This window comes from Haemorhous mexicanus, chromosome 11, assembly GCF_027477595.1.
Source record: "Haemorhous mexicanus isolate bHaeMex1 chromosome 11, bHaeMex1.pri, whole genome shotgun sequence".
Taxonomy (NCBI): domain Eukaryota; kingdom Metazoa; phylum Chordata; class Aves; order Passeriformes; family Fringillidae; genus Haemorhous; species Haemorhous mexicanus.
Genome location: NC_082351.1, coordinates 6,920,651 through 7,142,861, shown reverse-complemented (window position 1 = coordinate 7,142,861; position 222,211 = coordinate 6,920,651). Strand labels below are relative to the sequence as shown.

Below are 222,211 nucleotides of genomic sequence, written 5' to 3'. Positions count from 1 at the left end.
GTCTTAAACCTGCAACTCCCTGAGGAGAACACAAGAAACCAAAGTGTGACTTTAGCCCTACCTGACAACTGTGGCATCTTTTGACTTTTTATAGCCAGAACTTCTTGTTTCATTTGAATATTCCACTTAGGACTAATGGATCCAGGTGTCAGCCCTCAATCCATGTGGGCAGTTTTAGCATTACCATTTGACTCTTGCAGTACTTTTAGCTCCCATTCATTTGCTTTCTACTCTTACCATTACTTTTGTTTCTAGCTTTAGTTTTCACTAGCAAGTTAAAACCAGGGCACTTACTGTCTGTTCTGGCTTTAGCAGTATCTTGTTTTACTGACTTAGGAGTAAAATCCCTGGGATAACAGGAATTTGTGCATTTATTCATTTGGGTGCACACATTGTGGAAGGGGGGAGCTCTTTAGCATCATTTAGCATTAAGGTTCATAACTTATGTGTGGATTTGGACAGTTCTTAGTGCTGCTAATGGTAATTTATTCTAAATGCTAGCAAGAGTTCTGTAACTCCAATGCAAGTGTTGTTTCTTTGTCCTCCTGTTTCAATGAAGGTGGATGTGAATGTATTTCGTGTTCTGATTCTCAAAGCACTGAGTAAATCAAAACTGAAGTGGATGACTGAATCAGTCCAGGTACCAGCAGAGATTAATTTTTTAAATTTAATTCCTAAAGTATGAGGTACTGAAATGCAAATGGGACTTCGGTGGAAACTTGTTCTAATAAAATAGCATCTTGATCCAGACCCGAGAGTTGGTTAGGAGAGGAGTGGTCTGGGGTTTGGGTCATTTGCTGGTAGAGGGAAAGGAAATGCCGCACGTCAAGGCTGACCTCGGAGCTGTATGTCTGAGATGGAGAGGGATTTAGGCTGTGCTTGTATTGCGTCCTGGGAAAAGGGAACGAGGCGGGGGAACGGCGCTGCCTGCCCGGAATACCGCTGGCGATGGAGCTGAGGGAGGGATGAGCGGAGCCGCCGCTGGCCTGGGCCGGCGGTGAGGGCAGCGCCGCGCCGAGCCGTGAGCGCCGAGCCGTGAGCGCGGCCGCGCGTTGCACCCGTTAATTCCGTTGGGCTGAATGAGCGCCGGGCCGGGCGGAGCGCCGGGGCCGCGTCCTGCCGGTGCCCCCGAGCGCTGCCCGGCGGGGCGGGCTGTCCGTGTGTCGGGCTGTCCCTGCGTCCGCGCCGGTCCCGCCCCACGGTCGGCACAACAAACCCGCCCCGTCCCGCCCGCGCCGTGCGGCTGTTGCGCGGGGCCGCCCCCGGCCGCGGGGGCCGGGCCGGGCGGCGCTGGCAGCGGGACCGGGGCGGACATGAGGACCGAGATCTCCACGGCGGCCGCGTTCGTGACCCGCCTCCTGCGGGCCGCCGGCGGGGTCGGCGAGGAGCAGCTGCGGTGCTTCCGCGAGTGCCTGCAGGAGGCGATGCGCGGTGAGTGCCGGGGGGGCATCCCCTCTTTCCATCCCCTCTTTCCATCCCTTCTTTCCATCCCTCCCCTGCATCCCTCCCGCATCCCGCGGGGTCCGGCGGAGCGCAGCCCCACGCAGAAGCTCCTCTTTGTTCCCTCCCGCAGAGCACTACAAGCACCACTGGTTCCCCCTGGTGCCCTCCAAGGGCTCCGGCTACCGCTGCATCAGGATCAACCATAAGATGGACCCCTTGATAGGAAAGGCGGCGGGGATGATCGGACTGAGCCACGAGAGGCTCTTCCAGCTCTTACCCAGCGAATTAACGCTGTGGGTCGACCCCTTCGAAGTGTCCTATCGCATAGGTGAGGATGGGTCTATCTGTGTGCTGTACGAAAGCCCCCAGCCTGGGGGGAAGGCGGCCAAACAGCGGGAGAGCAGGACCAGCTGCAAGGAGGAGTGGAGGATTGGCAGATCCAGCCCTTCCAAGAGTTACAACATGATGACGGTTTCTAGTTAAAAACAACTCTTCCCTGTACGATGTTGTATGTATCCCAACCTCGTGGTAAAGTTAGATGTAACTGAGCTTTTTTTTGTTTTTAATTTTTTTTTCACCCTATAGTCATTAAAGTCGTGGTAGTACTGCCAAGTTCTTTGTGGCCAAGGGCTAAATGTATAAAGCAGTTCTTTACACTGCATGTTCCTTTCTGGGCTGTGTCCTGTAAATGCACTGTACAGTTGGTGGATTGTTTTACACATTTATATTTTCGAACAAGTTCTGCGTATTTGTAATAAAAAGCAATATTGTAGCACTCTTTATGATGGGTTTTAGTCAAAATTAGTACTTGCTAAAAAACAATCTGCAATTTGCAGAGCAATAACACAAAGAGGGGTGGGAAACAGATCTAACAAACTGCACATAAATCTTTCCAGTGATTTGTCTGCACAGACTTCTCTCAGGGTCATTCAAGTTTGACTGTGAGGCACAAATCACAGAAATAACTCTTTATTTTTCCCTTTTCAAAGCATGCATTTATTTGAGGGCTGGGTTCCATCACACCCCAGTATTTTAGCAAAAAGAAGTGGGGAATTAGTTGTCTTGTTATTTCTACTTATGGGAGTAGAAAAATAAAGACTTGCTTAAAGTGCTTCTGTCTTGTTTTGGTGGTGTGCTTTTTTTTGTTGTTGTTGTTAGTTTGTTTGGGGTTTTGTTTGTTTTGGTTTTTTTTTCCCAGGCTTTTAACATTGCCCTTGAAGCTTATTCTATTTCTAATAATTGCAGAAAGCTTTGTAGTTAAAGGGGTGTAGCAGTGAACATCCATCTTTCTTGCAGATCACAACAAAATGCTCAGTTTTGGGAAAGCTTGCTGGCTGCCTGTCTTCAGCTGAATAATCTGGGTAGAGCTGGGTGGGTTTTCTGGTACTGAATGGAAGCAAAAGTACTCTTCTATGATCTATTGCAGAAAAAAAAAAAAAAAGCTTGAGTTTATAAGGAAATGGAGTTTGGGTTTAAAACTGCAACTTGCATCATGTAGGAAGCAGGAGTGAAAATTATCATCAGTGCTGTAACTACCTTGGCTTTTCTGGAAGGTAAATCCTGCTGTTTCTGGCTTTGAGTTCCTTATTTTTGTCAGGGTCTCTAATACCAGTTGGGTACAAGTTTTAGTGAAGGTATCAAGTACAGAAGGTTTGATGTAATAACAAAACTTTGTGTTGCTGGTTTACGTGGATATTCTTAGTGTTGATAACCCAGTAAAGGATCTAATTTACAGATATTGTGATTCCTATTCTCAGAAGCTGTGGTTTCTAATTCAGCCATAGAAAGCTGCCTGGCATTGCTGATTTCTGTAGCCTGGTGTTGGAGCGCAGTGGAACACTTGATGAAAGGGAGCTTTGTCTGGTGTGAGTATGTCAGCAAAAAAACCCTCCCTGGGCTATGTCAATACCCTGGTAGAACACAGAGGGAGGGAAGGGGCAAGTCTGGGCAAACTGGAAAGGGCAGAACTTCAGCTCACAAAGAGGTTTTTTCTTTGTTTGCCTTGGAAAAAGCTGTGGCTTGCTTCTTGCTGTTTGCTTATTATCTTGGAGGCTGGCTTGTCTAGTGGTATTTGTTTAATCTGGGGGAAATGTAGAGTGCCATTTTCTTAGTAATTAAAACTCTGTAAAAATTGATTGTGTGTTTCTAGTCTATCACTCCAATAAATAAGTTTCTGGGTTACTTTAACAAATGGGTGTTAAAGGTCTGGTGGCAAATTGTCTTTTTATTAGATACGATTGGAAATCGGTTTTCATGACCTTTTTTTAGTCTCTTGAGGCAGTAACACTTTCCTTTTCCTTTCTGATGAATATTCAGTGTGGATAATCCTATTTCCTTGGGACCTCTAAGGGATGTATTTGACACATTTGTCAGTAATTGAATAGAATAACTTTAAATCTGCTAAGGGTGAGGTGCCTTCTTTGATTAAATTTCCTTTGAAAGGTAATTGACCTTGCTGCACACTATGTTAACAGCCCACTGGCAAAGATAGGTATGAAGTCTTTAGTTTAACAGGAGGTTTTCCATAGCAGGAAACACTTGAAGTGGAATTGAAGATGACTTGGAAGTCAGGATATGATTTCCAGCTGCTGGGTGTGGTTTGAGGTGAAGGAGGGTACAGCAGGTTCTTCAGTGTTCTGCCCTTGCCTGGTGTCTGTCCATGTATGAGCAGAGAAGAGCCTGGATTAATCCAGCCATGATGGATTCTGCTGCTTTTATTAATCCTTCCCTAAGCAATGGGATGTTTCAGATGTTATATAATTCCACATCTCCAGTATCCCATGCTCTCTTTAGGTTTGATGTCTATCATTGAATGGGCACTTTATTGCAAGTTAAGTTTCTTGTATTTAAGCTAGTGGCATAGGGTTGAAGTCACTCTGCAGACAAACAGGTGGGGGACACAGGAGGAGTTGAACAAAACCCACTGAAGCAAAGAAAACACTTCAGCTGCAAGTAAACACCCAGTGATATCTGTGCTATCTAGAACTGCATTCCATTGCTTTCAAAAACGTCAGAGATGTACTGACAGCACAAAAGCTGCTCTGAGGGAATAGGCTGCTTGGTAGGAAGCCAGGGAGGCAGTTATTTGGAGGAGGGAAAGAAAATCAACTTTGTGTTTTCCCTGAAAGGGGATAAGTTTTGTGTTCTGCTGTTGCAACAAACAAGGCAAAATCTTAGCATCTTTAAAATGACATACTTGTCACACAAGGCTGGCCACATCTCATTGGTCATGGCTTGGAACAGACTGGTTTGGATTCTGCAGGAGGGATTGGTGCATGCTGGCCTCCTTGAAGCAGTAAAAATACATGGAGAAGAATCAGTACATATCTTTGGATGAGGAGGGGTTAACTGTTGGATAACTAAAGCTGAAATGGGGGGGAAATCGTGCATTTGTCTGTTTCTCCAAAATATTGCCTTGCTGCTAAATTAATTACATAACATTAGTCTGGGTGGTAAAATCCACTGAGACAGAAGGTCCTGCTAGTTTATACAGCCTGACCACTTCTGTGCTGCAGTTATGGTACATCACCCCCTGATTAGATAGTTGGACCTGAGAGCACAGGGATGAATGATTTTGCTGTGAGAACTTCAGGAGATAAGGGGATTGTCTGTACTTGCTTCAGGTTCTATTACCTTTAGAGCTAGGTAAATTAAAATATGAAATTTTGGATGTTTAGGTTTAGTTTCTAACCACTGGTTCTTATTTCCTTATTCTCACAATGAAAGGCTTTTTCAGTGTGTAGCACTTTATATTGCCATCAAATGAAGCCTGGTTTTCATATTTAAAGGATTTAAAAGATCATGCTTTTAAAGTTTGAGCAGAAATGATTTTCTTTTAACTGAGATTTACATACATGCTTTTTGCCAACACTTGTTCCATTTTTAATGTGTGCCTGAGAATGTGTTCCCAGGGAATGAGTGCAATGAACCAACTGATCCAGATCGCTCCATTCCCACCACAATTTGCTGCTCACCAGCACTGACAGTGCTGTGAGCTTCACTTCACTGAGAACAATGCACAAGTCCTGACAGAATTGCCAAAATCATGCTAAAATTAACTCATTTTTAATTCCTGTAATGTGTTCTTCACTGTTATTTTGTCTAGAATGCCACATGTTTTAGGTGAAGTGCCTGGTAAAAAGCCTAAGTAATGAATTTGTGATTTCTCACACAAAGAACAAATCCCAGGTTTGTTTAGTAGCTTTCTGTACAGCTGGGTTGATTTGCATTAATGAAATTGTTCTCCTTTGAATTATACACTTATGATGAAGTGAATTAATACCTGATAAATTAACCTCCTTTTTACATTTAATCCATGGTTAAAAGTCTTGTAAGTCTCCTGCAATTATTGGTTGTTAATTTTTTTACATAGTTTCTCTAGAGTAAGTGTCCCTTTCTATCTGTTCCCACATACACTGGAAACAGGCACTGGGGTCCCACTGATATCCTAAGGCAGTTCTCTTGGGCATTTTCTAGACTTTGTGGTTATGTTTTTCCTTATGAAACCCTAGCATTTATTATTTTTATATTATCTGGTCTAGTCCTAAGTATATTTCCATTATTTCATTGTCCTCGTGCAGTACAAAGTTATCCACATTACCACATACAGGTAGGCAATGTTTACTGATCACTCCCAGCTCTTTGCTGATCACTTGAGTAATTTTAGCATCTTCCTCTTTTCAGAACTAGAATTTATTGAAGTGCTGATGTAGCTATCATAAAAGATCTTTACCTCTGTGTAACTGGTTTTCTTCGATATTTGAACCACGGATTTTCCTCTTGTGTTTTTAGCTTCCTTCAGATTTTCTTTCAACTTCACATACACAAACTTGTGTGTGTTGGCTTTTTTCCTGCTTCACCTTAGTTTTCTTTAATTATGACTCAGAATTGAGATTTAATTTTAACTTCTGCCTCACATTGTCTCAGTGCAGCAGCACTCAGCCATCACTTTGGCTGTGTGTGATTGTCCAGGCTGATCCACATTGCCATGGCAGAGTGGGAAGTTTTGTATTCTTGTTTAATAGAGGTGTGCTGATTTCTGAATAATAAAGTCAATACTTCTTATAAGTGATTTTTTTCATGGTTCCAGAGTCACTCTTAGTAATATATAAGCTATAGGAGTAATAGACTTATTTATTTTCATGGTTTTCTTGCTGGGGAGTGAATTTATTCCAGTAATATCAAGTGGTTCTTCTTTCTGTTAGAAGGCTATGTAAAATTTTCATTGAGAAGTAAGCTGCTGATTTTAGCTTGTAATTTGGGTAACTTTGGTGGGCAATGAATTTTGAGATAGAATTCCATGAAAGGATCTTCCCTCTGTTTGGGAGATTCAGTTGCCCCTTGTTTCCAATCAGCAGGACTATCAATGTGTAGAAAGCCTCAGGAGGCAATGAGAGGGCAAATTAAATTGTGATTTGTGGCCACCTTGGTATTATTGCCTTAAACTACTGGGCTCTGGATTATTGATGGTAATATTTGCATGGCCTCATTAGCTGTTATGTAGGATGAGTTATTTTTCACAGTGGTTCTTAAAAATCCAAAGAAATAAAAGCTGGAAAAGACAATAAATGTCTGTTCAGCTAAACTAAACAGCAAGTCAGTCTTAAGTCACTGAAAGACAAAGCTGCAAATATCTCTCTTGATAAAATAACTTCAAAACAGTAGGAAGAAGAAATATTAAATCATCAAAATGTTTGATAATGTTTCACTCAAACCTCTAGTGCTAAATAAATACCCATCTTAGAGAAATGAGTTTGTAATCCTGGAGGTATGCCAAGTATGAAAGTTCATCTCTGAAACAAAACACATTTTTAAAAGAAAAATGCATGTATAAAAGTAAATTCAGTCTTTGTAGATGCTATGATGCAGCACATTTCAATATGAATTTTTAGAGGGTAAAATCTTATCAACTTTATTTGTAGTTGAGTAGTAGTGAGTACAGTGAACTTGATAAAGCAGTTTTTACTGTAGAGCTGTTGTGCCTGCAGGATGATGTTTAGGGTGAGGCAAGAGCCCAGTCATGCAAACTGGGCTTCAATTGATCATTTCAATGGCTTTTAGTGACTTTGGCCTCAGATGGCTGATATTACATGTGTAACTCCCAGGATTTTCTGCTACATGAATGGAAAAATGAACAAACACACCAGAAACTGAGGAAAAAGAAAATACTTTGTGGTCTCTCTGGGCTCTGGTTACTGCAGCACTTGTGGGCAGTCAGAAGAGAATGCTGCATAGAAGCAAGATTGTTGTATCCTCAAACTACTAAACTTCATTTTGCACTCAGTGCCACCAGGGAACTTGCTTTCCTCCACTGGGACTCTGAGGAGGGAAAGGAACTTGCCTGTTATTTATAAATATTTAGAATATTCACAAATATTTACAATTTTATTTAGAATATGACAAATATTTACAAATACTAAGAAATTACGTTACCTACAAGACCTAAACTTTATTTTGCATGCTGCATATGGGTGACTAAAACACTAATGAGAATGCCTAGTGTTCTGCATTTTTAGATGCAATTTTACTTTAATAACTGTACCTATCTATGTTACAAATACACAGTCAATACTTTGCATTAGTCCCTTACATATCATTTATACAGCATCATTAGCACCAAAACAACCTTCTGTGAATGTTTCTGTTGCAAATGTGCAGCCTGAGGGTTAAATTTGCAAGACACATATAGGAGTGATGGAAAAGAACATAAACTACTACAGTGCTTTGGCTTTTATATATTCTTGGAATGGATTACTACAAAAGCTGACCCATTAAACTTGTCTTATCTCACTCTGAATTTGGATTATCAAGAATAAATGGGAACAGAATTCTCATAATGAGTATGATGAGATAATGCTTTATTTAGGGCTCAAAATAATGTATTACTCATACAAATCCTCTCTTCTGGGAAGTGTGCTGGGCTTTTTTCTGTATATACCAGAGGTCACATCTCTCCTGACTCCATGTTAAGGGATGATGCCAGAGTTTTGGAAATGATTTTTTTCTGTGGATAAGAAAAAGATGCACAAATATACTGAGAGAGGGTGGTTTTGTTCTTTTTGCCTCACAGTGTGATAGGCTGACACTAAAACCACTGGATATTTTGATGTGGCTTGTGAGCTAATTTTTGAATTGATGTGTGCATGCTAAGTCATCAGTTAAGAGTAATTAAATATGTACTTGAATTTAGTAGAAGTGCTGAACATATAATGTGGAATTAGGTATTTTGATGGATGGAGGTTTTGCTGAACAAAATTAATTCAGAGTCATGAACTATGATATTTATGCAACACTTGATTTTGTCATTAGTCTTTTCACTGATGTTTAGCTAGGCCTCTGACAGGCCTTTTTCAATGACTCAGTGCTATGCTTTTTAAGTTGTTGCTTCTGTAGGAGTCAGTGGAATTCCTCCTGTGTTTACCATTAAAAGCCTTTTGGCTGGGGGCTGGATGAACACTTGAGGCACTTGCACTGTTTAATTGAGCCCTGTGTTAGATTCATGGAGCTGCTTCCAATTGCTGAAGGATCAAATGAAGACTTAATTGTAGCTGAAACCTGAGCTGTTCTATGAGTCACCTCAGCAGAAAGGAGAATAATTTATCTGTGTTGTGTCACAACTGTGCATGTGCACCATGTGGCTTGATGGTGTATTCAGGGAAGCTGTGTGTGTGACTTCTAAAATATTTCTTTTCCTTTCCACAAACCGTTAATATTGTTTCTTTTTCTAAATTATTATTTTTCTAAATTTTTAATTTCTAAAACACTAGACATTGAACATCCCCAAAGGCCTTCATTTTAGCTGTGATCCAGAGGGGGCTGTCTCAGTTTGTGACTAGAAATCAGCAGAAAAGCACATACCAGGGCTTGTCCTTTCCCCTGCCCTGCTTCCCTTTCAAAATCTGTCTTTCACATAATCTTTTCTCATTAAATTGTTAAACATTTGCATCAGTGTGAAATGAAGAGAAATTAATGTTTGCTTATTGGCACAGCACACCTTGTCAATGAATTGGGCCAGTAACCTGCACTGGATAAAAAGGGAAGGTGAATGCAGTGCTTCCATGAGGCATTTCTTTCCAGCTCATTACAGCTCCTGGTTTTGTACCAGCCTGGCCAATGTAACACTATATTGCAGTGAGCCTTTTGTGCTCTGTTCTAACTGGCACCAGTATTTTAAATGGCCTGGGAGCTCCTTTTGCAAAGAGAATTATCTGTCCCACTATCACTTCACAGGGAGCTGTGGTTGGGCACACTGAAATCTGGTATCAGCTGTGTTAACTATGTGAGAGCAAACAATTATGCTTTTGGAAAAGCTTACCTGTAACATATTCAGACAGGATCTTAAATACTACTTACATTTTTTTTTCTTCATATGCCTTCTTCTAATCAGTTTTAGAACACTTGCAATTTTACAGCAGTTTTTTCCTTTGGTGGTTACTTAAATATTTTTAAAGATTGGATTTTTTGGGGGGTGACAGTGCTGGCTTATTGTTCTTTTTGTAACCTATCTCCCAGTGTGGGTAACTGCTTATAAACTAAATATTTCATGTGTGGTTGTGGTGAATTATTTCCACTGCTTCAGGCACATAAGAAGACAAATTAAAGCTGGAGTTCCATTTTCAGCATCTCAGCTTTATGCCTATTCACAGCTAGTTTTATTCTTGTTTAAAACTGGCAATGAAATAGTAGCCCTAAAATATATTGTTAAACTGTGACACCAGTAAGCATTCTTCATTTATACTGTTGGCTCCTGTTTCATGCCTAATTTGCAATTGCTAGCCCTTTTCCCCCTGAGTGCATGCTGATGTCTTTATTTGGCATTTGTTTATTTTTTTTGAAAGTCACTGAATGTTTTTCCTTCCCTCTGTTCCCCCTAAATTTGTAAGCACTGTTTTCACAACGGGATTCATGTGGATCCAGCCAAACGATTCTGTTTTTTTCCAGTATTCTTCTTTGCTGTGTGTGCCACATCAGTGATGGCTCTCATCTCATTCCAACATTTCCCAGTAGCTGTTGAGTGTTTTCCCAGTTTCAGAGGAATGGGACACCTGTCACCCATGAGACACTCTGAAAGGCAGGTTACCATTTACAGGCTGTGCTCCTGTGTTCTGACAAACCTTTCACTGTGCTGCAGAAAAACAGACAAGCTTGTAAGCCAAATCTAAAGGTAGTTGCCCCCTTTATAAAAGGACAAGGCTGACCTTTTTAATTTTTAAGAGTCTTAGAATTTTTTTCCTACCCTTGTGGTTTATTTATTAACCTGCTCTTTGCATCTTTGCTAATACTTTTTGGAAAAGAGACTAGTTTTTATATTTTTATGTCTACTTGGTGCCTTTGTGGCCATCTCTATATAAAACCAAAGAAAGCAGTAGGTCAGTGTTCTTTCTCTCATGTATTATATAAACTTCCCATTCATATAAAAGGGTTCCTGTGCATTTGTTTTAATTGAAATAACTAATCAGAAACACTTCCTTTACTTTAGACATCTTATTTGGAATGATTGATTTAGGAAATCAGTGGCAGAGGAGTGTTACTTTTGCTAAAGGTAACTATTTGTTAGAACCAAATATTCTAGTTTGTTTCTGCAAGAGTTAAAAACTAAAATCAATGTGAAACCAAATGGGTATTTCAAGTTAGCAGTAACGTGAAGGAGTGGGCCTGAAACTTTAATAGCAAGAAATAATTCCCTTCATATCATGCACCATGGTTCAAAAGGACAGTATGATGTTTGTGAAAGTTTGCTGCCATTTCACTTTATTCCTAACATGTACATGGATGTGCCTCTTTTGAAGATCTCGTGAATATGATTAAGATCTTGTAAAGCTTGTCTATGTACAGGGATAACCAAAAACCTCTAAGCTACAACTGTCCTGGTAGAACATAGTGCAGCAAGAATGCTCCAGCAGGAGGGAGATTATAGCTCTTATTTATAGAAATAAAGTGCAGCATCTCTGGTTATGAAATAAAGTCTCACTTCCCATATCTACTGTTAGTAAAGGGAAATTACTGATAGATCAAGCTCTTTATGTGTAAGGGTTTTTTTTTTTTTCCAGTGAGATCTTTGCTCTGTCCCAGTGTTCCAATGATCTCTTGTCTCAGTAAAGAGATAATGCATGAGCAGGATTATTTGGCATTCCACCAAAACATCCTGCAAAATACTCCCCTGTGGGAAGAGCACAGAGTGGTAAAATGGTGCCTGTAGGCACATGAGGGGAGGGAGGGCATGAGATGGATGTGATGGGAAATAAAAGGGAAATTCAGGCTTTTCTCAAAATTCAGGAGGACTCTTGGGAAATGTTCACAGAGTGGAAGAAAATGCATTTGGGGAAAGGCTAAAAGCTTTAGAGGATAAAATCTGTATGTTTGTCCCTTACTCTGAATGATCATAGAGTGATCCTTGTACAAGGATCTTCTATAAATATTTTTTCCACCTCTCAGGGAGGCTGAGTTGTCCAGGAAGGTTAATATATGTATAACTGTACAGAGAACAGTTCTGGTTAGGCTCCTTTTTTGAGTAATTGCCATGAGCATTTTCTGTTGAGCCAGGTTTTGGCAGATAACATGGGTTATTCTGAAATGGCATTTTGTCCCTTTGAGTCTATGAATCTAATCTCCTCTAAAGCCTCTTTATGCAATTTTGGTTTAGTGATGTGTGTCCTTGATAAAGAATAGTTATGGTATGATTTTCATGTAGTGATAAGTTATGTTCTAGGACTAAACTCTGAAATGCAATTTGCTTAAAAAAAATAACAGTTCAGGCTTAGGACTTCTGATATTCTGCACCTTTCTTGTATTATTTGCTTTTGTCTTACTTTCTTCTACTTTTTGACTGCAGCTTTACATCTGTAATCCTCACCTCCTATTTTAAGTTTTTCCTTTTATTATTTTCCATTGACTTTGAACCTCTTCTGGTGCATTGAGACTAAAAAGACAGCCAAAAAAATACATCCATCCTTTAGCTCAGGGTGACCTGCTATTCCATACTGTTTCCCACTAATTTCCTCATTATTGTTTCAATGCTAAAATTTTTTAATAAAAAGTTCAATAAGATAAGTCAGCAAATTTTTCAGTAATTTCATTTGAGAAGTTTTTTTTAAATTAACTTTTTAAACAAACAAGGAAAAAACTCAACAGCAAAAATGTCCATCAAACCCTTCTGTTTGAAAAAATAGTGCCATGGAATAGCTGATTTTTGAACACTGTGGAGCTTCAGTAAAACTACAAGAAACTTAAATAATGGGAAGCTTTTGAGCAATCTCTTTAGACTTGTCTGTCTGTATTAACAACCAGGAGCCAGAAAGGAGATTCAGAGCTGCTCCTTTCACTGAATTACCTGGGATTTCCAATCATATGAGGAGTGTGTGCAAGTGGCTTTGCTACTGAAAACCAAACAAACAACCCCAAATTTCAATCCTATAAATTTCATTCTATGAGATTTGGGAGATGTTCATGGAGAGGAAAAATAAAGTAATGTACCTGATAGTGTCTCCTTAAACCAGCAGATGAGGCTGTTTCCTATTTTATCTATTTTGCAACACTGTAAACCCCTAGAAACCTGTAACTGCAATTAAATGCCTGTCTCCAGGGTTGATTTGGTAAATGGAAATGCCTCCCCCTGCTTTTTTTTTTTTTTTTTTTCTTCATTGTAACACGGTGTCACAGATTTTTAGGCAGGTTCAGAACCAGCTATCAAGTGGATCATCAAGGTATATTTTTTAATCTATAAATTCATGCCAGATGGATTTGTACCTTCCAAGGTTCCAAGCTTTGGGTGAGATGTAGAATTTGATCCAGAATTTATGCCCATTCAATCATCTTAAATTTAACTCCTTGCTTAAAAGCTTAACCTGAGAGATCTCTGTGTGTGCATATATAAATATTCCCACTGACATGAAACAAAAGCATAAATATGAGTAATGAGTACTCAAGCGAGATGCCATCATAAAGTTTTTAATTGCAAAGGATATTGCACTTGTTATTGGCAGACATCAGTCAGAGAGATCTCATAATCATCTGTTAAGTATCCATTTCATTCCACCTTAATCAAAGAGTTGCAGATTGTCACCTTTGAAATAGCTGTTTTAAATCAATAAAGTTTAGTGGAATGTGTTATCCCTGATCCTCTGATAGTGCAGTTCCTTTCAATTCTCTTTTATAACCTGGGTAGATGGAGCAGTGAGGCCATGGGAGAAATCAAATTCACGTGTTTTTCTGGGGGAGAAAGGAAAAAACAATGCAACCCCTCTGTCAGTAACAGCTCCTGCGCTGCTGAATGAGCCATAATTCTGTCTCCCAAAACATTTCCTCATTGTTGTGCTCTCTGCTGCTTTTTCAGAGCACACCCAGAGCTATCTGCTCTTTCTGTGTTTCCTCCTTTCCTTGGAAGGGCCCCGCGTGTTTGCCCTGCCAGGAGGTTCTGCAGTCGCTCAAAGTGCAGTTTCACAATCAGCCTCTGTGGTCTGAGAGGGAGCTGGCAGCAGAACGGCAAATCCTGCGCTCCCGTTCCTCCTCCAGAGATGGCTGGAGCACTTGTGTGGCTGAGCCGTGTCACGCTGCTTTGCTGAGTCAATTAAACAAGTTTTTTGGGAAAAATCCCACCAGAGAAAACTCAGCCATTCATTTGATGAATAATGAAATGAGGTGACTCATGGATGTGACTCTGAGGTGACTCATGGGTGTCCATGTGTCAAGGGTGATGTGAGAGAGGCATGGGATTACAGGGCCAGGTTTGGAATGGAGAACAAGATCACCCTTTTGAGATTCCACAACGTTTCTATTGGTGTCTCTGCTTGGGAACTGCATTACAACATCTGTGTTCATGTATGGGAGATGAGAGGCTTAGAATCTGAGAAGGTGTCTCTTGGCTGTTTATCAGTTCTGCTTATTGGGATCAATTATGCCAATTCCAGTAAATTGGATTCTTCAAGGGAGCTGGTCGGGGGCAACATTGAATTTTATGATGCCATTTGCATAATGAGATCACTCCAAAATCATTAACACTACAGTGCTGATAAAAATAACAATAATAAAAAAAGAATAAAATATAGTACATATGGATTGCAGGATCTCTATCTTTGAAAGTATTTGATTGCTGTGCCTAGGAACATAAATCTGAATTTCTCAGTATGTACAAAAGAAACTGATGTGTGTCTGTACTTTTCTATATATTGCTGTTTGGTGTTTTCCATCTATTATAGATTGGCATTTCTGGGTATAAACTGAAATGTTAACGTGTGACCAGTTTAGACATAAATTAGTAATTTATCTTCAGGAGACCTTGTACTCAGAGAACTGAAAGTTCTGATGGGGAAGGTTTCAAGGTTTCCTACAGAAGTGTTGCCAAATGATGGTGATTTAGCTGAAAACCAGATTAATCTACACATTCTCTTCCCTGTTTAAAGAGGTTCACACAGGTCAAAAAGAAGTTGAATGCTGTCCTTTAACCATTAACAGGTCCAAGGGCTGGGCACAAGGCTGGGGAATATTTGTGATAGGACACAATAAATGTTTTCACAGGAGCAGTTGGAGAGGTGTGCGATGGTGAGCAAACAGTGCAACATTAACAGAAGCACCTGCACTGAGGAGTGTTGGCCTGGCCTGAAAGCACCACAAGTCCTGTGGCTACCTGAGTTCTGCCCAGGCTTACAGAACTGCTCTGCATTCACCGCTTTATGGAAAGAATATTTTGATTTTTAGTTGCTGATATGTTCTTTAATACGTCCTTAGATGTCCTTAAATATGTTCTTTTAGGCAAGACCTAAAAGCTCTTTATCCCTTCATCTTTCCTTCCCTGCCTGCAGATTAGAGGCTGTAAAAACAGACTTTAAGGAGGTGCTTAGATGGGGTTGGTCTTGTTCCTTTCTCCCTTAATACCCTGTAAATCTACTAGGATTTCACCATAGTTTTTTGCTTTAATGACCTCCTACAGTTTATCATGTTTTCTCTCACCAATCAAAAAAATCACAACACCAGTTTTCATTTGTTTGTGTTTTGGGTCATGTCCCACTGGAAAATAGTTGTTTTTCTTTTCAATAGATGTACAGGCCTCCTGCGTACAGGAAATGTTTTTTAATTTTCTTGTCTACATGTAAAAAATATTGTCTGTCCTGCAAATTCTTTGAAGTTAGACATACAGTACAGAGTTCTTCTTTATGCTGTGTCTATAACTTTATAACTCTCTCAGACTATATGCAGCAATTAAAGTTCTTGGTAGTTATAATGTCTGTTTATCCATATCTGTGGTAAGTTTGTGCAAGCTCTTATCTGTTAACAACATAGATGTGGCTTTATCTTTATTCACATAAAGTCACCTTTCCTGTTACTTACAGCCTTATTCCTGAATCCATGACTTCCTTTATTTCTGCAATATTTTACTGTGGTTCAAAGCACCACATAGGCTTTCTAAAAAAGCCACTGAATGACACACTCCAGTCCTATTGTAATGTTTTTTTTTCTTTGTAGGGTCAGTGATTCTTAGTCACTGTGAGATGGTGAAATGACAGTTGGAGCATGAAATTTCCTGCCCTTCTAGTATGTGTGTGAAATTATGTAGAAAAACCAGGGATTCGAGAAATAACAGTGGCATGGTGCAGCCTGATATGAGAAAAAAGACATAGCTTGAGCATTTGAATGATGAGTTACTTAAGTATATTCCATTTCTGCTGGTCTGAGTGTAATAAAAGTATGAAACTCAATCCTATTCAAACAGAATTTTATCTTTTGAAACTGAAAATGGTAGTTTGAAACAAATAGTAATAGTATTTTGTAGTGCAATTTCACTGTTGTATTATCAAGTCCATTTAATATTTTTGGACTCATTGCCTTCAATTTGTGATTTTTAAACCTGATTTCTCCAGGCAGCTGTTTCTAGGTCACGGGATAGGATCTTTTGTGTCGTGATTACTCTTTTCATAAAGAACAAAATATCCTTTCTTTTATACAGAAGCCTCTTTCGTTTTAGGAACCAAGAGAACTAAGATGTACCTATTATAGCAAAAATCTTTCTCATGAGCTTACAAGACCTTTGTATTATTGGCACCCAATTTTATTATGAGTCTCAGGTAAAGCTATTTTTTTCCTCTCAGATGTGGATTTAATGAACTTTTTATAGCAAAGAATGTTAACATTAAATACTTGCCTGGTACTTTTTTTTCCTCCTCAAATTGAATATGTGAACTGTTCTTACAGTTCCCTGGTGAACTTACAAATTGCAGAAGATGGCAAATGAGAGAGTCCAGTGTTGATGGCTTCCCAATACCAAAGTATGCCAAGAAACAGGGATTGTTCCATAAAACACAATGCAGTTACAGCACTCTGAGGAAAAGAGATATCAGGCCTATGGTGGCTCTTCTGACTCCTTCAAAAAAGAACTGCTGAGGGGATGAAGTGGGGGCTGGAGAACGGAAGGTACTATTACATTATGCACTCCTGCTGCAGTTTTCAACTCATTTGTTTACATTCTGAAATAGCCCAGGATAGCTGGCCATCTGCTGAGATCTCTGGGTGGGTTTTGCAGGTCACTGAGCTCTGTGCTCGCAGACCTCGAGGCACCTAATTAAAACCCATCCAGGTATGTCCACAGCAGCTGCAGTTGCACCACCTGACAGGGGAATTCCAGTTAAGCAATACCTGAATGGCATTAATGGCACCAAAGCTTCTGATAGTTCAGTCCAAGCACGTTGTAGATAATACCTGGAATGAGTAATAAGACCTGATAATGCAGGGAGAAATAACATGTGTTAAATAGGCTTTTGTCCTTCCAGGTTTAAGTTTCACCTGTGTATTTTTAGAGCACTGCCTCAAGTTGCCCAGGTGGTAGTTCTGCATCTTGGAATGCTGGAGGAAAAGGAGGAGAGGGAAGTGTCTTGCTGGAGAGAAGAATTATGTTAAAACTTGGTGTCCTCAGTGTTGTTGGTTTACCCGTGCACTCAAACCTCCACTTTATTTTTAACTCTGTAGGTGTGCATTTTTCAGAACTATGAAAGAATGTGCTGTGCTAGAGTTCCTTTTAAAATTGAGGCATGTTAGTTTTGCCATTACAAGACAATACATTGGTATTATTTCCCTACATATTTCTCAGTGTAAGCCTAGTAAGTGTTCAAATATTATTTCCCTAAAATAAAGTTATTTTTTAATGATAGTATCATAAATACCACAGTCTTACAGTCCTGACTGAAACTTCTTTATAACACTCTTAGAAGTCAGAATAGTATGCTTAATTCTTGCATTTTAGATATGCATTTCTAGTAACACAGCATAGAGAAACTTTGCAAACACAGATGACACAGATGACACAGAAGCCTGCTTTAAAGAAATCACTGTCATTATTTTCATCTTTATCAAATGGTCAAAGGAGCAAGAATTCATTTTTCATGTATACTAAAAAAGGAAAAAATATTATCAGTATTTTAGCACATATTTTGTTTAACCCCGTTTTTTTAAGTTTAGTGAAATTGGATGATGTGTTTAATTACACCACACACATTTAAAAAAAAAGATCAGTGACTCATTGCAGATTTATGCAAGTTTTATTTTCAGCCTTCTAGGTGCATCTTCTCTCTCCATAAAAAAGGCACTGTTTACTTCACTTTGACTTTCTTTTGAAAAGCCACATTAAAGTCAAGTTTGGGTACTATCCAAATTATACAAATGTTCGTTATACAGAGGAAAGCTTCTGAGTCTTAATGACCTCTTTTTGTGCCAGCCTGGTCCCTGTCATGAAGAGCCTTGTGAGGACACAGGAAAGAAAAAGGGGGAATTTCAGAGCCCTTAGGGATTGTTTTAAAATGGTCATTGAAGGGTAAATTTCACTGCTTGTGGTCAAATCTCATAGTCATAAAAATTACTGGATTAAGGGTTTTAGAATTTAAACCTGTGTTTGTGATAGGGAGTTTGGATCTTTAGATTGTTTTCTATTTATCATAAATCATGTATGTGTATATTCATACTTGGGAAAACAGCTTAGTGTTTAATTTTTAAAGAATGTTACACAGATGTTCATCTTTCTGCTTCTAACATTGGGTATTTGAATGACTTGGTATATTGGAGCACAAGGCTAATTAAACAGACACTTGATTGCAAGAGAAAACATCTGTAAAACACAAACCAGCATAACTGGAAACTGTAGCTGAACAGACATTGAAAGGGACTGCCCAGGGGGATGGTGGAATCACTGGAGGTGTTTAACTGGATGTAGCGCTTAGTGCCAGGTTTAAAGGTGGTGACTGGTTGTAAGCTGGACTTGATGGTCTTGGAGGTCTTTTCCAGCCTAACTGATTCTGTGAAACGCAATCCCAAAGGGGTTAAAGCCTGCCCTATGCTGGGCGCTGGCCCGTGCGCAGAGCCTCTGCCCGAGCTCATCCAGCGCACAGTGAGCGCGTTCTACGAGCACCCCACACCGAGAACACACGGGGCTGGAGGGACCCAGCGGGATCCGAGCCCAGCTCCTGGGCAGCCCAGAATCCCACCCTGTCCCTGAGAGCATTGTCCAAACTCTGCTGGAGCTCTGTCAGCTCGGGGCTGTGGCCGAGGGATGCTGCTCAGTGCCCGACCCCATTCTGGCTGGGTTTCTGACAAAGATGAGGTCTCCTCCTCGTCTCCTTCTCTCCGGGCTGAACAAACCAAGTGCCCTCAGCTCTTCCTCATAAGCCTTTCCCTCCCGGTCTTTCTGCATTCCTATGGCCTCCTCTGGACGCTCTCTAACAGCTTAGTCCCTTTTTTTTACAGTGTAGCGCCCAAAACTACACACAGGACTGAAGGGGAGCGCAGTGCAGAGCAGTACGGGACCATCCCCTCCTTTGACCGGCCGTTCCCGGAGGTAGAAGATGCTTTTCCGCCGCCGGCTCTGCCCGGGCGGCGCTTGAGGGCTCCCGCTGCTCCGCGGCGCTGCCCGGCCCTACCATGGCGGCGGCGGCGGCGCTGCCCGGCTCCAAGATGGCGCCGGCCGCGGGCGGGACTTCCCGCGGCTGAGGGCGGGCGGCGCAGCCGCGATGGTGGCGGCGTGAGGCGGCGGGGCCGGCGGCTGCTCCTGCCCTCCGCGCGGCCCGGGCCGGGCATGGAAGTGGAGAAGATGGATGAGAATGAATGGAAGTACCACGGGGAAGGCAACCAGAGCCTCGTCGTCTCACACTGCCAGGTACGGGGGAGCCCCAAGCCGGGCCCGCGTGAGGGGGGCGGCCCGGCGGGAGCGGCCGCTCGGCCCCGGCACCCGCCCTCGCTTCTTTCTTTCCCGGAGGAGTTTTCTGTCCCGGGGAGATCGGGCCCGTCCCGTGGGGAAGATGAGCGGGCGTTTCCCCGGCTCCTCCGTCACGGCCGGCAAGGATGGGAGGGAGAGCAGCCGATGGTCGGGCAGCTGCCGCCTGGAGATGGGAGCTGTGGGGAAAAGTGCTAAAAATTCGCCTTTTCCATCATCATTCCTGGGTGTGGGTGATGTGACAGGAGAAAGCGAGCTGGTGAAGGCGTGTTTTTCCCTTTGTCACCGACTCTGGCTCGGTGAGGAGTTTGAGCCCTCGCTGCAGTGCTGGGCCGGGCTCCCGACTCTAATTTAGGTTTTTGGCTTTGCCACGGAGCTGCTGTGGTGTGACCCCGCCGGTCACTTCATCCCCATTCTCCCGTGTACCTGTTGGGCTGGTTTTTTGTTTTGTTGGGTTTTCCCCCTTTTTTTGTTTAGGGTTTTTTGGGTGGGAGGGGAGCACGGGGGATGGAGGTTCGTTTTATTAAAAAATACCAGTAAAAAAGATTCAGCGCTTGAAGCTGTAATGATTAAAGAAGCTGAATCCAATCAAGCAGACTCTGTGTCAGTTTATGCTGACAGTTTATTCGTGTCTCTCTTACACGTGCATTATTTACTTAATATATTGGGATACATGCCCCTTGAAGGAGTTTATTCCTTTTCTAAAAAGTGCCTGTGGCAATGTTTGTGCTTTAAAGATGTATTTATATTTTAGTTTAAAAGCTGGTGTGGATTTGCCACAGAATGTTCTTGATGATTCATAGATCAAAACTCAGCAAAGCCAGAATGTTGAAATGTAGGATTTTTGTAGAAAAGTATCTATAATAAGAATTGAAACTTGAGAATAATTTAAAAAAAATATGTCTAAATGAACTACTGAAAATACTGGATTATTTTAATGTCTGTTTTTCTGTGTTATAAGTATGAATTAGATGTAAAATATTAACAAATACCAAGCCTGAGAAAATGCTAGAAATCTTGTGGTGCTCTCCAAACTTTAGGAGGGGCACTTCTGTTTCTCTGGCTTTTTTTCCCTTTTTTTCTTTATATCAAATACCATTTAGAAGCAATTTCTGGTGGAAGAAGAACATGAATGATTTTGTTTCCTGTCACATTTAACTTTGAAAAAGGCAGTGTAGAAACTTCTCAGTCACTGGATGACGGGAATCAGATAAATAATGGATTATTAGTGATGTAATTGTGATTATCTTTAAAGATGTGGAAAGTGAGGAAGTCAGCCAGTGATTCAGAATAGCTGTTGAGCGTGCCAGTTCTCTTTTTAACAAGATGCTAAAACTTTTTAAAGTTAGAGTGAAAGTGAAATAGATACAATTTTTCCTTTATAGACAACTTTGAAACAGTAAAGCTTACATTTTGGATCTTTGTGTCTACTGATGACAAAGTCTGGTGAACTTGAAGCCTATAAATACTATTTAGATGTTAATTGTAACTTTGTGTCTCTTAGGAACAGGATATGCTTGCACCATTAATCATCGTTCTTGTGATCTGGTGTTAAGTTATTCTCAGGTTTGTGTGGATGGATCAGCAGCACAGCTAAGACATTTTGACTGTTTTCACTTCATTCTGTAGCTTCCCAGTTCATGTTTTTTGTGTATCAGTGCCGGAGGAAGGGATAGGGATTTGGTGGTGGTGGGAGAGACATGAATGGGGGCTCAGATACAAGTGAGAGCCCAGATTGGAACAGTGCATGTGCTTGTGGTTTCCATGTTCTGATGTGGAGTGGTGTTTTGAAATGTGGAGAGAAGGCTGCTCCCTACCTCTCTGTGTCTAAGCCTCTCTTCCTTGCTTTTGGAAAACTTTAGAAGTTTTGTTTTTTAAACTTCAACAAAAAAGTGAATCCCTGACCTTTTGGAGAAGAGGGCATGAGCTGCTTTGCCTGTCACGAAACGAGGTCTGGGGTGTTGTGTTTGAACTCCTGCTCTCTGCCCCGCGCCTTGGAGCGCTGATAACAGCCCTGTGCAAGGTCATGTCTGCAGTGCAGGGTGTGTGGGCTGGGGTGGGCAGCCTGGCTGGACACTCCTGTTCCAGCCTCTGAGGCTGTGGTGGCTTGGGGATGGGCAGAAAGGGCTGTGAGGCCCGTGTCTTCATGGGGTGCTCTCCTGTGTTTTAGGCTCTGCTTAATTCCTGGGGTTGCTCCATTCCCTGTAGGTTGCCCTTTAAGACATGAATGTAACGCATTGTTAATCCAGTACAGTGCCAAATTAAAAAGTTGGTCATGGAAAAGTCACATGCCCAGCAAACAGCTCTGCTGGCAGTGAGCTGATAAGCCCTGGACACAGGCGACACGCAGCCGCTTTTCCAGTGCGTCCACACAAAGCTTTGTCTGGCACTGGGATGCTGGCACCCTATGGAATGTGCTCTTCTGTTTCCATGAAAGTGCTGTCAGTGCTTGCTGCGCTTTTTCCTCTTGCTGGTTATTAATCCTGTGGGATATAGCAGTGACAGGAGTCTCACTGTGTGCTGAAATCACTGCAAGTGCATCTCAGTTCCTTATCCCTCCAGTGCAGGATAAGGATCCTGAGGCATGGCATGGGCTACTCAACACATCTCTTCTTACAGTGGTAGCTTTATAGAGTTACTTGGATTAGTTTGGCAGCATTTAGACAGTGATCTGGTGAATAAAGATGGAATGCCTGCCGAGCATTTCCAGTTTCTATTGTTATCACTGGAGCTCTGTGCTTGCTTGCTTCTTGATGAGCACTCAAACTTCTGCTTTCATGAGTTTTTGAAGTTTCAGTTCTGAAGATCTGAAGTTCCAGAAGGTGTACAGAACTATGTTACAAATTTCTCTGGTAGTCAAGCTTTTCCTTTTGGTTTTTATTGAAGCTGTGAATGAATGAATTCAAATTGAAACTGAATTGTGGTCGAAAGGCCTTTGTGTAGTCTTGCAGTCTGCTGAAGTGCTAGAATGATCAGACAACTTTCCTACCTCATGATTCTAGTGAGAAATACAGGTGGTAGCTCTGAGGTGTTGGTGAGACATCTGTGCTGCAGGACAGATACGGCTCCACAAACCCTCAACCAAGCACCATCACAGCCATCCAGGTGGTTTAGAAAGGAAGTTTCTTTTTCACAGAGTTTTTTAGTGGAGAGTCGCTCCTTTTGCTTCAAATTTGGCTTCAGATTTTATTTAAAAGAGAGCTAAGCAGTGCTTTCCCTCCTCCCCCTCTACTCATGAGCAGTAGAGAGGAGCTGCTGCAGAGCAGTTATCTCCTGGCTAGCTGTTGTGTCTTTCTGCAGCGCAGATCAGAGCTGGAAATCCTCCTTTGGAGTTCTGCACTTCATTCAGTTGTTTGCTCTTATGGGGCGCTTAACACTTCATTTCAAAAGGCTTCAGTAGATGTTTGTAGAAAGTAGTGTAGGCAGCTCTAGGAATAATAACTTGGATTTCCTTCTGCTGTTGAAACATGTGCTGCTAGTCTGCAGTAGCTGCTTTATGACATGAAGTATGTACATCCCTCCTGGCCTCCGTTTTACTTCATGTCTGTAGGAATATTGTGGTAACCAAAAGCCTAATTTTGAAATACATTTGAACATTAAACTTGTATTTCAGGGTGAGTATGGGGAAGTGGAAAATAGGAGGCTTTTCCTCCCAGCTTGGTTTTTATTCAGTGAGATGGTCTAGAACAACCTTGTCATGTTGTTGCAAAAGATTGTGGTTTTCGGCTTCAGATGCCTGGATTGTTAGTGTTCATCTACTTTGTGTCTTGGAATGTTTGCAGCTCCAGCAGATATCTTTGGGTTTTGGTACAGGACTTAATGCATGAACCATTTCTAGAGCATCTGTGAGTTTACAAGTAGGAAAAGGGAAAGGAGGGGAGATGGAGAGAAGGTAAGGGAAGCAGCTAAGGAGCGTGGATGAGGGAGTCAAGCCAGCTAATGAAGCTCACAGAAGATTCTCAAAATTGGTGCCTATAGTAAACAAATAATATGTCTCTTCTCTGTGATTTTTATTTCCCCTTCAAGACCTGTGGTAAAGATGGAGGATGTCCAGTGCTGCTTTAGAAACATCCTTCCAAATCCTTGTGCTGGCTGCACAGGGGCCTGTGGTGAGCAGAGGTGCAGGGAGAGAAGGGGATCTGGTGTTTTAGCAGCAGTCTCTGCTTTCACTGCCTCTGCTGGCACCTGCATTATGATGGCTGCAAAGCATGTGCACAAAGTCACTTTCCGCAGAGAGGGAAGAGGGATTTGGTTTGGGACTTTGCAATAACTCTAAGAAGGGGATTGTTGTCAAATCAGGATAGATAATTGTTCCTCATAGTGCCTTTGCATTATGAAGGAGTTTTCCTGTGGCTGTTGGTTGTTTTGTTTATAAGAATAATGACAAGTTCAGTTCTGTTGCAATAATTGAAGAGAGGACAGGATTATATGTTTAGAAAAAAGGGTGTTGCTGAAAGAGTTGAAAGCTTCTGGTTGGAATGACTTAATTATCTGCAGCTTTCCTCTGGTCTTGTTTGGCAGAAAGGGATGATGCTGATTGTTACTTGCTGTCTCGTTGAGAGAATCTTCTTAAGGTGCTTTTTCTGATGATGTCATTTTGTACAAGTCCCAAAACTTGTGTGGCCTGTTTCTTCTGTTGTTTTTCTGTGTGGAGTTACCTGAATCTATTTTGTGCTATTGAAGTTTGTGTAAGTACTGATGCCCCCCCAAACTTCCAAGTTGTTCCTGAAAAATTCCAGATCTCTGACTATAAAGCAATTTTCTTTTCCAGCTGTGTTCTGTTTTCTGTTCAGTTGTGTTCTGATTGTTTTTTCTTTTCATTAAAATCTATAAATGTCTTGATTTCTTGAAAATGTAGAACAGGCTGATTATTTCTGTATTAAAGAATCTTCAGTTAGGGAAATTTTGCTGTTCCTGTGGTTATAAATACAATAGTTTATTAATAATGGCCTTCTCTGAATATTGCTCTGATTAAATATGGCCACATTCTGATCTCTTGGTTCTTTTACAGAAAGATATTACCAGAAAAATCAAAATGCAACTTGTATTTATTGAATTTTAATTTGACTAATTGGGAAAGGCACAGTTATGGTAAGACTTGAACTTAAACATTTTTGTCTCCTCAATGAGATTCTGGTATTTACATTCCAAACCTGAGCTGATTCCTGCTTCTGATGGATTCGGCAATCATGTCATGTAGGAAGGAGTTCTGCATCGGATTCTCTAGAATTTGGGTGGGTTTTTTTTTTATTTTTTTAAATTTTTTTTTCTTACTTTGTAGGGCATTTCTTTGACCTGGACTCTCCAACATTGGTGGTTTTTTTTTTTTTTTTGGGTGTGTGTATATCTCAGCAGTGTCTAACAAAGCAGTGTTTACCAAAACCCCCACACCTGTACACCTTTTGCCCACTTAGACAAAAGGACAGGAAGACAGCTTGATGACTAAAGGTAATAGTCCTTCTTTCTTAGTTGTCATTGCTTTTGATTTTTTAGCGTTTCATTTACTTATTTCAAACAAGTAGAGAGCTTCTGCCCAAATTGACTGAAGCAGCTATGAAAACCAGTTGACGAGGCCAAGTATGTAATCAGGGTGTGTCTTCAGTGAAAAGAAAGGAAGAGATGCATGTCTTGCTGGGAACAACAATGAAGTTTTTATGAACAGAGAGCCATCACCAGTTTGAGTTGGAATTTGGGAACCTTTGTGACACCTGTATTAAACTGTAGGATTCCTTGCATTGACCTTGGCTAATTGATATTCAGACACACATCTATGGTCAGTGGATAAAAAAAAGACAGTTTTGTATTTGTTTGTGTTTAGTTCTTGGGCTAAACAGGTACAATGTGACTGTTGACGCCTTAACTAATTGACCTAACTCTACTTGAGTACAATCTACAAAGGTTTTACTATAAACAAAGAATTAAAAGTTGAAAGTACTTCCAGTTCTGTGAATTAGCTGTGGAGCTTTTTACTGACACACACTTCCCCCAAGTTATTAGATTGAGTCAACATCAAGGAATTTAAATTCTGTATCAGGATTTCAATTCAATATTGTACTAGTGGTTCAATGTAAGGTTTTCTTGTATTTCCCTGAAAGGATGCTCTGCATGCAGAGTGGTTTAGTGTCTTCCATGAAGTGACAGGGAAGGTGGCACTGGGTAGCAGGGCTGAATGCAGAGAGGAGAGAGAGCAGAAAGGCAGCAAAACCTTTTCTTATATGAGTGCCTTAAGTTTTGTAGGTGCAGATGGGGAAACACAGCATGAGTGTGGATGGAGATGGGAGACAGAAGCTCTGTGCTCTGACACTCATCCCCTGTGACAGCGATCATTTAACTGCAGCAGCAGCAACACCTCTCTCCTCCCTGCAGAATACTTGTTTCAGAGGTGCTGTCTTTTGCTAATAATGAGTGTTGGAGCAGACTTGTCTTTTGGTGACCTTCTTTGGAAATTCAAACTCTACTTTGGGTCTGGTTTTTTTTTCTTTTTTTGTGTGACTTTTGGGAATGCTGAAGGCTATATGCAGTGAAAATGTAAAACAAATCCCAGTTTTGTGGTCAAGCTCAGGATGTCATTAGCCTTGATTAAAAATGATCCTGTGTTTTTTTCTGGCTGGGTTCAGTGCTGGCTCAAACTTGAATGAGTTCCTTTTGCAGTTGAGATCAAGTTGTTATCTCAAAAACATTTCTTTTGTGTCTGTAACAAGTACTTGCAATGCAGTGCTGGAGTTTCTGTGCCTTTTCTGTATCTGCCCTCAGCTGACAGTGGCCATGGGTTGGTTGTTTTGGATAAAGCAGCCTGGCTGACCCAAAGCCATGTAGGAATGCTCAGTCTTTATTCACTCTTTTGGTTCTTCCTTCCTCCCAGTTTTTCAGTGGCTCTTCCTTTTGCCTCAGTGGATTTGTCTGTGACATGGAATGAAGTGTCAAGGAGCTGTTGTGACCTTGAAGCGTCCTCCCTGACCTGCTTTTGCTCGGGAGGGAGCAGTCACTGCATTCTACATGAGCACAAGGCTTGCTTAGGTGCCTTCTGGTTGACTTGTTTTGGATGCTGAGGATTATTCACTTGTTCTAACTGTCCATTTAATTATTTGACTTCATTCTAATCCCTCTTACTGTTTTGACTCTTTATTTCCTCCCCCCATTAATAATTTCCTGGAATGCCTGGTTTCCCCTGCATACCATCAGATGACTTGGCAGCTTAATGCTGGGAAGTGTGTGTTGCTGATAGAGGGGGCTTTAGAACAGCTTAGAGGGAGGAAGCTTAGGATGTGTTTTTATGTTTGATTGGTACAACTTACCTGTCTGACAGATGGATGAGGTATTTGAGATGCTTTTAAATATTAAGGAGCATTTTTCCTTGTTTCACAGCAAGAATGTCAGGGCCATGTGCTGTGCTACCCAGGCAGTGCCAATGCACACTGAGGGCCAGGCATCAATGGGTTTATTCATCCTGTTCTCTCTCTGGTATGTATTTCCACCTCATACCAGTGGGTGTATCACTTGATATCATTTCAGGTGCTCTGATTAGCTGCTTTGGCTGAAGGGCAGACATTTCCTTCTCACTCTTGCAGAGTGCAGTCATTAAATTCTCTCGGAATTGGTACCATCTGTGCATTGCAAGGTTATGGAAGCTTAGCTATAAAGTGAAACCTGAGGTAGTGCTTGACTCTCATGGGAATCAAGATCATAACCAAGCAGAAAAAAAATTGTAATGAGCACCTGAAGTCTGATGCAAGCTGTGAGCTTTGTGCTAAAGAAAACAAGTGTCATGGGGGTTTGCTTTCAAATAAGGGTTTGCCATATTGAATGGTGTAAAGCCAGATGCCATGTCAGAAATCCTTTATTCATGTTAAGAAATAAAACCATTGTTCTTCAAGGACTCCTGTGCTAAATAAAAGAGTATTGTTCCTATTTCTGAATGCTTCTTTGCACTATGTGTGAGCAATTGCTAAACTTCCTCCATACTGGCAGGAAATGAAGCTTTCCTCACTTTGTTTTGTGTGTTCTTATCCACCTTATGTAGAACAAAACTGAGTTGGAAAACAATTGTGTATGATACTACCAGTGTAGATCATTCAAAAGCTGCGAAATTTTCTAGTACTTAGTTTGTTTCCATCTCTCATAACCCTTCACATAGCACAGCACACTGACCCTGGATGAGGAGACCTTTAAAAATGTCTTGTGTTGAGTACCATGAAGGTAAGCTTTGTCTGAAGCATCTGGGCAGTATGGTGGGCATGTTTTCACTGAGTTCCACCATTTCTCAGAAGGACAAACTCTCCCTCTCACTGTCTTTTCTGAGATGTGAAGATAACACATCTTTGTCCATTTTTTTCCTACCCAGAAATTGTATTTTCTGAATGGAAACCTGTTGTTTCCTGTTCAAACCCCTAAAACTAGAATTGGAGTTGAAGGGATTGTGAGATGTAGATTTGGAATAAAAAAAAAGAATAATTTTTTAGTTGGGAAATATTGCATGCAGCTACTGTATGCTACTGCAGGAATAGCTTCATATCAGCTAAACAATTCCATAGTTCATGTTGAGTACCCTTGGAACTGTCAATAATCAATGTTTGCATATCACTGTGTTCAGTTTGTCTCCCTCCCTTGGACTGAAAATTAGAATGTACTTTTTGTAGGTGCCATTGCTGTAGGTTGTTGTGAACCCACAATGATTAGGTAGCACTGAATAACCACAGTGGTAGGTCTGGCATCCTTAGAGCTGTGTTAGGTAAGTTCTTGGTAGCTCTTCAGGGTCAGCCAAACAGTGAATTAAGTAAACAAGTATAAAGAAATTCAGAGCCTTTACAGACACTATTTTCTCCAAAAGTATTTGACTTTGTATCTTTGTCTCCTTTGGCAGTGGCTGGTGGTGGTGTGTGAAATTATTTGCAAAAAACAGCAGAGTAAGAATTGTAGAGAAGATTTGTTACCAGTCTTTGAGAGTGTTTCACCTCATGTTTATAATTGGAAACTCGTGAATTTAATACACACAACTTCTTTTTTAAAAGAAAGATGGTTTAGTTACTCTGTTTCTGTATTGTGTGCCTTTTTAAGCAGCAGGTATTGCTGTAAAATTGCAAATAGTGCCTGCAAAAATACTGGTGAGTTTTTAGATGCCAGAATTTATGAGGTGTTGTGGAGTGAGGGAGATTATGGGTGTGGAAAGGGGGGTGGAGTTCCTTTTGGGTCTTAAAAAGTTGATTCTCAGAGTCTTGTTCTCAACAGTGGATCTTGCATATGTGAGCCCAAGTTGGGAATCAAGGAGATGAGAATCTTTTCCAGTTTGGAAGGAGATGTCAGAGTAATGCTTTGCCTCCAGACAAAAGCAGTTAATGTGTGCTGCTTAGAATAATAATAGAGTAATAACAAATGACGTGAACCTGCTTATTTGGAGAAGGAGAGGCTGATGTTTCCCAGGCTTTGTGTTTGGACAGGCCAATTCTTTGTGGTTTTGTACAGCAACTTATTTTAAACCTGTGTGAGCAGAGGGAAAATACACATCTTTCTGTATATCTAAGCAATTTTACCAGCAGTTGAGCTAATTTTATTTTTTCCTATTTCTTTCACTGCCACCAGCTCTTATCTAGATTTTTGTTACTAATGTAGCAAGAGACCTGAAAAAAATTTCCATGATGCAAACGAGGTTGTTCCCTGGAGGGGAATATCAAGATTATAGATTTGCCCCAGTTGTGTTTAACTTTTAAAAACTTCCAGTTCAGGAGGCCTGCATTTTATGACAGTGAGGTCATAGAATAAGGTCATTATCAAACACCAATCTGTAAAGAAACAAATGTAAGCTTTTATCCTGGTTTCATAATTCTACTGCCTAATCCAAAGTACCTGGATTGATTCCAGTCATATTTTGGTCGAGCTACCAAGGATTACTTTATTTTTTGGATTTTATCGAGTAAGATTAATATAATAGCTGTAGTGACTGCTCTGGAGAATAAAAGTTCTTACAGGTAAGCTTTTGGGGAGCAAGCCCAGGACACACGAGGACGAGAGCTGTATGTGTACAATCCCGCTGGTCTGTGGTGCCGCCGATTTCGAATATTTTCGCAGCTCCTCCCACATCTCCTTCACTCCTTATAGACAGTCCTTAACTTTGTTCTGCTCTAACCCAAACAATTGTTTGCTGATGGGGTGCTAAAGAAGTGTTTGCCTTTCTTGGTGGGGCTGTAAACTGCGGGCTGCAGACTCCAACCAACCCTGTGGCTTGGGATGGAGCTGCCCGGGAACACCTCTGGTTACATCATCTGCGGCCCAGCGCTTGTGGATGTGTTTTCAGAGACACAAGTTTCGGTATCCTTGTTGCTAGTGTTTGTTTTCAGTTTTCCATAACAATTGGAAAGGGTTGTTGTTGTAGGCCTAGTATGGGCCTGGAGCCACTAAGAACATTGTTATCTGCCATAACGCTGTGCTCTGCTCTCATGGGAGAGTTGTCCTTAAATTCCTTATTTGAGAGTAATAGCAGTAGTGTGTGATGTTCTGATGGGTGGGTTATTTTTAGTCTTTTGTCGCTGAATGGAGACTGAACATATGCAAGGATTAAAAAAAATTGTAGAGAATTCTTCCTTTGAATTCATTATTTTTCTAACTTATCTTACATCAAAACATATGAAGCCTTTTAATGTTTTACATGTTACATTTGCCTACATCCATGCACTGTTTCTTTTTTCCCCTTCTGCTTGCAGCCTGCTTTTTTCATCTTTTTATCTCTCTGGGACTGTTATCCAGCTAACTAAATACTCTGATGGTGCCAGTGCCTTGATGGAAGTGGTGCTAGTGCCTCTGTGAGCCCTTCCACTGGTCGTGGAGAGGGAAATGTAGGGAGCATTAGGATCTAGTTGAGCTGATTCTCAAAGTGCTAAGGAGTAGTGACAGCCTCTTCAGAGATCCATTCCCTTAGGAATTTGGGTCATTCTTGTGCATGCAGATAAGTATGGCACATATTTGATGTTCAATCTGTAAATAAAATTGAAGGCATTTTAAGATAACTGACAAAAACCCTCATGCCAACAACCACCCACAATATTTCCAAGTAAAGAATCAGCCAAGTGAATCAGAAATGCAATAGCATGAAAAATGTGGGCCAATATTTTTGGTGATGATACTTCTGAAGCAGTTGGCACCTGTGACATCTGATGGATTAACCTTGGTGCTGTGGAACTGGTATTGAAATGCACAAAGGGATGTATCTAGCTGGAAACTTGCCTCAAAATGGGAAAGAAGTGTTTTGAGGGTTTTTTTGAGGTTTGGTTATGGGGTAGGTTTTTGTTTCTTTGGTGATTTTTTTTTTTTTTTTTTAATTTCCTCTAATCATCTAATAGTCTTACTGAAATGTAATTTGTGCTGGTTGGTTTAAGTGCATCTGTGAAGTTTGTTTGAACAGTGCTGTGTTTCCTTTTGACATCTTTAGGCCAACAACATGTTCTTCTTTTGCCATATGTAATTTTGGTCATTTTGCCAAATCAGAAATTACTTGCTGATGAACAAATACTCTCCTGAGTCCTGTGAGAGTAAATCAAATTTTCTAGAGCAGTGGTTGGAATCTTGGCTGGGAAAAGATTAAAAGATAAATATCTACACTAGCCTTGAAAGATTACAGAATCATGTTTCTCAGTGGATTAGAAGTGATAATCAGATCGCTCCATCGCTGATCCACTTACTAATGAATAATTAAAGCAGGAGACCCAAATGGTTGAAACACTGTAAGAATAACACACTGCACACAGAGTAACCCTGTTACCCTTGTGTAGGGCATAATGACAGAGAGAGAGGAAGTGTCACCAGGCATCTTGTCAAATCCAGGTGACTGTCATTACCACCCTGGTGGGATCTTGTTTGGATCTTGCAGGACAAATCAAATGAACAGCAAAGTGTCCTTTTATGTGAGAGTGTTTTCCAGATGTGGGTGAAGGTTGAGATTTATGGTGGCATGAGGCTTTATAGGTCTGGAAGGGGCCTTGTCTGGTTTTCAGTGGCAGTGTCTGAACCTGGACCCAGTTTTGCCATTGTTTTTGATGGCACATTGTCATTAGTTTTGCTTGTTTCCTCTTTCTCTCCATGTTAGTAATTAAAGATATCTGCAGCTCTCCCCCTCAGCCTCTGCAGAAACAGCTTTCAGCTCTGAAACATGGAATAGATCTGGTGCTGTCATGCTGTGGGGAGTTTTTTAATGGCAAATAATTTGGAAGGGAAAAAACTTGGATTCCATAAACCTGAAGAGCAACTGGGATATTTTATCTGCATTGTCTTTGTCAGCAAATCTGAATGTACTTCCGTGGTAGTGCTTTAAATGGATGTAATCCTTTTTGGTGTGTCTTGGGAAGGCCCAAATGGTGACAGACTGGCTAAGAGGTAACTCTGGAAAACAGCTGTTTGTCTCCACCTTCTGTGGTGCCCAGCTGTTGGTATTGTACCCATTGTACCTGAATAGGCTGAACTACATCAGTGGAAGTAAATATCTCTTCTATTAGATATTTAGGCAGACCAGAGGCAGGGCTGTGTGTTGCCTTTTAAGGCTGCAGATGCCTTAACACTGTCAGACATTGATTTTAATTTGTAAAGTGTCAAGCTTTTTGAATTGTTACAAAACTGATAACAATTGTAAAAATTACAAAAATTAGTGAGTTTTTCTATGGTTTTAAGGTAAAATATTTGAAAACCTGCTATATTTGTTCCTGTGTTATGTATTTACTCCACAGAAGTTTATAAGCAGCAGGGTTTAATTTAGTGTTAAGTTCAGCTGTGTAGCTGCTGCTGGTAACTGATAAGTGTCTCCTTAATAATTTGTAATGCTCTGCTGATACTGTAAGGGAAATGGGCCTTGTGTCCCTTTTGGGGAGCTGTGGTGCACAGATACCAGGGTGGGGGTGTTTGTGGTTCCATGTGAGCTTTCCCAGATTTTCAGAGCAGTGCTGTAAGCTAAGGGAGCATTTCCCTGGTGTACTGGTGACTGGAAATGCAGAGTGGCTGCCTCGTTCAGCTGATGGCAGAGCTGGCAGCAGACATTGCTCTGTTTGATTTCAGCTGATGTATTTGATTACAAGTTGAGTGAAATAACCATCTAAAATGTGCTTTTCTGTTTGTTTTTTTTTTCCCTTAATTTCTCAGAGAGGTGCACTGGGGAGTCAGACCATTGTGGTGTTTATAAATGCTAACAAATCCCTGTTCTTTCCTATTTTCCTCCAGCGCTGTGTGGTGCTACGGTTTCTGAAGTCCCCCCCCAACCAGAATAAGGTAAGATTTAAACCTGTCCTGTTGCTGAATGCCCCTGGGAAAACTAATAGCCAGTGTGAGGAGAAACAAGAAACCTGTAAAAGAGCTGTGGCTGGCAGGAGTAAGAACAAATGGATGTTTTGAAACGTGCCTGTGTTTCAGGGGGTTTGGCAACAGGAGGAAATCTGAGGTTGTCTTATGTAACTGGGATGATGTGAGTGCTGATACCACGAGCTCTGTGTGGGGCAGGGTGTGAGCTGCTGTGTGTCAGAGGGCAGAGCTTTCAGCTGTGGCACAGTGTAAATAAATGTTCCATATCCACCTGTGGGAGCACAGGGATGCTGAGCAAGAAAGGAGTTTTACTGGCTGTAGCCAGGTGGGACAGAACAGGAGCTGCACAGAGCTGGTGTTCTGGTCAAGGTCTGCTGTTGACCACCTGTTCAGTAGCTAAAAAGCCATGGAGTCTGAACAAACACATGAAATGTTCACAGAATACCCTTTGCCAATCAGTGACTGAGTGTCCTAGCTGTAACAAAAAGAATGTGGCAGGACACAATCTCCCAGTTTCTTCCATGGAACAGTAAGGTTTTCCTGCTCGAGAAGGAGCTGAAGTGAGTTACTTTAGATTTCTTTGAACAGGGATAAAAAAATGATCAAAAACCAAAGGTGGAGCAAAAACACAGTGTTCCAAGGAAGAAAAATGAGTAAAGACAGCACAAGGTTCAAATTCTTTCATTTCCTCAACCTTGAGAGGAGTCTTTAGGGTGTGTTACCTGAGAGATACAGGGCATGGCTTGAGTTACAGCAGCCCCTGAGCCATGGCTTTGTGAGGCACAGTGACACATTGTTCTGATGAGGGGAACACAAAAGCATTGGGGCTCTACTGAGAACTGGTGTGTGTGCCTAATTTTAGGAAAAAAGAAACAAGGATGAATGTAAAGTAAAAATCTACAAGGGGGATTTTATTGCTTTAAATCAGGAAGATTAATGTGAAAAGCATCCAGTTTTACAAGGGACAGTTTGCTGAAGTAGAGGAAGGCAAAATTAGTGAACACAGCATATGTGTGAGTTATTTGATGGTCTTTCTGCTACTACTTAACTTGAAAAAAGGTCTGGTAAAACCAAAGTACGATTCAAGTAGATTTTTGAGCTGCTTATACTGGCAGGATTTCAAAAATGTATCTTGTGCTTTGGTAGTAGCTCAAGATAATAATGTTTAGTGCTAACAAGAGCAATGAGTCCAGTGCACCACAAGAAAGGAAACAGTGCTTATCTCAATTTTTAGTATAGCAGGAGAGGACTAGACCACAACTTTATGTAAGAAGTCAGTCTGTTGCAGTTTATTTAAGAAAACAGAACACCGAATGCCTGCCCCTTTTTCTTTTTAGTTTTTCAGTTTTTTAATTTTAACTTCCAAGAGATTGTTGCATAGTAATAGTTTTTAGCAAATTGACAAAGTATGAGAGAGTCACAAAGGAAGGCAGGAAGTGACTTTTCAGTTAGCACAGCACTGAGGCTGGGCATACACATTCCAGTGTTGTATTTTGAGGAGAGCTGGCTCCAGTTCTGCATTTGCCTTGCATTGGGAGTGTGTGGACTTGGTGATTCCCAATTCTCTCTAAAGAGAAGGTTTTGTAATTTGAATATATTTACTTATTCTGGTGATTGATTTTGAAAAAAATTTTTCTTGGAGCAGAACAGAATAAATATTTTATCATCAGATCAGTAAACAAAGCCTGGAGAAATCAGTTTTGGGATAAACTTGCACATAGCAAGAATGACAGGGAAAATGTTTCATTTTATTTTTTTAGGTATAATCTGTATTCTTGACTAAAGCAAAATGAGTTAGGTTCTGAAGTGTTCTGTGTCTGTGCATGACATCACAGGTCATCCAAGGTAAACAATGCTGAAGGAAGCAGTTCAAGCAAAATATTTTCTAGTAATACACACACTGAAATTCAGATGTGAACAAATAGGTCTGTCTCTTCTGCTTAACTCCTTTGGGAAAGGTAAAGAAGTCTGGATGCTGCTTGGTACATTTAATTATCTGTTTAATTATGAATTTGGGATTAGATAATCCAGTAGTTGAACAAATTGGTAATGTTGTGCATTGGAACCTTATGGTTATGATTGAAAAACAATAATGTAACTGTAGAGCTTGCATTGCTTGAATAGAAAGTCAAGTTCAGCCTCATGGAGTGCTTTTAATTGCATATTGCTGTTTTAGCATATGATCTTCTTCATGAAAATAAAAAAAAATTATTGTATAAAGCCTATTTGAGTTTTGGTGAGTAAGCTGGCAGTAATAATAGGTCCTTCAAAACCTTTTTATCTTAGTGGGTTTTGATATTAAAAGGTGATAGCCTGTTAGTTGTTTTTTGTTTCATTTAGATATATCAAAAAGACATTTTCAGCTTGATTTATAATTTTATGGTTGTATTGATCTTTTTAACTGATGACTCTTTCCATGTAGTAAAAGTGAGAACAGTAAATTGTAAAGAAGTGCTTATTTCTGAGTCCGAGAGGCTGTGTGTGTTAACCCCAACCAAACACAAACCTGTGGGTGCTGAGTACATCAGCAAACCAGGTCAGAACCATCTGTAAATGGGAATTAGCTGAGATTTCTGTTCCTGATAAGATGATGAAATGTTCCTTCTCACCATTCAGGATTTGTCTAAGTTAAGGAAGGGCCTGTGTTGTCATTTGTGATTAGTGCTGGATGTGGTCTTTCCTCCTTTCTCTAGGCTAGGTCAGTGTCTGGGTGTTGTCCTCTAGTATTTTATTTCCTCTTACTCTGCTCTCTTTATTTATTTTTTCTCCTGCTCGTGTTTTTCCTCTTTGGTTTGCTGACATGTACCCAAGTGTTGCACTTTCTTTTCCTCCACTGAATCTTACTGTGAGGTTTTAAGAGAGTTTGCTTTGAGGTTCTCTATTGTAACAATAAAACACCTTGCAGAGAAGCAGAGTGTGCTGGAGTGCTGGGAATGGGGTAATGTTGTGTAAAGCTCCTTTGCTGGGAGTCTGTCCAGGTCTGACTGTGCAGTTGTCCCTGTCCTGATTCCAGTACTCCTGGAGCTTCCTTTCTAACTTTTGGCTTCTTGTTTCATAGAAAACGTTTCCTAATGAAATTACAGACTATCACATTAGAATAAGATTTTTCACTGTCTGGGGCAGGATTTGGGACAGGTGGCAAGTTCTGTACCTGTTCATGCCAAGGTTTGGAATATGGCTCAGTCTTTGCAGCCATTCTGTTCCCAATGTCCCTGATGTATTTTGTGACACTCCAAGCCTCCTCTGCTCTGCAGCTGTTGGGCACCTCTTTGCACTGCTGGAGTTCTGTGAGCTCTTTTAAGAAAAATGGTCAGAGTTGGTCTTGAGCAGTCTCCCCTTGTTCCACCTTTGTCACTTTTTCTCTCCTTTGTCTCCTGAAACTGAAGAAGAATCATTTTTGTGACCATTTTTCTGTTTGTCCCAGCCCTGAGGCGGCAGTAGGAAAACAAATGTAGCAGGTTTGATGTGTCTGTTAGATTTCAGTGTGCACTGACCTGCCAAGCTCAGCAATGAAGTTATTTGTTAAATCACTGACCAGGATGTGTGTGTGTGTTCTGGAGTGTTGTTATCGTTATTTTGGAGTTCAGTTACTACATTTCTGTCTTCCAGACTCCAGAGGAAATACTACACCACCTGCAAAACATCGTAGACTTTGGAAAACATGTGATGAAGCAGTTCTTTGGGGAGAACTATGTTCACCATGGGGTAAATGATTTGTTTTTAAAATAAATGGCTTAGGCATTGTAAACACTGAAGTGTTTGGGGGAACACTGAGTGCCAGGGAAAGGAACTAACAGGGTTTGCACACAGGAAGCATTTGGATGCAGACAGGGAGCCTGCTCTGTGCTGATGAGGTGATTGGATTGTACTCAGGGCTTTGGCTGATTCAGCTACTGATGAAAAGTGTGGTCATTTCTTTGCTCTGCCTAAGGCAAGAGGGGCATGTGTGTGAGAGAGATTTTTAGACTAACTGCAAAACAAGGAGAGAAACCTGGTTCATATAAATTGTTGAGGTTTCTGTGCAGTCAGAGGTCACATTTTTCTTGCTCTGCTCTTCAGGGCAGCCAGATCTTGTTCACTGCACATCAGATAAGTGAAAAAGTTACAGCTTCACCTGGAACTTGAGTTACACAGTTCTGCCTTGGAAGGGCTGGGATGTGAGACATGGGACTTTTTCATTTGTGGAAAGGACAAAGTGATGCAGGTTCCTTCACACACATTAAACTTGCACTGAAAATGCTCTTTGTCATGCATTTATTTAAATTAGTCCTTGGCTTTTGTAGAGGAGCAGGTGTTGCATGTGATTGCAGGTACAGGTGTTCACAGACAGTGAATCAGAAGGAGAAGCTGCTGACTACATGCTTCAGTGTGCTTTGCTGCTCCATTTCAAGACTCACAAACTGGGTATTAATTTTTGCATTAAAATATTTTCTTTTTTGTTCCCCAATAGGAAATTATTCAACTGCCTTTAGACTTTGTAAGACAGCTCTGTTTGAAAATCCAGCCAGAGAGGCCAGGTAAGTGCCAGGGGTGGGATTAGAAAGGGGCTTCCTCAAGCTGTAAAGCATTTTCCTTTGTTCTAAAGTGAAAAAAGCATCACACTACAGAATATAAGGAAACCTTTATTAATATTTAGACAATGATAAGTTTAACATTTGTTGTGGAAAAACTGGATTCTGTTCTGGAAATAAAAGTGGTATGTGATAGCTCTAAAATAGGCAAAGAGGTTGGCCCTCGTGGTGTCTTATGTTCCCAAAAGTTACTGAGAATGGCCAGAAACTCCTGCTTTAGCAAAATTCCTTGAAGATAAATACAGTGTTAAATCAAAGTACTGTAGTCAAGTGCTTTGATGCCTTTCATCCAGGAAAAAAAAAAGGAATTAATTTACATTTAGTGAGCACAGGTCCGCAGTGCCGGGAAGAAGTGAGGAAAGTTAATAGTGTCTAATAAAAGTTAAAAAACCAATGATACTCTGGTGGAAGTGAATGATAGAATTTAGTTTTATTTTTCCAAGTTAAACTTTGTGTGTCCACAGCTGCTGGGGCTTGCAGTGTGGTTGTGGGGAAGTGTCCAGGTGCTTCACAACAGTGAATATCACTGTCCATTTTTAGCAGGAATTGTTTACAAACGTCAAGGATTTTTTTTTTTTAATGTTTCTCTTCACATAAGCCTGTGTAACATACGAAAGAGCTTCTCTAATACTTCAGATTTCTGTGCCTTTCTGTTTTGGCAAATGGCTTTCAGCTGTGAAGGTGTGAAGGATGTACTTTTGCTTAAATTTAGAAAAAGAAAACAAACCTCAACATTTTGTTGGAGACAGAAGGCTTCTTGCTCATCCTGGTGAAGCAGTATGGCATGACAGGCTGGTGCCTGAGGCTTTGGTTTCTCAGATTTATTTTTTCTGTTGCAGTATATTTTTCAGAGGGGGCATTTTTCTTAGCAGTGGAAGCTGTAACAGGAACGTGTGTTCTGCCTGTCTATTTAGTAACAGGTACTCGAAAATCTGGGGCTGTGTGCCCTTGTTAACTTTGAACTACAGTCTCACAGACCTTTCTTTGTCCCAAAGGATGCACGTGGAGAGAGGTTATTCAAAGGATTTTTATGCAGAATGCCTCTTGAGTTTATGATATTCCTGCCAGTTCTCAGATCCTTTTGAGTCAGCTGAGGGATTGTAGGTCATGCATAGTAAGCAAAGGGCAGATCACATCTTTGAACAAATACACGAATGAGTCACGTTATCTGTTGTTGGCTAATCCATTTCCTTGCTGTTTCAGGCCTCACCTTTCTTGGGATGAGCTGGGAGCTGGCCATTAACAGCAGCTCTTGGGACAGTTTTGAGGAAACTGAAACCAGGCGTTGATAATGGGGAGGGCAGCTTTGTGCAAATGCACAATTGGCTGAAGCTGATAAACCTGTGTCCTGTCCTTCCCCGCTTGTTCCCACGCCCCACCTGGTGACCCAGACTGCTCCAGAGTGAGCAGACGCCCCAGAGCTAATCTCCCTGTTGGTGTTGTTTGTCCCCTGCTGTCGCAGAGTGTCGCTGTGACAAGGACATGGACACGCTGAGCGGTTACGCCATGTGCCTTCCCAACCTGACGCGGCTGCAGCCCTTCCGCTTCGCCGAGCACCGGCCCATCCTCTGCATCGAGATCAAGGTGTGCAGGGACACAGCCCCGGGGCACAGGGGCTGCTTTGTGCTCCTGCACTACACTCTGCCGTTTCCAAGGAGTGCAGCAGTGGGGGAAGGCAGAGCTCACTGTTTCTCTGTGACCCATAGGAGGAAGCAGCCTCCTCTCTCTTCCAATTCCCCATCTTTTGAAACTTGGGAAATTCCCAGGTGTTATAGGCTTTTCTGTAGGTCACAGCAGTTTGGCATGTCGTTATTTTTTAAAATAATAGGGAGTAATTCAGCTTTTAAGTGCTGGAATTTTTTCTAATTTTAAAAGATTTTCCTTTAACTGGAAAGATTTGCATATTGTATGCCTTTATATTTCTATAGAGAGAGACATTTGTATTTACGATCTTATTTTGTTTGTTTGTTTTAGCCAAAGTGTGGCTTCATTCCCTTTTCCAGCCATGTTTCACAGGAGATAAAGCACAAGGTGTGTCGTTACTGTATGCATCAGCATCTAAAGGTAATTATTAAGTCACCCTGCTTTCCTTTGGCTGTGCTCTACTGTGCTCTGTTTGCTGTTCCAGGCTTGCTTTCCTGTTGAAACTTGCTCAAATCTCTGATATGACTAAAGCTGGTAGGAGGATACACAGCTGAGTTGCTGGGTGTGAATTTATTTAGTGAGAGATGGAACAAGTTCTGTGGGAAGCTGGAAGCAAACAAATACAATATCAGCCTTTGGGGACTATGAACGCTGTGATTGGGTCAACTCTGATGTGGAACTTCCTTCCCAGATCAGCTCACCAAGTGCATTCTGTGACTTAGAACAAACAGCACGTAACAGGCACGGAGTTCATGGACTTGTGCCTGCTGAGACTCTGGAATGGAGTGACTGTGACTCCCTGGGATTTAACCTTTCTCCATTGTGAATGCAGTTTGAGTGACTTGAGTTAAAGCCACCCACAGTGGTCATGAATTTTGTGTTCAAAGTGGTTTAAATATCCTGACCTCTGAAGGCAGGATGTCAGTGCCACAGACCTGGCTGTTAAATGGGGGAGCAGCTGTTCCAGGTAGAGAGGGTAACAGCAGTGCTCTGGGTTTTCCACAGGTAGCCAATGGAAAATGGAAGCGACCAAGTAAATATTGCCCATTGGATCTCTTCTCAGGGTAAGGATTCTGTGGTTTTGCCACCCACCCCCCAAAAAAAAAAAAAAAAAAAAAAGCCTGCATTACAGATTTCTTGCTTGGATTACTTTGCCTTTCACTGAGGTATTGTGGATGATCCATGCTGGCTTGTCTGGACCTTCACAGTGATTATATAATCTGCTATTTTGCCCTTTACACCTATCTCAGCAATCAGAGCTGCCTTTTGCAGCATAACATTTCACCCAAGAGCTGTTTAATGTACTCAGATCTGAAGTTCACTTTGCCTTTGCCATGACCTCAGTGTGAGTAATGTGCTCAGTGCATGCACTCATGTCAGGTGTGAACATCCAAAGGCTGTGATGAAACATTCTTGGCTTTGTTTTCCCTAGAAATAAGCAAAGAATGCACTTTGCTTTGAAGAGCTTATTACAGGAGGCACAGAACAACTTGAAAATATTTAAGGTAAAGTTAAATCTTTGCTTGCTTTTTTTACCTTGGATTTTAAACAATTTGACTTGAGCATCTAAACAGTCAAGATCTTCTTTCAAGCCTACCTAATCAGACCATCACTGTCAGACCCCATCAAGAGAAGGAAACAGGGAAGTTCTTAGTTAGATTTCAGATGAGGACAGAGAAATAATAATTTGCCAGAATTCTCAGACTCAGAATATCCTGAGTTAGAAGCACCCATGGGGATTGTCCAAGTCCAACTCCTGGCCCTGCACAGGCACCCCAACAATCCCACTCTGTGGCTGAGAGCATTTTCCAAATGCTCCTGAAACTCTGGCAGCCTTGGGGCTGTGACCATTCCCTGGGGAATGAATTAGTGGGAAGGAATCACTGAGGAGCAATTAACAGAAAAGGACTCTTAAGTTGACCAAAGTTTTAAAACTTTATGTACTGCTTCAGGAAGAAGAAAATGGAGAACGTGGCATGTTGCTGCAAATACTTTGTTTTAGATTCCTGTTAGATCACTGATGCAGACCTCACTGAGGAAGGGGAAAGTGGCATTCCATGACACTCATGTAGGAAAAATATGAAGCAGTAACTGATGATTTGTGGAGATTTTCAGATTAATTCTAAGAAATGAGATTCTTTCAATTTATTTCCAATATTAAATCAGCTATTTGAATGACTTAAACTTCTATGAGCTGCCCTCTTTTTGTACTAGTAAGTAGCTATCACGCCTTTTCTGTCCCCTTTCACAGCCTTCCCTTTGCTGGTCTGGGCTGGTAAAAAAGGGTTTTCACACGCTGCTCTTTCACTGCTGACATTATTCAGAAAGAAGTGATAGGAAAATGTGCCAAGTATCATTCACCTGTATTGTTCTGATTCCTTACAGGCCATTAAGTTGGGAAAGTACCACTTGATTTAAACAGTGGTTTTGGTTTTCATTCTGAGGTTGTTACTTCAGGTTCTGATTAGACTTAAGAGGACAAATCTTTAGTAGATTGGGAATGTTGGGTGTCTGTATGCAGAATGTTAAGGTAATGACACTTTCCTATGCCTAAAATAGTAGACCTGATGCTCTGAATAGCTCAGTATGAATAACTTGACTTCCTGATGTGCCTAAAGACTTCTTTTTCTCCTTGTTGCAGAATGGGGAACTAATTTATGGCTGTAAGGATGACCAGGACTGTGTCTCTGACTGGAATGAACTTGCTCGTCACTTAAAACCTTTCTTTTTCCCTTCCAACGGGCTGGTCAGCCCCCACTGCACAAGGACAGTTGTCAAGGAGCTGATCCACGTGATCACCATGGCGCTGCTGAGCAGCACCGACACCTGCAGGGCAGGAGACATGAAGACAGTTCCCATTTCACAAGGGAGAAGCTACTGTGAAGCAAGTGCTTTTAATAAGGAGCTAGTAAGAAATGGTAAGGGATAATATTGTAAAACCTGTCCATAATTTCCTGTTTGTGGAATCCCAGAGTGGTGTGGGTTGGAAGGGAACTTCACAGGCCACCCAGTCCAGCCCCCTGCCACGGACAGGAACACTTCCCACCAGAGCAGGTTCCTCAGAGCCTTGCCTGATGTAACAATTCAGATCTTTGTCTCTTGGTTATAAATACTGATATGAGAATGGAAACGGGAATTCTGGTGGCATTTAAAAAAAGAGTTCTGAGCCGCCTAGCTGCCAGATAATTGTTCTTAATACAATGTGACACTGTAGTGAGCACTTACAGCACTGTATCTAATAAATAAATAAAAAAAATTCAGGAGGTGGTACAGGAAAAAGGGAAGAAAACAGCAGTTTGAGCTGATAACAATCACAGGTATTCCAAATGAGTGGGGAATTTTCATGTTGTATGTGATGAAGTTGGGCTGCTTTGGCTTGTTTATTACAACTCCTGTGCTTTGCCTTTCTCTGCTTCTCCTGTCAACCCTTACCAGGGCACAGCTCATGTTCTTTTCTTCAGCTGCTCTTCTCCTGGTGAAGAGAGGTCTGAATACCAGAGGGAAGAGGAATGGGAAGTGAGAGTAGGAAAATTGTAAATTATGTTAATTCCTCAGTGCATAAATTCTGTAAAGCTCTAATTATTCAAGATGCTACCAGTTATCCTAATTATACAAACAGCACATTTCTTTCTCTGCTTTTGAGGAAGATCTTTTTCACTGCCCATGGTTTGCTGTAGTGCTGGAGAGGGAGCTGTCCTAGAGAAATTAGAGCAAATACAATTCATTACACTGTATAAAAAAGACCCCAGAGCTGAAGTGCTAAATTACTGTCAGCAGTTGATACTGTTCCAAGTGCATTTGTGGTGGCTTCAAACTCAGATGAAAAATTTCTCTTGTGGACTCAAAATGAGGAGATTGCAGTGGATGTGGGTGTGTTTTGGTGTTTGTTTTTTCAGGTAGTTTGTAGAGTTGAATACCAGGTGTTTTCAGTCCAAGATGAGCTGTTTAAATGTGCAGGCCAGTACCTGTACCTTGCACTTTTGTTTGGAAACTGAAGTGTTTTGAGGTTTCCCCCTACCCATGACTGGACAAAAAAGTATTTGGACTTTTAAACAAGCACATGTAATGGCAAATTAAAGTTAAGACTTGTGTCTGCCTTATTTTAAAATGCATTTTCTTCTAGGTAAACATAAGTTGGAAAGCTCTGGTTTACCGAGGGGTTGTCTCCTTTATAAAACCCTTCAGGCTCAGATGCTTGACATGCTGGATATTGAAGGACTCTATCCTTTGTACAGTAGAGTTGAACAGTACTTGGAGGAATTTCCTGAAGAGAGGTAAGACTTGATGGCTTTTCTTTCCAGTCCTGAGTAACCAGGACTGCAGCAGGATTGGCTCTGTGCACACACTCTGTTCTGTTGTACAACCTTTCTTCATGGCACGTTCTGAACTTCTGACTAAACTTCCAGCTGATGTTGGTCACTTTGGCCTGAATTCTAAAGTAATGATTATGGGCTAAGAGAGGAGAACACTCTCTTAGTACTGGGGGTGGTGTATTTGCAGAGAGGTCCAGTGAAAGGGGTGGTTTCTTTCTCCTGTCCCCAGTACCTGCAGAGCTGGGAATGTCTGCAGGAATAATGATGTTCTGCAATGATGAATGCAAGCTGCTGTGGTTTTTCCCCTCAAATAAGGCTTATTTGTGTGATTATAATTGCTCCAAGCAGCCTGCACTGGGGTGCTGTTCCTCTCCTGTGCTCACACGAGGGCACTCTGGCTTCACTCAGGAGCTGCTACTGCTGCTAGTGCAGAGCACTGGAAGATGTGTTCTTTGATCTGCGTGGGGTTTGTGTGGGACAGACTCCCCTGGCAGGGTTCAGCTTCTCAGTGGGTCTCAGCTGTTCAAAGGGGAGCCCAGGACACCCCCCATTAGTACATGGTGCTGGAGCAGGGCCTGTCAGATATGCCTTTGCCCCCAGTTTATACTTCTTATGTACAAAGTAATATAATATACATATAAAAATAGATATCAAGATATTATTATATATTTCTTTTATATGTATTTTCAGCAAGGCTTCTGGAGCTCCTGCAGACAGCTACAAATTTTGAAACTTACCCTTTTTTTTGCAAAAACCTCATAATTTTGCAGTGATACAGAGCTGGCAGTGGATTAAGAATGATTCATGTTTATAAAACCCCACACAACCCAGATCCTAAGCAGCAGCAAATCTTGAGTGATTTGAGAATAGCAGGGACTGCTGTGATGTTGGCTGGCCGTGGGTTAATACTTGGATATGTTTGTCAGTGTTATTGTTGGGTTGTTCCAATCTGAGTGTCTGGGCTGCTGAGGAAAGATCACACTGAAAACCAGCACATGGTTTTGGCTGTCTGTAAATCTTCTTTTAACATTTATTTAGAAGTACATTACAGATAGATGGACCTTACAACGAAGCGTTTTATGAGAAGCTGCTGGACCTTTCCCTGGAAGATGATGGGACAGTGGCATTTGCATTAACAAAGGTACTTCTCAGCTTCCTGAGGTTATTTGGTCTGTCAGTGTTAACCTCATTGAAAGGGCTGGATAATGGATGGAGCCAGCACTGCTGGTTTCTTGGGTCTGTGCAGTTAAAGTGCTTCCCTGTGTCAGGGTTCACCTTTATAGCAGAAGCAGTTAAAAACAAGCTTGTAGCACCAGTTCCTGAGAGAAAAAGAAAACTATTTACTTTTTAAACTGAGGAAGCATTTGCAGGAACTGGTGCTGTTTGGCCTTTAGCAGCATGATCTGTAGGAAATAAGCCTGACTCTTATACAGGATGTTGCAAAAGCACCTGCTCCAGCCAACCTTCTGTTCCAGAGAGAATTTCCAGCTCTTAAAGTGCCAACATACCGAGGCAGGGAGAGCAGTGCTGCTTTTTGTAAGGAACAGGATGCTTTACTCAGGAAAACACCAATCTTAAGAGAAAATGTGTGCTGTTTTCTGTTGTACAGGTGCAGCAGTACAGAATAGCAATGACTGCTAAAGACTGCTCCATCATGATTGCCCTTTCCCCCTGCCTGCAAGATGAATGGTAAGAGCTGCCTGTATCTGCTTTGGAATGGCTCCAGTTGTTTAGAACTTGGGATGTTTGTACTGTTCAGGCAATTCAATCACTTTAAAAAAGTGTGGGATGTGTGTGTGGGGGGGTGGTGTGTCCAAATATTTGGCTGTGAGCATTTTAGTATAGTTCTAAGACATTTATGATCAATGTCTCTTTCTAAAGAGTTTTAAGTTGATCAAAAAGATCAAAGTTTTATATTTATTCCCTTCTTAAACTTTGAATTGACTGTTCAGAGTAGCTCTGGATGGACTAGGTACAGTTTCTGCCTTGGTGTTCTCATAGGAGAGATTTTTCAAGCTGAGTTGCCTTTAATGGCCCAGTTAGAATAAATCCAAGGCAGTAATCAAGAGGTGACAGCTTTGGCTGTCAGGCAGGAGGCTTTGCTTCACCAGAGCCCTTTTATTTTTGGAGAATACTGTTTTCTGCATTTGTCCTGCAGTTCTCCAGTGAAGTGTTAGTGATGGACATGACTTGTGCAATGGCTGACTTCAGAACTCCTCCATCCCTTAGCATGCTTGGACAGCATACTAAATGTTTTATTACCTTGAGCCTAAGTAGGAGTTGCAGTCCCTTTTCTGCTTTTGCTGTTAATAAGGCTGTTGCTTTGTATGCACCAACTAGAAATAACTTAGATTTACTAAATACAGTAGGTGAGAGTCATGTTTGCCTTCAGCTGTGTGGAAGCTGAAAGGAAAATGAAAAGAAGAGGTGCCAGCAAGGTCCCATCAGGACGGGTAAAGTTCGAGCTGTAGTTTCCTAAGTGCTACATTAGCTGCAGTTTATTTTCTTGGGCTCTCACAAAAGTCTAAGATAAATATTAGAGTCACTCCTGTAAAAGGACACATAAATTACAAAGTCACTGAACCAGTTTCAGTGACTCACATGTGCAGTGTGGTTTTATTTTCCAGCTCTGAGCAAAGACCTGTGGTACTGACATCTAAATCCAGATTCACCTTCTCTGTTTCTGTGCTGGACCTGGACCTGAAGCCCTATGAAAGCATCCCCCACCAGTACAAACTCGATGGTGAAATAGTCAACTATTACCTGAAAAATGTACAGGCCAAAGAGGACCCAATTATGTCCAACCTCTTCAAGGAGAATGAAGACTGCACATTAGTTCTCCATAAAGTGTAACCGTTCCCTCAAGGTTATTTTTATTCAAACACATGAGAAAGTGAAAGATTATTGGAATACAGTTATGGTGATTTTTTTTTTCTTTTCTGTTGTGTTCAGTGCATTTTTCAGCTGTGAATGTTTTTGCTTTATGAAATGATTTCTAATGGGTAATGCCTTCTCAGAGACCTGGGATAGCACTAAGCCACATGTTTGCTAGATAACCTTAATGAATGTATTTAATGTGACAGAACAGGTAACGTGCCATACCTTGGAACTAGAGGACAGATCAAATTAATTTGAAAAGTCTACTTCCTTAGAATTGAAAGAGCACAGAATTAAAGGTTTCTTGAAGTATTGCACTAACATAGAAAGCCTAATTACTAACAAGAGAATTACCTTGGAGCCTGTGCTCTGAGTCTCCGTCATCCCTTCTAAAGGAGGGAATGCTCTGGCACAACCTATACAACACTTTAGCATTAATCCACTGGAAATGCAACCATGCACTGGCTGCTCTGTGGAACTGCCCTGGCACTGCAGAACATTCAAGTACTAATGCATGGCCTAGGAACACCAGGCTGCCTCCAGAAGTTGTGTGATCACCTTGTATCTACCTAAAGCTTCTGAAAATGTTCAAAGTGCAAAGGGTTAAGGTAAGCAACCTTGAGTTTTACATGATAGTTGGGCTTACCTCACCTGCCATGCTGGTTTTTATTGTCTCTATACATTATATGCTGCTATTGGAGGTGAAACCACAGCTTGCTCTTGCCTAATTTAATTGAGCTATAAGAAGAATATGTTCTGAGTTTTACAGGTCATTTCAGGTCTTTCAGATTGTGTCAAACATTGGCACTGTTACACTGATGCCCCCCACACTGCATAGCATGAGCAGCTGCTTTCAGGCTCTTTTGCTGTCATAACACAGGAGAAAGGTGGCAGAACCCCATTTTCTTCCCTGCAGCTGCAGTGGGTCAGTCTTGTGCCAGGGTGAGCTTGTGTCAGTGCTGCAGCTGGGCAGTGCTTTGTGCAGCTGGAGGCTGGGGAGGTGCTGCAGCAAAGCCATCCCTGGGGAAGATGCTGAGCTGGAACTGAAGGGTATGTCCAAACCTGAGGGTACAATGAGAAAGAGCTGCAGCTCTGTTTCCCACAAGGATTACAGCCCCTGAAAGGTGCAGAGATACTCCTCCAGCCCCAGTGAACAGCTCTTACCTGGATACAGCCTGTGCTTACCAGTACTGGTGTTCAGGGTCCTAAAAACAGATTTATATTGGGACCTCAGTGTAACCTTTGAATTGTTCCACTTTGCCTGAAATTCAAAAATAGGAGCCCCTGGACCTTGGCACAACTCAAGGAAGAAATATGAAACACAGAGCCACCACTGTCCCTGTGCCAGAGACCTAAGCTGGCAGTGCTGGCAGCCAGTGCCAGGAGCCCTTCTGGGGCAGGGCCTGAGATGTGAGACTACAACAGTACAGTGAGCTGGCAGCAGGAATAACCCCTTCTTCCCAAAGAAAACCTGGAGGAGGAGAGCTCCTTATAAATCCAGAAACCCTCCAGCTATTAGAAAGAGGAGGAAGGAAGGACCCTGCACAGCTGGGAAGTTTCCAGGTTTTTATGCTGTAACTTTACACACATTTCATATGCAAACAGCAGTGTCTGTGCTGATCAAATAGTTTCATTTTCAGGCAAGAAGGAGGGAGCTAAAGATGACCTGAAGGTTACACAAAACTGGCTCAACCAGTTCCATGTCAGTGGAGAAGCAGGAAGGAATTGTGCCTGAGTACTGGATTCCAAACTTGAAATGAGCCTGCCTTATCTGACAAGATAGAGCTGCCATTCATCAAAACCCCATCTCTGGTGTTGCTCAGTCGGGCAGAAACCAGGCTCTGGTCTGTCAGTTTCTCCTAACCCACCAGAGCAGTGGGACACCATTGCAGTGATCAAATAGTGGATTATTACACTTATGGAATTAGGAACACACTGTTGCTTTAGTTCAGACTTCACCTCTTTCCCCATTGCTGCATGGAGTGGGTGGTTGTGCTCCAGCAGCTCTGGCCTTGGAAAGGAGGGCCCAGAGCTGCTGGGTTTGGGCTCTTGGTTCCAGGAACTGTTATTCCCCACCTGAGAAGCACCTGACTCCCAGTCACATCAGTCTGGTTGGGGTGCAGTGCTAGTGCAGAACAGGAACTCCTGGAAACACTGAGAGCTCCCAGCTGGGCTCATGGCACATCTGGTGGAAGTGAAAAGAGAGGCAAGACATTTGTCTGATCTGTTTTATTTCTTCAGGGCTGAATGTGTGAAAGGTGATGCTTTGGTAATGTGTTGTCAGGATTTCCTCCTGGAAGTCAGAAATGCAAAGGAAGGGCTGCAGTGGGCAGGAGGTGACTGGCTCACCTGTTCCCAGGGGTGTCGTGGGCCTCTCTGGGTTAGACTCGCGCTGTCTCAGCACACATTGTGGAACAAAGTTACTTCATACAGTTACCTTCGGGTTTTTTAGCATTGTATGTCTTTGAAATCTTCAAATTGTCTTCTTCCACCCTAATTTAATGAGAAAGCTATTTAACTCTCTGTTCTAGGAGTCTCTTACTGTTCTTTTGTCATTTTAAAATCACTGTACCTTTACAGAGCTGTGAAATGAATTGGATTTTTATGGACTTGATTTTGACAGTGCATGATCTTTTAACAATTTCCAGGTATCTAGAAAATGTTGAGAAGATAAACCACTCTGGTACATTAATGATTCAGAAAGATAAATTTATAATGAAATCACTCTGTACATGTAACTATTTTATTTGGCATTTTTGTATTTAAATGGCTGTATTTATTTTCATGTCATGACAATTTATATATAACGTGCCATAATTGTACAGATAGCATGTTTTATGAGTATGGTTTCTAAATGGAAAATAACTTAATGTTTATATTCAATAAAATTACAGACTGTGTAACACAATATCTTAATTAAAACTACTTTTGAAATTGCTACCTGGAGTAAGTAATGCTGGCATTCATTTTGCTGAGCCCAGCACTTTGATCAGGTTCTCGATGGCTGCCTCGATGCCGAAGAGCCGGAGCGCGCTGCGGAAGCTGCCAGGGATGCTCTCCACACTCCTCATCCTCTGCTCCAGGACTGCAGGAGAAACACAGCGGTGCAGGTTATTAGCCCAGAGTGGAGCAGGGCTGGCAGCAGGTGGGTAAAGCAGGGTGCCTGCAGGCAGACAGGGCCTCTGAGCCCCTGGAGACTGCACAGGAGGTGAAGTGTCAGCTGCTGCTGACTTGGGGTGGGTTTGTGTGGCAGGACTCTGGGAGCTGGAGTTCCATGGCCAAAACCAGGGCCTGGCAGTTCAGGAACAGTCCCTGAAGTGATTGGGATTACCTTGCTCTGGTACTTTGGGCAGCAGGTCCAGGACAGGTGTAGTGGTCCCTTCTTCATCAAGATGGATCTTCCAGACAATCACCAATTCAAACCTGTACCAGGTGCACAGCAAAGGCCGTTCAGGTTAACCAGCTGCTGGCTCTGAGGTTCCTTCAGAGCCAAAAGTGCAGCAGTCACAAAGTTCAACCTCGTGCTCTGCAACAAAATTCACCTCACATATTGCAATGAACCATCTCTGGATTCAGGAAGCAGGAGCACATCAATCCAATGCCAAGGAAAGGCTCTGCCTCCATCCAGATTTGCACAGTGCGGTAAAAGTGAGAGGAAAGCAAAGGGGAGAGAGCACGGAGTGTCCCCTGACTCTATCCCTCATCTAATATCTACACTCAGGATCAGGTGCTGAGAACAGGAAACTTGTTTCAGAAGTCTTGGCATAAATGGGGATGTGCTGGGTTTGGAATAAGGGCTGCCCAGCTATTCATGGCCTTTTCAGACTAATGGCAGGTAGACATCTGTCCAAGGCCTACACTGCCTTCCTGCAGTTCTTTTAATTTAAAAAAAATAAAGCTGAACAACATTGTTACTTCTTCTGGAATAGTGTTGGTGGTTGTGCAAGGCCAGTCATGATTCCCAGCTTTCCCAGGGGGATGGGATCACTGCACCATCCCAAGGGAACAGTGAGGCAGGAGCTGAGTCCAGAACACCATCCACAGCAGAGCTGCTGCTTTACAGCTCCCTTTGTTCCCTCCAACTCTCACCTCCCTTATGGAGGAAAGGCTTTCCTAATCCAAGGCTGCTCTGCACACTGAGTCACTGAGAGGAGCAATGTCCCTTTCTCAGTGGTGTTCAACCCATCATGACTCTAAGAGTTTCCTTCCAATGTGATTTGTCAGCCTTTTGCCACTTCATTTTTACAAATCCTTTGGGAATTTGTGCACAGCTTGTTCTGGGATTTTGCAAACAAATTTCTATGCCATTCTGTTTTCTACCAAGCCACTGAAATGACTTTTCTATTCCTGTGTTTCATGACTGTGGGTGAGAGGGAATGAGGGTAATGGGATTGGCACCTGGCACCAGAGGAGAATCTGTAAAATAAAGCAAGTTCTACCCTGTGGGGGATAGTTTAGGAACAATTCATTCCTGCATCCCCAAATTAAAGCATTTAGTTTTAAAGGGCAAGTTTGGCTGAATGAAGCAGCATCATTTATTAGGGTTTGTTTGCTAGTTCTACACACAAACCATAATAAAGGGAGCTGTGCCTTATTTCCATGTCAATAAAAACATGTTAAAGCAAGGTATAACAGGAGAAGGGAATGGTCTGATCCTGTCACAAAATAGTTGCTTTTCATGGCCCCTACAGAATTCCTGACACTGATAGTTACACCATTTAACTGTAAGGATTTTTTTTTCCCCTGCTGAAAATCCCAACTGTACTGGAACATCTCTCATGGGGAGGACAAACAAATCCCATGTGCCTGGTAGGTAATAATTCCCTCATCTAACTGATTTCCTTCTAAAACAATGGAAAAGTAGAGCCACAGCTGCTTTGCTTCCATTGCACAGTAAATGCCCTTTTCTTTCTGTTCTTTAATGGCAAGGAACTGGGCTTTGCTGGGTGGGACTGGGATCCCTGCACCTCCTGCCACAGAAGGAGCCCAGAGCTACAGCACAAGGCTGCTGCCCAGCCTGTACAATCCCTCACTTGTGTAAATACAGAAATGCATTTATTGCCTTACCCAGAAACTTTGGGGTTCCTTAGAATTATGAAATCTCCCAGCAGTCCTTCTGGAAGGGACACAATGTCAGGATACTTGGCCTGTGAACAAGAAGGTTCAATTGGTTCACAAAAATCACAGCAGATACAGTGGTTCCTACCCAGCCACAGTGGATTGCACTAAGCTAAGAGAAGCAATATTCATTCTCTGAAATTCTGACCTGTTGGCTTCTTTTTTTAAAGATCCTTACATAAAACCCAGGAAATCTTGAAAGAAAAGTTTTATTTTGACTAAGTTTGTTAATTGGATTTAATAACACCTTATTAAATACATCACCATGTCACCCCCCTGCTCTGTGAGTGATGAAAGGTCACTGGTACTCTCTGGTTTGAGATGGGCACCAAGCTCCACACAAGGCTTTGAAAGAGTAATTAAGCCAATGAAATACCAAAATAACCAATGTTAGCAACAAATGGGACAACAGCAACATGATCGACCATGAAAATACTGGCTCCTATAAAAATTCCATGTTTCTGAGATTTCTTTTCAGTTACTACAATGTGCAGAGGTTGATGGTTGCTCCATGACTTTGTTAGTCCATCTGATGTGCTGCCTGTGTCTCGTGAGCGCCTCAGAAGTTTAGAGCTCTTTTAAAAGCACTCCCAGCTCTGTATGGGTGCTGCAGGTGCCAGGCTGAATGAGGTACCCAGAGAATGAGGGCAGGCACAGGCACCCAGCACCAAGGAACAGCATCCTGCAGGGACTGCTGCTGGAAAAGGAAACAGAATGGAGCCACAGACTCCAGGGCTGTGCTGCTTGTCCTGCCTCGTGTGCTGGACACAAAGTTGTGTTCCAAACCTTGCAGTTTATAAAGTGTGAAAAGTCTCCCAGCCTGAATCATTCCACAGAGCTCCCAGTACAAGCAGCAGGTCTTATGGAAAAGGAGCAGGAGAGCTCAGCTTTGAGCAGCACTGGAGAAAATGAGTTGGGTTTTATGGGATTACGCCTCATCTGGCAGAGCAAAATTGCTACCAGATGTGACCTTGCTCTGGTTTAGGAATTTCTGACAAACTGAAGGGGGACTGTGCAGGATGCCAAATGACATAGAGCACATGGAATTTGCTCATTTTAATTTCTACCCAGTATCCAGTATTTACTGTGAGGATAACAACCACGATCTGTCCTGGGAACACAGACACCGAAGGGAGGACACTGAGCAGGGCAGTTCCAGTGTTAGGAGTGTGGCTGATCAAAGGTCACTCATCCAGCAGAGCAGGGATCCTATTCCAGCTTTACTCCCTGTGGAATTATGGCCCTTTGATAACAAACCAAGTTCTCCTCAATAACCCATGCCTGATTTCCATCATGAGCCTCTCCTTGCCTGGTGTCAGGGGCCTGGGAGGATCCAGGGATCCTTTAGCTCCAAGCTGTAGATACTGGAAATGCAGGAGTAGCTTCTACCTGGAACTTAGCTCATGCATCCCTCATTTACAAGGGATCCTGAGTATCATGTAGCTAAACACCGAGTCACACTTCATCCACCCACACCCAGACATTGGCAATCACCAGACAAAACAGATCAGAGGAACCAGATAAGAGTTACAATGGCCAAAACAAAATGAAATGCTCCCAGCGCTGTCTCAGGAGCTCCTGTGCAGCTGACACAAAGCTTGGGGGGAAATATTTATGTTCTATGGAAGCCAGAGGCAACTCAAGGAAAGCCCAGTGAATGATTTTCTGTGGCAGAGCTTCCCTGTTCCTGGGAGAGGGAGCTCCAGTGAGTTCTGCACACAGCAAGGGCCCTGCTGTACCTTCCCTCAGTGCCGGGGTTCTGGCAACCAACCTGAATCCTGTGTGAAATTCACAGGATTTGGGATAAAATCCAGCTTTCAGTGGAAAAGGTAATATTTTAGCTATCTACAAAACACACAAAAAGCCAAACCACAAATACCTACATCCCTGTTTGCTATAACCCAAGCCCTGGCAGTGGCTGAGGCAGCCCTGGCCCAGATCTGTGCGAGGATCCCAGCTGCCATTCCCACCTTCCACCAACACCCATGGGGGCAGGAAGCAAAGCTACCACACCCAGCATCCAGCAGCAACCTTCAACACTGACAGTTCCAGGAATGAACTCTGGGAAATGCAGTCACGCACTCTGCCTCCAATTCCACACAGCAAATACTGAACACAGGCTCTGAGTCCCACAGTTAAACATGTGGGGATCTGGCAGGTGACCGAACAGCCAGGCACAGGGTGAGCACGGGCAGATCCCCAATTCCAAACACTCTGTGGGTACCACATTACCACCTCATCTTCTCTGCTGAGCAACTTTCCAAGTTTTCCTTGAGGAAAAGAAAAGCTGAGCAATAAAACCAGAGTAACAGAAAGAGCTGAGCCACTGAAAGGTCTCTGGGGGAAGTCAGGAACTCCTGAGGGATCTCGTAAACCAGGCCCGAGGCCAGGGAAAGAGATCCATCAAGGACGTGACAGCAGATGGGAAGGATCAGCCTCAACTGCATCAAGCAAAACCTGACTTTCATCAAGAAATATCTTTCCTCAGATGACTTTTAAATGTCAGCTTATGATCAAAACCAAAAGTCCAAGCTATTATTACTCCTAGACGGAAATTGCTTTTCCAGCTCCTTCAGGAGTCCAAGCAGGGAATCTTATGGGAACTTTTGTCTCAAACAGGAACAGTCTCAAACCACAAAGGGACCGTGGTGATGGAATGCACAGCTTTGCCCTGCTCCCATGACAGATTTTACACACACACGGAGCCATCCCGGGGAATACACTTGTAGCAGCTATTGCTCAACAAAATACATTATTCTGCAGCTGCACTGCAATTTTTTGCACACAAAATCTCTGCTAAGGAAAATGTTATAAATGAGTTCAGCTTAAAAGCTGTAGCTACAAATACAAAGCAAAATTGGCAAGAGAGATGCCAGATAAAAGCAGATAAATTTGCTTCTGTCCCGCTTAGGAAGAAAACACACGACTGCTCCCAGCTGGAACAACAACTCCCTTGTACTGCTAATTCTGAACTTGCTGTTCTGGAAGAAGGATGTATATAAAGGGTTATGGTACCACGAGCTCCTCTACAGAGAGAAGCAATTTCTAAACCTGCCCAGGAGGCTCTGTCTGGGCTGTCATTTGGGTGATTTCTCTGTATGGTTTGCTCAGCTAAGGCCACAATATCACCCACTGAAATCACACACGGCTGGGAGCACCAAGACCTCAAATCCCAACCCAGCCATAACACCAGGAATTTTTAAAATGGATTTCACTAAAGCAATAAAGGCACATTTAAAACATGGAAGTTTCTCACTTTGTGCAACTAAAGGAACTGTAACCAAGAACCCTTCAACTAAATTACACCCCACAGAAACACTGTATTTTCAGAATGGATTTATGAAGACTCACCACTCGTAATTAAGTCTCAGAATAAATACAGCTCCCATCTTCCCATCTTGAGGGAAAGTTCCTCAAGCAAACCAGTCCTGCTGGTGATCCCTGTGATGCCAATCACCCAAACCTCCGGCGCCAGCGGAACCAAGGATGAGAAGAGCACAAGGTCAGAGTGGTTTTGTCCAAAATGATGAAGTGGTTTTGTCCCCGTGGCAGTCCCAGCCCACCCCCCATGCTCAGCCAGGCTCAGTCCTCTGCTTTTAAAACTAAAATCACAAGCGACACAACCAGTATGCAAGTCTCACTTTTTAGAAGAGGAAAGGAGAATTTTGGGAGGAGATTTGAGGGTCTATAAGAAGGTCTGACAATGGCAGGTAGTGACAGGAGAGCAGGGAACTCCTTCCCACTGCCAGAGGGCAGGGATAGATGGGGCATTGGGAAGGAATCGTTCCCTGTGAGGGTGGGGAGCCCCTGGCACAGGGTGCCCAGAGCAGCTGTGGCCCCTGGATCCCTGGAAGTGTCCAAGGCCAGGCTGGATGGGGCTTGGAGCAACCTGGGACAGTGGGATGAGAGGGTCTTTAAAGGTCCCTTCCACCCCAGCCATCCTGGGATTCTATAAATAACAGTCTGAATGTCACCCTGGACAGGGCAAATCTTTGCAAACATTGACCAGAATCTCTCCCAAGCTCAGGATCCAAGTTGGTCACTTGGATAAAAAGTGCTCAGCACCCCCCTGGTTTCAGACCTGCCCAGATCTGTGACTTGAGTCCTTGATCCCTTTGCCAAGATCCAATCTTGCAGGTGCCTCCTGTAGATCAGCCCTGCACACGTACCTGAAACCACTGACCACCCCAAATCCAGGGCCTGTGCTCACTGCCAGTGAAATCCCTCTGCTTTGTTCTTTCCTTTTCTCTTCCCTTGATTACAGCTTCTCTTTTTTGGCCCCTGCTCTATTTCCATTGCCACTTATTTTCCTCCTTCCATATTTCCATAACATTATTATTTTTCGTGCTAGACTCCCCATGAGTTTACGTGATTCAGTTTGTCACTATGCTCACAATATGACCAATAATTTTCCATAATTTTGTATTTTTCCTAATTGGATCTAGGCTGTAGGTCTACAGAAGAGCCAACCCAGCATAACCAAGGCCTGAGTACACAAAATTCTGTGTCTCATTTCCTTTCAATATCACTTTGTCATATGGCAACCATGTGTTTATCTGCAACTTAATTACAGCAGACTGGGAATAAATTAAAACACATACTAGAAGTTTATTTTTGTGAGGAAAAATAGAATTAAATGAACATGAAACCTCAGGAAGAACAGGAAGGGGTAGATAATAAACAGGGAACACAGAGGCTGCAGATGCTTTTTTTTTCAATTTTTTTCTTGCTGGGCAAGAGACAAATCTTCTCTCCAGTATTTCTCTTTAAAATTGTCAAGGTAAAAGATCTCCACTAGTTTATGAACGTTTTAAGCCCTACATTTTTCCAGCTTAAAATTCTTGGGTTTTTCTGGCATTTTATTTAAATTTTAAAAGACACTGTCTTAACACTGAGCTGGCAGTGGAGGCAGGCCCTGGCCCAGCTCCAAGCCCAGGGCACAGGAACTCGCTGGGATGTTGAGGGAGAGACTGACACTGCCCCGTGCCATTTATTTTGGGAGAAATACCCAGAAAACCCAGAAAGCAGAGCTCAGCAGTTCTGTTCTTCCTCCACAATTTTATTAGTTTTCATTCTGTTGTGTTTTGAGTCCCCTGCCCTCCCTCTGCAGCTAGGTGTAATTAAATATTTCTTGATGATAAACTGCATGAACGGCACCGTGTGGAAGTAGCAGAGATGTCCAATTTAGCAAGAGACGATGAGCAGCCAGGGACAATACAGAGATGAAAAATTATGGAAGGAAAAAAGATGTCATATTGCAGAGCAGCATGAAGCACCAACAATTCATGAAGAAAGAATTGTGAGCCAAATTTTCAATAATCTGAAGGAAGTAGACTGCAGGAAAGGCATTTGTAGGAGAGAAATTAAGCCAAGTTTGTGTTTTCTTCCATTACAACAGAAGCAAGATACCTCATAGATCTTTATTTTTTTTCTGTAAAAAAGTTGCTGCAAGATTCTCTCCAAGTCTTTTTGAAGTTTCAATAAATGATCCAGAATTGGACAAAGCAACTTGGATTCAAAATACCACACAAAAGTTGATTATTAAATGTGGCCCAACTTGCTTTTGTAGTTTACATTATCAAGCTCACCCAAACAGCACAATTTAAACATCATCTAAATAAAAACATCTGAATTTAGTTAATGACTTGGCTCTAACACTGTGTTTTTTCCCAAGTAGGCAGATTAATTTAAAAAATAAACCATAGGACACAATGAAGAACATCTAGTTCATCTAAATTAGCTCAAGGTTAGACATTTACCTTTTCAAAAGTGTGATTAAAGAAAGTTTTTAGACAAGGTACTCAGTTTATGTTCATCATTTACTGCTGTGGTTTTTTAATCTTTCTTGAAGGTCTGAAGAGTTATTTGCTTCTATGTGGGCAAATTTATCTTACCTGGTAAGGAGAGATACGTCCACAGACCCACCTGGAAGGTCCAAAATGCCATTTTCATTTCTCACCAGGAGCTCTAAATTGATGGAGAGGTCAGTCTATCACTTAGAGCAAACTGTCCCACAGCAGAGGGGTTTGGCCAAAATCTGCCTGTGCTATCCTGCTGGTGTCTAAGGAGCAGCTCTGCCCTGCCCTTCACTGCACACAGGAGGAACCTGGGCTGCCACAAAACAGCCCCAACACCTCCTGTGGGACTGGCACTCCAAGAAAGCTGTGCTCCAGTTTTAGCTCCACCTGGATTTGCTATCAGTGAGGAATAGCAGAGATCCTCCTGAACAACAATCACCCACCAGCCTCCAGAAAATCAGATTTTTCCTTTAACACACACACACCTATGTCCACGGGCATCCTCCTTTCACAAATACCTCTGCAGTATTTCTGTTATTCCTCCTGAGCTTTAAAAAGGTTTAACATCTGCATTAGGTAAAAAGTGAAGCTTTACCTATAGGCCTTTATTTCCTATAAAGCATATACTGCAGACACACTGAAATAATCCCACGAGACATCCATCCTCTTTTAATGGCTCTACGAAGCATTATATTTTGGACAGACTCCACAGAAATTTGCCACCCAGTAGCTTTCATTTGTCTGGTTATTTACAATTCTCAGCTGCTTATGTGAAAATAAATATTAACAGGCAGTGCTGAAGTGCCTGTTGCTATCAACAAGAGCAGGAACGGGTCCAGCTGAAATCCCCTGGAAGCTTTGAACCCAGTGAATTCCTTTCCCATCATACCCAAACACAGTCCTTCAGATCTGGCTGTCAACAACAGGACATTTCAGATTTCCAAACACATCCTTAGCACAAACAAGAGGGACACAGGAAATATTCTCGAGAAGACACAAATATCTGCAAGAAGAGATTCACCAATTTATAATTATTGCATGTGTGAGAGTGTAAAGTTGTCAATCCACTGCTAAATAACAGGCTTGCAAAATTGGTCAACTATCCTCAAACTTTGATCTACTGAATGACTTCCACAAGAAAGCTGCAAAACCTCCCCAAAAATACAAAACAGAAGCAAAAATAAGGAACACTGAAAACCTATAGCACTGTATGTGTGCAAACTTTGTTATAGTTTTGACCAAATCTCTCACAACAAATTAGATTTTGACTCAAATAGCTGTGTACTGGTGAGTAGAAAAGAATTTAGGGCAGCAAGGAGAATTCTTTAGTGTATCCAGGAGGAGAAATCACAGGCAGCTGCCAGGCAAAAACATCTCCTTGTGCTCCACCTTATTTGGTTTATAAAGGCCAAAGCTGCACTGCCCAGGAATGCTGTGTGATGCATGTGGATAAATATTTGTTTCATTGCTTAGGTACTGCAAGAACACAAAGAGCACTCACTGACAATGCCAGTGCAGCTGCCAGTGCATTTCATTCACTCTCAATGCAAACTTCAGGCATTTCATAATTTGAATTTCAATTGCTGGCCTTGCAGAATCATTTCAAAACTGTTGGTGACAATATGTTTTGTTCTGGTAGAAGCCCAGTTGAAAGGCAAGTTTTTTAATATTAGAACTTTCTCCTTTTCCTTCTTCAGTTTCCCAAGCAATCAGTTCAGTTCTCCTGTGTTTTTAAGCTCAAAGGAAGTAAAGTGATTCAAGCATTCCTGCGTGCAAACGTGGTGAATGTTTAAAGTTTTCCTTGTGTACAAAGCAGGAGATTGGTCTTAAAAGCTGTGGAATAATGCCTGCTGCAGCCTGGATCCTGGAGCACCAACCTTTCCCAGCCTAGCCACAGAAAGATCCCAGTCTAGCCTTCCCAGCCTAGACACAGAAAGATCTGAGGAAGGAGCCCTCAACCCTCTTGAGTAAAAATTGCTCAAGAAAAAGGAAATTAAAGCAACAGACAGAAGGAAGATTTGCATTCCCAGAATTTAAACATGGAGTTACCCCCAGCTCATGTAAAAAACAAGGCTGTAACACTCAGTCTCCATTCCCAAAGCCAGGCTGAGTCCCACAGCAGGAACTATAAGGGATTTCCAGACAATCCCATGGAAAACTCCAGGAGAAAGGCAAGCACCATAACGTTTAAAATGGAGTTCTGGATTACTTCAATATCCCTTTTTTCCACTGCAGAAAGACCTCTGGATGACTCTTCCCAAACACACTGAGCTCTAACATCTGAGGCCTCCAGCATATTCTTCACCTTTGGCTTTTCCTACTTTCCCCCCTCCCTGTTTTGGACTCTGCTCCTGCATTAGCATTTCTTGCACTGCCCCTGCCAGTGCAGAAGAAGCACTGTCTAGACTATGCACATATTTGTGCCTCCTAAAACCTCTTAAAATAATTCCAATTGTAGCTGTACAGCTCTTAGACCTCCAAAATCACATTTCTGATCTCTAGCATATCCCTATGAATTCAGAATTATTGTCTAACTGTTCAATCCTTATTAACTCCCAGGATCTTTCCTGCTAATTCCCATGAGACAAAAACACCATAACATTCAGTTCCCCAAGTACTCACTGGGAATGGACCTTATAAAACAAAATCAGTTTATTCCACCTTGGACAATTCACGTTGTGTAATAGGAGCAAAGGCCATGAAATACAGAAAAAATAGCAAATAAATCATAGAAAAGTACAATATCCTGGGCTGGGACTCACAAGGATCATTGACATCAAAGCCTGTGCAAGCATTTCCACAGGGCCAGTCCAAGAGGGAAGCTGGGATTGTCTAGCACATGGGATGTGTTGGTACAACAGGAATTACAAGGGAACCCATCTCTGTCCCCAACCCCAAACTTCTCCTCATCCTGTATCATGAAACAGAACCCAGTGCTTCAGAAATAACTCTATTTGTTCTCCAGCCATTTGATGATTCCTCCAGCTCCCAAAGGAAAGGGAACACACAGCATTTAATGTGAAGAACAGAGAGAAATCATAATAAAATGATTGGCAAAGTCTGTCTGACCCTGGGAAAAAAACCAAACCACACCAATGTTCTCCTTCAACAAGGCATGTTTATAAACCCTACACAGACATCCAGAAAAACATAACCTGCTCAGAGGTCTTTTTTGTTTGTTTTTAACATTTCCCTCCTGGAAGATGACACAGGGGGAACTGTGCTGGAGTGTCAGGAGATACACAACTCCTGTTTGTTTGGAGTGGCCAAAGCTTGGCCACAAACACCCATTAGACCATAAAGCAAACATAATTAATCACTTAATGGGTGCTTTTCACTTGCAGTCAATTCTGAATTTTGTGCACTCTGGAATGATATATCTCCAGAAAGGTGATAATCAAAAATACTGATATGGTATTAAGAGTTAAATTAAAAAATCAGATATCTGTACACACACACATTTATCCTGCCATTCTGCCCCTTCAGACTCTCACTGCAGAACTGCTGTACAAATCATTTTTGTCATTGTCCACTAATTCACCCAAACAAACCATTTGATGCTACTGTTTGTAATGGGAAAAACATGAATCAACAGGCAAAGACAACTAATTTTTACATCTAAGAGGAAACCACAAGCAAACTTTGTTGTTGTCCTCAAAGTGTCTTCTTGTCCCAGCTGCCAACAAATCCTGAATTTTGACTAAAATGCTTCAAAATATTTGTGTCCTCAGCTTACATCTCCTTCCTGAGACAGTGTCTCAGTGGACAGGCATCCTGTTACTAATTCCTGCTTAAATTTAAAACCAAGGGGAAAACATCTGAGGCCCCAAACAACAGGGATATCAGCAGCCAGTCACAGGAACCCAACCCTGTCTCCCTGTTGACATTTCAAACCACCAGCTTTATCTGTAAGATCAAGCTCAATTTTCACATGTCAGTTCTGACACAGTCTGAGATGGAAACAGTGCACAAGAGAAGCTTAAGAAAAGATATATTCACTTTTTAGAGAAGTACATAGTGTTTTATATGGAAATGGAAAGTGCAACCAAGCACGAGGAAGAAAATGGAAACCAGATGAGAAGGGCAAACAAGTAGAGAAAGACCACTAGAATAATTACATACTCTTATTTTCTATAATTAATACATTTTAAATGCAGACTTATCTCCATTTAATTTTTTCAGTGTTTCCTATATATATAAATGACATATTTCTAGATATAGTTATTTAAACCAGAATTTTCTATCTGTTCACTATGGCCCAATTTTTATTTAAGAGAAACACTGTCCCTTTGTTCTGGTGGGATGTAGTTGCCTTTTGAAGAATTGGAACTGGGTATGAGAAGCAAGGACATCAATGAAAACCTACAGGAGGCTTATGGCTCATGCTGGAAACTGAACAACTGCTGCAAAAACAATTATTTCAGAAAAAAGTTGGAAACCTCCAAGTTCTATTGATGAGTAACAATGCTCATTACTGGCACAGGAGGGAACCAAGCCCCAGGCTGAGCTCTTTGTGCTGCTTCAGACACACAGAGGATGTGCTGAGTTGAGTATTTTGGAAAACCATGAGTCAGCACATGGCTGAAATAGAACTACCCAACACACAGGGAAGTGTCACCATTTGAACCCCAAAAAAGAAGTGATGTTATTTGACAGAAAGGCAGAAGGACAGGGGAAATCTTCCCTGTTTCCTTACAATGGCCAGGGGGTGAAAGCTGTATTTATTCAAGGTAGGTGGGCACCTTGCTTTGGACCACCACAGGAACAGCTGCAGGTAATGACATAACAGAGATTCCACTACATTTCTTCACTAATGCACAGAGAGGCAATATGCAAAAGCTTAAAGTTCAGGTAGCTCTGAAGAAAGGCTTTACAAATTACTTCATCTGTCTGGTCACTGGCATTTCAGATACAATGTGAAAAAACATACCACAAATTAAAACTGGTGCTGTGGGATTGAACAGAAACCTATCCAAGAGGCAACGAGTTGTGGCAATAATGAGTGTCCTCAGAAAGTTGTACTAATGAATATTAATATTCTGTTCACTGCAGTAAAGAACTGGAATTAGGATGCAGTTACAGTTGAAAATTAAGCTTTTTAAAACATAAATACCTCCCAGCCACACACATTTCCCATTGCAATTTTAGGTTTATTCCCACCTAACGATGTACCCCATGCTTTTTGCAATGTATTGTTAATATTTGTAAATATGTGAAGGAAATCTGTGTTTAATATCTCAAGGTTTACCAGCAGTATTTCATCTTTTCCTGTATTTTTTTCCATAAGGATATTCGTGACCACTGACTGCAGAAGGAATGCAGCAACTGGTACAGGTTTCAGAAATGCACTCTACTGCCAATCCCAAATTCCCCATCTCATGTTTTGTGCTGACTTTAACAGTCAGAAAATTTTTTCCCCATTGCTACTTTTTTCCAACTATAAACTTGTGTGTTTGATGTTAAAAAGAATAAACCACATAAGTAATTGCAAAGTTTAGGATTCTGTCTTTGTCTCTGATCAAAACCAGTCAGCAACTGCATGGATTCATCACGACAACAAAGAGTAAAGCAATTTAAAATTGTCATTCCTTTCTTATATTTCATTGGAAGGTTAAAAAACTGCTGCTGTAATTTTCAGTTGTCTCTTTTTATTCCAATTCTTGAACAAAGCAGAAACAACCTCACATTCCTGAATGTGGATGTGTTTTTTTGACTCACAGAAATGATATTTTGATCAATGTTGTAATTAAATAACAGATCCAACTTCAACACAGCCCTTCTGTAAATAACCCACCAAGCCAGGAGGCATAATTAAAATATCTTTTTATGATATAATGTGAGAGAAAGCTGTTAAAAATAAGGATGACTGTGGAACATTTAAATCTATAGAATGCACTCTTGGTGCCAGGTGAGAGATGGTACTGGGTACCAATGTCTGGGGTTCCTCCCAAGGAAATGGATATTTTGCAAGCACATAAAATATCAGTCTGCATATGGGTACTGCTCACCTATGGCACCACAAGGGAGATACCACAAAGGGTTTCAGGACAGAGACAAGAAAAGGAATATGCAGGTGGCCACTGCCCTGTAGTGCCCCATAGCAGGCTGTAACATGCAAAGGCAGAATATTGCAGAGGTAAAAAGGAAGGATGGGGACTATCAGTTTTCCTTTGATGCTCATGGAAAAAAGGGTAGGACAACCAGATTGTAATTATTAAATAAAGGTATAAGTCTGCAAAATGGAGTCAGTAGGGAAGCTGTAAACCTCAGCTGAGTATTTTGAAATGGCTGAGAAAAGAACTTGTGAGGTTGAAAGGGAATAAAGGAATAGGAGGTAAAGCAAATAATAAGATCTGGGCAGCCAAGAGGAGCTGCCTCTCTCCTTGCTGCCTTTCCAACCAGCAGGACAAAGCCCTGCTCTGGCCCCTTGCCCTGCTCCCAGCAGCAGGCTGGACTCGCTGGCCTGCCTGAGCTCCTGAGTGCAGCCAGGTGAAAGGTGGGGAGGAGATTCCTGCAACACAGAAATGGTCAGGGCTGGCTGAAGTGAACTCTTGATTTCCTCTGCTCTGCTCAGCCAGGCTGCTCCTGTCATCCACTGCCTCAGTGAAGGCAGTTCCTGCTCCCATCCCTCTTGGTCTGGCCACTCTGCACATAAAAGATTCCATTTCTGAAGGGGATGATACAGAACTGAGTTCCATGGTCTCTGTATGCTGGGACCATAAACAGACATTTCAACTCTTCTTTCTCTGTACTCTTCATACTTACAGAGCACTCTGGACTCTTCATACTTTCTCTACTTAAGTTGGCCTAATGAGTTTTATTTTCAAGATCACCTCCTTCTATTCCTTCAGCCTGCTGGCTTTCTCTGATGACAAAGATATTACAGTGCAGGCACCTTGAAGGCTTTTGAGAAACAGAAGTTATTCCTCCCGTTTCACCATTCTCCATGTGTTCAAGTGGCCTTTCAAACAGAAGATAAAAATCTATAAGCTCCACTCAGCATCACAATGCTGTTAACTTAGACATTAATTTGACCTCCTCTGAGTTTAGAACAGGGGCACAGTAGTGAATGTTTTTCCTCCCTCCATTGCCCCCTACAGAAAGAAGCAAAATTGATAAAAAAGGAAAACAACAACAGTATTATTGTACACTAATAGTTCTTGTTGTGAGAGGAAAAGAGAAGAATCCATGCCAGAGGCTCCAGCCTTGCACAGCCATTTCTCACATCCCATGGCTCTTGCTCAAGACACAAACCAACAGTGGCAGTTTGCCCTAAGATATAAATAATAAAAAGTTATTCTAATTATTTTTCACTGCTGTTTAGTCTGCCTCTTCTCTCCTCAAAGGACACAATTCTACATTGAGGCATCTTAACAGACCAAAGCACTCCCATGGCACAGCTCATTCCAACAACTGGCCATGGGATGGACAGGCATAACACAAACTGCAGATGAAGCAGAGATGGTCAGCTTGCTCTGCACTTTTGGATGAACCATTCCCATAAAACCAGTCAATATCAGGTCCCTGAGGACACAGCAGTGTTTGCACTCACACAGAAACTACCTGAACTCTGCATGTCTGAAAAAATCTGCCATCCTAGTCTGAACTTTTAGCAGAATATACAGCATTTTTTCTTTAGTTATTATGACAGGCAAGTTTATGTGGAAATTTCTGCTGTAAATAACAATATTAAAGCCAATCTAATTAGTAATCTTACACAGATTTAAATCTTACTGAAAGGCAGCAGATGATGTCCATTTTCATACACCTTTTTTTTTTCAAATTAAAAATCCTAAACCTTCTTGATACCAGGCAGCCACAGGCCACTCTTTAACAGCTCCTACAATTTTCAAGTGTTCCTGCTCATTGCAGGAAGGTGCAATGCCCTTTTCATGAAGAGGGACCAGTGTCTTTGCAGACACCTCAGACTGTCTTTACTTCCTGAACAGAAGTTGAGAAGATAAGCAAGGGCCTCACAGACATACAGTGAAAATCCTAAATCCCTATAGCTGACTGAAGGATCTCTCAGGGTGTGTCTACACCTCACTAATGAAGATTTGGGGCCATTTAGCCTGGAGAAGAGAAGGCTTTGGGGACACCTCAGAGCCCTCTCCAGAGCCTAAAGGGTCTCCCAGAGAGCTGGAGAGGGGCTTGGGACAAGGACCTGGAGTGACAGGACACGGGGGAAAGGCCTTAAGCTGAAGGAGGGCAGGGTTAGATGAGATTGGGAAGGAATTCTTCCATGTGAGGGACTTGGGCAGGCCCTGGCACAGGTTCCCAGAGCAGCTGTGGCTGCCCCTGGACCCCTGAAGTGTCCAAGGCCAGGCTGGACACTGGGGCTTGGAGCAGCCTGGGACAGTGCAAGGTGTCCCTGCCCATGGGATAAACTTTAAGGTTCCTTCCATTCAGATTTTCACTCCATTTTTTATGTGGCTGTCTCCTTTCCTTTCAAACAGTTGGAGCTATTTGAAAATAAATTACCAAATATTTCTTCTTTTGCCTTTGCAAAGCAGAGCACAGTAGGAACTGGATGCCTATTTTAAGAGACAATGTGTTCTCCCAGTATCTTTCCACCACACACCAGTCAACAATTATGGCTAACTCAATGGTTACACCATTCCATGACTATCTGTCTAAATATTCCTCAGACAGTGAGTTCAAGGAAACTACAGATTTGTAATGTCAGCAGAACTCAGAGAACTCGGTGTCCCAGGTGAATTTGTCATTTTGAAGCTCAGCAGACCCATCCCACACCCCCCGGACACTCGGAGCGACCTGGGGATGCAGGAAAAGGCTCTGCTGGCACACACAGGACTTGTGGTAATGTACCCTTAACTCCCTTCTCCTCTCTGGATCACCAGCTTCCCTGCAGCTTCTGCAGAACTGAGCCTCAGGATCATGTTTCAGGATGTAATTAGCCTTACAAAGAGAAAAAATGAAGGGAAAGTGCTTCAGTCGTTTTACTTTCCATGCATAAGCTACAACTTGCAATAAAATCATTGCTGTAAATGGACAAAAGAAACTTTCCATGCTAAAACTTCAACAAAAAGGCTTGCTGCTTAGAGATGACAGGCTTTAAGTGCAGGAGGGGATTAGGAAAACATGAATTGAAAAAAAAAGTTCTAATTTTAATAAATGCTTTTATGTTAAGGCTACATCTGCCAAAGTGGATTAGATCTTATTATTTTATATAAATCTACATTAAAGTCATGCCACCTGGAAACTAAACTTCTAAATACATAAACCAGCACCGAATAAAACACACATTTTTTGTTTCTTTTGCAAACACTCCATTTCCTTGTTCCTTATGTGACTGTAAGCCCTGGAAAAGGATTTCCAGCTGTGCCTTGTCAGCCTCGGGACCAGAGGCATTGTGCTGCTCCTCATTTGCCCGAGCGAGGTTCCAGCGCTCCCAGCACCAGCACGAGCTGAGGCTCTGCACACAGAACTCAGCCCTGGCTCCCCAGGGGAAGAAGCTATTCCAGACTTAACTAAGGAATCAGCTCACATGTTTCAACAATCCCTACAGTTTCTCTCTTTGTTTTAAAGATATCACTGAGATTTTGTTTCATTTGCAACGGGAGACTAAATGACAGCAAGCAGAATCTGCTGTTAGGTTAGATTACAAGGTAAAATGTTTTACATTTTAAATTACTGCTTAAAGCATGGTGTTGAATGGCTTAAACTTCATGTTAACTTTGCAAATATGTAATATTTGAAATGAAATAATGTGGGCTGTATTTAGCAATACTGAACAGAAATGCCTTTCTAGATAAAGTGTGCAATACCCGTTGTGCTGCTTTTTGTTCTGTCTGAATGTTTGCCACGCACATCCAACTGAAACTAACAGAAAGTGCAACTGGTCTGGCTGCTGGGGATAAATGTAACTCATTTCTGTGCAATGCATTTAAAAAAGAGTGAGTGAAAAATCTTGGTAAAGCACTTTAACCCCTGTGTGTCAGGAGAAATCACACTGACATCTTAGAAATGTGTTTGAATTTTGACAGAAAGGATGAAGATAGATTATTGAATAAATTTTGATACTCTGGCATTTCTAAAGGGTCTCTCCTTTAAAAATTAACTATTTCTGTTAACATAATAAGAAACTGAGAGGTACTGAAGGTAAAGGTACAAATTACTGAAGACATTACAAAGTAAAAGTAAATGCTTGCACGTACTGTTCCTGATCTAAATATTTATGGGTGAAATGAAAAAAGGTACATCAATGCAGCCATGTTGACTCTATCTGGCAACACAAACAGTTAATAATTTCATTACACTGGCTAGCTATAATTTTATTTTACTATGCAATGATTTATAATAAAATTCATCAATTGAATAGGCTGAATTTTCCCCAAATTAAAAGCTGGCTGGCCCTACACAAAATACAGAGATAATCTGAGGATCCCAGACATGGGCAGGAAAGGCCCAAAGCACCCAAGACCTTTCACAATTTGGGCCTTAAAATGTGAGGCAGCACCTATTAACTAAGCCAAGGAAAGGAACTCAGTAGCCCAGTGTTTTGCATGCAAAGAACATCATTTGGTTGAAAATAGCAATATTAAGCTTTCAGTGCTGAAGAGTTAAATTGGTGTAAAAAATTAGCACATAAACTCACATAGATGAACAGGATTAGTTTATAAAGACATTTTTTGGGGGGGGTGGGGGGTGTGTGGTGTGTTTTCTGTTGTTTTGTTTCTGATTTTTAAAAAATTGTATTTATAAAGTACTTTATGAAACCAAGTTTCACTTTATAATAATTTTCTTTACTATAGAATTTTATTCTAAGTTCCTAGCAAAGTATCTTTTACTATACATCAATATCTGTACAGTTAATGTAATATAATTCACTCTATATTGTTCCTGACTTTTAAAAAGAAATGGAGAATGGAAAAGTATTTCAGTCATGCCATTGTGTGCCTCTGGTCACAGGAAGAAATGGTTAAATGCTAAAGAAGCCCAAGTGCAATGTAGCAGCATTGTAGCTGCACAGCTCTGGTGTTATTATGGAGTATCCCAGAAAAATGGAACCATAATTAAGATGTCAGAAACTTGAGAGAATGAACACACATGGCCAGGCCTTTCCTTTGTACATCCAGTTTTCCCTGAAGGCTCTCAGTGTGTTTCAGCCCAGCCTGTGGAACAGAAGTTTCCTGGGTAATTTTACAGCCACTCATTACCACGCAAGGCAGACACCAAAGGCTTTGGCTCATTCCTCCTGAGGCACTCAGAAATGAGCACCTTCTCAACAAGATCAGGCATTTTCAGTGCATAGGGCAAGCTTCTGCATCTATCTGAGATGTTAACTAACAGTAATTGCTGTAAATAAAAAGCCATAGAGTTCATACAACATTTTGGAATAAGTGATTTCTGAGGGGCAGAAAGCAACAAACTAAAGTTTGGATTCATTTCAAAACCTGCCATTCCAGGAGATGCTGTGAGGATTTGTGTGAGACACTTGCATCTCAAATTCCCTTCATATAGAAATAAAAATATTATCTTCAAGTCCTGCAAATTAATATCTAAATTTGCAATAGCATTTAAGTTTAAAATAGTTGAGCACGGAAACGACAATATTAAAAAGAAGTAAAATGCATACTCTTAAGCTGATTTATGGGCAACTTTCCATTTTAAAACATGAGAATAAAAAAATAGATGGGAATTATGATGTGGAAAGCATGGAAAACATGCAATCAATCACATGCCTTATATTAAAGAACAGTTAGACAACTTGTACCAAAAATGTGACCTGTTCTATAAATCAGAAAATACCAAGATGAACAAGCTTTTGAACAAAATCTAATTCAGGCAAAACCACAGTTCAAGTTCCTGAAATAATACTGTCCAATATTTATACAATATAATTATAATAAGATTAACTCCAAAGTGAAAGATGACATGCAAAGACAGACTGATGAACATTAGAAAAAGCATTTTTTAATCCCCTCAGAACGTCCTCAGAGAAAAACCATGGCCATGCTCTAAGCCTTGTCTTGGTCACAAAGCCCAAGAGCTCCAAGTCCTTCACTAATTCTCACTCTCCCAAGAACACAAATGTCTCCTGTCTCTGCTGCCTCAGTTAAAACAGGCCACAGGACAGCAGCATCTCCTTTTTGAAGGAATTATGCAACACAGCTCTGACAGATCATTAATGACCCTGGATGTACGGGCTCTTATTTCCACACTGGTACAGCAATCCACTGCTGGATTTCCTTCCTTGTGTGTGCTCCTGAATCCTGACTGCTCTGTTTTGGAATGCCACCTATTGGTGACAGTAAATGTAATTTTTCTGTCACAAGCATAAGAAGGCTCAATGATTTTGAACTTTTTAATAAGTAAATGCAGGTCGACCATTCTAGAGCCTACAGTTCAAAAAAACTTCCACTGGAAAAGCAGTTGTGGGATGTCACAAATAGCACAAACTTCCTGAAGGTGTCCTCTGCAGAACCAAGCAGATCCTGTTAGAGAAGAGGATGGCCAGAGATGGATGGAAAAGCAACATCTCTTCATTTACAGTGAAAAAAACCCTTGCACAGAAATGCCAACCCAAAAGCATTTGGGGCAGCACATCACGAATGAATTGGGCATATTTCTGTTACTATTCCATTCCCGCACTCAGAAATTACAACACTCTGGAAGAAATAATAAAAAGGAAGACACACTTAACAGAACTCTCAGGAAGTCCCTTGCTGGGAGCAGCAACAATTACTGAACAGCCAATGCCACTGGCACTGCAAATGTGAACACCTCTTCGAGTGTGACCCCAACACAAACCAGCACCTGTTTGATGGTGACTGCTGAGAATCACTACAGTCAGCCTGGTCACTGGAGCTCTCAGAGGGCAATTTCTTTCCAAGGGGAACCTTGGTTATACTGACCTGCCATTTCTTAGTTCACCTGCCTTGAAAAGTGCTGTGTGTGACTGACATGGTCCTAAAAGCTCTGCAGGTCCTTGATTTCCCTCTTTTTTCCCATTCCAGGGCACTCTGTGGGACCCATAGACGATGCAGGCACCATCCCTGCTCTGTTATTTCCTGCTCCTCTGGCTGTGCAGGGATCTGTGCCCAGCTGAAGGCGGCACTGGCAGGAGGCAGAGGAGGAGGATGCCCCCCTGGGCAGGGCACAGGAGGACCAGGGCAGCTGGGCTGGAGCCCCCGGGGCCCAGGATCCCGCTCATCACCATCGATGACAGCGTCATGGGCGTCTTTGACTCCCTGGTGGGGCTGGGGCAACACGAGAGCACCTACAGCGTCCTACCAGGTGAGAACACAGCCCCTCTGCTCCTTGGGGGCTGACTTCTCATTTCAGACAGATCAACTCATTGAAGCTTTATTTTAGCTCTACTTCCACACATTCCTGCTGCCTTCTGCAGTGATTTTGTGGTTGGTGTTTATGAGGCTTTTTATCAAACCCTGCTTTGCCAGGTAACAGCAATATTTCCTTCAAGTTTTCTGTGTTATTTTTTTGATCTTAACGAACAAGAAATTTGTTGGGGTATTTTCATAACTTCCAATGTGTTTCAAACTTGTGTTCCAAGTTTGAAGGCCATTTTGAAGAATTTATTGCTCAATATATCACCTAAGTCAATTAGCATTTCACTGAGGCCTCAATAGCAGTAACAATAGTGTTAATTAAAATAGATTCAAGCTTTTATTTTTACTTTATGAGTTGCATTTTTGAAAAGCAAATTGCACATGCAAACCTTCAGGAATATTTCTTGATTTTATAAATAACTTAATAACACTTGGTAGTGGCTGCAATATGGAAGTTACACTATAAATGAGAACCTTATGATAGAAAAGTGAGTTAAAAGAGAAAAAAATCCTACTCATTCAAAACAAGACCACTCTTATGCTCCATCTCTATTGACAACCCACATTTATTTAATAGAAGTTCAGTAGCATGATTTATATAAAACACTTGCCTTTTTGGTGATCCAGAGGTTTTCACCCCTGTAGTAATATGTATTTTATGGATACAGATATTTCCATTCCTCCATCAGGAGATCACACACTAAGTAAAATCTTCATATGCAGTTTAATGAATTTTATGGGGAAAAAAATCAAACCAGAATGCCCTGATTCCCATATTCTATATATAAAAATAATAATAATCTATTTTTATAAGCAAAAACTTAAGCCTTTCAGTGAGTCACACAACAGACATGACCACTGGGTTAAGAGGTCTCAAATGGCCAAACAAATCAGCCACATTTTCTCCACAATTACTGTTTGTTGTGAGTCCTTACTTCAGAAAGGCTGAACCATTTAAATCAAGTATTTGAAAGTAAGGGGTTTGAATAGGAAAACGAGCAAAACTCTAGACTTTGGCATTTTCAGTGTGTATTACAACATTATACATATTACTAATGTCAAACATCTAATTTAAAAATATTTTTAAAATTAAACAGAGGAAAATACCATGTAAGTAGCATACACTTCATGTAAGATATTCCAGGGTTTCTGTCAGGACCATCAGTCATGCTGAAATAATGCACAGCTCTTCCCCCTCCCTGCCCCACTTGTTTCTTTCTATCTGGACTTGCATCCAAAAGCTGAGCTAAAACCACTGAACTCATTTTATTTGGAACTCCATGCTGAATTTACACCATATTTCCAAAGGTTAAAAGTCCTATGCTCATCTGCCAAATACTGGAACCACAAGCTATTTTTTAGTTTAGCTTTTAAAGTTCAAAATTTTTTCAAGTTAATGTCAGATTTGGAAAAAACAGAGCCTATTAAATAATAGACCACTATTATTAATCATGCTTCAGAATAGAAGAAAATGCAATCCAAACATTAATTTCCATTCTCTTAGCTACTTGTTTTGCTCTTAGTAGACTAAAAAAAAAACCAAACCCACCCAAATATACATATATATGCAGGATGAAAATTAGCAGCTAAATGGAGGTTTAACAGTAACCAGACATATCTAATTCCTCCAGATCAGAGCCATGTGAACATTTAAATTAAATCAAGCAGTTGGCCACAACAGGAGGCAATTTGCAGTTGTCCATTAGGTAGAGCAGAGTAGGATGTTCACTGCTCTGATCCCTCTCACCCCCCACTTCTCCCTGCTCACACCACCAAGCTGAAGTGACTCAGTGGTCAGGAAATGTGAGGAGCATCTCAGCACAGCCTGTGTCTCACAGGGGTTCTGGGAATCCCAGCAGTGCCAGACAGCAGCTCTGCAATGCACCCAAAGGGTAAAACCTTTGTCTGAGCACACCCTGCTCCTGCCTTTTATGCAACTCTAATGCACACAGGAAAAGAGAGGATCATTTGTTAAAGAAGCCTGCAGAGGCCAAGCCTGATAACTCAGATCTTTATGCTTATTCAGACAAGATTTGCTCTGACTTCTGATACACTCTGGTAGCTAAAACAAAAGAAAGAATTTTAGGAAGCACGGAAGAATTTCCTTCTCAGGCCAGATTATGCTCTTCTGGAACAGTTATTGTTTTATTGTTTAACATGAGAAAGTGCAGGATTCTTTTTGTGTTTCTTTTGGAGGTTATTTAAAAGAAGTATTATGGTGTACTGGCAAGCACATAAACCCCAAAGTCAGGATAGAGCAAACAGCTGGATTGCAGATACCTGGGTGGAATGACAAGGGACTTAGAGCCAACTAACACTTGGCCTGGGCTAATTCCTCTCCTCCTCCAGTTGACATGGCTGGAGTTGCTTAGAGCACAACTTTATGCAGCTGAAATGAGGCAGAGATATCCCAGACCTTTGAAAAAACAAGATGTGACTACTCAAAACTTTAATTTCTTGCTTTTTCCATAGTAAGAGAAATTTAAATCAAAGCATTTTTTACAATATATGGAATATAGAGGATCAACCAAACTGGAAGATTCTGATAATTAATTGTTATCGTAGAAAACAGGTTGATATCCACTGGTCTTTGAGTAGAAGGAAAAAGGAAGAACCTTTGTTATGAAGTAGGACTACCTTGAAAAACTTTGCAAAATGCCACATTTTGAGACAAATATTAATCCCAGAGACATTTCAAACCAAATATTTACAATAGTCTTACAAGGTTATTTAGAGGCGATCCCAGACACCCTTATTAAAACTAAAAACCTAGACATAGAGCAGGGCAGAGTGTGGGAAAACAAACCCTGCAAAGAACCCCTCCAAAGACAATCTGTGCACCACAAGTGAAAGTCTCCTGGCATGCAGATTCAGGTGAGAGAAGATTTTTCCACTGTATTAACTTTCATCTGAAGGAGGAAGTCAAACTGAATAGGAAAAGAGAAAATTTCTTCTTCTTTATATGCAGGGAAGTACAAAGTTAACTTGGAAATGGGTTTTCATCTCAAAACAGCACTTCAGCAATGCATTCTTAGGTTGGTTAGAAAGAGGAAAAGGAAAGTGTGAGGGAGTTCAGTTTCTCAACAAGATTTAGAGGTACACACAAAACCAGGAATATTTGCATGGGATGAAGAATCTCAACCTTGGTTTTCCTTCTCTCAAAAGATCAAAAATAAAAAAGCAATGTTCTAAAGGGCAATGTTTATCCTGGGGGCTGGGTGAGAACTGCCCAGGGAAGATTCTGCTGAGGTGAACTCCACCACTGGAAGGAAAGGAAGACTGGGATTAGTTTTCTTCCAAGTCTCTGTGCTCTCCAGATCACTTGCCTACTGAATATCTCACTAGAGCTTACAAAATTACATTTCTTTTTGAAAATTTCAACTGGTACCCTGGGAAGATCTCAATCTTTTGTAGATATATGTCCAGAAATTTGGGATACAGAGTATTTCATAGCACAAATTGTTCTAGATTACTGCTTTTGTAGCAAAGAGGGTTTTTTTTTTTTTTTTTTTTTCCAGATAAAGCAAGTTATAGGGAAGTGGAGATTTTTGCCATCTCATCAGTCATCCTAGAATGGGCTTTACTTTCACCAAGCCTATGAACTGTCACTATAAACTGAATATTGTTACCCTCTCAGTGCTGCAAAGCCTTAATAAAATTTTCTCATTCAATGTGCAAGATATTAGAAAAGATCTGTAGTGCACAAGACGGGAATAGAAGGAGGTCTGGAAAAAATATTCAAGCTTTCCATAACTGGAGATTACTAATAAGCTGACGAAAATATAGTTATGAAAAGTAAGGAATAATGATAAGATCCTTTGAATAGGGTGTATTTTACATATTTTCAGAATGAGAACAAAATAGTAGTGCTTCCTTCCAAAGTTTTAAATGAGCACTGTTGGTTGACTTGAAGCTGTTTGACTCCCATGTCCCATTTTGTGTTCCCAGGGAAGAAGGGGCAGTGCACAGCTAACGGGATGATCATGTTCGACAAAGCCGTGTGGTCTCCCCAGCCCTGCGTCACCTGCCTGTGCTCCCAGGGACAGGTGATCTGTGACACAGCCATGTGCCACCCTCTGACATGTCCCCAGACCGTCATTCCCGCAGGAGAGTGCTGCCCAGTGTGTTCTGAGACTGGTATGGGACACCACAGATTTTTAAAACCTTACATAAACACTGCATTTAATGATCCCAAGAGTTAGAAGGCACACATTATCCTGAGTTCCATGGTAAAAGCAGCTCTTCAGAGCTTCTACTCAAGCTGACCTTGGTTTCTCTGACACTCTGTTAGATGATTTTGATGCAGCATTTAAAGAAAAGATGATGCTAAGTATGCAGTAGTAAAGATAATTGTATTTCTTTTTTTACTTCCCCCCAACCTTTACAGAACTTTGTAAATGCATGAAGAAATAACATCTATTTATATTTTCTATCCCACTTCCATTTACAAAGGATCAATCAATAACTACTAGTCATTATTAGACATACAGAGTGGTAAATCTTTGTTAGGAGTGCAAAACCATGCAGCAATTTGATGTAAATCAAGAGAAGACAGTCAATTCACAAGAGAAACCCCAGAACTACAGTCTTGGTATTCCACAATAACTTAAATAAAACTGGCACCTTTAAAAAGAAAAGGAATGGAGGAGATAAACATGAGATGTGATCTCCTTCCTTTCCTTCCCACACTCCCATTATTTTTATATCTTCAAAGTACTGAACTCCATCTTCTCCTACTGTAAGAAATATTTGTCCTTGTGTGTATATGCATGTGACACTCTGAGATGAGACATCATAGGAATTCATTGTAGAACTGTAAAAGTCATGTTGACTGAGACATTTGAACTCCTTTTATTAGAATTGTCCTATTATGGAAGTAAAAACTGCATTTTGGTAATGGAGTTAATGCATTTCCCTGGTGAGATCCCCACCTGCAGCCAGCTCCTCCCCTGACAATCCCTTTTGGAGGAGAACAAGCCTTGACCTTTGTGAATTTTTTCCAAACTAGCTCCCACTTCCAGACACATTATTTTTCCTCTTTAGACACCTACATCAACACAAACCCCATAATTAATAGTAAGTCAAAAGGGAAGATAATGAAAGCTATATTAATTTTTCCACCTTTTTGTCTGGCATTCTCCAGAACTGTGGCTGTGTACAAACTCTTCTGTATGACTGCCTCCATAATTTCTCAGTCAAGTGTCTCTTTTCTCAAGCAGTAATTTAAGACCACATTTTTATTCTTTGAATCGTATTCTAAGAGGAATAATCTATAGTCATAATTTTTTACAGTATGTGGGAAACAGTGCTCACTAATATTTTAGTTTCATCACCTCTTTTGAGTTGTTTTGTTGTTTTTTCCCCTCATCAGCCTCCTCACTGGACTCCAGTATAATTTCACTGGATGACATCAGTGAGTTGTCCGGTGACTCCCCAGAGCCCAAGGACCTTGACACCACCAGTGTTCTGCCATCAGCACAAACTCACATGGAGAAGGATGAGCTCCTTCCAACACAAGTGATAGAGGTCAGAGATAAGGAGGGTCACAAGAAAGGGGAGAAGAAAAGAAAAAGGAAAGGCAAAAAGAATCGCCGGAGGCACAAAGGGCGGCACAGAGGGAAGCTGCCTGTCCCCAGAACAGGAGCTGCAGGAGATGGGCACTATGACAGTGATGAAGATGATGGTGCCTTCACAATTCCATCTCATTTCCCAATTCCTGTTCCACCCAGAGAAGCTCCTCCTTTGCCATCTGGATGTTCCACCTCGGACACCACAGTAAGCTGCATTAATGCCAAACTTACACAAATACCTCCCATCTCAGATCCAGACCTAACGAGTTTAGACCTTACAGGTAATTAATGGATCTAATTTGCATGACTTTTCTAACATCATCCACCCTCAAATGCAGTCAACAGCACTGTTAATGCTTTGTCATTCCTTAATATAGAAAAGTTTTAGAACTAATTTTACAGCTATGCCTTTAAAACAAGAAATGAAAAACATTAGATTGGCATGCCAGTGTTTAAATACTAAGATGAATACATCTACACAAAATTACTGTCCATAATGCTATTTTTGTGATATATTTTCTAGATGCAATATTACACATCTCAGGTGCAGACTGTATTTCATTACTGAAACTTTTTTCTTGCCTTCTGTCCCAGGAAATAGCATCACTACTATCTCAGATGAAGCATTCAATGGGATACCTAATTTGGAATGGATTGATTTGAGTAAAAATAACATTACCTCTCCTGGCATAGGTCCCAAAGCATTCAAAGTAAGAAAGCCTAACTCCTCTGCTACCCTCTCAGTAACTGCTGCTTAAAATAATGTCTTTTGCTTTTCAGTTTATGGATCTAAACCACTTTGTACCTTGCATAAGTAAGCATTGTATAATTCAATAGCTACTTTGAGAAATCTCTCACCATAATCAAGAATGAAGATATGATAATTTTTCATCCCAATCTTTTAAGCTGGCTTAAGCATAATAACCCTGAGTTACTGAAAGCTGCTGTCCTTCTGCCTGAGGAAATTTGCTGACCTACAGAAAAGGATCAGTTTGCTCACAGATCAAGAGGATAAGCACGTTATTTCTAAATGCATGTACTTTGAAGTCCTAAATACTGCCCAGTGTAGTGAGGCAGTTCTTCCACAATTCACAGAGAGCAGCAGGAATGCAAACAATGATCCTGGGGAACGGCAGCAGGGCTGTGGGGAAGCTCTTACACATGACATTGACTGGCACTTTTGTTAATATTTAGCAGAAAGTAGCCTATTAATTAGACTGACAGAAAAAAAAGGGTAGTTTTTAATTCAAAACACTGGATACTACTGCACTGCTGCTGAAAAACCTCACAGAGTGTGTGTTTAAGAAAATCTTAACTCAATATTTATCTGCATATATTGCACCTTGATAATAGAAATGCTCTTCCTCCCTGTGATAAGATCTTGAAAAAGCTGAAACGTTTGTATTTGGATGGAAATATGCTGGTACTTATTCCCTCTGAATTGCCATCAACTTTGGAAGAAATAAAAATAAATGACAACCAACTTCATGCCATTGATGAAGACGGCTTAAAAGGTATTTTAAAATAAGTGAATATCAATCCTATGAAAAGTCAAAAATAAAATTGAAAAGTTGAATGTTGAACCTGGTTTGACATAGAAAAATAATTGCTAGCTCTAAAGTGCCATGTCTTTAAAAGGCAGCAGAATCTGAAAGACTTGCATGACAGAGTATTTTAAAATTACATTTCCCTTATGCAACCGCTCCTCTCCCTAAGCAGTTTATATTTCAGGTCACTGAGTGGAGGTGAATTTGAAGCATATTGAAGACACCAACTATCCCCACCTTTAACCTGATGGCCTTATGTGTGGTGGAACCATTTTAGTTATTTTTAAATTGCATGGAAGTGAACAGAATTTGATGTCCATGAAAAATAAAGGAGAATATAACTGGAGTCAACCATGATCATTTGAAGCCAGTTTAAACACAGGCTGATAGAAAAAAGAGAAAGAAAAAGGAAAGGGTACCAGCCATGTCAGAATTTGATGGACTTTTTTGCTTCCTTTCCTCTCCTGCCAAAAGGGTCCCATCTAAACTGGATCAGTTGCTGCCCTTTCCATTTGGACTGGGAGAGGAAAATGTAAATAAAGCTGTGGTCAATCTCTAAAGCTCTACAAACCTATGAACAAGTCCAAGATTATGAGATAATAAAAACAGTCAATTTTTATTCTTCATTGCTGTGAACTGGTCTGGGTACAGTTTAAGACTGTTAAGTTATCAATGTGTATTTTAACAAGATATAAGATGGCATTAATTAACTGAAATGAAACTTTTTCTCCTTAGATTTAAAGAATTTGGTCACTCTGGAATTAGAAGGAAATAAACTTAGTGAAGCAAATGTCAGTCCTTTGGCCTTTTATCCTTTGAAAAGTCTCTCTTACTTGCGACTGGGAAGAAATAAATTTAGAATTATACCACAAGGTCTTCCTGCAACTCTTGAGGTAAAAAAAAAAAAAAACCCAAAACAACAAAAATAAATACTAACAACAGCACCCCCCCAAATAAACACCCAGAGAGATGCAATTCCTTCTGTTTGCCCTTTCAAAGCAATATGTATTCTCACAAATGAGAAAACAAAACACTTGCTTTGAAAAATTGTGTTTCTGAAGGTCCCACTCCAGCTACAAACTGACTCTGGTTCAGATGCAGAATTAACATAGACCAGGGAGTACAGGGGCCAGGTAATTGCTTCACTTGGAATTTGCAATGGGAAAACTCAGCCTGTTCTATCTCACAAATTTTCTTCCCAAATGCACTTACAGGAGTTATATCTTGAACATAATCAAATTGAAGAAGTGTCAGAAATTTGCTTTAACCATACCAGAAACATCAACATCATTGGGCTAAAGCATAACAAATTAGAAGAGCACAGGATAGCACCTTTGGCTTGGATAAACCAAGAGTAAGTACCAGACATTTAAAATACATTTATTTCATTTTTCTCTGTTTTTAGTGAGTCAAATAATCAAATAAACATCTGCACTTCCTTGCTTTTAACTTAGAGTTGTAATTATGCTTTGATTTGTTTTCCTTTGCTAATTTTTCTAAATTTCCTTTGCCTAATTGTATAATCTTGAAGATACTCAGTCAGCTGTCAAATAAAAATATCTTCTACCTCAAATCTGTACCATATTAATATGAAAGTCAATATTTTTTCTGACCACTCAAAGATGAACACTAATTATAAATAATACTATATACAATTATATGGTAATTTAGTATTGATACATAATTATCTCACAGGTAATTTTTAAATAATTGAATACTATCCTAGCCTTATTTCCCATTGGATTAAAAATTATAAAAGACAGTAAGATGAAGGGAAGATCGTGCAGCTGCATTGTCTAAGAGCAGAATATAAGGCAGAGTGAGCAATGAGAATGTAAGTAGTAGAAGATGACAGTGCCTTTGATTTTCCTGCTAAATAATTTGCCAAGCTGAGCAGGGTAGCTGGCCATCACTGGCAGCTGCAGCCCTATCCCCTGATTCCTGAACTTGTGAATTCCTTAAGCTGAAAACAACCACGCTGTTACTACTGACAGCATCTCTCATGCTTGGAAGTGAAGCACAGGAGACTGATTCATTCCTACAACTCCATTTCAAATGGGCTTCAGAACAAAGCTTAAAGCTCCCTGTTAATGGGATAATGGCTGAAATCCCAAGGTTATTCCAGTTCTTCAGTGTAACTCATTACTGCAGCAATCCCAAATTAGTCCCTTGGGATTCCCCTGTTCCCCCCCAGGTGTCCCATCCTCATTACTGGAGATCAACAAAATCCTTGTGCTTGATTGGTAATTCTCGACTTAATTATTTCTATTCCCAGAGTAATTATGCATGACCATGTTCCATAAAACACATTCTGCTCCACTATCAGGAATTTCCCTTGGAAATTCCATTCCCTGGTAATGCCATGAAGCAGAGCCTTGCACAGAGCACAGCACTGCCAGGCCAGGAGCTCAGAGGGGTTTCAGCCTTTTTTTCTTTTCTCCTTTCATGCAGGAACTTGGAGTCAATCGATCTCTCTTATAACAAGTTGTATCATGTTCCCTCCTACCTGCCAAAATCTTTACTCCATCTGGTACTTGTAGGAAATCAGATTGAAAGAATTCCAGGCTATGTGTTTGGCCACATGAGACCTGGGCTGGAGTATCTCTACCTGTCCTTTAACAAACTCACTGATGATGGCATTGACCCAGTGTCATTTTTTGGAGCTTACCACTCCCTGAGGGAGCTCTTTTTGGATCACAACGAATTGAAGGCTGTACCCTTTGGGATTGATGAAATGAGAAAACTACGTTTTCTAAGACTGAACAATAATAAAATAAGGTAATTTCCAAGCTCTTTTTTACATTAATGACATTAAAATAAATAAGAAATGCTTTGCTTTAGGAATTTGTTATTTTTAAGTAGGTATTTGTTAAAAAAATCTGAAGGAGGAGCTGAATGCTGAGTTTTCTTCTGTAATATTTCTTAATATGATAGAAGTGAGATTTCCCCCTTCTTCACAGTTACTGAAAATGCTGATCACCAGCAATCACCTGATTTTCTGCCTCTGGAGCAGAGCTCAAAGTGATAACAAAATAATGGGAGGAGTCAGCAGCTGGAGTCACCTGGTGAGCAGGTTCCACCAGCCCCAGCTGTGGAGCCACATGTTCAATCCAGGCTCTCTGTGCTGTTTTGTAAAGCAAAGGAATGATAAAGAGAGAATTCCCACGTGTCAGACAAAGTTTTCATTCAGCAACACGTGGCAATACTTTCCTCAGGAAAACTCAGTATTTGATATAAATGAGAGAACAATGCAGAGAGAATGTTCAAAAGAATGGCTTTTGAAAGGCCTTGGTAAATGAGTAATTGAGAAAATTTAATGTACTGATAAGTTAACATTTTCAAATCCCTAAATAGACAGCAACTCTAAAATAAATGATGAAGTTAAGAGTTGCCTGCAATGATTAGAACATGAACAGAACATGATTAGAACATGAACAGAACATGATTAGAACATGAACAGAACATGATTAGAACATGAACAGAACATGATTCCTGCCCTGTGTCACAGGACAGTGCCCCCAGAACGCATCTGCAGGACTCAGAGCCACCACGAGGACGAGCATGACCACAGTGAGGAGGAGCATGAAGATTCCCACCTGGAACACGTTCACCTTGAAAACAACTACATCAACACAAGGCAGCTCTCCCCACATTCATTTTCATGCATAAGATCCTATTGCAGTGTTGTTCTTAAACCACAGAAGACCAAATAAACCCCCAATTCTGCATTGCAACCCCCATCTCTAGAAATGCAGTTTTATTTATTCTCTCTACTCACTGGTTTGTTTATTTCTGATTTAAACCCTTCCAACCATAAATATGATGCTGTATATTATCTACTGAAGTAAGGTACCAGTGTATTTCTTCATATTGTTTCATTATAAAACCACCAAATGTAAAAATTGAAGCTTAAGATTATGACATCTATTTTTATTTCTATTAACACTATTCTGCTTAAACACAACAGATCAAACTGTGCCCCCAGGCACACCCTCTATAAGATCAGATTTTAGGATTTAAGAATATAACTAAACCCTCAGCTTGATCCTATCTTATTTGATAAACTGCATTTAAAACATTTTGAGTGGCAGCATCAACTGTAAAAATTGTACATACAAGATAAAAATCCTTGAGCTATGAACATTCTAGCAATGCAGGAATCAAATTTCTTAAAACACACACAGAGGACTGGATTTTCTACCAAACATTTTGCAGTGTTAAGCTCTCTTCCAAGTGAAATTTTAAGAAAAAAAGTTAAATTATTTGTTTTAGATGACCCTAAAAACTTCCTGTATTCAAACACAGATTCTGATGACCTAGAGGAATGAACAATTCATTTATATCTGGATGCTTTTTTTTAATCAAACAAAGAATATTTTAATTTTTTAAAATTATTTTTAAAGTCACAGTAATAGGTTCCATTCATTTGTACCATTGTTAGTTTATTAGATTTTTATACTCTACAGGATATGTAGTCTTATAATAAATTTAAGCAAAACACCACATATTGCTGCAAGTATTTTCATTCAAGTAGAGTTCTTCCCTTATCAAACATTGACTCCTAAGACCCAAAAGAAATTCTCCCCTGGATTTGCATGGGATAACACCATTAAAATAGAGATTAATCATGATTTATTGAGACCATTAACATATTTTTATCTCCAAGGTGTGCTTTTTCACTATTAAGATACCATAAAAGCGAATTTTATGCAAGTGATGTGACTAAGATTACTCCTGTGGGGGTTTAGTACAATGAGTATCAAGCTTGCCTGACATCTCTCTGTGGAAGTTGTTCCTATGAGAAGCCCTCAGCAGTGGAACGTGACCTAAAGTGAAGTTACAACACCACAGTAAAGCCCCAGTAGTGAGGCAGAGAATGAAGGAAAAATGTTCTCAAAATGGAGCACAACAGTAGCAGAGGCAGGAGACCAAGCAGGAGAAAGAAGCCAAGGGATGAAGGACACAACAAAGGGGTGGGTGCTCACTTCAGAAACACACAGCAATTCAACTTGCACAACATATCCCTATGTCAGATGGAAGCTGCTCAAATCCACTCTTCAAAATTACCAATTATATTGGAAGTGGAATGGGCTTTACTACAAAACTCATCACTTCTAAACAGTGATGAGTGTGAAAGAATTTTATAAACCAAGTAAATGGAATTGTCACCATTTCACAGCTTGTGACTCTAGGACACAGTGACCTGAGAATTCTTGCTCAAGAAAAACATGGGAACAAGTTTGAAATCTTTGGCCACCAGTATGATAAAAATATGCAAGGACAGCTCAATATAAAATCACTGTTGTTAGTTTATTATCTAAAATATATTTGAGCAAATAATTAATTTTTGTAGGCTTACATTGGAAATTAATATACTTTGAGAAGGCCATTGGATTTGAGAGTGGAATAATAGTTTTGCTAAGTGTTGTCAGACTCAGAAGTCTTATGAAATAGTATATATAAATAAAAATAAATATAAATATAAACACTGGGAGAGGTTTCATGGCGAGTCCCTGATGAGAATGGCTTTGAGGGAGATCCTGCTAAGCCAATCCAGTAACATTTCTGCTAGGCAATGGGATCTGGGAGATGCTCAGCAGCATTCTCATTTCTCCTGTTCTCCACACACAGATGCAGCTGACTTCTATTCACAGATAAATTCAAGAGTGAACCAGCTGCAACTTTCTAAGACTGCAGAGATGTCCCACCAGAATTTTAAAAACATTTCAGAGAGGAAACTGCTTATAGTACAGCAAAACCCTGAATATGACATTTTCAGTAATCCAGCCAAAGACAAATGCAAGGTAAACAGATCTGAATACAAGGTGTGAATGTTCAAACTACAAGAGGGAAAGATATTTTACAGTCAGTAAGAGACCAGAATAGGAGGGGTTAGGATTCAATAGCCATAGCAATTCCAGAACCACAGTGCTTTGTGGCAAAGGAGGATTTTTGGGGAGTTAGAATCTCTGTTAGATTTCTAAGTTCTGACTTGCATTCTCAGCTCAAGTATCCCACATCAGAATTTTGACAAGACTTGCTAAATCTCATTATAAATTGAAATGGATTAGAAGACATCCTGTGGTTGCTACCAAATTAATACAAAAGGTATAGAAGACATTGTTTTTACTGAGTAAATGATGATGGAACTTTGAGGATGTGCCTGAGGCAGGGACATGCACTTCTGCTATGATAAAAACTGTGGAGTCTTCAAAAAAAATAATGTTGTTTCCATGGAAGCTTTCTGAATTTGAAGAAACAATTAGAGGCAATGTTTTCTCTAAGCAAGGTAAAAGAGCTTTCTTAGGGAAAAAACTCAATGAAAACCACACGAAAGCCTCAGAAAAATAAAGGCATCAAATACCTCCCAGAATGAGATTTTCATTATTAATGCCCATGTGTTGAGGCTATTAGAATATCTGAGACCCCAAAAATGTTGAGTTCACACTATCTACCCTTCTCCACTTTCCATTTCAATTTAATAGAGATCCCTCCACAACAAAGCTACAAATCACTCAGCTTTGCCCTGAAAAGGAGTTGCTGTGTGACCACTTGCTTTCTATTTGCCCATGACAAAGTGAATTCCACTCAGTTAATTCACTCTTAGAGTAACACTACAGAGAGTGGTTGATGTAATTTCTGAATTTTGATTCTGAAATATCCCTCGTGCTTCCACTGACTGCAAAACCCCTTAGAATGCTAAAAGAAAATGTCTATCAGAACTAGGAAACAGAATATTAACATTTTTCTACTAAAAATTTGTGCTTTTACTGAAAGAAATCAATGAGGTTTAAAGCTCTTTCAAGTCACAGCTTTATAAACAGCTACATCACAGCAAGAAAAAAACCAGTTTATCATCTGTGTCATGTGGTAATACCAGCCTTAACTGGTGAAAACTCTCCTGAGAAAACATTTTCTCATTTAAGCACTATGTTTATATTCCAATGTATACAATTTTCAGACAAGTCTACAGACAGAAAAAAGTAAAATTACGAGTAAATACTACTAAAATAATTTTACACAATATCCCTGGTAACTTTCTGCATGAAGCAGTTTGCAGAGAATCTGCTGACTGTGGGATTGCAGACCAATGCAATTTCTGGTGTTCTGGAAGGTTCCTCAGGAAGCTTCAAAATCTCTCCTCAGTTGGAAGTGTGGCCCCAGGAACCTAAACCAACCAACCAACATCAAAACAACAAAGAACTTAAGGTACCAACATCTGATACAACTTCTACACCACCTCTCCTCGCTGAAGTCATGGATCAGGTTTTGGAAGACCAAACTTCAGGTCAAATCTGTCCTCTAAGGGATCAGAACCACACCATGGCCACCTTGTAGAACATCCCAACCACAGAGGTAAAGCCAACCCTTTGGAAATAGTGAATGTTTTTAAAGAAATTGCCTTTAAAGCTGGTTTTGGCTGCAGGAAGCATTTAAAGGCTTAGTGAACTGTGTAACCAACCCACATCTGGAAGAAGTCCTGCATAACAGTCTCACTGTCTTCTTGTAAAGAGAAAAAGGTACAAACATCCATGCAAAAAGATTTATAACAATATGTTGGACTTGCTCAGCAGACACACATTTCTGTTTCCCAATGAACAAAAGAGATCCCTGCTTTTATTGCATCTTTAGTAACATGACCCCTCTCTTACAGTTAGTTACCATTGAATCCCAAACTCTATTTCAAGGCTTTAATTTTACTTCTCTTGGCACACTGAAGATCATTTTAAATGGGGAAAAAACAGCAGACATGTGAAATAAGAGCTCTGATTTAAAGATGTCAACAACTGCTGTTCAGTCTCAAGGCCCCAAAGTATTGTGGAAAAATGTTGGAACACTTTTTCCATCTAAAAGTAGCGAAGACGTCACTTAAAAACCTCTCAAATGTATTAAACAGATCTCCTTTTCCACATTAAGAAACAATCATATGATCAAAATGAATCTAGCTTTTTATTTTCCCAATAAATTAACATCCTACTCCTTAGTTTTATACCAATTCAGGTACCAAGAAGCTATGTTCAAATGCCTGCAAGTATAATTTGAACAATTTTGTTACAACTGCTATAATGAAATTCGATGGAAATAGAGTGTTTAATGTTCCCAATAACCAGGTTACAAAGTCTCATTACAGATGCAATGTTCCTAGCTAACAGACACCCTGTTCTACGCTAAAATTCCATCAGGAGACACCCATAAAGACACAGCACTGTTCTTTTATTTTCAATTTAAGAAGTGAAGAGAGAACATCAAGCAGAACTCTTCATAAAAATCTTCCATTCTACACGATGCAAGAGTTACTGGGTCACTAAATTACCTTTAAGAACACATTCTGCACCATTGTGTGTCTCAAAGAACTTACAGGCTTGAGTGCTGCATAGGACATTTTGACCACACCAGAAACCAATTAACAATAAATTATCAGCCCTTTTATGATACTGAAATAGTCCAGTTAGTAAAGCAAAAGTAAACCAACAGATTCATTACCTCTATGGCGTCAACTTTTTCACACAGTAAGTGTGCTTCTCTCCACTGGATAATGTTTGATCAGTTTTAAAAGGATCCCAAATATTCTGAGTTGGAAGGGATCCATGGGGATCCTTGATCCAACCCCTGCACAGACACCCCAACAATCCCACCCTGTGCCTGGGAGTGTTGTCCAAACATTGCCCCAAGGCTGCCAGAGCTCCAGGAGTGACCTTTCCCTGGGGAACCTGGGCAGCACCCACCTTCCTGATACCAACCTAAAGCTCCCCAGACACAGCTCCAGCCACTCCCTTGGGAATGGCAGAAAAAAGCCAAACTGCCTCAGGATGAATCTCAAAACTGAATGAAACATCTGTCCCAAAACCACAGCTTTACTTTGCCTCAAGGAAAATGGAAGCAAAGGGAGCCCAGAAACAGCCATGCCTTTCTCAGTAGAAATGCCACTGTTAAAGCTGGAACTGGCCTAGCTGGGCTCTGACCTGGGCCAGGACAGTTCTGCTTATGCATTTCCCATAGAGCCCGGCCTCATCCTTCCTCTGCTGGAAGAATCTGCTGCTGGACAGAATCCTTCACGTTTCCATAAGTATTCCCTCACTTTATCAGCCTGTGAAGAGTTCATAAAGTTTCCCAACACTCAATTTGGTCATTGCTCTGGAGTTCCTTGGAGCAGCACATGACTGCCTCTGCTCTGCAGTCACGTCTGGTAAAAATTCCCACAGTGGGGTGTCCCAAGCTAATACAGGATAATAAGGGCAATAATAATAATAATACAGGATACAAAGGGGAATCTCATTTGAGCAGAGAGACAGATGGGCTGAAGGCTGAAGGCAACTGCACCTCTTGCCAGGGCCCGTTAGCTGAACATTGTTGAATGAGCCCACACAGCTCACATGAACCATCCCATTTCAGCCCCTCACTAAAACCAGCAGCAGAGTTTGAGCTGTATTTCCTATAGGTCTGTCCTTCATTGATGCCTCTCTGTGGGAATCCAGAGGGCTACCCCAAATCAACTGTCCTGGGGACTAAAACCAGCAATTGTTACCTATTTTTATTTGGGAGTTCTATGGGTAATAAGGTTTATTTGGGACATTGACTTCAAAGCTCTGTATTCAGGAACTGCAATTTTTTCAGCTTGGGAAATGCTGTGCATTACAATTAGTTTGAAGACCATATTAATGTCAAGAAAAAGGAACCATGTCTCTTCCCCAGACTTCAGCTCTCTTCATAAACATTTTTTTTTCTGTACAAGAGCATAAATTATGCAGAGCTATTCTAGCTATTAGGAGCAAGGCAGCTGGGGGAAATGCCTGATTATTTATGGTAAGGTCCAAACAACCTTAGGCTGGACTCAAACAATCACCTGGTGTTTGGGAGGTGCAGAGGCTGTGCTATTCACTCTCCCCATCAAGGCAGTGATGTTCCTGCCCAGGGCTCCATGTCCATTCCTGTGGCTTTGCAGCCACACTGGACACAAACATTCCCTGTAGTCTCTACAAGTGAACAAATACTCAAGAGTTGAGAGAATCCCCCCAACAATATCCTTCCAGTCTGCTTGAGCCATCCTGGCTCCATTCAATAAATAGTCTTTTTTTCCCAAGGATTTAAGGATTAAAGTAAATTAAAGCATTCAGAGTTGGATTATTTAAAAGGTTAATCTTAAAAACCATTTACCTTGTAATTTCTTCTCTAATAGTCTGTTATGTAAGGAACTTCCTACAGCCACTGAGTAAACAATTACTGTAGTTTGGTAGAATTTCCATTTCTTTGGTGTTTAATTCTTTGTGCAGGATGTAGATTTCCACACAGTTATTGAATGCAAACTTCTGATTAATTACTTCTGGTTTAGGCTGTTATTTATATTAGTATAACTTTGATAAAGTGAGTTATTCAGACCAGCACATAGCACAGTTTCCTACAATGTACTTTGAAGCATTTCTGATAATTCAGTGAAAAGAACTTTCATTCCAAGTGTGCAGTATTATGAATGTAGACACAGAAATCTGTAGGTTTTCCATGCAATATTACTGAAACAAATCTATGTTTCTCTGTGAGAATTTTCCACATGATAGTAATGCATAAAAGCTGACTTATTTTTTCCACAAGATAGATATTTTTCTCAAAGGAGTAATACTGAACACAGCTGTGGAAATATTAGATCTTCAACAACACTATCAACAACAAAGACAAGAATCTTCTAAGTGAGTTATGTAATGGTATTTTTAAAGGATTAAAAATGAGGAAAAAGGATTAAAACATACTTATTTTTTTCACAGCAATGTCTCCAAACCCCTGGAAGTTGGCTATGCATACCTCTCATCCTCCGGCCTCACAAATTCTGTTCCTAAAAACTGACAGGGAACAGCCCTTGGGAACATTTTGTGGTTCTCAACCCCTTTTCACTGACAGTTCTATATAAACATCTATGGCTTCCCTCTAATGCAGGATGGCTCTGGACTTACTCAGGTTATTCACTTCAAGTCTTCCAGGGAAAACTCCCCTTTCCAGCTCACTTTGGCTCTCATTACAAAGAACTCAGGAAGCAAGACTTTTCCTCTTTCAATTAGACCAATTATTTTTTGGGTCTATATGAAACATTAAAATCCACTTCACTTTCTTGCACATTTCAGCTGAACTATAAACGTTTCATGAAGTATTTCCTTCTGTTTTGGACCTGCCACCCACGGATTTTTTTAGCATTGGCCTAGTTTTAGCATTGGAAACATCAAATAATTACTCTTTCTTGACAACATATGGGTTCAAATTAATCTGCAATGCCTGCATTCCGTATTTATTTTGAAGGCGATTTTGAGAGCCTCTGGTAAAATCTTAAATGACAGAAACAGTGATTAATTCCCATTTTAGCTGAATTTAATTCTTTCTAACCTGAGCAAAGAACATCCTCTGATTTTATGTGAGATATACACCTTATGCATTAATTGGAAAAAACAGAAATTCTAACAACCATGAAGCAAAAGTATAGTCACAGTATGAATTAAATGCTGAGAAATGCCCATGGGAGGGGGTTGGAACTAGATGAGCTTCAAGATGCTTGCAAGCCCAACCATTCTATGATTCTATGAAATTGCCTGTTAAACAAAATATAAGTTATTCATTGGTAAGTTACTTTCTAAAGTCAAGGGTCCTTTGTTCTCCTGTGGAAAACCAAATGGAAATCTTCCTTTGTAGAACACAAGTGTTCAAGAAGAAAATAATACCTTCTATGTTACAAATTGCCCTACAAAAAAGATCTCTTTTTCCATACCACAAGGTAATATGCAATTATGACATATGTTTTCCTTCAATTTACATAAATATTTCCACTGAGTGGTAAAAGAAGCTTCTGTCATCCAGTGGATTTTGGTCTCTGACAAAAAGCAGTGCAAACCCACCCAGGGAACCAAGCTTCTTAACTAACACACTCCTGTATTTGCAAACAAATACCTTTGGAAATAGTGTATAAGGACATCTGACAATCCTTCTCTACTAGTTTCTACATGGTCTTTTGGCTTAATTTACGAGTCTTTATCTTCCTTTTTGTTTTTTTCATTTTTCATTAAAAAAAAAAAATACAGTCATTGGACTTATTTGTGATTTTCCCCTACAGCTGGAAGAGGAAAAAATGAATGCTAAAAATCAACAAAACACTCAGTGGTATAGAAATGATTAAACCAAGTTTAATTGCCTTTTAAAAAATCCCCACTGGAACACAATATAGATTACATATTGCCTACAATTTAAAAGTAGCATAATTATGAGAAAGTAATACTAAAACTGTAGCACCAGCAGCAGTCGTTAGCTAAAAGTAAATCAGACTTTTTCAGAAGGCTCCCGATTTCTTGGGAGTATTTAGAACTAGACCCAACCTTTCAAGACAGATTTACTGCTTTTGTGTTGATGAGAAACAAATGAAGCCCTCCCAGAAAATTCCCACGGATGAAAACACACATCTGAGCACAGGCTGAGTTAATGAATGTGACAGGGAAATCACTTCTTGAATCAGAGTATACCTTCCTTATTATTAGTAATGATACTAATGATCAGTAATGAAAGAAATGATTTCATTTCTACTATTCCAAAGTGAAAAATTGTGTGCTTCAAAACTTGCAAACAAATTGAGTTTGGAGACCTTCCTAGAGACCTTGTTACTCTTTCCATCTACAAAACAGATGTGCTCAAAGTACATGCAAACATTTACAGACCCGGGTTCTTCATTAGACAAAGAAGTGCAAATTGTAGTTAATTACTTACTGTCTCAGGAATGTGATATTCACTGCTTCCACTTCTAGCAGTCAATCACAAACTGAGCCAAAGTCATCTTCTTTTGGGCCTTTGGATTTTTAATTAATATAAATTACTTTTGTTGAGAAGTAAAGTTTGGAAAAACTAATTCCAAATTAAACTATATGCTCTTTTCACTCTAACATGCTTTAAATATTTTTTTTTTCTGGACTAGATGGCCACATTTCTTTTTTTGTAAAACTAACAACTCACAGTCCCCTTGTTAAGCATTGCTTTTATGTTCTAACAATAGGAATCTACCCAAAGGCTGTCTAAGAACATGAAATTATTTACACTCAATGTTGTCCAACCTCTTTGGTAAAACCTAAGGGAAAGTGGGGGATATTCAGCATTTGCAGGTGATCGAGATCTGGGTTTTTTTAAAGGAATGGTTGAACTTTGGCAGAGTAAGTGCTTGATACCCTGTGAGGAAATGCTGTTCTCAGTCCAGCTTGTATTCTGGAACAGAAAATTTTCCTTTAGAACTTATTGTTGGAGTGATTCAGTAGTTTGGCACTGGACACAGACTTTTTGATTTTAACTACTGTTTGATTTTCTGTGAAAGAATGTCTGCTGTTTTCAATGTCTCTAAGGCAGATAAATACCCATATTGCATAAAAATGCCATGTCACGTTATCCACACCTGTGAGCAGCCTCACAAGCACGACTGACAATTGACATATATTGACACCCAAACTAATTTCAAGACCTTCAGTGATCAGACAAAGCAGTTCCTGACCAGTTTGGTACACAAACTTTTCCACAGGACCAAGAAGAAGAGCATCAAGGTGGGAATTAGCCAGGTGGGAGCTTCTGAAATTGGCATTCCCACACTGAGGAATTTGTATTAATCTGTAGCCTGAGACAGAACAAACTTAAGTCATGCTCCAGAGGCAACAGAAACTGTCTGCAAGGGTGAAAAACCCTTCAGGTGATGTTTTGCCTCTCCAGTCACTCCAGGTCAGCACATCCTTACATCCATAAAAGCCATGATGAGCCTGACAACCCCATGGAGGTACAGACATGTACACGTGACTTTCTGGCTCTTTTTGAACACAAGCTCTCAATATTGCAAGTTATGACCCGCCCTGCAATATTGCTGTGTTGCTAACAAACATCAGGGACTGAGGAATTTTACTGCAAAGGAAACTGTACTTTGATGTAGTTTTTAAGTCAGCTGCCAAAAACAAGCTAGAAACTATTAACAAGCAAAAGTTGATCCATGCATGATGATAAAGATTTTAATATGTTTATATATAGATACTGAAGAATCAAACTGAACTACAAGAAGCTGAAGGGCAGATTTTGTATACTCAGCTGGTAAATGGTGTAGTCCAGCCTGAGAGGAGCCAGAATTTAGCTAAAACCAAAATATGTGACCACACCGCACATGGGCCGGTTGTGAGCACGAAATGAATATGTCATGTTATTGAAATGTGATGGGCAGGCTCCAAGGCAGCTTTGTGCAGTTGATGTTAGATTCATCACATTATGTAAACCACATTTATAAACAGTGCTAGAAAATGAAAAAGTACTTGATTTGCTTTAGAATAACAAATGTATACAAGACTGGCTTAAAACAGAGATTGCAATGGAAGCATTAACCACATATGGCAGCATATGTTTGCTCTCTCAGACATATCAAGTAACACAAAACACAGTCATTTTCAAAAAGAAATGAAAGGTAGCAGTTTGTATCACTGGTGAGATAATTTCAAATAGAAAACACCATCCAAATCCTTTTTCATCTGCATATTTCACCATAGTGAGACAGTATTCTGAACCACATATGTGTTGGACATACTTCTATTATTTGCTCAAAAATCAATCCCCATTACTCATAAATGTTACATAAGTATTTTAAGGCAAGACAGAATTCTAATTTTCAACCAATTGTCTGATTGGTGGAAAAGAAATCGCTGAAAAGTTCTGAGCAAACAGTCTGACCTTACATAATCTATTAGTTATTTAAACACAATCTTTCTTTGGAAAACATACCAACATTTCCTTGCAAAGAAAATACCCTCAGACTACTATTTTAAGTATCTCTCTTCACTAAGCCCCCAACAACACGCATTAAAAACCCAGGACATTGAAAATGTGCTGCAAATGTTTAAATGAACAGATTCATAAAGTGGCTTCAGAACCACTGGTTAAGTTTTAAGTACTGCTGTCAAGAGAAACATCTAAAGTTGAGAACTGAGTAGTCAAGAGACCTGAGAAGGTGACTTCTGGGCATTTTATCCTAGACTGCAATTATATTCACACCAAAACACTGCATGCATGTCTTGAGATATTAAACAGTTGCATTACAAGAACAGCATGTGAGCTATATTTATTTCTGCCCTACTAATACTATATCCTGGACAAAACTGATGGATAATCCACTTTAAGGTAAGATTGTTATATTTTTTCCAGACACTACCACTTTGTGTGTCACCTTCATTATGTAATTGGCTATAACAAACTTTATACACAGAGGAATGTGTTCCTACCACCAGAAGCAACTAAGAAGAGAAAATAATAATAAAACCCCTGAGTATTCATCCAAAATTGAGATGTTACTAAACCTCAAAAATACTTTGCTGCAAAACCAGGGTGAGCTGAAATTGCTGATCAGCTGAAATTGCTGATCCAACACTTTGCTACTGAATGAAGTGAAAAAAGAAACCAGTACATTTATATCACAACCCTCAGGCCCTGCTCTCTTCTATTGAACAGCCAAGAAAATGTTGGAGGGTTTTTTAAAACAGCAATTTAATACTAATTTCCTCAAGTAAACCCATCCAAACCAAGCTATTGAAAACACTGGGGAGTGTTTGCTTAGGAAGCTTTGGTTTCTACAAGCAGGCAAGAGAAGGCAGATATATGCAATTTGAGATTTCAAAAAAGCTTAAGATCATGCTTCAGATTTTTCTGTGGGAATGTGATTGCTTTTGAAATTGTAATTTTATTCCTTGGGAAAAGTGATAGGGAGACATTTTATCATGATCCATCTGTGCTACTGGAACACATCAAAAGCAGTGCTGCAGGTAACACAACTCTTGTCTTGGTTGATATCACAGCACTAAATTTTTAACTTTTGGCACAGAATCTTTTTTTTCCTTAAGAAAGTAACAGTAGACAAAATAGCTATTATGCAACATACAGGCATTTTGCAAACAGCACATTACATGTATAACAAAAAAAATATCCCAAGTAAAATTTCCAGGCTTTTTTTTTTTTTTTTCCAAAGCTAGACTAGACTTTTAGCATAGAAAGCAGCTAATTAAAGAAACAGATGAAATCAGATGTGCACAGAAGTGGGTATAATGTACTGGAAATTTAAAGACACAAAGTGCTTCCCTGACTATGAAATTTGCTTTAGGTAAACTCCAGTAATTAAACATTTTTGAAGTTTACATAAACAGAGGCCTACAAAAGGTAAACAAAGAATAACCCAGTTTCTAAACATTGTGATGTGCTTGTCAGTACAAACTTTGTAACAGGGCACATTCTCAAAGACTTGATTTTAAACCCTCAACTTCAATCACAGAATACTGCAAATATTGTCTCTATTTTCATTTCTAGATATGCTTTATTTCCCACACACAGGAGATGGAAATTAGCTATATTGATAAAAATCTGATCTACAGTTTACATTCTTGAACCATTGTCCCCAGCCAGATTGCTGCCTCCTGAAAGCAGAGCTAAAATTTATACATAGCTACACAATAAAATCCTAATTTTCTAACTTTAGAAAGGTTTGGCAGCCTGCAGGTCACTGCAGGCTACTGGTTTACACTGCCACTGGCTGAAGTTTTATAGCTTTATTCAAGTCCCACTTTTAAAAGAATAATGGCTAGTGAAATCATAAATAAGTGGGATTCCACAGCAGGAGTGACCTGAAATGGACCTCACTGTACTTCCAATGGCCTGATGTCAACTATTATTAAACTACAGGTTTTATAAAGTCTTCCACTAGACGTCTAGAGTTAAGCCAGAAGTTTTGGCTCTAATACAGGCAGTGATGAAAAACATATGAGTGGTAACAAGTCGCCTCAATATCATTCTTCAGTACTAAGATGGGCTAATCTGAAGCAGCACTTTACTCTGGTATCACCCACGGTGCCAGAAGGATCAAGGAGCTTGGAAGTGGACTTTTTCTTTATATATGCTTTTCATTTCACAGAACTCACTCCAGCTTCCTTTTTCCCTGTTTTTTGGTAATATGAAATAACTGGACATAAGGACCTTAGGTGGATTATCCCAGTGCTTCTGGAAGAACTTCCAAACCTGCAAGGTATGTCCAGTTTGAATACCTATTCTATATAAACAACAGCAAAGAGTTAAGCTTGTCAGTCACTATGTGCAGATTAGTAATAACAGATAATTTAGAATTAGAAATACCACTTTTTAAATGGAACATTTGAAAATTAATTTGCAACTGAAATATTTCTGTATTTACTACATGTCAGCTGAAAAACAAATAGAGCTATAGCAAATTATTTAACTATCAAAGACTTGTCAGAAAAATGTTACAGTTGACCATAACACTTTTTCTCAGTTATAACCATCTATGAAAATCTACTCTACAATAACAGCAGCTCTCACAGTAACAACTCAGTGTTAACTCTCTGTAATTAGGTATTCAGGTTGGTGGGGGTTCTTAAGTACATATCAGCAAAGTAATTAAAAACAACCCAGGAAAGAATGAACTGTAGATGAACTACAACCTAAAAATCCTCAGAGATCATTCAGTAACAAGAGTCAAGCAGCTCTCCATAAAAAGTAAATACTCTGTAAAGACAAATTACTTTGTAAACATCCTCTTAATTATTACTGCTCAACTACAATATTGGACTATTTCTGTCAACAGTAACAATTTCTACAGTAATCTTACTAACAAAAAACTTTCCTCCTGGTTTTTCTTCAGTAAATCAATTTCTTCAAGTAAATCAATGGAGTAGATAAAGAGTTAAACATAAACTCCTTTTATTTCTGGATTGGGACAATGACTAATAGAATCAGAACTATTTTTAAATATAGATTTCAAAACAGTTATGGTCTTGCCTTTCTTTGGACAAAATCTGTGCACAGAGCAATGATCTGTGTTATTAATGAACACAGGGACTTTTCTCTGCCTCTGCAAAGACCACCACTGGGTCATTTAAACATTTCCTTTTCAGAAATAATGCCATGGGAAATTTGTCTCTGTACCTCAGTAACAGGAGTGATCTCTAAATATAATTTAGAGTCTTTTTAAGATTAAAAACTTCATGTATTAACTCCTTCAGTATCATAACTGATAAGACAGCAAAGTCCACATTGCTGGACTGGTTTCCAGCTGCCAAGCAATTCAGAGTTATTTGTTGTTGGGTCTCTTTATGCACTCTTCCCACGCTAACAACACAACTTCTGTTCTCACTGAAAGGGATTTTCTTCCCATAACTCATGTTTAGAATCACATCCCAGAAATATGGGAATTTTCCACATAAAATCTTAAGGCTTTTAATCATCTTAAATTACACTGTGACATCACCTGTATTTAATGATTTATAATTTATAACTAACAGCATAAAAGTGCCTGTGTTCCATGTGTAGTTTGGCAACATAAGTTTGGGTATGGATGACCACAGCCATCTATAGTGAGGATAAGTGTGTCCCAAACAACCAGTGCAGTGATTTTTGGACAGTTCCACACCTCAGGAAAGTACCTTAGAGCATCTCTCAATGTGGAGTGCACTCTCCACATTCAGTCACCTCACCTTGGGGTGGCTCATGTTCCAGGGAGAAAGTGCTCAAAAGCTTTTTGTGCTCAAGGATAAGAATTGACATAAAAAAGGTACAATGGAGCTTGAATATTCACCACAGTCTTTGTCAAACTCATTCTCAATGTTCTGGTTGTTAAACAAGAATGGACAAAGCCAGGCTTTGTCCAAGTGACAACCAGCTGCTCAGGGGATTATTTAACAGAGTCTGCCTAACAGCTTGAATATGTCAGGAATGGCTCCTCCATTGCTCCTCCTTCCTTCTCTTTCCATTTAATGTTCCAGCCCTGTCAACCAGGCTGTTCCACCCATTCTTTTGTGCTGGTTCTGGTACTCCAAACTGACTTGGTTTCTTCATTTGAAAAGAATATTGATAGAGTTTTTTGCTGTTCTTATTAGTTTTGTGCTAGTGTAGTGAGTTCTACCAGCTCAGTGAACAGCCTGAGAGGAAGAGCTGGTACCTGAGAGCTGGCAGGGAGCACAGTCAGGCTCAAGTGGCAGCAGAGGACCATTAGCACAGCTGCACCTATACCTTCTGAAACTGTGTTTCATAAAATCTTCATGACAGCATTTCCAGAAAGATCGCTAGGATCTCGGATTTTAGGCTTTCTTTTAATTCTCTTATTCTTGAAGTTTAAGCACGCAAGAAGTTTCTGTAAGTTCTCTGAGAAACACTGCAGAATCAGCATTTTTACAGTCATATCAGCATCTAATTACTGTGAAACCTCAGGCAGGAAAGAACCATTCCCACACCTTCAGAAAACTCAGTTCTTTAGGATCCATTCCCTGGCATTTCTTTGGCCTATGCAAACCTGGAGTCAAGCCTGATGATCATTCCTAACTACAAAGCCAATAACGATTTCTTAAGGGCAAGATGAGAAGATGAAGCAAGGACTTTTTTCTTGAAAATGAAAAAAAATCTCAACTCAGGTTTCCTTACATAAAGGGATTTGTTTTCAAGAGATTTAACTCACAGAACCAATATATGTCACCAGTGACACATTTCAACACTACTTTTCTAGAGCTTTGCGAGCAACACATGTTTTTCAAGAGTTCAAATTGGCCACTATTCCAATTGCAGCCTCAATCTTTTAATACTTTGAAAGCCTAATTTTTGGCTATGTGGAAGAAAATATGCAATCCATTTGCTACAGATGCAAGTGTGGGAGCAGATTTTGAGGTTGTTTCATAAGAGAACTTCCTAGCACCAGATCCAAAAGAACATTTTAGGAACATACATGCAAGTTTATCTTTTAGATCCAGAAAAACTACACAGCCAGTGCCTCTCACGAATTCAAGTCAGCAGGGACTTGGAAAGTCCATGTCCCAAGACATCATCACACTTGATATCCTGCATATGGAAATGGTGTCTCCTCACTGATAGACCACAGGGCATTTTGGCACGTGGGACCTAAACTGCCAGGGAAGAACAGAGAGCCTCAGAGCTCACGTGTGGCAGCCCAGCCATTAAGGCACTTGTCCAAGAACAAGGAGAGCTTGGAAGTCTGAAAGGCTTCCAACTCCTCATCTCCTAACTGATGGTATGACTAAAGCAGTGAAGATTTTGGCCTTTTTCTGAAGCTGAAATAGAAGACTGAAAAGACCAAATATTCCAAAGGTGCAGAGCCAGAGATGACAACAATTCTCTCCAAAAATACAAACAGAGGTTCCACACCTTCTTCCCAGCACTGTTTATCTTCAAAGAGTCTTTCAAGGACAGACATTGTAAGGGATTGCAAGAGCAACCACAAAATTATTTCTAGGAGCATTGCAAGAGAACATTATTTTGAATACATAGGAAAATATATGGGGAAAAATACATGTGAAGGTAATCTTGTTACATCAGTAAAAGTACATGCCCTACCCAAATGGGCATGCAACTGAAATATTATGGAAAATATTAAATTTAGCTAGATGTTGCTTACCTACAAGATACAAAGTACTTTCTGATTCTGATTTCAGGCATCTATTTGGGGGAAAGAAGTCACTGAATTCTTTTTATGTTATCTGAACACTGTTAGCTTTCTTCTTTTTAAACTCCCTGGAACAGACACAGACAGAGGAGCAGCAAGGTATGCAGGATATTTGCATTTAATGCTGTTATGAACCCCCTCCAATAAACATCAAAATGACTCTGCACAGACAAAAGTGGTATAAACAAAACCTCATTTTGAATAAGCCAAGTCAAACCCTTTTCCTGCAGTGAGGACCAATGACAAACTGCCTACATAAAGGCATTTTACATCTCCAAACAGATCAGCAAGCATTTCATTGGGTCATCAAACAAGAACTAATACCCTTTTAGTATTTCCTTAAAGAGGCCTATAATAGTCTAAATAGAAACATGTTTATAAACAGAACATGCACAATAAAATTTCCTGCAGCCCTTCTTGGTTTGTGGAGTACATTTTTCACTTCCAAATGACTTCTGGAATTGGGATTTGAAGGGAAACAACCTCAAGCTGAGGGCTGAATCCACATTTTCTCAGAGCATCTGAGGCAATTCTTACTATCTCCATTCTCCTCTCCTCCTAGTTCTGTAGGAGCAAGGGAAAAAAAACCTGAACAGAAAAGCCCCAACCTATGTTGAAAAATGCACACACAAAACTACCATACAGCTTTTCTTCTGGATGTAAATTAAGTCACTGATTTCTACTGACATGGATTTCTAATAGGCAAGTCCTTCTCAGAGAAAAGAGCCCTCCTCAAACAGAAGTCAAGATAGAATTGGGTTTGTTCAGCCTAGAAAAGAGAAGTTTTGGGGTGACTGAATTGTGGCCTTCCAGCTCCTGAAGAAGCCAAGAAGAAAGACAGAGAGGGACTTTTTACAAGAGCCTGGAGTGACAGGACAGGGGGAATGGCTTCACACTGCCAGGGAATAGGTTTAGACTGGATATTGGCAAGAAATCCTCTCCAGTGAGGGTGGGCAGGCCCTGGCACAAGGTGCCCAGAGCATCTGTGGCTGCCCCTGGATTCCTGGCAGTGTCCAAGGCCAGGCTGGACAGGGCCTGGAGTAGCCTGGGACAGTGGAAGGGGTCCCTGCCCATGGCAGAGGTGGAATGAGATGATCTTTAAGGTCCCTTCCAAACCAAAACCTTCTGGGATTCTACAAATCTGTGAGATGTGTTTGCATGCAGAGGTGAACTTCTATCAGTGGCAGTAACAAACAAATGACTGGAACACGGGAAAAGCTCAGGACTGAAAACTTCAGATTAGACTAGGCAGAGTTTAATTAAAGAGTTTAGGAGTGGAATACTGAGTATTTAGGAAGTATCCCGCTGAGTGCATTTTATGCACTGCTGATCAAGTACTTCCCCATTTTATAAGCAATGCACATATGCCAATGTATCCCACTAAAAATAGTTTTACATTGAGAATGAATAAAAAAAAAAAATCATAGTCCAAGTTCTGGTAAAGTTTACTACAAAAATTCTACTTCAAAGCTTGAAGCAAATAATGATATTATTTGTAAACTAAGCTAAAATGCTTTGATATTACATTAATGCCTAATTAAGTTAATATTATGTGTAATTTTATAGTATTAATTTATATTTAAAAGATTATTTTTATATCCTTCATATACTAATTAAACCTCAATATTCACAACAGGCTCTTTTTCAGGACTAGATGGTGTGGCAGTGAGTGAAGTAAACAAGCAACAGCTTCATTTGCTGCTCCCTATTCACTGATTCTGGTGTTTGTTTTTTTGTTCGTTTGTTCACTTCCCAAGATTGGTTATCCTGATTAAGAAGATATGAAAGAATACACACTCCTCCTCTTCTTGGCTTTGTGCTCTGCCAAATCTCTCACTGGTCCCTCATATTTTACCCTGAAGAATATGATGCTCCAAGATATGGAAGACGACGATGATGACGACGATGACGACAATTCTCTATTTCCAACCACCGAACCCATTCTACCACTAATTCCTTTTGATCTGTTCCCAACATGCCCCTTTGGATGCCAGTGCTATGTGAGAGTTGTCCATTGCTCAGACCTAGGTAAGAATGAATTTGTGTGGCTGTTCTCTGCTGGATTCTCCTCTGTAGGATTTGTCTTTTAAAGGATGAATTATTATGTGGGCACATAAATGGGATGCAAAGTATTCCCTCAGCTGAACTTCCACCAAAGTGAGCATCCCTGGTAACCATTTAGCCAAAGGCAAATGTGCTCCTGTCATTGCTGCAGGTACATCCCAGTCCCTAAAAGTGAATTCATTATTAATTGTGCCAGTTTCAATTAGTGCTCACTGAAGTTTTCCTATCATTCAAGGCAACCAAGGGACTGTGCTCCCACCACTAGCACAGTGACAATGACATTTGCTCTCATCACAGCCCTGCCACTTTCCTGAACTTCATCCTGGACTCCTTGTGTCTTAGAAACAGTCTCCATACATAATTGCTGGGGTTTTAAAAATGTGTTGTTATTGTTAAGGAATCAAAAACTTTGGCTGGCAGCAGCAAATTGTGGTTGATGTATCTGGTCTACAGATTTCAAACCACTTTACATGAGTTCACACATAGAAAAATCCCACGTTAATAGACTTCAGCTTTAGATAATTGCCATCTATTAATTAGAGAATAATTGTTAATAAACTGGACAGCATTTAGCATTTCATGCATCAGCATTTCCACTCAAAAGAAAGCTACTGTCCCTGTTAAGTCATTTCTGCTGATTCAGGATCTCAGATGGTCTGACCTGCAGTGGGTTTGTAACTGAACAGCAAACTGGGATGGGGAAATAATGCTACTGGTACTGATTTATGTTAATGATCTATGACACTTGTAATGAGTTATGTTAATGACGACTGGTACTGCTTTGTGTTAATGACTTCTAGTACTGGTACTAAAGTGCTGGCAGTGGAGACCCTCCTCTGCCCACACCAAGAACAGGTTTCCCAGCCCTGCCATGCCTGAATGAACCTTCAGCAGCTGCCCCAGTGCCATGGACAGGGCAGAGCAGAGGTCCAAAGCAGCACTAAGCAGAGGCCTCTGAATCCACAGCCCTGCTCCTCAACAGGGAACCAGTGCACTGGATTCCTGAGGGATCCTTTCTCCAGGGACTAAACAGTTGCCCTGTAGGACAACACATGCTCTGAGGATTATTTCACATATGCAAAGAGTCCACAGTGAGCAGTCCCCATTAAGCTTTCATGGTCAGGGGCAGAAGCAATTCCTCCCAAAACTATGCACACGTTCATGGTACATTCTTACATCATTAGTTTTTCCCACTATCAAAAATTCCCTTCTACCCTTTGCTTTATGGCTGCTCATATTTTCTTCCCCATCATGTTCATTAACAATCTTACTGTGTTTTGATGTTTGGCAGTTAATTTCTTTAAGTACAGCACATAATGTTTCTGTTTATGTCACATACTTATGTAGGTTTGACATCAATTCCTCGCAACATCCCGCCAGATACTCGTATGATTGATCTTCAAAACAACAAAATCAAAGAGGTCAAGGAGAACGACCTCCAAGGACTCACATCACTTTATGTAAGCTTGCTATTTCCCAAGTTTCCCAGTTAGTTAACAATCTAAAATATTTAGGTACTTTAAAAATACAAATGGTATGTCCTTCTCCAATAATATAGATATAAATGGTCTAATGCCTGCATATTTGAGAGCTTCCACATAGTAAAAAGCAAACACCTTTGAGTTCTAAGAACCACCTTCTACAATACTCAGAAAATGTACCATATAGATCTAATCAAAAAGATTCTTGAGATTTTTCAGTTCTTAGGATGCACAGAAACATTCCCTACATTTTAAAGGCTGCAAGGCAAGTGCTCCTTTTTATCTGTTTAGCTGGAAAAGAGCAGAATTTAACCTCACAGGAGAACTGCAATGATATTTTCTGAGGGTATTTTCAAAAGAACAGAACATACAGCTAACACATACAGCACTGAAACCAATGCTACAAGTCCAGCTGACCTGAACAGAAACAGAGAAACACTGAATTACTGGAAGTCAGGCACTTTACTCCTACTTTGTTTCCATGCTCAATTATGCATGTAGTGACAGGCTCTGAAACAAACATCCCTGGCAACTGATAAAGTTAGATTATTTACAGTACACAATAATCCCTTTTTATGATGAAAGGAAATGAGAGCCTCAGAGGGCTGGGAAGTAGATGAATTCGGCTTTAGAATATTTGTTTCTATTGGATGTCACCACAGATCCAGTATCCAGATCTAGTTCCACTAACAAATACTGACCATTTAAAAATTTTCTCTCTAAATCCCAAATCTGTTCTATAACTGCTAGCAAATTAAGAACATTCTATTCTCCCTTAGAATACATGAGACACACAAACTAACATAAGGACCATTCCTAACACAGTAGGAAGAAATCCTCTCTAGTGAGGGGGGCAGGCCCTGGCACAGGGTGCCCAGAGCAGCTGTGGCTGCCCCTGGATCCCTGGCAGTGTCCAAGGCCAGGCTGGATGGGGCTTGGAGCACCCTGGGACAGTGGAAGGTGACCCTACCCATGGCAGGGGGTGGCACTGGATGGTATTTAAGGTCCCTGACAACCCAAAATCACTCTGTGATTCTATAAAACAAATCCTTTCAGTCATATCCGGCTTCTGAGTAAGATCTGAAAATTTACCAGATCTAAGTTTTCATGAATGAGCTTGTTAACTATTATGGGCTAGGACAGGACAGAAAAACCAGGAACTATATGAATTCAGAGTTGGCAACGAAGCATTTCCTATTCTCTTGTCTCGTGTCTGGGTGCAGAATGGTCTTAGCAGCAAGCAAAAGGTAACTGCACAAACTGTGGTTTATATTCTGTGTAAAAGATCTAAGAGTCTCTTATCTCCAATGACTGAGAAAGCCACTGGAATCCATCAGCAATCACATTAAAGACCAGAGTCACCACTTAATTATGTGATAGCTGAGCACACCAAGCTGCTTTGCTTTTTCTCCTCGGTTCATTTGTGGCAAGGCCGAACAACATTTTCACTGAGAGCAAAGTTTACTTTGTACAACTTGGCTCAGTCCTGGAGTCTGCTTAGCAAAGGCACAGATGGCAACTTGGATTAGGAAGGAGCATTTCCTGTTTATTTCCTTGAGCTAACCTCATTTTTTTTCTGGGAAAAAATAATTCTTGTTTGCTCTACTTTTTTCCCCCCGCACAATTCCTAAGGAGAGATGACTCCAAGAAATAAAAAAGGAACAGAAATTAATAGTTTAAATACAGAAATGCAGAGATGTGATTTGACATGCAAAATCATTTCAGATAGTGTGTATTTTGCTGTCTGTAGTAACTCATTACAAGCTCTCTGATAACACACAGCAATGAGGAAGCTGCACCCAAAAGATTCATGTACTGTACAGAAGAGAGAGACTGAAGTTCACAGGAGATGGAAACGCCAAATAAAACATAAATTCATATGTCATATACAGATTCTAACGTCTAAGAAACTCAGATTAAAAACTTCACTTTTATTTTGCAGCATTATGTTAAAATAAAAGATGATATTCTGAGTTTTGAGACTTTGTCTGCATTATGAAGCAATAGCAACAAAGTATATAACCCCCATACAATCCCACAAAATATCTGAATACAAACATATTGCTTTGCCAATTCTCATGATCCATTGGCACCTTGTCAGCTCTACCTTCAGGTTAATGCTCCAGCTTGCAGGTTCTTCTTTGTTTTTCATAATCAACTGAAATGCCCAAAGCATCTACAAAGTGCTCAAGTTTGGCAGGATGGAAAAGTAAAATATTTTAAATACTTAATTGCTGAATTACATATCAAATCCATGACTTCAAACTCATAGTCATAACAGTCCTGGATAAAGAAAGCTCTCTAATTGCTCTTTCCATCTCTCATAGGCACTGGCTTTGAACAACAATAAAATATACAAGATCCATCCCAAAGCCTTTCAACCAACAAAGAGGCTACGACGACTGTATTTGTCCCACAATCAACTGACAGAGATTCCAACAAATCTACCCAGAACTCTGGCAGAGCTCAGAATTCATGCTAATAAGGTTAAGAAAATCCCTAAGGATGTATTTAAAGGAATGAAGTCTCTACATGTTTTAGGTAAGCCTGATTAAGTAGAACAGAAAATGTCTTAAGCAAAGATGGAACATATTATACATCATTTCCATTCAAACATTTCCCCAAGGCACAGTTTCCTCTTAAAGAGATATCCATGCTGTGGGAATACCCTCCACAATTTAGTTTCTATGTGAAGTTGCTGCAAAGGTCAAGTTTTGGATAATCCTGCAAGCCAAGTAACACAGTCTAAATTCCCTGAGAGCTGTGACCCCCCTCAGAACACACAATCAAAGCTAAACATTAGTGAGTGCTTAGAATATCAGAAGTCATAATAAATTTAAATCAGCTCTTCATAACTTAGTCTAACGTACACAAAATTCCTATGCCATTAATGCTTTTCTTTTTCCCCTTGGGCAGAAATGAGTGCAAATCCTCTTAACAATGATGGAATAGAGCCAGGAGCTTTTGAAGGGGTAAATATCTACCACATACGAATTGCAGAGGCCAAGTTAACTTCAATTCCTAAAGGTAGGTCTGCTTTCCCTTTCTAGCTTACTTAGACCAGCACACTCCTAAATAAAATCCTTTAACATCTGAAGGATCATTAAATTCATAAATTCTTTTCTATTCTCATTACTACCACACCACCTCCTACCTTTTCTTTTTGAACTTTATATCCAGTTCCCCATCCCAGAAGAGTTCATGCACAAACAGCACAAACACAGCACACATCCTCTCCTACCTTCTCCATGTCAGCACACGCACTCCTCTCACAAATGTTCAGACACTTGTCTCAGGAGGAACAATACAAAGAAATTCCTAATTTGGTATCACTTCACATCTTTCACATGTCAGCTTCCCAAAAATCCTCTCAGAGAGAGGATATACCCCTGATCAAATATCGGGGAGTTTAAGGGATGCAAAATTCCTTTATGGATTTAAAATGTAACTCCAAAATGTCTAAATTTAATTTTTAATATTGCACATCACACTGCACCTCAAATACAATGTTCATTATAGTTTTGCTGAGTAAAACTTAATTTTAATATTTAATTAAATTCATCATAACATAATACAAAATCAAATAACTTTTTCATGTAAAAAAACCCCAACCTTGAAATTTGGAGGTAAAAATAAATTAAACCACTAATTTGATGAATCACTGACCTCCACACACACAAATGTAGCAGAAAAGAGTTCAGTACAACACTCCACCTGCTTTTTCTGCAGGTCAGCATGGTATTGAAGCAAACTCTCATGATTTTCAACCACTCAAAACTACCAGCTAAGAGAACAAGGAAGGAAACAAAGCAAAACACTGTGTCCTATGCTCTAACTCACAGGGAAAAAATGTTGGCCCCTGTATTTATTTCTGATCATTTAGATAAAGGACTTGTTTCTTATTAATCTTTTCGTCTATGCACATATATATATGTGTGTGTATGTGTGTACATATAGATATACAGAAGAGAAGAAGAAAACACTAAAACCAACCCCTGTAGAACGCTAAAAAAACCCTCAACAGTAATCAAAACCAGCTCACCCCAACTGTTCAGATGACTTTAAAATCCAAAAGCCTGTGTCTGCCTAACCAAAAAAAAAACCCCACAAAAAACCAAAACAATCTAGTATCAGCTCCTATCACTTAGCACAAAAAAAAAAAAAAAATCCCAATGTAAAATGATTCCAGTTTTGTCTTTGTTATAGAGAAATCCCCTATAAAGACATACAGCATGAGATTCAAAATGTGGTGTCAGATACATAAACTAACCAAACATGATTTCATGGTGAACTCCTTCACCACAAATGCAAGCTGACTTTACAGATACTTCTCTCTGCAAATGCTACAATGGCACAAAGGTTTTAAAAAACGTAGCTTATAAAAGGTACTAAAAATGTGGAGTGGACAGGTGGGTGGCCTTCCCTCTTGATATTGTCACTCAGGCACCCGGAACTGCGGGCTGGAACGCAAACTGGAGAAGAGCCCAAACAAACTTGATTGTGAGTGGAATGAAGGCAGGCTGGGAGCAGCCCCATCCCTGCAGAGCCGGGAGCAGAGCTCCTTTACTGCAAATGGAATAAAGGAATAAAGGCAGGCTGGGAGCAGCCCCATCCCCGCAGAGCCGGGAGCAGAGCTCCTTTACTGCAAATGGAATAAAGGAATAAAGGCAGGCTGGGAGCAGCCCCAGCCCTGCAGAGCCGGGAGCAGAGCTCCTTTACTGCAAATGGAATAAAGGAATAAAGGCAGGCTGGGAGCAGCCCCATCCCTGCAGAGCCGGGAGCAGAGCTCCTTTACTGCAAATGGAATAAAGGAATAAAGGCAGGTTGGGAGCAGCCCCAGCCCTGCAGAGCCGGGAGCAGAGCTCCTTTACTGCAAATGGAATAAAGGAATAAAGGCAGGCTGGGAGCAGCCCCAGCCCTGCAGAGCCGGGAGCAGAGCTCCTTTACTGCAAATGGAATAAAGGAATAAAGGCAGGCTGGGAGCAGCCCCATCCCCGCAGAGCCGGGAGCAGAGCTCGGCCAGCGGGAACCGCTCGGGGTCGGGGCCATCCGCACAGAGGCTCGGGGAACAGCCCAGCACCAGCAAATAAATCCAGGCTGGGATGAGCTGCCCTTGCCCTCGCTAAGAGGATGCTGTGGAAAGATTCGCCACCTCCTGGTCCATTCACCAATCTGGATTTGGAATTTTTGGAAACGCAAGAGAAAATATTCTGGCATGGGAAAGAGCTATCAAATAGCACAATTCTGTTTCAGAGTACTCCGAAACCTTTCCTTCCAGTCACATCCGAGCAGCTGTGACAGCACAACTGCTACATGGTGGAGAAAAAAATTACAGATCTTCAAAAAACTGTCCCTGGTTTCACAGGCTTTGACTACCGACTCTGAGATAAATGCACAATACACAACATTGGATCAACATCTTTGACAATGTAACCATGAGAGTTGTTATAAAGGAAGCCAGAAAAATTACCAAATTTTGGAACTCATATCTCTTAATTAGCATATGTCTTTCAACAGCTTATTTTTTTAAAAGTTATTATTTAAACTAAATTGTATTGGTGATTTTCTTCATTAACATACTTATATGTAATTATATGTAATATAACTACATTATAGATAATTTTATATTTAGATATGTAATATATGTTATATATATGTAATATATATTATAGATATAATAGATATAATATATATACATATATATTACACACACACACATATATATATATGCAATATAATTGCATATACTCCATTATATGTAATACTGATTTCTTTGATGCAGACAACCTCCCCAGGATTCTTCTATTGGATTCTTCTAACCCTTCTAAACACAAATGAAAGAAGCTTTTTGGAACATAATAAATGTTCCAACAAAAAAAAAAGTTAACTTGGTTTTTTCACACTGTGCATTTTTTTAAATCAGATTTGCCCTCCAGTCTTCTGGAGCTTCACTTAGATGACAATAAGATCACAGGAATTGAAGTTGAGGATTTTAACCGTTACAAAGACCTACAAAGGTAAAACTCCCAGGCTGAATCCCTTTATTTGTTAAAATGTCATGCGCAACAAGATCTCATATTTGATTCTCCTCTTGTTAATGAGAGAAAAAGGAATAAAAATTATAGGTGTTTTATTAAGAATTGCTCTAAGTAAGACCCAACTTTAAAACCCAAACACACACCCAAACCCCCACATTATTCTTGTTATTACATGTTTTATAGCCTGCAACAGAAAAGTAGAATAAGAACAAAATATAACTATCCTAAATTCTTCTAACTCTTAAAAATTTATTCTTGTAAATACAGCAGCTGGTGAAGGAAACAACAGCTTTCAAATGCAATGAGGTTTAAAGAAAAATCTGTGTTTCTGAGGAATGTATCACTGAAATTGGAGAGAAGGAAGTTCTTTCTGTAATGCTCAGTTAAGAACTCTGAAAATATGGCTGAGCAGGACTGGATTTGGTAGCAGAAATTACTGAACTGCCTTTAGATACCAAATTCAGTTTCTGAAACAGTCAGGAAAGAATGGAGAAAGAGGGGCTGGCAGGATGGGCAGAAAGAGCAATTCTGAATTAATCTTCTGAATCACCTCCTGAGCAAAGCAGGCTGAAGCCTTAGAACAAAAAATATAATGAAAATCTGGAAATAAGAAAGAAGGTAGTCCTGCTTAGTAAAAAACCTTTGTATTTTAAAAATTATCTACACATTAAAAACACCTTTCTAGATAAGACTTGCTGTTTGGCTATTTATTAGACCTTATTACAGTGACTACACTTCGCAGCTGTACTACTTGGTAAAATATTATTCATCTCACAAGCAGCTTCATGTTTATAATTGAAATACTTGCTACTATAATTACAAAAACTGCATGCAAAACTGAACAATTGCTTGCATCAGATAACTGCTGTTATCCAATCTTTAAGTGGAGTTTAAATTATGTTAGGTCAACAGTGATTTTTTCCTATCAAAGGTAAGATTTCACCATCTTCTTCCAGTTCTTTTCTCCCTGTATTTACTCCTGTGTATTTCAATTTTAAAAAGAAAAAGCTCTTCAATGCTGTTGTGAATCTCGATTAGTCTTGAATTAAATGTCTCTTGTACTATTTCTAGGCTAGGCCTTGGCAATAATAAAATCAAAGAAGTGGAAAATGGAAGTTTTGCCAACATCCCAAGTATACGTGAAATCCACCTGGAAAAAAACAAGCTGAAGAAGGTTCCTCCTGGATTACCTGAACTGAAATATCTGCAGGTCATACACTGAACTTATCAGGCAGCTCTGGGAGTTCTGAGTTGTTTGACTTTCCCACTATCACACTGATTAAGTGACAACCAAAAAGCATAATTAACTGACACATATATTTTGCCATGACTCTCCTACTAAGAGAGTCTGGAATCATAAAAGCTTATTAAAGAAATAAACAAAATCAAATTGCAGGAACACCTCCTAGGAAAGGAAAAAAACAAATGACAAGAAACTGCTACACTCCAAAAAATGTTTCCAGAAATGAGAATATAATACTACTATATTCTTCATTATAATGAAGATTTATAGTTTTTACTACATCATTATAATTTTTTACTACAAGAGGATATAAAATTGCATTTTAGAACCAAATTCTGCAAGAATAGAGTCCAATTATTCTAAAAACACACTGACAAAATGCCATGTGACTTTTCTTTGTGGAAAGATTGAAGCAGAAGGAAGACTTTTTTAAAAATATTTAATACAAGTGTTAAGCTCTTGTTACTCTCAAGGTCTGCGTGGAGCTGATGTTTTAGCAAACCTCAGTCACCTACATGCTAAGGAATATTTTCCCCATTTTCATTCAACTCCTGTATTTTTCTGCTCCTACTGCTGCAGGTGGTCTTCCTCCATTCCAACCACATTGCCAAGCTGGGAGTGAACGATTTCTGTCCGATGGGGCGGAGGAAGAAGAAAGCCCTGTACAGCGGCATCAGCCTCTTCAACAACCCCGTCAAGTACTGGGAGGTGCAGCCTTCCACCTTCCGCTGCATTTTAGCCAGGAACAGTGTTCAGCTTGGCAACTTCCTCAAGTGAGAGCCAAGTTGGTAGCTTCAAAAAGCAACTTGTCCAAATCAGTTTTACAATACTTGAAATTTGCAGAAAAATGCTGATTTTATGCTATTTACCGTTTACAAAGTATTTGCTATTTCAGAGGTAATTAATTAGAAACAATATGTTAAGTAGGATCCATTGTAGTATTTGACAACGTTCAACCTACATTTGAATAATTTAAACAAAAGTCTTTATAGCTTACAGAAGGACTCTTAGAAGTGGAACTGGAAACTGTATTTGATGTTTCCTATTATAGATGTTAAATGCCTTTCTTAAATCACATCGTTTGGACAAAATTCTTTCTTTCAAATCCTAAAAATCATGTGGAAGTGACTTTTTCCACAGTCAGGAAACAGAGACCTAGGTTCTGTCCCAGAAAGTGTTGTAAGAAAAGTTGCAAAACCAAAAATTACCATACTTCAAGGGCAATTCCTTGTGCTATTTTTGATAAGGAGCAAAGATGCAATAAAAAGCTACGATATTGGCAGGTAGTGGTCTCTAAGCTAGAATATATTCTTACAATATTTTAAGTGAGATAAAGACAAGTTTCATGTAGAGAACAGATGAAAAGTCTTTAAAAGCTGTTGGCAATTTTTCCTTTCAACTTTAACAAGAAAATGTCCTTCAATGTTTTGCTATTGATAGAATTGGATGCAGTCTGAACATTAAAAGTAGGATTCAAGATTTATGATATGCTTCAAGCTTAATAGGAATGACTATTAAACTCCCTTTAGGCCAGCACAAAGATTTTTCTTTTATCTATAACAACTGTAATCATGTTTTTCATTTTATTCTTTTCCTCTTTATATTTTGACATCACACGGGTTAAGGATCCCTCCTTAATGGAAGTCCCTTACAATTGCCAAAACCAAGCAGCTGGACTTGCCTGCCCTGCCTTCCTGTGCAGGGCAGCACACAGAACTCTCAATACTGACAGTACTGTATAAAATGGATATTTTAGATATCTATTTAGTGTATATTTGCTATTGGGATTCGAAATAAATTAAATAAACTTACAGAATACCTTCATGTGTTTACTTTATTACATAGTTGCTCACATCAAAATCAACTGAGATTATAACCAAGCACCTTTGTGACTCTTCTCTAGACACTTCCTCTAGCGCTCCTTTCTCCAAATCCAGACAGCTTACAGGTCATTTATCACTGCTGGTTTGCACAAAGTTCAAAATCCAAGACTTTGGGAAATGGCACAGACTTGTAGAAGAAAATACTACAAAGAACTCAATGCCCAGTCTCTCAGCCTTCCCACCACCCTCCTAAGTACACTACACAATCAGCATCATGTCTAATATCTGAGTTCTGTTCATCTGCCCTATCTCCTGGTAGTTAATATTTTGTTAGCATCGCTCTGCTCATGAGACACAAAACTATGTGAAGAGAGGAGGCAGAGCAGACCAGGGGAGGCTTTTACTGAAGAACAATATTTGCAAATAGAAATTCTGTAACACGCTTCAAAGCAGAATAAAAGCAAAAGACTAAACACAACACAAAACCTGAAATCTGCTGATGAGCAAGCAGCTTTTTATTCCTGGCTTCTGGAGATGTTTCTAAGGAGTGCATTTCCTAGCAAATACCAACATTCCCTTAAAGACAGACTCCCCTGCCTTAGAGAACCATAAACAACTCATAACCCCAAGCAATGTTAGTAAATACAGCAGATATCAGAAAAAATCATTACATTTTTATGAATCACTGGTTTATATCCTGCTATACTAGTTACATCATTTCAGCAATGTCAACACCAGCAGAAAAGCTGATCAAATTCTGCAGCTTAACTGAAAGAACAAACTCACAATGCTGTGTAGTACTTTATTCTACACTAATTCACTGGTAAGGTTTAAAAGGAAGCACAGAGAATGCAAACAATTCCTTATCTAATTGGGGTTAATGCTATGGACAACAGGAACTGCATCCTCGTGCTCTCTAAGCCTATGAATTCTATGGAAGTATTTGTGTAAGAGTTTCACCAAATTTTGAAGTCTGCTATTGAAGTCCTACTATAATGGGAAAGGTTTGTAAAAATATAGTAAAGTCCTAAGAGGCAGAAAACCACACAGTCTTGATTTTATCCTTCCAGAGCCTTAAAAACTCCCTTGTCTTCTCATTCTTTCCTCTGACTGTGCATCCAGACTGAGAAACTCTTTCTCCAGTCAGCACCCATAGATGCATGGAACATTGACAGAAGAAACTGCAGCACTACTTTTGAAGAAACTACCTCTACCCTCACTCTTAATAAATAATCCCTAAACAATTTTATCAACTGCTTAGGCTTGCACCATCCTCCAGGGAAATTCAGCAAGCTTAGAAGTTTAAAAAAACTTCATCTGTGGCTTAAACTATACTGACAATTTCGCATTACAGCAGGGAATTATCAAATGGTTCATTTTAAGCATTCCCTGTAGATTTTATTTTTAGAGAAAAGCAGTAATTTCCTGGATCACCTCAAATTGATAGGATGCCTGTCAATTAAGAGAAAAAAAACTATGCTCAACAGCCCTCCACTATTTTCAGATATCATTCTTCAGCTGGCATTTGTGGTAATAATAATTAATAACTTCCATACCTTGCATCTTTGGCATGCTTTAACACAGACAGGTTGATGTGTTAAAGTGGCACACAGACATGATATAAAATGCACCTTATGCAGCTTCACCAATGGTTTCTGCACATAGACAAAAATGTAACTAACAGAATAGTAATTAAGTGATGATAACACACTGGTGTTCAGTGATCTTCCCACAGAACATGGCATTTCAGTATAGGCAGATAGGAAGAAAATCTGTCAAGAAATCAATTCCACCTTTACATTCTCTACAAATATAGGAAAAGGAAAGAGGGAGAAAGAGAAACTTGATATAAATCCTTCTCATTACTAATTCCTTGTACAAGTATCTATATTTGTCTAATAAAAAAATTAATATTTATTCCATCTAAGATTTTCAAACTTTAAAGGGCATCTCTGTTCTGAAAATCTGCCAGGCCCCTACACAACGGTTCACAAATTTCACCAGAGGGTGGCAGCCTGCTGCTACAAATGGAAGGAAAAGTCGTTCTAAAGAACACATGACAAAGACTGCCAGAGCACTGGAAGAGCCCAGTAAACGTCACAAACACTGATTAAGCAGGGGGGCCTGCTTGAGTACTAAGGTGCTGTTGGAGTGCTGCTAAACCCTGTGTTCTATGTCCTGCTCTACACCATTAAATTACCAAGGGATGATTACATAGTCTCATTTTTCCAAGTCTTCTCCCTGCCCCTTTTCCCAATATCAATGCATCCTACTTAATACAGCACTTCAAGCACAGCAATGCAAAGAACATTGCAGCATTAATAGACAAAGAGCAGCAAACTTAATAAGATACCAGAAGTTTAACGAATATAAGATACTACTAAATCATTATTTCAACTTTCACCATCAGTTGAGGCAAATATACACAATATAAATCAAAACATACCTCCAATAAAACACATTTTCTTTCATATGCTCTAGGTGCTTTCTCCTGCTGCAAGATGGAGTTAAAGAAGGTGAATAAGTGTTTATTTTACTTCCTTTTTCCAGAATTAATAGTGTCTTCCTGCTCTGGCCAGGATGAAACCTGCAGGAACTCAGTGTATCAGACAAGCTAGCTAGAAGTGTCAGGAAGGAGAAGAGGACAGATGGACAGACAAGCACAGCTTTTGGATCTCACTGCCTGATCTTAAGAACAAGGAGTTGCAAATTCCTAAAAGCACAGTGAAGTTTGGGCTGGATGAGCAGGCAGTGAGGTGGGCTGCAAATGGGCTGGAAGGCAGAGAGTGCAGAGAGGCCAGGTGGTGAGTTCCAGCTGGAGGTCAGGAAGTGCCAGTGTACCCCAGGGCTCAGTGCTGGCTCCAGCTCTGCTCCATTATCCATCTGGCTGACAGGGCAGATCACCCTCACAAGGTCACTGGTGACTGATCTGTGGCTCTCTGGGGTTATGCTGCTGGAGAAATGGCCAGCAGGAGCTCATGCAGTTCAGCTTAGGGAAGCCCAAAATCTTGTCCCTAGTGAGGGACAACCCCATGCACTGCTGACTGATGGCTGACCTGCAAGGCAGCTTTGCAGGAAAGGATCTGTGGGTCCTGGTGGACAAACTGAACATAAGCCAGCAATGTGTCCTTGTGAAGGATGGCTCCCAGTATCCCGGGCTGCTTTAAAGGGATAAAGACAGCTCTTCATTCCCAGTGTTCTGTCACTAAGTTATCATTCCAAGAGCTAAGAAGCTCCAGAAGTCTGGATTCCTATGGATTTGAGTCGTGCAAGTCTCAGGTCCCTGCAGCTGCTCTCCAGCTCACACCACAGCACCTCTGTGCTGCCAAAGGTCAGAGCCAGCTGTGTGCCATGGGGTCACTCAAAGCTCTGTCCTCTCCTGCCTTCCATCTGCTCCTAAGCAGGATTTGGAACTGTCCCCTCTGGAGCACTTTCCTCTGCCCAGCTGCTATTTTCCACAATTTAATAACAAGCACATAAATATTTCTCTCTATCCTGAGTCAAAATTGGTTATAATTGGTAATAAGGATTAAAAGACACTGAGTGAAATAAGTGACAAAGATAAAAGGTTCTGTTCATTAAAAAAAAAAATCAAGAAGGGAAAGTTTGTCTATTTTAAACATAATGGAAATTTCCAAAACATTTCATGAGTATCCCATAAGGATTCCTGCACCTGCATTTCCCAAAAGTGAGTGAAATGACTCAGACCAGAGCAGTTGAAAAATACAAGAAGTGCAATTTTTAACCCTTCATATCTGTTTGCTAAAGCAGCAGACTATCTCAGCCACCCAAACCAGGTTTGCATAAAAAAATCTGATATGACTTCACTGTTAAGCAATTTCAGAATCACATAATGTAATCTTAAAAAGCATTTACCCATGTCCTAAAAAGAAATCGCTGTTATCTCTTGAAGATACTCATTCCATATTCATTCAACTGCCAGTTAAAATATTGCACTATTTATCCAGAAAAACTATGGTACACCGCAACAGACAAAATAAACATTAATATTTTCATTTCATTTTGATCAGAATTTAACAGCAGCATGATAATAAAAGCAGTACTACACTAAAAATAATGAAATTGTGTTCTAAAGGCTCTTTTTTTTTTTTCTCATTCTCTATGTTTAGAATTTAACATTGCTTCTTGGGCTTGTGTTGGGACTTTTTCCCTCCTTTCTGGGGAAACTAGAGATTTGAGAACAAAGCTGCTAATAGGAAACATATGGAAAAGTTCTGGAATAAATGAAAATCTGACTTGAATTCCAAATGCCACGTATCACATACCACAGTCTAAATTATCTGCTAAGATAAATGCAAGATTTACCCTCCACACTCAGTGAATCATGAGAGATGGAAGACAAGGTTATGTATGAAATAAACAAAACCAGACTTGCATGATATTTAAGAGACTTCCAAAACTAATCAATATTTTGAAGTGAGTTGGGATGTTTCTCAAAGCCCACGTGAGCCAGTAGAGATTGGCTCAATGGAACATGCTGCCTTGCTGCAGTTTTTCACATAAAATATCAACATTCTTACCCAAGTGAACAGTCAGGCTCTGCATTTAACCACTGTGCTGCTGTGGTTGCAGTGGGAACCCCACACAGCCAGGTTTTCCTACGCATGAACACTTTCCTGTCCCAAATTCCTGTCCAGGGGAAATGTGACAATGATGAGATTTCTAGCACAGCAGCACTGGGGACTCAGTTTTGATGAGAATCTCGCACATTTCCACAGGCAGCCAAGCCTTGCCCCACACTCCCTGTGCAGGAGCAGGGACTTTAACAAGCCTGGATGCACCAGAGCAACCAGATGAACAGAGAGCCCCTGGATTCACACACCTGGTTCATTCCACCTGTGCCACCCATCACCTGCACAAAGGTTTCTATCAGAATCAGGCAGAAACATTGAAATGAGCAGCTTCTCTTCACAATTACATTTGCAGGAACTATCACAGTGTTACAATCTCTGCTAAGAATGGAAAAAATCTTGAGCTGTCAAGCTGCCAGAGGATGGAAAATTTCCAGAGGGACAGAGAGGGAGCAAGTCACAGACACAAGCATGGACTTGCCTCTTAATTCTTCAGCTGGTGTTATTTCCAAAAGCTGTTTAAACATAAAGACCAATGAAAATATTTTTCTTCCAGAAACACTCTTCACAGAAGACTTTAACTCATTTGTGGGGGGGGGGGGGGGGGGGAAACCAACAAACTGGCCTGCCATTCTAAAAGATAGTATTTTACCAAAATTTATATCTTATTTAGGCTACCAAGAACATCCAGTCACCATTATTATCCTTCTGTCAACTCTATCTTATTTTCTTTCTATTCTCCAGGGCAAAACAAAGAACAGACTGAATGAGGGAGTCACAAGTTGGTAAAAAGGGCCTAATTTTTAGCATGGAGAAACCACTTTTGTATTAACCTCATAAGAAGATGTCCAGATTCAGGAAGGGACAGAATCATCTAGTATTCTGCAAGAACAATAAAAGCAACTGGCTATACTCATTTCTCCAGCAGCAATGCTGTGATGCAGCTTAATTATTACTTGCTTAAGAAAAATTTAGTGATTAATACCTAGAAATTAATAACTTCAGGAAAGCTTACTTGACTTTTTGGAATGTATATTTTTCACTTATAGTTTAAGCTAATACACTCAGTTTCTGTTCAGATGTTGCTCTCCTGTAAATTATTATCACTGGTATCTTATATTTCCTCAGAGACTAGATTTTACAAGGAAAAAGCCTTTTGACTTAACTCCATTTAAAAAAATCACTAACATAGAAAAAGAAAGTCAGATAACTTTCAGAAAAACAGCAAAAATAAATGTCAGTACAAAAGCAGAATATTTTACCCCCACAGTCCCTGACTGCATAATGCCGTCCTTCACTAGGGACCAGCAAGCCCATCACGTAGTAGGGTGAATTATGAGATGAAAGAATCAGAGTACTTTCAGGAGCTATTTTCCATGCAAACACCTACCTAACCTGGGCAGTTAAGGATCTCTCTGACAAACTATGCTCCTGTACAGTGGCCTGTAAATCTGAGATATTTGGTATGAAGATAAAATCTGTTGTGATGCCATACAGAAGAAAACACTTCAAACCTCGCACCACCATTAGCACTCCCAGACCCCAAAAGCACTTTCTTAACCAGCATGCCAAGAGATCCCTTGTTTCCCCTGTCAGGACCACAGTTAACAATTAGCATTTATAAACCCAAAATATTTTATTTCAGAAAAGTAGAAACTAAGTCTGATCTATCAATATCCTTCTTATTGCTTCCCTCTAATAGATGGAAGAAAAAAAGTAGTCATCCTTTATAAAAGCCCTTTATCATTATTTATGGTAAAGTCACAAACAAAGTGAGTATTTTAAAAATATAAAATGTTTCTTACCATAAACTAACTACAACTCTTGGTGCTGTTTTCCTTGAGCGCGTTCCATTGGAGCACACATGTGTAAGGCAATATTTCATTACTCCTGTTTCAGGAATGCTTTGCCTTAGCAACACTGTGTTTTATGGATTCATACAGCTTCTAGTGCCTTGTGCTTAGGACAGAAAGGGTAATGTATGCTTCCCACTTGAATAGTTCCCTCCCAAAATCAGAATGCACAGGAACTCGAGAAGAGGAGAAAATGTGAGCATGGAAAACACATCTGTCAGATGTGCAACTGCTTTGTAAAGGTACTGCTCTGTCTTCCTAAAAGGCACCTTTCCACTCAAACATCTCACCATGGCTAAACCCAGTATCTAGTTCAGTCATTAGCAGTTCAAAACAAACTACCCCAGTCCCCATTCTGGGGCTGCTTTCACAACACACAGACTTATTTAGAAGATTCAGCATTAAGCCAAGTGTTTGGCAAAGATGTGAACAGAGATCTGGACAGCCGTCTTGCATTAAAAGTGACATTTTTAAAGGCAGCTACTACTATCAGCTCAGTTCTGTTAAAGTTGAATCACTCAAAGAACTGATTTCATGCCATTCCCTTACTAAGACCCAGTTAATATTTTTTTAATAATTGGGGGTTTTTTAAAAACAAAAACATTATGGATGCTTATATTATGCATATTATGCTTTATATATATATATATATATATATATATATATAAATAAAATGCTACAAACAGCTTTAGGCATTTACTCTACTCTTCAAAAAGCAATAGGACAAGGCAAGAGAAGGTGTTGGAAGCAAGACAGAACAAGGGCACACTTGCCAGATTACCATGGAAAGTCTGTAATGTCCAGATCAACTTTTCCTCCTTAATGCAATGGAAAGAGCAGCTGTGGCTGCACCATCCCTGGCAGTACCCAAGGCCAGGTTGGACAAGGCTTGAAGCAGCCTGGGATAGTGGATGGTCCCTGCCCATCATAGGGACTGGAACTGGATGAGCTTTCATCATTCTGTGATTCTCTGTGTGCTGGTTTAAGTTTGAGCCTTGCTCAAGTCTTCACAATAAGGCCTTTAAGGATCCCACAACAGGTAATAGAAAAAACAACTTCCAGCCAGAGAGATTGGATCAAAACAAGGCCCCCCAGAGCTCTGCCAAGGAGGAACTGTGACTCACAAATGATTCAAACCACTGAGGAACCCTTTTGATTTGATTAACTCCTGTAAGTCAAAAGACACATTTATTTTATATGTCAAGCACAAGCATTGCTTCCAAAGGAGCATTAATAGTAAAGGAAGTCTAAACAAAATGGAGATCAAAATGGAGAGAAACCAAAGGAAATCAAGGGTAGAGAGATTATGTCTTTCCTTATAAGACAATATGCCAGGGTACAGAATGATGTGTAATATCACCTGGTGTTTCTGTGAAAGCTTCCAAGTCACAGATTCTGGCTGCATAAGAACTGCACTGCAGGCCATAAAGGCAATGTGGTGCCAGGATTATAAGGTTTCTGCTAAAAGGAGAGGATTTCTTCTCTTTAAGAAAAAAGGGATAATAAAAATTAAGAATCCTTTTAAGGCTGGTGTTCAGTTTCCAGACTATAGGAGAGAGCTGAGCAGCTGCCTGGCAGAATCCTCTCCACCACCAGGATGGACAGTTATATTTGTTTGAATATTTCTAGAGCAATAGGTATTTAGAAAAGAAACACATTCTGTAGTCATTGTAAAATCAAAGACCATCACTCTTAAACAGCCTCCAAAGAGTAAATAGGAAGCACTTCCATCACGTACAAGGGGAAAATTTCTGCTAATGCAAAACATTTTCCTACTCATGATCATTCAGGAATGCTTTGGCAAATAACTTAGACAACTACCCTTTATCCTTGACTGGAAGAGCATAAAAATAGCTTATAAACATATGATTTTCAGACTGAATAGAAAACTGAGAACAACCTGAAGTTGCAAGCACATTTTCTAACTCTTTAACCAAAATTGCAGGAAGTCCTTAGCTATAAATGAATGAAAAAAGCTAATGAATAAGGTATTAATATAAATTATTATGGTAGAATTCACATGATATCTTTTAGTCATCTACCAGTTTAGGGCACTAAATCAGCAGTTCTGCTCAAAATAAATGAGAAGTGCCTGCTTTGGAACAGACACTCAGCTCCATTGCCTTCCCCACTTTCTTCCCTTCCAAACACTGTGTTCTTTTACTTACAATGATTATTAGTGAGTGCAAGACACCTGTCATGTACTGTGATCATTTTTATAATTTTATATAGGACACAAATCAGGCAAACTAAAGACTCTGTTGAAGTTTGAGGTCCAACTGCTAATACTGCCTCTAGAAAATGAATATACCTGCACCAGTAAACACAGTGGTTGCAAAACCAGACAACTATTCCCAGAACTCCACATGGGAGGAAAACACAGCCCAAAGTCATCTTGGAACACCCAAAGCAGGCTGTGTAAAAATACAGAGTATAACACAAAGCCTATTTATTAAACAAGCTACTCAATTACTAAAAACACAAGTGTCAGCTGACAGCAATGACTCTCCTCAGCAGAGATTTATAATTTCATACAGTTCAGGGTATTTTAGAGTAACCAGACACTATTTGCTACAGATAATACTGCTTACGTTAATTTTCAACTTGTTTTATTATTCCAGTGTAAACTGTTTATGACTACTTGTTACTGTGTTAGTAGAAACACTACATGATGAGTACACTACAACCCTATTTAGATGCTTCTTCTGTAGAAAGTAAAATCCATCTATTTAAAAAAACCATAACCTCTCCCAATACACTATTAAATCCTTCTAAGATTTCTAACACAGCAATATAGTCAGAAAAATGTTACATCCCTCTTCTTCTGTCAGTCCTTCAAAGTCAACTATCCAGTACCATAAATTTATATTGTCATACAGAAAACCTCACTTATTGTAAATTTGAACATGCCAGGAAACTTGATACTTTGCTTCTGCAGTACCAATTGTTCCTTGCACATGTCCATGCACAAGTGTAACCAATCATCTAATGAGATCAGAGCTTCCTAATGTACTCCTTCAAGATGCAGAGATGCTTCTAGTGAATTCAGCACTAAAAATTCAGTGTAGCACTGTTCATTAGTAGAAGTTACTCAATAATTTCCTATGAGATTATAATTAATTCCCATGCTACAAGGTCAATAAGCTCAACTGTTTTAAGTTGCTCAACATGTTCTTCCCAGGAGCTCTTAGCAAAACAAAGCAAAACATTGAAAACAGGCTGCACAAGATGTGGATTGCCAGAGTTTGGATCTCCTAATACCACCTACTAAATGGGAAATAAATAGGGACCACACAACAAGGTTCAGGTCAGAGGCAACAGAAAGCACCACACAGGGCACAGCTCTGTCTTCCTTTGCTTTTTTAAAAAGATTAGGCCTTGTCCCAGCTCTGTTGATATGATTTGATGGCCCCTTTTCCATAACCTTTAAAGACACACATTCCCACAGGGACACTCTCCTGGAATTTCCATTCCATGAAGAGCAGAACACCACCAAAGCCTGGGAGGGCTCGGGCTGGGCTAGAGGCTCTGCAAGAACAAGACCTTCAGCATCTCAATTTGCTGAGCTCTACACTGCAGTCAGTGACTTTTCAGAGGAGTTCTGGCACAGGACAAATAAATCCAGCAGCCACTACAGCCCCAGTGTTCAGTCAGCCCTGCTGAAGGCAAGCACAGGTAGAAGCACCTCTGCAAAACATCCATGGAATTCCCAGAGGCTGCAGGTGGCTGCTGACAGCAGTGCTGGGCTGCCAGTTAAGGCTGGAAAAACTGGGATGCCAAGAGCTTCTGTGCCTACAAGGCAACTCTGAAGTACAGCCCAGCCTCAATGACATTGCCTACAGCTGTTTCCTACCCACAGGCTTTACAAGGAACCAAATTACAGCCTTCCCAGTGCCTTGTTATATCTGACTATGCACTCCCTGTTTTATTGTGCCCTCACTCACAGGAACAAACATCACCAATTCTTATCTAAACCACAGAGTTCCTTCCAAGTTGTCAGCTGAGGATTTTTAAATTTTGAGCTTGAGGCCTTTTCAGAAATCTGATAGCAGGGCCAGACTTTTGCAATTCTATTAAGATCGTGTTTCCAACACAGTCCTCTGGTCTAATTTCCCAGCTTGGCTTCATTTGAGTTCCCTAAACCCTCTATAAACAAAATGCACTTTTTATTTTCCCCTTTTTACTTCATAAGGACCATTATAAATTTTGGAGGGAAAGGAAAAAATAACTTACCAAGGAAAACCCACCAAACACACAAAGACACCTAAGAATCCTTTCCATTCAGACAGTGAATATAAGGAAAAGGCCCAATAATTGAAAGTAATTAATACCTTCTTATAAGGGCCATTCACCTCAAGGCCACTGGTGATGTTTTCTACTTTATCCCAAGAACATTTTGTCTTCCAAAGCATTCTTAAAACTAAAAAACAAAATATGCTGAAAATCCAATAAATTTTCACAGCCTTTCAAACATGAAGTCTTACATGAAGGATGCTAAATTTAATCCCCTCATTATCTGCCTTGTAAGGAAATTCCTGCCACACCACAAATGAAAATGAAGATCAAACCACACAATTTGACCAAGATCACAAAGTATAGACTTGTTTGTTTCCAAAACAGCTCTTGCCACAGAACAGGAACTGAGTCTTAATATATTCCATGGCTAGAGCTGCATCAGCCTCTGAAGCTCAATGTGCTTCAAATCAAGAGCTTTACCACAATTTTTCAAAGGACAGACTCTTCTGTCCTGCCACCATGGATTGTTAAATTCACCACGAGATTTTAATCTCCTAAGAGCTTAAGAGACTTTGGGACACAATCAGTAGTAGAAAACAATACAAAAATATCAGGTATGAAATTAGAACTATAATTTTTATCTTTGGAAAAAATAGTTTTTTGTATGTTTTACTTATAACTGTTACTAGAACAAAGCTTCCAAAAATATGTGCCATGTTCTTTGTTGTCTTGTGCTTAAAAAACACCCAAACTTTGTAGAAGCCAGTAACATTTTACTAACTGGTCATAAAAAACTTGGTGGGACTTTTTTTATCTCTCACTGTGTATGTAGTCTATTAATTATTTAAGAAAAAAATAATTACTGGTTTTGATTTAGTGGTACAATGTAGCTATTCACCTATGTGTGGCAGCATTAATCAAAGGCTATGGAGTTTTAATTTCTCTCTTTCAAACTCTCCCTTGTATTCTGTATTCCCTACATCAATACATGACTGCTTTAGTTTATTTCTAGTTTTGCCAACTCCTACAATATCAATTTGGTCATGACTTCTGGTGCTTTTCTGAATGTTGGAATTACATATGAATTATCTTCTTTTATGCATTCTTGTCCTCAATATTAGAGAAGAAACTTGAAAAGGCTGAGCAAATCATCAGCTTTACGAAGCTCACAGAGAAAAAAACGTAAAATTACCACTGCATTTAAAAAAAGTTATGATTCTTCTAAGGCACTTTTTAAGAAGAATTTTTAAGAACCAGATTCTTCCTTGTGAACAGATTTTGAAATAAAGTAATTATATTACTAAGCCAAAAGCATAATTAAATGCTTTGGATAAATCATACACTTAAACCACTTCACAAAAAAAATTTCCATTTCCTCAATTTTTTGCATATATCAAAAAAGGTATTTAAGTATCATACAGCAGCAAAGGCAGATAACTGCACCTTCTTTCTTTAATTCCTCTTAAAACCTAAGATAAATATTTTTCTTGAGTAAAATTGTTTATGTTTCATGTCCTAATTACCCTTTGCACAAGATTTATGCTCTCTCTATGCAACTTAGTACAAAAGATGTTGGAAAGTTACTGTGAATGCTGAAGTCACCACACTGACAGCACTGTATAGAACAAATCCTCTGCAGGAAGGAGACAGGACATAGACACTGTGGGGGCAAAATAAGGAAGATGTTTATAAGAGCTTACTAACAGCACATGCTTCCCCTTGATTTTGGTAAGGTTAATTTTTTACTGTTCCTTAACTTCATCCTCAGAGGACAAACCCTTCACAGAACTGAATCACTGCAGCTGAACCCGCACAATGAACTAATAACCTCTGTAATCATTTTTGAAGCCTTATTCTCTTTTTTTTTTTTTAATGGGAGTTGGTAACTGAAAGAATCCTGCCAATTATATTGAAGGGATTTGAACAAAAGGAGAAATTGCTTCACAGCCTTATGACACAGCATCTACAGCAAGTGATGATGTGGCACAAAGCAGTTTTTTAAATTTTACTGGCAAATCAGAAGAGGGGCCACAAGGCTGTTATTTTGTGTTGCCTTCCCACAAGGCTCCTTACCACAAAATATGGCTTAGACAGACCTTTTGTTCCTCCAGCTGGGGTAGGCTATGTCTTAGATGATTTCACCAGCACAAGAACTTGCTGCCCTCTACAACTTCAACTTCTCAGACGTCCAAAGAGTAAGTTTTCTTGGTAAGCAGGAATAAAATGAACTGATTGTGTTATTTTTCAGTGAAGAATGATTCATGCATGTTATATAATATTTAGCTTTCAGCGAGAAAACTGCTTGCAAATACAACTACTGAGCTCTGACTTGATTACAGATGGTAAAGAATCAAGCTTCTAAGATTTTCTATTGTTTTTCATCTTTGTAATTATGTGTTTTATCAATCATATTGTGTGCATCTAACCTGCATTTCCTGTTATCAAGTTTCACCTTACATGAGTGTTTTAGAGCTAGTTAAATTCCTAGAAATATTTCATGAAGAGGTGTCAGTGTCTCAGTGCTTTGAGACACAACCTGCAAGCCTGGCAGGACAGTTACTGTTCTGCCTCTAAGATACTCAGCTATAGCCAAAGTATCAAAATGTCTCCCCAAAACCAGCTCCTCCCTCTCCATTAAACCTGTGGGAGACTTTGGTACATATTACTTCTTATTTGTCATTTCACCTGACACGATGGGAGCTCTCTTCACATTGTCCTCATGGCAAGTAGATCAGTCCCACAACGGCATTATTCCTCAAAGTGAGAAGACTTATCTGAGTTGTCCCTCCTGGTTTCTAAGGACAACTGTGGCACCAGGAACAAAAATTATTAATTGGAAGTTTTGTGACATGGAGTAGAAGTGCTGAGAGAACAGAACCAGAAGGTGAAGCTCAAGTTATGGACTGCAACTGAAGAGGGAGGAATCAAAAGGGAACAAAGAGCATGAAACAGGCAAGGGGGACAGACTGGGATCTGTTCCACAAAACCAGAAGGCAGTTGTGGGAGTTAGAAACAGATTTTAGACAGACACCAACTGGACTGATTAGAAGATATTCTGATATACACTGCCTGAAATGTGAAACCCAGCAAATTCCTCCTGAAGCACAGAACTCCTTCTCACCCCAGGAGAGTGCATTTATGCAGCACTGTGGTGCAAGGCTACTCTGTGTCTCTGCCAATTGCTTAATTAGCTAGGACATCCCACACTGCTGCAGGGATATGGAGTCCCTGGCTTGGCAGAGGACCTACCTGGAGAGCAGTTCCTGACTCCAGTCAAACCTGGTTGAAGGTTTTCATCAGTTATGAAACTGGACTGCACTCAAATGCAAAGTTAGATCTGCAGGTTAGGCAATGCCCCATGGTGACACCCAGCCACTGGCACACACAGGATTTGGCACACAGCACGATTGCAAGGATGCAGTAAATTCCAATAGTTTGTTACTCCTTTTTTCCTTAGACTTCTCTGTGCTGTTCAGTTCATAGAATACATCACCCAGGTAATCACCACTAGGAATCACCAGAAATGACTACTTGTCTCATCTCCTCTGTTACTGAGAGCGTTCAGTAAACAAATATTGACAAAGAGTCCCTTGGGTATGAAACATAGATGGAAAAAAAAAAAAGAGAATAACTGCTTTTCCCTCTCTGCTTCAGGGTATACTGAGCAAAATCTCTTAAATTTTTCCATGACTTCTGTGGTTTGACTTGCAATGTAACATTTTGACTCATTGCTGCTTAAATTGAACAGCTTGACATGATTCACAACTCTCATTCTGCCAAATAACACGGTTCCTTTGACTGCATAAAGTACTCTAAAAGGTTAGACGGGCTTTGAGCATCAGAAATTTGACCTGCAAAATGATTTGCTTTTACAACATCAGGATTTCACCTCAGAAGGGTATTTGGGAGGTAAATTAGTCCACATCTATGAGGAACACATGATTACAGAAGCTGAAGAAGAGTACGAAGTAAACTTACCACTAAAGATTTATACCATGTGCAGTGCACGATGGTTGAATTGTACTGGCTTTAAATAAATGGTGGAACAGAAAAATCACATCATCCTTAACACAGTACTAAGTCATGTTTTGTGCAAAATAGAAAAACAACACAAAATGCCACAGAACATACAATTTGCAAAGCCACATAAATTTCTACTTTATAAACATACAATATCTCCAAGTAATCTATTTCGATGTTCTTTTTATAGAAACAATCCTGTTATGGTACCCTTCAGTACCAAGCACAGCACAGGTGGACAGCTGTTCCTTGCCAGAAGTCAGACCAGAAAACCTCTGTTTACTTCAAGGACAGTAAATTTGTTTGTTTTTTATGTGGAAGGTACAGATCAGAACTTGGGTTTCCTAGTACCGTGTTTGTTGTCTTAGATAGCACAAGTTCTAACATCATTATAGTGCAAGGATTTCATCTTGCCAGAGCTTCATACCTCCTCAATATTTCTCACAGGCAGCTTCTCTAAGCACTGACTATCCCTGGTCCTTGCAGCAGCCATCTGACTCCTCTCACTCCAAACCCCACCAATCTACTCTTTTATACCACTCGTTCTTATTGGCTACAGGTGTGGCCTGTTAAGATCAGGCCTGCTTCTAATCTTCAGTAATTGGTCCAGCTGCAACTCATTGGGGATAAGATTACCTTCTATACCACCTTCATTTACCCACACTGTATCCCCCTACATGTGTTGCCAAAAAAAAAAGCATTATTCTACTTACTTCATTATATATTGCTGCTACTTAAAACTTCTGTGCTATTTACTTTATAACTATCTACAACTTAATGTTTTTTCTCATCAACAGGTCACAACATATCAGTTTAAATATGGGGATTCTGAGCCACCTATTGATCCTCCACCTCCTCTGGGCTGCTTTGGTCTTTTGTCAGTATGAAGACTATGATTTTGAGGATGAATATGGTGGGGAGCCAGATCATCAAGTTCCATATTATTTTAACCCAAACACCCCAGTTGAAGCTCCTCATTTTCCTTTTCCAGTTGAATGTGCCAAAGAATGCTTCTGTCCACCAGCTTTTCCCTTATCCATGTACTGCGATCACCGGAAACTCAAGACAATACCAAACATCCCCAGTCATGTCCAACAACTTTATCTGCAAAACAACAACATTGAAGCTGTGCCTGCAGGACCATTCACCAATGTTACCTTCATAAGGGAAATTAACCTCAGCTACAACAACATTAAATTCCATATGATTGACCATGGTGTTTTTGCCAAACTTTCACACCTAGTGCAACTCCATTTACAACATAATGAATTGGAAGAATTTCCATTTCCTCTGCCCAGCTCTCTAGAGAGACTCCTCCTTGGTTTCAATAACATTTCCCGGTTACCTGCAAATGCATTGGAAGGATTGCCCAACATGACCACGCTTGACCTTTGCAATAACTTACTTGATGACTCAGTGTTCAAAGAAAAACCCTTCTCAAACATGAAAAATTTAATGCAGCTCAACTTATGCAACAACAAATTACAGACAATGCCTCCTGACCTGCCACCATCACTTCGGCATCTTTCTCTTGAAAATAACTCCATTTCTCATATTCCAGAAAACTATTTCCACAGACTTCCCCAGATCATTGCTCTAAGAATGTCCCACAATAACCTGCAGGACATTCCACACAACACCTTTAATCTACCCAACCTTCTAGAACTTAATCTTGGACATAACAAATTGAAACAAGTGTTCTATATTCCAAGAAGTTTGCAGCATTTGTACATTGAAGACAATGAAATTGAAAGTAGGTTGATGGTTAAACTTTGTAAAAAGCAATAAATTTAGTGGATTTTGGCATTGGTCACGGGAGGAGTGTCGGGAGAATACCATCCTATATTCTTTGGGATGTAATATAAACACATCCTCAGTCATTTGAGACCAATTTGAAATTAGAGAGGATTTAATTTTTGAAGCTTTCCTCTAATTCACAGTTCTTTGTAAAAGTTAATACCAGTTTTTCATGTAACAGCAAAATTTTTTTTGAAAATTGCCTCTGATTTAGCAACTGATAAAAACATACAGAGAAAAGGAATTATGAAAATATTTCATTCTCATAAAACAGTAATTACAAATCCCTTACCTCACAACCTTATCTTTTGCAAGGCCCCAAACTGGTACCATTGTCAGTTGAGAAATGATTTAAAACATAGAGAAGGGTTATATTACTGTGCCCCACAAAAACATTTTCCATTTTAAATTTCAAAACACAAGTTTCACTTTTGCAATATGTTTAAAACATAAGCACTTTCTGCATTTTAATTCATATTTTTCACTCTCTTACAGACATCAACGTTACTGTGATGTGTCCAACTCTGGACCCGCTGAACATCAAGCAGTTAACCTACATACGGGTGGACCAGAACAAGCTCACAAGCCCCATCAGCACCTACGCCTTCTTCTGCTTCCCTCTCATCAGAACCATTTATTATGGAGAGCAAAATGTCACTGCCAGCAGGCCAAGCCAGCTCAGAACACCGGTGTTCCGACGGTTTCTGACACCAGAGGAATTCCAGGAAGCAGAAGACAACCATGAAACGCTCAATCAAGAAACCGAAGAAGATCATGAAGCAGAAGACAGCTATTTTCATCCTTACTATCACTGAAGTAATCCCTGTTAGTGAGCACATATGGAAACTTCTCATTAGCCTGGGTTATTCATATCTGTCCTAGAAGAAGTGGGCAGTTTGGGATATTCAAGATGCATCTATAAAGTGGAGATAGGAGTTTAAAGTAGGTAAATGTCCCATTAGTGGTGTAGTAACAAACAATACTAGGAACAAAGAGCACTCACCCGAGCATTAGATAAAGGTCTGACACATAACCTGGCTTGATGATGGGCTCACCTTTGGGTGAGCAGATGAAGTGAAAGAAAATAGACCTGAAACTCTGTTCTAAAGTGATGCAATTGCAAAATGACTAAAATATAAATCAGTGTCATAATTCAATAGGAGCAAGTGATTAAGGGCAAAAATCCATTCAGCTCTACATCCTACAGCTGACAGCAGTAGCAAAGAGATGCACTAGAGAAAAGGACAAGGGATTGAGATTACAAAATACTTCCACAAGGTTCCTCCACATCTCCCAGAAATACAGATATTTCTTCTTCCAATTTCTAACGAGGACATCACAAATACAGAGCTTCAAACCTTCCCCATATTATGCTTCAAGTGTCCTGCCAAGCTGTATTCTAATATGCACTTCTTTGGAAGACCTTTAACTATAACAGTCTTTCAAAGAAGATTTCAGCTTATTACTAACACAGGCAATAAATAATCTTTCACCAAGCTGCTGGGATCTAGGGAAAAGCATGTGCATTAACACAACTGAACCATTAGCATTTCCATTTTCCCTATGCTTCAGCCCATGCTATTTTAGAAGAAAAGTAGAAATGTAATGTAATCTTTGCATTTAGAATTATTCATCAAGTAGGACAGTTACAAAGAAAAGCATTGCAGACTTTTTAAACTATTAATTTAACTATTAATTTATCCCTCTGCACAGCTAATACCAATTAGCTGTATTCTGCTTCAAAGTACAATCAACATTGCTTTAAGTAACCTGAAGAAAACTTTGAGCTATGTAAATTTTTGTTATATCTTATGCCTAGAAACAGATCCAGATAACTACAGGGGAAGATAACACTATAGAGCACTTTATTGCCTTTTGTTATCACTCCTTGATTTTTCAGCACTTTTCCCCTGATAGAGCTTTGCTAGCTGTGAGGAAAAAAAAAATCCCTCTTTTCAACAGAAAAATGAAATTTTTGCAAGTGATAGATCCATACAACATACTATCAACTTTGCATAATGTTATGTAGCTGTCCTACACTTAAAGTACAATGTAATCAGATTTCTGATAGAATTTGAGAAGCTAGGCAGTTTTCATTTTTTCTCTTAGAATTTCAGGGGTTTTTTTAGGCCCATATTCATATTTATGGTTTCTGATGTATCAACTGAAATATTAAGAAAATGAAAATATTTAATTACTTCTTTTAAAGAGAAAGATTTATTGTAAAGCTATGAATATAAATTTTAAGAATATATACAGGCTTTAAGGACAATTGGTTGTAAGAATTTGTGGGTACAAAATTTATTCAATTGTTATTAATTTGGGGATCTTCAGCCAACTAACTCAAGAAATCTGCTCCTCTCTCCTTCCCCTTTTTGTTATCTGCATTCTGAGCAGATCCAGTATTCATAGCAAAGTATTTTATGGTCACCTCACAAATTCACAGTGCTACAGAATGTTTGCTCTAAAAAAAAAAAAAAATTAATGTTTATCACCCACAAACACCTCTGGGTTTCTGAAAAAAGAACATATACATGTATTCATTCCTTAAGTACTCAATATCATTTATGTACACTATATACAAGAATTTAGATATATCTATAACTTTATTGCTTTATTAATACATACATGTAGTATTTTAATCTTTCAACTATTTCAGATTTTAAGGGAATGGTGCACAAAATGCAAATTTAGAGAAAGAGGCTTTTTTGAAAGGCTTGCTCAGCTTTAAAAATAAAAGAACACTATCCTGCTACAGTATGAATATTACATCTTTTATCACAAACTTTCTGCTTTTTAAAGACATTTATGAAACAAAGCTTAGCTTTAGTTTTAAAGAAGAAGTCAAAATATTGATGTTATATACATTTCTCAAACTGGAAATTATTGAAAACTTCAGACCTGTCTTATTACACTTGACTCATTCAGGTGGAACATGAAATTTGTAATACAAGCAGAACTACTACAAGTCACTTTTCTTTCATATAATATTCTAATATAATCTGTAGCACATAGGACACTTATTCCAGAAAGGCTTTTACAGTGGACAGAGAGCTAAAGACTTGGTAGCCTTAGAGAAATGACAATTATAATAAAGTACTGGATTAAAGGATATCTAGCTGAGTAAAATTTGCTTTGGTAGCACAGGGAATGCTGTCTGTCAAAGTCATGAGGTTTTTTGCCTTCCAAATATCTTGGAGTTCTCTGAGGGAATCATGAAGGATGTGGAAAAGGGAGATCCTGGTCCAAACAGCCTACAAAAATTCCTAAAGGTTTTTAAGGAAATTAAATTGCCACAGATTAAAAGGCAACATCACCAACAAAAATCAAATAAAGTATGAGAAACAGCCTGAGAATAAATGGTCAGTTCTTGCTGTGGAGGGAATCTCACTGGTGGGAAATTTGCAGAGAGCTTGTGCTGGAATTTATTGCATTTAAAATGCTAGCAAGAGATAGACAAACCAGGCTGAGAAGTGAGATGCCAGCAATGAGTGCTAAGTGTTGCTGGAGAATGGCTGCAGAAGTTCTCAGCATGCTAAAACAGCCAGGGGAGCTCATCACAGTTAAATGAGAAGTGCTGTCCATGGAAATGATGATAGTTCCACATTAAAACTAATGAAGGATGACCTCACCAACACCACTCAGGGAGCAAGACTCAGAAGTGCTTCAGTAGCAACAGGTGTTCAGTGAAAACTGGCTCAGCACCCAGGAGTCACAAAAAGGAAACTCACACATAGAGAGTAACTAGAGACAAATGGAAAACAAGAGACATCAAGACACTGCCATAAATCTGTGGCTCACCCAGACAATAAATGCAGTATTGATTTCCAAAGCCTCAGGTAGCTGGTGTAATTACACAGGGCACAATTGGAAAAGGATTAGAGCAAGGTCACCCAAGGTAAGGATTGGCTTCTATATCAACAACATGGAATGCACTAGAGCTCAGCAAAGAGATGGCTGAGGGGGGTACGGAAGATACCCACAAAATTATGGGTTGCATTGACAGCAAGGGTCTGGGGATCTGCTCCAGTACAAGGGAAGGACCCATCAAATGAAGCTCATGAGTCCCATGTACCCGAGGACACAGTGGGTACAGCAGCAATTTTAGACATGGTGTTGAGAAAAGACAGAGACAGTAATGGTGTTCCTTGGAAGAGATCCATTAAAAGTCGTTAAAGGAAATGCAGTAGGGACAAAAGTGCTGAGCTGAAAATAGCTGGACAATGAAAGAACATTTGAAGACAGGACAGAGACAAGGATCATAAACCATTGTTCTACTCTGTCTTCCCAAAGCATCCGTTCATGGGCACTGCTGGGCACAGGATATTGTACACTAACCTTTACTATTAATTCCACACCAGTTCTATGTTGGCACTATCCTGAACCATGTTAACATGCTGGTACTGCTCCTCACTACCACTGCCTTGAGACACTGTAAAACAAACTTGCTTCATGTTTGCTCTGGTACTTACTGACAAACTATACAGTGTTTTAAAAGGAGGAAATAGGGTCATAAACTAAGAACTAAACATGCTATTTATTTAATCAGTAACAGCAAAACCTAACAATGAAATAGCTTAATGAGTTTGTTAACAGCATAGTCAGAAAATACAGAAACAAAGCTTGATGTGAGTTTTAACTCTGAATCTCCATGAACAATTCCAGTAAAGTGCCAACAACCAAAAGTTATTATAAAAACCAAAAGAAAGAGAAATAAAAGTAGTTTAATCCAGCTAATTTATATTTCTTTCATTAGCCCAAAAAGTGGGAATATATTTTGCCTTTTCCTGATAAATATTTTTTACATTTTACTTCAGTAGTCTGGTAGTAAAAGTTATGTGGATGAGGACAGAAGCTCCTTTATAGAAAACAGATGTTTTACAGTTCACGTTTTCTGACTTAGTTTAACATATTCTCATTCCACTTTTACAATACAAATCCATTTCCTTCTTTGTTGCCCAACCTGATAATTGTGAGCTATAAGCATAGGCATTTCCTACCTGAAAAGCAGGAAAGGGGAATATACTATACTTTTAACCAAAAAAGTACACATCTAAGAGATTTCACTGTCATTTTCCAGTACTGCTGCATGAACTACTCAGCTATAAGCCAATTTGTGTATACACTATTGCAACTTATGGAATTCCACAAATACAAACACTTTTAATGTTTTAACTGTTTTGCCCAAAATTTATAACAAGCTAAGTAATTTAAAAAGAAAATAAATAGAAACACAACCTTGTAATTCATTGCATTAATTCATCTACAGAGGGGAAAAAAAAATAAATTCCCCTATTTCACAAGTACAACACAAGGAAAACAGATAAACGTGGAGATGAGCCATGAACCCAGTAAAGCAGATGCTCTGAACAACACAAGGAACAGATGCCTGGAACACTGAAGTAAAATATGGATAAGGCCAGTGATTCTTGGAGCCCTGACTCAAATGTCCCTGTGGACATAGTAACAGCTCTCAACAAATGATGGTATTGTCATAAGGAAGTAATGCCAATTCTGGAAGGAATTCTAAGAAATTGTAATAAATTGCAGTAGGTTGGCTTTTGTTTCAGGATATAACTGATGTCACATAGCAAAGCTCAGGAGAACATGTGTTCAACAGAGGGGTCTGGGAAAATAGACAGCACTGTTACTCTGGTTATCATTTGTCTTTGTCAACCATAGTTTGATTTCTGTTTAATATTATGCATGATTTTTGCAATGTGCTTTATTCATTTATAACACAGTAACTGATAAGTTTTTCTTTTCCAGAAATGCAAGAAATAAAGGTAATGTCTACAGCCTTAAAAAATTCTGATTATAAATCAGAAACATATGGAAGGATGTTCATACAATCACTACGTCATTTTTCAGCTGTCTTCATTTAGCAGCTGGGGGCCCTAACAATGACCTAAACTGATTTAATTCACTGAGCCTTGGAAATAGTTGCAACTTTTCATAAAAAATCTGGAGGTGTTTATGCATAACTATTTCATTTCAGGTACTTCTTTAGTGATTCTGAATCTTGAAGAATGTTCTACGTTTTCTCTCTAGGACATGAAGACATTTATTTTACAGTTAATACTACCTCTGAACCTTCGTCTGTCCCTCAAGGGTGCTGAGTTGGAATTGACTTTGCTTTAGACAATGACTCTTCTATAGCACCACCTTCAGTTCTCAAACCAGCAAAGAAATCAGGAGATTGCTCCCTCCTCCCTCTGTGATACTCTTAGTTCCCAGAATAAATGCAACTCCATCATCATTACTGGCATTAAACTAGCTTAAAACCATTTTTTACACCCTCTATCAGGATCTTAACAAAAAGCAGAAGGGAATGAAGGAGTCTGAGAAGTTTCATATCATACATTTATGCAGCAGCAAAGAGATAAAAGTAGTTTTAGAAATTAGAATTAATCCCACATAAGTATCAAAAGAAAAGGCTTGTGTTTTAAAAAATAAAGCTTGTGTAGAGAACCATTCCAAAAAGTTATTTCTTTTAGGTTACAAAAGGAGAAAATAAAAATAGAACCATCAAGTTCAGTTCTAACATCACAATGCTTTTGCCCTCTTTAACAGTCACTCTCTCACTGCTTGCAGATTATGTACATGTTATCAGGCTGGTGCAATAACTGTCTTCTCCTCCATAAAACCTCTTCTATTTTAATTACTCCAATCCAGAACAGCTGGTCACCACTGAGGTGTTTAAATCACACTCTACACAAGTTATGCCAAGGAACCTCCAACATGTTACCTCCCACATGAAGCAGAAATATCACACACAAAAGAAAATCCAGCATTGTGCCCAGGTCTACAAATACCCAAGAATCTTTAAAAGCTTTCCTAATTAGTCCTCATTTCATTCTGTCCTACACAGATGACTGGCCAAGAGAACTGCCTTTGAGCATTCTGTGTAAGGGACTCCCAGCACCCACCATAAGCACAGATCAGCTGAGCAATAATCCATAGTACTTTTTATCAGTAACATTTATAAGCAGTAAAACTCAGAAATGGCAGAGGTTGCCAATACCATCCTTTAGAGACTGTGATACAAGATGAAAGCCAAGGTCTTTAAGCAGCTGCAAAATGCACTTCCTCTGTCTAAATGTAGAACAAACCTGAGTTATTATAAAGAATCTCAGCTTTGGTTTATTTCATAAGGAATATCTTGACAGCAACTTTATGGGACTCTCCCTAGTGCTGCCTCAGCACCCCAGAGGTAAGGCCCTGTGGTTTTTCATCCCCATTTTTTTTCCCCAGTGTTCTGCCTCCCATTGCACAATCACAAGTCCTTACATAGGCAGTGCCAGCCCCTGCCCTCATGTAATTCCTCTAGACACCTTGGAGAAGTCATTTCCAACCTGTCTTGCACAGAGCAAAGTCTACCCCTCTCTGTATTGATATATAAACTGAATACTAGATTCTTTCCCAGATGCTGAAGATTTAGTCAACAACATGGATAGTTTGGATAATTACCCTCATTTCTGTATTGCTCTCCTGTGTGTTTCCTACCTCTGACATCCACACCCATCCAGGATCTCACTTTTTCTCCTCCTATTCTTTGTTGTCTAACATGACAGAAGAAAACCTTGGGGAGCAAATTTTACACCTATTCTGTATGCAACCCTTTTCACCTAAAGCTGAGTTTTCCTGGCAGCAGAATCCAGAGACCAGAAACTAATCTCAATAATCTGGCTGGGGTTCTATCCACTACAAGAAGTCTTGTGGCTCATTTACACCTTCAGCTACACTTTATTTCCTTACAAAATGACAGGGAAATTACTACTGTTCAATTTAAGTCATGATTCCGTGTCAACAAAATTAGGAAAAATAACCTTTTAAAATTACTAACAGTCAGTACAGCTGAAAGTATTTTGTGGGGAAATCAGTCAGTGCAAATGAGACATCCTAGGGAAATGAAGAAACACACCATGGACACATTTATCAAGGTCCTCTTCCAAAACTGGAGCTCAATGAGTTAACAACACAGCAGGCTTAGGTTTCCAGAAAAAAAAACACCTTCCAAGTACATTGATCCTTGTAACCAGAGTCCAAGCAAAAGACACTTATACATCCAATTTCCAAGCACTAACAGTGCCTAGAAAGCACTCCCTGCTTGCCAGGGTGTTTCCTGTGAGCTCCCCTACTGCCAATGCATATGAACCACATATTTCATCTCACATGATTTGGATATTTTGGTTATTTCTGTTCACTCTGAGCAGGAAAAAAGCAGTTGAAGGAAGCAATACTCCCCATTCCTTGTTTGCAGTCACCCATATCACCCACATCCTTGTGCTGATCTGAGCATCTGGTACATGTTCAGATCAAAACTGATTTTATCTGACATTATTTGCTGATGTATTTTCTTCTTTCATGACAATGCTGACAAACTATGGGACAAGGTTACAGCTTTATTTGGCACTGTGAGCTACTCCTTGATGACATCACACCACTGAACTACTTAACATCTCCCTCTTTGAATGTATTTGTAAGGAAGTATTCATGAGCTTCTGAGAGGTGCAGAGAGTACACAAATGACAACCTTTTTGTGATAAGCACACAACCAAAATCTTGTGACCCTGATGAACACAGACTTTTCATTTTTTTGTGCAGAAGCTGTTCCTGAAGTTGTCAAAAACTCAGAGCCTCTTCTCCTCTTGCAGTTGAAAACAAACATATCTTTCCTTGAATGAAGACTTCCTACATTTCCAAGGCTTCATTTAGCTAGTAGTTTTCCCTCATTTTTTAAAGTTTTCATATGTAAGGAAAAGATGAAGCTATTCCTAAGACAATCTATGTAGCTGTGAAATCTAGGATTTCAGTATTCAGAAAATAAATTATCATAAAACTATAAAAAAATATATTTAATATTTTATATATTGCTTTCTGTTTCAATACTTAATAGGGTTTTTTCTGCCCTTAGAATAGTTATCCTTTGATTACATGTAAGCACTGGGAACATTTGGATGCCCCAGAGACAGAGGAAATCCTTACTTGGATGTTTGGCAGATGGGTGGCAGCTGGAAAGGGTAAGTACAAGGCAGAGCTGTGTCATTACTTCCCAGACAGGCAGGAGGGATGCTAAGCTGGTACTGAGACTGCAATTTCACCACTTCCAAACTCCTGCTGTCATTGTTCCAGCAGAGTAGAATCCAATGGGATTCAGGGCCCAATTTCCATTATTACTGAGCCTCTCTTCCCTTCACATCTCCCTTTTATCATCACAGCATTATCCCAGAGCAAGCTTCAAGTCCAAACTATCCCATTGTTAAATTTGCATATGAACTAAGCTACAAACATTTTTATAAAATCCAAACAAGTTCAGAAACTGGTGGTACTGTAAACCCAAAAAGACTTTAGACAGCAACTGGCTGTAGTCACTGTGCAGATTTCCTACAGACATTTGGCTGCTAAACAAGGCAGCATTTAAAAGAAAAACTGTGGACCTTTTGGTGAAGTTATCACCAGTATTACTCTAGAGAAAAAAAAAAAAAGAAAAAGGTATGACAATAAAAGAGAAATGTAAATTTGGATATATTCCCTCTAGATTTTATTGCTACATGCTTTTTAAAGACTTGAGAAAGCTACTCTATAAACGTTCAAAGTTGGTCATCTGTCTCCCATTTGTGCTGGCTGCCAAAAATTCATAATGAGGAAAAGGATGGGGGAGGAAGAAATGCATTACAAATCCAGAAAACTGCTGCTCATAGTTCAGATGGAAATTCTACACCTGGACAGTGTTCACTGAGTTATCTGTAAAACTGAAGCAGAACTTCATTCAAAGCAAGAATTTTTTGTAAAACCTGTTTTTCAATAAACTATCCAATAAGTTCATTAATGAAGGATTTAGACACTGATTGTCTAAAAACCTCAACACAAACACATGAAATTCCAAAGAATGTTTTTCCAGAACTCTTGAGACTGAAAAGTTTCCATTTCATAGATAGGTGAAACTTCTCTAAACACATACAACTTATAATAGAACATTTTACTATTCACAAAATGTGACTAATACAACAGACGTGTGTTTTGGCTCTACCTCTGTCTCAGCAGCTGCTTTGTCTCTAGGCTGAAGCATTTCACAAAATGGATAACACATGCCTTATTAGAGACCTCCAGCACAATTAATATTTCATTTACAGAAAAAGCCTTAGCACATATGAAGAGCAAAGCAGAAAGTTGCCATTTTAACAAGGAACACCAAAAGTAGGATGAGCTACACAGGCTTAGCATTTGCAAATGTTATGCAAAGCACAACCCCCTGCTCCAGGATATTACCTCTCACCCTGGGAGAGAATGCTGGCAAAGCGTTTTTACCCCATGGAAAGCACTTTTCAGACTGTCAAACTTTGAGAGAGTATTCAGTTCAACAATTTGCATGTAATGCATAACTTGAACCTAAAGAACACTGACAAAAGAGTAACTATAGATCTGGACATCTGGTTTTTCAGTGAAGAGCTTGGAATCTGCTGAAAAGGTAGGTGGACTTTTTTTCTAAAAGTAGATTAACTTAAATCTTAAACAAAAATACAGTAAAGAGGAGAAAAACACTGTGCAAAGATTTATTTTTTAAAATATTGCATGCATATTTGTAATGTTTCAGAGATCATGTTTGCAGCCTCTTCCCCTTTCCTGCCTGAAAAGTGCCCAACCTGTATAATATTCTGAGGGTATTAAGTTACCTTCTCTTGCTTAGTCTCACATGTAAAGTAAAAGACAATGAGAGGCTTTTGTTATAAACCATTTAGGTTTGAAAACCCTTATTTTGATAAAAAAGAAAAATGCATTTGAACCTCACATATTTTAACTAGTTCATCTATATATATGCCAAATACTTAATATTAACAAAATCGTCTTGCTTTTAACAAAAATAAATTAGGAAACAAACAAATGCAATTAAGAGAATATTTTCCTTATTTGTTATAAAATGTTTATTATTTCCCAGTTTCTTCTAACGTTAAGAACAGGGTTTATAAAGTTAGAGTCTAATTAAAGGATACCAAGAGTTAAAAGCTGTTCCATGTTCCTTATGTGTTAGAAACCACTGCCAACAAGTACTCTAGGCTTTAAATATTGTTTTGACGGATTGCATTTTCATTTCCAGTCCCAAAGAAAGTGTTCTCCAGAGTCCAGGCACGAGCAGATCTTCACCAGCTCACTGAAAGCCACATACATCGTTCTGGGCAAGAATGGAGACTTTGCAGGCTACTTTTTTTTTCTTTGTGTTTGTACCTTTGGTAAATCCAGCACCACCTCTACAGCAAGAATCACTCCAGTTCTATGAGTATGGTACAGATGTTTCCATGGGAAGCCTGACCCAACAAGATTATGAAATGCAATCCAAGGATATAAGAAAGGTATTTTATTTATATTTTCCTTTTAATATTTTTAACTAAAATAAGCATTATATGAAAAAGGTATTATGTGCATGCATGTGAGCTTTATGGAAAAATTGTAAAATAACAGGGAAACATACAATGAGTTCAGACATAGGGAAAGGCACTCAAACTAAAACCACAAAAAAATAAAATTACCCTTGTACAGTCTGAGCAAGCCACAGAAGGCAGGCTTGCACAAATAAGGCTAAAGCATCATTTTAACTCTGCTGTTCTTACGTGCCTGCCATCATAAGAGTTTCAAGAACAGGATGCATTAATTACTAGCTCAACAGTTTTAACTATGTTGTATTAACTCAGTGAGTTTTCTTAAGAACGAGGAAGGTGATTTTTTTTTCCTTTTACTACCAAAGTAATAATTGGAACCCCCCCATTATGGAACATAATCTGCCAGCACAAACCACACTTCCTCTTTTGACCTGCCAAACTATCAAGTTTCTTGCCTCAGTGTTTCAGGGGTGGGTGGTTTGGGTTTTTTACAGCTCAACAGTTCAGCAGTCCCGAACTTCTACAGAATGTCCAGTGCTGGAGGAGTCACTTATATATTAACACTTTGAGGGTCTTAATAAAGAGAATATACCCTACATCTCAGGGCACTCACCAGCATCTCCCAACAGAATGCTTTTGTTGGGTGCTCCACGTTCCTGCCTCTGAATTTCAATACAACAGCAGAAGACCTAAAGCCAGGGGAGAATTAAGTGAAGTGCCAGAACCTCAGTTGCCAGGGACAGTTACAAAAGTCACACCCCCATTCAATCCCAACCAATACACACCAAGAGAGAAGGAGATACAGCACTGATCAGGGAGAAAAAACAGCAGCAACTGTCCCAAGAGTAGTTGCCAAGGAAAATACCACAGATCCAAATCAAGTGGCAACAGCCCAGCATGAAAAACTCAAGGAGGTTTTCATTAATATTAACTGTACTTCTTACAATAACTTAGCCTGATAAGCAAGAAAAGTAAAACAGCAAAAGATAGTAAGTAAAAAATTGCAGTCCAAATAGAGAGAAATCCCTTTTGTATACCTTTTTAATATTTCCCAAATCTACTTAAATTACAGCTCTCCACTGTTGATTAAAACATTCAGCTACGTATTTATGGCAAATAAATGTCTAAGGTATTTTTAAATCTGACATCTGCCACGGTGATGAAGTAACATGTTTTCATAGACCCATGAAAAAGGGACTATATAAATGACTCTTAACTAATTGGTGACTATCCACTCACAAGTAAGTCTAAAAAATACTAAACCTGTTAACTTCAACCAGTTAGGCAGAGCATCAGATGACACTGATCATTAAGTTGCTTGCAGAAGATTGCTGCTGCTTCAGTAAAGGAACAAGGAGTATACCTACATGGAAATGGTGCCAACAGATGTGCCACAGACAAATCAAAGTTCTCCTGGCATTGCTGTAAGCTGCAGGTCTTCCAAAGGCCAACAGTTCTGCTTAGGATAATTCTAGGAATGTAGTCAGTCATTATTTCCATCAGGTCAGGTCTCTATTGACATGTTTTCATTGTAAAATAATAAATTAGCTCCTTATGTGCAACAACTACATTGACACAAGTGCCAGTGTTCCCAGCCTACATCATGGGGTGCACAAACAGATCTTCTATTCATTTATTGCACTGATTTTACTCCCCGAATATTCCAAGTGTTAACTGGAACTGAAATTCGTGCCAAATGTTTCCTCAAGCATGCCCAGTCAGAAATCTGTCTTGCATGCAAATTTAACTCCTTCTGTATGCTTGAACACACTGTTAGAAAAAAGACTTTTAGTAAAAACATGACAAGAAATTTTTTACTATGATGATTTGAAACCAGAGTCACACCTGTCTTGAATAAAATTTGAGCAATTTAAAGCACAAAATGTTAATTTCCACAAGAGAACAGAACCACTCAATTAGATGCTGTCTCACATCTGGACTAACTCATTTCATTGAACATAAACTACCAGACCTTTGTGTTAGAAGATGAATAAATTATTTTGCAGAAATTTGAAGATGGTTGGAGTATTTAGATGTAAAGTGTTAATGTGTCTGTGCAGTAAAGTGGAAGAGGCAGGTGGAATTTAAGTATGTGAGTAGTCCAATATTCCTTCAGTGCATTCCTTACATAGGCAAGTAATGAACTTGTGGTTCTAACCCAAACAATCTTCTGCACTGATACTCCATAGTGAGGAATTTTTATGGCTGATGAGCAAATATTTTTTAATTTTAGGAATTTAATGGTATTCTGCAAATTACCAGTTTTAATTTCAACGACATTTCCCACTGGCAGAGATTAGCAGTATCTTGCATTATGCTAAGAAGTCCCACCACAGACTACTTTGATGGCTCAAGTAGGAGACTGTACTAGAAATCTTCACCTAGAACAGAAAAGCTGTGCCAGCAAATGTTATTAAATGTCCCTCAGGAGCCAAAGCAGCTGCAGCCATACAAGTCCCTTGTTCCATGAGCAGTGCATGCACTCAGAAGTCTCTACTGGCACAGATACCTCAAGGTCCACATCTTCATGTGCCTAATCAACCTATCTTTGTGAGCTAACTCCTGCAGAAAGCTTCTGGGAGACTAGCTGTTTGCTGGAGTGTAGCTAGTAAACTGACACCCCCAGCCTCCCTCCACCCAGCATTCTGGCCAAACTGCTGCCAGAATCCTACTGAGAACCTTAAACTTCCTAACTGAGAACCTAAAACTTCACTAGGACAAACCAAGCTAGCCCAAACCAGAGCCAGAGCCTGGAGAGGCAGACGCAGGGAAGAGCCAAGGGACAGATGATTCACAGGCTAAAAAGGGGTCAAAATGACAGAGGCTGGCCAAGATATTTGTTTCTCAGGCTTTATGTCAAGCCTGAGGGGTTTGTTTTGCAGTATAAAAAAATTCCCACAGTAAAGTACACGCAAGCAACTAAACACCAAATAAAACACAATATCAGAAGGAGCTTGAATGCTCTTACCTGCACATTGTACTTGCAGGTGAACCACCTGTGTGCCTGAAGGAGGGGAGAGTGAGGGGATTAAGAAAACTAAACGGGGTTCATTTGTCAGCACTCCAAGCGTGCAAGCAGCTCTTCAACAGAGCACTCCTGCCAGGGCCTGATCCTTAAGCATGTTTAAAGCAAAACATCTTTCACATCTCACAATGCTCTTTCCTGTATGTGTTTCCAATAGCCACGCACACCAAAAAACATATTGGCTTGTTCTGTCCTACAAATATTCCCCATTTAAAAAAAACCAAACCAACAAATAAATGATGCAAGCCAAAAACAACTACCACAGTCAAACTGAAATCCCCTTAATGTTACTGCATGCAAATCACAGTATAAGCCACTGTATCTAAATACAGTAATAATAGGTAATTCTCTAAAATTCCTCCACTGTCCAATGAAAACCTGACTGCTGTTCCCTGCATCACAAAAGGCCACAATAACCCCCTGCAGTGTTCTAGGCTGGGGACAGTGTGGTTGGACAGTGCCCAGGCACAAAGGGACCTGGGGGTGCTGGTTGGCAGTCAGCTGAACATGAGCCAGCAGTGTGCCCTGGTGGCCAAGAAGGCCAAGGGCATCCTGGCCTGGGATCAGGAATGGTGTGGCCAGCAGGAGCAGGGAGGTCATCCTTCCCCTGCACTTGGCACTGGTGGGGTCACACCTTGATTGCTGTGCCCAGCTCTGGGCACTCAGGTTGGAAAGGGTGATGGGAGACTCAAGCACATCCAGAGAAGGCAACGAGGCTGGAGAGGGGCTGGGAACACAAACCCTGTGAGGAGCCACTGAGGGAGCTGGGAGTGCTCAGCCTGGAGAAAAGGAGACTCAGAGGTGCCCTCATCACTCTACAACTCCCTGAAAGGTGCCTGTGCTCAGCTGGGGCTGGGCTCTTTCTCCAGGCAGCACTGACAGAACCAGAGCACACAGCCTCAAGCTGCACCAAGGGAAATTCAGGTTGGATGTTAGGAAAAGATTTTTTCACAGAACAGGTGATAAAGTCCTGGAATGGCCTGCCTGGGGAGGTGGTGGAGTCATCATCCCTGGGTGTGTTTAAAAAGACTGGATGTGGTCCTCAGTGCCATGGTCTAGTTGAAGTGTTAGGGCTGGACTCCACCTTGAAGGTCTCTTCCAACCTAGTGATTCTGTGTGAAGAGGCCCTTTCTGTGAGCAGCCCACACCTTAAAACAGACTAACATGCAGATCATGGAAACAAATTACTCAATTTCAGCCAATACCTGCAAGGAATGTGTTTATAAACGAAGTTGTCCTGCAATTGAAATGATGCAATGACTATCTCCAGGAGGAATTCTGAATAACTTCAAATGCAAGGACATCTCAGTCATTTTACTGAGATTATTTGGGTAAAACAACAACAAAACACAACTTATTCTCACAAGAATCCTATTGAGTTTTGCATTATATGCAACATCTTGATCTTCAAAACTGTCTGTAAATACCCACCACTTGGATATTCCTTCCCACCATACAGACTATATTTTCTGTTTCTATTTTGTGTCTACTGCCCTTTCCTGAAGAACTTGAGTTTTCTAAAGAGCACTGGCAGCACCTTCCCTTCTTGCCTTTTAAACAGAGTAGTTCATGCGTCAAAGTAACAATACATCACCTTAGTCATCCAACCTATAAAGGCATTTTTAAAAGCAAGTGCCATAAGCAAGTATATTGTAGGAAGCTCACTTTAAAAGATGTTATTTCAAATCCTTGTAATGCTCTGTGGCTTTTTGTCTGCGGTTTGTGTTTTAAAACATCAATTGCTCTCTCACAAAGGATGGAACAAATGTTTCTCTTGACACTTCCCTAATGCTGCAAAGTGATGACAGCCAACTCGATGTCCCACCAACAAAGGACACAAGTAAGTTAACTGATATGAATATTGTGATGTCTAAGATATCCAAAAGAATATGTTCTAACATACAAATCTAAAGTGCAAAGGATAACAAAGGCTACTGAATTAATATTTTTGTTTATGAATATCTTTCATACCTCCTGTGGAAAACCTTGTAACTTCTGGTGGAGCAGGCTGAAAAATTTAAAGGATTTTCAGGTAAACTCTGAATACACAAAGCACAGCTTATAAGCATCTCCACATACTTGCCCAGTCATATTTGCCATTGAGATGCACCCAAGTTAAATAAGTTAGACAAAACAACATAGAAAAACAAAATACATCCCCCAGTAAGTTCCACAGTTTAACTCAAGTGATGATGAAATACTATGTGCTTAAATTATTTCAACAGATTTATTTGAACAATTGGCTTTTCTCAAAGTTTACATCTGATGATCAGGGAGGTCAATATTTAAAATACATTAGGAACATTCTTCACTTGCCAAAGCTTCCTACAGGCTCTGGGTACACTGTCCAGATTTCTCCTAACAAGCCCCAGTGCTCTCTGCACACAAAAAGGACAAAGTTGTTCTGCCAAACAGGGCAGTGAGAAAAAGAGATACTTATTTTGTGAGTCTGTGATATAAATTTCCAAAAATAACTGATGATTCAGCAAGACCAATTAACTGTCAGTGTCTACCAAAGTGCTAATTCAAGGTCAATTACTGCCAAACAGCACCTGTCAACAAGCCCCCATCAAAAGCTGAGCAAGTCTCCAAGAACATCAGAGCTTCTAGACAGACAAGCATAAAAACTATTGCCTTTTTAACAGTGACAACGTTGTTTGACATTTTCCATTTCCTACACAAACATGAAAACAAGCCACCAAATAAAAAAAACCCCAAACCACCAAATAAGGCAGAACTCTGCAGCCTAAAAATGATATTCACAAAGCTAAACCTCAAAATCTTCATTCTGTTCTCTGCAGTGCTGTTGTAACAAAAAGAATTACTGTTACGTGCTGGCTTCCCAGTATTGACCTGCTGCTTTTGTAACTCCTCACTGGCTGCAGAAGGTCCTATTTTGCTGTGTGGTGACAACTACCCCATGGAATGACCCTGCTGTCTGCACTGCATTCACTCCAGGGTGAAAGCCAACCAAAACTCTCAAAATATAGAAAACACAGCACAAGATACAGCAGTGGTGATAAAACAGGATTCAAAGCCACATTCATTATATGTATTTGAATATTGCTGGCAGAAAAGATTAGAACAAAGCAGAAGTTACTGATACTTTACTACTGTCCATGAGGACTAGCACAAGCCAGAAAGGTCTCAAACTACATTTCAAAAAGTTTCTCTCTCTACTTAAAACAACAGCTGCAAAAATCTCGGTATAAAACTGATGAAGACTGTGCACAGGGCTCTGAGCAACCTGATCTAGTGGAAGGTGTCCCTGTCTGTGGCAGGGGGTTGGAATGAGATGATCTTTAATGTCCCTTTCAACCTAAACCATATATGATATATAAACATAATTGCTGGAGTTTTTATCAACAAGTTTAGACAAAATAGTAGCTAGGAATAACACAGGATATTGTGTGACCTGCCAGAAATGCTCCAATGCACTTACAGCACCAAATACACGTACTACCAGGTGTTTCTCCTCATGAGTTTGGTTCCAAATGTGATATTTAACATGGTCACAAACTTGAAGTTGTCACATTCACCATACTCTTGGCCATCTAAAGATTTAAATCGAATTCAGGCTGATCAATAGCATTTCACACGTTCAGGTAAGAACAGAGATTATACACAGAGAAATCACGCACAATAAAAAGAACAAAAAACCCAAAACAGTTGAGAACATAAATCTTCTCAGAACTTGATGCAAACAGAATTTTTTGAAACCCTAACAACAGAAAATCTTAAAAGACACTAGAGAAAAGTCTGTTTTGAGTAACCAAGCTGAAGTGAGTATGCTGTAACTGTGCTGTGCCCTTGCTGGCAGACCTGCCCACGTGTTTGCTGTGCGTGTGCCTGAGCGGCTCCGTGTACTGCGAGGAGATCGACATCGAGGCCGTGCCCCCCCTGCCCAAGGAAACCGCTTATCTCTACGCTCGCTTCAACAAGATCAAAAGGATTGCAGCCTCAGACTTCGCTGACATTAGTAAGTGACACCCCAATTTCTGTCTCTGCTTTAGAATACAAAATGAAAAGGCACAATGGACACATTGTACAAGGATACATTTTGGACCCTGTAAACATCTTAATACTCCCAGACAATCAGGCAAAGAGCAGATTGCTAAAAATAAAATTCTGTTCTGCATCCCACACAGTCTTAAATGAGCAGGCATTATTTTTCCTTCAAATGCTCCAGGGATAGCTCTGCCAGGTATCTCACTCCACAGCATGAGGAATTCTATGAATATCTGAAATCATGTTATCTCTAAGACAAAAAGGAGGACCCAGAGTATTTCCCTCTTTAATTTTTTCAATTTAAGACCAGGAAAAAAATCCTGATGTCAATTTTAATAGTATTTGCATTTGTAGATCACAATTTAGATGCTGCAGCCAACAGTATAACATTTAGCATATACAGCCATACACATTTCATATGCCATGTAATTAAAAAGTCAATACTTAGATTTTAATTTCTTTTGTGTAAAGCTACCTTGAGAAGAATTGATTTTAGTGGAAATAGGATAGAAGAAATAGAAGATGGAGCCTTTTCAAAGCTACTGCTGTTGGAAGAACTTTCTCTTGCTGAAAATCGACTTGTAAAACTTCCTGTTCTACCTCCCAAACTAACAACATTTAATGCAAACCAAAACAGAATCAAGAGCAGAGGAATCAAAGCAAATGCTTTCAAGGTAAGGAAAAACCCAATAATCTAGGTAATCAAAGTAACCAAGAGTAGTAACCAGACTATTCAGTCTGCCACCAAATTATTTTTCTGTGTTTTTTTGTAATCTAAGAAACAAATTACGATGAAGCAGCTTTCCAGCTTTTGCTTTACTTTTAAGGCGCTCTGAAATATCAGTCATTCATGCACTCACTCTCTCATGTCCCCCATGTAGAAAAGAATTTTCTATGAAATATCTCACCTGCTTGCTTTCTCTCTAACATGTAAAGAACAAATATTCAAAAATTGATGGCTCAATTAGAGTTCTGAAGACTACAGAAATACTAATAAACAATATACATATAGTACTTTATAGTGGTCTCAGCTTTTGTAACAAACAAGCTGACACTGAAATTTCCCAAGCATAGAAGGTCTGTTCTATGAATTTCTTGATATAATAGAATCCAACATTCACACCAAAAGAATGGCTTTTGTTACATCAGTTTACAGGTATGTGATCAGAAAAAATTACTGATTTCTTGTAACAGGCATGAGTTACTTAACCTCAAGTAATAGCAGCATCAGTAACCTCTCTTTCTGTTTAACAGAAGCTCACAAATTTGGCCTACCTCTACTTAGGACACAACGCACTGGAATCTGTCCCCCTGAACTTACCAGAGAGCCTGCGCATTCTTCACCTTCAGGTATTCCCTAAGGATTTCCTTAACATTCTCTTAGGAAACACCCCAGGGGTTACACACTCAATCAAGCTTATTCTATTTTAAAACAGTTCCCACCACAGCTTTCCACTGCACCTCTGAATAAAGCCATTTACCATAGCAATGTGTATGGCCACGACCATCCAGAAGCTGCTAATTCCCATGCAAGGATTTATTATTGGTTTCTGTACATCAGGGATAGGAAATGGCAAAAAGAACTGCTAATCTTTTATCAACAATGCATGCATGCATTTATTTATGAAAATGTTTTGGTTTGCAGTACAACAACATCACCACCATCACGGATGACACGTTCTGCAAGTCCAACAACACGCGCTACATCCGCACGCGGATGGACGAGATAAGGATGGAGGGCAACCCCATCGTCCTGGCCAAGCACGTCAACGCCTTCTCCTGCCTGAGGATGCTGCCCGTGGGAACATACTACTAGCCCTGCTCGTGCCACCCCACGTGCCACACCCAGGCATCTAACAAGGATCACTTCCTCCTCTGTTTACAAGTTCATATCCTCTCCCTTACTAATGCTCTTTTCCCTGCATACCCAGGACCTTCTGCTATGTTGTACCGTTCTCCTCTGAAATAACCATTTCAAACCAGTTACTTTAGTAATTATGGTGTCCCTCATGCTTTCAGAATCTTTTCTGTTAATGAAAGTCTAAAAGTATATGTACATGCACACACATTATCTCAACTTTTATTTTACCATGTACTCTTTAGATAAAAATCACACAAAACTGCTTAATCTTATTCTTTACCAGCACTCAGAACAACCACCACACTTTACTTTCAGATAAATGCAAGATTTTCTTGGAACAAACCAAAGAGGAAAAATACTTCTGAATTCTAATCCCACTCTTTTAATCTGGAGTGAAGTCTTTTCAGTTGACCTTCAAAAGTGTATTGGATGAAGATGCAGATGAGAGAAAGTTATGTTTAGAAACCAAACTTCTCAAAGCTTAAATTCATTAACATTTCTTTACCACAAAAACTTGATTAGTGGTAAATGAGAATAACTCCTATTTAGATTTAGTACACCGAGCAACATAGCAACTGGAACTTTGCAAAGATGTTTTAGATTTCCTTTACTATTTTGCTTTAAAAATAACATGTGTTTTATTTTTACACAATGTATTTTAAAGTGAAATATATATGTTTTGCTGAGCTGTTCTCACAAGAGCTGTTTTTGCAACACCAGCTTCCTATTTTAAAAGAACAGTCTACATACAGCATAACAGACTGAAATACCTTTGTTATTAAGTAATGATGTAGACCAAGCCTTGGTTCCACAGCTTCTCCTGACAGGAAACGTGACAATATAGTTAAAAGCAAAGCCGAATTTGTGTGTTTACCTGTAAATAAGTATGATTTCATCTAGATGTCAGAGCAAAGAAAGAGAATTACCCTTCTGCAACAATACTTCTGATCATTAGGGAAAAATCAAATCAGACTTGGAAGTTACAAAGAAAAGTTGATTCCATCATTAACCTGAAATCAGAGGTAACTTCAACCATTTCACACAATGACTTGAACCTGTGCAGTGTATTAAAAACACAAATTGACAGGTGCAGGCCTTGACACTCAGCTCATCTAGAACTGGCCATCACTGATAAAGGGCACAATGTTTTAAATTCCTCAACTGTACAGTTCTGACATCCAGTTTTCCCCTTCCAATACCTACCACAGGTGCAAAGCCTCCAGACAAATGAATGCCAAAGGTGTGCTAGTTATTATTACCACATCCACACTTTGTACTAATTTTGAAGCTAGTATAGATTCCTAATTAGTAGAGATAGTTAAGCATCAAATGCATGATGATGTATCACTGCATCTAAAATATTGATTTTACAAAATACTTTGTATTAGTTTTATTTATCCTATTTAGCTAAGCTTTAATTTGTCAGTGCTTGTGCTATGGGGAATTGATGGCACTTAATTCTCAACACATATTTTTGCCCTGAACCCGTTACCCAAGAAAAACAGCAGTCCCCAATATTTTCCATTTTAAGTTATTTAGTGTAACAAGAAGGAAATTCCATTGTCTTAATTGAGAACAAAACCAGGTCCGGCAGCAATACTTGGTTTTCATTTTTCCACATAAATCATAAAACTTTGATGTTCCCAGGTCTTTATCAAAACATAACAAACATCTTCAAAGCATGTAAAAATACATTCCAATGTCAAGCCAAATTTCTATTTGGAAAAAATTAAACCCATCAATTCTCTCCCATCTCTTGTGATAAATGCCCAAGATGGAAAAAACACAGCTGTAAGTGTAATAATGTTACATAAGCAGCAGCCTCTGATCTTATTCTCATCACAAATCGCTGCTACTAAAACTCTTTTCATAAATCACCAACAATAAATACCAGTAAATATCACCAAAAATGTGTATACACAAATAAATGCATATTTTTGTAATATATACACACATAAACATTCTAAGACCTACCTAATACCACGCAATTAATTTTACATTAAAATGTTGTATATATTTTTGAAACGTACTAATTATCATCAGTAACACTAATTAATGCTCTTAACACTTGGTGAGCAAACCAAAGTAGACAATTGGTACCTTCTGAATGTCTCATGCAGGCACCAAGTTCTCTGATGTGTTTTACTTTATTTTCCCCATTCACAGCAAGTTAATCAAAACACAAAGTGAGAAAGGCTTCAGTAGGGAGGATTTCCACCTCCTATTTCTGTGACCAGTACTAATATCAAGCTGAATGTAAACCATTTTATTTTTTTTCCTATCATTTCTGTTCTGAATTTCCAATAAAACTTGAATTTTTGTTCTTGTTTATTAGTATCAGCTTCAACAACCTGCTCTTCCAGCCCTGCCAACATGTGTCAGTTGTTCAGCCTCACAGCAGACTAAGGCTAGAAGGTTATTTGCAGAGGTAAATCCATTTTACAGACATATTTGTTGTGACAATAGCAAGACCTGCCATACAGAATACTTGGTGAACACTCCACTTGCTCCCTCAAAACCTACTTTGAATTGATCTTGAATTGCCATTAATCTCAAAACATCAAATATTACTTCAAGTACTCATCCACTTCTATGTTATCCCTTTCTTCTCAAATACCAAAACAGGAAAGAAGAAATAAACTACCTTTCGTGTTTTTACACTACACTCTGAGGAAATTATCAGAAACTATTTTATTTCTACATAAAAGCCTTGGCAATTTTCTTTTTAAAAAACCCCACATTAATAGAAAAGCTAAAACCCCCAAGACTCCCCGCAACAGTTTTCTCTTCAAAACAGGGAAGTCTAGAGAACAGGTAGGGGAAAAAAAATAAATACAAAGATTAAAGACTCATTTTTAATTTTGTGTAAGTGTGAATATTAACAGGATAGACTCTTGAGTTGGTTTTATGCATATATTAACAACATATGTCTAATTGCTTTCCCACAAATTACTAAAACATTAAATTACAAACATACATTCTCCTTGGCAATCTAGTTACTTGAATTATCAGATTTGAACCTTTTATTAATTCTCTTACCTGAGAAATTCTTCTGTTTCAAAATTAAATTATTAGCAATGCTAACAAAAATAAGAAGGTCTAAAATACTCTTCATAAGCACACAGTCAGTCACATTTGGTAAATACTCTCCCAAACTGGTTTGCCTTTCAACTTTGTCTTTCATCATGGAAATAAAACTACCTTTAGAAAGTGCATCTGTAATACTGACAAACTTGTAATGTCTTCAATGAATTATCTTCACACATCTTCTAGCATTTAGTAGATAATTTCATTGTTTATACTCAACATCTGAACAAACACTTTTAAAAACTGCTTATATAACAACAATTTGAAAATTTCTCCAGAATTCTTTCCCATTTTTTCTTTGTTATTATATTTAAAATGAGAAATATTTACAACCGTTCACCAAATCACTGTCCCAGAAACCACAGTCACTGCTGATCTAAGGATCAGAAAGCATCAAGGGAAGCTGGAAAAAACAATTGCAGAGCCCTAAAGCTCTTGGTGCTCTACCTTTCCTATGGAGGGACTAGAGAAAAGCCCTTAGACAAAAGGCAGCAGGATTAGGCAATGCCAGCTCATTGCTCAGCTGAGAACTGGATTTTGTTTTTTTTAGTGCTATCAGAAAATAGAACTCTTTCTTCTATTCTGGTTAATTGGATAATAAAAATTTATTAATTTGGTACAGAACTCAAAGGCCTAAAAGACTGAAAAAATAGGAAATAGTGCAGCTCCCACTTGATATTAGAGCTGGAAAGTAAAGATGGTGATTTGAGTTTAATGACAGTAAATTCTTGAGGTATGTAAAACTCAGCCAAGAAACCACAAACAATTAAGCAGCTAAACATCCTTCTCTAACATAAAGCATCATGTAAGATGTTTTGAGTCTGTAAGACTGTAGTATTTTTACTCCAAAATTAGTTGTTTATCTTAAAACCAGCACAAAGCCAAAACAAACAAGCCTAATACCAGTAATTTAAAACTCAGCTCAAATACTATGTTCCAGTTAGGAGGGAGGAACAGTTTATTTCCCACACAAGTAAAACACTCCAGAACTGAAAGCACTGTCGTCCAAACACATGCTGACACATCTTCAAGAGAAACAGATCTAATCCTTCAAAACCAACATTTATATGCCAAAGACTACAAGAGTTATTTTCTTTTAATTTCTTCTTTTTTTAAAATCAAAATAAAATATAATACCGAAGCCAACAGTCTTACTCCTTCAGAGAAAGGCAATCTTATTTTCCTCCACCCAAGAGGAACACAGCAATTGCTGATCAATTGCCCCTTGAACACAGCACAAATTTTTTGCTCATATTCTCTTCACCACCACATACAAAATTAAGATCCTATATTCTGCTAGAGACAGCCAGTTTCATTTCCAGTGCTCTTACTAAACTTCTTAAAACAATCAATATTGTACTAATAAATAAAGTCTTGATAGACACTACCTTGAAATGCAGGAAGGTGTGTTTACGGTGTTCATACCACTCAGCATAGGTTGAAAGGCTGCTGAAAAATGTTAGAAGATCTCCATGTTCTTCAGTGCTATAAAACAAAAATATATTGTTTAACCCACTCATAATCAGATGTATCAGTTTGATGGCCTAAAATTCACACTTTAAAAAAATTAATTAGTATTGTTTGAATATGAAGTAGAAATCACCCAAAAGAAGAATTACAAAGCTGAAAAAAAGCTGTAGTGTAATGATTGAAAAAGTGGTTGAAGAAGACATTCCTAAACCAGTGTTTCTAGTGTTTGTCTTACATGTAAAATGTGGGAACAAAGTAGGCACCTGCAAAATCTTAGTTTGATTTTATTCTTGTTCAACTTGTTTTCTAAATAAATTCTAAGGTGTTGCATAGGAAAACCCAAACCTGCAAAATGGTAAGATTTCCCAAATTGTGTCACTAACCTTCAAATATTCCCAAAATCTTTGTCCTAGCCAACTAAGTGTACATCACACATTACCTGCCTCTGCCCACGTGACATTCAGCTTTCCAAGAGTAACCTGGCAGCTTCACTAGGAAAGGAGGCCTGATGACACAGGGCATCTAAACCAAAACTTGTCAGACAGTTAAAGCCTGATGTGATCTTGTCTGCAGAGCAGAGGGGCTCCAGCCCTCTGAACATCTTCCTTACTCTCCTCTGGACCTGCTCTAATAGGTCCATGTTCCTCCTTATGCTGGGGGGACAGTGGGAGGGAAAGGTAGATAGAAATGTTCATTTCTCAAATTTCTAGTATGAAGCAGGATGGAGAAAGGAAAAGAGACAATAAAAGGTGACAAACTGTCAGGCAGCAAACCACACATGCAGGGTTGTTGGGGAAAAGAGGAAAAAAGCTCATAAAGGGTGTGCAGTTTTCAAACAAATGCAGCCAGAATGCAAAGGATGCAGAACTCCACAAAAACCACATGTCAGGATACCTGAAGTAACACAATTATTTAAACATAAGGGTGAAAGGCTTCAGGTCATTGTTGATATGAGCCACAGACTTAGCCATCATCAAAACACTCCTGGCAAGCACTGTTTTGGAAGTACAAATATTTATTTTGGTTACTAATACAGGATTTTACAAGTTTACAAAACCTGAGGAAGATACCTGACTGATGTTTGAGAACATTTCAAGAAGTTAGAATATTTAAATTCTAATGTAAATTTGACTTCTAACATCCCTTCTCAGATTAGCTATTCTTTTTGAATTTTCAGAACAGCTGAGAGCAGAGACTTGAGGCATTCACAGAATGGCTGCAACAGTGGATTACCAAATCACTTCAGCCTTCCCAGGGAGAACTGTGCTTTCAATCCTGCTCTGTTTTATACACAGAGCAGCAAACCTTACCCAGTTACACAAAGAAACTGGGAAAAATACATTAAGGTAATTCACATATTGAAAATGTGAAAGAAAAGCCAAACAAGTTTTATCCCACCCTGGAAAGAACAGCATCATTAAAGGAAGTTACCACAGTAGTCACAGCTGCCAACAAAATCAGGCCAAGATAAAAAAAAATGCTGGCAGCACTGGGAAGAGTGAGTCCCTGGAAGGACACAGACATTGATTTACAATAGCTCATTAGCCCTGGTCTGGGAGCTGGTTTTAACCACAACTCTGAATTGTACATTCTATAGGAGCTGTGGACCCTTGGTAACAACTGCCCACATCCACACCTGGAGAACAGATTCCACACAAACTGCTCTGGGCTTTTTAACCTCCACTTATGGAAAAGGGATCACAAAGCTTTCTTACCAAACTACACACTTGAAATTCTTTTTGAAGAACTTGGCAATTTTTATAAAGTCCACATTTAGGCTATTTAAAATACTATCAGAAACACTGTGACCTTGGTGTAGCATAGTTTATTTCCTTTTTGCCTCAAAATTGTGTTTAGGTGATGCAGCAGATAATTTTCAAGGCTGGATCATCAGTAGAAAGAAAAAGCTTTGAGTAGAAGTTCAAAGAATCAGTTTCCAATGTAGAAATTAGTCAACCAATATATCTGGGATGTACTTTTCTCACATAGCACTGGCTAAATTCAAGATAGAAAACTGAACTCAGTGTTTAGAAAGGGGGAATCTGTTGGCAAGAACAACTATATGTAAATCCATATTGGCAAAGGAGTAAGAGACAGTATAAGAGCACCAGTTCAGTGAACTCTCACAGCACTGAATCTACCCATAAGCACTAATTCCTAATTAGCCCAAATTAGCCTAATTCCTCCTGCTGAAGTTAACTACACCAAATGCTAAAATACCAAGGAAACATGGTATAAAATAACAAGGTAGAAAGAGAGTCGATGGTAAAATTAAAGTCTTTTTTTATTTTGAAAGAATTTAGCATTACAAAAATCCACTTGAAGCAGAAAACACCTGTCTCCAATGCCAACATCCATGCTACAGAGAAGTCATCCAAAACCACTGAAAAGGATATTCAGTAACTCTGTCAGCTTCAAATCATGGGCTCTTCATCCAAACACACTTTCACAAAATATCAACAAAACACAGAAGTATATAGGAAATTTACCTGTTGTGAGAGTACCTAACCCTCCTTTAATGTGTTCCTTTATGTATTTTAGGGGAGAAAATCTATTTTAACTCACTGCAGAATGCAAGACTTCGTATATTAGCATAGAAGACCAAAGCACAACTCAATGCTGGGGGAGAATTCCTGCTTCTCTTCCTTTGCAAGGCACTTTGCCCTTGCAGCATTTAATATAATGCACGTTTTCTAAATTCTGCACTCTGACTTATAGATTCTAACTAGTTAGTAAAATGAGCAATTTTCATACTGCTTAAAATCTCTATTTGCCTAAGTAACCCATGCAAAGGTGAACTCCCCCAACAATTAATGGGGTGCCAAGTCTTAAAAAGAAAAAAGGACTGACAAGAGTTTCTTTAGATGTTGTGGTTCTCAAAACGAATAAAGTACAACATAAGTGATAAGTGGTCCAAAGGGGACACATGTGAAATCCAGAAAAAGACAACTAAATACTGTGATTTGATCTACATACATCTGTTATTGTCACAAAGTAATTAAGAAATTATATAAAAATATACCCACTTGTAAAAAATGTACAGTTCTTATATATAAATGTATATTACAGCAGTACCTGGAGACTGCTGAATTTTGCTTCATTTAAAAAAATATTGTTCAAATGTTCTGGCATTCCCCTATTTTCTTCCAAAGCAGGAACTGAATGCCAGGTTTTTAACTCTGCTGTTTTTAAAGACCACTTTCTGACACATATTATAAAAAAAACCATAGCCAAAAAAAATTAGAAAACTGGGGAGGAAAAAAATCCCAGCCAAGAGACAAAACAGAATTAGACAATGGATTTGGCAAGACTGGGCCAAGGAAGCAAGAGAAGAAAACAAACTGGTAGGGAGGCTGGAAATTAACAAAACAGCAGGAGACCAGATTCAGCTGGTCAGGAATGGAGGGAAAAGAAGGGAAGAGGTAGGGATTTCAGGAGCAGACTAAAAAACAAAGGGCTAGTTGGGAAAAATCTGAAACTGGACATGAGGGGATTACAACTTGCAAAAAGCAATGAGGAGTAGCCCAACAAGGGGATTGAGAAAACAGGCCCTGAAGGGAGATCCCAGACTCAACAGAACAGGGGGTGCCCTCAAACAGGCACTGCCAGCATCATCCATGGACTCTGCCTCACACTGCCAGCACACACTGTGACCTGGGCAAGGCACACAGGAAAAGTGAAATTTGAAGGTCATATAGGAGAACAAGTTTGAGTTGTTCCCTATCCCTAAAAGTATTTTTCAACCTACTGACCCCAGTGATCCCATTGGCCAAGTGGATGCAAGGGTATCCACAGCCACAAGGCTGACAGTGCAAAGGGAGGCTCAGGAGAAAGCACTGCCTGCTTTGCTGACATCTTCTGTCATTCACAAAAACTTGTGCTTATTTATGAGTACTGGCATCAGGTGAAAAAGGAGAAGAGACAGGAACAAGAGAGCAGTGCTCCAGCCAGGATGAAATAAAGTCTGCCACTACTTCAACACATTCCTTTCCAGTGTGACTATTAAGTTCCAATACACTTCTGCTGTCATAAAATACTCATGAATAAAACAGGGCAATTTCCTCTTCTAAATCCCACTTCTTGAGAGCAGTCAACTGTTCTTCCCAGTTGCACCACAAGCTTTAGTAGATTTATATAGAAATCTCAAAGCCTTTAAGTAAAATAGTTTTCAGTAGAGACTACTGAAGCCTGAGGTAACTCAATAGACCTCTCTCTTCATCCATCTGTTAGCACTTCTTCTCCCTCCCCAAGACCAAAAAATAACAGAAAAAAAAAAAAAATCCCCCCAAAAAAATTAAATCAATGACTCAGTGATAATGGATTTGTTCTCAGAACAGCTTGCTAGCAGAATTCAGCAGAATACTGCAGACAAATAATTTGATCATTTACTCATCATGTTACCACAAGAAGTTGGCATACTCCAGACAATAATTTAAAACATCATTCATTCATACATTTAAGTTTTAGTATGTTAATTTTCTTAAGCCATTGCACAAACACATTAGTCCATGTTTTTAAATTACATTTTTTAAAGTTATCAGTGAAATAAATCCTGCTGCCAATAAGAGAAATGGAATTGAGAGCTGAGAATCAGAAACAGGCATACTGGAGAATGGTTCTGGATGTGCATTTGAGGCATTACCCACACTGCATCTCACACAGACATCTGAGGAACAATTATATAACGTGAATTTGTAAAGCTCCTTCCAGATCTTAAAAATCACATGCCTGTCATCTTCTCTCCAGGATACAGAAAGGGATGGGAAGTGTTTATGTTGGGCTAAGGACACATCACATAGAGACACTGCCTACCAGCAATTTCCATGAAAACTCAGTACTGCATTTAGCATCCCATATCCCACACAATAACTTGCCTTGAGCAAAAAATTCCATCTTACCGTGACACAAACTTGCTCACATTTGAATCTTCTCTGGATTCCATTACAATGCTGAGGTCACTAACAACAGTAGATATTTTCTCATCGTTCTAGATTGGAGAAGTAACAACAAAATATTTTAGAAATTGCTCTGGTGAGGAGAAAAATGTGTCTATTTGCCTACAATAAAGATATAATAAAAATATATACAAATATAAAAATATGAAGATATTAATGCTGCTACTACTATAATCCTTCAAACAGCATTTTTAAAATTACAGTTTGTGTATGTGAACAGGTTCTTTCATTTCAAGAGCAGCACTATTATCCACACAAGGCTTTTGGAATAACACCTAAGTGTGTCAGCATAGAAAAAAAAATATATAAAAGAAGGTTCATTACTTCTTTTCACATCAATCCCACTTCTTTAAGATTCTTCTCATATTCCAACACAACCTTGAGCTGCCACATATACCAGAATATTAATATATAAGGTTTTATCTGTTAGTTTTGTGCTGGTTTTTTAATTTTAAACCCTACAGTTTAACCCAAAATACTGTCCTTTTTTACAATTGCTGTTACCCAGAAATATGTGTGGGATAATAAAATTATTCTAAATGAATTAATCTGTAAAAGAATGAGAAAAGGTGGTCAGAGTAGAAATAAAGCCACAAAAGAAGTTAATTCTCTTTTCTATGCATTCTTGAGCACACCAAAGTAATGGATTCAATAACAGTGAATGAAAAAGCTTAAAATCATGGTTTGAAGACCATAGGAAAAGCCTCACTTTAAACTTCTTATACCAAGTCACTACAAGCACTTGGGAATGGCAAGAGAGGACTACACACCCATCTCAGCAGTCCCTGTGCTGCTTGGACAGAAGCCCTGCTGACACTGCCACCACTAAAGACAGGAAAAGCAGAGCAAGGCACTACAGAGATTAGTGGATGCACTAAATAACATCAGAAAAAATCATTTGAGGTTTAGAGCACAAGGTTCAGTAGGGGGATGGAGCTGTGGATAAGCTGCCAGTGGTCACAAGCTAACATGCCACCTTCTGAAGGGACTGGTTTGGCAATGAGGGGGTTATTGACATGCCAAAATGCCTTTGTGGGGCCAAATAAAAAGATTTAAAAGGAAATCTCTGGGCAAGAAATAAACTGTTTTTAAATGATTGCTTTCCCAAAAGGCTTCGACTTGTTTTGGCTGATTTTCAAGCTCATCTCCTCTCCTAATACTTAATATCATGAAGCTGAGTTAACTGTATAGTGACTTCACTACTAGAATAAACAGCTACAGTTAACAGAGTGAAAAAATTATTCCTGATCTTCTGGTGCATACCAACAAACTGTTACCTGCTGGGCACTTCCTAAAACCAGCTTTTGCTCCTGAGGACAGGTGAAACTGGTTGTAACTGCACCACCTGGTCCATGCTAATGTCAGACAGGTTATTTTGAGTATGATGTACTTCCAGCAAACAAGCAAAAAAAACATCATGCAAAAACCAGCTAAAAATTACACTTTTACAGCTGAAGTGAGGGTTTTTAAGTATATATACACCTGGTATTCCCTCTCTCATCAGCATTCAAAGGAGCCCAAATTGTAGACATTAGGCAGCCAAGTGCTGCCGCTCAGTGGTACAATGGCTTTAAGCACCAATACCATGGGCAGTAAATTTAACACCCAGTAACCCCTCTGAGCCCCACTGACACCAAAAGATGCCATCATGCTGCAGGAGATGCAGCTGAGAAACATTCTAAGTGCAGTTTTAAACCTACAGATGTAAAGAACATCATGAAGACCACAAGTTTTAAGTCACAAATGGACTTCAGCAGTTGCTCATTTGGCTGAACGCTTGCAGTTTTAAAGGACAAAATCCACATGTGGCTACCTAAATATTCAATTCCCAAATTCATAATATGGCTTTTCTAAAGAATAGGAAGGACATCTTTACTGTTTACTCTCAGTCCCATCTCATTAAATAAAAAAAAAAAACAAACAACTTTAAAGCTGAGCTGAAAAATCATGTTTTTGTGATGTTAGAAATACCCTTACAAAGTACAAGTGTTAGAAAAATGCTCTTGCAAATTGGGGTAGAAACTATTTTCCTTTGCTTGGCATCATGAATTCTGTGCTAAGAATAGAGTCTTATGAAAGAGCTCCCACTCAGAAAATCTGCAATCATTGGTGTAACTTGTGGCAATGCTGCAATGACTACATACATTAACCAAGCACATACAAATATAACCAAAGGGGGAAAAAAACCAAACCCAAACCAACAAAGAGAGCTGCTGAAGCTTGTAGTGTTTAAGCTTCTGTTTCTTCCTGAGAGGTAACATCTGGCATCTTCCAATTTCCAGAATAAGATATGTGACAATAGAATGTGCTGTGTGGGATGAAAGCTGTGCTGGGTCAGGCCCCAGTGGGTACCTGGCAGAGCTGAAGAACACCAAGTGCTCCCAGGGCTTTACCTCAGTGTCAGTCTGCAAGAGCATCCTGCAGGGAGCACCCTTTGGGAAGGAAAAGTGAGAAAGACCTGGCAGTACTGGCTTAACAGGTGGACTTGATCTTGAAGGTTTTTCCCAAAGTCAATAATTCTATGGGAACCACTTTGTGGCTCAACACTAAACCTGACCTTCCATCTACCATCAACTACCTTGCTCGGATGCACACGGAATTCCTAAGCTGGGTCCAGATGTTTAAGAGCCAAAAGAAGACACTGAAACTTAGATTAAACAGTTGAAGGTTTCAGCTGGAAAAGGAAGCAGTGACATTTGTCCATCTGAAGTTTTGTTTGGTAGCTGGTTTTTTTCCTAAAGCATACATTGACCCTTACCTGCATTTCAAGAAGTTGGAATTCCAGTTGAAAAGACAGGGAGTGACACTTCCCTGATACTCTGTGCTTCTGCACCGTCCTGTTTTGAGCTGTTATAAAATCAAGGTAACAAAATAATCAATTACACCTCTATTCAGTAACTACTGCATTTTTTCCCTTAGTCATATTTAAAGTAGCAACTGTTACCATTCCTCATGTAAAGAAGTTTAAGATACTAAAAAACACCAACAACTAACTCCACTTTCCCCCTATGCAAAGCACAATTGTAGTCTGTCCCTTTCCCATGAAAGAAAGGACAATATTTGCTCAGAAACTATTTTGTCAATCAACCAAATCTTTTTGTAATTCAAAGTAATTGTCTTTCTGCTAACAGTGAATTAGAACAGAGGCTTGCAGATGAACTGCAACCAGAATGCTCAGCAAAGGGCACAAAACTGCTTACTTTTTTCCACCGTTTTCTTGGAATGACTTGTGAAATGAAACCCAGTAAATTCCGTTAAAAATGAGAGATCTGTTTCTAGACTTTCAAGCTGAGCTTTCAGGTCTGATGGAGATTCATGGCCCTTGGTGTCTCCCTGAGTTTCTCTTTCGAATGATTTTCTAGAATGGAAATAAAAGAAAAAATCAAAAGGGCAAAATACCCAGATGTAACATGTCAGTACAGCAATATCATTAAATAAAAGGCATAGGTAATGGGATCTGATGGTTTTCAGACTCAAATCAGTTTCAAAGGAGTCAAGTTTCAGTTGGATCACATTGCTAGAAACAGTAAACTATCCTAACTTACATAAACTCTTTCCATTCACTACCAGGTAGACACAGCTTTAATTTCAAGTCTGGAGGTGCAAGTGTCCATTTTGAGATATGTGCAAAAACATCCAAGAAAAGGGACCTAAGATGCCTTTACTCATATAAAGTGACTTATTTTATCCATGGAGTTTACATTTACAAAGTCCTAACATAGAGGCAAAAAGCTTATCTCAAACAATTTTGACAATGAAATTCTATTAATCTATCAAATGAAAAACAAGGCATACATTGACTTCAGTATCTCCTCATCAGAAAAGAAGGTGGATTCTTGTCGCATATCTTCATACTTTTCTGTCAGCAGCCTAATTTCTTCTTCCAGTGCCTGGATTTCATCTTCATAAGCTTGAAAACTGCCCTCGTCCATTTCTCAGAATCACTGCATAAAACAAAATAAGGATTTTTCTCAGGAACAATCAGTTTCCTAAAATCATAAATATAACATTAGGCAATTGTTTCAAGATACAGAGCACTGCGCAGCCTCTAGAGACAGAAGTTAAATCAGGGATCTAACAGAGTCAGAGGCTTTAAGAACCTTTTCAATTAGTCATTATTTGATCCAGGAGTGCACTCAGCTGTTTTATGTTTGCTCTAATAGAACAACAAGCTGCTCCACAGGTAAAAACCAACTGCAATCAGAGACAAAAATGGAACCCAGCTCTGACCAATTGACCTAACGACCCACCTGGGCAGAGGAGGCACAGCTGCTCCTAACACAATCTGCCCTCAGAGTAAACAGCAGTACAGACACTAACTGCGAAGATTTTTCACCAATAATGTAAAAAATAAACCTCAGTTTTCAGGAAAAATAATAATCTGACATTCAGCCTAGCTACAACACATTCAGAAGCGTGTGGAAGATATATGCAGCTCAAAACTAATGTGCTAATACTTTTGACTAGGAAAACCCAACATTTAGTTTTGTGTGGTTTTAAACCACCCCTACTCTATGTGGTGTGTAAGTTCCACACTAACATCGTTCAGTCAAAGGGGATAAGGGGGAAATTGCATTTTATTAGTTTATTTCCTAGGAAGCAGTGCCTTTATAACACACATAAGAAAACAACATCAAAAGCTCGCTTTGCATTAAAAACTTAGTGAATAAAGGAAGCATATGCAATTAAATAATCATCCAGTGGTCACCAGATTTTTTTGGACTGGATATGTTGGAGAAAGTAATGGTCACAATAAAGAGTATGGTGTGAAAAAGAAAAACATTACAGCAGCCGGAACGTTACCCCAGGCCAGCTGGTCCCTCTTTTAACAGCAGTAACAGGAGACATAAACTACTTGCAGCTACTTAAACTCAAGGATTTCACTAGGCAGCAGAAGACTCAAATACTAGTTACGACTTTAAAGACTTTATATCTAAAAAAAAAAATACCTACTCTTGAATCAAGTAAAACGACTTTTACAAACAGTTCTTCTCTTATATATCATACATGTGTATATTTATAAATATTTGTGCATTAACATCACATCTTTCACATTTTTACGTACCTGCCTGCTTACAGCTCCGAGTATTTGACTTTATACTGCCACAGGAGGAGCTGGGAAGCGCTTTGGAGCGTTTGTGAGAACCGAACGGGCGCGTTCCGTGCCTGCTGCTTCCCTGCAGAGGCCCTTCAGTCCTCGCAGGGCGATGCTGAAACCGCGACTCGTCCGAGGAGCCGGAGCTGACCCGCGCCGAGGCTCGCAGGTGACAGAGGTGCCTCAGGCTCGGGGGTCCGAGCAACGCAGCTGGGAGTCACGGCAGCCGCCACAGCCGCGGACACCCGGCCCTGAGAAAGGAGCGGAGGGAGCCGGCGCTGAGGAGAAGGCGGTGAGCGGTGGGAGCCGGCGCTGAGGGGACGGCGGTGATCTGTGGGAGCCGGCGCTGAGGGGACGGCGGTGATCTGTGGGAGCCGGCGCTGAGGGGACGGCGGTGATCTGTGGGAGCCGGCGCTGAGGGGACGGCGGTGATCTGTGGGAGCCGGCGCTGAGGGGACGGCGGTGATCTGAGGGAGCCGGCGCTGAGGGGACGGCGGTGATCTGTGGGAGCCGGCGCTGAGGGCGCTGAGGGGAGGGCAGCGCTCAGACCAGGCGCGCGCGCCCCGCACTTTTCGAACCGCGCGCCAACTCACGAGCCCGGACGCTACCACAACTGCTGCCCGAGCGGGTGGCGCCGGCCGCGCCTTCCTTCCCCTCCCTATCGAACAGCAGAGCCGCGAGGAGATAATTCCCGAGCTCTTTATCGCAAATGAAAGCAAAAAAAGCCTTGCTTTGTCAGCTGTTCCCTTGTTCGCGTTAATCTTTGCTCGCGTGGTCCGGAAAACACCCCCGCTTTTCTTCCTGGTTAGTCACTTTCAAAGCGTCCGCTGCCACAGGAGCCAGCCCCCGTGTCCCCAGCACACCTGACCGGCCGGAAACAGAGACCCAGCAGAGGCGAGCAACCGATCAGAATCCAGCGGCACCAGGAGGCGGAACCCTTTTTTTCGAGTGAGGGCTGGGAAGAGTTGCGGGGGGGAAAGTAAGGTGGTGACGCCGCGGGGCTCGCACATGGCGGCGGGGAGGCCGGGCCGGGGGCACAGCGGGGCCGGGGTCCCTCGGGCCGGGGGTCCCTCGACTTCTCCTGGGAGGGTAGGGCTGGGCTGTGGGCTGTGCCTTGGGCCGTGGGCTGTGTTCCCGCCGCAGGAAACCCTTGAGTTATATTGTAAAGAGGTGTTTGCGCTTATTCTCGCGCATACATTTATACGGTTCAGTTGCGTGGTTCAGCGTTTTAAAAAGCCCCTGAGCTCCGGTTTCTTGCAGCAGCGCGGGGTTTGCTATCGCCGCTCTGGAACAGAGCGTGTTACCCACTGCAACTCCTTTGAGTGCTCTGCTCATAAGATTCTTCGTGGCTTTTTAATGCGCTGATTTGTCCCTGATTCGCTATTCTAATCACGTTAATTTGCGTGTCGCTGAACTGTTTTGTCTCCTTGCAGAGGAACAGAGTGTGTGTCCTGGTGTGACGCCTTGGCTTGGCAGCATGGAGAAGGAACAGGTTTCCAAACGTCTCTATGTTGGAGGACTTGGCCACACGGTTTCCAGGGCTGAACTGGAAGAAAGATTTGGCAAGTTTGGGCGTGTTTTGGAGGCAGAGATTATTACCAGGAAAGATGATCAGGGTAATGGATTTCTTTCAGTTTTTAAAAGTTACTTGCTTTTCTGTTTGGAGCATGAAATGGAATTTTTGCTTTAGAGACAGTTCAGTTTTAAAGGAAATCATGAAACTACATGAGACTAACTTAATGTTTGTCATTGATCAGGGAATCCTACGAAAACTTTTGCTTACATCAGTGTCAACATTTCTGATGCAGATCTGAAAAAGTGTGAGTACTTTTTTGTTTTTCTTTTCATAGTTAGCGTTTGAGCCAAGTTACATTGCTGATAGCTCATCTCATGCTGTCACATCCAGCTGTGGTCATGGTAGAGCCTCTTTCATTTTTCAGTTGATTTCAGTTTTGTTAAGCTGCAGCTTTGTGGAAGCTGCTTTGCTGAAGTTTTCAGAAATTGCTGTGAGCAGATTGTAAAGATCCCTGTGGCTGAAGGAGGGTGATTTGTGAGTTTCAGAGACTCAGAGAATGGTCTGCCTTGGAGGGGACCTTAATGATCATCTCATGGCACTTTCTGCCATGGCAGGGACTCCTTGCACTGTCCCAGGCTGCTCCAAGCCCTGTCCAGCCTGGCCTGGGACACTGCCAGGGATGGGGCAGCTGCTCTGGGCACCCTGTTTGTTTGTTCTAAGCCTTTTGTGCCTCATGGGCTTTCATCAGATCTGTAAAACACTGAAATTGATTTCTGTGAGAGGACACCCAGAAGGAGAGCTGATGTAAAGCTTCTTTTGCAATGTGCCCTGGCTCTGGGCCATTTGGCACTTCTGAAGGGAGAACTTCAGTTTTGGCTGTAAACCTGCAGGTTTAAGATTTGGATATTGGCCCTCAGATGCAGCCCTGACCCAAGTGAGCAGTCAGGTACAAGGTGATGCTGAGGAACCTCAGGCTGTCATACAAGGAAGCCTAGTGAAGTCTGTGAGAGCTTTTTTTTTATGTAGAAAATACTCATTTCCCATCTTTGTTTTGCAGGCATGTCAGTTTTAAATAAAACAAAATGGAAAGGGGGGACGCTGCAAATTGAGTTGGCCAAAGAAAGCTTTTTGCACAGGTAGGAACCAATCTTTTCAAATGTATGTTGTTGCTAAACCTGCCTTTTTTCTGCTTATCTGATAATGTTATGGCTGTACTCATTTTGTGCACTCCTATTGTGTCAGTTTTGACAGATGCTCCGGGCTGTTGATTTATCTTTGATGCTGTAACACGTTTTGCATCACTGTTCCCTCAGAGGTGATGGGGTTAATTCCCTGAGTGGGGCAGTTCCCAGTGGCTGCTGTTCTGTGGGAGGGGATCACTGCCAGCTCCAGTTCTGCACCTTTTTCCATGTGTGATGTACTTTTTGCTACAGGCTGGCCATGGAGAGGGAGGAAGCAAAGCTGCAGAAAGAAAAACCACAGCAAAATGACCAAATGTGTCTGCTGGAATCACTGAAGAAAAAGGGAATTGTGGACTTCCACATGAGAGCAGTACCAGGTACAGAGGTGCCAGACCATAAGGTATGGTGGGGGAGATGTACAAGAGAAATAAAAGAACAAAAAGCAAGCTCATTGCATGTAAATTCATGCCAAAATTATGTTTTATGTAAAGAAACTTCGTTATTAAGAGTGACAGTCCAAGCTGTGGAAAGTTCTCTGAGGAAATACCTCGTGTGTAGACAGGAGAGGGCTCCTGGCATTCTTTGCAATGAGTGGAAATGATCATCACCATACTGTCCACTCTTGCCCTTTCCTCTTTCACTCATGTGAAATGAGGAAATGCCCTGTCCCTCTGATACTGGGAATGTGGTTGTGTCACCCTTAAAAACTTGTAAAGGGAATTATTTCTATGCACCACACAACTTTTGGTGGCTGGGTTGGGCTTCAGCACAGGATCAGGGTCTGCCCATGCTTACAAAAGTAAGAATAAAGTCACCTGACATGCACATTTAGGCAAAAAAATTTATATTTACTAAAAAGTTTTCAAAACTGTTTGCTAAGCACTGAGTGGTTTTTAAGATATTTTTTGTGAGAAGTGGGAAAAGAGGAAAATAATAGTGATCCTGTCTTTGTTGGTACCACTGTTAATTCATAAACCAGAAACCCTGTGCTAAAAACAGCACTTGTAAAGAAATTTAGTTCTTTATTATCTCTCTTTATTTGTAGGCTTTTGTTTGTTTTGTTTTTGAGAAGGAGGCTGGCTGAGTTGCATGGTAGGGCTCACTAGAGAGAATAAAGAAAAAAGAATTAATCACATGTGGTTTTTTATTTGTGCTTTTGTTATTCAGTGATTTATTCCAGAGTTGCTTCTACGCCCTTTTTTTTTTAACACTGATTATTTTTCTTTTCTTTCAGAAATGGGTTGTTGGAAAATTTGGCAGAGTCTTGCCTATCCTGCACCTCAGGAATCAACAAAAAAATAAAATATCCTTTTTTGATTGTTTGGCCTTGAACACAGTTCCCTTCCTTCTTTTGTCATATGGGAAAACAGTTGCTTGACAGTCCTAATTTTTACTCTTCTGTCAGGCTTAATTTACTGAATCCCCCAAGTAAATCCTGCAGTAAGTTTGTGTGACTTGAGCAGGTGTTTTACACTGCACTCAGTTACTTAAAGGCTTATGGTCATAGCATGAAAAAGGGTTCTGTGCTGTCCTTCCCTGCAGAATTCAGCCTCTTCTTAAATCCCTGAGTCAGCTGAAAGAATTGGGGCCTTTCAAATCCTTAACTCAGACTAACGTGGTGAAGTATGACCCCTCAAAGTACTGCCACAACCTGAGGAAGCTGGAGCCAGAGCTGGCACCTGCAGCTCCTGTGTCCCAGCTCACCTGGAGCCTGGGAGGGGGAGAGGACAGTGGGAGCAGGAAGCGGCGAGGGGAATGCCCCGGGACTGGGAAAGCACCGGAGAAACGGAGGCAGCTGGGCACAGAGGCCCTGGATGGAGCAGCTCTGTCCTCTGGGTGCCCACCACGTCCCAGACACACAGACTCACCCCAGCTCGGCCAAAGATCAAAACCCAAACCTGCTGAGGAGTTGGAATTGCCTCCAGCAAGGAGATTGGATGGGAAAATATCTAAAAATGCTAATGGAGTTACAGGCAAAAATAATACCAGTCATTCTGATAGTGACATTGATTCTGAAGAGGAGATCAGAGCAATGGTAAAGAAAGAGGCAGAAAGACAGAAAGCTGAAAATGTTGAGACTGAAAGTGAGCACTTGGAAATTGTTGGGGATAATTTTGAATTAAAATACAGTAGCCACTGGTCCTTAAGCAATTCGGATGCCACGAAGAAAGCTATCAAAGGAAGTAACAAAGAGAAAGAGGCTATGGAATGTGATAATGGTTATGATTCAGCAGGTACAGATGAAATCATTGCTGAAAGTAAAACTCTGGAAGACTCAAAACAGGGGAGGGTGAAAAATAAAGAAATACTAGCTAAAAAAAAAAGTGGTTTGGTAAATAGCTCCTCACTGAAACCTCGCAGTTTAAAAGAAGAACACATTGAAAGAAAAGGGAAAAGCAAAAAATCCAGAATTGCTGCCTTGCAGAGTACAGCAGAGACAGGTGATAGTGACAGCTCTTGTTCAGAGTCTGAAACCAGCTCTGATTATGAGTCTATGATGCAAAACTGTTACCACCTAGACCTTACCTTGGATGACTTAAAAGCACTGGCCACAGAAAACACTGGGACACCTGCAGAGGGGGCAGGCAGTGAACAGAGTCCTTGTCAGTCCAGTGTTGAAGATAATCCCAAGGATAATACTGTAAATAAACCAAAATTTTCTAAATTTCACCCTGCAGTTAAAAAAAACCCCATCTGTCCTGAAGATGTATTGGCTGATATTTTAGCAGGCGAGGAGGATGCTGTTGAGGAAAGCTCCAAGGGACAGAATAATTCACATTTGAAGTATCAGCCCTTCAGAGGAATGGGGTCCCTTTGTGTAAAAAAGTTAAGTAAGGACAGCACTGGCTTAAAGAAGAAGTCTGTAGAAAGTTTGGTAGCTGAAGCTTGTACATCTTATTTTGGGAAGGAGTCATCTAAAAATCAGGCAAAGAACCATCCCTTGTGTTCACCTGAAGTCAGCAGCAAAAAGAGACACAAAGTGCCTTTTGATCAGCATGAGGAGCTGTCAGCTGCTGCCTCCTCAGCAGGTCAGAGACTTCAGCCTGGTTCCAGGCCTCATTTGCAAGGGAAGAACAAAGGTGTGAGTTCTCCACAAGCCCAAAATTCAGAGCACAGAGCTGCTGCTGCCAGTACTGATCATGGTGATGGGAGCAGTGACAAGGACAGTGATGCTGCAGGGGCCCAGGAGCACGTTAAACAGCAGCTGAAGAGCCCAAAACTGCTTTCCAAAACATTAAAGAGGAATACAAGCAAACAAAAACCAGAATGTGATGGTAATAAAGATGGGAAGGAGAACACAAGCCTTTTGGAAGATAAGGAGCTTTGTCTTCGAGCTGCTGCCTCAAAGGAGCCCAGTGCAATAGAGAAACAGCTCCAGGACAACCAGAGGAGGCTGGCAGCTCTGGAAGAGAGACACAGAGAGAGGGAGTTACAGAAGAAACTCATTCAAGGAGCTCTTTCAAATCTGGTAATTACAATTTCTACCTGAATAGTACACAATACAAGAAAGAGGGTAATTAATACATGTGGGATAAGGTGTTTTAAAGTCATAATCTGGAATTTCTAATGACATTGCCAGTTTTCAGAGCATACAAAATGCTGCATACCTGCTCCCTGGAATACCCGTAGAGTTGCAAGAGGCATAGTGGGTTCCTGGTTTTGTGTCATTAAAACATCTTTCAGATAGTTGTGTCTGAGCACAGCAGGTATTTGATGAGTTTGACTTGACAGTTGACTCTTTCCTAGGACAGACAGCCAGCAGGACAGCACAAACACATCATATTTGATTCTGATGTGGAAGATGAAGCTAAAGAGGATGACATGTTGAAGAAGGATGCAAATTTGGGAAATGGGCATGGAGAAGTAAGTGTTACTGGGAAAAAAAATCAGTACAATGTAATCAGAAAGTTGAATTTTTAAACTATCTCATATTGTAACACCTGAGTTTCCCTTTGCATGGGTATTTTGCCTATGGTAAAACTGAATAGTCATAACTGTAAAGCAGAATTGTACAAGATGTGTGGACAAGGTAAGACTTGAAGCACATGGATCAGGAAGGGAGCTGGTTGTGCAAGAAATCTGCTTTTTCAGCTGAACTGGAGAGCACATGAACAAAGCTGGTACTGATTTACATTCTGTCATTTATGTGAACAGCTGCTTTTCTCTTCTTTTCTGTTTGTGTAACAAAGGATAAGTCAGCTCCCAAACCTTCGGGCAGACTGTTTGAGAGCAGCGAGGATGAGCAAGAGGATACGGATGATGAGCGATTCAAAATTAAGCCCCAGTTTGAAGGCAAAGCTGGTGAAAAAGTGAGTGAAGCCATTACTGTAATTTGGTTTTCCTCTAGGTCTCCATAGCACCACTTCAGTAGAACATAGTCTGTGTTTTTTCATTCTTGCTGAATATGATTTTTATGAACTTAAACCAGAATTCCTGTAAAGGAAGGACATAATGTGTGGTGGGGAGTGGGAGGAGTTTCTCTGACACTGTCATCTTCACATACAAAGAAATTACTGAAAACGACATCAAAAGCTAAACATAAAGACTATGTTGGCATTGTTATAGTAAAAAAAAAAAAAGTTACTGAATTATGATTTTCTTCTCCAGTGCTTAATAGCATCTGTTTCATTTGTTCAGCTCCTGCAGCTGCAATCTCGCTTTGGCACTGACGAAAGGTTCCGCATGGATGCTCGATTCCTTGAGAGTGACAGTGAGGAAGAAGGTAAAGCTGATCACATTTCCTGGTTACTGGTGGCCATAGAGCCTTCCAACAGCCTTTCTTGCTTTACTGGGATCTTGTGTAGAACATCTGTCAGTGGCAGGGGGGTTGCACAGCTGTGTGATGCAATCAGGGAACGGGTTAAATAAATGCTCTGACTTTGCCATGAAATAGATGCCTGTGACATTTCTAATGAAGGGTTTTCTACAGTGCAAGGCAGAAAACCTTCAAGTAGCTTTAAGATAAAAGGAAGTGATGTGTTCACAGATGTGAGCTCTACTAGCATTATAGTAAATGTTATGCATCCCACATTACAGGCTTAGCAGAATAAGTAGAATGTATTTATTTTCTATTAGCAGAGACAAACAGCCTGAAGGCAGATGAAGAAGAGGAGCTTGCTGCGGAGAAAAAGAAAAATCTGCAAATACTGGGAAGCCTCCTAAATATCAACCTGGAGCAGCCCAAGCCAAATAAAACAGCCACAAGTGTGAAGAAATTCAAGTATGAATCATCTGCTATCAGTAAAGAAGGTTTAGGAAGGCTTAGGACAGAGGCTGAAATACCCTGAAATCTCTGAGTTTTGGAAGATGGGCATAAAGGGTTCTTGTGTGTTGTTTTGGGCTTTTTACTCCTTTAGACTATTGGAATTTATGCAATGCTTGGTACTAGAAGAATATCTCCACATCTATATGGATAGCTGTATTTATGTAGCTCCTCAAGAGATGATCAAGTGCAGGTATAAACTCACTGCATAACACACAAGTGAGGGTGTTTTATCAGAAACATCACAATTTGATTGAATCCACTTCTCCTTATATCTTTCCTGACCCAGACACTGACTAGAGGGTCAGCTGACTCTTCCAAGGCTTTCTAACTGCCAGTTACATTTTGGATCGATTTAGACCTTGTTTGGTAAATGAATTAATGTGAATCTTGATCTGACTGTAAAATTTTGAGGTAGCTTTCATTCTTGCATTTAGATTGTACACTGCTGTTTCTTTTCCTTTCTATTTTTATAGAGATATTAATGCCCTCCGGTATGATCCAACAAGAGAGGACCATGCAGTTTTTGAAAGGAAACCAACTGCTACAGAAAAGGAGAGGTAGTATTACAGCTTGGTAACTAGAGTTGTGTTTCTTCCCATGGAAAGATGGTTATAGCAACAGACTGAGTTTGAAACTATGCAGATTGATCTGATTCTAATTTAGTTCTCTCTCCGTTGCTAAAATCAAGATATAATAGGAATTCAGAGTACTAAAACCAATGTGTGGTGTCATCTTTCCTTTCTAGTCCATCTGATTTCTGGATGGCATTTTCTGTCCTCACTGAAGGTCAGAAAGCTCAATTCAGGGACTTGGACATTTGCAGGTCTGTGGGAAAAGCTTAAGAAATCTGTACTAAACATTGAACAGATTAAGAAATATGTGCTAAATTGATTTCTGTGTAGTCATGTATTCAGTGAAAAGTCACTTAAGGATGTGGCTAATTAAAAAGGACTCTTGTTGCTGCCTTTAGACTCCAACCTCAGATGTTTCCCCACTGCTTACCCTTAAAAGTGACCCACTCCTTAATGGGTTTGGATATGCTTAGGGAGACATTCAGAGCAAGGTGGCTCTTAGGGGAGCTGTGTCTGAAAAGGACGTGTGCTGGGTTGCTATCCTTGAACAATCTCATTGCAGTAAAGCCAAAAGGAAGAAGAAAGAAGAGCGTGAGACACTGCCTCAAGTGTCTGAAGAAATCTATTATGATATTGCTGCTGATTTAAAAGACTTGTTTGGATCTTCAAAGAAAACACCAGAAAACACGGAGGAAATACCCTGGGACAAAGAGGATGCACAGGACTCTGCCCCAGATGACCATCTGGGACCTTTGCCTGAGAACGACGCAGCTCAGGAGCTGAGTGCTTTCAAGTTTTCCTTCTTTGGAGACACAGAGGACTTGGCCATCAAAGAAGGTAACAGCAGAATGTGTAAGAGATCCCTAGAACAAAGTGGAAAATACTGGGGAAAAGATAAGAGCTGGAAAAATCTAGGAGGAGAACATTCGTTCCTTCCTAAATGTGTCTTCTCCACTGTAAGTATTTCACTTGAAAGGAGGAATTTGTCCTGACCAGTAGAGGAATAATGTGGCTTTGGCTTTTTTCTCTATCGGTGCTGTTATCGCAGAGCCTTACGTACTTGGAACCACAAAGCCAGTGAAAGTCACATGGCAAGAGGATCCACGTTTCCAAGACAGCAGTTCTGAGGGTGATGATGAGCCAGAGATGTCAGAAACTGAAAAGGACCAAGAAATGCAAGTTCCATTTCTCTTTGTTGTCTACTTGGCTGTAGTAGTTGGGGGCTGTGGGAATATTACTAGCAGCACTCGGGAAGTGGGAAAGTGACATTGCACACCTCTGAGCAGTGAAAGTCATCTTGGAAAACCATTCCTGCTGCACAGAGTGAAAACTCCCAGCAGCCCATCTGATGTGAAGTTGCATATGAAAAAAGAGAAGTAGAGCACAAGAAATTAACTGGGTCATTTTGGTTTGACCAACTCCAAACTGAGTTTGCCCAAAAGACAAAGACGCAGTCAGTTTTCTCTTTAGAAGTGGGTTTTGTAAAACAAAAAGCTCTATTTGGTTACCAGGGAATAAAGCTCTTCAATGCATACAATTTCTCTGAAGCCATTGAGGTTTAAGTCATGTTCATGGAATTTGAGATGCTCAAATTTAAGATGCTCAAATCCCTTTCTACTTGTCTAGGTTTCTTTCTTTACCACGCACAGAAAGTGCTAGAGTTTTTTTCTTCTCCAAAGATGATGAACGCCTAAGAGGTATGAGAGAATTTCTTCACCCCCTTTTGTATTTTTTTCCTTTTAAACTCTTCCTGGAATTCAGTGAGGTGGAAAAAATACTGCCTCATAATGAAATTTTTCTAGTCAAAATTTGCCACCCTTATGTGTGGTCAAAGTTGTGGTAGAATCCTGTGAGAAATTCCTGCTAAAATAAAGGTCAAGCTGATTTCTGGCTTTTTTTCTTTCAGATAATTGCCTATTAGGAATCTGGACTTGTAGAGTTTACCAAAAAATTAGTCACTTGACAGGTTACCTAGACATTTTGGATCCTTGCAGGCGTATCTTAGCGATCTGCAATCATCCAGCTAGATTTAGAGGTTGTGTTGAATGGAGAGCTCATTCCTCAGCAGGCCTCAGTTCTGGGGGAAGATGTGGGGTGCTGGTGCTGAGCTTTTAATGAAACAGCTGCAGTTTCACTGCAATTTAGATTGCAGCATCTTGAGGAAAACTGCTGTTGCCTTTCATTGCTCTTAGTACACCAGGCTGCAGTAGGGAACATTTCTGCTGGAGCCAAGGTGTGCTGGGGGGCAGGAGAACAGGAAGGATGTGAAGAAATGATTTCTGACTTTATTGCTGTGTTTTTCATGATTGTTAGAAGCAGCAGCACCATCAGAAGTGTTTAAGCCTATTAATTGGTTGTTTCTTTTGTGCAGAGGGTCCAAAGTTATTCTGTAGATCTGAAGAGCTCAGTGAAGAAAAAGAGGGTTGGGAAGAGAGACGTAGATTATTGCTTGAGGTGAGTATGAAACATCTATTCCCTGGTAACTCTAGGTGAAAGATGAGCTTGGGGGGGAATGCAGCCAGGACTGTGCATGCAAAATTAATTCAGAACCTCAAAAAGAGCTTTAAATTTGTAACGACCAGGTGCAAATGTTTTTTACTGTACTGGTGTGTATAACATCATATTGTGTTGTTCAGTTAGGTAAACCACTGCTGCTCTGTATGTCACAGCAGCAGCTACTTCACTGAATGTAAGGAATATATTTAAGAGAAAAAGTGAGTTCAGAAACATCTAATACTATGTTGTATATTCACCATTTTCAGGAATGCAGGAAGAAGCACAAGGATGCCAAAAGAAAAGTGAGAGCAAAACAATAAATTTTATTCCACAGATCAGAAGCTTTTCCATTTTTTTGTTCCTTGAATAAGTTGCCAACCAACATTACTTTCAAAATCCTTTCGAAGATCTAACAGGGATAAATATCTGCAAACCCTGTTAGGCCGTGTTTTGGAGCTGGGGCTGAGGGTCTCGTGTCCTGGGGAGCCAGGGAAGGCTCCAGTCCTGACTGTGCGGCCAGGCCGGGGCCCTTGAGCTCCAGCCCATCCCTGGTGGCTCCAAGGGCAAGCAGGAATGTCAAGGGTCCCCCAGGCCTAGGCTAGGCCAGGCCAGAGCAGTGTCCCCAGCCCTCCAGAAGCCCTCTGCCAAGCCCGACCTGGGCACTGCCCCCAGCCCAGGGACAGGTGGGTGCTTTGCTCGAGAGCCATGGCCAGAGCAGCAGAGCTGTCACAGCCCCAGCAGGTTCTGGTCGGTGTGAGGCCCGAGCAGCGCCGTGGGTGCCCTGGGCAGTGCAGGAGCAGCACAGGAGCTGTTGCCAGGGCCTGGGCAAGCACAGGGGTCAGCCTCTGCACGGTGACACGGCATGCAGGCTGCAGGGGACAGAGCCAATGGCCCCAGGCATGAGCAGCTCTGCGGGGCTCTTAGCCTGCAGCAGCATCGGCCCCAAGGCTGCTCTGTCCCTGCCCGGCTGACGGGCAGGGCTGGAGGCCTTGCAGAGCAGGGGCCATTGCGGGCACGGCTGTCCCAGGAGCTGCCCCCTGGCCCAGCTGGGCCCTGCTTGGGGAGGAAGGAGGCTCCCAGCCCCGGCATGGCTGAGCAGCTCCTGCCTCCCCCTGCCTCTGCTTTGAGCCCCACACTGCCTGCCACAAGAGCCCCTGGGCCAGGCTGTCACATGGCTGCTTTGCCCTCACCTGGCTCCCTGGCACCAGGGCCCTCCTGCTTGCTGTCAGACATGGCAGCTGTCTGCAGTGAGGCCCTGTCAGGAGCTCCTGTGGTCTCTTTGAGGTGTTTGCCCTCTCTCTCTGTGGGAGAAAGAAGAGTGCGGGCAGTTTGCAGAACAGGCCCAGAGCCACGAGGGCTCAACTCCCTGCTCAGCCCTGTGTGAGCCCTGCTCCTGTCTGCCTTCTCCTCCTGTCATCTCGTCAAGGAACACCACAGTGTCCTCTGGCTGTTCCTCCGCTGAATCTGGGAAGGGAGAGGCAGGTGAGCCTGCAGCAAGGCCCAGAGCCCTGAGGTGTGGGGCCCCTCTGGTCCCTGGGCAGCCACGTCCCTGCCCTACCTTCTCCTCCCGTTGGCAGTGACTGGCCTGAACCCAGTGCTCCCTTTTGGGGCCAAGGGAAATCTCTGCTCCTGCCTCTGGCTCAGGGCGATCTGCCAGCAGGTCAGGGAAGGAGATACTCCCAGAGAGGTGTGAGCAGTGGAGGAAAGCCAACATCACTGCAGTCTTCCAAAAGGGCACCAAGAAGGAGCCAGGAAACTGCAGGCCCATCAGCCTCAGCTCCATCGCCAGAAAAGTGACAGAACAGCTCCTCTAGGATGCCATCTCTAAGCCTGTGGAGTAACATGAAGGGAAACAATGTTTGACCAAGCTCATAGCCACCTCTGCTGCAGTGACTGGCTGGGTTTGTGAGGGGAGAGCAGTGGTTGTTAGCCAGGACTTCAGCAAGTCTTTGTCCCTGCCTCCCATAAATCCTGAGGCTCCTCTTGAGGCAGCTCAGGGACAGTGGGGTAGAGAAGTGGACAGGGGAGCTCCAAACTCAGATAGCTGTGAGCTCAGGGGGCCGTGCTGGGGCCAGCCTTGTTTGCCTTATTCCCCTGTGCCCTGGCAGAAGGGACGGAGCTCCCTCAGCACATTTGCTGATGGGACAGAACCGGGAGCAGGGGCTGAGGCACCACAAGGCTCTGCTGCCCTTCAGTGAGACCTGGACAGCCTTGATAGTTGAGCAGAGAGGACCCAAATGAAGTTGCACTGGGGAAAGCCTCTAGAAGAGCTTGAACCCCTATAATTTCTAGGCAGCAAAGGTTTTAGGAGTACAGTGTGGCACAGGAGATAGCCTCTAGAAGAGCTTGAGTCTTTGCAGTTACCAGGCAACAAATGTTTTTTAGCATAGTAGAGTGTATAACATCATCTTGTGATGTCCAGTTAGGGAAACCACTGCTTCTCTGTGTATTACTGGACCAGTTCTTAATTGTATGTCAAGAAAGACAAACAGTGAATTCAGAAACTTCCCCTGGTATTACGATGGATTTTCATGATTTTCTGGAATGCCAGGAGAAGCGTAAGCATGCCGAAAGGAAAAGTGAAAGCAAACGAATAAATCTTTAAAAAATCAGAAGCGTTTCCAGTTTGTTCCTTGAAGAAGTTGCCAAACAACGTCACCTTTGCAATCCTTTGAAAGATCTAACAGGAAAAAGCATTGGCCAAAAGTGTTACCCTGTGTTTCTGAACAGCAACTTGCACTTTGTGTTGGGGCAAGGTTTGTACCAGGGTGTGGGGTTTTTGTGTGTGTGCTTTGTATGTGAGGCTTGGCAGGACTATTTGTAATTAGACCATGTACTGAAGAGAACATGTTACTGTGTTGTGCTGTCCAGTGCTGAAGAGGGTTGAGACAGGGCAGTAGCTCGGTGTCTGTATGTAACTTGCATGAGCAGCACCGGAGCAGTGCCCAGGGCCTGGAGAAGCAAACGGGTTCCAGGTGCTGAGGACAAAGTGTCCAGAGCTCAGGATTGTCCGGCCAAGCTCTTCCGGCTCCTTCTGCTTCGAGCCCTTGCCGGGTGCCCTGCACAGCCCCGGCTGCAGCTTCCCAACTCACCCCTCTGCCTCCTCCCTGCCTACTGGGTGAAGGCATTCCCTGGCATTGCACTGGCTGTGCCTCCCTCCTAGACCGATGAAGGGATCCTTTCCCACCCAAGGTGGCTCTCCCATGGAGACAGGAAAATGGATGAACTCCTGCTGCCCCAGCATCAGGCAGGTGCAGGGTGTCCCTGCTTATCAGCTCTTGCCCTGGTTCCCAGAGTTCCCACTGATTGTTCCAGAAGTCAATGATCTGGATTTCCAGGAGCATGTTTGCAAAGACATGAATGAGAAAAATCGACAAGAATTGTTTGTGCTTCTCTTCCTGATTTTTTTCCGAATGTATTTGCTAGCAGGAAAAACTGGCAAAGTTCCTATAATGTAGGAAAAGTATCCTCTTGCATTTGACTTGAGTCGAGGACTGTTGCAAGCTCTCCTGTCAAATGTACACAGAAAATTCTCACTGAATTTACTGTGTTTCCACTGAGTCAGTATAAAAGATGACGCTTCTAAGGAGGTTAATACTACTTTTTCCATTTAGATGCAATGTCAAAGCTGTTAGTTCACAGGATGACAGGATAATTGGGGTCTGGAGGCAGTGGTGGTGGTCTCCAGGTTTATCTCCTGTACCCAACGGTGATCAGCAGCAGCATCAAATCAGGTTCATCTTAGTTTTCTCCAGACAGATCTTGAGGAAAACGTCAGTTCACCTAGAGCAGGTTTTGAATCTCTGCAGTGCAGGAGACTCCGCAGCGGCTCTCTGGGCAGCCGACTGCCAGGGGCAGGAGCAGAGATTTCCCTTGGCTGGGGCAGGAGCCCTGGAGTGGCAGTGCCTGAACAGCACCTTCCTGCCTACAGTACCACCCTCAATGGCTGCCCCAGGGCCTGGCATTTGACCCTGCACATGCTGCAGGAGTCCCGGCCCTGGTTCCACCCTGACCAAACGCTCGGACCCACCTCAGAACCTCGGTGCCCAAGGGGGCCGCCACAAGTGGTTGCCAGGGACCTGAGGCCTTGGCTGCCCCAATTTTGGGCACACAGTGCTGATGTCAGAGCGGCCATTGTGACCTGTGCGACCAAGGCCACAAAAGGAAGCGCTGGGCTCAGGCCAGGTGTCAGTGCTACCTGACAACGGGAGGAGAAGGTAGGGCAGGGACGTGGCTGCCCAGGGACCAGAGGGGCCCCACACCTCGGGGCTCTGGGCCTTGCTGCAGGCTCACCTGCCTCTCCCTTCCCAGATTCAGCGGAGGAACAGCCAGAGAACACTGTGGTGTTCCTCAACGCGACGACGGGAGGAGAAGGCGGACAGGAGCAGGGCTCACACAGGGCTGAGCAGGGAGTTGAGCCTTCGTGGCTCTGGGCCTGTTCTGCAAACTGCCCGCACTCTTCTTTCTCCCACAGAGAGAGAGGACAAACATTTTGAAGCGACCACGTCACTCGTGGAGAGAAAATCACCACTGACAGCCGACATGGGTGACAGCAAGCAGGAGGGCCCTGAGGCCAGGGAGCCAGGTGAGGGCAAAGCGGCCCTGTAACAGCCTGGCCCAGGGGCTCTTGTGGCAGGCAGTGTGGGGCTCAGAGCAGAGGCAGGGGGAGGCAGGAACTGCTCAGCCATGCTGGGGCTGGGAGCCTCCTTCCTCCCCAAGCAGGGCCCAGCTGGGCCAGGGGGCAGCTCCTGGGACAGCCGTGCCCGCAATGGCCCCTGCTCTGCAAGGCCTCCAGGCCTGTCCGTCAGCCGGGCAGGGACAGAGCAGCCTTGGGGCCGATGCTGCTGCAGGCTAAGAGCCCCGCAGAGCTGCTCATGCCTGGGGCCATTGGCTCTGTCCCCTGCAGCCTGCATGCTGTGTCGCCGCGTGGAGGCTGACCCGGACATGTGCGGTGACAAACTGCAGAAGAGTGGGATCTGTGCCCACGTGTTCTGCATGGTGAGTGGCTCCGGGCACTCCCTCCACCATTGCAATGGGCAGTTGCTGCCACGCTCTCCTCATCTGCTCCTCCCCTTGGCTGCAGCTTTTCGCCACTCTACTGTTTCACCAAGAGAACAAACGCGTTGGGCTCATGGGCTTTCTGCCTCGAGACATCCTAATTGCAGTCCAGCGGGCGGCACAGAAGGTGAGAGGCGGACAAGAGCACGGAGATTTGTGCCAGGCGAGCTTTGCCAGAGCTTAGCCCAGACAGCAGGGAAGAAAGGCCGGCCCAAGAGCCGGGACAAAGTCTGGCTCCCAGCAGCTCTGGCACAGGAGCCTCCCTCCTCCACCAGGCGACTCTGTGGGCTGCGACCCGGCAGCGGCCACATCCTGCGCCCTGCCCGGAGCCGTGGGGCTGCCAGGGGAGGCCCTGAGGCTGCTGCTGCTGCTGATGGGGCTGCTTGGCTCTTTGCAGCTCTGCTGCGTCTGCGGCCAGAGAGGAGCAACCATCATGTGCTCTGTGCCAGAGTGTGACAGATGGTTCCACCTGCCCTGTGCCAAGGAGGGCGCCTGTGTCAATGTCTATGTTACTCCATTCAGGTACCTGATCTCTACTTGTGGCTACCCTGGGGAATGATCCCGCATTTCTCACTTAGCCCATCCATTGCCTCTAGGTCCTTCTGCCCTGAGCACCGTCCAGAGCAGGACGTGCAGGCGACTCCTGAGCCAGGCACCGATTGCCCCATCTGCATGGAGCCTGTGGAGGACAGGAAGACCTTCACAACCCTGGTGTGCCCAACGTGCAGAAGGGCCTGGTTCCACAGGGACTGCATCCAGGTTGGAGGGCTCCTCTCAGCCCCGGGCCACAGCAGGTGCTCAGCAGCAGCAGGGCCTCGCTCACCCTGCTTGTGTTTGTCCTGCAGGGACTGGCCATGCGCGCTGGTGCTTTATTTTTCCAGTGCCCCCTGTGCAGGGACAGTGGGGAATTCCCTATCGAAATGTTCGTCCTGGGGATCCGAATCCCCTTCAGGTTGGTGTCCTTCTGCCTGGCCCACCAGCCAGGAGGGAGCACGTGCTGTGGCTGTGCCAGGCCCTGCCCCAGCATCCCAGGCCCTGCCCTGTCCTGTGAGTCTGGGCTTCAGCTTCATGCCCAACTTGGAAAAGCGTTGGAAGAAGAGCAGGGACGCCCTGGACCTCCATGAGGGGAGGGCAGCAGAAATTCATCAGCTTTCCATTTCTCCATCAGGCAGCCAACATGGGAGGACAACAACGCGTTTGCTGATCTAGGAGAGAGGCACAGCCAGTGCAATGCTGTGGAATGCCTTTACCCTGGAGGCAGGGAGCAGGCAGAGGAAGCAGGGTAAGTTGGGATGCTGCATCTGGGGCTGTGCAGGGAACTTGTGTCCTGGCATGGGCTCAAAGTGTGTACAACCAGAAGAGCTTGGCCAGACAATGCTGTGCTGTGGACACAGTCTCTTCATTGCCATGAGCCTCTTTGCTTCCCCAGGCCCTGGGAATTGCTCCTTTGCTCCTCCTGTGCTGCCGAGGGCACCCACAGACGCTGCTCTGGCCTGGGAAACGACACATACAGTTGGGAGTGTGACAGCTGTGCTGGGCTCGGAACAGGTATGAGTCAAAGCCCCCGGTGTCCCTGGGCTGGGGACAGTGCCCAGGCTGGGCTTGGCAGAGCGCATCCACTGCTGGAGGGCTGGGGGCACTGCTCTGGCCTGGCCTGGCCCAGGCCTGGGGGGTCTTTGACATTCCTGCTTGCCCTTACAGCCTCCAGGGATGAGCCAGAGCTCAATGGCCCCAGCTTGACCAGACAGTCAGAACTGGGGACTTCTCATGGCTCCCCAGATTTGGAGGCTGTCAGCCACAGCAACACGGTGCCATTGGAGCCTGCTTCCCCGTCTCCATCTCCAGAGACCGGGAGCCACAGCAGGTCCCAACAGGAAGCATGGCAGCAGTCACTGCCATCTTCCTTCCTGGACACCAGCAGCCTCAGCAGATCAAGGTCAACATACAGCAGCTCCCCTGACCCTGAGGACAGGGTCCATTCCAGACGTGCTCGGCCCGGCCGCAGGCGAAGCCGCTCTCGCCAGCAAGGTTGGGCCCAGAGCCGAAGTGTCCGGTCCAGGAGTTGCCGTGACAGGAACAGCGTGACAGGGCCAAGGGCTGAGAGGCCCAGGCAAAGGGAGGCACCATCCTTGGCATCCCCCAGACCCAGCTGCTCCCACCAGCAAGGTTGGGCCCCAAGCCCACCTGTCCGGTCCAGGAGTCGCCATGACAGGAACAGTGGGACAGAGCCAAGGGCTGAGAGGCCCAGGCGAAGGCAGACATGGTCAGGGACGTCCCCCAGACCCAGCCTCTCCAGCCTGCAAGGTTGGGCCCCAAGCCCACCTGTCTGGTCCAGGAGTCGCCGTGACAGGAACAGTGGGACAGAGCCAAGGACTGAGAGGCCCAGGCAAAGGGAGGCACCATCCTTGGCATCCCCCAGACCCAGCTGCTCCCACCAGCAAGGTCGGGCCCCAAGCCCACCTGTCCGGTCCAGGAGTCGCCATGACAGGAACAGGGGGACAGTGCCAAGGGCTGAGAGGCCCAGGCGAAGGCAGACATGGTCAGGGACGTCCCCCAGACCCAGCTGCTCCCACCAGCAAGATTGGGCCCAGAGTCCACCTGTCCGGTCCAGGAGTCGCCATGACAGGAACAGTGGGACAGAGCCAAGGACTGAGAGGCCCAGGCGAAGGGAGACATCGTCAGGGACGTCCCCCAGACCCAGCTGCTCCCACCAGCAAGGTCGGGCCCCAAGCCCACCTGTCCGGTCCAGGAGTCGCCATGACAGGAACAGTGGGACAGAGCCAAGGACTGAGAGGCCCAGGCGAAGGGAGACATCGTCAGGGACGTCCCCCAGACCCAGCTGCTCCCGCCTGCAGCGCCGGGCCTCCAATCCACCTGTGCCACCCAGGAGTCGCCAGGACAGGAGCAGGAGGACAGCAGCGAGTGCTGAGAGGCCCAGGCGTAGGGGGACACGGTCAGGGACATCGCGCAGGAGCAGCCGCTCCCGCCAGCGACGTCGGACCTCAACTGGGACCTCCAACAGCAGCACGTAGCGCCAACTTTTCTTTCTAGTCCATGTGTTCCCTGCCGGAAGTGAAGGTGAGAACGGTCAGTAGAGGGACCTTGAGATCTGCAGGTCTGTGAGAGAACCATATTAGCTCTTGATGTTTCTTTCTACTGGCAGGAAAGAAGTCTGTGCTAAATACCTTGATTTCTGTGTAAGCATGTATTTCAGTGAAAAGTCACTTAAGGATGTGGCTAATTGAAAAGGACTCTTGTTGCTGCCTTTAGACTCCAACCTCAGAAGTTTCCCCACTGCATGCCCTTAAAAGTGACCCACACCTTAATGGGTTTGGATATGCTTAGGGAGACATTCAGAGCAAGGTGGCTCTTAGGGGAGCTGTGTCTGAAAAGGACGTGTGCTGGGTTGCTATCCTTGAACAATCTCATTGCAGTAAATCCAAAAAAGGAAGAAAGAAGAGAGTGAGACACTGCCTCAAGTGTCTGAAGAAAACTTTTACAATATTGATGCTGATTTGAACGACCTGATTGGATCGTCAAAGAACAAACCAGAAAAGACTGAGGAAATACCCCGGGACAAAGAGGATGCACAGGACTCTGCCCCAGATGACCATCTGGGACCTTTGCCTGAGAACGACGCAGCTCAGGAGCTGAGTGCTTTCAAGGTTTCCTTCTTTGGAGGCACAGAGGACTTGGCCATCAAAGAAGGTAACAGCAGAACCCTTCTAACAGTGCCATTGCTCAGGAAGAACTTCTGGCGGGCACTCTAGAGCATTATGGTGTAAAGAAAGTCAGGACCCAGGCGATTTTCAGCAGCAGAAGTCAGTAATTAGGCAGAAGCATTTTGATCTTCATTTCTGCTTGCCATGGCTATGGTAGATTAATGAGAGGTAACTCATGCTCACAGTTCAGGAATTCTGAAAGGCATGCTTTGAGAAGGCATTGGGGTTTTTGTTGAGTGGTGAAAAAGCCTGTGTTCATGCCCTGAATTCCTCAAACAGGGAAAAAGGTGACACACAAGTCATGTCAAGTTTCATGGAACCCATCAAGATTTAAAGGAAATGTGCATTAATGTAGAGGGAGGAGCAAAGTCGGGGAGCTGACCCCAAGATGCATGAACATTCTGTTTGTTACTGAATTCTATTCTTGGACCTTTAGCAAAAGGAAACGGAATGACACATGATCATTGGGGTGTCCTAACCTTAGATAAAATGAGGCCGCAGGAAATGAAGATGAAACAACATTAAATTGAGCCCCAGTCATGTAGGAGACAAAAGAAACTGCATGAAGTTATCCAAAATATTAAAAAACCCAATGCAACAGCACAAAGCAACAAGCCCCCCACACTTCTGCTGAACTCAGAAGGTATTCAGCGTCTTCTGAATGTGATGATAAATGCTCAAGAAGATATAAGGGATCCCTAGAACAAAGTGGAAAATACACATGAGCAGAGATGTAGCTTAGAAAATCTGGCAGGGGCAGATTCTGTCCTTCCTTTCCACTGTAAGTATTTCACTTGAAAGGAGGAATTTGTCCTGACCAGTAGAGGAATAATGTGGCTTTGGCTTTTTTCTCTATCGGTGCTGTTATCGCAGAGCCTTACGTACTTGGAACCACAAAGCTGGTAAAAGACACACGGCAAGAGGATCCACGTTTCCAAGACAGCAGTTCTGAGGGTGATGATGAGCCAGAGATGTCAGAAACTGAAAAGGACCAAGAAATGCAAGTTCCATTTCTCTTTGTTGTCTACTTGGCTGTAGTAGTTGGGGGCTGTGGGAATATTACTAGCAGCACTCGGGAAGTGGGAAAGTGACATTGCACACCTCTGAGCAGTGAAAGTCATCTTGGAAAACCATTCCTGCTGCACAGAGTGAAAACTCCCAGCAGCCCATCTGATGTAAAGTTGCATATGAAAAAAAGAGAAGTAGAGCACAAGAAATTAACTGGGTCATTTTGGTTTGACCAACTCCAAACTGAGTTTGCCCAAAAGACAAAGACGCAGTCAGTTTTCTCTTTAGAAGTGGGTTTTGTAAAACAAAAAGCTCTATTTGGTTACCAGGGAATAAAGCTCTTCAATGTATACAATTTCTCTGAAGCACTTGAGGTTTAAGTCATGTTCATGGAATTTGAGATGCTCAAATTTAAGATGCTCAAATCTCTTTGTACTTGTCTAGGTTTCTTTCTTTACCACGCACAGAAAGTGCTAGAGTTTTTTTCTTCTCCAAAGATGATGAATGCCTAGGAGGTATGAGAGAATTTCTTCACCCCCTTTTGTATTTTTTTCCTTTTAAACTCTTCCTGGAATTCAGTGAGGAGGAAAAAGTGCTGCCTAGTTATGAAAGTTTTCTAGTCAAAATTTGCCACCCTTACGTGTGGTCCAAGTTGTGGTAGAATCCTGTGAGAAATTCCTGCTAAAATAAAGGTCAAGCTGATTTCTGGCTTTTTTTTCTTTCAGATAATTGCCTATTAGGAATCTGGACTTGTAGAGTTTACCAAAAAATTAGTCACTTGACAGGTTACCTAGACATTTTGGATCCTTTCAGGTATGTATATCATCTTTAACTTTTTCCTCTCTTTCTGGTGTTGCCGTTAGAAATGTTTAGTGTTCTTGTCAGCCACGTATGTCCCTGGGGTTCTTTGTCCTAATGAATCTGGACCTTTCTCTTCTGAATCCAGTGAATTTTGTATTTAGAAACAAAGAAAACAACAACCAAGGGTAACACAGACAGTCCCCAAAAACTGCACAGGCCCCCAAAACAATTGCTAGTTATGTTTTGTAGAATAGAGTCTTAAGACAGGCTTAAAGGATGTGCCTTTCTTGGGACTGATTAGATAACCCTGATGAAGTGCACTGCTGTGCTCATACAGTTACCGGCCTGCAATCATCCAGCCTGTCTGATTTACAGGGTGTGTTGAAATGGAGAGCTCATTCCTCAGCAGGCCTCAGTTCTGGGGGAAGATGTGGGGTGCTGGTGCTGAGCTTTTAATGAAACAGCTGCAGTTTCACTGCAATTTAGATTGCAGCATCTTGAGGAAAACTGCTGTTGCCTTTCATTGCTCTTAGTACACCTGGCTGCAGTAGGGAACATTTCTGCTGGAGCCAAGGTGTGCTGGGGGGCAGGAGAACAGGAAGGATGTGAAGAAATGATTTCTGACTTTATTGCTGTGTTTTTCATGATTGTTAGAAGCAGCAGCACCATCAGAAGTGTTTAAGCCTATTAATTGGTTGTTTCTTTTGTGCAGAGGGACCAAAGTTATTTTGTAGATTAGTAGAGCTCAGTGAAGAAAAAGAGGGTTGGGAAGAGAGACGTAGATTATTGCTTGAGGTGAGTATGAAACATCTATTCCCTGGTAACTCTAGGTGAAAGCTGGGCATGGGAAGGGAATGCATGCAAAACTAATTCAGAACCTCAAGAAGAGCTTTAAATTTGTAACAACCAGGGAAGAGAAGTTTTTTATTGTACCAGCGTGCATAACATCATGTTGTGTTGTCCAGTCAGGTAAACCAGGACGTCTTTGTATGTTACAGGATCAGCTACTCGACTTTACGTAGTTTAGGGATACTGTGAATTTAGAGACTTCGCCTAATAGTGGATTCAGAAACTTCTCTGAAGAATTTCTTAGATTTTCTTTATTTTCTGGAACGCCAAAGGAAGCATAAGGATACCAAATAGAAAGTGGAAGCAAACCAATAAACCTTTTACTGATCAGAAGCGAGTCACGTTTGTTCCTTGAAGAAGTTGCCAACCAACGTTACTTTCAAAATCCTTTCGAAGATCTAACAGGGATAAATATCTGCAAACCCTGTTAGGCCGTGTTTTGGAGCTGGGGCTGAGGGTCTCGTGTCCTGGGGAGCCAGGGAAGGCTCCAGTCCTGACTGTGCGGCCAGGCCGGGGCCCTTGAGCTCCAGCCCATCCCTGGTGGCTCCAAGGGCAAGCAGGAATGTCAAGGGTCCCCCAGGCCTAGGCTAGGCCAGGCCAGAGCTGTGTCCCCAGCCCTCCAGAAGCCCTCTGCCAAGCCCGACCTGGGCACTGCCCCCAGCCCAGGGACAGGTGGGTGCTTTGCTCGAGAGCCATGGCCAGAGCAGCAGAGCTGTCACAGCCCCAGCAGGTTCTGGTCGGTGTGAGGCCCGAGCAGCGCCGTGGGTGCCCTGGGCAGTGCAGGAGCAGCACAGGAGCTGTTGCCAGGGCCTGGGCAAGCACAGGGGTCAGCCTCTGCACGGTGACACGGCATGCAGGCTGCAGGGGACAGAGCCAATGGCCCCAGGCATGAGCAGCTCTGCGGGGCTCTTAGCCTGCAGCAGCATCGGCCCCAAGGCTGCTCTGTCCCTGCCCGGCTGACGGGCAGGGCTGGAGGCCTTGCAGAGCAGGGGCCATTGCGGGCACGGCTGTCCCAGGAGCTGCCCCCTGGCCCAGCTGGGCCCTGCTTGGGGAGGAAGGAGGCTCCCAGCCCCAGCATGGCTGAGCAGTTCCTGCCTCCCCCTGCCTCTGCTCTGGGCCCCACACTGCCTGCCACAAGAGCCCCTGGGCCAGGCTGTCACAGGGCCGCTTTGCCCTCACCTGGCTCCCTGGCACCAGGGCCCTCCTGCTTGCTGTCAGACATGGCAGCTGTCTGCAGTGAGGCCCTGTCAGGAGCTCCTGTGGTCTCTTTGAGGTGTTTGCCCTCTCTCTCTGTGGGAGAAAGAAGAGTGCGGGCAGTTTGCAGAACAGGCCCAGAGCCATGAGGGCTCAACTCCCTGCTCAGCCCTGTGTGAGCCCTGCTTCTGTCTGCCTTCTCCTCCTGTCATCTCGTCAAGGAACACCACAGTGTCCTCTGGCTGTTCCTCCGCTGAATCTGGGAAGGGAGAGGCAGGTGAGCCTGCAGCAAGGCCCAGAGCCCTGAGGTGTGGGGCCCCTCTGGTCCCTGGGCAGCCACGTCCCTGCCCTACCTTCTCCTCCCGTTGGCAGTGACTGGCCTGAACCCAGTGCTCCCTTTTGGGGCCAAGGGAAATCTCTGCTCCTGCCTCTGGCTCAGGGCGATCTGCCAGCAGGTCAGGGAAGGAGATACCCCCAGAGAGGTGTGAGCAGTGGAGGAAAGCCAACATCACTGCAGTCTTCCAAAAGGGCACCAAGAAGGAGCCAGGAAACTGCAGGCCCATCAGCCTCAGCTCCATCGCCAGAAAAGTGACAGAACAGCTCCTCTAGGATGCCATCTCTAAGCCTGTGGAGTAACAGGAAGGGAAACAATGTTTGACCAATCTCATAGCCACCTCTGCTGCAGTGACTGGCTGGGTTTGTGAGGGGAGAGCAGTGGTTGTTGTCAGCCAGGACTTCAGCAAGTCTTTGTCCCTGCCTCCCATAAATCCTGAGGCTCCTCTTGAGGCAGCTCAGGGACAGTGGGGTAGAGAAGTGGACAGGGGAGCTCCAAACTCAGATAGCTGTGAGCTCAGGGGGCCGTGCTGGGGCCAGCCTTGTTTGCCTTATTCCCCTGTGCCCTGGCAGAAGGGACGGAGCTCCCTCAGCACATTTGCTGATGGGACAGAACCGGGAGCAGGGGCTGAGGCACCACAAGGCTCTGCTGCCCTTCAGTGAGACCTGGACAGCCTTGATAGTTGAGCAGAGAGGACCCAAATGAAGTTGCACTGGGGAAAGCCTCTAGAAGAGCTTGAACCTCTATAATTTCCAGGCAGCAAAGGTTTTAGGAGTACAGTGTGGCACAGGAGATAGCCTCTAGAAGAGCTTGAGGCTTTGTAGTTACCAGGCAACAAATGTTTTTTAGCATAGTAGAGTGTATAACATCATCTTGTGATGTCCAGTTAGGGAAACCACTGCTTCTCTGTGTATTACTGGACCAGTTCTTAATTGTATGTCAAGAAAGACAAACAGTGAATTCAGAAACTTCCCCTGGTATTACGATGGATTTTCATGATTTTCTGGAATGCCAGGAGAAGCGTAAGGATGCCGAAAGGAAAAGTGAAAGCAAACGAATAAATCTTTAAAAAATCAGAAGCGTTTCCAGTTTGTTCCTTGAAGAAGTTGCCAAACAACGTCACCTTTGCAATCCTTTGAAAGATCTAACAGGAAAAAGCATTGGCCAAAAGTGTTACCCTGTGTTTCTGAACAGCAACTTGCACTTTGTGTTGGGGCAAGGTTTGTACCAGGGTGTGGGGTTTTTGTGTGTGTGCTTTGTATGTGAGGCTTGGCAGGACTATTTGTAATTAGACCATGTACTGAAGAGAACATGTTACTGTGTTGTGCTGTCCAGTGCTGAAGAGGGTTGAGACAGGGCAGTAGCTCGGTGTCTGTATGTAACTTGCATGAGCAGCACCGGAGCAGTGCCCAGGGCCTGGAGAAGCAAACGGGTTCCAGGTGCTGAGGACAAAGTGTCCAGAGCTCAGGATTGTCCGGCCAAGCTCTTCCGGCTCCTTCTGCTTCGAGCCCTTGCCGGGTGCCCTGCACAGCCCCGGCTGCAGCTTCCCAACTCACCCCTCTGCCTCCTCCCTGCCTACTGGGTGAAGGCATTCCCTGGCATTGCACTGGCTGTGCCTCCCTCCTAGACCGATGAAGGGATCCTTTCCCACCCAAGGTGGCTCTCCCATGGAGACAGGAAAATGGATGAACTCCTGCTGCCCCAGCATCAGGCAGGTGCAGGGTGTCCCTGCTTATCAGCTCTTGCCCTGGTTCCCAGAGTTCCCACTGATTGTTCCAGAAGTCAATGATCTGGATTTCCAGGAGCATGTTTGCAAAGACATGAATGAGAAAAATCGACAAGAATTGTTTGTGCTTCTCTTCCTGATTTTTTTCCGAATGTATTTGCTAGCAGGAAAAACTGGCAAAGTTCCTATAATGTAGGAAAAGTATCCTCTTGCATTTGACTTGAGTCGAGGACTGTTGCAAGCTCTCCTGTCAAATGTACACAGAAAATTCTCACTGAATTTACTGTGTTTCCACTGAGTCAGTATAAAAGATGACGCTTCTAAGGAGGTTAATACTACTTTTTCCATTTAGATGCAATGTCAAAGCTGTTAGTTCACAGGATGACAGGATAATTGGGGTCTGGAGGCAGTGGTGGTGGTCTCCAGGTTTATCTCCTGTACCCAACGGTGATCAGCAGCAGCATCAAATCAGGTTCATCTTAGTTTTCTCCAGACAGGTCTTGAGGAAAACGTCAGTTCACCTAGAGCATGTTTTGAATCTCTGCAGTGCAGGAGACTCCGCAGCGGCTCTCTGGGCAGCCGACTGCCAGGGGCAGGAGCAGATTTCCCTTGGCTGGGGCAGGAGCCCTGGAGTGGCAGTGCCTGAACAGCACCTTCCTGCCTACAGTACCACCCTCAATGGCTGCCCCAGGGCCTGGCATTTGACCCTGCACATGCTGCAGGAGTCCCGGCCCTGGTTCCACCCTGACCAAACGCTCGGAACCACCTCAGAACCTCAGTGCCCAAGGGGTCCGCCACAAGTGGTTGCCAGGGACCTGAGGCCTTGGCTGCCCCAATTTTGGGCACACAGTGCTGATGTCAGAGCGGCCATTGTGACCTGTGCGACCAAGGCCACAAAAGGAAGCGCTGGGCTCAGGCCAGGTGTCAGTGCTACCTGACAACGGGAGGAGAAGGTAGGGCAGGGACGTGGCTGCCCAGGGACCAGAGGGGCCCCACACCTCGGGGCTCTGGGCCTTGCTGCAGGCTCACCTGCCTCTCCCTTCCCAGATTCAGCGGAGGAACAGCCAGAGAACACTGTGGTGTTCCTCAACGCGACGACGGGAGGAGAAGGCGGACAGGAGCAGGGCTCACACAGGGCTGAGCAGGGAGTTGAGCCTTCGTGGCTCTGGGCCTGTTCTGCAAACTGCCCGCACTCTTCTTTCTCCCACAGAGAGAGAGGACAAACATTTTGAAGCGACCACGTCACTCGTGGAGAGAAAATCACCACTGACAGCCGACATGGGCGACAGCAAGCAGGAGGGCCCTGGTGCCAGGGAGCCAGGTGAGGGCAAAGCGGCCCTGTAACAGCCTGGCCCAGGGGCTCTTGTGGCAGGCAGTGTGGGGCCCAGAGCAGAGGCAGGGGGAGGCAGGAACTGCTCAGCCATGCCGGGGCTGGGAGCCTCCTTCCTCCCCAAGCAGGGCCCAGCTGGGCCAGGGGGCAGCTCCTGGGACAGCCGTGCCCGCAATGGCCCCTGCTCTGCAAGGCCTCCAGCCCTGCCCGTCAGCCGGGCAGGGACAGAGCAGCCTTGGGGCCGATGCTGCTGCAGGCTAAGAGCCCAGCAGAGCTGCTCATGCCTGGGGCCATTGGCTCTGTCCCCTGCAGCCTGCATGCTGTGTCGCCGCGTGGAGGCTGACCCGGACATGTGCGGTGACAAACTGCAGAAGAGTGGGATCTGTGCCCACGTGTTCTGCATGGTGAGTGGCTCCGGGCACTCCCTCCACCATTGCAACGGGCAGTTGCTGCCACCCTCTCCTCATCTGCTCCTCCCCTTGGCTGCAGCTTTTCGCCACTCTACTGTTTCACCAAGAGAACAAACGCGTTGGACTGATGGGCTTTCTGCCTCGAGACATCCTAATTGCAGTCCAGCGGGCGGCACAGAAGGTGAGAGGCGGACAAGAGCACGGAGATTTGTGCCAGGCCAGCTTTGCCAGTGCTTAGCCCAGACAGCAGGAAAGAAAGGCCGGCCCAAGAGCCGGGACAAAGTCTGGCTCCCAGCAGCTCTGGCACAGGAGCCTCCCTCCTCCACCAGGCGACTCTGTGGGCTGCGACCCGGCAGCGGCCACATCCTGCGCCCTGCCCGGAGCCGTGGGGCTGCCAGGGGAGGCCCTGAGGCTGCTGCTGCTGCTGATGGGGCTGCTTGGCTCTTTGCAGCTCTGCTGCGTCTGCGGCCAGAGAGGAGCAACCATCATGTGCTCTGTGCCAGAGTGTGACAGATGGTTCCACCTGCCCTGTGCCAAGGAGGGCGCCTGTGTCAATGTCTATGTTACTCCGTTCAGGTACCTCGTCTCTCCTTGAGGCCACCCTGGGGAATGATCCCGCATTTCTCACTTAGCCCATCCATTGCCTCTAGGTCCTTCTGCCCTGAGCACCGTCCAGAGCAGGACGTGCAGGCGACTCCTGAGCCAGGCACCGATTGCCCCATCTGCATGGAGCCTGTGGAGGACAGGAAGACCTTCACAACCCTGGTGTGCCCAACGTGCAGAAGGGCCTGGTTCCACAGGGACTGCATCCAGGTTGGAGGGCTCCCCTCAGCCCCGGGCCACAGCAGGTGCTCAGCAGCAGCAGGGCCTCGCTCACCCTGCTTGTGTTTGTCCTGCAGGGACTGGCCATGCGCGCTGGTGCTTTATTTTTCCAGTGCCCCCTGTGCAGGGACAGTGGGGAATTCCCTATCGAAATGTTCGTCCTGGGGATCCGAATCCCCTTCAGGTTGGTGTCCTTCTGCCTGGCCCACCAGCCAGGAGGGAGCACGTGCTGTGGCTGTGCCAGGCCCTGCCCCAGCATCCCAGGCCCTGCCCTGTCCTGTGAGTCTGGGCTTCAGCTTCATGCCCAACTTGGAAAAGCGTTGGAAGAAGAGCAGGGACGCCCTGGACCTCCATGAGGGGAGGGCAGCAGAAATTCATCAGCTTTCCATTTCTCCATCAGGCAGCCAACATGGGAGGACAACAACGCGTTTGCTGATCTAGGAGAGAGGCACAGCCAGTGCAATGCTGTGGAATGCCTTTACCCTGGAGGCAGGGAGCAGGCAGAGGAAGCAGGGTAAGTTGGGATGCTGCATCTGGGGCTGTGCAGGGAACTTGTGTCCTGGCATGGGCTCAAAGTGTGTACAACCAGAAGAGCTTGGCCAGACAATGCTGTGCTGTGGACACAGTCTCTTCATTGCCATGAGCCTCTTTGCTTCCCCAGGCCCTGGGAATTGCTCCTTTGCTCCTCCTGTGCTGCCGAGGGCACCCACAGACGCTGCTCTGGCCTGGGAAACGACACATACAGTTGGGAGTGTGACAGCTGTGCTGGGCTCGGAACAGGTATGAGTCAAAGCCCCCGGTGTCCCTGGGCTGGGGACAGTGCCCAGGCTGGGCTTGGCAGAGCGCATCCACTGCTGGAGGGCTGGGGGCACTGCTCTGGCCTGGCCTGGCCCAGGCCTGGGGGGTCTTTGACATTCCTGCTTGCCCTTACAGCCTCCAGGGATGAGCCAGAGCTCAATGGCCCCAGCTTGACCAGACAGTCAGAACTGGGGACTTCTCATGGCTCCCCAGATTTGGAGGCTGTCAGCCACAGCAACACGGTGCCATTGGAGCCTGCTTCCCCGTCTCCATCTCCAGAGACCGGGAGCCACAGCAGGTCCCAACAGGAAGCATGGCAGCAGTCACTGCCATCTTCCTTCCTGGACACCAGCAGCCTCAGCAGATCAAGGTCAACATACAGCAGCTCCCCTGACCCTGAGGACAGGGTCCATTCCAGACGTGCTCGGCCCGGCCGCAGGCGAAGCCGCTCTCGCCAGCAAGGTTGGGCCCAGAGCCGAAGTGTCCGGTCCAGGAGTTGCCGTGACAGGAACAGCGTGACAGGGCCAAGGGCTGAGAGGCCCAGGCAAAGGGAGGCACCATCCTTGGCATCCCCCAGACCCAGCTGCTCCCACCAGCAAGGTTGGGCCCCAAGCCCACCTGTCCGGTCCAGGAGTCGCCATGACAGGAACAGTGGGACAGAGCCAAGGGCTGAGAGGCCCAGGCGAAGGCAGACATGGTCAGGGACGTCCCCCAGACCCAGCCTCTCCAGCCTGCAAGGTTGGGCCCCAAGCCCACCTGTCTGGTCCAGGAGTCGCCGTGACAGGAACAGTGGGACAGAGCCAAGGACTGAGAGGCCCAGGCAAAGGGAGGCACCATCCTTGGCATCCCCCAGACCCAGCTGCTCCCACCAGCAAGGTCGGGCCCCAAGCCCACCTGTCCGGTCCAGGAGTCGCCATGACAGGAACAGGGGGACAGTGCCAAGGGCTGAGAGGCCCAGGCGAAGGCAGACATGGTCAGGGACGTCCCCCAGACCCAGCTGCTCCCACCAGCAAGATTGGGCCCAGAGTCCACCTGTCCGGTCCAGGAGTCGCCATGACAGGAACAGTGGGACAGAGCCAAGGACTGAGAGGCCCAGGCGAAGGGAGACATCGTCAGGGACGTCCCCCAGACCCAGCTGCTCCCACCAGCAAGGTCGGGCCCCAAGCCCACCTGTCCGGTCCAGGAGTCGCCATGACAGGAACAGTGGGACAGAGCCAAGGACTGAGAGGCCCAGGCGAAGGGAGACATCGTCAGGGACGTCCCCCAGACCCAGCTGCTCCCGCCTGCAGCGCCGGGCCTCCAATCCACCTGTGCCACCCAGGAGTCGCCAGGACAGGAGCAGGAGGACAGCAGCGAGTGCTGAGAGGCCCAGGCGTAGGGGGACACGGTCAGGGACATCGCGCAGGAGCAGCCGCTCCCGCCAGCGACGTCGGACCTCAACTGGGACCTCCAACAGCAGCACGTAGCGCCAACTTTTCTTTCTAGTCCATGTGTTCCCTGCCGGAAGTGAAGGTGAGAACGGTCAGTAGAGGGACCTTGAGATCTGCAGGTCTGTGAGAGAACCATATTAGCTCTTGATGTTTCTTTCTACTGGCAGGAAAGAAGTCTGTGCTAAATACCTTGATTTCTGTGTAAGCATGTATTTCTGTGAAAAGTCACTAGAGGATGTGGCTAATTGAAAAGGACTCTTGTTGCTGCCTTTAGACTCCAACCTCAGAAGTTTCCCCACTGCATGCCCTTAAAAGTGACCCACACCTTAATGGGTTTGGATATGCTTAGGGAGACATTCAGAGCAAGGTGGCTCTTAGGGGAGCTGTGTCTGAAAAGGACGTGTGCTGGGTTGCTATCCTTGAACAATCTCATTGCAGTAAATCCAAAAAAGGAAGAAAGAAGAGAGTGAGACACTGCCTCAAGTGTCTGAAGAAAACTTTTACAATATTGATGCTGATTTGAACGACCTGATTGGATCGTCAAAGAACAAACCAGAAAAGACTGAGGAAATACCCCGGGACAAAGAGGATGCACAGGACTCTGCCCCAGATGACCATCTGGGACCTTTGCCTGAGAACGACGCAGCTCAGGAGCTGAGTGCTTTCAAGGTTTCCTTCTTTGGAGGCACAGAGGACTTGGCCATCAAAGAAGGTAACAGCAGAACCCTTCTAACAGTGCCATTGCTCAGGAAGAACTTCTGGCGGGCACTCTAGAGCATTATGGTGTAAAGAAAGTCAGGACCCAGGCGATTTTCAGCAGCAGAAGTCAGTAATTAGGCAGAAGCATTTTGATCTTCATTTCTGCTTGCCATGGCTATGGTAGATTAATGAGAGGTAACTCATGCTCACAGTTCAGGAATTCTGAAAGGCATGCTTTGAGAAGGCATTGGGGTTTTTGTTGAGTGGTGAAAAAGCCTGTGTTCATGCCCTGAATTCCTCAAACAGGGAAAAAGGTGACACACAAGTCATGTCAAGTTTCATGGAACCCATCAAGATTTAAAGGAAATGTGCATTAATGTAGAGGGAGGAGCAAAGTCGGGGAGCTGACCCCAAGATGCATGAACATTCTGTTTGTTACTGAATTCTATTCTTGGACCTTTAGCAAAAGGAAACGGAATGACACATGATCATTGGGGTGTCCTAACCTTAGATAAAATGAGGCCGCAGGAAATGAAGATGAAACAACATTAAATTGAGCCCCAGTCATGTAGGAGACAAAAGAAACTGCATGAAGTTATCCAAAATATTAAAAAACCCAATGCAACAGCACAAAGCAACAAGCCCCCCACACTTCTGCTGAACTCAGAAGGTATTCAGCGTCTTCTGAATGTGATGATAAATGCTCAAGAAGATATAAGGGATCCCTAGAACAAAGTGGAAAATACACATGAGCAGAGATGTAGCTTAGAAAATCTGGCAGGGGCAGATTCTGTCCTTCCTTTCCACTGTAAGTATTTCACTTGAAAGGAGGAATTTGTCCTGACCAGTAGAGGAATAATGTGGCTTTGGCTTTTTTCTCTATCGGTGCTGTTATCGCAGAGCCTTACGTACTTGGAACCACAAAGCTGGTAAAAGACACACGGCAAGAGGATCCACGTTTCCAAGACAGCAGTTCTGAGGGTGATGATGAGCCAGAGATGTCAGAAACTGAAAAGGACCAAGAAATGCAAGTTCCATTTCTCTTTGTTGTCTACTTGGCTGTAGTAGTTGGGGGCTGTGGGAATATTACTAGCAGCACTCGGGAAGTGGGAAAGTGACATTGCACACCTCTGAGCAGTGAAAGTCATCTTGGAAAACCATTCCTGCTGCACAGAGTGAAAACTCCCAGCAGCCCATCTGATGTAAAGTTGCATATGAAAAAAAGAGAAGTAGAGCACAAGAAATTAACTGGGTCATTTTGGTTTGACCAACTCCAAACTGAGTTTGCCCAAAAGACAAAGACGCAGTCAGTTTTCTCTTTAGAAGTGGGTTTTGTAAAACAAAAAGCTCTATTTGGTTACCAGGGAATAAAGCTCTTCAATGTATACAATTTCTCTGAAGCACTTGAGGTTTAAGTCATGTTCATGGAATTTGAGATGCTCAAATTTAAGATGCTCAAATCTCTTTGTACTTGTCTAGGTTTCTTTCTTTACCACGCACAGAAAGTGCTAGAGTTTTTTTCTTCTCCAAAGATGATGAATGCCTAGGAGGTATGAGAGAATTTCTTCACCCCCTTTTGTATTTTTTTCCTTTTAAACTCTTCCTGGAATTCAGTGAGGAGGAAAAAGTGCTGCCTAGTTATGAAAGTTTTCTAGTCAAAATTTGCCACCCTTACGTGTGGTCCAAGTTGTGGTAGAATCCTGTGAGAAATTCCTGCTAAAATAAAGGTCAAGCTGATTTCTGGCTTTTTTTTCTTTCAGATAATTGCCTATTAGGAATCTGGACTTGTAGAGTTTACCAAAAAATTAGTCACTTGACAGGTTACCTAGACATTTTGGATCCTTTCAGGTATGTATATCATCTTTAACTTTTTCCTCTCTTTCTGGTGTTGCCGTTAGAAATGTTTAGTGTTCTTGTCAGCCACGTATGTCCCTGGGGTTCTTTGTCCTAATGAATCTGGACCTTTCTCTTCTGAATCCAGTGAATTTTGTATTTAGAAACAAAGAAAACAACAACCAAGGGTAACACAGACAGTCCCCAAAAACTGCACAGGCCCCCAAAACAATTGCTAGTTATGTTTTGTAGAATAGAGTCTTAAGACAGGCTTAAAGGATGTGCCTTTCTTGGGACTGATTAGATAACCCTGATGAAGTGCACTGCTGTGCTCATACAGTTACCGGCCTGCAATCATCCAGCCTGTCTGATTTACAGGGTGTGTTGAAATGGAGAGCTCATTCCTCAGCAGGCCTCAGTTCTGGGGGAAGATGTGGGGTGCTGGTGCTGAGCTTTTAATGAAACAGCTGCAGTTTCACTGCAATTTAGATTGCAGCATCTTGAGGAAAACTGCTGTTGCCTTTCATTGCTCTTAGTACACCTGGCTGCAGTAGGGAACATTTCTGCTGGAGCCAAGGTGTGCTGGGGGGCAGGAGAACAGGAAGGATGTGAAGAAATGATTTCTGACTTTATTGCTGTGTTTTTCATGATTGTTAGAAGCAGCAGCACCATCAGAAGTGTTTAAGCCTATTAATTGGTTGTTTCTTTTGTGCAGAGGGACCAAAGTTATTTTGTAGATTAGTAGAGCTCAGTGAAGAAAAAGAGGGTTGGGAAGAGAGACGTAGATTATTGCTTGAGGTGAGTATGAAACATCTATTCCCTGGTAACTCTAGGTGAAAGCTGGGCATGGGAAGGGAATGCATGCAAAACTAATTCAGAACCTCAAGAAGAGCTTTAAATTTGTAACAACCAGGGAAGAGAAGTTTTTTATTGTACCAGCGTGCATAACATCATGTTGTGTTGTCCAGTCAGGTAAACCAGGACGTCTTTGTATGTTACAGGATCAGCTACTCGACTTTACGTAGTTTAGGGATACTGTGAATTTAGAGACTTCGCCTAATAGTGGATTCAGAAACTTCTCTGAAGAATTTCTTAGATTTTCTTTATTTTCTGGAACGCCAAAGGAAGCATAAGGATACCAAATAGAAAGTGGAAGCAAACCAATAAACCTTTTACTGATCAGAAGCGAGTCACGTTTGTTCCTTGAAGAAGTTGCCAACCAACGTTACTTTCAAAATCCTTTCGAAGATCTAACAGGGATAAATATCTGCAAACCCTGTTAGGCCGTGTTTTGGAGCTGGGGCTGAGGGTCTCGTGTCCTGGGGAGCCAGGGAAGGCTCCAGTCCTGACTGTGCGGCCAGGCCGGGGCCCTTGAGCTCCAGCCCATCCCTGGTGGCTCCAAGGGCAAGCAGGAATGTCAAGGGTCCCCCAGGCCTAGGCTAGGCCAGGCCAGAGCTGTGTCCCCAGCCCTCCAGAAGCCCTCTGCCAAGCCCGACCTGGGCACTGCCCCCAGCCCAGGGACAGGTGGGTGCTTTGCTCGAGAGCCATGGCCAGAGCAGCAGAGCTGTCACAGCCCCAGCAGGTTCTGGTCGGTGTGAGGCCCGAGCAGCGCCGTGGGTGCCCTGGGCAGTGCAGGAGCAGCACAGGAGCTGTTGCCAGGGCCTGGGCAAGCACAGGGGTCAGCCTCTGCACGGTGACACGGCATGCAGGCTGCAGGGGACAGAGCCAATGGCCCCAGGCATGAGCAGCTCTGCGGGGCTCTTAGCCTGCAGCAGCATCGGCCCCAAGGCTGCTCTGTCCCTGCCCGGCTGACGGGCAGGGCTGGAGGCCTTGCAGAGCAGGGGCCATTGCGGGCACGGCTGTCCCAGGAGCTGCCCCCTGGCCCAGCTGGGCCCTGCTTGGGGAGGAAGGAGGCTCCCAGCCCCAGCATGGCTGAGCAGTTCCTGCCTCCCCCTGCCTCTGCTCTGGGCCCCACACTGCCTGCCACAAGAGCCCCTGGGCCAGGCTGTCACAGGGCCGCTTTGCCCTCACCTGGCTCCCTGGCACCAGGGCCCTCCTGCTTGCTGTCAGACATGGCAGCTGTCTGCAGTGAGGCCCTGTCAGGAGCTCCTGTGGTCTCTTTGAGGTGTTTGCCCTCTCTCTCTGTGGGAGAAAGAAGAGTGCGGGCAGTTTGCAGAACAGGCCCAGAGCCATGAGGGCTCAACTCCCTGCTCAGCCCTGTGTGAGCCCTGCTTCTGTCTGCCTTCTCCTCCTGTCATCTCGTCAAGGAACACCACAGTGTCCTCTGGCTGTTCCTCCGCTGAATCTGGGAAGGGAGAGGCAGGTGAGCCTGCAGCAAGGCCCAGAGCCCTGAGGTGTGGGGCCCCTCTGGTCCCTGGGCAGCCACGTCCCTGCCCTACCTTCTCCTCCCGTTGGCAGTGACTGGCCTGAACCCAGTGCTCCCTTTTGGGGCCAAGGGAAATCTCTGCTCCTGCCTCTGGCTCAGGGCGATCTGCCAGCAGGTCAGGGAAGGAGATACCCCCAGAGAGGTGTGAGCAGTGGAGGAAAGCCAACATCACTGCAGTCTTCCAAAAGGGCACCAAGAAGGAGCCAGGAAACTGCAGGCCCATCAGCCTCAGCTCCATCGCCAGAAAAGTGACAGAACAGCTCCTCTAGGATGCCATCTCTAAGCCTGTGGAGTAACAGGAAGGGAAACAATGTTTGACCAATCTCATAGCCACCTCTGCTGCAGTGACTGGCTGGGTTTGTGAGGGGAGAGCAGTGGTTGTTGTCAGCCAGGACTTCAGCAAGTCTTTGTCCCTGCCTCCCATAAATCCTGAGGCTCCTCTTGAGGCAGCTCAGGGACAGTGGGGTAGAGAAGTGGACAGGGGAGCTCCAAACTCAGATAGCTGTGAGCTCAGGGGGCCGTGCTGGGGCCAGCCTTGTTTGCCTTATTCCCCTGTGCCCTGGCAGAAGGGACGGAGCTCCCTCAGCACATTTGCTGATGGGACAGAACCGGGAGCAGGGGCTGAGGCACCACAAGGCTCTGCTGCCCTTCAGTGAGACCTGGACAGCCTTGATAGTTGAGCAGAGAGGACCCAAATGAAGTTGCACTGGGGAAAGCCTCTAGAAGAGCTTGAACCTCTATAATTTCCAGGCAGCAAAGGTTTTAGGAGTACAGTGTGGCACAGGAGATAGCCTCTAGAAGAGCTTGAGGCTTTGTAGTTACCAGGCAACAAATGTTTTTTAGCATAGTAGAGTGTATAACATCATCTTGTGATGTCCAGTTAGGGAAACCACTGCTTCTCTGTGTATTACTGGACCAGTTCTTAATTGTATGTCAAGAAAGACAAACAGTGAATTCAGAAACTTCCCCTGGTATTACGATGGATTTTCATGATTTTCTGGAATGCCAGGAGAAGCGTAAGGATGCCGAAAGGAAAAGTGAAAGCAAACGAATAAATCTTTAAAAAATCAGAAGCGTTTCCAGTTTGTTCCTTGAAGAAGTTGCCAAACAACGTCACCTTTGCAATCCTTTGAAAGATCTAACAGGAAAAAGCATTGGCCAAAAGTGTTACCCTGTGTTTCTGAACAGCAACTTGCACTTTGTGTTGGGGCAAGGTTTGTACCAGGGTGTGGGGTTTTTGTGTGTGTGCTTTGTATGTGAGGCTTGGCAGGACTATTTGTAATTAGACCATGTACTGAAGAGAACATGTTACTGTGTTGTGCTGTCCAGTGCTGAAGAGGGTTGAGACAGGGCAGTAGCTCGGTGTCTGTATGTAACTTGCATGAGCAGCACCGGAGCAGTGCCCAGGGCCTGGAGAAGCAAACGGGTTCCAGGTGCTGAGGACAAAGTGTCCAGAGCTCAGGATTGTCCGGCCAAGCTCTTCCGGCTCCTTCTGCTTCGAGCCCTTGCCGGGTGCCCTGCACAGCCCCGGCTGCAGCTTCCCAACTCACCCCTCTGCCTCCTCCCTGCCTACTGGGTGAAGGCATTCCCTGGCATTGCACTGGCTGTGCCTCCCTCCTAGACCGATGAAGGGATCCTTTCCCACCCAAGGTGGCTCTCCCATGGAGACAGGAAAATGGATGAACTCCTGCTGCCCCAGCATCAGGCAGGTGCAGGGTGTCCCTGCTTATCAGCTCTTGCCCTGGTTCCCAGAGTTCCCACTGATTGTTCCAGAAGTCAATGATCTGGATTTCCAGGAGCATGTTTGCAAAGACATGAATGAGAAAAATCGACAAGAATTGTTTGTGCTTCTCTTCCTGATTTTTTTCCGAATGTATTTGCTAGCAGGAAAAACTGGCAAAGTTCCTATAATGTAGGAAAAGTATCCTCTTGCATTTGACTTGAGTCGAGGACTGTTGCAAGCTCTCCTGTCAAATGTACACAGAAAATTCTCACTGAATTTACTGTGTTTCCACTGAGTCAGTATAAAAGATGACGCTTCTAAGGAGGTTAATACTACTTTTTCCATTTAGATGCAATGTCAAAGCTGTTAGTTCACAGGATGACAGGATAATTGGGGTCTGGAGGCAGTGGTGGTGGTCTCCAGGTTTATCTCCTGTACCCAACGGTGATCAGCAGCAGCATCAAATCAGGTTCATCTTAGTTTTCTCCAGACAGGTCTTGAGGAAAACGTCAGTTCACCTAGAGCATGTTTTGAATCTCTGCAGTGCAGGAGACTCCGCAGCGGCTCTCTGGGCAGCCGACTGCCAGGGGCAGGAGCAGATTTCCCTTGGCTGGGGCAGGAGCCCTGGAGTGGCAGTGCCTGAACAGCACCTTCCTGCCTACAGTACCACCCTCAATGGCTGCCCCAGGGCCTGGCATTTGACCCTGCACATGCTGCAGGAGTCCCGGCCCTGGTTCCACCCTGACCAAACGCTCGGAACCACCTCAGAACCTCAGTGCCCAAGGGGTCCGCCACAAGTGGTTGCCAGGGACCTGAGGCCTTGGCTGCCCCAATTTTGGGCACACAGTGCTGATGTCAGAGCGGCCATTGTGACCTGTGCGACCAAGGCCACAAAAGGAAGCGCTGGGCTCAGGCCAGGTGTCAGTGCTACCTGACAACGGGAGGAGAAGGTAGGGCAGGGACGTGGCTGCCCAGGGACCAGAGGGGCCCCACACCTCGGGGCTCTGGGCCTTGCTGCAGGCTCACCTGCCTCTCCCTTCCCAGATTCAGCGGAGGAACAGCCAGAGAACACTGTGGTGTTCCTCAACGCGACGACGGGAGGAGAAGGCGGACAGGAGCAGGGCTCACACAGGGCTGAGCAGGGAGTTGAGCCTTCGTGGCTCTGGGCCTGTTCTGCAAACTGCCCGCACTCTTCTTTCTCCCACAGAGAGAGAGGACAAACATTTTGAAGCGACCACGTCACTCGTGGAGAGAAAATCACCACTGACAGCCGACATGGGCGACAGCAAGCAGGAGGGCCCTGGTGCCAGGGAGCCAGGTGAGGGCAAAGCGGCCCTGTAACAGCCTGGCCCAGGGGCTCTTGTGGCAGGCAGTGTGGGGCCCAGAGCAGAGGCAGGGGGAGGCAGGAACTGCTCAGCCATGCCGGGGCTGGGAGCCTCCTTCCTCCCCAAGCAGGGCCCAGCTGGGCCAGGGGGCAGCTCCTGGGACAGCCGTGCCCGCAATGGCCCCTGCTCTGCAAGGCCTCCAGCCCTGCCCGTCAGCCGGGCAGGGACAGAGCAGCCTTGGGGCCGATGCTGCTGCAGGCTAAGAGCCCAGCAGAGCTGCTCATGCCTGGGGCCATTGGCTCTGTCCCCTGCAGCCTGCATGCTGTGTCGCCGCGTGGAGGCTGACCCGGACATGTGCGGTGACAAACTGCAGAAGAGTGGGATCTGTGCCCACGTGTTCTGCATGGTGAGTGGCTCCGGGCACTCCCTCCACCATTGCAACGGGCAGTTGCTGCCACCCTCTCCTCATCTGCTCCTCCCCTTGGCTGCAGCTTTTCGCCACTCTACTGTTTCACCAAGAGAACAAACGCGTTGGACTGATGGGCTTTCTGCCTCGAGACATCCTAATTGCAGTCCAGCGGGCGGCACAGAAGGTGAGAGGCGGACAAGAGCACGGAGATTTGTGCCAGGCCAGCTTTGCCAGTGCTTAGCCCAGACAGCAGGAAAGAAAGGCCGGCCCAAGAGCCGGGACAAAGTCTGGCTCCCAGCAGCTCTGGCACAGGAGCCTCCCTCCTCCACCAGGCGACTCTGTGGGCTGCGACCCGGCAGCGGCCACATCCTGCGCCCTGCCCGGAGCCGTGGGGCTGCCAGGGGAGGCCCTGAGGCTGCTGCTGCTGCTGATGGGGCTGCTTGGCTCTTTGCAGCTCTGCTGCGTCTGCGGCCAGAGAGGAGCAACCATCATGTGCTCTGTGCCAGAGTGTGACAGATGGTTCCACCTGCCCTGTGCCAAGGAGGGCGCCTGTGTCAATGTCTATGTTACTCCGTTCAGGTACCTCGTCTCTCCTTGAGGCCACCCTGGGGAATGATCCCGCATTTCTCACTTAGCCCATCCATTGCCTCTAGGTCCTTCTGCCCTGAGCACCGTCCAGAGCAGGACGTGCAGGCGACTCCTGAGCCAGGCACCGATTGCCCCATCTGCATGGAGCCTGTGGAGGACAGGAAGACCTTCACAACCCTGGTGTGCCCAACGTGCAGAAGGGCCTGGTTCCACAGGGACTGCATCCAGGTTGGAGGGCTCCCCTCAGCCCCGGGCCACAGCAGGTGCTCAGCAGCAGCAGGGCCTCGCTCACCCTGCTTGTGTTTGTCCTGCAGGGACTGGCCATGCGCGCTGGTGCTTTATTTTTCCAGTGCCCCCTGTGCAGGGACAGTGGGGAATTCCCTATCGAAATGTTCGTCCTGGGGATCCGAATCCCCTTCAGGTTGGTGTCCTTCTGCCTGGCCCACCAGCCAGGAGGGAGCACGTGCTGTGGCTGTGCCAGGCCCTGCCCCAGCATCCCAGGCCCTGCCCTGTCCTGTGAGTCTGGGCTTCAGCTTCATGCCCAACTTGGAAAAGCGTTGGAAGAAGAGCAGGGACGCCCTGGACCTCCATGAGGGGAGGGCAGCAGAAATTCATCAGCTTTCCATTTCTCCATCAGGCAGCCAACATGGGAGGACAACAACGCGTTTGCTGATCTAGGAGAGAGGCACAGCCAGTGCAATGCTGTGGAATGCCTTTACCCTGGAGGCAGGGAGCAGGCAGAGGAAGCAGGGTAAGTTGGGATGCTGCATCTGGGGCTGTGCAGGGAACTTGTGTCCTGGCATGGGCTCAAAGTGTGTACAACCAGAAGAGCTTGGCCAGACAATGCTGTGCTGTGGACACAGTCTCTTCATTGCCATGAGCCTCTTTGCTTCCCCAGGCCCTGGGAATTGCTCCTTTGCTCCTCCTGTGCTGCCGAGGGCACCCACAGACGCTGCTCTGGCCTGGGAAACGACACATACAGTTGGGAGTGTGACAGCTGTGCTGGGCTCGGAACAGGTATGAGTCAAAGCCCCCGGTGTCCCTGGGCTGGGGACAGTGCCCAGGCTGGGCTTGGCAGAGCGCATCCACTGCTGGAGGGCTGGGGGCACTGCTCTGGCCTGGCCTGGCCCAGGCCTGGGGGGTCTTTGACATTCCTGCTTGCCCTTACAGCCTCCAGGGATGAGCCAGAGCTCAATGGCCCCAGCTTGACCAGACAGTCAGGACTGGGGCCTTCTCATGGCTCCCCAGATTTGGAGGCTGTCAGCCACAGCAACACGGTGCCATGGGAGCCTGCTTCCCCGTCTCCATCTCCAGAGACCAGGAGCCACAGCAGGCCCCAACAGGCAGCATGGCAGCAGTCACTGCCATCTTCCTTCCTGGACACCAGCAGCCTCAGCAGATCAAGGTCAACATACAGCAGCTCCCCTGACCCTGAGGACAGGGTCCATTCCAGACGTGCTCGGCCCGGCCGCAGGCGAAGCCGCTCTCGCCAGCAAGGTTGGGCCCAGAGCCGAAGTGTCCGGTCCAGGAGTTGCCGTGACAGGAACAGCGTGACAGGGCCAAGGGCTGAGAGGCCCAGGCAAAGGGAGGCACCATCCTTGGCATCCCCCAGACCCAGCTGCTCCCACCAGCAAGGTTGGGCCCCAAGCCCACCTGTCCGGTCCAGGAGTCGCCATGACAGGAACAGTGGGACAGAGCCAAGGGCTGAGAGGCCCAGGCGAAGGCAGACATGGTCAGGGACGTCCCCCAGACCCAGCCTCTCCAGCCTGCAAGGTTGGGCCCCAAGCCCACCTGTCTGGTCCAGGAGTCGCCGTGACAGGAACAGTGGGACAGAGCCAAGGACTGAGAGGCCCAGGCAAAGGGAGGCACCATCCTTGGCATCCCCCAGACCCAGCTGCTCCCACCAGCAAGGTCGGGCCCCAAGCCCACCTGTCCGGTCCAGGAGTCGCCATGACAGGAACAGTGGGACAGAGCCAAGGGCTGAGAGGCCCAGGCGAAGGCAGACATGGTCAGGGACGTCCCCCAGACCCAGCTGCTCCCACCAGCAAGATTGGGCCCAGAGTCCACCTGTCCGGTCCAGGAGTCGCCGTGACAGGAACAGTGGGACAGAGCCAAGGACTGAGAGGCCCAGGCGAAGGGAGACATCATCAGGGACGTCCCCCAGACCCAGCTGCTCCCGCCTGCAGCGCCGGGCCTCCAATCCACCTGTGCCGCCCAGGAGTCGCCAGGACAGGAGCAGGAGGACAGCAGCGAGTGCTGAGAGGCCCAGGCGTAGGGGGACACGGTCAGGGACATCGCGCAGGAGCAGCCGCTCCCGCCAGCGACGTCGGACCTCAACTGGGACCTCCAACAGCAGCACGTAGCGCCATCTTTTCTTTCTAGTCCATGTGTTCCCTGCCGGAAGTGAAGGTGAGAACGGTCAGTAGAGGGACCTTGAGATCTGCAGGTCTGTGAGAGAACCATATTAGCTCTTGATGTTTCTTTCTACTGGCAGGAAAGAAGTCTGTGCTAAATACCTTGATTTCTGTGTAAGCATGTATTTCTGTGAAAAGTCACTAGAGGATGTGGCTAATTGAAAAGGACTCTTGTTGCTGCCTTTAGACTCCAACCTCAGAAGTTTCCCCACTGCATGCCCTTAAAAGTGACCCACACCTTAATGGGTTTGGATATGCTTAGGGAGACATTCAGAGCAAGGTGGCTCTTAGGGGAGCTGTGTCTGAAAAGGACGTGTGCTGGGTTGCTATCCTTGAACAATCTCATTGCAGTAAATCCAAAAAAGGAAGAAAGAAGAGAGTGAGACACTGCCTCAAGTGTCTGAAGAAAACTTTTACAATATTGATGCTGATTTGAAAGACCTGATTGGATCGTCAAAGAACAAACCAGAAAAGACTGAGGAAATACCCCGGGACAAAGAGGATGCACAGGACTCTGCCCCAGATGACCATCTGGGACCTTTGCCTGAGAACGACGCAGCTCAGGAGCTGAGTGCTTTCAAGGTTTCCTTCTTTGGAGGCACAGAGGACTTGGCCATCAAAGAAGGTAACAGCAGAACCCTTCTAACAGTGCCATTGCTCAGGAAGAACTTCTGGCGGGCACTCTAGAGCATTATGGTGTAAAGAAAGTCAGGACCCAGGCGATTTTCAGCAGCAGAAGTCAGTAATTAGGCAGAAGCATTTTGATCTTCATTTCTGCTTGCCATGGCTATGGTAGATTAATGAGAGGTAACTCATGCTCACAGTTCAGGAATTCTGAAAGGCATGCTTTGAGAAGGCATTGGGGTTTTTGTTGAGTGGTGAAAAAGCCTGTGTTCATGCCCTGAATTCCTCAAACAGGGAAAAAGGTGACACACAAGTCATGTCAAGTTTCATGGAACCCATCAAGATTTAAAGGAAATGTGCATTAATGTAGAGGGAGGAGCAAAGTCGGGGAGCTGACCCCAAGATGCATGAACATTCTGTTTGTTACTGAATTCTATTCTTGGACCTTTAGCAAAAGGAAACGGAATGACACATGATCATTGGGGTGTCCTAACCTTAGATAAAATGAGGCTGCAGGAAATGAAGATGAAACAACATTAAATTGAGCCCCAGTCATGTAGGAGACAAAAGAAACTGCATGAAGTTATCCAAAATATTAAAAAACCCAATGCAACAGCACAAAGCAACAAGCCCCCCACACTTCTGCTGAACTCAGAAGGTATTCAGCGTCTTCTGAATGTGATGATAAATGCTCAAGAAGATATAAGGGATCCCTAGAACAAAGTGGAAAATACACATGAGCAGAGATGTAGCTTAGAAAATCTGGCAGGGGCAGATTCTGTCCTTCCTTTCCACTGTAAGTATTTCACTTGAAAGGAGGAATTTGTCCTGACCAGTAGAGGAATAATGTGGCTTTGGCTTTTTTCTCTATCGGTGCTGTTATCGCAGAGCCTTACGTACTTGGAACCACAAAGCCGGTAAAAGACACATGGCAAGAGGATCCACGTTTCCAAGACAGCAGTTCTGAGGGTGATGATGAGCCAGAGATGTCAGAAACTGAAAAGGACCAAGAAATGCAAGTTCCATTTCTCTTTGTTGTCTACTTGGCTGTAGTAGTTGGGGGCTGTGGGAATATTACTAGCAGCACTCGGGAAGTGGGAAAGTGACATTGCACACCTCTGAGCAGTGAAAGTCATCTTGGAAAACCATTCCTGCTGCACAGAGTGAAAACTCCCAGCAGCCCATCTGATGTAAAGTTGCATATGAAAAAAAGAGAAGTAGAGCACAAGAAATTAACTGGGTCATTTTGGTTTGACCAACTCCAAACTGAGTTTGCCCAAAAGACAAAGACGCAGTCAGTTTTCTCTTTAGAAGTGGGTTTTGTAAAACAAAAAGCTCTATTTGGTTACCAGGGAATAAAGCTCTTCAATGTATACAATTTCTCTGAAGCTCTTGAGGTTTAAGTCATGTTCATGGAATTTGAGATGCTCAAATTTAAGATGCTCAAATCTCTTTGTACTTGTCTAGGTTTCTTTCTTTACCACGCACAGAAAGTGCTAGAGTTTTTTTCTTCTCCAAAGATGATGAATGCCTAAGAGGTATGAGAGAATTTCTTCACCCCCTTTTGTATTTTTTTCCTTTTAAACTCTTCCTGGAATTCAGTGAGGAGGAAAAAGTGCTGCCTAGTTATGAAAGTTTTCTAGTCAAAATTTGCCACCCTTACGTGTGGTCCAAGTTGTGGTAGAATCCTGTGAGAAATTCCTGCTAAAATAAAGGTCAAGCTGATTTCTGGCTTTTTTTTCTTTCAGATAATTGCCTATTAGGAATCGGGACTTGTAGAGTTTACCAAAAAATTAGTCACTTGACAGGTTACCTAGACATTTTGGATCCTTTCAGGTATGTATATCATCTTTAACTTTTTCCTCTCTTTCTGGTGTTGCCGTTAGGAATGTTTAGTGTTCTTGTCAGCCACGTATGTCCCTGGGGTTCTTTGTCCTAATGAATCTGGACCTTTCTCTTCTGAATCCAGTGAATTTTGTATTTAGAAACAAAGAAAACAACAACCAAGGGTAACACAGACAGTCCCCAAAAACTGCACAGGCCCCCAAAACAATTGCTGGTTATGTTTTGTAGAATAGAGTCTTAAGACAGGCTTAAAGGATGTGCCTTTCTTGGGACTGATTAGATAACCCTGATGAAGTGCACTGCTGTGCTCATACAGTTACCGGCCTGCAATCATCCAGCCTGTCTGATTTACAGGGTGTGTTGAAATGGAGAGCTCATTCCTCAGCAGGCCTCAGTTCTGGGGGAAGATGTGGGGTGCTGGTGCTGAGCTTTTAATGAAACAGCTGCAGTTTCACTGCAATTTAGATTGCAGCATCTTGAGGAAAACTGCTGTTGCCTTTCATTGCTCTTAGTACACCTGGCTGCAGTAGGGAACATTTCTGCTGGAGCCAAGGTGTGCTGGGGGGCAGGAGAACAGGAAGGATGTGAAGAAATGATTTCTGACTTTATTGCTGTGTTTTTCATGATTGTTAGAAGCAGCAGCACCATCAGAAGTGTTTAAGCCTATTAATTGGTTGTTTCTTTTGTGCAGAGGGACCAAAGTTATTTTGTAGATTAGTAGAGCTCAGTGAAGAAAAAGAGGGTTGGGAAGAGAGACGTAGATTATTGCTTGAGGTGAGTATGAAACATCTATTCCCTGGTAACTCTAGGTGAAAGCTGGGCATGGGAAGGGAATGCATGCAAAACTAATTCAGAACCTCAAGAAGAGCTTTAAATTTGTAACAACCAGGGAAGAGAAGTTTTTTATTGTACCAGCGTGCATAACATCATGTTGTGTTGTCCAGTCAGGTAAACCAGGACGTCTTTGTATGTTACAGGATCAGCTACTCGACTTTACGTAGTTTAGGGATACTGTGAATTTAGAGACTTCGCCTAATAGTGGATTCAGAAACTTCTCTGAAGAATTTCTTAGATTTTCTTTATTTTCTGGAACGCCAAAGGAAGCATAAGGATACCAAATAGAAAGTGGAAGCAAACCAATAAACCTTTTACTGATCAGAAGCGAGTCACGTTTGTTCCTTGAAGAAGTTGCCAACCAACGTTACTTTCAAAATCCTTTCGAAGATCTAACAGGGATAAATATCTGCAAACCCTGTTAGGCCGTGTTTTGGAGCTGGGGCTGAGGGTCTCGTGTCCTGGGGAGCCAGGGAAGGCTCCAGTCCTGACTGTGCGGCCAGGCCGGGGCCCTTGAGCTCCAGCCCATCCCTGGTGGCTCCAAGGGCAAGCAGGAATGTCAAGGGTCCCCCAGGCCTAGGCTAGGCCAGGCCAGAGCTGTGTCCCCAGCCCTCCAGAAGCCCTCTGCCAAGCCCGACCTGGGCACTGCCCCCAGCCCAGGGACAGGTGGGTGCTTTGCTCGAGAGCCATGGCCAGAGCAGCAGAGCTGTCACAGCCCCAGCAGGTTCTGGTCGGTGTGAGGCCCGAGCAGCGCCGTGGGTGCCCTGGGCAGTGCAGGAGCAGCACAGGAGCTGTTGCCAGGGCCTGGGCAAGCACAGGGGTCAGCCTCTGCACGGTGACACGGCATGCAGGCTGCAGGGGACAGAGCCAATGGCCCCAGGCATGAGCAGCTCTGCGGGGCTCTTAGCCTGCAGCAGCATCGGCCCCAAGGCTGCTCTGTCCCTGCCCGGCTGACGGGCAGGGCTGGAGGCCTTGCAGAGCAGGGGCCATTGCGGGCACGGCTGTCCCAGGAGCTGCCCCCTGGCCCAGCTGGGCCCTGCTTGGGGAGGAAGGAGGCTCCCAGCCCCAGCATGGCTGAGCAGTTCCTGCCTCCCCCTGCCTCTGCTCTGGGCCCCACACTGCCTGCCACAAGAGCCCCTGGGCCAGGCTGTCACAGGGCCGCTTTGCCCTCACCTGGCTCCCTGGCACCAGGGCCCTCCTGCTTGCTGTCAGACATGGCAGCTGTCTGCAGTGAGGTCCTGTCAGGAGCTCCTGTGGTCTCTTTGAGGTGTTTGCCCTCTCTCTCTGTGGGAGAAAGAAGAGTGCGGGCAGTTTGCAGAACAGGCCCAGAGCCATGAGGGCTCAACTCCCTGCTCAGCCCTGTGTGAGCCCTGCTTCTGTCTGCCTTCTCCTCCTGTCATCTCGTCAAGGAACACCACAGTGTCCTCTGGCTGTTCCTCCGCTGAATCTGGGAAGGGAGAGGCAGGTGAGCCTGCAGCAAGGCCCAGAGCCCTGAGGTGTGGGGCCCCTCTGGTCCCTGGGCAGCCACGTCCCTGCCCTACCTTCTCCTCCCGTTGGCAGTGACTGGCCTGAACCCAGTGCTCCCTTTTGGGGCCAAGGGAAATCTCTGCTCCTGCCTCTGGCTCAGGGCGATCTGCCAGCAGGTCAGGGAAGGAGATACCCCCAGAGAGGTGTGAGCAGTGGAGGAAAGCCAACATCACTGCAGTCTTCCAAAAGGGCACCAAGAAGGAGCCAGGAAACTGCAGGCCCATCAGCCTCAGCTCCATCGCCAGAAAAGTGACAGAACAGCTCCTCTAGGATGCCATCTCTAAGCCTGTGGAGTAACAGGAAGGGAAACAATGTTTGACCAATCTCATAGCCACCTCTGCTGCAGTGACTGGCTGGGTTTGTGAGGGGAGAGCAGTGGTTGTTGTCAGCCAGGACTTCAGCAAGTCTTTGTCCCTGCCTCCCATAAATCCTGAGGCTCCTCTTGAGGCAGCTCAGGGACAGTGGGGTAGAGAAGTGGACAGGGGAGCTCCAAACTCAGATAGCTGTGAGCTCAGGGGGCCGTGCTGGGGCCAGCCTTGTTTGCCTTATTCCCCTGTGCCCTGGCAGAAGGGACGGAGCTCCCTCAGCACATTTGCTGATGGGACAGAACCGGGAGCAGGGGCTGAGGCACCACAAGGCTCTGCTGCCCTTCAGTGAGACCTGGACAGCCTTGATAGTTGAGCAGAGAGGACCCAAATGAAGTTGCACTGGGGAAAGCCTCTAGAAGAGCTTGAACCCCTATAATTTCCAGGCAGCAAAGGTTTTAGGAGTACAGTGTGGCACAGGAGATAGCCTCTAGAAGAGCTTGAGGCTTTGTAGTTACCAGGCAACAAATGTTTTTTAGCATAGTAGAGTGTATAACATCATCTTGTGATGTCCAGTTAGGGAAACCACTGCTTCTCTGTGTATTACTGGACCAGTTCTTAATTGTATGTCAAGAAAGACAAACAGTGAATTCAGAAACTTCCCCTGGTATTACGATGGATTTTCATGATTTTCTGGAATGCCAGGAGAAGCGTAAGGATGCCGAAAGGAAAAGTGAAAGCAAACGAATAAATCTTTAAAAAATCAGAAGCGTTTCCAGTTTGTTCCTTGAAGAAGTTGCCAAACAACGTCACCTTTGCAATCCTTTGAAAGATCTAACAGGAAAAAGCATTGGCCAAAAGTGTTACCCTGTGTTTCTGAACAGCAACTTGCACTTTGTGTTGGGGCAAGGTTTGTACCAGGGTGTGGGGTTTTTGTGTGTGTGCTTTGTATGTGAGGCTTGGCAGGACTATTTGTAATTAGACCATGTACTGAAGAGAACATGTTACTGTGTTGTGCTGTCCAGAGCTGAAGAGGGTTGAGACAGGGCAGTAGCTCGGTGTCTGTATGTAACTTGCATGAGCAGCACCGGAGCAGTGCCCAGGGCCTGGAGAAGCAAACGGGTTCCAGGTGCTGAGGACAAAGTGTCCAGAGCTCAGGATTGTCCGGCCAAGCTCTTCCGGCTCCTTCTGCTTCGAGCCCTTGCCGGGTGCCCTGCACAGCCCCGGCTGCAGCTTCCCAACTCACCCCTCTGCCTCCTCCCTGCCTACTGGGTGAAGGCATTCCCTGGCATTGCACTGGCTGTGCCTCCCTCCTAGACCGATGAAGGGATCCTTTCCCACCCAAGGTGGCTCTCCCATGGAGACAGGAAAATGGATGAACTCCTGCTGCCCCAGCATCAGGCAGGTGCAGGGTGTCCCTGCTTATCAGCTCTTGCCCTGGTTCCCAGAGTTCCCACTGATTGTTCCAGAAGTCAATGATCTGGATTTCCAGGAGCATGTTTGCAAAGACATGAATGAGAAAAATCGACAAGAATTGTTTGTGCTTCTCTTCCTGATTTTTTTCCGAATGTATTTGCTAGCAGGAAAAACTGGCAAAGTTCCTATAATGTAGGAAAAGTATCCTCTTGCATTTGACTTGAGTCGAGGACTGTTGCAAGCTCTCCTGTCAAATGTACACAGAAAATTCTCACTGAATTTACTGTGTTTCCACTGAGTCAGTATAAAAGATGACGCTTCTAAGGAGGTTAATACTACTTTTTCCATTTAGATGCAATGTCAAAGCTGTTAGTTCACAGGATGACAGGATAATTGGGGTCTGGAGGCAGTGGTGGTGGTCTCCAGGTTTATCTCCTGTACCCAACGGTGATCAGCAGCAGCATCAAATCAGGTTCATCTTAGTTTTCTCCAGACAGGTCTTGAGGAAAACGTCAGTTCACCTAGAGCATGTTTTGAATCTCTGCAGTGCAGGAGACTCCGCAGCGGCTCTCTGGGCAGCCGACTGCCAGGGGCAGGAGCAGAGATTTCCCTTGGCTGGGGCAGGAGCCCTGGAGTGGCAGTGCCTGAACAGCACCTTCCTGCCTACAGTACCACCCTCAATGGCTGCCCCAGGGCCTGGCATTTGACCCTGCACATGCTGCAGGAGTCCCGGCCCTGGTTCCACCCTGACCAAACGCTCGGAACCACCTCAGAACCTCAGTGCCCAAGGGGTCCGCCACAAGTGGTTGCCAGGGACCTGAGGCCTTGGCTGCCCCAATTTTGGGCACACAGTGCTGATGTCAGAGCGGCCATTGTGACCTGTGCGACCAAGGCCACAAAAGGAAGCGCTGGGCTCAGGCCAGGTGTCAGTGCTACCTGACAACGGGAGGAGAAGGTAGGGCAGGGACGTGGCTGCCCAGGGACCAGAGGGGCCCCACACCTCGGGGCTCTGGGCCTTGCTGCAGGCTCACCTGCCTCTCCCTTCCCAGACTCAGCGGAGGAACAGCCAGAGAACACTGTGGTGTTCCTCAACGCGACGACGGGAGGAGAAGGCGGACAGGAGCAGGGCTCACACAGGGCTGAGCAGGGAGTTGAGCCTTCGTGGCTCTGGGCCTGTTCTGCAAACTGCCCGCACTCTTCTTTCTCCCACAGAGAGAGAGGACAAACATTTTGAAGCGACCACGTCACTCGTGGAGAGAAAATCACCGCTGACAGCCGACATGGGCGACAGCAAGCAGGAGGGCCCTGGTGCCAGGGAGCCAGGTGAGGGCAAAGCGGCCCTGTAACAGCCTGGCCCAGGGGCTCTTGTGGCAGGCAGTGTGGGGCCCAGAGCAGAGGCAGGGGGAGGCAGGAACTGCTCAGCCATGCCGGGGCTGGGAGCCTCCTTCCTCCCCAAGCAGGGCCCAGCTGGGCCAGGGGGCAGCTCCTGGGACAGCCGTGCCCGCAATGGCCCCTGCTCTGCAAGGCCTCCAGCCCTGCCCGTCAGCCGGGCAGGGACAGAGCAGCCTTGGGGCCGATGCTGCTGCAGGCTAAGAGCCCAGCAGAGCTGCTCATGCCTGGGGCCATTGGCTCTGTCCCCTGCAGCCTGCATGCTGTGTCGCCGCGTGGAGGCTGACCCGGACATGTGCGGTGACAAACTGCAGAAGAGTGGGATCTGTGCCCACGTGTTCTGCATGGTGAGTGGCTCCGGGCACTCCCTCCACCATTGCAACGGGCAGTTGCTGCCACCCTCTCCTCATCTGCTCCTCCCCTTGGCTGCAGCTTTTCGCCACTCTACTGTTTCACCAAGAGAACAAACGCGTTGGACTGATGGGCTTTCTGCCTCGAGACATCCTAATTGCAGTCCAGCGGGCGGCACAGAAGGTGAGAGGCGGACAAGAGCACGGAGATTTGTGCCAGGCCAGCTTTGCCAGTGCTTAGCCCAGACAGCAGGAAAGAAAGGCCGGCCCAAGAGCCGGGACAAAGTCTGGCTCCCAGCAGCTCTGGCACAGGAGCCTCCCTCCTCCACCAGGCGACTCTGTGGGCTGCGACCCGGCAGCGGCCACATCCTGCGCCCTGCCCGGAGCCGTGGGGCTGCCAGGGGAGGCCCTGAGGCTGCTGCTGCTGCTGATGGGGCTGCTTGGCTCTTTGCAGCTCTGCTGCGTCTGCGGCCAGAGAGGAGCAACCATCATGTGCTCTGTGCCAGAGTGTGACAGATGGTTCCACCTGCCCTGTGCCAAGGAGGGCGCCTGTGTCAATGTCTATGTTACTCCGTTCAGGTACCTCGTCTCTCCTTGAGGCCACCCTGGGGAATGATCCCGCATTTCTCACTTAGCCCATCCATTGCCTCTAGGTCCTTCTGCCCTGAGCACCGTCCAGAGCAGGACGTGCAGGCGACTCCTGAGCCAGGCACCGATTGCCCCATCTGCATGGAGCCTGTGGAGGACAGGAAGACCTTCACAACCCTGGTGTGCCCAACGTGCAGAAGGGCCTGGTTCCACAGGGACTGCATCCAGGTTGGAGGGCTCCCCTCAGCCCCGGGCCACAGCAGGTGCTCAGCAGCAGCAGGGCCTCGCTCACCCTGCTTGTGTTTGTCCTGCAGGGACTGGCCATGCGCGCTGGTGCTTTATTTTTCCAGTGCCCCCTGTGCAGGGACAGTGGGGAATTCCCTATCGAAATGTTCGTCCTGGGGATCCGAATCCCCTTCAGGTTGGTGTCCTTCTGCCTGGCCCACCAGCCAGGAGGGAGCACGTGCTGTGGCTGTGCCAGGCCCTGCCCCAGCATCCCAGGCCCTGCCCTGTCCTGTGAGTCTGGGCTTCAGCTTCATGCCCAACTTGGAAAAGCGTTGGAAGAAGAGCAGGGACGCCCTGGACCTCCATGAGGGGAGGGCAGCAGAAATTCATCAGCTTTCCATTTCTCCATCAGGCAGCCAACATGGGAGGACAACAACGCGTTTGCTGATCTAGGAGAGAGGCACAGCCAGTGCAATGCTGTGGAATGCCTTTACCCTGGAGGCAGGGAGCAGGCAGAGGAAGCAGGGTAAGTTGGGATGCTGCATCTGGGGCTGTGCAGGGAACTTGTGTCCTGGCATGGGCTCAAAGTGTGTACAACCAGAAGAGCTTGGCCAGACAATGCTGTGCTGTGGACACAGTCTCTTCATTGCCATGAGCCTCTTTGCTTCCCCAGGCCCTGGGAATTGCTCCTTTGCTCCTCCTGTGCTGCCGAGGGCACCCACAGACGCTGCTCTGGCCTGGGAAACGACACATACAGTTGGGAGTGTGACAGCTGTGCTGGGCTCGGAACAGGTATGAGTCAAAGCCCCCGGTGTCCCTGGGCTGGGGACAGTGCCCAGGCTGGGCTTGGCAGAGCGCATCCACTGCTGGAGGGCTGGGGGCACTGCTCTGGCCTGGCCTGGCCCAGGCCTGGGGGGTCTTTGACATTCCTGCTTGCCCTTACAGCCTCCAGGGATGAGCCAGAGCTCAATGGCCCCAGCTTGACCAGACAGTCAGGACTGGGGCCTTCTCATGGCTCCCCAGATTTGGAGGCTGTCAGCCACAGCAACACGGTGCCATGGGAGCCTGCTTCCCCGTCTCCATCTCCAGAGACCAGGAGCCACAGCAGGCCCCAACAGGCAGCATGGCAGCAGTCACTGCCATCTTCCTTCCTGGACACCAGCAGCCTCAGCAGATCAAGGTCAACATACAGCAGCTCCCCTGACCCTGAGGACAGGGTCCATTCCAGACGTGCTCGGCCCGGCCGCAGGCGAAGCCGCTCTCGCCAGCAAGGTTGGGCCCAGAGCCGAAGTGTCCGGTCCAGGAGTTGCCGTGACAGGAACAGCGTGACAGGGCCAAGGGCTGAGAGGCCCAGGCAAAGGGAGGCACCATCCTTGGCATCCCCCAGACCCAGCTGCTCCCACCAGCAAGGTTGGGCCCCAAGCCCACCTGTCCGGTCCAGGAGTCGCCATGACAGGAACAGTGGGACAGAGCCAAGGGCTGAGAGGCCCAGGCGAAGGCAGACATGGTCAGGGACGTCCCCCAGACCCAGCCTCTCCAGCCTGCAAGGTTGGGCCCCAAGCCCACCTGTCTGGTCCAGGAGTCGCCGTGACAGGAACAGTGGGACAGAGCCAAGGACTGAGAGGCCCAGGCGAAGGCAGACATGGTCAGGGACGTCCCCCAGACCCAGCCTCTCCAGCCTGCAAGGTTGGGCCCCAAGCCCACCTGTCTGGTCCAGGAGTCGCCGTGACAGGAACAGTGGGACAGAGCCAAGGACTGAGAGGCCCAGGCAAAGGGAGGCACCATCCTTGGCATCCCCCAGACCCAGCTGCTCCCACCAGCAAGGTCGGGCCCCAAGCCCACCTGTCCGGTCCAGGAGTCGCCATGACAGGAACAGTGGGACAGAGCCAAGGGCTGAGAGGCCCAGGCGAAGGCAGACATGGTCAGGGACGTCCCCCAGACCCAGCTGCTCCCACCAGCAAGATTGGGCCCAGAGTCCACCTGTCCGGTCCAGGAGTCGCCGTGACAGGAACAGTGGGACAGAGCCAAGGACTGAGAGGCCCAGGCGAAGGGAGACATCATCAGGGACGTCCCCCAGACCCAGCTGCTCCCGCCTGCAGCGCCGGGCCTCCAATCCACCTGTGCCGCCCAGGAGTCGCCAGGACAGGAGCAGGAGGACAGCAGCGAGTGCTGAGAGGCCCAGGCGTAGGGGGACACGGTCAGGGACATCGCGCAGGAGCAGCCGCTCCCGCCAGCGACGTCGGACCTCAACTGGGACCTCCAACAGCAGCACGTAGCGCCATCTTTTCTTTCTAGTCCATGTGTTCCCTGCCGGAAGTGAAGGTGAGAACGGTCAGTAGAGGGACCTTGAGATCTGCAGGTCTGTGAGAGAACCATATTAGCTCTTGATGTTTCTTTCTACTGGCAGGAAAGAAGTCTGTGCTAAATACCTTGATTTCTGTGTAAGCATGTATTTCTGTGAAAAGTCACTAGAGGATGTGGCTAATTGAAAAGGACTCTTGTTGCTGCCTTTAGACTCCAACCTCAGAAGTTTCCCCACTGCATGCCCTTAAAAGTGACCCACACCTTAATGGGTTTGGATATGCTTAGGGAGACATTCAGAGCAAGGTGGCTCTTAGGGGAGCTGTGTCTGAAAAGGACGTGTGCTGGGTTGCTATCCTTGAACAATCTCATTGCAGTAAATCCAAAAAAGGAAGAAAGAAGAGAGTGAGACACTGCCTCAAGTGTCTGAAGAAAACTTTTACAATATTGATGCTGATTTGAAAGACCTGATTGGATCGTCAAAGAACAAACCAGAAAAGACTGAGGAAATACCCCGGGACAAAGAGGATGCACAGGACTCTGCCCCAGATGACCATCTGGGACCTTTGCCTGAGAACGACGCAGCTCAGGAGCTGAGTGCTTTCAAGGTTTCCTTCTTTGGAGGCACAGAGGACTTGGCCATCAAAGAAGGTAACAGCAGAACCCTTCTAACAGTGCCATTGCTCAGGAAGAACTTCTGGCGGGCACTCTAGAGCATTATGGTGTAAAGAAAGTCAGGACCCAGGCGATTTTCAGCAGCAGAAGTCAGTAATTAGGCAGAAGCATTTTGATCTTCATTTCTGCTTGCCATGGCTATGGTAGATTAATGAGAGGTAACTCATGCTCACAGTTCAGGAATTCTGAAAGGCATGCTTTGAGAAGGCATTGGGGTTTTTGTTGAGTGGTGAAAAAGCCTGTGTTCATGCCCTGAATTCCTCAAACAGGGAAAAAGGTGACACACAAGTCATGTCAAGTTTCATGGAACCCATCAAGATTTAAAGGAAATGTGCATTAATGTAGAGGGAGGAGCAAAGTCGGGGAGCTGACCCCAAGATGCATGAACATTCTGTTTGTTACTGAATTCTATTCTTGGACCTTTAGCAAAAGGAAACGGAATGACACATGATCATTGGGGTGTCCTAACCTTAGATAAAATGAGGCTGCAGGAAATGAAGATGAAACAACATTAAATTGAGCCCCAGTCATGTAGGAGACAAAAGAAACTGCATGAAGTTATCCAAAATATTAAAAAACCCAATGCAACAGCACAAAGCAACAAGCCCCCCACACTTCTGCTGAACTCAGAAGGTATTCAGCGTCTTCTGAATGTGATGATAAATGCTCAAGAAGATATAAGGGATCCCTAGAACAAAGTGGAAAATACACATGAGCAGAGATGTAGCTTAGAAAATCTGGCAGGGGCAGATTCTGTCCTTCCTTTCCACTGTAAGTATTTCACTTGAAAGGAGGAATTTGTCCTGACCAGTAGAGGAATAATGTGGCTTTGGCTTTTTTCTCTATCGGTGCTGTTATCGCAGAGCCTTACGTACTTGGAACCACAAAGCCGGTAAAAGACACATGGCAAGAGGATCCACGTTTCCAAGACAGCAGTTCTGAGGGTGATGATGAGCCAGAGATGTCAGAAACTGAAAAGGACCAAGAAATGCAAGTTCCATTTCTCTTTGTTGTCTACTTGGCTGTAGTAGTTGGGGGCTGTGGGAATATTACTAGCAGCACTCGGGAAGTGGGAAAGTGACATTGCACACCTCTGAGCAGTGAAAGTCATCTTGGAAAACCATTCCTGCTGCACAGAGTGAAAACTCCCAGCAGCCCATCTGATGTAAAGTTGCATATGAAAAAAAGAGAAGTAGAGCACAAGAAATTAACTGGGTCATTTTGGTTTGACCAACTCCAAACTGAGTTTGCCCAAAAGACAAAGACGCAGTCAGTTTTCTCTTTAGAAGTGGGTTTTGTAAAACAAAAAGCTCTATTTGGTTACCAGGGAATAAAGCTCTTCAATGTATACAATTTCTCTGAAGCTCTTGAGGTTTAAGTCATGTTCATGGAATTTGAGATGCTCAAATTTAAGATGCTCAAATCTCTTTGTACTTGTCTAGGTTTCTTTCTTTACCACGCACAGAAAGTGCTAGAGTTTTTTTCTTCTCCAAAGATGATGAATGCCTAAGAGGTATGAGAGAATTTCTTCACCCCCTTTTGTATTTTTTTCCTTTTAAACTCTTCCTGGAATTCAGTGAGGAGGAAAAAGTGCTGCCTAGTTATGAAAGTTTTCTAGTCAAAATTTGCCACCCTTACGTGTGGTCCAAGTTGTGGTAGAATCCTGTGAGAAATTCCTGCTAAAATAAAGGTCAAGCTGATTTCTGGCTTTTTTTTCTTTCAGATAATTGCCTATTAGGAATCGGGACTTGTAGAGTTTACCAAAAAATTAGTCACTTGACAGGTTACCTAGACATTTTGGATCCTTTCAGGTATGTATATCATCTTTAACTTTTTCCTCTCTTTCTGGTGTTGCCGTTAGGAATGTTTAGTGTTCTTGTCAGCCACGTATGTCCCTGGGGTTCTTTGTCCTAATGAATCTGGACCTTTCTCTTCTGAATCCAGTGAATTTTGTATTTAGAAACAAAGAAAACAACAACCAAGGGTAACACAGACAGTCCCCAAAAACTGCACAGGCCCCCAAAACAATTGCTGGTTATGTTTTGTAGAATAGAGTCTTAAGACAGGCTTAAAGGATGTGCCTTTCTTGGGACTGATTAGATAACCCTGATGAAGTGCACTGCTGTGCTCATACAGTTACCGGCCTGCAATCATCCAGCCTGTCTGATTTACAGGGTGTGTTGAAATGGAGAGCTCATTCCTCAGCAGGCCTCAGTTCTGGGGGAAGATGTGGGGTGCTGGTGCTGAGCTTTTAATGAAACAGCTGCAGTTTCACTGCAATTTAGATTGCAGCATCTTGAGGAAAACTGCTGTTGCCTTTCATTGCTCTTAGTACACCTGGCTGCAGTAGGGAACATTTCTGCTGGAGCCAAGGTGTGCTGGGGGGCAGGAGAACAGGAAGGATGTGAAGAAATGATTTCTGACTTTATTGCTGTGTTTTTCATGATTGTTAGAAGCAGCAGCACCATCAGAAGTGTTTAAGCCTATTAATTGGTTGTTTCTTTTGTGCAGAGGGACCAAAGTTATTTTGTAGATTAGTAGAGCTCAGTGAAGAAAAAGAGGGTTGGGAAGAGAGACGTAGATTATTGCTTGAGGTGAGTATGAAACATCTATTCCCGGGTAACTCTAGGTGAAAGCTGGGCATGGGAAGGGAATGCATGCAAAACTAATTCAGAACCTCAAGAAGAGCTTTAAATTTGTAACAACCAGGGAAGAGAAGTTTTTTATTGTACCAGCGTGCATAACATCATGTTGTGTTGTCCAGTCAGGTAAACCAGGACGTCTTTGTATGTTACAGGATCAGCTACTCGACTTTACGTAGTTTAGGGATACTGTGAATTTAGAGACTTCGCCTAATAGTGGATTCAGAAACTTCTCTGAAGAATTTCTTAGATTTTCTTTATTTTCTGGAACGCCAAAGGAAGCATAAGGATACCAAATAGAAAGTGGAAGCAAACCAATAAACCTTTTACTGATCAGAAGCGAGTCACGTTTGTTCCTTGAAGAAGTTGCCAACCAACGTTACTTTCAAAATCCTTTCGAAGATCTAACAGGGATAAATATCTGCAAACCCTGTTAGGCCGTGTTTTGGAGCTGGGGCTGAGGGTCTCGTGTCCTGGGGAGCCAGGGAAGGCTCCAGTCCTGACTGTGCGGCCAGGCCGGGGCCCTTGAGCTCCAGCCCATCCCTGGTGGCTCCAAGGGCAAGCAGGAATGTCAAGGGTCCCCCAGGCCTAGGCTAGGCCAGGCCAGAGCTGTGTCCCCAGCCCTCCAGAAGCCCTCTGCCAAGCCCGACCTGGGCACTGCCCCCAGCCCAGGGACAGGTGGGTGCTTTGCTCGAGAGCCATGGCCAGAGCAGCAGAGCTGTCACAGCCCCAGCAGGTTCTGGTCGGTGTGAGGCCCGAGCAGCGCCGTGGGTGCCCTGGGCAGTGCAGGAGCAGCACAGGAGCTGTTGCCAGGGCCTGGGCAAGCACAGGGGTCAGCCTCTGCACGGTGACACGGCATGCAGGCTGCAGGGGACAGAGCCAATGGCCCCAGGCATGAGCAGCTCTGCGGGGCTCTTAGCCTGCAGCAGCATCGGCCCCAAGGCTGCTCTGTCCCTGCCCGGCTGACGGGCAGGGCTGGAGGCCTTGCAGAGCAGGGGCCATTGCGGGCACGGCTGTCCCAGGAGCTGCCCCCTGGCCCAGCTGGGCCCTGCTTGGGGAGGAAGGAGGCTCCCAGCCCCAGCATGGCTGAGCAGTTCCTGCCTCCCCCTGCCTCTGCTCTGGGCCCCACACTGCCTGCCACAAGAGCCCCTGGGCCAGGCTGTCACAGGGCCGCTTTGCCCTCACCTGGCTCCCTGGCACCAGGGCCCTCCTGCTTGCTGTCAGACATGGCAGCTGTCTGCAGTGAGGTCCTGTCAGGAGCTCCTGTGGTCTCTTTGAGGTGTTTGCCCTCTCTCTCTGTGGGAGAAAGAAGAGTGCGGGCAGTTTGCAGAACAGGCCCAGAGCCATGAGGGCTCAACTCCCTGCTCAGCCCTGTGTGAGCCCTGCTTCTGTCTGCCTTCTCCTCCTGTCATCTCGTCAAGGAACACCACAGTGTCCTCTGGCTGTTCCTCCGCTGAATCTGGGAAGGGAGAGGCAGGTGAGCCTGCAGCAAGGCCCAGAGCCCTGAGGTGTGGGGCCCCTCTGGTCCCTGGGCAGCCACGTCCCTGCCCTACCTTCTCCTCCCGTTGGCAGTGACTGGCCTGAACCCAGTGCTCCCTTTTGGGGCCAAGGGAAATCTCTGCTCCTGCCTCTGGCTCAGGGCGATCTGCCAGCAGGTCAGGGAAGGAGATACCCCCAGAGAGGTGTGAGCAGTGGAGGAAAGCCAACATCACTGCAGTCTTCCAAAAGGGCACCAAGAAGGAGCCAGGAAACTGCAGGCCCATCAGCCTCAGCTCCATCGCCAGAAAAGTGACAGAACAGCTCCTCTAGGATGCCATCTCTAAGCCTGTGGAGTAACAGGAAGGGAAACAATGTTTGACCAATCTCATAGCCACCTCTGCTGCAGTGACTGGCTGGGTTTGTGAGGGGAGAGCAGTGGTTGTTGTCAGCCAGGACTTCAGCAAGTCTTTGTCCCTGCCTCCCATAAATCCTGAGGCTCCTCTTGAGGCAGCTCAGGGACAGTGGGGTAGAGAAGTGGACAGGGGAGCTCCAAACTCAGATAGCTGTGAGCTCAGGGGGCCGTGCTGGGGCCAGCCTTGTTTGCCTTATTCCCCTGTGCCCTGGCAGAAGGGACGGAGCTCCCTCAGCACATTTGCTGATGGGACAGAACCGGGAGCAGGGGCTGAGGCACCACAAGGCTCTGCTGCCCTTCAGTGAGACCTGGACAGCCTTGATAGTTGAGCAGAGAGGACCCAAATGAAGTTGCACTGGGGAAAGCCTCTAGAAGAGCTTGAACCCCTATAATTTCCAGGCAGCAAAGGTTTTAGGAGTACAGTGTGGCACAGGAGATAGCCTCTAGAAGAGCTTGAGGCTTTGTAGTTACCAGGCAACAAATGTTTTTTAGCATAGTAGAGTGTATAACATCATCTTGTGATGTCCAGTTAGGGAAACCACTGCTTCTCTGTGTATTACTGGACCAGTTCTTAATTGTATGTCAAGAAAGACAAACAGTGAATTCAGAAACTTCCCCTGGTATTACGATGGATTTTCATGATTTTCTGGAATGCCAGGAGAAGCGTAAGGATGCCGAAAGGAAAAGTGAAAGCAAACGAATAAATCTTTAAAAAATCAGAAGCGTTTCCAGTTTGTTCCTTGAAGAAGTTGCCAAACAACGTCACCTTTGCAATCCTTTGAAAGATCTAACAGGAAAAAGCATTGGCCAAAAGTGTTACCCTGTGTTTCTGAACAGCAACTTGCACTTTGTGTTGGGGCAAGGTTTGTACCAGGGTGTGGGGTTTTTGTGTGTGTGCTTTGTATGTGAGGCTTGGCAGGACTATTTGTAATTAGACCATGTACTGAAGAGAACATGTTACTGTGTTGTGCTGTCCAGAGCTGAAGAGGGTTGAGACAGGGCAGTAGCTCGGTGTCTGTATGTAACTTGCATGAGCAGCACCGGAGCAGTGCCCAGGGCCTGGAGAAGCAAACGGGTTCCAGGTGCTGAGGACAAAGTGTCCAGAGCTCAGGATTGTCCGGCCAAGCTCTTCCGGCTCCTTCTGCTTCGAGCCCTTGCCGGGTGCCCTGCACAGCCCCGGCTGCAGCTTCCCAACTCACCCCTCTGCCTCCTCCCTGCCTACTGGGTGAAGGCATTCCCTGGCATTGCACTGGCTGTGCCTCCCTCCTAGACCGATGAAGGGATCCTTTCCCACCCAAGGTGGCTCTCCCATGGAGACAGGAAAATGGATGAACTCCTGCTGCCCCAGCATCAGGCAGGTGCAGGGTGTCCCTGCTTATCAGCTCTTGCCCTGGTTCCCAGAGTTCCCACTGATTGTTCCAGAAGTCAATGATCTGGATTTCCAGGAGCATGTTTGCAAAGACATGAATGAGAAAAATCGACAAGAATTGTTTGTGCTTCTCTTCCTGATTTTTTTCCGAATGTATTTGCTAGCAGGAAAAACTG

General features: G+C 43.1%; 8 protein-coding genes and 1 pseudogene across 15 annotated transcripts; 8 read left to right on the top strand and 1 right to left on the bottom strand.

The window, feature by feature from the left end:
- The first annotated feature begins 1,064 nt into the window (after positions 1-1,064).
- LOC132332167 (protein BTG1-like) lies at positions 1,065-2,555 on the top strand. The gene is made up of 2 exons (XM_059856185.1): positions 1,065-1,431; positions 1,574-2,555. Exons 1-2 carry the CDS (start codon positions 1,080-1,082, stop codon positions 1,924-1,926), a joined length of 705 nt encoding a protein of 234 aa, XP_059712168.1. The 5' UTR covers positions 1,065-1,079; the 3' UTR covers positions 1,927-2,555.
- Positions 2,556-19,411: 16,856 nt separating this feature from the next.
- On the top strand, positions 19,412-49,215 carry IPPK (inositol-pentakisphosphate 2-kinase). Of its 3 annotated transcripts, none has more exons than XM_059856175.1 (13): positions 19,412-19,573; positions 32,825-32,872; positions 36,512-36,607; positions 37,353-37,419; positions 38,936-39,057; positions 39,448-39,537; positions 40,123-40,181; positions 40,550-40,622; positions 41,759-42,035; positions 43,241-43,391; positions 44,469-44,571; positions 45,040-45,119; positions 46,058-49,215. In XM_059856175.1, the coding sequence occupies exons 1-13, from the start codon at positions 19,493-19,495 to the stop codon at positions 46,281-46,283; spliced, it is 1,473 nt and encodes a 490-aa protein (XP_059712158.1). In that variant the 5' UTR covers positions 19,412-19,492; the 3' UTR covers positions 46,284-49,215. The 3 variants fall into 3 exon arrangements, with proteins under 3 accessions (XP_059712158.1, XP_059712160.1, XP_059712159.1); XM_059856177.1 differs by lacking the exon at positions 19,412-19,573 and adding an exon at positions 19,744-19,821; XM_059856176.1 differs by lacking the exon at positions 19,412-19,573 and adding an exon at positions 21,092-21,196.
- CENPP (centromere protein P) lies at positions 48,522-162,492 on the bottom strand. The gene is made up of 9 exons (XM_059856184.1): positions 162,135-162,492; positions 160,865-161,013; positions 160,270-160,427; positions 159,828-159,916; positions 157,013-157,101; positions 152,033-152,129; positions 51,375-51,454; positions 49,639-49,730; positions 48,522-49,392 (listed from the first exon to the last, which is right to left on the bottom strand). Exons 2-9 carry the CDS (start codon positions 160,999-161,001, stop codon positions 49,271-49,273), a joined length of 864 nt encoding a protein of 287 aa, XP_059712167.1. The 5' UTR covers positions 161,002-161,013; positions 162,135-162,492; the 3' UTR covers positions 48,522-49,270.
- Positions 65,898-82,156, top strand: ECM2 (extracellular matrix protein 2). 2 transcript variants are annotated; one of them, XM_059856174.1, is made up of 10 exons: positions 65,898-66,043; positions 70,204-70,483; positions 74,485-74,673; positions 75,908-76,387; positions 76,701-76,816; positions 77,485-77,620; positions 78,389-78,546; positions 78,868-79,007; positions 80,105-80,431; positions 81,162-82,156. In XM_059856174.1, the coding sequence occupies exons 2-10, from the start codon at positions 70,228-70,230 to the stop codon at positions 81,364-81,366; spliced, it is 2,007 nt and encodes a 668-aa protein (XP_059712157.1). In that variant the 5' UTR covers positions 65,898-66,043; positions 70,204-70,227; the 3' UTR covers positions 81,367-82,156. The 2 variants fall into 2 exon arrangements, with proteins under 2 accessions (XP_059712157.1, XP_059712156.1); XM_059856173.1 differs by lacking the exon at positions 65,898-66,043 and adding an exon at positions 66,566-66,852.
- Positions 94,417-110,780, top strand: ASPN (asporin). Its single transcript, XM_059856182.1, has 8 exons — positions 94,417-94,697; positions 99,896-100,166; positions 101,550-101,662; positions 104,011-104,224; positions 104,600-104,710; positions 107,607-107,700; positions 108,793-108,931; positions 109,544-110,780. The coding sequence occupies exons 2-8, from the start codon at positions 99,920-99,922 to the stop codon at positions 109,739-109,741; spliced, it is 1,116 nt and encodes a 371-aa protein (XP_059712165.1). The 5' UTR covers positions 94,417-94,697; positions 99,896-99,919; the 3' UTR covers positions 109,742-110,780.
- OMD (osteomodulin) lies at positions 121,943-133,094 on the top strand. Of its 4 annotated transcripts, none has more exons than XM_059856178.1 (4): positions 123,421-123,663; positions 125,679-125,809; positions 126,286-127,241; positions 127,781-133,094. In XM_059856178.1, exons 1-4 carry the CDS (start codon positions 123,601-123,603, stop codon positions 128,098-128,100), a joined length of 1,470 nt encoding a protein of 489 aa, XP_059712161.1. In that variant the 5' UTR covers positions 123,421-123,600; the 3' UTR covers positions 128,101-133,094. The 4 variants fall into 4 exon arrangements, with proteins under 4 accessions (XP_059712164.1, XP_059712161.1, XP_059712163.1 ...); XM_059856180.1 differs by having other exon boundaries at positions 123,424-123,676; XM_059856181.1 differs by lacking the exons at positions 123,421-123,663; positions 125,679-125,809 and adding an exon at positions 121,943-122,082.
- OGN (osteoglycin) lies at positions 137,522-149,877 on the top strand. The gene is made up of 7 exons (XM_059856183.1): positions 137,522-137,756; positions 138,384-138,636; positions 143,444-143,528; positions 145,509-145,667; positions 146,168-146,370; positions 146,951-147,046; positions 147,342-149,877. Exons 2-7 carry the CDS (start codon positions 138,469-138,471, stop codon positions 147,510-147,512), a joined length of 882 nt encoding a protein of 293 aa, XP_059712166.1. The 5' UTR covers positions 137,522-137,756; positions 138,384-138,468; the 3' UTR covers positions 147,513-149,877.
- Positions 162,493-163,156: 664 nt separating the features above from the next.
- NOL8 (nucleolar protein 8) lies at positions 163,157-173,536 on the top strand. 2 transcript variants are annotated; one of them, XM_059856170.1, is made up of 17 exons: positions 163,157-163,253; positions 163,598-163,780; positions 163,922-163,984; positions 164,738-164,816; positions 165,114-165,261; positions 166,096-166,164; positions 166,477-168,330; positions 168,609-168,725; positions 169,052-169,171; positions 169,500-169,584; positions 169,941-170,082; positions 170,601-170,684; positions 171,262-171,536; positions 171,748-171,874; positions 172,326-172,396; positions 173,071-173,153; positions 173,462-173,536. In XM_059856170.1, the coding sequence occupies exons 2-17, from the start codon at positions 163,642-163,644 to the stop codon at positions 173,513-173,515; spliced, it is 3,510 nt and encodes a 1,169-aa protein (XP_059712153.1). In that variant the 5' UTR covers positions 163,157-163,253; positions 163,598-163,641; the 3' UTR covers positions 173,516-173,536. The 2 variants fall into 2 exon arrangements, with proteins under 2 accessions (XP_059712153.1, XP_059712152.1); XM_059856169.1 differs by having other exon boundaries at positions 169,938-170,082.
- A 4,201-nt stretch (positions 173,537-177,737) lies between these two features.
- On the top strand, positions 177,738-181,182 carry LOC132332512 (PHD finger protein 7-like; annotated as a pseudogene).
- The last annotated feature ends 41,029 nt before the right edge of the window (positions 181,183-222,211 follow it).

Bases quoted from the DNA above. Each gene is read 5' to 3' on its own strand.
- LOC132332167 (XM_059856185.1), top strand. From the start codon at position 1,080: ATGAGCGCCGGGCCGGGCGGAGCGCCGGGGCCGCGTCCTGCCGGTGCC. The intron at 1,432-1,573 runs GTGAGTGCCGGG...TCCCTCCCGCAG, and splicing joins CCTGCAGGAGGCGATGCGCG to AGCACTACAAGCACCACTGG.
- IPPK (XM_059856176.1), top strand. From the start codon at position 21,107: ATGTTAATTGTAACTTTGTGTCTCTTAGGAACAGGATATGCTTGCACC. The intron at 32,873-36,511 runs GTAAGATTTAAA...TCTGTCTTCCAG, and splicing joins CCCCCCCCAACCAGAATAAG to ACTCCAGAGGAAATACTACA. The intron at 40,623-41,758 runs GTAAAGTTAAAT...TCCTTGTTGCAG, and splicing joins ACAACTTGAAAATATTTAAG to AATGGGGAACTAATTTATGG.
- ECM2 (XM_059856174.1), top strand. From the start codon at position 70,228: ATGCAGGCACCATCCCTGCTCTGTTATTTCCTGCTCCTCTGGCTGTGC. The intron at 74,674-75,907 runs GTATGGGACACC...TCCCCTCATCAG, and splicing joins CCCAGTGTGTTCTGAGACTG to CCTCCTCACTGGACTCCAGT. The intron at 76,388-76,700 runs GTAATTAATGGA...CTTCTGTCCCAG, and splicing joins AACGAGTTTAGACCTTACAG to GAAATAGCATCACTACTATC.
- ASPN (XM_059856182.1), top strand. From the start codon at position 99,920: ATGAAAGAATACACACTCCTCCTCTTCTTGGCTTTGTGCTCTGCCAAA. The intron at 101,663-104,010 runs GTAAGCTTGCTA...CATCTCTCATAG, and splicing joins AAGGACTCACATCACTTTAT to GCACTGGCTTTGAACAACAA. The intron at 108,932-109,543 runs GTCATACACTGA...CTACTGCTGCAG, and splicing joins CTGAACTGAAATATCTGCAG to GTGGTCTTCCTCCATTCCAA.
- OMD (XM_059856178.1), top strand. From the start codon at position 123,601: ATGATTTCACCAGCACAAGAACTTGCTGCCCTCTACAACTTCAACTTC. The intron at 123,664-125,678 runs GTAAGTTTTCTT...TTCTTTTTATAG, and splicing joins ACTTCTCAGACGTCCAAAGA to AAACAATCCTGTTATGGTAC. The intron at 127,242-127,780 runs GTAGGTTGATGG...ACTCTCTTACAG, and splicing joins TGAAGACAATGAAATTGAAA to ACATCAACGTTACTGTGATG.
- OGN (XM_059856183.1), top strand. From the start codon at position 138,469: ATGGAGACTTTGCAGGCTACTTTTTTTTTCTTTGTGTTTGTACCTTTG. The intron at 138,637-143,443 runs GTATTTTATTTA...TCTCTCACAAAG, and splicing joins AATCCAAGGATATAAGAAAG to GATGGAACAAATGTTTCTCT. The intron at 147,047-147,341 runs GTATTCCCTAAG...TTTGGTTTGCAG, and splicing joins TGCGCATTCTTCACCTTCAG to TACAACAACATCACCACCAT.
- CENPP (XM_059856184.1), bottom strand. From the start codon at position 161,001: ATGGACGAGGGCAGTTTTCAAGCTTATGAAGATGAAATCCAGGCACTG. The intron at 159,917-160,269 runs GTAAGCAGTTTT...ATTTTATAACAG, and splicing joins CAAGAAAACGGTGGAAAAAA to CTCAAAACAGGACGGTGCAG. The intron at 51,455-152,032 runs GTAGTGTCTATC...TCTTGTTCACAG, and splicing joins ACACCTTCCTGCATTTCAAG to GCCAAGTATCCTGACATTGT.
- NOL8 (XM_059856169.1), top strand. From the start codon at position 163,642: ATGGAGAAGGAACAGGTTTCCAAACGTCTCTATGTTGGAGGACTTGGC. The intron at 168,726-169,051 runs GTAAGTGTTACT...TGTGTAACAAAG, and splicing joins TGGGAAATGGGCATGGAGAA to GATAAGTCAGCTCCCAAACC. The intron at 169,172-169,499 runs GTGAGTGAAGCC...TCATTTGTTCAG, and splicing joins AAGGCAAAGCTGGTGAAAAA to CTCCTGCAGCTGCAATCTCG.